We start from the raw sequence: 288,358 nt of genomic DNA on the forward strand, positions 1-288,358 counted from the left end.
GCACAGGCTTGGAGGGCCGAAGGGCCTGTTCCTGTGCTGTTCTTTTCTGTGTTCTTTGTTATGACGGGCCGACGGGCCTGTTTCTGTGCTGTAAAAGTCTATGACGCTAAATTGAAAGAAACAGCATCATTTTCTGCGAAGATTAGTGCTAGGTCAGAGGATTGGACAGAATTTTAAAAGTAGCAAAAAATTACTAAAAAAAGTAGTAAGGAGGGAGAAAGCGAGCTTGAAGTGCTCAGGGAGTTTAATTGTACACCTCGTTTGCTGCCGCAACTGGGTACAGACTGAGGGTGGCGCTGTCTTGCTTTGAGCTGGCACTGTTCACGACAGGTGCCATAATTGGCCTCAGTTCCCCACATGGGCATTGGGTGAAGATCAGAATTGGTGTCACATGTGATGTCCTCTGCTGTCAGTTGCTTTTAAGTAACGAGGGAGTTGGGGAAGCTGAATGACAAACTGCTGTAATGGTGAATAAACAAACATATGGCATTAAATTCATTCCAAAATATTACTCCAGTGAAAAATGTTGGCTCAAACCTAAATTCCCAAATAACGCGTTGAGATGACATGGAGTTAACCCCTGCTTATTTTTTCAGTACCATTTTCCAACTTTTTCGATGGTTCTATTTGGTAGATTCATTTCAAATGTAGTTTGGCACGAGCCATCCTATCCCTTTCTTGTCCTTCTTTGCCTCGGTACAGACAGCCTCCTTAGTGTGAGACTGGAGTCACATTGTGCCCAGACCAGGTGAGGACAGGTTTATTTTCCTAAAGGACCTGAGGAAATCAGCTGGGTTTGGACAACAATCCAACAGCGTCATGGTTACTTTTACTGACACCAGTTTTTACTCACAGATGTAAAAAATATTCTTAAATTAAATTGTCAAATAGCCGAGATGGGACTTAAACGTGTGTTCTCTGGATTGTTGATACAGGAAGATTACCTCCCCAGGGTTAAGGGGCTTTGCCTGTCACAGTCTCCCTCAACTGCTGGGATGTATCGGTGATGTGGTCACCAGATTGTGCTCCCGATTCCAAACACGAACGCTCCATGATCCATGTTGGTGTGACTGGGCTGGTGGAGGGTGTAGAAAAGGCAGGAAACAGCACATTCTCTGGGTCAAGAATGTCATTGGGAGAATTCACAATGTCCAATTCACCTAACAGCACGTCTTTCGGGATTTGTGGGAGGAATCCGGAGCACCCAGATCGAATTTTTCGAGGAAGTGACAAAGGTGAAGATGAAGGAAAGGCAGTAGATGTTGTTTTCATGGACTTCAGTCAAGCTTTTAACAATGTACCTCATGGCAGACTGGTACAAAAGGTGAAGTCACATGGGATCAGAGCAGAGCTCGCAAGTTGGATACACAACTGGCTTGGGCACAGAAGACAGAGGGTAGCAGTAGAAGGATGCTTTTCTGAATGAAAGGCTGTGACTAACGGCATTCCGCAGGGATCAGTTCTGGGGCCTTTGTTGTTCGTGGTGTATATAAATGACTTGCAAGAAAATGTAACTGGTCTAATTAGTAAGTTCGCAGATGACACAAAAATTGGTGGAGATGCGGATAATGAAGAGGATTGTCAGAGGATAAAGCAGGATATAAACTGGTTGGAGTCTTGGGCGGAGAAATGGCAGATGGAGTTTAATCCGGACAAGTGTGAGGTAATGCACTTTGGAAGGTCCAATGCATGTAGGAATTACACAATAAATGGCCGAACTCTTGTGAGTACTTACAGGCAGAGAAATCTGGGCGTGCATGTCTACTAATCACTGAAAGTGGCAACGCATGTGGATAAGGTGGTCAAGAAGGCATATGGCATGCTGGCCTTCATCGGTCGGGCATTGAATATAAAAATTGCCAAATCATGTTGCAGCTGTACAGGACCTTAGTTAGGCCTCGTTTGGAATATTGTGTATAATTCTGGTCACCACACTACCAGAAGGATGTGGATGCTTTGGAGAGGGTACAGAAGCGGTTTACTAGGATGTTGCCTGGTATAGAGGGCATTAGCTATGAGGAGAGGTTAGATAAACTCGGTCTGTTCTCACTGGAACAACGGAGGTTGAGAGGCGACCTGATAGAGGTCTACAAGATTATGAGTGGCATGGACAGAGTGGATAGTCAGATGCTCTTTCCGAGGGTAGGAGAGTCAAGTACTAGGGGACATAGGTTTAAAGTGCGTGGGTGTGGAAAAGTTTAGAACAGATGTGCGAGGCAGGTTTTCTACACAGAGGATGGTAAATATATGGTACGCGCTGCCTGGGGAGGTGGTGGGAGCAGGTACGATAGCGGCATTTAAGGGACATCTAGACAAATATATGAATAGGGTGGGAATGGAAGGATACGGACTCCGTAAGTGCAGACGGTTTTAGTTGAGGCAGGTACCATGGACGGCGCAAGCTTGGAGGGCCGAAGGGCCTGTTCCTGTACTGTATTGTTCTTTGTATATCACCAGGTCCTTTGCTCCGCCACCCCCTTTAGAATTGGATCCTTTATTTTAGATTGACACCCTTTGTTATTCCTCCAAAGGTCTGTCGCTCCATATATCTCTGCATTGAAAGTCATCTACTATATGTCTGCCCATTTACCAGCCTATGTTCCTTGAAGTCTATCACCATCCTCCTCACAATATGTCTAAGTTCTGTGCCATCTGCAAGTCTCATTCACGTCCACAAAATGATTGACCAGCAACTGCTGCATCTCACAGTAAAAGCTTGCATTTATGTAGCGCCTTCCATAATGTGAGGACATCCCAAAGCGCTGCAGCCAATGAAATACTTTTTGAAAAGAATAGTTACTGTTAGAATGGCAGGGTCATTTGTAACGCTGGGATGGTCACCCTGCCCTTTTGCGAGTCAGCCCAAGTCTCGGTGAGGGCTTCATGCTCAGGTTTATGAGTCATGGCCAACAACAGAAACAGCAAACTTTTGGTGGTGATGGTGGGAAAGCTCAAGCCTCGAGGGAGGAGCAACAGCTGGTTTACAGGCGGAGGATCCTTCAGGAAGAGGACCTGTGTTTCCTAAAAATACACGTTAGTAAATCAATGGGGGAACCAGAGTCATATGGCTCATTAGAATTGAAAATGGTAATGGGTTGAAGGGTTACGGAGAACGGGCAGGATGTTAGAGGGAAGGCCAGGGTGAGATCAGCCAAGATTGAATGGCGGAGCATACTCGATGGGCCAAGTGGCCTAATTTTGCTCTTATATCTTATGAACTTATAAAATGGGAGGCTCCTACAAAACCCCCAACCCGAGGTGTGGAGAAATGAGCAGAGACCTTACCCATGGGCAGATCACAACTACGGTTACTGTTGTATAAGGTAGGAAACACAGCACCCAGCTTGTGCACGGCACAAGATCCCACAAGGTGATCAGAATTCCAAACCCAATCTGCAACCAAAGAGGCCAACACCAGACCTTCTGCCAGGCAACAGCACTTTTGATGCTTCAAAGCTGTTTCCAGCCAGACACAACTGGTGAATTCCATGTGCCTTTTTCTCAAATTATGCATAACGTAAAAATACAGAATGAGCAAGGCAGCCTGGGCATACCTAGATGGGAAAAGAGAGGAAGGTTTAGATATGAAGGGAATTAGTAAGCGTGAACACACGCACGGTAGCACAGTGGTGAGCACTGTTGCTTCACAGCGCCAGGGTCCCAGGTTCAATTCACGGCTTGGGTGACTGTCTGTGCGGAGTCTGCACATCCTCCCCGTGTCTGCGTGGGTTTCCTCCGGGTGCTCCGGTTTCCTCCCACAGTCCAAAGATGTGCGGGTGAGGTCGATTGGCCATGATAAATTGCCCTTAGTGTCTAAAAAAGGTTAGGAGGGGCTACTGGGTTACTGTGGAGGTGTGGGATTACGTGGCGTGCTCTTTCCAAGGGCCGGTGCAGACTCGATGGGCTGAATGGCCTCCTCTGCACTGTAAAATTCTATGCTTCCATGAGCAATGCTGGGTTTGCTCAGTCTGCTGGACCAGGTGGACAACCGGGCCAGTCAATCACACAGCGCTCCGCCCACTCTCTGACGTCGGTCGGGAAGCATGGGCTGCACTGCCCGCTGGGGGATGTAGTCCCGTTGCCCAGATGACCGCTGGTCGGAGTTGCTGCCAGAACTACAGCTCCCGGTAGGCCGCGCGGGCAGCGCTGCGCAGGCGCTGTTCTGATAGGCAGGCCGGCCGGCGGGCGGAGGGAACATGGCGACTTATGTGGAGATCATCAGGCACGAGTTCCCCGACATAGACTCCGAGCTCTTCCAATACGTGACAGGTGAGGGAGGCGGCAGCCCCGGCAGCGAGCAAACCGGGCCTCGCGGAGCCTTTCTCCCCGGCCGCAGAGACGCCGGGTGCGGGGGGGGGAGCCGGGGGTCAGGCCGGGGATTCCCGGCCTCCCAGGGCCCAGTGTCTACTCATCATCCACCTCCTCGCTCAGACTCTGGGTTCACTCCCTGTCTTCACAAACCGGACTCACACTCCCGCTGCAGCACTGAGGGAGCGCCACACTGTCAGAGGGTCAGTACTGAGGGAGTGCCGCACTGTCAGAGGGTCAGTACTGAGGGAGTGCCGCACTGTCAGAGGGTCAGCACTGAGGGAGTGCCGCACTGTCAGAGGGTCAGTACTGAGGGAGTGCCGCACTGTCAGAGGGTCAGTACTGAGGGAGTGCCGCACTGTCAGAGGGTCAGTACTGAGGGAGTGCCGCACTGTCAGAGGGTCAGTACTGAGGGAGTGCCGCACTGTCAGAGGGTCAGTACTGAGGGAGTGCCGCACTGTCAGAGCGTCAGTACTGAGGGAGTGCCGCACTGTCAGAGGGTCAGTACTGAGGGAGTGCCGCACTGTCAGAGGGTCAGTACTGAGGGAGTGCCGCACTGTCAGAGGGTCAGTACTGAGGGAGTGCCGCACTGTCAGAGGGTCAGTACTGAGGGAGTGCCGCACTGTCAGAGCGTCAGTACTGAGGGAGTGCCGCACTGTCAGAGCGTCAGTACTGAGGGAGTGCCGCACTGTCAGAGGGTCAGTACTGAGGGAGTGCCGCACTGTCAGAGGGTCAGTACTGAGGGAGTGCCGCACTGTCAGAGGGTCAGTACTGAGGGAGTGCCGCACTGTCAGAGGGTCAGTACTGAGGGAGTGCCGCACTGTCAGAGGGTCAGTACTGAGGGAGTGCCGCACTGTCAGAGCGTCAGTACTGAGGGAGTGCCGTACTGTCAGAGCGTCAGTACTGAGGGAGTGCCGCAATGTCAGAGGGTCAGTACTGAGGGAGTGCTGCACTGTCAGAGGGTCAGTACTGAGGGAGTGCCGCACTGTCAGAGGGTCAGTACTGAGGGAGTGCCGCACTGTCAGAGGGTCAGTACTGAGGGAGTGCCGCACTGTCAGAGCGTCAGTACTGAGGGAGTGCCGCAATGTCAGAGGGTCAGTACTGAGGGAGTGCTGCACTGTCAGAGGGTCAGTACTGAGGGAGTGCCGCACTGTCAGAGGGTCAGTACTGAGGGAGTGCCGCACTGTCAGAGGGTCAGTGCTGGCGTAGTGCTGGACTGTCAGAGGGTCAGTGCTGAAGGAATGCCGCACTGTCAGAGGGTCAGTACTGTGGGAGTTCAGCACTGTCAGAGGGTCAGTATGGAGTGTGTGCCGCACTTTCAGAGGGTCAGTGCTGTGGGACGCTGCACTGTCAGAGGTTCAGTACTGAGGGAGTGCCGCACTGTCAGAGGGTCAGTACTGAGGGAGTGCCGCACTGTCAGAGGGTCAGTACTGAGGGAGTGCCGCACTGTCAGAGGGTCAGTACTGAGGGAGTGCCGCACTGTCAGAGGGTCTGTACTGAGGGAGTGCCGCACTGTCAGAGGGTCAGCACTGAGGGAGTGCCGCACTGTCAGAGGGTCAGTACTGAGGGAGTGCTGCACTGTCAGAGGGTCAGTGCTGAAGGAATGCCGCACTGTCAGAGGGTCAGTACTGAGGGAGTTCAGCACTGTCAGAGGGTCCGTATGGAGGGTGTGCCACACTTTCAGAGGGTCAGTACTGAGGGAGTGCTGCACTGTCAGAGTTTCAGTACTGAGGGAGTGCTGCACTGTCAGAGGGTCAGTATGGAGGATATGGTACACTGTCAGAGGGTCAGCACTGAGTGAGTGCTGCACTGTCAGCGGGTCAGTCTGAGAGAGTGTTTCACTGTCAGAGAGTCGGTGCTGAGGGAATGCTGCACTGTCAGAGAGTCTGTAGTGAGGGAGTGCTGCACTGTCAGAGGGTCAGTACTGAAGGGGCGCCGCACTGTCAGAGGGTGAATACTGAGGGAGCGCCGCACTGTCAGAGGGTCAGTACTGAGGGAGTGCTGCACTGTCAGGGGTCAGTACTGAGGGAGTGCCGCACTGTCAAGGGTCAGTACTGAGGGAGTGCCGCACTGTCAGGATCAGTACTGAGGGAGTGCTGCACTGTCAGAGGGTCAGTACTGAGGGAGTGCCACACTGTCAGAGAGTCAGTACTGAGGGAGTGCTGCACTGTCAGAGGGTCAGTACTGAGGGAGTGCTGTACTGTCAGAGGGTCAGTACTGAGGGAGTGCCGCACTGTCAGGATCAGTACTGAGGGAGTGCTGCACTGTCAGAGGGTCAGTACTGAGGGAGTGCTGTACTGTCAGAGGGTCAGTACTGAGGGAGTGCTGCACTGTCCGAGGGTGAGTACTGAGGGAGTGCTACACTGTCAGAGGGTCAATACTGAGGGAGCGCCGCACTGTCAGTGAGTCGATGCTGAGGGAGCGCTGCACTGTCAAAGAGGGTCAGTGCTGAGGGAGCACTGCACTGTGAGAGGGTCAGTACTGAGGGCGTGCTGCACTGTCAAAGGGTCAGTACTGGCGGAGTGCTGCACTGTCAGAGGGTCAGTACTGAGGGAGTGCAGCACTGACAAACGGTCAGTATGGAGGGTATGGTGCACTTTCAGAGGGTCAGCACTGAGCGAGTGCTGCACTGTCAGTTGGTCGGTGCTGAGGGAATGCTGCACTGTCAGAGGGTCTGTACTGAGGGAGAGCTGCATTGTCAGAGGGTCAGTACTGAGAGAGTTCAGCACTGTCAGAGGATCAGTACTGAGGGAGTTTAGCACTGTCAGAGGGTCAGTACTGAGGGAGCTCAGCACTGTCAGAGGGTCAGTACTGAGGGAGTGCCGCAATGCCGATAGAGGGTCAGTACTGAGGGAGTGCCGCACTGTCAGAAGGTCAGTGCTGAGGAAGTGCTGCACAGTCAGAGAGTCAGTACTGACGTAGTGCTGCACTGCTAGAGGGTCAGTACTGAGGGAGTGCTGCACTGTCAGAGGGTCAGTACTGACGGATTTCAGCACTGTTAGAGGTCAGCACTGAGTGAGTGCTGCACTGTCAGCGGGTCAGTCTGAGAGAGTGTTTCACTGTCAGAGAGTCGGTGCTGAGGGAATGCTGCACTGTCAGAGGGTCTGTACTGAGGGAGTGCTGCATTGTCAGTGGGTCAGTACTGAGGGAGTGCCGCACTGTCAGAGGGTCAGTGCTGGCGTAGTGCTGGACTGTCAGAGGGTCAGTGCTGAAGGAATGCCGCACTGTCAGAGGGTCAGTACTGTGGGAGTTCAGCACTGTCAGAGGGTCAGTATGGAGTGTGTGCCGCACTTTCAGAGGGTCAGTGCTGTGGGACGCTGCACTGTCAGAGGTTCAGTACTGAGGGAGTGCTGCACTGTCAGAGGTTCAGTACTGAGGGATTGCTGTACTGTCAGAGGGTCAGTACTCAGGGAGTGCTGCACTGTCCGAGGGTGAGTACTGAGGGAGTGCTACACTGTCAGAGGGTCAGTACTGAAGGGGCGCCGCACTGTCAGAGGGTGAATACTGAGGGAGCACCGCACTGTCAGTGAGTCAATGCTGAGGGAGTGCTGCACTGTCAGAGGGTCAGTCCTGAGGGAGTGCTGCACTGTCAGAGGGTCAGTCCTGAGGGAGTGCCGCACTGTCAGAGGGTCAGTACTGAGGGAGTGCCGCACTGTCAGAGGGTCAGTACTGAGGGAGTGCCGCACTGTCAGAGGGTCAGTACTGAGGGAGTGCTGCACTGTCAGAGGGTCAGTCCTGAGGGAGTGCCGCACTGTCAGAGGGTCAGTACTGAGGGAGTGCCGCACTGTCAGATGGTCAGTACTGAGGGAGTGCCGCACTGTCAGAGGGTCAGTACTGAGGGAGTGCCGCACTGTCAGAGGGTCAGTACTGAGGGAGTGCCGCACTGTCAGAGGGTCAGCACTGAGGGAGTGCTGCACTGTCAGAGGGTCAGTACTGAGGGAGTGCCGCACTGTCAGAGGGTCAGTACTGAGGGAGTTCAGCACTGTCAGAGGGTCCGTATGGAGGGTGTGCCACACTTTCAGAGGGTCAGTACTGTGGGAGTGCTGCACTGTCAGAGGGTCAGTACTGAGGGAGTGCCGCACGTCAGAGGGTCAGTACTGAGGGAGCGCTGCACTGTCAGAGGGTCAGTACTGAGGGAGTGCTGCACTGGCGACGGCGTGCCAGTGTTGCCAGTGAATCTGTGCTCGGTGACACTGCCCAGTTGAACCATCTCCCACCAGATGTTTACTAACTGCCCTGCCACATGGGCATGGAAATGTCCACAGCCACTAGTTTGACATCTAAAAGGTGCCTTCTCCCCAGGGTCGATACTCATTTTGAACCAGCAGTATGTTCAAACATTATTGGAATCTTATCACAATGAATTTTGTGGTGACATGTTGTGTGCAAATTGGCTGCTCATCGAATTGTGGAATGGTTCCAGCAGTTTGTTATATGTGTGCCTTCTCTGCAAGAGCATCTCAGCCAGTACCAAACTTCTGACTTTTGCCTGCAGGTTGCCATTGTTTTCGCTTCAGATAGCTGTCAAATTCTCTTTTCGAAGGCACGGTGAATCTCCCTCCACCACGCTTTCCGGCACTGCACTTGATATTGAACAAAATGATGCATTAATCTTATTTTTCTCTGTTAAATCAACTCTGTACAATGCACCACAGCACTTCCAAACTCATGTCTGTCACTACTTAAAAGGCAAGGAACTGAAGATGCATAGGAACGCCAACACCTGCTCCCAGTCCTCCCTCATTTCTGTTCACAAAGGCCTTTCCTCGTAATTCTGCTGATGAATGGGGTCAGGCTTATGGGTCTTTTCTGCACAAGCTCGTGGGACTTGAATTTTGGTTCCATCGTTTATTATCCTGTTTGGCTTGCTGTTCTGCTGTGATTGGACATTTTGGTTCTATCAAAACCCTGGCGCGCCCTAAATTTAATTTATTTGCTGTTTCAGCTATTGGAGTCCTGGCCATTGTGGATGGAGTAGCGAGTTTTTCTTTGCCTCTCATGGGCTAATTGTTTGCTACCTCAGTCATTCATTGTGTATTTCAGTTCACTGATTCAGAGACAGGATAAGGTGCTATTTAGATAATGCAGTTTGATGTTTATTTGTCAATGACAATTGATTGGAAACCACCAATAAAATGCCTCAATTCCGGCAGTAAGTGGAGAAAATGGGCTTTATAGAAAGTAGTGAATATCTTTAGAAAAATTCTAAATTCTGCCCTCCAGGAAAATTAAATTGTTGACCGTAAAAATACAGTTCACTATCTATGGAGAAAGATCCTTGATTTAAACAAAAATAGTTTTCATGCTCCAATTCGGATCTTTTGATTTGTTAAATGTGAACTTTAATTGTACAAATTCTTTTTCTGATCATCGATTGAACCAAGACTAATTTTAAACGAATTTGCTGAAGGGACAGCACTGCGGCGCAGTGGTTAGCACTGCTGCCTTACATCGCCATGGACCCGGGTTCGATTCCGACCTCGGGTGACTGCGTGGATTTTGCACGTTAATAATAATCGCTTATTGTCACAAGTAGACTTCAATGAAGTTACTGTGAAAAGCCCCTAGTTGCGCTACAATCCGGCGCCTGTTCGGGGTGGCCGGTACGGGAATTGAACCCGCTCTGCTGACCTTGTTCTGCATCACAAACTAGCTGTTTAGCCCACTGTGCTTAACCAGCCCCGAAGGTGCTATTCAGATAATGCCGTTTGATGTTTATTGGACATTCTCCCTGTGTCTGCCTAAGTTTACTCCAGGTATTCCGGTTTCCTCCTACAGTCCAAAGATGTGCCGTTTTGATCTCTGCGTGGAGTTACAGGGATTTGATTTGATGTGATTTATTGTCATATGTACCGAAGTACAGTGAAAAGTATTTTTCTGCGGCCGAGGTAACGTACACAGTACGTACATAGTAGACAAAAGAATAATCAACAGAGAACATTAATGGTACATCGACAAGCGGTGATTGGTTACAGTGCGGAACAAGGGGCCAAACAAAGCAAATACATGAGCAAGAGCAGCACAGGGCGTCATGAATAGTGTTCTTACAGGGAACAGATTAGTCCGAGGGGGGAGTCGTTGAGGAGTCTAGTAGCTGTGGGGAAGAAGCTGTTCCTATGTCTGGATGTGCGAATGTTCAAACTTCTATACCTTCTGCCTGATGGAAGGGTCTGGAAGAAGGCAATGCCTGGGTGGGAGGGGTTTCTGACTTTCTGAGGCAGCGGGAGGTGTATACAGAATCATTGTGGGGGTGGCAAGCTTGTGTGATGCGTTGGGCTGAGTTCACCACACTCTGCAGTTTCTTGCGATCTTTGGCCGAGCAGGTGCCATACAGTCTGTGATGCAGCCGGATAGGATAGGGTGAGGAGGTGGGCCGAGGTAGAGTGCTCTGTTTGAAGGTCAGTGCCGAATGGCCGCCTTCTGCACTGTTGGGATTCTAAGATCCATGACTGTACAGTATATAAAGGAGTCACCTGCAGCAGATAAGAGGAGTCACCAGAACATTTTTCTCTCCACCAATTTTTTTCCTGTAATGAGATCTTTGCCCTTCATCATCATCATCACGTGTGTTCTGCTTCAGGTCAGGTCCTTGGCTCATAGTAGTTTTTCCATGTCACTCTATCCTGTGCCAGTCTTTTTATCTGCCAGTAACTTCCCTCAATTTTCAGCCATCCAGCATTGATATTCTCTTCCTCCCTTCTCTTTGAAATCTTCCCTCCTTAACATCTCTTATAAATTCATTTCCTACAAAAATGTGTCCTACCTGGATCTCTGTTCCGAATTATGTACAGAAGATTTCTTAGTTTGTTCACTCTCCTCAGCACTTCATCATTTGTTATTTTTCCTGTCCAACTTTCCCTCCCATTCTCCTCCAAGCTCACATTTCAAAGCTATTTGGCAAGTTGGTCTCTGCATTCTGTAAGGTCCAACTCGCACGTTTTATTTTCTTTTGTTTGTCCTCTCCAACTCTTGATAATTGCCTTAATGTGAAAATCAAGTCAATTCCTCAAACAGAAAATATATGCCAGCAGGCACGCACAAATGAAGATCAAACAGCAGATGGTGTCGTGTGTGGCTATTTCGTCCGGCTCATCTAGGACAGATCAGTCACTTGATTAGTACCCATCCACAACAATGAATATGACTTGCATTGACCTAGTGCTTTTAATAAACATCCCTTCGATTGACGAGAACATTACAACAAAAATTGGCACATAGCAATATAAGGGTAGATAACCAAAAGCTTAGTCAATGAGGTAGCTTTTAAGGAGCATCTTAAAGGGTGAAAGAGAATTTTAGGCAGGGTCTTGGCTGCTGATGGCAGTCACCAAATCTGAGATGGTCAAGAAGTCAGAATTGAATGTGTGCAGAGGTTATGGATCTAACGGAGATTAGAGATAGGGAGATGCGATGCCATGGAGGGAGTGAAATTTTAAAAAATTTCATGAGGGGAGGGAGGTGGAGTAGCTCGAGCATTTTATATATTTTACTTATTTAGGAGCGCTCATCACTTTTGGGTCTTTTGAAACTCTGCGACTTACCTGTGCAGAGTCTTAGGCTGAAGTGGTAGTGCTCCTGTCTCCAGAGCTCATACCTCGTGTCTTTCATGAGTGGAAGAAAATAAAATAACTTTAAAATTTAAACTTCTAACGTAAGAAATATGAACAGGAGGTAGTCACATGGAGTATTGCGTACAGTTCTGGTCACCGCATTATAGGAAGGACGTGGAGGCTTTGGAGCGGGTGCAGAGGAGATTTACCAGGATGTTGCCTGGTATGGAGGGAAAATCTTATGAGGAAAGGCTGATGGACTTGAGGTTGTTTTCGTTGGAGAGAAGAAGGTTAAGAGGAGACGTAATAGAGGCATACAAAATGATCAGGGGGTTAGATAGGGTGGACAGTGAGAGCCTTCTCCCGCGGATGGAAATGGCTGGCACGAGGGGACATAGCTTGAAACTGAGGGGTAATAGATATAGGACAGAGGTCAGAGGTAGGTTCTTTACGCAAAGAGTGGTGAGGCCGTGGAATGCCCTACCTGCAACAGTAGTGAACTCGCCAACATTGAGGGCATTTAAAAGTTTATTGGATAAGCATATGGATGATAATGGCATTGTGTAGGTTAGATGGCTTTTGTTTCGGTGCAACATCGTGGGCCGAAGGGCCTGTACTGCGCTGTAGCGTTCTATGTTCTACATGGCCCCTCAAGCCTGCCCTGCAATTTGCTAAGATTATGGCCCATCTTCATTCTCAACTTCACTTTCCTGTTCTAATCCTGTATCATTTAATTCCCTTGGTGTCCAAAAGCAACCAGTGACACTTTGGAATCAATATTGATTTATGCTGGGAAAATGGAAAGCAACAGCAGGTCGAAAATACAATTACTTGGAAATAGGTGCTGTTTATTTTGGCCAGTCATCAGTAACTTTTATGTAGTGTCACTAATGCTGTAAAATATCCCCAAGAACTTCACAGAAGCATCATCAAACACAATTTTCCACCAAATCGCTCAGATCTTGGGACAGGTGACCACTTGGTCAGTAAGTGGTTCTTAAGGGGGTAAGATAGTGAGGGAGTCGGAAAGTTTAGAGAGGGAATTTGAGACTTTAGGGCCAAGGAAACTGAACTCATGACCACCAACAGTGAAGTGATTAAACATGGTTTGGGCCTATTGTTTGGCCCATGTTCCGCACTGTAATCAATCACTGTTTGTTGATGTACCATTTGTCAATGTACTCTGTCGATTATTCTTTTGTCTACTATGTACGTATGTACGTACTGCGTACGTCCCCTTGGCCGAAGAAAAATACATTTCATCGTACTTCGGTACATGTGACAATAAATATCAATCAATCAATCAACATGGGGGTGTGCAAGAATTGGAGGAGTGCAGAAATCTTGGTGCAACTAGAGGTGGTTATAGGGAAGGGTGGGGCTATGGAGACACTTGGGAATAAGGATACAAATTTTAAATTTGTGGTATTGCTGAACTGGGAACCAATGTAGTCAATGAGCGTCGGGGTGACGGGTGAGTGGAACTTGGTGGAAGTTAGGCCATGGGCAACATAAAACCTTGCAAAAGCATGACGACTATATATTCAATTTCCTAAAGTTCTATTGGGCCTGATGGATGTGTCTGGAAATAGTCGAGTCTAAATGGCTGCTTGAAATTCGTCAAAAATAGCATACGTGTGTTTACATGGCCTTTTCCTCCTTTCCCATAAGCTCATCAGTCTATCACTTCTTTCTCATTTGCGTGGTCATTTGTGCATGAATATATACTGTCGAAAGTGGGCCATTCAACAGCGAGCTTCCACAGGAACCAATCAAGCTGTAGCTGCCTTTATTTTATTTTCCCATCATCCCTGGGTTGACATCAACTAATTCAACCTTAAAATATCTGAAAGGGAATGTAATGTCACTGATCATGTAATCATTAACTTTATTTCTTTTAAATCCTGCATATATAAGCAGTGTGTGACATGGGCGGCACGGTAGCACTGCAATGAAGTTACTGTGAACATCCCCTAGTTGCCACACTCCGGCGCCTGTTCGGGTACACAGGGAGAATTCACAATGTCCAATTCACCTAACAGCACGTCTTTCGGGATTTGTGGGAGGAATCCGGAGCACCCAGAGGAAACCCAAGCGGACACGGGAGAACGTGCAGACTCCACACAGACCGTGACCCAAGCCAGGAATTGAACCTGGGACCCTGGCGCTGTGAAGCAACAGTGCTAACCACTGTGTTACCATTCCGCCCGTGAGAGTTTGTATGTCAGACTCTGATAAGTTGGAGGTAAACTAGTCTGAGAGTATTATTCAATAGTGAAAGTGAATGAAAGGAATACGTCGGGGAGGTTCCAGTAAATTTCACAGTAGGATACAAATGCAGAAGACCATTTGGCCATTTTTTCTTCATTCACTGGATGTGGGCGTTGTCCATCCCATGAGCTGAGTGACTTGATTGGGTGGATAGTGACCCAAGCCGGGAATCGAACACGGAACCCTGGTGCTGTGAAGCAATATTGCTAAACCACTGTGCTACCCTGCCACCCTTAATTGCCACCGCGAAAAGCACAGTTGGTGCTTTGGATCCAACAATAGGTGCTGCCTCAAAAATGTCATGGTCGTAGAGTCGACGTGGGTGGACAAGGACAGATTGTTGGTGATGTGCACACCTAGGAATTTGAAGCTGTCAACCATATCTACCTTTGCCCCGTTGATGCAGACAGGGGTGTGTACAATACTTTGCTTCTTGAAGTCGATGACTACTCTTTAGTTTTGCTGACGTTGAGGGAGCATCTCATGCTTCTAAACTCCAATGAGTTGGAATAATAGATCTTCAGAAATCTGCATCAAAGCAGAAGGAAACTGTTGGAAGCTTTCACTGCTGAACAACCCATTAAGAGACAACAGTGGAAGGTGAAGTGGCGAAGCTCAATCCAGCAGTTTGGATTGTTGACTTGGCAGTTCATTAATCCTGTGTTCCAACACTGGGCTCTTCCATGGAATTGGAGGTCCAAAACTGGAGCCTTTGTTTGGAGGAATGCAGTATGCCTGGAAAATTATTTTGCACAAGCTGGTAGGAGGGAACATGAACAAAGATGCAAGAATGTGTGTTTATCTTCAGGATTTCAAATATTCTCACCAGCAATTTAAAAGCTACTTTGTGCTGTAGGAAGGAGTGAAGCTACCGTGTGACATGGTGACTGCTTTCAGAAGACAGAGCACCTCTCCATTCAAATTGGCTCCTATGTTCTGCCAAAGAAAACAGGAGTAACTTCTTTCCAAAAAGCGAATGTTTTTCAATGTCCTGAGAACATGCAAGGCTCTATATAAATGGAAGTGTCTTTCAACAGATATACTCAACAGTGTCTCAAACACCCAAGTCTTCCCTCTGAGGTCATATCTTTGCCTAAAGAGGGGATGGAAATCAGATTTATTGACTGCGCCTCTAACTTTAATATCGTCTGTAAATTTTGTCTTGAAATACTCTATCAAAGGGGTCCCCAACCTATGGGTCCGCCGATCATTTGGGGACACAAGCTGTGAGGCAGCAATGTCGAGCGGAGACTCTGGCCTCAATCTCTGGCCTCAATGTGGATTTTTTGCCCCAAACATTGGGACAGCATTTTCCTGCCCAAATTGGCTGTTCGGTTTTGCACTCCAGTTGGCTAATTGGGGACTTCCTTGGACATACAATGGAGGAGGTCCGTTTTGCGCTGTGGCAAATTGTGGGACAGTCCTGAGATTGGCAGGATTACCCACACAAGCACGAATATTAGCTTTGGGACTTCATTGTAGTTTTCAATACTATTGTGGACAAAACTATTTCTCGCCACTCAACAACTCTTTCCCTTCCCCACCCTGCAACATTCAACAACAACCCACTCACTTGCTATGGGGCCATGCCAATTTTAAACATTGAAATTGGGTCACAGTGGAAAGAATTGAGAAGCATTGCTGTATCATCTAACTTACTGAGCGTGACACAGGAGTGCTGCTAATAATCAGTATTTGGATCAAGATCAGCTTTTAGTTTTCCTCTCCGAAATCCAGTTGAGTTCTGCCAGTGTTTTGCAACTCCTAAAGCTGGCTAGCCGACCATAGTATGTAGGGAGATAAATACACCATGCTTTAATAAAGCCAAAATAACATGTACATTAAAAACACACCTTTTTAAGGTGTTGGAAGATAAAACAAAGCCCACAAAATAAGCCCATTTGTAATACATTTGACCTAATTAAGTTGCTTCACAGCGCCAGGGTCCCAGGTTCGATTCCCGGCTTGGGTCACTGTACGGAGTCTGCACGTTCCCCCTGTGTTTGCGCCGGTTTCCTCCGGGAGCTCCAGTTTCCTCCCACAAGTCCTGAAAGATGTGTTGTTCGGTAATTTGGACATTCTGAATTCTCCCTCAGTGTACCTGAAAACGCGCCGGAGTGTGGTGACCAGGGGATTTTCACAGTAACTTCATTGCAGTGTTAATGTAAGCCTACTTGTGACACTAATAAAGGTTATTATTATGAATATATTGCTCGAAGGTAACCATGAACATACACGATCATTCAAGTGGTGGGACTTAATTTAGCCTGAGACATTCTGGCATATTGATCTACCAATTTCAACCATGCCAACTGAAGGTCAATCTTCATCAAAAGAGGACGTAAAACAACAGGATTAATAGTGCCCTGTTTAATGTGCCATGTGGAAGCCTGGACAGTCCTCCGATTCTTTATCCTTCTTTTGCTGTTGAGCAAGAAGAGAGTGAGCAGCATTGAATTCCACAATCTTTCTGGCTTTAAATAGAGACCGAGGAGAGCACCGAACATTGACCTACCGATTGCCACACGTGGATGTGCGTTGAATCTGTGCCGGGTGTCTTTGACTGCAGGGTGTCATTACTTCAGCACATCGGATTTCAAGCTGGGCAAACTTGTGCCCTGGGATTGAAATGTCTTTCAAATTCTGTTTTTTTTTTTTCTATATCTTTAAAAGTCTTAGAATCATAGAATCTCTACAGTGCAGAAGGAGGTCATTCAGCCCATTAAGTCTACACCGACTCTCCAGCCAAGCCCATAACCCCACCTAACCTGAACATTCCTGGACACTAAGGGGTAATTTTTATCACAGCCAATCCACCTAACATGCACATCTTTGGACTGTGGGAGGAATCTGGAGGACCAGAGGAAACCCACGCACACACTGGGAGAAGGTGCAAACTCCACACAGACAGGCACCAAGGCTGGAATTGAATCCAGGTCCCTGGTACTGTGAGGCAGCAGTGCTGACCACGGTGCCACCAAGCTGCCCTTAGGATGTTGTGCTTAGAATGTTGTTTCCATTGCTGTGTGCGAATGAGGACTTTATACACTGTAGTTCTATTTTTCTTTGAATAGCTGTCAATTGTCTTTTAGAATCTCAGACATTCCTGTGAATGTATTTTTCCCCCAGGCAGAAGGGTCAACCACTTTGAAGTGAACTAAACCTGTTCAAATATTTGTCAGACCTTGACTTGTTTTTTCACTATGATCCCCATTAGGTTTCCCTTGGATTTTTTAAGGTCAGTAAGCTGTTTCTGACGATGGGCGCTTCCAGCTACCATGAGTAAGGTTGCAGTGTGGCACCGATCTTCGGCTTGCCAAGTGGGAGAGGTACTTTTAAGCCTTTCATCTGAACCCAAGTTATTTAGCTCCATCTGCCTCCCTAGCTTTCTAGATTTAGATGCTTGTCTCTCTTGTATTTTATTTTTATGACATGAAAATTTTGAGAAACATAGCTTGACCCTCATCTACCCCCTTCATCAAATCCCTCAATTTCTGCTATTGAACCCATGTGTGCTTCAGTGCTCTTCCCTGTTTATTGGCACCACACCTCTTCCCATTGTTGGAAAAAGTGTTCTTCCCATCTTCCTCCTGATCTCCTTATTTATAACCAAGTTGTCATTGTCAGCTGTAAGATGCAATAAAATGGCTCGGCTGACAGGTACCGCTGTTCTTGAATGACATTTTGTGTCCTTCCAAGCCTTAGGTTTATCCTTGGAACATTGAAGGTGGAGGAATGATTTGATTGAGACTTTTTTAAAGGAATTGACTGTATGGCTAGAATTATATTTTTGCAGGTGGGGCCATCCAGGTCAAGGGGAGGTGACCTTAAATCGAGGGCCAAGCCTTTCAGGAGAGACGTTAGGAAACAATGGGCGATAGATGCATGGAAATCTGTCTCACAAAAAACTGTGCGTGCTGGGCCTCCATCAATAATTTAAAATCTCAACAGTTTTTCATTGTTAGTCGAGGGTATTGGAGCCAAAGCAGTTAGATGGGGTAGGGATACAGATCAGCCATGACCTTATTGAATGGTGGAACAAGTTGAGAGGCTGAATGACCATCTGTTCCTTTTGGATTTCTTTAGTTTGGGAGATGTGATTAGTTTGGCACAGTGATTTTGAACTGTATATGAATGGAAATTGTCTTTTAAAACAATATCCTTTGCAGCTTATCCAATGCCTTGGGATTTCGGACATGTTGCCATTCACCTGTCACCCAAGATTGCCGAGGGATGGCAGAGGAGACACAGCAAGGGCTCTCCTCACAAATTTTCAAACATCCTTTAGTATGGAAGTTGTACCGAAGGACTAGAGGGTTACCAGTCCGTCAAAAGGAGAAAAAAATAAACCAGTTAACAGAGACCAATGTTGGGGCAGGAAGTAAGATTCTGAAGGTCACAATATGGGATAAAACTAATGTTCATGGTGAAACAGTGGAATAGTTAATGACGGCATGGATATCTGGGAGGCAAGTTGTCTGATAAATTTAATCAAACTTTGAGAAAATAATGTGTTGACAAAGGGCATGCTATGGGCATTCAGTTCATGGATTTTTAAAAGACATTTAATGAAATGTTGCACTGACGTTTTGGGGATACAGGTGTGCGTGATACTAAAGGAAGTATTCTAGCATGGATAGGAAGTTGGCTAAAAGACAAAGTTGAGATAATGGTTAATGTAGTTGATCGTTTGATGTGAGCGTAGTCCACGATTGTATTAAAATTGTCTGTACTTAGTACATAGGTCAATAAGCACAACAGGAGTGACAGGGAATCAGAACTTGGTGTGAGTTTAGACATGGAGAGCAAAGGTTTGCATTATCTCATGTTCACGTGAGATAATGTGAGACACCAGCCTCGTGTGCACTGGAATAGTTGATATCGGGAGGAGTTATGGAGGTGGGAGTGATGGTGTGAATTTGAGGCCAGAAGCTCATCTTGGGATCATGTATGACATCAAGGTTGTCAACAGACTGGCTTCATCTCAGATATTGCCGAGGGGAGAGGGATGCAGCCAGTAGCCAGGAAACAGGCAACCTTAGAGTTGGACTGAACAATGGGCAAACATTGCAACACTGGGAGATGTATGTCAACCATATCTCCAATATTTGTTTCAGTTAATTGTCCATATGGTGTTCAAAAACCAAATGTTGCATGCCTTTTCCTTTCAGTTTATTGGTTCTGTACACACCCTGCTGTTCATAACTCCACATATTAGCTGTTTTAAGCACGGAGTAAGTTTTCTGTCAGTTTCAAGATGCACTATGAATTCAAAAATAATGAAGTGTCACTGAAGTGCCTTAGTTTAATAGGATTCAGTACAGTACTGAAAGCTATTGAGAAAAATAAATCACACTTGAGGAATTTTGCCTCAAACTACTCTTTACTTGCGAGCAGAGGTAACAAAAATGTACCTTTGTGTTTTACAGTGACGGAGCGGTCTTCATTTTTATGCCCCGGTTTTATACAGTGTCAGATGGAGGCCCACCAGTTATTCCACAGTGTTATACAGTGACAGACCTGTCCCCACCAGTACTGTACCCAGTGTTATACAGTGAAAGACCCATCCCCACCAGTACTGTGCCCAAGTGTTATACAGTGACAGACACGTCCTCATCAGTACCGTGCCCCAGTGTTATACAGTGACAGACCCATCACCACCAGTACTGTACATAGTACATACAATGCAGAAGGAGGCCATTCGGCCCATCGAGTCTGCACCGACCCACTTAAGCCCTCACTTCCACCCTATCCCCGTAACCCAAGAACCCCTCCTAACCTTTTGGGCACCAAGGGCAATTTATCATGGCCAATCCACCTAACCTGCACATCTTGGGACTGTTGGAAACCGGAGCACCCGGAAGAAACCCAAGCAGACATGGGGAGAACGTGCAGACTCCGCACAGACAGTGACTTAGCAGGGAATCGAATCTGGGACCCTGGCGCTGTGAAGCCATAGTGCTATCCACTTGCGCTACCGTGCTGCCCAAGTACACTGCACCCCAAGTATTATACAGTGACAGACCCGTCCCCACCAGTACTGTACCCCAGTGTTATACAGTGACAGACCCGTCCCCACCAGTACTGTACCCCAGTGTTATACAGTGACAGACCCATCCCCACCAGTACTGTACCCCAGTGTTATACAGCGACAGACCTGTACCTAATCCTGAAACCGTGTGGCACAAAGTACACACTCGAGTACATTGCAAGTTTGAAAGAACAATATCTGTAATTGTCCTGCTTGTGTACAGTTTAAGTGGAGAATGTGTGAGAATTCAATACTCCCAGCGCTACACTGAAGTTAAATTGGCAGTGCTGATAAATTGTCATCACCATGCCTCTATCATGTGGTGTACAGTGTGTTGTCTGTATGCTAGAATCTACTTTAGCATTGTAACTGTACATAAAAACACTTAAGAATGTGGTGTTGTCTTCTTTAGGTGTGTTGGACAGCAGTGCTGCTGACTTTGAATCCGTCGATGAGATTTTTGAAGCAATTGGTGACGTTCTCCAAGAGGTGTCAATCTCAAAAAATGAAGATGATGTGCGGGAGATTTGTCAAAAAATGTTTAATACCCTTAAACTGTGAGTAAATATTTTCATTAAACTTTTTTTTAATGAATGTTTAGTCGGCAAGATGATAATGGTTGGAAATTAAATGCTTTTCAAAAGTCCACTGTCCAAACCCGCGTTAGGTAGAACAGGGCAAAGCTGTCTACCCCAACAGCACACAAAGCAATGCAGATACGCCACGCTTGTGCTTTGTTCAGTTGGCACGGTGTGTCACAGAATGCTGGGGTGCAACCTTTCGTCTGTGACTTCTCCACCTGCTTTTAGCCAAGCAGCATTTGTCAGTAGCCCAATAAAAACAAGCACTTACATGCAGAAAAGGGGAAAAACCTTCAAGGTGAGTTCTACTACAGTTTTTTAAAGGTTTTTCCATTTTCACGTGGAAGGAGACACAATTCCACTCCTTACATAATTGAAATGAGGCTTTTGGAAGGCGAGGTGATTGCAAGTGAGGATTAGAGGATTGGGGTTGTAGAGGGTGGCACAGGATGAGTGTTCCGCAATCAATGGCTGTTGCACTATTCAGGCAGACTCGAGGAAAACTTGTAGTCAGTTCATTTCAGAATGCAGAGCGAGACAGAGGGGGGGGGCGAGACAGAGGGGGGAGGGGCGCGACAGAGGGGGGAGGGGCGCGACAGAGGGGGAGGGGCGAGACAGAGGGGGGAGGGGCGAGACAGAGGGGAGGGGCGAGACAGAGGGGGGAGGGGCGAGACAGAGGGGGGAGGGGCGAGACAGAGGGGGGAGGGGCGAGACAGAGGGGGGAGGGGCGAGACAGAGGGGGGAGGGGCGAGACAGAGGGGGGAGGGGCGAGACAGAGGGGGGAGGGGCGAGACAGAGGGGGGAGGGGCGAGACAGAGGGGGGAGGGGCGAGACAATGTAAATACATAGACAGAGATATCGGGTGAGGCATATGGAGTGCAGTAGTACGACTCAATAGAGAAGATGTTTGACAGATCAGTTCAGCCCATAGGAGGGTCATTCAGGAGTCTGGTAACAGCAGCAAAGAAGCTGTTTTTGAACCTGTTAGTGCGTGTTCCCGGACTTTTGTATCTTCTGCCCGATGGTACAGGTTGGAAGAGAGAATAACCCGGGTGGGAGGGGCCTTTGATTATGCTGTCTGCTTTTCCAAGGCAGCAAGAGGTGTAGACAGAGTCAATGGATGGGAGGCGGGTTCGCGTGATAGACTGGGCTGTGTTCACGACTCTCTATTTTCCAACTGTCTTGGGCCGAGCCGTTGCCATATCAGGCAGTGATGTAGCCAGGTAGGATGCTTTCTATGGTGCATCTGTAAAAATTGGTAAGGGTCAATGTGGACATGCCGAATTTCCTTAGTTTCCTGAAAAAGTATAGGTGCTGTTGTGCTTTCTTGGTCGTAGCGTCAATGTGGATGGACCAGGTCAGATTGCTGATGTGCACACCTAGGAATTTGAAACTGCTAACCATCTCCACCTCGGCACCATTGATGCTGACGGGGGTGTGTACGATACTTTGCTTCCTGGTGTCAGTGACCAGCTCCTTAGTTTTGCTGACGTTGCCTGCGGGAGAGATTGTTGTCGTTACATCTGACTCATCGTTGTTCGAGATCTGACCCACCCTATGTCATCAGCAAACCTGTAGATGGAGTTGGAGCCAAATTTTGTGTCTCAGTCGTGTGTGTATAGGGAGTATATACAATTGAAGTAAGACTTTGCTGCTCTTATCGTCAAATCCTCTCATGATAAAGGCCAACATACCATTAACATTCCTAATTGCCTGCTGCGCCTGCATGTTCGCTTTCAGTGACTTATTGATGAGGACAGAGGTCTTTTTGTACATCTACACTTTATAACCTCTTGCCATTTAAGAAATACTCTGTGCATCTGTTCCTCCTAACAAAGTGGAGAACCTTAATATTTTCCAAGATTATATTCCATCTGCCATGTTCTTCCCCATTCACTAAGTCTGACCAAATCCTCTTGAAGCTGCTTTGCACCTTTACAGCACACAATCCCACCTCGCTTTGTGTCATCCCTCAACGTGGAAATATTACGTTTGGCCCCCACGTGCAATTAATTGATGTATGTTGTAAACAGCTGGGACCCAATTACTGATCCCTGTGGTACTCCATTAGTCACAGCCTTCCCAAGTGAGAATGACCCATTTATTCCCACACTATTTTCTGCCTGTTAACCAATCCTTAATCCCATACCAGTATATTAACTTCTATCCCTCGTGCTTTAATTTTGCTAACAAACCTCCACTGGGGGACTTTACAAAAAGCCTTCTAAAAATCCAAGAATACAATGTTCCTTTATCAATTCAGTTAGCAACATTCTCAAAAAAAACTTCAAGTTCGTCAAACATAATTTCCTATTCATGAATCTATGTTGTCCATGCCCAATTAGACCATTGTTATTGAAATATCCATTTATCGCATTCTTTATAATATTTGTAACATTTTCTTGCTATTCATGTAAGGCTAACAACTCAGTAGTTTGCGCGCTCGCTCTCCTCTCTCTCTCTCTCTCAAGAGGGCTAGAATACAAGACCAGGGATGTACTTCTGAGGCTGTATAAGGCTCTGGTGAGACCCCATTTGGAGTATTGTGAGCAGTTTTGGGCCCCATATCCAAGGAAGGATGTGGTGGCCTTGGAAAGGGTCCAGAGGAGGTTCACAAGAATGATCCCTGGAATGAAGAACTGGTTGTATGTGGAACGTTTGAGGACTCTGGGTCTGTACTCGTTGGAGTTCAGAAGGCTGAGGGGGGATTTTATTGCAACTTACAGGATACTGCGAGGACTGGACAGAGTGGACGTGGAGAAAATCTAGAACCAGAGGACACCATCTCCGATTAAAACGACGATCCTTTAAAACAGAGATGAGGAGAAATTTCTTCAGCCAGAGTGTGGTGAATCTGAGGAACATTTTGCTGCAGAAAGCTATGGAGGCCAAATCACTTCAGTCTTTAAGTCAGAGATAGACAGGTTCTTGATTAATAAGGGGATCCGGGGTTATGGGAAAAAGGCAGGAGAATGGGGATGAGAAAAATATCAGCCATGATTGAATGGCGGAGCAGATCGATGGGCCGAGTGGCCTAATTCTGCTCCTATGTCTTGTGGTCTTATGCACTCTCTCCTCTCTCTTTCCTCCCCCCTCTCTCTTTGTCTCTCTGTCCCCTCTCTCCTCCTCTCCTCCTCTCTTCACCCTCCCTCCGTCTCTCTCCCTCCCTGTCTCCCTCCCTCCCTGTCTGCCTCCCTCCCGGTCTCCCTCCCTCCCTGTCTCCCTCCCTCCCTGTCTCCCTCCCTCCCTGTCTCCCTCCCTCCCTGTCTCCCTCCCTCCCTGTCTCCCTCCCTCCCTGTCTCCCTCCCTCCCTGTCTCCCTCCCTCCCTGTCTCCCTCCCTCCCGGTCTCCCTCCCTCCCGGTCTCCCTCCCTCCCGGTCTCCCTCCCTCCCGGTCTCCCTCCCTCCCGGTCTCCCTCCCTCCCGGTCTCCCTCCCTCCCGGTCTCCCTCCCTCCCGGTCTCCCTCCCTCCCTGTCTCCCTCCCTCCCTGTCTCCCTCCCTCCCGGTCTCCCTCCCTCCCGGTCTCCCTCCCTCCCGGTCTCCCTCCCTCCCGGTCTCCCTCCCTCCCGGTCTCCCTCCCTCGTGGTCTCCCTCCCTCCCGGTCTCCCTCCCTCCCTGTCTCCCTCCCTGTCTCCCTCCCTCCCTGTCTCCCTCCCTCCCTGTCTCCCTCCCTCCCTGTCTCCCTCCCTCCCCGTCTCCCTCCCTCCCCGTCTCCCTCCCTCCCCGTCTCCCTCCCTCCCCGTCTCCCTCCCTCCCCGTCTCCCTCCCTCCCCGTCTCCCTCCCTCCCCGTCTCCCTCCCTCCCCGTCTCCCTCCCTCCCCGTCTCCCTCCCTCCCCGTCTCCCTCCCTCCCGTCTCCCTCCCTCCCCGTCTCCCTCCCTCCCCGTCTCCCTCCCTCCCCGTCTCCCACCCTCCCCGTCTCCCTCCCTCCCCGTCTCCCTCCCTCCCCGTCTCCCTTCCTCCCCGTCTCCCTCCCTCCCCGTCTCCCTCCCTCCCTCCCCGTCTCCCTCCCTCCCTCCCCGTCTCCCTCCCTCCCCGTCTCCCTCCCTCCCTCCCCGTCTCCCTCCCTCCCTCCCCGTCTCCCTCCCTCCCTCCCCGTCTCCCTCCCTCCCTCCCCGTCTCCCTCCCTCCCTCCCCGTCTCCCTCCCTCCCTCCCCGTCTCCCTCCCTCCCTCCCCGTCTCCCTCCCTCCCTCCCCGTCTCCCTCCCTCCCTCCCCGTCTCCCTCCCTCCCTCCCCGTCTCCCTCCCTCCCTCCCCGTCTGTCTCCCTCCCTCCCTCCCCGTCTGTCTCCCTCCCTCCCTCCCCCGTCTGTCTCCTCCCTCCCTCCCTCCCTGTCTCCCTCCCTCCTCCGTCTGTCTCCCTCCCTCTCCGTCTGTCTCCCTCCCTCTCCGTCTGTCTCCCTCCCTCTCCCTCTGTCTCCCTCCCTCTCCCTCTGTCTCCCTCCCTCTCCCTCTGTCTCCCTCCCTCTCCCTCTGTCTCCCTCCCTCTCCCTCTCTGTCTCCCTCCCTCCCTCTCTGTCTCCCTCCCTCCCTCCCTCTCTGTCTCCCTCCCTCCCTCCCTCTCTGTCTCCCTCCCTCCCTCCCTCTCTGTCTCCCTCCCTCCCTCCCTCTCTGTCTCCCTCCCTCCCTCCCTCTCTGTCTCCCTCCCTCCCTCCCTCTCTGTCTCCCTCCCTCCCTCCCTCTCTGTCTCCCTCCCTCCCTCCCTCTCTGTCTCCCTCCCTCCCTCCCTCTCTGTCTCCCTCCCTCCCTCCCTCTCTGTCTCCCTCCCTCCCTCCTCTCTCTGTCTCCCTCCCCTCCCTCCCTCTCTGTCTCCCTCCCTCCCTCCCTCTCTGTCTCCCTCCCTCCCTCCCTCTCTGTCTCCCTCCCTCCCTCCCTCTCTGTCTCCCTCCCTCCCTCCCTCCCTCTCTGTCTCCCTCCCTCCCTCCCTCCCTCCCTCTCTGTCTCCCTCCCTCCCTCCCTCCCTCTCTGTCGGTCTCCCTCCCTCCTCCCTCCCTCTCTGTCTGTCTCCCTCCCTCCCTCCCTCTCTGTCTGTCTCCCTCCCTCCCTCCCTCTCTGTCTGTCTCCTCCCTCCCTCCCTCTCTGTCTGTCTCCCTCCCTCCCTCCCTCTCTGTCTGTCTCCCTCCCTCCCTCCCTCTCTGTCTGTCTCCCTCCCTCCCTCTCTGTCTGTCTCCCTCCCTCCCTCTCTGTCTGTCTCCCTCCCTCCCTCTCTGTCTGTCTCCCTCCCTCCCTCTCTGTCTGTCTCCCTCCCTCCCTCTCTGTCTGTCTCCCTCCCTCCCTCTCTGTCTGTCTCCCTCCCTCCCTCTCTGTCTGTCTCCCTGTCTCCCTCTCTGTCTGTCTCCCTGTCTCCCTCTCTGTCTGTCTCCCTCCCTCCCTGTCTCCCTCCTGTCTGTCTCCCTCCCTGTCTGTCTCCCTCCCTGTCTGTCTCCCTCCCTCCCTCCCTGTCTGTCTCCCTCCCTCCCTGTCTGTCTCCCTCCCCTGTCTGTCTCCCTCCCTGTCTGTCTCCCTCCCTGTCTGTCTCCCTCCCTGTCTGTCTCCCTCCCCTCCGTCTGTCTCCCTCCCTCTCCGTCTGTCTCCCTCCCTCTCCGTCTGTCTCCCTCCCTCTCCGTCTGTCTCCCTCCCTCTCCGTCTGTCTCCCTCCCTCTCCGTCTGTCTCCCTCCCTCTCCGGTCTGTCTCCCTCCCTCTCCGTCTGTCTCCCTCCCTCTCCGTCTGTCTCCCTCCCTCCCTCTCTGTCTCCCTCCCTCCCTCTCTGTCTCCCTCCCTCCCTCTCTGTCTCCCTCCCTCCCTCCCTCTCTGTCTCCCTCCCTCCCTCCCTCTCTGTCTCCCTCCCTCCTCCCTCTCTGTCTCCCTCCCTCCCTCCCTCTCTGTCTCCCTCCTCCCTCCCTCTCTGTCTCCCTCCCTCCCTCCCTCTCTGTCTCCTCCCTCCCTCCCTCTCTGTCTCCCTCCCTCCCTCCCTCTCTGTCTCCCTCCCTCCCTCCCCTCTCTGTCTCCCCTCCTCCCTCTCTGTCTCCCTCCCTCCTCCCTCCCTCTCTGTCTCCCTCCCTCCCTCCCTCCCTCTCTGTCTCCCTCCCTCCCTCCTCTCTGTCTCCCTCCCTCCCTCCCTCCCTCTCTGTCTCCCTCCCTCCCTCCCTCCCTCTCTGTCTCCCTCCCTCCCTCCCTCTCTGTCTGTCTCTCCCCTCCCTCCCTCCCTCTCTGTCTGTCTCCCTCCCTCTCCTCCTCTCTGTCTGTCTCCCTCCCTCCCTCCCTCTCTGTCTGTCTCCCTCCCTCCCTCCCTCTCTGTCTGTCTCCCTCCCTCACTCCCTCTCTGTCTGTCTCCCTCCCTCACTCCCTCTCTGTCTGTCTCCCTCCCTCCCTCCCTCTCTGTCTGTCTCCCTCCCTCCCTCTCTGTCTGTCTCCCTCCCTCCCTCTCTGTCTGTCTCCCTCCCTCCCTCTCTGTCCGTCTCCCTCCCTCCCTCTCTGTCTCCCCTCCCTCCCTCTCTGTCTCCCTCCCTCCCTCTCTGTCTCCCTCCCTCCCTCTCTGTCTCCCTCCCTCCCCTCTCTGTCTCCCCTCCCTCTCTGTCTCCCTCCCTCCCTCCCTCTCCGTCTGTCTCCCTCCCTCTCTGTCTCCCTCCCTCCCTCTCCGTCTGTCTCCCTCCCTCCCCTCTCCGTCTGTCTCCCTCCCTCCCTCTCCGTCTGTCTCCCTCCCTCCCTCTCCGTCTGTCTCCCTCGATCCCTCTCCGTCTCCCTCCCTCCCTCCCTCTCCGTCTGTCTCCCTCCCTCCCTCTCCGTCTGTCTCCCTCCCTCCCTCTCCGTCTGTCTCCCTCCCTCCCTCTCCGTCTGTCCTCCCTCCCCTCTCTGTCTGTCCTCCCTCCCTCTCTGTCTGTCTCCCTCCCTCTCTGTCTGTCTCCCTCCCTCTCTGTCTGTCTCCCTCCCTCTCTGTCTGTCTCCCTCCCTCTCTGTCTGTCTCCCTCCCTCTCTGTCTGTCTCCCTCCCTCTCTGTCTGTCTCCCTCCCTCCCTCTCTGTCTCTCTCCCTCCCTCCTCTCTGTCTCCCCTCCCTCCCTCCCTCTCCGTCTCCCTCCCTCCCTCTCTGTCTCGCTCCCTCCCTCTCTGTCTCCCTCCCTCCCTCCCTCTCCGTCTGTCTCCCTCCCTCTCCGTCTGTCTCCCTCCCTCTCTGTCTCCCTCCCTCCCTCCCTCTCTGTCTCCCTCCCTCCCTCCCTCTCTGTCTCCCTCCTCCCTCTCTGTCTCCCTCCCTCCCTCCCTCTCTGTCTCCCTCCCTCCCTCCTCTCTGTCTCCCTCCCTCCCTCCCTCTCTGTCTCCCTCCCTCCCTCCCTCTCTGTCTCCCCTCCCTCCCTCCCTCTCTGTCTCCCTCCCTCCCTCTCTGTCTCCCTCCCTCCCTCTCTGTCTCCCTCCCTCCCTCTCTGTCTCCCTCCCTCCCTCCCTCTCTGTCTCCCTCCTCCCTCCCTCTCTGTCTCCCTCCCTCCCTCCCTCTCTGTCTCCCTCCCTCCCTCCCTCTCTGTCTCCCTCCCTCCCTCTCTGTCTCCCTCCCTCCCTCTCTGTCTCCCTCCCTCCCTCTCTGTCTCCCTCCCTCCCTGTCTCCCTCTCTCCCTCTCTGTTTCCCTCCCTCCAATCTGCCTCCCTACCACTCTGTCTCTCTCTCTCCCTCTCCCTGCCTCCCTCTCGTCCTCCCTGCTCCCTCTCTCCCTGCCTCCCTCTCTCCCTGCCTCCCTCTCTCCCTGCCTCCCTCTCTCCCTGCCTCCCTCTCTCCTGCCTCCCTCTCTCCCTGCCTCCCTCTCTCCCTGCCTCCCTCTCTCCCTGCCTCCCTCTCTCCCTGCCTCCCTCTCTCCCTGCCTCCCTCTCTCCCTGCCTCCCTCTCTCCCTGCCTCCCTCTCTCCCCCTGCCTCCCTCTCTCCCTGCCTCCCTTTCTCTCCCTGCCTCCCTTTCTCTCTCTGCCTCGCCCCTCTCTCTGCCTCGCCCTCTCTCTGCCTCGCCCTCTCTCTGCCTCGCCCTCTCTCTGCCTCGCCCTCTCTCTGCCTCGCCCTCTCTCTGCCTCGCCCTCTCTCTGCCTCGCCCTCTCTCTGCCTCGCCCTCTCTCTGCCTCGCCCTCTCTCTGCCTCGCCCTCTGCCTCGCCCTCTCTCTGCCTCGCCCTCTCTCTGCCTCGCCCTCTCTCTGCCTCGCCCACTCTCTGCCTCGCCCTCTCTCTGCCTCGCCCTCTCTCTGCCTCGCCCTCCTCTCTGCCGTCGCCCTCCTCTCTGCCTCGCCCTCTCTCTGCCTCGCCCTCTCTCTGCCTCGCCCCCCACCTCTCGCCCCCCACCTCTCGCCCCCACCTCTCACCCCCCGCCACCTCTCTGCCTCCCCCCTCCTCTCGCCCCCCACCTCTCGCCCCCCCCACCTCTCGCCCCCCCACCTCTCGCCCCCCCACCTCTCGCCCTCCCCACCTCTCGCCCCCCCCACTCTCGCCCCCCCCACCTCTCGCCCTCTCTCCGCCCACCTCTCGCCCTCCCCCACCTCTCGCCCCCCCCACCTCTCGCCCCCCCCACCTCTCGCCCCCCCCACCTCTCGCCCCCCCACCTCTCGCCCCCCCACCTCTCGCCCCCCCCACCTCTCGCCCCCCCCACCTCTCGCCCCCCCCACCTCTCGCCCCACCTTCGCCCCCCCCACCTCTCGCCCCCCCCACCTCTCGCCCCCCCCACCTCTCGCCCCCCCACCTCTCGCCCCCCCCCACCTCTCGCCCCCCCCACCTCTCGCCCCCCCCACCTCTCGCCCCCCCACCTCTCGCCCCCCCCACCTCTCGCCCCCCCCACCTCTCGCCCCCCCCACCTCTCGCCCCCCCCACCTCTCGCCCCCCCCACCTCTCGCCCCCCCCACCTCTCGCCCCCCCCACCTCTCGCCCCCCCCACCTCTCGCCCCCCCCCCACCTCTCGCCCCCCCCACCTCTCGCCCCCCCCACCTCTCGCCCCCCCACCTCTCGCTCTCGCCCCCCCACCTCTCGCCCCCCCACCTCTCGCCCCCCCACCTCTCGCCCCCCCACCTCTCGCCCCCCCACCTCTCGCCCCCCCCCACCTCTCGCGCCCCCCCCACCTCTCGGCCCCCCCCACCTCGCCCCCCACCTCTCGCCCCCCCCACCTCTCGCCCCCCCCACCTCTCGCCCCCCCCACCTCTCGCCCCCCCCACCTCTCGCCCCCCCACCTCTCGCCCCCCCCACCTCTCGCCCCCCCCACCTCTCGCCCCCCCCCACCTCTCGCCCCCCCTCGACCTCTCGCCCCCCCACCTCTCGCCCCCCCACCTCTCGCCCCCCCACCTCTCGCCCCCCCCACCTCTCGCCCCCCCCACCTCTCGCCCCCCCCACCTCTCGCCCCCCCCACCTCTCGCCCCCCCACCTCTCGCCCCCCCACCTCTCGCCCCCCCACCTCTCGCCCCCCCCACCTCTCGCCCCCCCCACCTCTCGCCCCCCCACCTCTCGCCCCCCCCACCTCTCGCCCCCCCCCACCTCTCGCCCCCCCCCACCTCTCGCCCCCCCCACCTCTCGCCCCCCCCCCACCTCTCGCCCCCCCCCTCTCGCCCCCCCCCACCTCTCGCCCCCCCCCACCTCTCGCCCCCCCCCACCTCTCGCCCCCCCCACCTCTCGCCCCCCCCCCCACCTCTCGCCCCCCCCCCTCAGTCGTGAAGACAGACACGTAGCTTCTCTGCCATTTCTGTGACCCCCCTTTATAGATTCTCCTGACTCTGCCTGGGACACACTCACATTTGTCTTCGCCAAGCCGTTACTTACCAGGAGAAGCTTTTACAGGACGTTTTACAGGACGTTTTTATGTAGTTTGAAAGTTTACATTCCTATTCCATTCTCCCATTATCAGTTTTCTTGGTCCTCCTTTACTGGTCTAGTGATAATACCACCACCTCCACTGAGGTAAACGAGGTGAAGTAAAAATAAAAGCAAAATAATGCGGACGCTGAAAATCTGAATAAAAACAGAAAATGTTGAATAAACAGCGGCCCGGCAGCATATGTGGAGAGGGATCAGTATTAACGTTTCGAGTCCTTATGACCCTTCTATCGAACAGTAATATTAATCTTTGCCCCAGCAATGCCGTCTTATCCTTTCTGACCAACTAGAGAATGACTGCCATGAAATCCCAGTTTGACCACGTGACCAGAGAGATTATGAATGAAAGTCTTAGAAGCTCACGGATTCAGCTATTGGTGAAGTGGGAATTCACAGCAAATGGGTCTTTCTAATAAAGGGAGTTGCTATGTGCAACTTTGAATTCCTCTGATGGTCCGTTTATAGTTTTGTGCAAGCATGACGATTGATAATGTTTTGAAACTCGACATGCTTGTGTGTGAACAGTTCCGGCCAATGGCGTAGCATCTCTCCCCTCCGTGCCCCGTCACCCCAGTTTCACAGCTAATGTGACTCTTTGTTTTCACTTCGCAGCAATACATCCAACTCATCAAAATCAAATGTGCTGCTGAAAGCTCCTATCCAGCTCTCGAAGATGACTGGCCACTCTGGTGAGCAAAATGTTTGAGTGCTCTAACTTCTTGTGTTTTGTGTAATTTGTATTATTTGAGCCATCTTCTTAAATGACCAATTTCTGTAATTGTTTCCTTCCTTTACACTATCTCAATACTGCTCCCCTCCCCGAGCTTCCTCCTTTTCTGCAAATCTCAATTTGACTGTTGCTGAGATGTGGTTTGCAGATTTCAGGATGGCCGTTGTTATCTTAACCATGTGACCGTTCTTTCTGAGCAATCTTAAATTATGGAGGGTCATCAGGCTGTTCTGTTGCTAGAACATCAAAAATAAACCTGATCCCATCTTCAATCCCAAGTCCACGCATGGACTCCCCAGTAATGTTTGTTGATTGTTTTCCAACTCTGGCTGCAGAAGCCATTTGTCAAATCCAGTTGCTGCCATGCAGGAGATCAGCTGATCCAACAAACCTGGGACCTTTTTCACCTGGTCATTTCCAAACAACCCTAATCAATTATTGTTAACTCCAAAGTGAAACCTCTTATGTTATCTATGATGTGTTATCGACAGTAGCACAGTGATAGCACTGTAGCTTCACAGCACCAGGGTCCCAGGTTTGATTTCCGGCTTGGGCCACTGTCCCTGCGGAGTCTGCACGTTCTCCCCGTGTCTGCGCGGGTTTCCTCCGGGAGCTCCGGTTTCCTCCCACAAGTCCCGAAAGACGTGCTGTTAGGTGAATTGGCATTCGGAATTCTCCCTCTGTCTACCCGAACATGTACTGAAATGTGGCGACTAGGAGCTTTTCAGAGTAACATCCTTGCAGCATTAATTAATGTAAGCCGACTTGTGACAAAGATTATTATTATACAGACCACAGTGGTTTGCACAGTTGCTTCACAGCTCCAGGGTCCCAGGTTTGATTCCCAGCTTGGGTCACTGTCCCTGCGAAGCCTGCACAGTCTCCCCGTTACTGCGTGGGTTTCCTTCAGGTGCTCCGGTTTCCTCCCACAGTCCAAAGATGTGCAGGTTAAGTGGATTAGCCATGCTAAATTGTCCCTTTGTGTCCAAAAAGGTGAGGTGGGGTTACTGGGTTACGGGGATAGGTTGGAGGTTTGGACTTGCGTGGGGTGCTCTTTCCAAGGGCCGATGCAGACTCGATGGGCCGAATGGCTTCCTTCTGCACAGTAAATTCTATGAGACCAAGATGTGTCTCATATATCTTTGTTCAATTGGAGTTAACTCCTCTTATTTCTTTCATGGGAGGTTTCACAAGAGATGCACAGCTGCAATGATGCTATCAAGTTACTCTTGTTATTTGGCAGAATGTTACAACTGAGATGGGAGGAGTGCACCGTCTGTCTCTGGTTCCACTACTTGACCACTCGATCAGACTTGTCAAGTTATTAACATACAGCATTATGTATGAAAACATAACAGTTACTCATTTCAAATACTCTCATTCATTCTCGCATTCCAAAAAAAGAAACCAAAATTGAGGAATTCTGTCCCAAACGGTTAAGAGTCAATGGTTCAAGGGAAAAGGATGGTGTTCGGGTCTGAAAGTTGGTGTCTCAGCATTGCTCTGGGAAACAATTGATGACTGTTACACTACTTTCCAAGCAGACTTTGCGGGATATTTGAAGCCAGATGAGTTGAGAACAAAAGTGGCTACAGAGTAATTTCCAATGACTTTTTACTGAATGCCGACGTTGGACTGGGGTGGGCACAGTAAGAAGTCTTACAACACCAGGTTAAAGTCCAACAGGTTTGTTTGGAATCACCAGCTTTCGGAGTGCAGCATTTCATCGGGTGAGTGAAGAAGTGGGTTCCACAAACACATTTCCAGACAAAGTCAATGATGCAAGATGATCAAACAAACATGTTGGACTTTAACCTGGTGTTGTAAGACGTCTTACTGTTTTCAAAGCTATAAACCTTCATGTGACCCTTTTGTTAAGAGTCCACCAAGTCAATAGGTTTCCAACTTCTTTAAAACTGCTTAATTCCCTTTTCTTGTGAAATGCTGTCTTTTCCAGGATCAACAACAAGAGTCCTTGCATTAATCCTTTAAGGGACCGTGTCTTTTAAAAACAAATTCTTCCAGAATGTTCTCAGTCCTTGAAGATGAAACATTTTCTATGATTAAAGCATTTCTGTCGCGCCATGTATGGGAAGTGACATTTGTGGGTTGACCAGGAAAGGTTTATATGGTTCCTGACCTCTCCTCTTGAGTGTCCACTTGTTGTACCCTTTGCAGCACAAGTCACTGGGAATCAATCAGGAGCAGGGTTCCTGCTTGATCTTTTTTTTATCAAATAGAAGAGAGTGAGAGCTGAAAACAGCAGGGAAATAACAATGTTGAATGTTTAGAAATCTCTTGGCAGACGTCAACTGGAATATTTTGCCCAGTCCTGGTCACCGCTCTGTCGGCCCAGTGTATCAGCCAGTTTGAAGATCTGCACCACTGCTTTGGCTGATTTTGGTTCATAGCACAAAAGGGGGTTTAAACTCAGGATCCATGGAGTCCGTAGGCCTCAGCTCCACATTAGGAGATGCGCTTTCTAACTGAGAAATGGGACTTTCAGCTCGTACTTTTAGTAAAGTCTGTTACCTTAACTGCCCAATTCTACTCCACTGGACCTTGTTTAAAAAAGCAAAACTCTAGCTGTTTCAGGGTGTCGAGCTCAAAACTTATCATTGATAGAGTTTGAGCCGTTTCTGGCACAGATGGAGGCCATTTGGCCCAGTCGGTCCCATTTCCCCCACTCTATTCCCATAGTCTTGCAAATTAATTTCCCTCCAGTGCCTATCCAGTTTCCTTTTGTAATCATTGATCACCTCTGCTTCCACCAGCACCTGCTGCATTTTTAAAAATAGGTTCTTCGCCTCTCTGCATCTCTACCCCAAACCTTAAACTCCGTCCCCTTGTCCTTGTACCATGAGCCAATTGGAACAGCTTTTCTGTGTCTACATTATCCAAACCTTTAATAATCTTGGCCACCTCTATTATATCTCCCCTCAATCTCCTTTGCTCCAAGGAGAACAACCCCTACCGTTTCCAACCTAATCTTGTCGCTGAAATCTCCTAGCCCTGGAACCATTCTGGTAAATCTCCTGTACATCCTCTCAAAGACCCTCTCATATTTCCTAAAGTGTGGTGATTCACAGTAACTTCATTAAATTAGAACTGGATGAAATATTCTGCGGTCTGACCAGAGCTTTATAAATACTCTGCACAACCTCTCCGTTATTTCCCTGCAATTCTTTCTTTACTATTTGAGGCCTATAGAATACCTCCAGCAGCATGACCATACTTTTCTGGTTTCTCAGCTGTAACCAAATGCATTCTGTCCTTATCCCCTCAAGGCCGTCCTCTCTTTCCAACACCACACAATGTCCTTGCAAATCAGCACTGCAACCCTAACTCCCTTTTTTTCCTTCCTTATCTTTTCTGAACACTGCATCTTTCAATATGAAACATCCAGTCCTTACCATTTTTAAGCCACATTTCCATTGCAGCTGCATCATGTTCCCACACGGCTATTTCTGTTTGCAGCACACCAAAACTACTCATGGCATTTTGTGCGCTTACTTTTCTACATTCTAAACCTACCTAGTGGTTGTTTCTTTATTATGTGCAGCTTTGTAGCTGTATAGAAAACAAAAGAAGTGATGTCTGATTACAGTGAAGGCCAAACTGAGAGAGCTGCCACCAACCCCAACAAAACTGTCTCACTTCTTGCCAAAGTGTACTTGTGTGCACAATTGACCAATACTGAAATTGCACGGTATCACACTTCTCAATTTGTGTGTTGAGTTCACAGGAAAATAATGAACTAATGTTTCTTGTTTTTTTTGATATGCTGGATGCAGATTACAAGACTGAAGACGTCAAAGGAATCTGGATGATGAGAAGGGATTTGGGCACAGTGAGTGAAACATTTATTAAAAGTAGATAGACTACCTTCTAAGTTAATATACCTTAAGTAGATTACTGCCTTTGAGAGTAAGCAACTGAAAGTCAGAACTGTGTTGACATTCTGAATCCTGAAGCCAGCAGTCAATATTTGGAGAATGAGTCTATAAATGCACTGAGTATACAATGACACTCAAGGAAAGCTATTAGAACTGCTGATCAGTTTTATATATGTTCATGACCTGGACTTCAGTGTACGGGACCTAACTTCAAAGTTTTCAAACTCGAATATACCGTAACGAGGAGGAGGACAGTAACAACTCTCAGTGGGACTGTAGAAATGGACAGACACATAGCAGATGCAACCTAATGTAGAGAAGCATAAACAGATACATATTGGAAGAATGAGGTGAGTGAAATATAAAACTAAATGTAAAAATACAAAACAAGTGGTGCAATCACACTATGTTCAGAACCTGGGCATACATATACACAATTTTTGAAGGTGGCAGGGCGAGTTGAGAAGATTGTTAAAGCAGATGAGATTCTTGACTTGAGCAGGTGCATAAGAGTATAAAAACAAGGAAGTTGTGCTCGGCCTCCACTGAAATATAGTCCAATTGTGCTCACCTCACTTTAAGAAAAATGTCAAGGCTTTGGAGTGGGTGCAGAAGCTGTTTTCCAGCATGGTAACCAGGATAAAGGATTACAGTTATGTGGAGAGACTGGGGAAGCTAAGATAATTCTCCTTGGAGCAAAGAGGAAATATTGTGCAATAGTATTGAAGACGTCCTCCAGAACTTGCCATGTCCCGAGCCAAGCTGTTCCAGTCCAGCTACAATACTGGCATCTCTGCAGCAATGTGGAAAATTGTGTCACTCAGCACCTGGTCACATTACAGCTTTGATTCAAACATGGACTAAAGAGTTAAAAGCCTTGACATCAGGGCAGCGTTTGACCAAGTGTGGCATCAGGGAGCCCTAGCTAAATTGGAGTTAATGGAAATCGGGGAAAACTTTTGGTTGAAGTAATGCCAAGCACAAAGGAAGATGGTTGTGGTGGTTGGTGGTAATTCATCTCTGCTTCAGGACATCACTGCAGAAGCTCCTCAAGGTAGTGTCCTCAGCACAACCATCTTCAGCTGCTTCATCAATCACCTTCCTTCCATCATAAGGTTAGAAGTGGGCATGTTCGCTGATGATTGCAGAATGTTCACCATTTGTAATGACTCAGATACTGAAGCAGTCCATGTCCGAATGCAGCAAGACCTGGACAATACCCAGGTTTGGGCTGGCAAGTGAGAAATAAAATTTGTGCCACACAAGTGTCAAGAGACATTGATAGGATGCAGAGCTGGGCTGAAAAGTGGCAGATGGAGTTGAACCCTGATAGGTGTGAGGTGATTCATTTTGGTAGGACAAATTTGAATGTGGATTACAGGGTTAACGGCAGGGTTCTGAAGAATGGAGGAGCAGAGAGATCTCTGAGTTCATGTCCTTAGGTCTCTGAAAGTTGCCACCCAAGTGGATAGAGCCGTGAAGAAAACCTATAGTGTGTTAGCATTTATTAACAGGGGGATTGAGTTCAAGAGCTGTGAGGTTATGTTGCAACTGTACAAGACCTTGGTTAGACCACATTTGGAGTATTGTGTGCAGTTCTGGCCACCTCATTATAGGAAGGATGTGGAAGCATTGGAAAGGGTGCAAAGGAGATTTACCAGGATGCTGCCTGGATTGGAGGGTAGGTCTTATGAGGAAAGGTTGAGGGAGCTCGGGCTTTTCTCATTGGAGCGAAGGAGGATAAGAGGTGACTTAATTGAGGTGTATAAGATGATGAGAGGGATAGATAGAGTGGACGTTCACAAATTTTTCCTCGGGTGGATGTAGCTGTTACAAGGGGGCATGGTGGAAGATATGGAGGGATGTCAGAAGTAGGTTCTTTACTCAGAGAGTGGTTAGAGCGTAGAACGCACTCCCAGCTATGGTAGTGGAGTTGGACACTTTAGGAACTTTCAAGCGGTTATTGGATAGGCATACGGAGTGCACTAGAATGATTGGGAGTAGGTTAATTTGATCTTCGTTTCAGACTAGTTCAGCACAACATCGTGGGCCGAAGGGCCTTTACTGTGCTGTACAGTTCTATGTTCTATGTAAGTGCCAGGCAATAACTCTCGGCACTTGATGTTGAACGACATTACCATATATGAATCCCCACTATCAACTTTCTGGGGGTTACCATTGACCAGAAACATAACTTGGACTAGCCATATAAATACTGTGGCTACAAGAGCAGGTCAGAGGCTAGGAATCCTGATCTAGATTGTAACTGGTTGAAGCCCAGCACTGATCCCTGCGGCACCCCGTGTTACAGCTTGCCAATCCGCAAGAGACGAATTTATCCCCTCATCTCTGCTTCTTGTTAGCTAACCAATCCTTTATCCGTGGTAACGAGGTTATCCCCTACATCGTATTCTCTTATCTTATGTAGGGCCTTCTCAAATAACTTGTGGAATTCTAAGTTCCCCTTTATCCGCCGTGCCTGCTACTTTCTCAAAAAACTCTAACAAAATAATTAAACGCCATTTCCTTTCACAAAGCTGGCGCTCTGATTCTGCCTGATACATCCTGCTCTAATCTCCTTAATGATGGCGTGTACTGAGTCATCCCATCTAAGTTGAGTGCTTCAGTTTGCCTCTGGGTTATGGTGGAAAAAATCCAGTCACGCTTCTGCTTGCTCTCGTTGACACTTTCCACTGGGATGAACGAAAGAAGACACTTGCTGACATGATTGAGTTGTCCTGTCCCACCCCATCTTCGTAAGACAACCTGTCAATGTCCAGTGCCCAGAGTACTACATAGAAAATGGCTACTTGCTTGAGGGTTAAATGTATCCAGGAGAAGAGATCGACAGGGAGGAAACTTTGGCGTTAGGAGGAGGATAGTTGGGGAGGAATAAAGCATTCGGGTTACCCTGGTTTCAGATGTAACATAACTGGAGAAGAATATCTAAAGCCAAGAATTTCACTTTGTCCTATTTTCACATTGTGTGATTTCAGACAGTAGATGCTAAGAAGCTGGAAAAAGCTGAAGCCCGGTTAAAAGCAAAGCAAGAAAAGAGGACCGAGAAGAGCTCACAGAAGACAGCAAGTCCTTTGTAAGTACGGGAGTTTTTGAGTGCTCTTGTTCGCTGGAGTTGAGGAAATAGGCCATGTGGAAAGCAGGGTTTTGCTTCTAATATTGAGTATATATGAGGCAGCAAAAGAGAATTTTAATAACCTGAAGTTCTTCAACCTTGAAAAAGTTGTCTCCGTTTTCTGTTTATTAAATGCTGTTCAACCATACTGAACATCAGCTCTGGAAAATACTCAACCTAAAACATAACTGACTATTGTTCGAAAATCATAGGAACTGGGGAAGCCAGTCAGTCCTCAAGTCTGTCTACCATTCAGTAACGACATGACTATTTTGTACCTCAGCTCCATTTACCTACCTTTTTTGCATATTCCCTGAATCCCTCAGTCAATGAAAATTATTCTGTATGACAAAGTTTGAATTGAGATGAAAAATGAAATGAAAATCGCTTATTGTCATGAGTAGGCTTCAAATGAAGTTACCTAGTCGCCACATTCCGGCGCCTGCTCGGGGAGGCTGGTATGAGAATTGAACCGTGCTGCTGGCCTGCCTTGTCTGCTTTAAAAGCCAGCTCTTTAGCTCTGTGCTAATTGACCCATAATCCACATCCTTTTGGGAAAGCGTTCTAGCTATCCATCATCCTTTGTGTGAAAAAATGCTCCTGATTTTTCTCCTGGATGGCCAAATTCCAATTTTACGGTTGTGTTCTCTTAGTCTGGATTCCCACATCAGAGGAAATAGCTTCACTGCATTTATCCTATTGAATCCCTTTCATTTCAAATATCAGGATTTAGATTTTCCTTCAGCCTCCTAAACTAAAGTGAATACAGGCCAAATTTACACTCTGATTAAAAGTGCTCCCTCTGTTCATTTCCAAAAGCCCGAGCTCTAATTTTAAACTATGCTCTCGAATCCAATACTCCCCAGCCAGCAGAAATGTTTCTCTTATCTGTTCCCCTTCAAATTTGAAAAACCTTGACCAAATCACTATTATTCTTGTAGATCCCAGGGAATACAATCCCAGCTTTGGGAATCTATCCTCATAATGTAACTCTTGGAATCCAGGTTTAATTCTGGTAATTCAGCACTGCACTTTCTCCAAGGCCAACATATCCTTCCTAAGTTTTGGTTCGGCATTTGTTCCCAGAACAAAGTGCTCACAGCGTCATCGAACCAGGACTTAGTATAACTTTTACCTCCTCTTATTCAGGTGCAGCACGGTAGCATTGTGGATAGCACACATGCTTCACAGCTCCAGGGTCCCAGGTTCGATTCCGGCTTGGGTCACTGTCTGTGCGGAGTCTGCACATCCTCCCCGTGTGTGCGTGGGTTTCCTCCGGGTGCTCCGGTTTCCTCCCACAGTCCAAAGATGTGCGGGTTAGGTGGATTGGCCATGCTAAATTGCCCATAGTGTCCAAAATTGCCCTTAGTGTAGGGTGGGGTTACTGGGTTATGGGGATAGGGTGGAGGTGTGGACCTTGGGTAGGGTGCTCTTTCCAAGAGCCGGTGCAGACTCGATGGGCCGAATGGCCTCCTTCTGCACTGTAAATTCTATAAATTCTATGATAATCCTTTCCATATAAAGGCCAGCATTCCGTTCATTTTTTGATGACTTTCTGTGCCTGATGAGAATTTTTAAAATCTATGTACCTAGCCCTCCCAAGTTTCATAGAATGTACAGTAGAAGGAGGCCATTCGGCCCATCAAGTCTGCATTGGCCCTTGCAAAGAATGCCCAACTTAAGTCCACGCCTCCACCCTATCCCCGTAACCCCTAACCTTTTGGACACTAAGGGCCAATCCATCTAACCTGCACATCTTGGACTGAGTGGAAACCGGAGCACCCAGGGGAAACCCACACAGACACGGTGAGGAAGTGCACACTCCACACAGTCACCCGAGGCCGGAATTGAACACATGTCCCTGGAGCTACGAGGCAGCAGTGCTAGCCACAATGCTGCCCCTTCCTGGTTTCCTGGAAACTTTTTCTAAATTTGTCCTTGGGCGATGATCATCGCTAGAAAGGCCAACATTATTTGCCTGGGAATGTCCCTTGATGATCATAAAATGGTACAGCACGGGAGGAGGCAATTGATGCACCAGGTCATGCCAGCTTTCTGTGAGAGGAATTTAGCTAGCCCCACTGTCTGTTCTTTCTCATTAACCCTGCAATTGTTTCTCTTGAGCAGTTCTAATTTTACCTTTTTGAAAGTCACAATAGGTCTTATGAGGCAAGGTTGAGGGAGCTAAGGCTTTTCTCTTTGGAGCAGAGGAGGATGAGAGGTGACTTAATAGAGGTTTATAAGATGATGAGGGGGATAGATAGAGTGGACGTTCAGCGACTATTTCCTCGGGTGGATGTAGCTGTTACAAGGGGGCATAACTATAAGGTTCAGGGTGGGAGATATAGGAGGGATGTCCGAGATAGGTTCTTTACCCGGGGAGTGGTTAGGGTGTGGAATGGACTGCCTGCTGTGATAGTGGAGTCGGACACTTTAGGAACTTTCAAATGGTTATTGGATAGGCACATGGAGCACGCCAGAATGATAGGGAGTGGGATAGCTTGATCTTGGTTTCAGACAACAGATAGCAGAGGTGTCTGCAAATATATAAAACAAAAAGTGTGGCTAAGCTAAACATTGGTCGTTTAGAGAATGAGAAGGGGGATTTAATAATGGGAAATTAGGAAATGGCTGAGGTATTGAACAGGTATTTTGTGTCGGTCTTCACAGTGGAAGACACAAATAATATGCCAATAATTGATGGCAAGGTGGCTATGGCAGGTGAGGATCTAAAAACAATCATTATCACTAAGGAGATAGTGTTGGGCAAGCTAATGGGGCTAAGGTTAAACAAGTCTCCCGGCCCTGATGGAATGCATCCCAGGGTATTAAAAGAGATGGCGGGGGAAATAGCAAATGCACTCGTGGTAATTTATCAAAATTTGCTGGCCTCCAGGGCGGTTCCGGAAGATTGGAAAACAGCAAATGTGACGCTACTGTTTATAAACGGAGGTAGACAAATGACGGGTAACTGTAGGCCAGTTATCTTAACATCTGTAGTGGGAAAAATGTGTGAATCTGTTATCAAGGAAGAAAAATGATACATCTGGATAGAAATTGTCCCATTGGGCAGACGCAGCATAGGTTCGTGAAAGGCAGGTCATGTTTAACTAATTTATTGGAATTCATTACAAGCGTGGTGGAAAATGGGAAACCGGAAGATTTCCATAAGGCATTCAACAAGGTGCCGCACAAAAGGCGGCTGCATAAGATAAAGGTGCACGGCATTACGGGTAATGTATTAGCATGGATAGAAGATTGGTTAACTAACAGAAAGCAAAGAGTGGGGATAAATGTTTTTTTTTTCTGGTTGGCGATCAGTTCTTCAGGGATCAGTTTTGGAACCGCAGTTGTTTACATTTTATAAAGATGATCTAGAGTTGGAAACTAAGTGTAATGTGTCAAAGTTTGCAGATGACACTAAGATGACTGGTGGAGCAAAGTGTGCAGAGGACACAAAGTCTGCAGAGGGATATAGATAGTTTGGAATCTGTAAAAACTGATCCCATTTTACATGATGCTGTCCCACATGTCCAATGCATCTGAATTCTTCACACACTGAATTGTTTTTAATGTGCAGTGATTGAAGTTGAGCAAAGTGTGGTCAAATAGGCCCAAGTGCCTTTTCATCTGGACCAATCTTGTCGTGTCATTCTCCCCCACCACCTCCACTGTACATTGCATTAAGTTTCTTATATATGCCTCAAACACAACCCTGAAGCATTGCAAATTGTATAGAAGTGTTACTACAGGCCCAACTGTATGGTGCTATTGATCTGAGTCGCAGGTCCTGTCAAGTGCCAGTTCTCAATGTTTAAGTCACTCATTTCAGCCCTGCTGTTGCAGGAAAGCAGCAAGCCAGAACAGGCACAGTTGACTTTGTGTCAGCTCCAGCTTGTGCTTATTCACCTGTCAAAGCGTAACGTTGGTGCTGTAGTGTGAGGAAGTGCGCAGCAGAGGGAATATAATGCATTTTTAAAAAATATTATTTTCTCACCAAAAATAAATAAACCACGGCCTTATTTCAGTTCTTTGAAGCACGTGTTCCGCCTCTTTGAAATCACCCAGCAGGACTCTCAATTGTGCTGTGTCTGCTTCCCATTCCCATTGTTGCTGGCAGGCAGCCTGGCTCCACTGTTCCAGAAAGGAGCAGTGGAACATTTCGGTCAGGAGCCTTGCCTGTGATACTGGGCATGGGGAAGGATCTGAAATCTTCCTGAACTGATTGAAGGACTTGTAAGACATGATGTTCTCCTTCACTGGCTCTGAATCATCTGTGGAAAGTCAGTTTTTCTTGTTAAGCTTCCATTTATATTGGTATTGAAAACAAATGCATAGGTGGTTGTATTTGCTTTGTGCATCTTTACATTGTAGGCAACTCCTTAATGTTGGTTGAAAATGTCACCTTGTTTTCAAGTGATATACAATATATATCTCTCTCAAAGATTTGAATGCTAAAAATGTGTAGTCTGCCACATAGCGTTTCATTTTTCTCTCTCAGACGGACTGCTCAAGTGAGTTTCTTCCCCAAAAACTGTCAAATCGCATCGGGTTAATGGATAAACTTCAAAGACTCCTTTGAAGTGTGGTTTCTTCTGGAACTGCTGGCTTTGATGTGACTTCTGAGCTGACACTTTCCGAGCTTTCTTGCACGAGATGTTGGATAAACATTCCTGTTCGAAGATGTTGATGTTTCTTTTTGTTCCTTAGTTTAAACGAGTAAGATTGTTGGTTACTTATGGCGCCATATTTTGGGATTATTTCTGGGGCACCAGGAAGTTCAAGACTTGCCTAGGTTGCTGGCTCTTTGAACTTTTCAACATAGGGTGTTTATTCCATTAATCAGAGCTGGGATCAGCTGCAGATCTCCAAGATGAAAGGGTGATGTGGTAAATGTGTGTTACTGATCTAAACATTCTTCTATTCCTCACTAATAACTGTAAGTGAATATCTGGTACTCCCTGCAGCTCAGTGTTTGTATGCGTTGCCTGATATAATACTGAGCCATGCAGTCCAAATTAGACACCCTGCGCTGTTTGACTTCAGATTTTTGCCAGACATTTTCTCATGGTCAGCACCATGAGTCGAATTGTAAAATTTCGCTCACACAGTAACTGCTGATATAATATTACCCAGTGGTAGAAGAGACACCCTTGATACTGTCATTACCTCGCTGAATTACCATGCACACTCTGCTATCGGGTAGCAAAAAATAAATGTGAACAGATCTCGTAATTTATACCTTGTAACTACAAATCGGCTTTATTAAAGGAGAGACAAGCTCCAGGCAGGGAAATCAGACAATCTGGAGTGAACAGTCTGACGGTACAGATGCAAGCAAGGTAGATCTTAATGTGCTTTATACACCTGTGCAAGCTGACCGCATGGCACGGGGTGAATGATGGATCTGTGTAGGAAGGGAAGCCAATGCATGAAATGTTTGATATTGGTATGAATGTTAGAAGGCAAGGGCGGTCACGTGGAGCTCCACAATCGAAACATGGAAAATAGGAGCAGGCGGGCCATTCAGCCCTTCGAGTTGTTCCCCATTCATTATGATCATGGATGATCATCCAACTCAGTAGCCTAATCCTGCTTTCCCCCCCATATTCTTTGATCTCCTTCTCCACAAGTGCTATATCTAAAAAATAAAGTCACCACCAAGCCAGGAGATCAACCTTGGTTCAATGAAGAGTGCAGGAGAGCATGCCAGGAGCAACATCAGGCATACCGAAAAATGAGGTGAAGCTACAACACAAGACTACTTGTGACTCAAACAGCCGAAGCAGCAAGTAATAGACAGAGCTAAGCGATTCCACAATGAAGGCATCATATCTAAGCTCTGTAGTTCTGCCATATCCAGCTGTAAATGGTTGTGGATAATTAAACAACTCACTGGAAGAGGAGGCTCCACAAATATCCCCATCCTCAATGATGGACGAGCTCAGCACATATGCAAACAATAAGACTGAGGCATTCGCAATAATTTTCAGCCAGAAATGCCGGGTGGATGATCCACCTCGGTCTCCTCTGGAGGTTCCCAGCATCACAGATGTCAATCTTCAGCCAAAACGATTCACTCCAGGTGAGATCAAGAAACGGCTGAAGGCACTGGATACTGCAAAGGCTGTGACAATATCCTGGCAATAGTACTGAAGACATGTGTTCCAGAACTTGCCGCACCCCTAGCAAAGCTGTTCCAGTACAGCTACGACACTGGCATCTACCCGTCAATGTGGAAAATTGGCCAGGTGTGTGCTGTACACATAAAACAGGACAAACTCAGCCCAGCCAATTACCGCCCTATCAGTCTACTCTCCATCATCAGCAGAGTGATGGCAGGAATCATCAAGAGTGCTATCAAACGGCACTTACTCAGCAATAACCAGCTCACGGATGCTCAATTTGGGTTACTCAGTTCCTGACCTCATTACAGCCTTGGTTCAAACATGGACAAAAGAGCTGAATGCCAGAGGTGAATTGAGTGACTATCCTTGACATCAAGGCAGCATTTGACCGAGTATGGCATCAAGGAGCCCTAGCTAAACTGGAGTCAATGGGAATCGGGGAGAAAACTCTCCACTGGTTGGATTTATACCTGACACAAAGGAAGATGGTTGTGGTGGTTGGAGGTCAATCATCTCAGCTCCAGGACATCACTGCAGGAGTTCCTCAGGGTACTGCCTTAGGCCCAACCATCTTCAGCTGCTTCATCAAAGACCTCCCTTCCAGCATAAGGTCTGAAGTGGGGATGTTTCCAGATGACTGTTCAATGTTTCAGCATCATTTGCGACTCCTCAGATAATGAAGCAGTCCATGTCCAAATGCAGCAAGACCTGGACAATATCCAGGCTTGTGCTGATGTGTGGCAAGTTGCATTCGCGCCACACAAGTGCCAGGCAATAACCATCTACAAGAGCGGATCTAACCATCGCCCTTGACATTCAATGGTACCATTGCTGAGTCCCCCACAATAAACATCCTGGGGGTTAACCATTGATCAGAAACTGAACTGGATTACCCATATTAATACTGTGGCTATCAGGGCATGTCAAAGGCTATGAATCCTACAGCGAGTAACTCACCTCCTGACCCCCCAAAGCCTCTCTACCATCTGCAAGGCACAAGTCAGGAGTGTAATGGAATACTCTCCGCTTGTCTGAATGAGTGCAGCTCCAACAACACTCAAGAAGTTCAACACCATCCTGTACAAAGCCTGCTTGTTTGCTCCCCCTTCCACAAATATTCAATTCCTCCACCACCGACGCACAGCAGCAGCCGTGTGTACCATCTACAAGATGCACTGCAGTAACTCAACAAGGTTTCTTAGGCAGCACCTTCCAAAGCCACGACCACTACCATCTAGAAGGACAAGAGCAGCAAATATTTGGGAACCCCAGCACCTGGAGGTTCCCCTCCAAGTCACTCACCACCCTGACTTGGAAATATATTGCCGCTCCTTCACTGTCGCTGAGGCAACATCCTTGAACTCCCTCCCTAACAGCACAGTGGGTGTTCTACACCTCGAGGACTGCAGCGGTCCAAGAAGGATACTCACCACCACCTTCTGAAGGGCAACGAGGGATGTGCAATAAATTCTGGGCTAACCAGCGACGCCCACATCCCATAAATGAATGAGAAAAAAAATTATCCCAGATGACCACAGGCTGCTTTCCTCTGAGGAAGAGAGCTAAATGGTGGTGATTGGGGAGGCGGTGGTGTGGTTGTATTGTCGCTGGACTAGTAAACCAGAGACCCAGAGTAATGCTCTGGGGATCCATGTTCGAATCCCGCCACTGCAGATGGCAAAATTTGAATTTAATAAAAATCTGGAATTAAACGTCTAATGATGACCATGAAAGCATTGTCAATTGTCGATTTTAAAAACCCATCTGGTTCACTAATGTCCAGGCTTATTGGTCTATAATTCCCTATTTTCTCTATACCTACCTTTCTAAATAGTGAGGCTACATTACCTATCCTCCATCTGTAGGAACTGTCCCAGAGTCTATAGAATCTTAGACCACCAATACATCCACTATTTCTCGGGCCAATTAAGTATCCTGGGATGTAGATTATCAGACACCAGGTATTTATCAGCCTTCCACCAATCAATTTCCCCAACACCATTTCTCTACTAATATTGATCTCCTTCAATTCCTACCTCTCACTAAACCCTGTGTTCCTCAACATTTCAACTATCTTATTTGTGTCATTTGTGAAGACAGAACCAAAGTCTGTATTTAGTTGCTCAGCCATTTCTTTGTTCCCAATTTTAAATAGTTTCTGAGTGTAAGGGACTTACATTTGTCTTCACTAATCTTTTTCTCTTCACATATCGATTGAAACTCTTAGTGTCAGTCTTTATGTTTCCTGCAAGCTTACTTTCGTATTGTATATTCCCCATCTTAATCCCTTGGTCCTCCTTTGCTGAATTCTAAACTGTGCCCAAACCTCAGACCTATTGTTTTTCTTAGCCAATTTGTATGGTTTTTCCTTGGATTGACTGCTATCTCTAATGTCCCTTGTAAGCCATAGTTTTGCCACCTTTCCTTTTTTACTGTTGTGCCAGACAGGAATGAACAATTGTTGCAGTTCCCCATGTGCTCTTTGAATGTTTGCCATTGCCTATCCACCGTCATCCCTTTAAGTAATGTTTCACAATCCATCAGAGCCAATTCATGCCTCATATCATCATTGTTTCCTTTATTAAGATTCAGGACCCTAGTCTCAGAATCAACTACTTCACTCTCCATTTTGATGAAAAATTCTATCGTATTATGGTTGCTTATCCCCAATGGTCTTGCACAATTAGATTGCCAATGATTCCATTCTCCATATACAGTACCCTGCCTAGGATGGCCTGATCTCCAGTTGCTTCCTCCAATGTATTAGTCCAGATAACCACCCCGTGTACATTTCAGGAATTCCTCCTCTACGGTATTGTGACTAATTTGATTTGATCAATCTGCCTGCAAATTTAAATCATCCATAATTACAGATGTGCCTTTATCGCACGCATCTTTAATTTCCTGTTTAACGCCATTCCCAACATCACCACTACAGTTTGGGGGTCCATATACTTCGCCCACTAATGTTTTTTGCCCCTTTGTGTTTCTCAGCTTGACCCATACAGATCCCACATTGTCACAGCTAATATCCTTCCTTGCTATTGTGTTAATTTCCTCTTTAAACAGCACTGCAACTCCACCGCCTTTTCCTTTTTGTCTGTCCTTCTTAAAACTGAATATCCTGGATGTTCAGTTCCCATCCCTGGTCACCCTGCAACCACATCTCCATAATCCTGATTATATCGTATCCGTTTACATCTATTTGGGCGATTAGTTCATCCGCTTTATTGCGAGTGCTCCGCACGTTAAGGCACAAAGTCTTAAGGCTTGTGTTTTTAACATGTCCCACTCAATATTTTTCACGGTGGCAGTGTTTGAATCTGGCCCTTGGTTTCTCTGCCTATCACTTTTCTTATTACCCTTTCTGTTTATTCCTTTTGTGCCTGATTCCCCCTCCTCTGACTCCTTGGATAGTTTCCCAGCCCTCTGCCTTTTTAGTTTAAACAATAAAGGAGAGTCGATTGAATGGGATTGGTATTGGTAACATAGAACATTACAGCGCAGTACAGGCCCTTCGGCCCACGATCATTCTGGTAAATCTCCTCTGCACCCTTTCCAATGCTTCCACATCCTTCCTATAATGCGGCGACCAGAATTGCACGCAATACTCTAAATGCGGCCGCACCAGAGTGTTGTATAGTTGCAACATTACCTCATGGCTCCATGTCAAAAGGCTGTTGAGATGACGAGGAAGGAAAACCACAGCGGCAGTGAATGTCGCTCATAAGTCTCTTGGGGCTCTTGGTGCTGTGGAAGCTGGATTGAAACGATTTGAACAGGGAGTTGTGAGGGAGAATGTTATGGAGCCAGGAGGGAACAAATATTTAAAGCACATCAGAGATTGACAATGGGGCAGTAATTAACGAGGGCGTGGTGTGGTTTTCCTGGTTTTGGGGGAGGGGATGGGGTGGGAGTGCGGTATGACAGTGATGATGAAAGGGACCTAGCTACAATGGAATGAACACTGAGTAGCGAGAGGAGGGTTGGTGATCGAGTCAAATATCCAAGATATAAGGCCAGATCTCAAAATAAGCACTCAAGAAAGGGGCAAACTGAAAGAAACTTGTTCCCACAAAGAGCTATTGGAATGTGCAATGCCTTGATACAAATTGTGAGCAGGGCTCAAAGGAGTGTTTGATAATTATTTAATTGGGAAGATATAAAAATAATGTGAAGACCTGTAAGGTAGGTTCATTGTTGGCAGTAAGGACCAAATGATTATCTCTTGGCCGAATGGGATACCAAATATTCACTTGCAGTTATTAATAAGGAACAGAAAAATATTCAGACCAACAGCACATCTTTACCACACTGAGATTTCATCTTGGAGCTCTGCGACTGATCCCAGCTCAGACCAATGGAACCAACGCCTTATATTGCAACAGTTCAAAGAACTGGCATATTGCAAAGTTCAAAGAACTGGCAACTTGGACAAGTCTCAAACTTCTCGTGCCTCAGAAATAATTTAAAAATGCGGTGCTATAACTAACAGTGAATGCTACTCTTTTAACATAAAGACCACAAACAGAACTTGAAATGAAAAATGAAATGAAATGAAAATCGCTTATTGTCACAAGTAGGCTTCAAATGAAGTTACTGTGAAAAGCCCCTAGTCGCCACATTCCGGCGCCTGTTCGGGGAGGCTGTTACGCGAATCGAACTGTGCTGCTGGCCTGCCTCGGTCTGCTTTCAAAGCCAGCGATTTAGCCCTGTGCTAAACAGCCCCTGCTCAGAACTTCAGAAACGTCAGAAAGCATCAACATCTTAAAGCAGCAATGCACTTCCAACATCTCCAAGAAAACTTTGATTTGTCCAGGACAATTGGGAGAGATATTCACTAAGTGCTGGTGTGATATAGGTGAGGCCAGCACTTCGCAGTGTTGGAAATTGTGGGCATCGGCACATTATTTCCAACAGTGGTGCATTAACAAGATCCTGCTTGTGATTGTAGCCCGTGACAAATAATTGTAGTGAATGATGCTTGACTAATAATAGCTTTTTGGTTGTGTTAGCCTTTGGCCATAAGGTTATGCTTTATGATTTGTTCCAGGGTTCTTGAGGAAGCCTCTGCCAGCCAAGCTTCTAATAAGAAGGAAAGCCGCTTGGAAGCTTCAGGAAAGAATAAATCGTATGATATCAAGATCGAGAATTTTGATGTCTCCTATGGAGACAGGTGAGTATTGTCTCTGCTGAACACTGAACGTACTTGGATATAACTGATAGAGATTGACTGACATGCTATCCAACCATTATTGTATCATGTGACTACCGGATGGGAGAAGGCGAACTAGGCGACCTTGTTTTATTTTTGTCTGGTATTTCTATATAGAAATTATATAGAATGATAGTTGTGTGAGGAATGCTCTGTCACCTTTCCCTTGGCCATTGGGTTATGGAAGAGTAACTTATGTTCTTTTAGCCACCCATGTTTAGACAGTGACAGGAACAACTTGTATTAATTTGGGGCCTTCAACCTAATAAGGCTTCCTAAGATGCTGCTTAGGTACATTTGAAGCAAAATTTGACATTGATCCATGTAAGGCAGGTGGCCAAAAGCTTGGTCAAGGAAGTAGTTTTTAGGGACTGTCCTAAAGGAGGAAAAAGTGCTCAAGAGATGGAAAGGTTGAGGGAGCAAATAGTTTAACCACCGAAAATGCCTCAATCACCTAAAATGTGGCTTGTCCAAGAGGCTAGATTTAGATTAGCAGAGATGTCTCAGAGGATTGTGAAGCTGGAGAGGTTTAGTGAGGAAGTGGAGGGATTTACAAACAGAATCAGATTTTAAAATTGAGGCATTGTTTGGCCATGATGTGAGCACAGGGTGATGGGGGAAATGGGACTTGGTGTAAATAATGTCTGGGCAGCAGAGTTTAGAATAACCTCAAAGTTCATGGAGAGTAGAATGGGGGAGCAGACCAGGAATGCGTTGGAATTGTCAAACCAAGAGATGATGAAGTCATAAATGAGGTTTTTAGCAGCACATGAGCTGAGGCAGGAGTGGAGTTGGTCGACATTCCGGAGGGAGAAGCAGGTGGTAGTGGTGACATGCTGAACCTTTATAATGCTCTGGTTAGGTCCCGACTAGAGTATTACATCCTATTTTGGTCACCACATTTTAGAAAAGACCTTGAGATGCTGATGAGAATTATCAGAGATGTGGGTTTTAGCTACAATGTTAGATTTGTTATGACACACTGGGCTAGTTCCTGGTCAGTTCCAGCCCCACTTGACCCGGAGTCGCAATGCAATAGAAACTAACAAATCATTCTTAGTAAAACTCAAAGTCTCTGGTCTTTGGCTGTCCAATAGCTGCAGTCATCAGGTTTATTAATAACAATAACTGTGCAGCAAATACAACTGGCTAACTATTAACAAACTCCTAACTCTCTTTCCAACCCCCCTTTAATTCACCCCACCATCTATATACACACACAAGACAGAAAAACACAGAGGGAAAGAGGAGTGTAAAATAATGATAATTGATCATTGAAAGATAAGAGTCTTTGTTTCAGATGGACATCTTCCAGTCCACCTATCTTCAATCTTCAGTTGGCGGTTTTTGTTTTCAGTCTGTAATGGTTTTCACTGTAGATTCATCCAGGTCTCAAGACTTCTCTGCAGGTTCAGAAAAACAGCAGATAGGCAGTATTTCTGGAGAGAAAGAGATAGAGACAGACAGACAGAGACTTGCAGCTGCTCCTCTCAGCGTCCAGGATCTGACTGTCCTTTCCTTGGTTCTCTGGAAAACACCCCACTTGGTTACACAACAATTAGGAGCAGAAGTCTGCAATTCAGCTCTGCCATTCAATCAGATCATGGCTGATCTCTTCCTGGTCTCAAATCCACCTCCCTACCCGTTTCCATAATCCTTTAACCTGTTAGTATAACCTATTTCCTTGAAAAACCTGAATGACTCAGATTCCACCCCACAATGGCAGGACCCAATCACCAGCTGTTGCCGCAGAATACAGCCGTTGGCCAATTCCCTGGCCAATCAAACTACATTCCTCCAAAATCCCGGGTGCCATAAAGTCTTGAGCTTTTCTGATCAGAAACTAAATCTCCATAGCACAATGTTCCGTTAGAACTTTAGGTTCCTCACTCCCTCTGCTCGACTTCAAAAGGTATATGTCCATGAAATATCCATTGATCAAAATGATAACCATTAAGTAAAAGAAGTGGGAAATAAGGGAATCAACAGGAAGGGCCCTGAGGGTTTGGAAAGGCTGGGGTTGGTCATTTGATAGATGTGCACAATATTATGACAGGCTTATATAAGGAGAAGCTTTTGCTTATCAGAAAAAGAGTAGGGGATACAGATTTAAGATTTTGGGCGAGCGATGCAGGGGAAATGTGCAGTGATTGGTAGTTACCTGGAATTCTCTGCCTACAAGACTGTTAGAAGCAGAAACATTCAATTATTACAGAAGGAAACTGGGTGAGCACTTGCAGGACTCCGGGGATTGAACAGGTGAGTGGGACTCACTGTGATGTGGGCAAGTGTTTGAAAGGTCATTTTGGAGTCTAATGTGACGCTGGGTTTTCAAACAGCCTGGTTCAACTTCGGACAGTTGCCAAGGAAAAGTCGGCAATGGAATTTGTGTTGGGACTGAAGAGCATGACTGTGGTCTTCCCAGCTTTTTAGTTTGAAAACATTTCTGCTTGTACAGTGCTTGATGCCAGTTCGACAGTGGAGTGGTCAAGGGAGGTGCTTTTGCTGTTGTATAAGTCAGTAGTTCTCCAGCATTTTGGTTGAAGGATGCTTCTTTGAATGGATTTGTAATCACTGATCCGTCCCATCTAACCCAAGTTGTAATTCCGATTGAGTATTACATTGTTGCATGTAAGCAGTGTTTTAATAATACTTTTAATAAAACATTTAATTACTTACAGATATCATTGAGGTAGGTGAGCCCGCTACTCATTGTATTCTGTTTCTCCTTGGTGGGATGTTTGACATTTGCACTTATCGGCAGTATGTGTAGCATGAAACTCTGTTTCAGTTGTCCCCATGGATTACAAAATTTGTTTTGGCAGGCCTTGGGGGAAGAGTGGCCTGGGAATTCCTACTGTTCTCGGTCCCATGCGCCCATATGTTTGCTTCCTTGACCTGGTCTGTAAACCAGGTTTCTGGGCAACATGGGAGATAACACACCTGCTGGCAGCCCATTTATCTTCAGGAACAATGCTGCTGTCGGGGAAATTGCTCGTCTCTGCTCAGTTGCACACCCCATACCGAACCTCTTACTACCTGGGCCAGTCTGCACACTCAACACCTTCCTTATCTGTAGGAGAGCGTTCACTGCGTCAAATAAAGAATCATGTTGAGTGGAAGCATCATCAGGTGCTTAATTAGTTTTTGAACAAGCAGTTTGATACTTGTTATGCTAAATGCTCGGTGGACCATTTTAAACCTTGTATTAGAAATGAGCACAACAGGATGTCCTTGCAAGTAGTGTATTAAAATAAGAAGGAATAAAATAACAGAGTGAATATTAACACCATGTCAGCCAATGAGTTAAAAGCAGCGTGAGACTTGTATTTTCTTCATCTGGAGGCCCTGAACGCCTCCACAACAAGCAACGTCTTGAGTGTGGTAGGATTATTTCTCCAGCAAAACGCAGTGATTGGAAGATAGTTACATAATACAAATTGTGTACATTCATCATAATCTTTATTAGTGTCAGGAGAGACAGTAATCAGACAAATATCCATGATGATTGACAAAAGAACCAGAAGGAAAAAGATTTCTTTTACGCATTAAGTTGTTGCAATCTGGAATGAGCTGCTTTAAGAGCAGGTGGCAGCAGATTCAATAGTAATTTTTAAGTGGGACTTGGATAAATGCTTCTTCATAGAATTATACAGCACAGAAAGAGGCCACTCACCTCTTTGTACCAAAGTCGACTCGATGAAAGAGCAACCCAAATTGACCTACGCTCTTCTCTTGTAGCTTTGCCAATTTTTCTCCTTCAATTAATAATCCAATTCCCATTTGTAAGTTATGAAATGTTATTTGGACGAATTAAAATTCAAGGGTAATGGCCGGTCTTTAAAATCCAATTGATTTCTCTTCATTGCAGGAGCTTACTTACCGGCGCCGATTTGCACCTGGCTTACGGCAGACGTTATGGCTTGATTGGTCGGAACGGCTTGGGGAAAACTACACTGCTGAAGATGATGTCGGCTCGGAGTCTCCGCATCCCTTCACACATCAGCATCTTGCATGTGGAGCAGGAAGTGGTGGGCGATGAAACACGGGCGCTTCAGAGTGTGCTTGAGTGTGACACAGTGCGGGAAGGTCTGTTGAAGGCAGAGAAAGAACTGACAGCAAAGCTGAACAGTGGTGTGTAAGTAAAGACCCGCAGAAAGTAGATGCGAGAGCTCTGTAAGCATGCAGCACTCAGTTCAGCACGCAGCTGGGCTTCTGTCTGAACTAGCCTGCTAATGATGGAGGGTGCTCCCCTGATCCAGCCTCGTAGTCCACGTGTTGGCCTATTTATTTTTATATTTCCGAGGTCTTTTTCTTCAGGCCCAAAGTCTTAACACTCCTGTAGGTGAGTCCTCAGCCCTGATGGACCAGTGTGCACTTTTAACCTACCCACTGCCTCTTTAATTTGATATTTATGAAGAACCTGCATTTCTGTAGTGCCTTTCATGGGTACAGCATATTCCAAAGTGCTCTAAACCGGTTAAATACTTGAGAATTATGGTCCCGATCTTGTTCGAGGAAACGTGGCAGCTATTTTTTAATGAATTCTTTCACAGGGTGTTATATGTCGCTGGTTAGGTCAGCATTTATTGCCCATCCCTAATTGCTCTTGAGAAGGTGTTGGTGGTGAGCCAACTGCTTGAATTTCTAAGCAGTAATGAGCCACTGGTTTAATGTTTCATCCAAAAGCCTTGTCTCTGACTTGGCAGTGCGCCCTCAGTATGATGCCACCCGTGCCTCAGTGATAGCACTCTTGATTCAGGGGTCAATAGATTGTGGATTTCAATCTCACTCCAAGGACTTGAGAACAAATTGTAGACTGACACTCTGATATATTACCAAGTGCTTCACTGTCATAGGTGCTGGCCTGTGGATGAGATGTAAAACCAAGTTTCAAGTCCCATCTTTTACATCCATTAACAAAAATCAACTTTTATGCCCATCCTGTTGGGTGGACATAACAGATCTGATGTTACTATAAGAAAAGTGCGGTATTTCTTGCCAATACAGGCATAGAATATGAAAGCAAGAAAGTTGCGATGAACCTTTATTAAACACTGACCTGGCCTCGACTGTAGAGTTGTGTTTTCGGGCAGATGGCGACGTAGTCGGAATGTCACTGGACGAATAATTCAACGGCCCAAATTAATGAAGAAGAGTCATACAGCCATGAAAAGTTAACTCTTATTTTCTCTCTTCACAGATGCTGCCAGACCTGCTGAGTTTTTCCAGCATTTTCTGATAGTTGCTGATGACTTGCGCATGGATTCAAATCCCTCCATGGCAGCTGGTGGAATTTAAATTCAATTAATGAATAAAGTAAATTAATAATAAAAATCTGCAATTGAAAACCAGTCACAATGTTGGTCATGAAACCATCATCGATTGTAAAAACCTATCTGGTTCACTAATGTCCTTTGGGGCAGGAAATCCTTACCTGGATGGTCTGCATTCTGACTCCTGAGCCACATCAATGTGATTGACTCTTAACTGCCCTCTGAAGCCATTAGCACTGTGGGTGTACCTGCACGAGATGGACTGCAGTGGTTCAAGAAGCCGCCTCACCACCTTCATGTGGGCCATTAAGAATGGGCAACAAATGTTGGCTTGCCCAACAACAACCACAAAAGAATTTTAAAAATATCAATTCTGGGCACCACATTCTAGGAAGGATAGAACTTAGAACAGTACAGCACAGTACAGGCCCTTCAACCCATGATGTTGTGCTGACCATTTATCCTAATCTAAGATCAACCTAGCCTACATCCCTTCAATTTACTGCTGTCCATGTGCCTGTCTAAGAGTCGCTTAAATGTCCCCAATGACTCTGACTCCACCACCTCCGCTGGCCGTGCATTCCACACACCCACCACTCTCTGCGTAAAGAACCTACCTCTGACATCTTCCCTATACCTTACTCACTTCACCTTAAAATTATGTCCTCGTGACAGCCATTTCCACCCTGGGGAAAAGTCTCTGGCTATCCACTCTATTCATGCCACTCATCACCTGGTACACCTCTATCAAGTCACCTCTCTGCCTTCTTCGATCCAGTGAGAAAAGCCCTAGCCCTCAACCTTTCTTCATAAGACATGCCCTCCAGTCCAGGTAGCATCTCCTCTGTACCCTCTCTAAAGCATCCACATCCTTCCTATGATGAGGCGACCAGAACTGGACACAATATTCCAAGTGTGGTCTAACTAGGGTTTTATAAAACTGCAGCAAAATCTCACAGCTCTTAAACTCAATCCCCCTGTTAAGGAAAGACAACACACCGTACGCCTTCTTAACAACCCTATCAACCTGGGTGGCAACTTTGAGGGATCTATGTACTTGGACCCCAAGATCCCTCTGTTCCTGCACACTTCCAAGACTTCACACTTGCCTTTAACCCTGTATTCAGCATTCAAATTTGACCTTCCAAAATGAATCACGTCACATTTATCAACTCCATCTACCATTTCTCAGCCCAGCTCTGCATCCTGTCAATGTCCTGTTGTAACCTGCAACAACCCTCAACACTATCTTCAACTCCACCAACCTTTGTGTCATCGGCAAACTTACCAACCCACCCTTCCACTTCCTCATCCAAATCGTTTAGAAAACCCTCAAAGAGCAGAGGTCCCAGAACAGATCCTTGTGGGACACCACTGGTCACCGGCCTCCAGGGGAATACTTTCCATCCACTACCACTCGCTGTCTTCTTTCGGCCAGCCAATTCTGTATCCAGACAGCCAAATCTCCCTATATCCCATGCCCCTAACTTTCCGAATGAGCCTACCATGGGGAAACTTATCAAATGCCTTATTGAAATCTATCTTTATACACCACATCCACTCAATGTGTCTTGTCACATCCTCAAAGAATTCAAAGAGGCCTGTGAGGCATGATCTGCCCCTCACAAAGCCATGCTGACTATCTTTAATCAAACTATGTTTTTCTGAATAATCATAAATCCTATCTCTCAGAATCCTTTCCAATATTTTGCTCACCACAGACGTAAGACTGCAATTCCCAGGGATTTCCTTATTCCCTTTCTTGAACAGGGGAACAACATTTGCCTCCCTCCAATCATCCGGTACTACTCTAGTGGAAAGTGAGGACACAAAGATCATCGCAAACGGCGCAGCAATCTCCTCCCTCGCTTCCCGTAGTAACCTTGGGTATATTCCGTCAGGCCCAGAGGACTTATCTATCCTGATGCTTTTCAAAATTTCCAGCACATCCTCCTCCTTAATATCAATCTGTTTGAGTCTATTAACCTGGTTCACACTGTTCTCATGGGCAACAAGGTCCCTCTCATTAGTGAATACTGAAGCAAAATATTCATTTAGGCCCCCCCCCCCCCCATCACAGACTCTAGGCACAACTTCCCTCCACTATCTCTGATCAGCCCTACTCTCACTCTGATAATCCTCTTATTTCTCATGTAAGTGTGTAGCGCCTTGGGGTTTTCCCTAATCCTTCCCACCAGGGTTTTTTCATGCCCCCTTCTAGCTCTCCTCAGTCCAATTTTGAGTTCCTTCCTGGCTACCTTGTAACCCTCTCGAGCCGAGTCAGATACTTGCTTCCTCAACCTTACGTAAGCTTCCTTCTTCCTCTTGACTAGAAGCTCCACTTCTCTTGTCATCCAAGGCTCCTTCACCTTACCATTCCTTCCTCGTCTCAGTGGGACAAAACTATCCAGCACTTGCAGCAAGTGCTCCTTAAACAACCCCACATTACTGTTGTGCATTTCCCAAGAACAATTGTCCCCACTTTATGCTCCTCAGCTCCTGTCTAACAGCAATATAATTTCCCCTCCCCCTGTTGCTCGTTTTAGCCTTAGTTTACTTATTATTCTGTCACCTTTGCTCATGAGTCGCCAGGTATCTTTCTGATACCGCCACGTGGTTCAAGTCCAAGTAATGATTAATAATGCAACACACCGCTTAGTAAGAGTTAAATCAACGCTCATTTATTATATACAGCAATTAATACTTATACAATAATCCTACTTCTAGACGACTACCTACCACTAAAGGCCAATACTTAACTTTTGGAAATGGCCCACCAGGTCAGGGAAAGGAATGGCCTTTCGAATTGGTTCTGAGCCTCTGGGATTCAAAAGCTGGTACAAGTCGATAGTCAGGAGTGCCTAACTGGTAGCGATCGCTGGAGTAAAACTTACGGTTTCTTGTAGAAGGGTCTCGAAGGTTGCGAGCAGGAAAAGAAGGGTCGATTTGAACTTGGCCCCTATTCCTATAGTCCCCAGGGGCTTCCCGCCTCTCGGGGCGGACCTTGTACCTGGTTCCAAGTGATTGGACTTGGTCCCAATCACTTGGTTCGATATGCTCCAATACTGGAGCGATTCCTTGATCGGGGGGTGGTCATTTACCTTTCTTTGTGTTAGCCCCTGCTGGCGCCGAAAGGTCTGGGTCGGCTTTGAGTTGCTAATTTGTAGCAATTGTTCCCGGGGATGGCCGCTTAATATGCAAATGGCTGGGTTGTTGTGATGTTGACGGCTGCAGGTATCGGTCTGGACTGACTTCCCCAGAGGCGAAGACACTGTTTTACCTGCAGCTGTCCATTTGAGTCCTGTTGGCTGATTTTCCCATCAGCCTCTTCCGTTCGCCATTTTAGATCGGGATTTGACCATTCTAATCGGGAGTCAGCCATTTTACATGGCTACACCCCAATTAAATACCTTCCCATACTGTCAATTCCTCTCCCTCTCCATGACTATGGTTAAGGCCAAGGAATTGTGGTCACTGTCACCGAAATGCTCTCTCACCGAGATATCTGACACCTGGCCTGTTCGTTGCCGAGCACCAAGTCCAATATGCCCCCCCCCCCCCCCCCCCCCAACCCTTGGCGGCCTATCTGCATTGGGGCAGCACGGTAGCACAAGTGGATAGCACTGTGGCTTCACAGTGCCAGGGTCCCAGGTTCGATTCCCTGCTGGGTCACTGTCTGCGGAGTTGCACGTTCTCCCCATGTCTGCTTGGGTTTCCCCCGGGTGCTCAGGTTTCCTCCCACAGTCCAAAGATGTGCAGGTTAGGTGGATTGGCCATGATAATTGCCCTTAGTGACCAAAAAGGTTAGGAAGGGTTATTGGGTTACGGGGATAGGGTGGAAGTGAGGGCTTAAGTGGGTCAGTGCAGACTTGATGGGCCGAATGGCCTCCTTCTGCACTGTATGTTCTGTGTTCTACATATTGAGTCAGGAATCCTTCCTGTGCATGAGGCAGGGCACAGAAAAGATTCAGAAGGATGGTTCCAGGGATGAGGGACTCTGTTTCCAAGAATAAATTGGCGAAGCTAGGTTATTCTTGGGAGACGATTAAGAGGAGATTTGGTAGAGATGCACAGATTGGGAGGAGACCAGACAGAGTAGATGGAGAGAAACTGTCCGCATTGGCGGATGGATCAAGAACCAGAAGTTACCAATTTAAAGTAATCTGCAAAAGTACAACATCTGCAACATGAGTATGAAGGCTTTTATAATTCTGAGTAGTTCAGATCTGGAATGCACTGCCCTGGAGTGGTGAAGGTAGATTCAATCTTGGCTTTCAAAAGAGAATTGGGTAAACATCTGAAGCAAAATAATTTGCAGAGCTACAGGTAAAAGATTGGGCAGTTGTCTTAGCCTTCGCCTGGTTGATCGTCCGTAGGCGGGTCCTTTTGTGATGGAGGTCAGCTCCCCCCCCCCCCCCCCCCCCCCACCAGAACCACCCTGTGGCTGGGGGATCTGATGAAGTTCTAGTAGTTGGAGAAGGTGAAAGATCATCACCAACGGCGCAGCAATCTCCTCCCTCGCTTCCAGTAGTAACCTTGAGGGCTTCCACAAGAGGTGGGCATTGTTTATCTTTGACCTTTGGGGATTTGGTTGCTGTCAAGGGGCGGGTGGGGTGAGGGGAGGAGGAGGGGGTGGAAATGGGTGCTGTCCTGATGAGAAAGTGAGGGGGGTGCCAGGTAAGGTGGGTTTGGGTTTGGCTTTGAGCTGCCTGTCAGTGCTCTTGAATGCGAAACAGGGTATATCAAGTGCACCACATACTGTGTTGCCTTGTACGTCCTAGTGGAGAGAAAACGGGCAAAGAAAAATACCTCACCTTTGAGTTAGTAATGTTGGAGGTTCAAAGTGTAAGCTGCAAATGTAACTGTTCTTGCAACTTTCTCTTACAGGAGTGATGGTACAGAGAGCGGCAGGCTAACAGAAATTTACACAAAGTTGGAAGAGATCGAGGCAGACAAAGCTCCAGCCAGGTGCGTTTCTAATGAATCCTTTGCAAATGCCATTTCTTTCAGAGCTTGGGAAGTAATGTGTGAAGGCACACCGAATTTGAAGGAAAGTTCCTGCCAAGGGAGCAGTAAGAACCTTTGACCCGTGACCTTGAAAGTCGTGAAACTCTACCATTATTTCTATGACCCAAAGAGCCAGCTGAGAAATGTGTGTGTTGGGTGATAAATGAGAATGGGATTGGAATTAACTGTTCTGTCTCCCCCTGTCTACCTGGGCACAGCTGAAATGTACCTCACAACTGCATTTATTCACTTTAACCCCATATCACTTGACACCCTTACTCAACAAAAATATATCTAAACTACAAACTCTAGTCACTCCCCAGCTTTTTGCAAACATCCAGATTTTTTAAACATCCAGATACCCACAACCATTTATGCGAAAAAATGCCTCCTAATTTCCCCTCCTATTACAATCCCAGACTAGACTCCAACAGTGGCTAGGATACAGGACAGAAATTTTGTAAAACTGTGAGGAAAGGATACTTCACTCCAGGAGTGATTGCACAAAGAAATAGAGATGTTATTTTAAAACAAACTTTATTACCAATACAATTAAAATCTTTAACTTCACACAATAAAATAACTTACAATTACCCCCTTGAACAAACTATTCAATACAGTGAATACAATATCCTTAACTGCTATCTTTATTTCCACTCCATCAGCAAGAAAGAAACCATCTCGGCTCTCAATCCACTTCAGCTACAATGGCACATAGGAATACTTGCTTTACAGAGATGTACATACTTTGGTTCTGTCTTCACAAATGAAGACACAAATAAGATACCAGAAATGCTGGGGAATGCAGGGTTTAGTGAGAGGGAGGAAGTGGAGGTGATCAATAGCGCAGAGAAAAGGTGTTAGAACAAAACAAAGAACAAAGAAATGTACAGCACAGGAACAGGCCCTTCGGCCCTCCAAGCCCGCGCCGACCATGCTGCCCGACTAAACTACAATCTTCTACACTTCCTGGGTCCATATCCTTCTATTCCCATCCTATTCATGTATTTGTCAAGATGCCCCTTAAATGTCACTATCGTCCCTGCTTCCACCACCTCCTCCGGTAGCGAGTTCCAGGCACCCACTACTCTCTGCGTAAAAAACTTGCCTCGTACATCTACTCTAAACCTTGCCCCTCTCACCTTAAACCTATGCCCCCTAGTAATTGACCCCTCTACCCTGGGGAAAAGCCTCTGACTATCCACTCTGTCTATGCCCCTCATAATTTTGTATACCTCTATCAGGTCTCCCCTCAACCTTGTTCGTTCCAGTGAGAACAAACCGAGTTTATTCAACCGCTCCTCATAGCTAATGCCCTCCATACCAGGCAACATTCTGGTAAATCTCTTCTGCACCCTCTCTAAAGCCTCCACATCCTTCTGGTAGTGTGGCGACCAGAATTGAACACTATACTCCAAGTGTGGCCTAACTAAGGTTCTATATAGCTGCAACATGACTTGCCAATTCTTATACTCAATGCCCGGCCAATGAAGGCAAGCATGCCGTATGCCTTCTTGACTACCTTCTCCACCTGTGTTGCCCCTTTCAATGACCTGTGGACCTGTACTCCTAGATCTCTTTGACTTTCAATACTCTTGAGGGTTCTACCATTCACTGTATATTCCCTACCTGCGTTAGTCCTTCCAAAATGCATTACCTCACATTTGTCCGGATTAAACTCCATCTGCCATCTCTCCGCCCAAGTCTCCAGACAATCTAAATCCTGCTGTATCCTCCGACAGTCCTCATCGCTATCCGCAATTCCACCAACCTTTGTGTCGTCTGCAAACTTGCTAATCAGACCAGTTACATTTTCCTCCAAATCATTTATATATACTACAAAGAGCAAAGGTCCCAGCACTGATCCCTGTGGAACACCACTGGTCACAGCCCTCCAATGAGAAAAGCATCCTTCCATTGCTACTCTCTGCCTTCTATGGCCTAGCCAGTTCTGTATCCACCTTGCCAGCTCACCCCTGATCCCGTGTGACTTCACCTTTTGTACTAGTCTACCATGAGGGACCTTGTCAAAGGCCTTACTGAAGTCCATATAGACAACATCCACTGTCCTGCCTGCATCAATCATCTTAGTGACCTCCTCAAAAAACTCTATCAAGTTAGTGAGACACGACCTCCCCTTCACAAAACCGTGCTGCTTCTCACTAATACGTCCATTTGCTTCCAAATGGGAGTAGATCCTGTCTCGAAGAATTCTCTCCAGTAATTTCCCTACCACTGAAGTAAGGCTCACCGGCCTGTGGTTCCCGGGATTATCCTTGCTACCCTTCTTAAACAGAGGAACAACATTGGCTATTCTCCAGTCCTCCGGGACATCCCCTGAAGACAGCGAGGATCCAAAGATTTCTGTCAAGGCCTCAGCAATTTCCTTTCCAGCCTCCTTCAGTATTCTGGGGTAGATCCCATCAGGCCCTGGGGACTTATCTACCTTAATATTTTTTAAGACACCCAACACCTTGTCTTTTTGGATCACAATGTGACCCAGGCTATCTACACCCCCTTCTCCAGACTCAACATCTACCAATTCCTTCTCTTTGGTGAATACCGATGCAAAGTATTCATTTAGTACCTCGCCCATTTCCTCTGGCTCCACACATAGATTCCCTTGCCTATCCTTCAGTGGGCCAACCCTTTCCCTGGCTACCCTCTTGCTTTTTATGTACGTGTAAAAAGCCTTGGGATTTTCCTTAACCCTATTTGCCAATGACTTTTCGTGACCCCTTCTAGCCCTCCTGACTCTTTGCTTAAGTTCCTTCCTACTTTCCTTATATTCCACGCAGGCTTCGTCTGTTCCCAGCCTTTTAGCCCTGACAAATGCCTCCTTTTTCTTTTTGATGAGGCCTACAATATCACTCGTCATCCAAGGTTCCCAAAAATTGCCGGATTTATCTTTCTTCCTCACAGGAACATGCCGGTCCTGTATTCCTTTCAACTGCCACTTGAAAGCCTCCCACATGTCATATGTTGATTTGCCTTCAAACATCCGCCCCCAATCTAGGTTCTTCAGTTCCCGCCTAACATTGTTATAATTAGCCTTCCCCCAATTTAGCACATTCATCCTAGGACCACTCTTATCCTTGTCCACCAGTACTTTAAAACTTACTGAATTGTGGTCACTGTTACCGAAATGCTCCCCTACTGAAACATCTACCACCTGGCCGGGCTCATTCCCCAATACCAGGTCCAGTACCGCCCCTTCCCTAGTTGGACTGTCTACATATTGTTTTAAGAAGCCCTCCTGGATGCTCCTTACAAACTCCGCCCCGTCTAAGCCCCTGGCACTAAGTGAGTCCCAGTCAATATTGGGAAAGTTGAAGTCTCCCATCACCACAACCCTGTTGTTTTTACTCTTTTCCAAAATCTGTCTACCTATCTGCTCCTCTATCACCCGCTGGCTGTTGGGAGGCCTGTAGTATAACCCCAACATTGTGACTGCACCCTTCTTCTTCCTGATCTCTACCCATATAGCCTCACTGCCCTCTGAGGTGTCCTCTCGCAGTACAGCTGTGATATTCTCCTGAACCAGTAGCGCAACTCCGCCTCCCCTTTTACATCCCCCTCTATCCCGCCTGAAACATCTAAATCCTGGAACGTTTAGCTGCCAATCCTGCCCATCCCTCAACCAGTTCTCTGTAATGGCAACAACATCATAGTTCCAAGTACTAATCCAAGCTCTAAGTTCATCTGCCTTACCCATAATACTTCTTGCTCCCTTGCCCACCCCCCTGCCATACTAGTTTAAACCCTCCTGTGTGACACTAGCAAACCTCGCGGCCAGGATATTTATGCCTCTCCGGTTTAGATGCAACCCGTCCTTCTTCTACAGGTCACACCTGCCCCGGAAGAGCTCCCGGTGGTCCAGATAATGGAAACCCTCCCTCCTACACCAGCTGTTTAGCCACGTGTTTAGCTGCTCTATCTTCCTATTTCTAGCCTCACTGGCACGTGGCACAGGGAGTAATCCCGAGATTACAACCCTCGAGGTCCTGTCTTTTAACTTTCTGCCTAGCTCCCTGAACTCCTGCTGCAGGACCTCATGCCCCTTCCTGCCTATGTCGTTAGTACCAATATGTACAACGACCTCTGCCTGTTTGCCCTCCCCCTTCAGGATGCCCTCTACCCGTTCGGAGACATCCTGGACCCTGGCACCAGGGAGGCAACATACCATCCTGGAGTCTCTTTCACGTCCACAGAAGCGCCTATCTGTGCCCCTGACTATAGAGTCCCCTATTACTATTACTCTTCTGCGTTTTGACCCTCCCTTCTGAACATCAGAGCCAGCCGTGGTGCCACTGCTCTGGCTGCTGCTGTTTTCCCCTGATAGGCTATCCCCCCCGACAGTATCCAAAGGGGTATATCTGTTCGAGATGGGGACAACCACAGGGGATTCCTGCACTGACTGCCTGCCCTTTCTGGTGGTCACCCATTTCTCTGCCTGCACCTTGGGTGTGACCACATTTACATAACTGCAATCAATGACGCTTTCCGCCACCTGCATGCTCCTAAGTGCATCCAATTGCCGCTCCAACCGAACCATGCGGTCTGTGAGGAGCTCCAGTTGGGTGCACTTTCTGCAGATGAAGCCATCCGGGACGCTGGAAGCCTCCCGGACCTGCCACATCTCACAGTCAGAGCACAGCACCCCTCTAACTGACATTGCGTCAATTAATTAAAATTAAAATTATTATTATTTTTTTTTTTAAATATTTTTTTTAAATTTCAAAGTTACTGTTTACTATCTGTTTCCTAGCACAAGATTTCTAATAGAAATGCGAAAGCTAAATATGGTTTTATTCTCTAATTTTTAATTAAGTGATTATGTTTAATTTGTTACCAATGCTCAATTTTTAAATTTAGGGTAGAATCCCAACCAGCCACTCAGGCCACAGCTTTTCTGTGATGTCACTTCAGTTTCCCCCCGACACACACAATTTGAAAAAGGTATAAAAGTAAAAATGAGTAAAAATCACTTACTCACCTTCTTACCTTCTGAGTGTCTGAGATGTTCTCAGGTTCTCTCCCTGACAGAGACTGCTCCTCCACCTCCGAACCTTGACCTGCACAATGCTAATAATATAATATAATAATAATATAATATGGTACTTACCTCACACCAATGGGTCTTATTATTAGGTTAGAGGAGGAGGGTGGGTGGGAGACACTACACGTGTAGTGTCTCGGGTTTCCTCTCCACCAGAATTTATTGGTTGGGGGGGGGGGGGCCTTCCCAGAGGTCCGCGGGTCGAACTTCCGGTTCCCGCCTTATATTAAAAAAAAATAAACAGAAAAGAAGAACAGACACGGGACCAGGTAAGGCTTTTTAAAGTAAGTACTCACCTCCCAGAAGGCCCCTGCGCACCGCTGCCGCCGAAATCCAAAGGGCTGCTCCTGTAAAGGTAAGGCTTTTGTTGGGGAAATTGATAGGATTGATGGCTAATAAATCCCCAGGGCCTGATAATCTACAGCCCAGGGTACTGAAGGAGGAGGCACTCGAAATAGTGGATGCACTGGTGGTCATCTTCCAGGATTCTATAGGCTGCTGCACATTGGAGGGTGGCTATTGTAACTCCACTATTTGAAAAGGGAGGTAGAGAGCAGGGAGTAAGACATCAGTAAACCTGACATCAGTAGTGGGGAAAATTCTAGAATCCATTATCAAAGATTTTATAGCAGAGTACTGAGAAAACAGTGGCAGGATTGGACCCAGTCAGCATGGATTTATGAAGGGGAAATCATGCTTGACAAATCTACTGGAATTCTTTGAGGATGTATCGAGTAGAATTGATGAAGGGGAGCCAGTAGATGTGGTGTATTTGGACTTTCAGAAGGCTTTTGACAAAGTCCTGCATAAAAGATTAGCGTATAAAATTAAAACACGTGGGATTGGGGGTAATGTATTGAATGGATAGAAAACTGGTTAAAAAAAAGAGTAGGAATTAACAAATCTTTTTCAAATTGGCAGGCAGTGACAAGTGAGGTACCACAGGGATCGATGCTAGGACTTCAGCTATTCACAATATATATTAATGATTTAGATGAGGAAACAAAATGTAATAGCTCCAAATTTTCAGATGATACCAAGTTGGGTGGGAGGGTGAGCTGTGAGGAGGATGCAGAGATGCTTCAGTGTGATCTGGACAGGTTGAGTGAATGGGCAAATGAATGGCAGATGCAGGATCATTTGGATAAATGCGAGGTTTTCCACTTTGGTAGAAAAGACGGAAGGACAGACTATTATCTGAATGGCCATATATTAGGAGAGGGGAACGTGCATCGAGACCTGGGTGTCCTCGTACACCAGTCACTGAAGGTAAGTATGCAGGTGCAGCAGGCGGTAAAGAAGGCTAATGGTATGCCGGCCTTCATTGAGAGAGGATTCGAATACAGGAGCAGAGATGTCTTGCTGCAATTATACAGGACTTTGGTGAGGCTACACCTGGAATATTGTGCGCCGTTTTGGTCTCTTTATTTGAGGAAGGATGTTCTTGCTATCGAGGAAGTGCAACAAAGGTTTACCATACTGATTCCTGGGATGGCAGGACGGACGGACGAGGAGAGATTGAATTGGTTAGGATTGTACTCGCTGAAGTTCAGAAGAATGGGGGTGGGGGGGATCTCACAGAAACCTATAAAATTCTAACAGAACAAAGAAAAGTACAGCAAAAGAACAGGCCCTTCGGCCCTCCAAACCTGCGCCGACCATGCTGCCCGTCTAAACTACAATCTTCTACACTTCCGGGGTCCGTATCCCTCTATTCCCATCCTATTCATGTATTTGTCAAGATGCCCCTTAAACGGCAGTATCGTCCCAGCTTCCACCACCTCCTTCGGCAGCGAGTTCCAGGCACCCACTACCCTCTGTGTAAAAAAACTTACCTCGTACATCTCCTCTAAATCTTGCCCCTCACACCTTAAACCTATGCCCCCTAGTAATTGACCCCTCTACCCTGGAACAAGTCTCTGACGATCACTCTGTCTATGCCCCTCATTATCTTGTAGACCTCTATCAGGTCGCCCCTCAACCTCCTTCATTCCAGTGAGAACAAACCAAGTTTATTCAACCTCTCCTCATAGCTAATGCCCTCCATACCAGGCAACATCCTGGTAAATCTCTTCTGCACCCTCTCTAAAGCCTCCACATCCTTCTGGTAGTGTGCGACCAGAATTGAACACTATACTCCAAGTGTGGCCTAACTAAGTTTCTATACAGCTGCAACATGACTTGCCAATTTTTATAATCAATGCCCTTGCCAATGAAGGCAAGCAAGCCGTATGCCTTCTTGACTACCTTCTCCACCTGTGTTGCCCCTTTCAGTGATCTGTGGACCTGTACACCAAGATCTCTCTGACTGTCAATACTCTTGAGGGTTCTACCATTCACTGTATATTCCCTACCTGTAATAGACCTTCCAAAATGCATTACCTCACATTTGTCTGGATTAAACTCCATCTGCCATCTCGCCGCCCAAGTCTCCAAACGATCTAAATCCTGCTGTATCCTCTGACAGTTTTCGTCATCGCTATCCGCAATTCCACCAACCTTTGTGGTGTCCGCAAACTTACTAATCAGACCAGTCACATTTTCCTCCAAATTATTGACATATGCTACGAACAGTAAAGGCCCCAGCACTGACCCCTGCTGAACACCACTAGTCACAGCCCTCCAATCAGAAAAGCACCCTTCCATTGCTACTCTCTGCCTTCTATGACCTAGCCAGTTCTGTATCCACCTTGCCAGCTCACCCCTGATCCCGTGTGACTTCACCTTTTGTACCAGTCTGCCATGAGAGACCTTGTCAAAAGCCTTACTGAAGTCCTTATAAACAACATCCACTGCCCTACCTGCATCAATCTTCTTTGTGACCTCCTCGAAAAACTCTATCAAGTTAGTGAGACACGACCTCCCCTTCACAAAACCGTGCTGCCTCTCACTAATACGACCACTTGCTTCCAAATGGGAGTAGATCCTGTCTCGAAGAATTCTCTCCAGTAATTTCCCTACCACTGACGTAAGGCTCACTGGCCTGTAGTTCCCTGGATTATCCTTGCTACCCTTCTTAAACAAAGGAACAACATTGGCTATTCTCCAGTCCTCCGGGACATCACCTGAAGACAGTGAGGAGCCAAAGAGTTCTGTCAAAAAATTAGACAGTGTAGATGCAAGAAGGATGTTCCTGATGGTGGGTGTGTCCAGAACCAGGGGTCACAATCTGAGGATATGGGGAAGACCATTTAGGACAGAGGTGAGGGAAAACCTCCTCACCAGAGAGTGGTGAGCCTGCGGAATTCGTTACCACAGGAAGTAAGTGATTCCAAAACATTTTATGGTTCTAAGAAGCAGTTTGATATAGCACTTCGGGCGAAGGGGATCAAAGGATATAGGGGAAAGCAGGATAAGGCTATTGAGTTGGATGATCATCCGTTTTCTTTTTAAAATTTTCTTATTTTTCTTTTTTTTTAAATTTAGAGTACCCAATTCATTTTTTCCAATTAAGGGGAAATTTAGCGTGGCTACACTGGGTTAAATAGCTGTCTTGTAATGCAGAACAAGGCAGCAGCGTGGGTTCAATTCCCGTACCAGCCTCCCCGAACAAGTGCTGGAATGTGGCAACTAGGGGCTTTTCACAGTAATTTCATTGAAGCCTACTTGTGACAATAAGCTATTATTATTATATATTTGCCTTTCAAACTAAGATTTATTTTAAAACATGATTGCAGCAGTCAAACACACTCTAGCCCAGGCTTTTAATCCTTACTGCACCAAATACCTCTCTCTCATCATCACATTCCTCAAAAGCCTCATCAATTTTTAAATTATTTCTCCTCCATCTTGTTTTCCCATATCAGAAGAGCTAGTTTCTCTATCCAACCAGTCAAATCCATTTAATGTTTTTGACACCTTGATTATGTCCCCCTCCACCTTCTAAACTCAAGACAATAAGGCAGGTTCATGTAACGTGCAGCTATAGTTGGATCCTTTTGATACAAGTATTGTTCTGCAGGATCTGTGCTGCATCTCCTCAAAGTCAAAATATCCTTCCTGAGCTGTGGTTCTCAGAACTGAACACCAGATGGGGTCTGCCAAGGGCTTTTTATAACTTGCATAATTTCCCACCAACTCGTGAGAAGAACATAGAGAAACAAATTTGCAAAGAAATTAGAGAGGTACAGAAGTTATAAAGTACTTCTCATGGGAGACTTTATCCAAATATAGACTGGGATAGTAGTTGTGTAGGGCAACGTGGGGCTGGAGCTCTTAGAGCGTGTTCAGGAACATTTTCTTCCATATGTTTCCAGTCCAGTGAGGAAGGAGGCACTGCTCGACCTGGTTCATGGGAATTAGGTGGGCCAAGTGGATCAAGTGACAGTGGGGGAACATTTACGGGATTGTGACCATTGTATCATATGTTTTAGCCTGACTATGGGAAAAGACAACAGGCAATCGAGAGTGAGAAAAATCAACAGCGGGAAGCCAGCTTGAATGGAGTAGGAATGGATCTGGGCCAAATACAGTGGAATCGAGGTTGGCAGGAAAAACAGCAGCTGATCAGTGGGCTACCTTCAAAGAAAAGATGATTCAGGCACCGTCGAGATGTATGCCCCTGAAAGAGCAAGATAGGGAAAACAAGTTCAGAGCTTCTTGGACGATTGAAGAGGAAGAGATTAAGATGAAGAAGAAAAGTGTGATTCTGACCGGTGTCAAAAAGAAAATAGAATTGAAACAGCTGAATGTGAAAAGTCCAGAGCGGAGGTGAAGAAGCAAAGCGGGAATATGGAAATAGACTGGCAGTCAGCATAAAGGGGAATTCCAAAACCTTTGGTAGGCACATAAATAGAAAAAAGGTGGTAAAATGAAGAGTACGGCCAAATGGGAACAAAAAAGGGATTTACAAGTGGAGGCAAAGGGCATGGCTGAGGTACTAAATGAATACCTTGCCCCTGTCTTTACCAGACAAGAAGATGCTCCCAGACTGTGGTAAAAGAGGAGGTAATTTGGACACAGTATGGATTTAAAATTGAACGGGGGAGGTATTGGATAGGTTATCTGTATTCAAAGTTGACAAGGCACCGGGACCGGATAAGATGCACCCAAGGATGCTGAGTGAAGTGAAAGTGGAAATTGCAGAGGGGATTGGCCACAATTTTTCAGTCTTAGGTTCCGGGATGATGCCAGAGGGCTGGAGAATTGCAAATGTTACACCCTTGTTCAGAAAGGGTGTAAAGATCGGCCCAGCAATATAGACCAGTCAGTTAAGCTTTGGTGATGGGGAAGATTCTAGAAATGATAATTCAGGACAAAACTAATAGGCACATGGACAAAGAGTTAATTAAGGAAAGGCAGCCTGGATTTCTTAAGGGGAAATCATATTTAACTAACTTGCTGGGGTTTTTGAAGAGTTAATTGAGGAGGTTGATGAGGGCAATGCTGTTGACGTGGTGTACATGGACTTCCTAAAGGCATTCGATACAGTGATGCACAACAGACTTGAGAAAAGTTATAGCTAATGGAGCAAAAGGAACAGTAGCAACATGGATACAAAACTGGCTGAGTGACGGGAAACAATGAGTAACGGTTAATGGATGTTTTTGTACTCGAGGAAGGTTAGTAATGGTGTTCCCCAGGGGTTTGTGTTGGTTGGGGCCCTTACTTTTCCTGATATATATTACTGACCAAGATCTTGGTGTAAAGGACAATTTCAAAGTTTGCAGATGATACAAATTACACAACTTGGAAGCTTTGTAAACTGCGAGGGGGATAGTGTGAAACCTCGGGGACATAGGATGGTGGAATGGGCTGACAGGTGGTAAATAAATTTCAATGGGGAGAAGTGTGAGGTAAATCATTTTGCTGGAAGAAAATGGAAACAATATAAAATATAGGGTCCAGCTCTAAAGGGTGTTCAGGGGCAGAGGGAATCTGGGTGTATATGTGCATGGCTCATTGAAGATAGGTTGAGAGAGTAATTAATAAAGCATACAGTATCCTGGACTTTATTAGGAGCATAGAGTACAAGAGCTAGGAGATCATGTTGAATTTAAGTCACTAATTTGGCATCAGGAATGATGTGATGGCATTAGAGAGAGTGCAGAAAAGATTTGTGAGAATGGGTTCATGGGTGAGGATCTTCAGGTGTGAAGGTAGATTGAGAAGTTAGAAATAGTTTTGCTTGGAGGAAAAAAGATTGAGAGGAAATTTGATAAGAGTTATTCAAAATCATCGGTCTGGACTGAGTAAATGGGGAGAAACTGTTCCTACTTGTGATAGGGTAGAGAATGAGAGCGCAGATTTAAAGTAATTAGTAAAAGAAGAAAATGTGATACGAGGAGAAACTTTTAAGCAGCGAATGGTTAGAATTTGGGATGCAGTGCCCAAGGGTGTGGTGGAGGCAGGTTCAATTAAGGCACTCATAAGAGATTTAGACTTTTTCTACCTGTCCACTAGCCTGTATTAAGGTGGACGCAATTCTGCAGGTCCTCACCATTCCTCTAGTAATTGTGGAAATGTTGTAATAGCAGAGATGTCACCTATTGAACAGGACATTGAAAATACTTGTCTCCTGTATCGGAACGTAGCAAGCCTGCTCTGCTTTTCGATATGATCATGGCTGATCACCCACCTCAAAGCCTTCTTTCCCTACAATATCTCATATCCTTTGTCATTGCTATTTAGAAATCTGTCAATCTCTGCCTCAAACATACTCAATGAATGAGTAGCCACAGCCCTCTGAGGTAGAGAACTCCAAAGATTCACAACCCACTGAGTAAAAAGAATTCTCCTCATCTCGGTCGTAAGTAGCTTCCCCTTATTTGAAATAATGCTGGTTATACACCCGCCAACCAGGGGAAACATTTTACCTGCACCTACCCTGTCTATTCCTTTAAGTATTTTGTAGATGTCATTGAGATCACCTCTCATTTGTCGAAACTTGAGAGAATACAGGCCCAGTTTGCCCAATCTCTCTTCATAGGATAGTCCCATCATTCCGGGAACATCGCTGGTGTACCTCCGTTACACTCTCAGACAATAATATCCTTCCTCGGGTAAGGTGGCCAAAACTGCACACGCTACTCCAACTGAGGTTCTGTACAATTCAAGCAAGACTTCACCACTCCTGTACTCCACCCATTAACATTAACCATTGTTCCTGTATTCAAATCCTCTTGTGATAATGGCCATCACAAGATGGAGGAGAAATAATTTAAAAATTGATGAGGCTTTTGAGGAATGTGATGATGAGAGAGAGGTATTTGGTGCAGTAAGGATTAAAAGCCTGGGCTAGAGTGTGTTTGACTGCTGCAATCATGTTTTAAAATAAATCTTAGTTTGAAAGGCAAATATATAATAATAATAGCTTATTGTCACAAGTAGGCTTCAATGACCCATTTCAATATTCAGTGTAATTGAGAATGTTGGAAGTGTTGAGGGAGTCTTAACATAATTTGGCTGTTTGGATTGCAATGTGTGGAGAGTTGGCGTTGCCAAATTGTTTTGCCCGAAACCATGGAAAAACTAATTTTATTCCCCTTCACCTTTTCCCATGAAATGTATTGGATATGTTTATCCCTCCTGTACATTCTCCTACTTTCACCTCACTCGCAACCATTGCAGGACAATAATCTATCTCTGTCTGATGGTCTCTCTCCCTGTTTTTAGAGCCTCGGTTATTCTGGCTGGTTTGGGTTTCAGTTCCAAGATGCAACAACAGATGACCAGGTGAGATGCTGCACATAAAACCCTTGTGAGCCAGCTGCTGGTTGAGTATTTGTAGTGGGAAGTCATGCAAACAGTATTATCAGTGAAAACAAGCATCACAAACTTTATAGTATCAGAACGAATCAGTGCTGGTCTCTGTCTAAGTTAATTATTGCCTGTTTAAATCTCCAATGCAACTTCTTCCCTGTTTTACTTAATCGGACAGCAATTCAGTAGTAACCCTTTTGACAAAGTAAAATGAAAGATTTGCATTTCTGTAGCCCTTTTCATTATCTCAGGACATCTGAAGTACTTTACAACCTTTGAATTATAATCATGTGTAATGTACTGCCAGAATTGCAAGAGATTCAAATTTCGATACTTGATCACAGCAAATCTTTATTGGCACACAACAGTATCTGAACAGTAACTTGTAGTTAAAAATTATTACATATCAACTGTTAGGTTACTGAACAGAATGATGCATGTTTGCATCTTGTTGATCTTGTTGGGTTCCTGCCATTGTTAAATCCACTTTTGCAAGCGAGGTGTCACCTTGTCTTCTAACTCTGTACTGTTCCTTAAAGTCCCTTCTCCAGTTTCCTGGAGCATAGCACCCAATGGATTGAATCAACCTTTTCCACACAGGGCCCTTTGCTCTGCTCAGCCCCTCTGTACTGTAGATATCCCACTTCCCTTTGACCCATTGAACGTCTTGCAGAGGCATCCTGTTTTTCAGTTCTCCACCTTCTTGTGCCCCTGCTCTACCCAGTTCATGTGGCCACCTCACTGACCTGTGTACAATTTAGCAATTTGTCAGAAACAATGGCAGTTACCACTCCAGTTTGCAAACTTTTTTAATCGTAAACCATCTTGCAGAAAAGTAATTCTTCTGGTATTCCATGACATTTTGCAACTTTTGCAGTTTAGCTTATACTTGCTGTTAAATACCCATGATTGGAAATTAATAGCTCTAAGAGGAGAAAGCTTATTCCGTCCCCTTGCAGTTAGTCACCCATTATTACATTTATTAAATTAATTCATAGGCAATTGCTAATATCTGTAAAAGATCAATGTGACTATTAGTCACGAGCACTTCTGAGACCACAGTCCTTTTTGGGTCTGTTCAAAGATGCATTTTATATTTTAAAATTACTCAAAACGAATACATTTCCCATTTCCCGTACCGGCCTCCCCAAACAGGTGCCGGAATGTGGCGACTAGGGGCTTTACACAGTAACTTCACTGAAGCCTACTTGTGACAATAAGCGATTATTATTATATTATTATTATTTCTTGAACCTCTAAAGACATAGTCTTCTCCTTACAGCAGTATATCAGCAAATTAATCAGTATTAGTCAATTAATCCCTGTTCAGGGCGGCACGGTGGCGCAGTTGTTAGCACTGCTGCCTCACGGCGGCGAGGACCCGGATTCGACCCTGGACCCCTGTCCCTGTGGAATTTGCACATTCTCCCCGTGTCTGCATGGGTCTCACCCCCGTAACCTAACGATGTGCAGAGTAGGTGGATTGGCCACACTAAATTGGCCCTTCATTGGAAAAATTAAAAAAATATATATTAATCCATGATCTTTGAGCAGAATATGTTAAATTACTCTCTCCTCAAAGTTCCTTCAAATTTTTAGTAGATTTCATTTCACTTGTGTAGTTTTGTCCTTTTTAATTATCATGAAGTTATTGTTAACTTTTCCTTTGAAGTCCCAGTGTTAACTTTGTGTTTGTTTCAGAGAGTTCTCTGGCGGCTGGAGGATGAGGCTGGCTTTGGCCAGGGCTCTGTTTGCCAAGTAAGTGGTTGATTTATTATGGTCCCCAGTTTGTGTTTGTTTCAAAGCCAGAGAGCCAGTTAGTTTGAGAGTATCGGGCATTGAACAGGGCTATGAAAGAAAGGCAGATCAATTGATTTAAGGGACAGACAAGCCTTGATCTCATTTGAATAGCTGAATGGTCTACACCTGTTCATGTGTTATCCTTAAGCTAGCTTCAATTTAAGGTCATTTTGAACTAATTTTCTTTATGACCAGATTTGTTCATGAAGTCAGCCGAAGTTTGATCCTGGGAATGAGCTCAAAGAAGAAAGCTTTCCAAATGCACCATGGAATGAGTTGTATCTTGGCTTCAAATGCTAAAATGTAGAACAGTGCAGTACAGGAAAAGGCTATTTGGCCCATCGATTCTTTGTCAGCACTTTTGAAGAGCCATCCATCAGTCCAGTTCCCAAATTCCTTTCCCGTACTTACCTTTTTCCTCCACCAAGTGTTTGCCCAGTTGCCTTTAGAAAACCACAATGGAATCTGTAACCACTATCCGATCAGGCAATGCATTCCAAATCCTAACCACTCAATTGTATAAATATGTTTTACCTCACGTCACCTCTGGTTCTTTTTGCCAATGATGTTGAATCTGGTTGCTCTGTTATTGGTCCTTCAGCCATTAGAAACCATTTATTTATTTGCTCTACTGAAACCTTTCATAATTTCAAACACCTCTGTCAAATCTCCACGTAGCTTTCTTTGCTCCAAAGAGAACAATCTGAGTTTTTCCAGTCTATCCGTGCAATACTAATCCCTCATCCTTGGAACCATTCTAGTAAATCTCTTCTTTACCCTTTCCAAAACCCCTCACCCTTCTTGAAATGTGATCCTTCGAATTGAGCAACATACTGCAGCTAGAGCCAGGTTATTATTTTCTATAGGTTTAGCATAACACCCTGGCCTTTGTACACGAGACCTCGGTAAAATACAGGTTCAAATGCATTTTTTAATAAATATTTTATTGAAATTTTGTCATTCTATACAAATCGCCACCCCTGTAACACGAATAACAACAATAGCAATGTAAAAACAAATAGAAAGAGAAAAATAACATTCCCCCCCCCCCCCCCCCCCATCCACCCAAAACTAGCCCCGCAGCAAGGTCCAACAAACAGCAATGTGATAATGATCAAATCATCTGTTTTTATGGCGTTGAGTGACTGATAGCTAGGGGGCAGCACAGCTCCAGGGTCCCAGGTACGATTCCGGCTTGGGTCACTGTCTGTGCAGAGTCTGCACATCCTCCCCGTGTGTGCGTGGGTTTCCTACGGGTGCTCCGGTTTCCTCCCACAGTCCAAAGATGTGCAGGTTAGGTGGATTGGCCATGATAAATTGCCCTTAGTGTCCAAAATTGCCCTTCGTGTTGGGTGGGGTTACTGGGTTATGGGGATAGGGTGGAGGTGTTGACCTTGGGTAGGGTGCTCCTTCCAAGAGCCAGTGCAGACTCGATGGGCCGAATGGCCTCCTTCTGCACTGTAAATTCTATGATCTATGATTCTATGATAGTGACCAGGGCACCAGGGATATCTTCCTGCTCTTCCAGAGTAATGTCCACCTGAGGAAGGAGCAGTGCTCCGAAAGCTAGTGATTTGAAAAAAACCTGTTGGACTTTAACCTGGTGTTGTAAGACTTCTTACTGTGCCCACCCCAGTCCAACGCCGGCATCTCCACATCATAAGAACTAGGAGCAGGAGTAGGCCATCTGGCCCCTCGAGCCTGCTCCGCCATTCAATGAGATCATGGCTGATCTTTTGTGGACACAGCTCCACTTTCCGGCCCGAACGCCATAACCCTTGATCCCTTTATTCTTCAAAAAACTATCTATCTTTATCTTAAAAACATTTAATGAAGGAGCCTCAACTGCTTCACTGGGCAAGGAATTCGATAGATTCACAACCCTTTGGATGAAGAAGTTCCTCCTAAACTCAGTCCTAAATCTACTTCCCCTTATTTTGAGGCTATGCCCCCTAGTTCAGCTTTCACCCGCCAATGGAAACAACCTGCCCGCATCTATCCTATCTATTCCCTTCATAATTTTAATTGTTTCTATAAGATCCCCCCACATCCTTCTAAATTCCAACGAGTACAGTCCCAGTCTGTGTTTGATTTTACCTTCTCATGGCTTCCAGAGTAATGCCACAGGATCGTTTACATCCACCCGTGCAGGCAGATAGGAGATCAGCTTAGCGTCTCATCCAAAGACACCACCACCTTTTGTGCGGTGTTCCATCAGTACTACACTGAGGATCAGCACAGAGCTTTGAGCTCAAGTTCTGGAGTGGGACTTTGAAGCCAGAATCTTGCAATTCAGAGATAAGAAAGCTACTAACTCAGTCACAGCTGATACATGAGGGGTGATGTGCTAGAAGGAGCATCAAATATGGATTGAACTGAGGAACAAAAAAGAGACAAATCACACTGGTGGTGTACCATAGACCCCAACCAGTCATTGGAAGATAGAAGAGCAAATATGTAGACCGATTGATAAATACAGAAACAATAGGGCAGTAATAGAACATAGAACATGACAGCGCAGTACAGGCCCTTCGGCCCTCAATGTTGCGCCGACCTGTGAAACCACTCTAAAGCCCATTTACACTATTCCCTTATCGTCCATATGTCTATCCAATGACCATTTAAATACCCTTAGTGTTGGCGAGTCCACTACTGTTGCAGGCAGGGCATTCCACACACTTACTACTCTCTGAGTAAAGAACCTACCTCTGACGTCTGTCTTATATCTATCTCCCATCAATTTAAAGCTATGTCCCCTCGTGCTAGACATCACCATCCGAGGAAAAAGGCTCTCACTGTCCACCCTATCCAATCCTCTGATCATCTTGTATGCCTCAATTAAGTCACATCTTAACATTCTCTCTAACGCAAACAGCCTCAAGTCCCTGAGCCTTTCCTCATCAGCTCTTCCCTCCATACCAGGCAACATTCTGGTAAATTTCCTCTGCACCCTTTCCAATGCTTCCACATCCTTCCTATAATGTGGTGACCAGAATTGCACGTAATACTCCAAATGCGGCCGCACCAGAGTTTTGTACAGCTGCAACATGACCTCATGGCTCCGAAACTCAATCCCTCTACCAATAAAAGCTAACACACCGTGCGCCTTCTTAACAACCCTCTCAACCTGAGTGGCAACTTTCAAGGATCTATGTACATGGACACCGAGATCTCTCTGCTCATCCACACTGCCAAGAATCTTACCATTAGCCCAGTACTCTGTCTTCCTGTTATTCCTTCCAAAATGAATCACCTCACACTTTTCTGCATTAAACTCCAATGGCCACGTCTCAGCCCAGCGCTACAGCTTATCTATGTACCTCTGTAACTTGTAACATCCTTCTGCACTGTCCACAACTCCACCAACTTTAGTGTCATCTGCAAATTTACTCACCCATCCTTCTACACCCTCCTCCAGGTCATTTATAAAAATGACAAACAGCAGTGGCCCCAAAACAGATCCTTGTGGTACACCACTAGTAACTGGACCCCAGTCTGAACACTTCCCATCAACCACCATCCTTTGTCTTCTTCCAGCTAGCCAATTTCTGATCCAAACTGCTAAATCTCCCTGAATCCCATGCTTCCGTATTTTCTGCAGTAGACTACCGTGGGGAACCTTATCAAACGCTTTACTGAAATCCATATACACCACATCAACTGCTTTACCCTCATTCACCTGTTTGGTCACCTTCTCAAAGAACTCAATAAGGTTTGTGAGGCACGACCTACCCTTCACGAAACCGTGTTGACTATGTCTAATCAAATTATTCCTTTCCAGATGATTTTACACCCTATCTCTTATAAACCTTTCCAAGATTTTGCCCACAACAGATATAAGGCTCACTGGTCTATAGTTACCGGGGTTGTCTCTACTCCCCTTCTTGAACAAGGGGACAACATTTGCTATCCTCCAGTCTACTGGCACTATTCCTGTTGACAAAGATGACTTGCAGATCAAAGCCAAAGGCTCAGCAATCTCCTCCCTAGCTTCCCAAAGAATCCTAGGATAAATCCCATCCGGCCCAGGGGACTGATCTATTTTCACCCTTTCCAGAATTGTTAACACCTCCTTATGAGCGTCCAGCCCTTCTAGTCTAGTAGCCTGAATCTCCGTATTCTCGCCGACAACATTGTGGAGGATTTCAGCTACTTCAATATTAACTAGGATAAAAGGTTGATTAATTGGGATAAAAACTCTTGAAATACTTTCAGGAGATCTTTTTTTAAACCAGTTTCCAGAAAGCCCAAAGGAAGGAACGGTTCTAGAGAGTCCAAAGATATGCAGGTTCGGTGGATTGGCCATGCTAAATTTCCCCTTAGGTGTTCAACGATGTGCAGGTTAGGTTAGTTTTGGGGATAGGGCGGGTAAGTGCGCCCTTTCAGAGTGTCACTGCAGACTTGATGGGCCGAATGGCCTCCTGTAGGAGTTCTATGGAATGAAACTGGCCAGGTGGAGGGGTGTATCACTGGGGGAAAATAATCAAATTAGATTTAGCATAGATGTGGGAGCTGATAAAGACAGACCAAGAATGAAGGTTTCACACTGGTGAAATGCCAATTTTACTAGATGCGATTTAGCAAAAGTGGACAGGAAGCAACCACGAAAAGTTAATTAAGTTTTTGAGCAGTGCAACTATTCAAGGAGGAAATAGGCATGAGAAATATGCTCCGACAAAGGGTGAAATTCCCTAATTTAAATTCCTTCTGGGCGTCAAGGCCCATGCAGATGAGGCATAAAACCAAAATCTTATTTTAGAACTTATATGATAGCGCTGGAGATAGCTCTACCGTTAAGACCAAGGCAATCTGATTGTGGCCTCGCCTCCACTTTCCTGTCTACCCCCGAAACCCTTTGACTCCTTTGTCAATCGCGAATCCACCAAACTACTTTAAAAATATTCAAATGATCCTGCATTCACTGCTTTCTGGGGAAGAGAATGCCCTCCTGACACTTTACGTTTCTACTTATCTTTGTGTGCAACCCATACATTTGGTCCCTTCATCCAAATCATTGATGTAGATTGTAAATTGTTGCGACCCCAGCACTGATCCCCGTGGCACTCCACTGGCTAAACTTTACCAACCTGAAAATTACTCATTTATCCCTACTCTCTGCTGATGAACTTTGGAAAAACCCCAAATTAACTACATTACACCAGATAAAAAGGTTGGAAAGATAACATAGCCTCTGGCAGTAGAACGTAGTTTGAGCTCTGTGCTGCCGTATGGCACATGAATACGCACTATCTTGGATCCTTGTGATCTGGCATTATGTATTTTAATAGTTTACTCAATACCTCAAGCTCACTCTGCCTTTTTTTTTCATTTCTGTGCTTTTGTTCACTGCCTGGAGGTGCTGAATCCTGCGTATTTGTCAGCTTTGGGCTATTGGGGAGAGGTTTGGCTCCTCCACTGGTTGTCAGGTTGAGATCAGGATTCAAATTTGGACCCTACCTTCACTGCAGTGAGCAATTTGATCGAAAAAATGACTAATGATTGTGTGAGTTATTATATTCTCTCTCTCCCTCTCTCTTTCAGGCCTGATCTCCTATTATTAGATGGTAAGTTGAATGTGATGGTATTAGTGTATCACAGCCCTCAGCAGGGCTGCAAACACTTGATATTTAATGAATTGGGTTAACTGCAGTTGCCCTCTTATAGTTAGTGTTGTATGAATTTAACTGTCGATCCATGTCACCAATGTTTGAAGTAGAAATGGCTTCACATCTTAGTTTTTCTAGGTACTATTATATGTCTGATGGAACATTGAAGTAAGCTACCATAACAGATGAACACGTGGAGTCCGCAGACACATCCAGCCATTCGTTCCACTTGTGCTGTTAAGTGGCCAGGTCTTGCACACCTCACCTCAAACCTGTTCCTCTGCTTCTTATTGCACTTTTCCCAAGGCGACATATTCACAGCCCTGATCTGAATGAGGTGATGCCAGTATAGATGGTGAGCACTGCCCGGCAGGGTGGTTTCATCGACAGCAGTAGATATAATGACAGTAGATATAATGGCTTCCCCTTGTTGCTTACCTGTACAAACCATCCCAGCCATCAAGAGCAAAGAACAAAGAAAAGTACAGCACAGGAACAGGCCCTTCGGCCCTCCAAGCCCATGCGACCATGCTGCCCGACTAAACTACAATCTTCTACACTTCTTGGGTCCGTATCCCTCTATTCCCATCCTATTCGCATGTATTTGTCAAGATGCCCCTTAAATGTCACTATCGTCCCTGCTTCCACCACCTCCTCCGGCAGCGAGTTCCAGGCACCCACTACCCTCTGTGTAAAAATCTTGCCTCGTACATCTATTCTAAACCTTGCCCCTCGCACCTTGAACCTATGCCCCCTAGTAATTGACCCCTCTACCCTGGGGAAAAACCTCTGACTATCCACTCTGTCTATGCCCCTCATAATTTTGTATACCTCTATCAGGTCGCCCCTCAACCTCCGTCGTTCCAGTGAGAACAAACCGAGTTTATTCAACCGCTCCTCATAGCTAATGCCCTCCATACCAGGTAACATCCTGGTAAATCTCTTCATCCTTCTGGTAGTGTGGCGACCAGAATTGAACACTATACTCCAAGTGTGGCCTAACTAAGGTTCTACACAGCTGCAACGTGACTTGCCAATTTTTCTACTCAATGCCCAGGCCAATGAAAGCAAGCATGCCGTATGCCTTCTTGACTACCTTCTCCACCTGTGTTGCCCCTTTCAGTGACCTGTGGACCTGTACACCTAGATCTCTCTGACTTTTAATACTCTTGAGGGTTCTACCATTCACTGTATATTCCCTACCTGCATTAGACCTTCCAAAATGCATTACCTCACATTTGTCCGGATTAAACTCCATCTGCCATCTCTCCGCCTGAGTCTCCAAACGATCTAAATCCTGCTGTATCCTCTGAGAGTCCTCATCGCTATCCGCAATTCCACCAACCTTTGTGTCGTCTGCAAACTTACTAATCAGACTAGTTACATTTTGCTCCAAATCCTTTATATATACTACGAACAGCAAAGGTCCCAGCACTGATCCCTGCGGAACACCACTAGTCACAGCCCTCCAGTTCGAAAAGCACCCTTCCATTGCTACTCTCTGCCTTCTATGACCTAGCCAGTTCTGTATCCACCTTGCCAGCTCACCCCTAATCCCGTGTGACTTCACCTTTTGTACCAGTTTACCATGAGGGACCTTGTCAAAGGCCTTACTGAAGTCCATATAGACAACATCCACTGCCCTACCTGCATCAATTATCTTTATGACCTCTTCGAAAAACTCGATCAAGTTAGTGAGACACGACCTCCCCTTCACAAAACCATGCTGCCTCTCACTAATACGCCCATTTGCTTCCAAATGGGAGTAGATCCTGTCTCGAAGAATTCTCCCCAGTAATTTCCCTACCACTGACGTAAGGCTCACCAGCCTGTAGTTCCCTGGATTATCCTTGCTACCCTTCTTAAACAAAGGAACAGCATTGGCTATTCTCCAGTCCTCCGGGACATCACCTGAAGACAGTGAGGATCCAAAGATTTCTGTCAAGGCCTCAGCATTTCCTCTCTAGCCTCCTTCAGTATTCTGGGGTAGATCTCATCAGGCCCTGGGGATTTATCGACCTTAATATTTTTCAAGGCACCCAACACCTCGTCTTTTTGGATCTCAGTGTGACCCAAGCTATCTACACACCCTTCTCCATACTCAACGTCCACCAATTCCTTCTCTTTGGTGAATACTGATGCAAAGTATTCATTTAGTACCTCGCCCATTTCCTCTGGCTCCACACATCGATTCCCTTGCCTATCCTTCAGTGGGCCAACCCTTTCCCAGGCTACCCTCTTGCTTTTTATGTCCGTGTAAAAAGCCTTGAGATTTCACTTAACCCTATTTGCCAATGACTTTTCGTGACCCCTTCAAGCCCTCCTGACTCCTTGCTTAAGTTCCTTCCTACTTTCCTTATATTCCACGCAGGCTTCGTCTGTTCCCAGCCTTCTAGCCCTCCTTTTTCTTTTTGACGAGGCTTACAAATCTCTTGTTATCCAAGGTTCCCGAAATTTGCCGTATTTATCCTTCTTCCTCACAGGAATATGCCTGTCCTGAATTCCTTTCAACTGACACTTGAAAGCCTCCCACATGTCCGATGTTGATTTACCCTGTCTTTTAACTTTCTGCCTAGCTCCCTGAACTCCTGCTGCAGGACCGCATGCCCCTTCCTGCCTGTGTCGTTAGTACTAATATGTACAACGACCTCTGCCTGTTTGCCCGCCCCCTTCAGGATGCCCGCTACCCGTTCGGAGACATCCTGGACCCTGGCACCAGGGAGGCAACATACCACCCTGGAGTCTCTTTCACGTCCACAGAAGCACCAATCTGTGCCCCTGACTATAGAGTCCCCGATGACTATTGCTCTTCTGCGCTTTGACCCTCCCTTCTGAACATCAGAGCCAGCCGTGGTGCCACTGTTCTGGCTGCTGCTGTTTTCTCCTGATAGGCTATCCCCCCCGACAGAGACGGGGACAACCACAGGGGATTCCTGCACTGACTGCCTGCCGTTTCTGATGGTCACCCATTTCTCTGCCTTCACCTTGGGTGTGACCATATTTATAATAACTGCTATCTATGATGCTTTCCGTCATCTGCTTGCTCCTAAGTGCATCTAACTGCTGCTTCAAACGAACCATGCGGTCTGTGAGGAGCTCCAGTTGGGTGTACTTTCTGCAGATGAAGCCATCCGGGACACTGGAAGCCTCTCAGACCTGCCACATCTCACAGTCAGAGCACTGCACCCCTCTAATTGACACTGCGTCAATTAATTAGTAAATAAAATTTAAAAGTTTTTTTTTTTAAAGTTACTGTTAACTATATGTTTCCTAGCACTAGATTTCTACTATAAATGTGAAAGCTAAATAAAGTACACTCCGATCTCTGGCTTAGATACCCCTCTAAATTATAATTAAGTAATTATGTTTAATTCGTTTAACAATGCTTAATTTTTAAATTTAGTGTAGCTTTCCAACCAGCCAATCAGGTCTCAGCTTTACTGTGATGTCACTTCAGTTCTCTCCCCCCCCCCCCCCCCCCCCCCCCCCCCACACACACAATTTGAAAAGGTAATAAAAATCATTTCCAGGTTCTCAGATGCTCTCTGGTTCTCTCCCTGCAGATTAAAAGTTACAGGCCAGAAGAAAGAGAGAGAACAAAACAGTAGGGAAAAAACACCTTCTCCCACTCTGCACCAAATTACATCACTGCACCAAATTACCAAGTTCCAAATTCCCACTCTGGATGTGTCTCACTTCGTCTGTGTCTCCTTGACTTGCACCAAGGAATGAAGGTGCAAATCGCGCGACTTCAAAATATCTGACATTCATTGGCCATCCCTAATTGGTCAGCTATTCTTTGCAATGGCTTGTTAGACCATTTCAGAGGGCAGTTAAGAGTCAAGCACATTCTTGCAGGACAGGAATCACTTAGCGGCTCAGACTGGGTGACGCCAGCAGGTTTCCTTCCTAAATCTAGACACTCGGGAATGTAACTTCAAGGACAGGAACCTGACACTCTTAAATAGCCCAGACTGTATATAACTCCAATCCCACATGAGGGTTGTCTTTTAATTCTCCTGGCAGTGCCTATCTTTTTTGAAAAGTCTTGTGTTCTTGCCATGTACAATCCCCTCTGAGATATTTGTGGTTGAAAAATGCAAGAGCTGGGTGTCCCTATACTTTGTAGCGAGGTATTGTTTGGATGCAGTGTGCAAGCCCTGACTAACGTTGCAATAATCATAATAATCTTTATTAGTCGCACAAGTAGGTTTACATTAACACTGCAATGAAGTTACTGTGAAAATCCCCTAGTCGCCACATTCCGGCGCCTGTTTGGGTACACAGAGGGAGAATTCAGAATGTCCAGTTCACCGAACAGCATGTCTTTCGCGACTTGTGGGAGGAAGCCGGAGCCCCCGGAGGAAACCCACGCAGACACGGGGAGAACATGCAGACTCCGCACAGATAGTGACCCAATCCGGGAATCGAACCTGGGACCCTGGCGCTGTGAAGCAACAGTGCTAACCACTGTGTTTCCGTGGCGCCACTGTGTGGGGTTAACTTTGTTTTATTTGTGAAATACTTCAGTGATGCCAATAAACTTTACCTAAATAACTTCTCATTTTCTTAGAACCTACAAACATGTTGGACGTGCGAGCCATCCTGTGGCTGGAAAACTATCTACAGGTGAGTCCTTGCTCTGTTCCAGGAGTGAATGCTACTCCGTTCTTACCGCCCTCCAGCATACCCGGAGTATACTGTTGAAAATAAAATGTTGCAATCTTTATGATTAAGAATTATAGAAGTTGTATTTTGCTGTTGCATTTCCTTGCCGTTTTCAAAAGGCATTATAATTCTCTCTCTCTCTCTCTCTCTCTCTCTCTCCCCCTCCCAACTCCTCAAAACAACGTTTATTTAGGATAGAATATGGGAGATGTGACGAATGGATGATTTTAGGAATATTTTCTAAATATTTGTAGCGAGGTATTGTTTGGATGCAGTGTGCAAGCCCTGACTAACGTTGCAATAATCATAATCTTTATAATCTAAAAGCCTGGTGTCATAGTGTGTTTGACTGCAGTGGTCATGTTTAAACAAAGAATCCTGTTTTGCAGGGCCTGGGTGCTTTTAACAGCCGACGGTGAAATTGACCAGAGGAATGTGTTTTTCAGTCTGAGCTAATGCACTGTGTTTTGACTGGAGAAAGTCCCTGGCGAGTTAATTTGTTTTTGAGCTTGGGGTGTTGATGTCATTGCTGGGTGAAGCTTAAGGGATTCAGAGGGACATTTTGAGAAAGCTTCGGAGAGAAGTTGAATCCAATCTTCTGTCACTTGAGTCCACAATTCTCTCCCAGTAGGATAGTTGTAAAAAGAGTAATAATATTTAAAGCAGAGCAGTCTTGTCTGAGGACAAGGATGAAGTTGAAACAAGCCAATTGGGGCAGTTTTTTAAAGACTTGCAGCCAGAGGCTATAGGTGTTCTACCAGGAGCTCAAATCTGTTTTGTAAAGCAAGCATTGCACTATTCCATGCAGATTTTAAGATGGATTGAGAGCTGTATGTTTCTTTTCTTGTTGTTTAATGGGGAGTTGAGTAGTACTATTTAAGGGGCAGTTATAACCTATTCTTTTAGGTTGTGAAATGTTTATATTGTATTCATAATAAAGTTTTGTTTTTAAAAATACCAAACCCATATTTTCTCAATCACTCGGGAGCGAATCATTCTTTCCGCACAATCTTACAAAATACACTAAAATATTGGGGTTTCGGTCCAGTATCCTACCCATTGTTGGGGTCTGGTCTGGGATCGTAATAGAGGCCAGCCAAGAGTGTTTTAGAATAGTCAAGTCCAAAAGATAATAATGGGTGATATAACCGAGATGGAAATAGGCAAGCTTAATGATGGTGGTTGTGACCTCAACTTGGGGTCAAATATTGACACAAGGTTGTGAACAGGCTGATTCAGCCATTGACAGATGATAAAGCTGATGATTAGAAAGCAGAGTTTGTGCGGGAGGATTGGTGGCGCAGTGGTTAGCACTGCTGCCTCACGCCACCGTGGACCCTTTGATCCCGGCACGGAGTCACTGTCCGTGTTGAGTTTGCACATTCTCCCCGTGTCTGCATTGGTCTCGCTCCCACAACCCAAATATGTGTAGGGTAGGTGGATTGTCCACGCTAAATCGTTCCTTAATTGGAAAAGAATTGGGTACTCCAAATTCCTAAAAAATAGAAAGCAGAGTTTGTGGCAGGCGCCAAGGACAGTGGCTTTGGTCTTGCCAATACATATTTGGAAGAAAGATCTTCTCCGGTACTGGATATTAGACCAGCAATCTGGCAAATTAGTGAGGATAGAGGGTGGTTGAGAAAAGTGGTGGTGAGGTAGGGCTGGATGTCATTAGCATATATGTGAAAAGTAACACCGTGCTTTCAGATGATTTACGGTCAACATGTCGATGAGAAAAAGGAGGGAGCCAAAAGGTGATCCTTGCAGAGGCACCAAAAGTAATGGTGGAGGAGCAAAAAGAGAACCCATTGTAGATGATTCCTTGGCTGGGATTAGATAGAAAAGTCTGGAAACAGGTTAGAACAGTCCTGCCCAACTGGATGACAGTGGAGAGGCATTGGTATGGTTAACTGTGTCAAAGACTGTAGATGAGAAAGGCGAGGAGGGATGCCATTTCTGACTCTGATAAGGGGCGTTTTATGACTTGCTGGGGCACAAGCCTAAGTGTAAGAATTCAAAGTTAAAATTCCTTGAAAAATGTGCACTGAGTTGGACAGTATTACGATCCCAAACCAGATCCCAACAGTGGCTTATATTTTGGACACAGACCCCAATATTTTAGTTTGTAAGACTGAGGAAAGAATACTTCACTTCAGGAGTGATTGCACAAAGAAATAGGGATTTGGTATTTACAAAACAAAATGTTATTGTTAACATAATATTAAACTCTTTAAAATCACATCCGAAAATAGCTTACAATTACCCCTTAAACAATACTACCAAATACAGTAAATACAATACCCTCAATTGCTATATCAATTCCCAATTGAACAATAAGAAAGGAAAAAACATACAGCTCTCAATCCATCCCACATCCCAATGACAGAGTAATACTTGATTTTCAGAATAGATTTGGCTCCTTTTTGAACCCATGCAGACTCTGGCTGAATGTCTTCAAAAATCTGTTTCAACTGGTTTGTTACATCTTCCCCAGACAAGTCTGCACTGCTTTAAATACTGTTAATTTTTTTTAACACTCCTGTTGTGAGAGTAAAAGGCCTCACTTGTGGTCCAAAGGGTTATCCAGATTAGACCTCCACTCCAAAGCTTTCCCACAGTGTTTGAATGCATTAGCTCCACATCGTCGCCCCAGGCTGAAAACACTAACTCCCCAGGGATTTTTCCTTGTCAAACAACAATGCATTGCCCAGGCTTTTACGATGGCCAATATCGCCTCGGCCCCTAAAGGCTTTCTGGTCTTGCAAAACTAGATTATTTTAAGAACATTTAAAAAAAAAAAAAAAAAAAAAATTTAGAGAACCCAATTTTTGTTTTTTCAATTAAGGGGCAATTTAGCTCTTTTTTGGGTTGTGAGGGTGAGACCCACGCTGACATGGGGAGAATGTGCAAACTCCACATGTACAGTGACCCGGGCTGGTATCGAACCCCAGTCCTCAGTGCCATGAAACAGCAGTGCTAACCACTGCGCCACCGTGCCGCCCCTGACTCTTTTAAAAAATATGACTACAGGAGTCAGACTCTAACCCAGGCTTTTAATCCTTAAATTGCCAAATGTTTATAATCCAATATAGCTAAAATTCTGCATTCATCACAACGGCAAAAGCATGTTCAAAGACTTTGGAGAGAAAGTGACGTTAGGAAGTTGTGGCAAAGACTGAAGGGCTAAGGAAATGCAGTTTTATATGAGTGGTGCGCAGTGTCTGAAGAAATAAAACTATTAACAATATCAGCTTGTGTATCAGAAAGGCCATTTGGGTGATCAGGCATTTAGTGGTTGTAGTGCTGGACCCAGGCCCATTACTTTCCTCTCCCTTTTCTCCTCTTGGGCACTTCTGTCCTGTTTTCTTCCTTCCCCATCACGCACTAGATCTGCCTTTTCCCAGTTCCAAGCTGAAAAAGACTGAGCCTTGCTGTCTGTTTTGCATCCTGACTTAGTTTTAATTCCCATATTCTCCCGATTTAAAATAAAAACTCTATTCCTCATCCTGCATTTACTGAAACCCTCTTTGTCACCTCCAGGTTGGGATATTCACATGCTCTCCGCCCTATTTAAGCTATAGCTCGCGCAAGGTTCCGTGCCCTGTACCGTATCCCACATCCAAGTCCCTGACAGCTCAGATTTCAAATTCTCATCTATATGTTTAAATTCCTACATGGCTCCACCCATCTTTATCTCTGTAACCTCCTCTCGCTCTGTGAAATCCTCCTTCCCTCTATCGACACTCTCTGATCCTCTGAACAAAGTATCTTCAATTCCTCAGGCCATTCAATCTGAAATTCCCTCCCTAAACTTCTCCGTCTTCCTTCATCTTAGTACCATCTCAAAACTTACCTCTGTTCAAAGTTTTGATCATTCTTCTTAACATCTTTTAGACTGGACATCCCTTTTCTTCTTGACGCCTATATGAATGTTTTTCTATGTTAACAATACTGTGTAAATGCAAGCTGCTGCTGTTATTTTTAAGGATATTTTAATCCAAACATAGACAACAGCAACAGAACACACAATCCATCAAGGCGTAGTCAACGGTTTGTACAGTTTTTCTCCTTTTAATCCCCCCACCCCCGGCAACGGAATAGCTCCTCAAACAACATCAAGAACGGCCTCCACCGCTTCTCGAAACCCTCTTCTGACTCCCTCAACTCGAACCTAATCTTCTCCAGCTGGTGAAAGTCGGACAAGTCCCCCAGCGAAGCCGCCACCCCCGGCGGCCTACCCGGCCTTCAATTCAACAGGATTCTTCGCCGGGCAATCAGAGAGGCGAAGGCCACACATCGGCCCCGTTCCCTCCAGCAGCTCCGGTTCCTCCAGAATCCCAAAGATCGCCACCACAGAATCCAGCCTGACCTCCGCTCCCACTACCCTGGACAACATCCCAAACACTGCCTCACGAAACCTCTCCAGGTTCTCGCAGCCCCAGAACATGTGTGCATGGTTCGGCGGCCTCTGCCCACACTTCTCACACCCATCAGCCACCCCTGGAAGAAACCGCTATTCCTCGCCTGAATCATGTGTACCCTGTGCACCACCTTGAACTGAATTAAGCGCACCCTCGCATTGCCTCACTCCAGAGACCCCACCACCCTATCTCCCTCCCCAATTCCTCCTCCCACTTGCATTTTATCCTCACCACCTGTGTCTCGCCCTGCTTCCCAACGACTCGTGTATGTCCCAAACCCTCCCCTCCCCCAAATCGTTAGGGAAGGTGAAGTCACACGGGATCAGGGATGAGCTGGCAAGGTGGATTCAGAACTGGCTAGGTCATAGAAGGCAAAGAGTAGCAATGGAAGGGTGCTTTTCTAATTGGAGGACTGACCAGTGGTGTTCCGCAGGGATCAGTGCTGGGACCTTTGCTGTTTGTAGTATACATAGATGATTTGGAGGAAAATTTAACTGGTCTGATTAGTAAGTTTGCAGACGACACAAAGGTTGGTGGAATTGCGGATAGCGATGAGGACTGTCGGAGGATACAGCAGGATTTAGATAGTTTGGAGACTTGGGCGGAGAGATGTCAGATGGAGTTTAATCCAGGCAAATGTGAGGTAATGCATTTTGGAAGGTCTAATGCAGGTAGGGAATATACAGTGAATGGTAGAACCCTCAAGAGTATTGAAAGTCAGAGAGATCTAGGTGTACAGGTCCACAGGTCATTGAAAGGGGCAACACAGGTGGAGAAGGTAATCAAGAAGGCATACGGCATGCTTGCCTTCATTGGCCGGGGCATTGAGTATAAGAATTGGCAAGTCATGTTGCAGCTGTATAGAACCTTAGTTTGGCCACACTTGGAGTATAGTGTTCAATTCTGGTCGCCACACTACCAGAAGGATGTGGAGGCTTTAGAGAGGGTGCAGAAGAGATTTACCAGAATGTTGCCTGGTATGGAGGGCATTAGCTATGAGGAGCGAAGATTGTAGTTTAGTCGGGCAGCATGGTCGGCACGTGTTTGGAGGGCCGAAGGGCCTGTTCCTGTGCTGTACTTTTCTTCTTTCTTTATTCTTTGAAACAGCAGTTGCTCCAACAACGTGTACTCCGGTAACTGGGCAGCATCCACCATTCCTTTTCGCACAAAGTCCTGCAGCTGCATATACCTAAGCCTGCTGCTCCTCGGCATCTCAAACCTCTCCCACAGCTCCTCCAGTCCCACCTCCCATAAATCCTATCGGCTAAAACCTATGGTTCCCACACAGTGCGTTAACACCGACATTTTATCCAACTTAAAATGCCTCCTCAACAGGTTCCATATCCTGACCGTGGACTGCACCACCCGACTCCCCGTATACTTTTTCGGGGCTGCTGCTGTTAGGGCTAATGTGAATCTATTCAAAAGAAAATCTTGCATTTATAAAGCACCTTCCCATTCCTGAAATGTTTGAAGGCTTCACATGCATAATCTGCTGCTTTGAAGTACAGTAACAGTAAGAAAAATAAACCGACAGTTTACATAAAACCAGCTGCAAAAAGAATGACAATGTTTTTTGGTGTTTGTTGAAGGAGGATAGTTTATTAATAATTCTGATGACATCATGGAACTCTTGCTGTCTGCTGTAAAAGGCAAATGGGGTTAGGTTTCTTGCCTCATCCTAAGGACAGTCTCTTAGAGTGGGACTTGAACACACAGCCAGCCTTTGTGACAGAGCCAGGCAGCAGAGTATGACGGGAAGAAAATGCAACGTTATCATTGCAAAGTGCATGAACTTTGTACTGGTCCTCCGTCGTGTTCGGGCTATTCGATTTAAAAAAAAAAAAAAAAAAAAATCATTTTATCTGACCAGCAAAACTTCTTGAAGACATGTATGCCTGTTATTGGAGAATGATATATTAGGTAATTTGATGGTGGCGGAAGTGAGATCCTGAACCTAGTCTACACAATTATACGCTGAATGTGCAAAACAGACATTGACAAAAGCAGTGAGGTTGAATGGAATAAGCTGGGATTGTAATGTTAAGCCTATGCTGCCCTGTCAGTGAGATTTTCTGCAATGTTGCTCATTTCTATTTGACCCCCCCCCAATGTTGTTCATTTCTATTTGACCCCCCCCCCCAATGTTGTTCATTTCTATTTGACCCCCCACCCCCCCCCCCAAACTCCCTACCATCCCATGTATAAGCAAAATACATTTCCCCTAGGGGACAAGTCAATTTCCAGGGGGCACAGATTTAAGGTGATTGGTAGAAGGATTAATGTGGACATGAGGAAAGATTTCACCCAGAGGCTGGTGGGTGTCTGGCATTTGCTGCCTGGTCTAGTGGTGGAGGCAGAAACCATCGACTCATTGCTGGAACCTGCAAGGCTGGGACCAGGTGCTGGTAGGTGGGGCCAGAATGGGCAACTAGGTTTTTATTTTTTAGCCGGTGCAGACACTATGAATAGCTTCATTCTGTGCCATAATGTTTCTGTGGTTTTATTTATTTGTTTCTGTGCTCTCCATTGTCCATAGATTAATGGGATAGCAGGATACTTCATTTCAGAGCTTAAAGGCCATTTGTTCCATAAGATCCAGGAGCAGAAGTAGGCCATTTGGCCTATTGAGTCTGAGCTGTCATTCAATGAGATCATGACTGATCTGATATGATAATCGTCAACTCTCCCGCCTTATTCCCATAAGCCTTGATTCCCTTACTGATTAAAAATGTCTATTTCAGCCTTGAACATACTTAACAACTCAGCCCCTCGTCGTAAAGAATGCCACAGATTCACTACCCTCTGAGAGAAGGAATTCCTCCTAATTTCTGTCTTAAATGGGAGACCCCTTACTCTGGGATTGTGCCCTCTGATCCTTTCCCTACAAAATAATTCTAATATTGCACACTGAATCACTCTGTTCAATAATACTACACAGCAAATCTGTAGCTGTCTCTCTGAGGAGTGACCATCAGTGATGAGGGAATTTGAAAAAGAACAACTTGCATTTATATAGTGCCATTCATGATTGTGGGGAACTCCCAGGCCATCTTATAGCCAGGAAAGCACTTTTAGAACATAGAACGATACAGCGCAGTACAGGCCCTTCGGCCCACGATGTTGCACCGAAACAAAAGCCATCTAACCTACACTATGCCATTATCATCCATATGTTTATCCAATAAACTTTTAAATGCCCTCAATGTTGGCGAGTTCACTACTGTTGCAGGTAGGGCATTCCACGGCCTCACCACTCTTTGCGTAAAGAACCTACCTCTGACCTCTGTCCTATATCTATTACCCCTCAGTTTCAAGCTATGTCCCCTCGTGCCAGCCATTTCCATCCACGGGAGAAGGCTCTCATTGTCCACCCTATCTAACCCCCTGATCATTTTGTATGCCTCTATTAAGTCTCCTCTTAACCTTCTTCTCTCTAACGAAAACAACCTCAAGTCCATCAGCCTTTCCTCATAAGATTTTCCCTCCATACCAGGCAACATCCTGGTAAATCTCCCCTGCACCCGCTCCAAAGCCTCCACGTCCTTCCGATAATGCGGTGACCAGAACTGTACGCAATACTCCAAATGCGGCCGCACCAGAGTTTTGAAGTAGTAATTGTGGCAATATCGGAAGATGCCAATATTGGTACGGCTAATCACCCTTGCTCCAGACCAGTGGTTCTCGTTTTGTAGAGAGAAATAAATTCACGTGTTACTTCCCTGTGATTACATGTGAAAATCTTGATCTTGTGAACTAAAAATGGAAATTAACTCTGTAATATTAAACTATTGGGCTTGATTGTAGGAGATGGCACCCTTTGTACGTCAGAGGATTGGATTTGTGCCTTTATTCTCAAATTATGGAGTGATAGATATGACATCCCAAACCCTCGGTCTCCTGTGGTGTGACTCGTGGAGTTTTAATTGTTCAGACACTGCCGACTCTCAGCTTTGTCATAGTAAGAACTTCTGCGGGAAAGCACAGAAAAATGATTACATGGCTGTGTGAGTGCCTCCCTGGCTGCTGTAGAGCATGGTACAGATGTTGAGGCAGAAGAGAAGTTTCAGTCTGTGCTGGATGACATTTGGCCTCCCCATGTACTGGGCTAGGGAGGGGTTGGAGGTTAACCAGCATTCCTGCTCCCAATCACCTTCCGGTGACCCTCTCCTTGCTGGAAGATGTATGCGGATGTTGATTGAGGACGCCATTAGACTTGGCTTTGATGCACCTGACGATGGAGGTTACTGAACCTTGCTGTCTAACCTCAGGCATCAAGAATAAACACTTGGATTGGATGTGTTCCTTACAGTTAGAGTGCTGCATATAGGTCATTGTATTTATTACAAAAGGGATGGAATCACACGATTGAGAGTACGAAGGAGATTTACAAAGGTGTTGCCAGGAACAGAGACTTTTAGCCACAGGAAAAGGTTGAATAGGCTGGAAAAGCTTTCGTTAGAACAGAGGAGACTGAGGGGAGATTTAATTCATGTGTATAAAATTGAGGGCCTGGATAGGAGGGACCAATTTCCCTTAGCAGTAAGGTCAGTAATTGGGTGCGATGGATGTAAAATAATTGACGGAATGATGAGAGGAACATTAAGAATTTACATCCGTCCAGAGGGTGGTGTGGCTGACAAAAGATAACGGGCAAAATGCTGACTGAAAGCATTCAATAAATTCTCAGCTCCTCTGACTGAGGTCGCCAGCCTCACTTTCCAACTTATTCGAGCAGCTTCCACATTGTGCAAGGCTGCCCTGCCATGGGGTATTTTAAAAACATGGTTATGAATATCATTGCTCAAATGTTTTGAAGTACAATTGAAATGCTGATTTATTTTTGGAACATTTTTCTTCAGTTGCCGAGTATGGTTTGTTTTCTCTGGAACTGCTGAGTTTTGGAACTTCATCAGCTCCCTCTCCGTATAGTGCAGGTTTGTGAGGGGCAAATTATGTTTAGCTAACTTGATTGAGATTTTGAGGTAACAGAAGGTTGATCTGGAAATACACTGGCTTTTAAAAAAAATTGTTCCCAGCTTGTGACCGTCACTAGTTAGGCCAGCATTTATTGTCAATCCCTAATTACCCTTGAGAAGGTGGTGATGAACTGCTGCCTTGGGCCGCTGCAGTCCATATCGTGTAGGTATACCCACAGTGCTGTTAGGCAGGGAGTTCCTGCTTTTTCAACCAGCAACAGTCAAAGAGCAGCGATACAGCTCCAAGTCAGGATGATGTGTACCTTCGCAAGAAAATTCCAGGTTCCCCTGCGTCTGCTGCCCTTTGTCTTCTGAATGATAAAGGTCATGGATTTGGAAGGTGTTATGGAAGTAGTCTGAGCGTGTTGGTGTGGAGGGACTGAATATTTATGATGGTGAATGAGGTGCCATATGTGCATGCACTTCCAAAGGCTTTTGATGAAGTGGCGCATAATAGGCTTAAAATTGAAACTCAGAATAAAAAGAGCAATAGTTAGCTGAGTGAGTGTAATGGAAAATGATTGTTTTCAGATGGGGGAAAGACATGCGCTGGACTTCCCAGGGTGTCAAATTTTGCAGAAGACACGATAGTTTCTAAAAAATTTTATTCTCCTTTTTCACATTTTCTTCCAAATTTACACCCACCAACAATAAACAATAAGCAATAACGAATATAATGTCAATCGCCATATCAACAGCAACAAGCCCATCCTCCCACCAAACCCCCAAACAACTGCCCGCATGTTAACATGAACAAATAACAAAAAGGAATCCGGAATCTCCCATAGTCACCATTAACACATACAATCCCCCTCCCCCCCACCTCTGCTAATGTTCGATGTTATCCAATTCTGTTTTTTCCTTTTAAAAACATTTAGAGTACCCAATTATTTTTTTTCCAATTAAGGGGCAATTTAACGTGGCCATTCCACCTATCCTGCACATCTTTGGGTTGTGGGGTGAAACCCACGCGCACACAGGGAGAATGTGCAAACTCCACAGCGATCCAGGGCTGTGATTCGAACCCGGGTCCTCAGCGCCGTAGTCCCAGTGCTAACCACTGCACCACGTGCCGCCCTTATTTTATCCAATTCTTGAAAGTGCATAATGAATAACGCCCATGAATTGTAGAACCCACGCACATGAATTGTAGAACCCCTCCATCCTTCCCCTCAGTTCAAACGTAACCTTCTCAAGAGTCAAGAATTCCAACAGGTCCCCCGACACGCCAGGGCACAGGGTGGAGAGATTGCTCTCCATCCCAACAGGATCTGGCTTCGGGCGATCAACAAGGCGAAGGCTACAACATCGGCCTCCGCACCCATTTCCAACCCCAGCTGGTCCGACACCCCGAATATGGTCTCCCGAGGGCCCGGGTCCAGTTTCACGTGCACCACTTTAGAGATTACCCTAAAAACCTCCTTCCAGTAATCCTCCAGCTTTGGACAGGATCAAAACATATGAATGTGATTCGCGGGGCACCCCCCCACCCCCGCTCATCCTCGAGAAGACACAATAGTTAGAAGTATCATGAACTGTGGGGATGCTGGTGAAAAACTTTAAAAGGGCATAGATTGGGGGGATGGGCAGACAAGTGGCAGATGAAGTTTAATGCAGAGAAATGTGAAGTGATATTTTTTGGTAGGAAGATTGAGGGGAGGCAATATAAACTAAGGCGTACAATTCTAAAGGGGGTGTAGGGGTAGAGAACTGAGGATATACAAGCACAACTCGTTCAAGGCTGCAAGGCAGGTTGAGAAATTTGATGAAGCATTTGGGATCCTAGGTTTTCTAAATGGAGGCACAGAGTACGAAAGCAAGGGAGCAAGATGAGTCTTTGTGAAACATTGGTTCTATCTATTCTCAACAACACATTTTAGGAAGAATGTGAAAGCTTTTGGTCGGTTGCAGAACAATTTGAGAATGGCTCCAGCGATGAAAGAGTTCAGTTGGATGGATGGGTTGGAGAAGTTGGGACTTCTTGTCTTTGGAGAAGAAAAAGTTGAGGGGAAATTTGATAGAGGCGCTGAAAATCACGAGGGGTCGCCATTGTAGATGACGAAAATCTTTTCCCTGTGGCTGGAGGGTTGAAAAGCTGAGGACACCGATATAAGATGAATGCAAAAGAAAGAGCAACATGACGGAAAACATTTTTAAGCAACAAGTGGTTCAGATCCAGAATTCACTACCTGAGTGTGGGGGAGGTGTATTCAATTGTAATTTTCAAAGGAAATTTGTTAAGCACCCAGGGAGAAAATTTGCCGGGTTGGGAAGTGGGACTAGCTGAGTTGCTATTGCAGGCAGTCAACACTGACGTGATTGGCAACTTTCTGTGCTGTAACCATTTTGAAAGTACTTCCAGTAATCTTTCAGCGAGTACTTGCAGAGTGAAGTAGATTGTTGGCTGGATTGCCTATTGCCTTGCTGAGGACTGTCCTGTTCCTATAAGTGTCATTAATGTGTTGTGTACTGAATGATCTTTCCACTAAAGCCAAATGCTCTTCTTTCAGACCTGGCAATCCACAATCTTAGTCGTGTCGCACGATCGCAACTTCCTAAACGCCGTGGCAACCGACATTGTTTACCTGCACTCGCAACGCCTGGAAACCTACAGGGGCGATTACGAGAACTTTGTAAAGACGAAAGAGGAAAGGCTGAAAAACCAGCAGCGCGAGTATGAGGCCCAGCAGCAATACAGAGAACATATACAGGTATTTGTTCAGCATAGGCGAGGAAGCATAGCTGCCAGCTGTGAATTTCCTTCATATTTATGCCAAGAGATGCAGCTAATCTTGCTGCAATCCAGTTACAGGGCTGAAAGATTGCAGTATTTTGGGCATGTGAATATTCCTGTTTTTTTAATATGTTTTAATTTTCTAATTATTTTTATGTAAAAATGGTGCCATTTCCCTGATTGGAGGGTATTTGGACATTGCTGTGCCTGAGATGCATGAATATTGGTTAAACATGTAAAAACTCTGAGCTTTTTGAGATTGGGGAATGGATGTGTTTTTGGGGCCTATCTGCTGGGGATGCACATGGGAAATTCAAGAGAGAATGTGGAACTGCATCCCTCTGTGGTTTTTAATTGCCTCGGTGGCTAATGTTTGGGGATCCACGTGTGCTGCTTGCCCGTGCACACTGGAGGGGTCCAAGGCAAGACTATTCCAGCCTGTCCCGGGTGAGCAGTTGGGATGTTACATTGGCGACAGTGTCCATGTTCTTGCCCGAGGGGCAAATGGGATGAGCAACTCCTGATCCCTGTCTGGAGACTCGAGCTGAAAATTGTGGAGCCAGGATCAGACCTCCTGTCCATGACAACTGCCCAGTAGAATAGCTTGTAATAGTTGCATTGAGATTGATGCAAAGAATGATAAGTTGAACGGGATATCAGAGAGCAAATGGAGCCTATTGATATCAGTACCAGTCAATAATTTTGACTAAGGTTGGGGGGGGAGGGAAAGGGGGGGGCAACAGCTGGCGTGTTGATCAGTTCTTTTAGCGTCTTGATATATTTTCATTTCAATTTCCTTCCTGTCTGTGAAACACACTCCGCAATCTTAGAGAGTATTTAGTTGCAGCATTGAAGATGGGATTTGTCTGGGAGAAGTACGGTCACTTGTGTCAGGTTGAAGTACAACCATAATTAGTTTCCCTTCAGCATAATGATAGAACCTTTACTCTTGGGGACAATACAACAAATATTACTGGTATTCATATTTTGGAATATAACTAAGCTGTAAAATCTAAACAGACAGATATATGTTTGTGTGTACAGGTGTGTCACTGTATAACATTGGAGTACAGTACTGGTGGGGTTGGGTCTGTCACTATAACACTGGGGTACAGTACTGGGGGATGGGTCTGTGACTGTAAAATACTGTGGTACAGTACCGGTGGGACGGGTCTGTGACTGTATAACACTGGGGTACAGTACTGGTGGGGCCGGGTATGTCACTGTATAACCCCTGGGGTACAGTACTGGGGGGATGGGTCTGTCACTGTATAACACTGGGGTACAGTACTGGTGGGGACGGGTCTGTCACTGTATAACCCTGGGGTACAGTACTGGTGGGGACGGGTCTGTCACTGTATAACCCTGGGGTACAGTACTGGTGGGGATGGGTCTGTCACTGTATAATACGGGTACAATATTGGTAGGGACAGGTCTGTCACTATAACACTGGGGAACAGTACTGGTGGGGACGGGTCTGTCACTGTCTAACACTGGGTCACATTACTGTTAGGGATGGGTCTGTCACTGGATAACACTGGGGTACAGTACTGGTGGGGATGGGTCTGTCACTGCAACACTGGGGAACAGTACTGGTGGGGACGGGTCTGTCACTGCATAATACTGGGGTAAAGAACTAGTGGGTACAGGTTTGTCACTATATATCACTGGGGTACAGTACTGGTGGAGATGGGTCTGTCATTCTCTTACACTGGTACAGTACTGGGGGGGGGGGCAGGTCTGTCATTGTATAACACTGGGGTACAGTACTGGTGGGGACGGGTCTGTCACAGTATAACACTGGGGGACCGTATTGGTGGGGGTGGGTCTCACTGTGTAACACTGGGGTACAGTACTGGTGAGGACGGGTCTGTCATATATAACACTGGGTACAGTACTGGTGGGGACAGGTCTGTCACTGTATGACACTGGGGTATAGTACTGGTGAGGATGGGTCTGTCATAGATAACAGTGGGTACAGTACTGGTGGGGACAGGTCTGTCACTGTATAACACTGGGGTACAGTACTGGTGAGGACGGGTCTGTCATATATAACACTGGGTACAGTACTGGTGTGGACGGGTCTGTCACTGTATAACACTGGGGTACAGTACTGATGGGGACGGGCATGTCACTGTTTAACATTGGGTACGGTACTGGATCAGACAGACCTGTCATTGTATTATGCTTGCACATTTCAATAAGAAATGATTCAGGAAGGTGAATGCAGAGAAACTGTTCCCCCTGCTGGTGAATTCAATATCAAAAGTTCTTAAAATTAAAGCTAAGACGTTCATCAGGAAACCCCTTTCACACAAGTGGCCTTTGAAATCTGGAACACTCTCACATTACAGTTACTGGGGGGGTCAGTTGAAATTTTCAAGACTGAGATTGATAGAGTTTTGTTAGTAAAAGATATTCGGGGATATGGAGAAGAAGTGGATAAATGGAGCCGAGGTCCAGGTCAGTGCAAATGTGATTGAATGGTGGAATAGATGTCCGGGGCACCAGAGCCTGGCTTCCTCTTGTTCCTGATGCCAAACCCGTCTTGAACATTTGTGTCCCAAGAGCTGATTTTTTTTAGGAATGGGGAAGCTTTCAGATTCCTAGAGTCATACAGCACAGAAACAGGCCCTTCGGCCCACCATGTCTATGCTACCATCAAATACCAATCTGTACTAATCCCATTTATCAGCACTTGGTCCAAAGCCTACTATGTCCTGGGACATTGGGATCGGTACTGGTGGAGGTGGGATCAGTATAAACTGGATGGGTTATACCTGGGGAGGATCGGGACTGAAGTCCTAGGGCAAGTATTTGCTGATGTGGTTGGGGAGGATTTAAACTAGAATGGCAGGGGGAAAGAGAAACCAGGACAGTAATGAAAGAAAGAACAGTAAAATGCAAAAACGGTCATCAGGGGGTAATACAGAGCAAGAGGCAAATAGAGCCACTGTACAAAAAAAAGTTAGGATGATTAAAAATGGCAAAAAGGCAAGCCTTAAACCTTGGTATCTCAACGCATGAAGCATTCGGAATGAGGTAGATGAACTAACGACGCAAATAGAGGCAAATTGATAAAATCTCATTTCCATTACGTTGACATGGTTACAAGGAGGTCAGAACTTGGAACTTAACATTCAAGGATATTTGACCTTTCAGAAGGATAGGGGGGAAGGAAAAGGTGGTGGGGTAGCACTGTTAATAAGAGATGAAATGAGGACAGTTGTGAGAGATGATTAAGACTCGGATGATGTAGAGTCTATTTGGATGGAGGTAAAAAACAGCAAGGGAAAGAAGACATTGGTATGAGTAGTGTATAGACGGACCCCTAAACAGTAGCCACACTGTAGGAAAGGGTATAAATCAACAAATAATAGAAGCATGTAAAAAGAATAGAGCAATAATTATGGGTGACTCTAATCTTCACGTTGATTGAGTTAATCGAATTGCTACGGGTAGCTACGATAAAAAATCATAGAGTGCACTAGTGATAGTTTCTTAGAGCAATATGTCATGAAGCCGACCAGGGAACAGGCTATCTTGGATGTGGTGATGGGTAATGAGGCAGGTTTAATAAATGACCTCATAATAAAAGATCCCCTTGGGAGTAGTGATCATAATATGATCAAATTTAATATTCAGTTTGAGAGTGAGAAACTCGGGTCAGAAATAACTGTCTAACTTAAATAAAGGGAATTACAATGAAATGAGGATGGGGTTAGCTGAAGTGGACTGGGCAGATAGATTAGCAGGAAAGACAGTAAACAAGCAGTGGCAGACATTTAAGGAAGTAATTCATGACTCTCGCCAAAAATATATTCCAGTAAGGGGGAAAAACTCAAAGAGAGGGATAAACCACCATGGCTACCCAAGGAAGTTGAGGAGCGTTTTAAGTTGAAAGAAAAAGCAGATAAGGAGGCAAAAGTCACTGATAACCCCGAAGACTGGGATAAATTCAGAATCCAGCAAAGGAGGATTGAAAAGATAATAGAGGGGGAAAATAAACCACGAGAACAAACTAGTGAGGAATATGAAAACTGGCAAATATTTTAAATATTTGACTTTAAATATACAAAAAGGAAGAGCGAGGTCAAAGTGAACTTAGGCCCCATAGAAAATGAATCTGGGAAGAAAGTTATGGGGAACAAGAAAATGGCAGAGGAGTTAAACAGATATTTTGCATCTGTCCTTACGGTGGAAGATGCTTCGAATATTCCATTAATACTAAAGAATACGGGGGAGAGCAATTAAATGCCATCACTAGAGAAGTAGTATTAGACAAACTAATGGAGCTAAAGGCAGATAAGACACCTGGCCCTGATGGCTTGCACCCTAAGATCCTTAAAGAAGTAGCTACAGAGGCAGTGGGTGCATTGGTTATAATTTTCAAAAAATCCTTGGATTCTGGAGAGGTACCAGAGGATTGAAAAACTACCAAAACTATTGAAAAAGGGAGGGAGGCAAAAAGCGAGTAACTATAAGCCAATTAGTCTGACATCAATTGTTGAAAAGATGTTGGAAGCAATTATTAAGGAAGTCTAGTCAAGCAGAGTCAGCATGGCTTCATGAAAGGGAAGTCGTATCTGACTAATTTATTCCAGTTTTTGAGGAAGTCTCAATCGGAGTGGATAGAGGGGAACCAGTAGATGTTGTATTTGGTCTTCCAGAAGGCGTTTAACAAGGTGCCTCACAAAATGTTAAGTCATAAGATAAGACACGGGCTCGTTTAGCACAGTGGGCTAAATCGCTGGCTTTTAAAGCAGACCAAGGCAGGCCAGCAGCGCAGGTTCAATTCCCGTACCGGCCTCCCCGAGCAGGCGCCGGAATGTGGCGACTAGGGGCTTTTCACAGTAACTTCATTTGAAGCCTACTTGTGACAATAAGCGATTTTCATGAGCAAATGGTGTTGGAGGAAGTATATTGGCATGGGTAGAGAATTGACTAATGGGCAGGAAATAGCGAGCGGATAGAAGCATTAGCAGGTTGGCGAGCTGTAATAAGTGTTCGAGAGGGATCAGTCCTGGAACCCCAACTGTTTCCAATATATATTAATGACTTGGAGGAAGGAAGGGAATGTACTGTCGGCATATTTGTAGACAACACAAGTAGGTGGAAGGGCCGGATGCATGAGGGATACAAACAGTTGCAAAGAGAGATTGATAGCATAAGTGAGTGGGCAAATAGTTGGCAAAGGGAGTTTAATGTGGGAAAATGTGAAGTTGTCCATATTGGAAGGGAGAACAAAAGAACAGAGTTCTATTCAAATAGAGAAAAACTGTAGAAAGCTGCAACACAAAGAGACTTGGGGGACTTGTGCACGAAACACAGAAAGCTAGCACACAGGGGCAGCAGGTCATCAGGAAGGATAATGGAATGTTGGCCCTCATTTCAAGGAGGTTGGAGTTTAAGAGTCGGGAAATCTTGCTGCAGCTGTACAAGGTACTGGTGAGACCACATCTGGAATACAGTGAGTAGTTTTGGTGCCCTTATTTAAGGAAAGATATGATTTCATTGATGTCAGTTCAGAGAAGGTTCACTGGGATCCCTTGTGTGGCGAAATTGTCTTATGAGCAAAGGTCAAACAGGTTGGGACTCCACTCATTGGAATTTAGAAGAAGGCAGTGTGTCTAATTGAAATGTATAGGATTCTTAAAGGGCTTATAACAGGGTAAATGCTGAGAGGATGTTTCCCCTCATTGAAGAGTCCAGGACCAGATGGCAGAGTCTCAGGATAAAGGGGGGCCAATTTAAGACTGAGATGAGGCGGAATTTCCTCTCTGAGAGTTGGGAGTGTTTGGAACTCCTTGGCACAGAGAGCTGTGGGGACAGAGTCCTTAAGGCTGAGATAGATTCTTGATCAGTAAGTGAATCAAGGGTTACGGGGAAAGGGCAGGAAAGTGGGCATGAGGATGTCAGATCAGCCAGGAGCCTATTGAATGGTGAAGCAGGCTGAAGGGGCTGAATGGCCTCCTGTTCCTATTTCTGCTGGTCTTAATGTCAGTTTTTTTGAATCTGTTAGGTGTTCATCGACCGATTCCGATACAATGCAAACCGAGCTTCACAAGTGCAAAGCAAGCTGAAACTGCTGGAGAAACTGTAAGTATTATGTGCTCACGACAATGAATGTTAGACTGTTTAAGAATAAGGCACTGTGGCCAAGTGGCTGACCAGGCTTAATGGTCTTTGCACCACTGAGGCAGATGTTGAAGTGAAAAGCTACGGGTCGGGACTTTGAGAACTGTGAGGGGAACATCTGTTCTCAAGGGCTAGTTTGCAAAACCAATAATATACATTGCTGCTTCAATTTGACCCTTCAGTGCTGACACAGTGATGACAGTTCCGGGGATGAGAAGCTGGGTTTAAGAAATCCCTAATTTATTGTATAATGTGTTGAAGGTAAGTTAGCTGTTTTTAAAATTCTTCACGGGATGTGGGTGTCACTGGTGAGGCCAACATTTGTAACCCACCCCTAATTGCCCTTGAACTGAGTGGTTTGTCGTTTCAGAGGGCAACATCCGAAACATATGAACAAAGGGTAGAGATAGGCCATTCAGCCCCTCACCTATTCCACCATTTAATAAGATCATGGTTGATGTGATAATCTCAAATCTGCATCCCACCTACCCCTGATAACCTATCATTCCCTTGCTTATCAAGAATCTATCCACATCTCCCTTAAACTTTTTGAAAGACTCTGCTTCCACCACCTGTTCAGGAAGAGTCCCCAAGACAGTCAACTGAATGAAAATACTTTGCCCCTTTTCCGTTTTAAATGGGCGACCACTTATTTTTTAATAGTGTTATGAGTCAACCTTATTACTGTGAATCTGGAGTCAATTGTAGACCAGGTAAAGACGACAAATTTCCTTCCCTAAAGGGTATTCGTGAACCAGATGAGTTTTTACAACAATGGTTTTGTGATCACCATTACTGAGACTAGCTTTTCGTTTCCAGATTATTAATTGTATTTAAATTTCATCAGCTGCCATGGGGGGATTTGAACACATGTCCGCAGAACATTAGCCTGGCTCTGGGATTTCAGTCCAGTAACATTATCACTCTGCCACCGTCTCCCACTGTGCTACTGCCAGTCCTTAAACCAGTATTTAAGAAGCTCTTTGTACCATTGGTCTAAAAACAAACCTGAATTAAAGCTTAGTAAAGTTTTAATCTTGATTCTGTTGAGCAAAGAAGCCAAAGGCTCGACACCAGACACCTCCAATGCTTTATCAATCTGCAGCTGGTGTTGATGGGACAGGGTATGTTGCAGAGCAAGTGTAAAGCAGCCTACATCTCTGAACTTCTGATTCCCACTCTGAACTCAGGGGTTAACCGGATACCAAACACCGATGTTCACTATATCATATCAGCAAAAGATTTCCCTCAGGATCCTCTTAAGAGGATTTTGAGGATATCCAATCCATCGCAGTGACATCTGATGGAATGAAGTGCTGTCTGTGGCTTTCCACAAAAGTCCACCTTTACCTTCATGGTAGCCATCTTGGCCCATTGTCAAATGATGCAGGCTTCAAATCCCACTTCAAGCAGTCTGAATTCCAAGTTGACATCCAGTGAGGTATTTAGCCTAAGTTGGTGAACTGCCCCAACCCTCAATATGGAGAGTTGAGAAGGGGAGATGAGGGGGGGATTATGGCCTGACATGTTAAATACTTCATCCAGGACTGTGCCCCATGTTGCAGTATTTTGTACTCTTGTTAACGGTGCAGCACTGATCATTCCCTGTTCCACCAGCTTACGCATTCTGACTCTTCAGCTTAAATGTATTTGTTTAAACAGCGGTGGGAAGCTGCTAGCAAGGTGTTTACTGGAACCCGTTCCATCTCTGCTAGTGGACCAACCTGGTTGCAGTCTTAAAAATTCAGGAATTCCCTCCCGGACAGCACAGTGGGCGAACCTTCACCACGCAACTGTGGCAGTTCAAAAATCTAACTCACCACCACCTTCTCGAGGGTAATAAGTACAGGTCTTGCCAGCCAGCGATGCCCACATGCTGCAAATAAGTAAAAACAGGCTCACCTTTAGTGAGTATCCTGCTGAATACTTCTGGAGTATAAATTGCAGATAATGAACGACACAATGAAGCCAGCATCTTAAACACAGGTGACATAGTGGATTTTCCTTCTGATTTTTAAAAAATAATCTGTCTCAAACCAAAGTAAAGAAATTTTTAACCTTTAATTGCTTTTTACAACGTTTAAAATTAGACTTTTTAAGGGCAGATTTTTTTTGGGACAATTTATTGAAGTTTCTTTTTGATTTTAGGAACATGGGAATTAGGAGCAGAAGGCAATTCAGCCCTTCAAGGCATGTTCCGACATTCAGTCAGAGCATGGCTGATCTTTTCCCAGTCTCAAATCCGCCTTCTCACCTGTTGCCCATATTCCTTTAACCCGTTGTTTATCAGAAATGTATCTATCTCCTTTTTGAAACCATTTAATGACTCCGATTCCACCGCAGATTCACCACCCTCTGCGAGACACAGTTCTCCCTCATCTCAGTTCTAAATCCACCGCCACTCAACCTATATACGTGACCACTCGCTCTATTGTTTTAGTGGAATCTCTTGACGATCCTTATCAAAGGATCCACCTTCATTTCTAACCTGGGCAGATCTGAGAGCATCTGCGGATGAACAGAGCGAACGTTTCAAATCTGGATGACATCCAGACTCGAAACGTTAGCTTCCTTCTCTCTCCTCAAATGCTCTTGGACCTGCTAAGATTGTCCAACATTTTCTTTTTTTTTTTAAAACATTGAGAGTACACAATTCATTTTTTCCAATTACGGGGCAATTTAGCGAGGCCAATCCACCTATCCTGCACATCTTTGTTTTGTGGGGGCGAAACCCACGCAAACACGGGGAGAATGTGCAAACTCCACACGGACAGTGACCCAGAGCCGGGATTGAACCTGGCACCTCAGTGCCATGAGGCCGCAGTGCTAACCCACTGGGCCACCATGCTGCCCTCTGTCCAACATTTTCTGTGTTGGTTTCAGATTCCAGCACCCGCAGTAATTTGCTTTTTATTTCACTTCTAACCTGCGTTATCTCCGAGACACTGACTGTCTTTTGTGCATTTCTCGACCAAGTTTTGCATTTTGAACTTGAGTTGTTTGATTGTTTCTCATACATCTTGAATTTGTACTGATTAATTTCATTCTTTCAGGCCAGAGCTGAAGCCTCTTGAAAAGGAGCTGGAGGTGACAATAAGGTTTGTGCAGTGCGATGAAATGACAGAATGATGCAACACAGAAGGAAGCCAGTCTGTCCACTGTGTCTGTACTGGTCCCTTTGAAAAAAACTATGAAATTGTAAAGCTAATAAAAGTTCCTGCATTGAGGAGAAACCAAACCCAGGCCTCCAATGTGGCAGGCTAGAATTCTACTGAACTACCAATGCTTGCAGGACAATGGACTTTAAAATGAGTCTAATGTACCAGTGCGCAAAGTCATTCTTAACTTGATGTGGAGTCATTCACCTGAAGAAGGAGCTGTGCTCCAAAAGCTAGTGATTTGAAACAAACCTGTTGGACTTAAACCTGGTGTTGTAAGACTTCTTACTATTCTTAACTTGCACAGAGGATATTGCCTCTCCGGGTGGGGGGAGTGGGGGGGGGGGGGGGGGGGAGAGATGCTGCTAAGGCAGCACAGGGGCAGTGGGGAGCTTTCTAGACTGAAGAGAATTGTGTTAAAAGATAAATTACAAGCGGAGGGCATGGTATAAATCAGGATGTGTTTTTGGTAAATGCGATAATTGAGGGATATGTGATGGGCAGGTGAGGATGAAGGATATAGTGAAAGGTGGGAGGTCTGTTTAAATCTTTTGTAAAGGGGCTAGGTAGTAGGACTGAATGGTTTTCCTTTATTCCAAAATGACTTAAGTTTACAATGGGTTAGTGCAATAAAGGAATGAGTTGTGCTCTGTTCAGTCCCAGTCTGGGGAGGGACAAACTATTGGCGTGGTGCGTTATTGCTCAAGCTGGGGAAAATGGAGGATGGCAGAATAGAATGCGTGTTATTTTGACTGGCTATTTTTCCCCAGAGTATAAAACACTCCACTTCAGCTATGTCTGTGATTTGACACTGTTATTGTGATGCCTGCGTGTGTTTGGATTTGACTCCATGTTTTGTGTTCCTCCGCAGGTTTCCTGATAATTTTGAGAAGTTGTCCCCTCCAATATTACAGCTGACTGAAGTGGATTTTAACTACTCTACTGAGCATCCTATATTCATAAATCTCTCTGTGTCGGCCGATCAGGACTCCAGGATTTGTATTGTACGTACGTTTTTCCTCTTATTTTGTGTCTTAGGAAAGGTTGGACAGACTGGGTTTGTTTCCACTGGAGTTTAGAAGAGTGAGGAGTGACTTGATTGAACTCTATCCTGAACGGCCTTGATGATGTTTTCACATTTATTTTGCCGGATGTGGGCGTCGCTGGCTACCTGTTGAAGTGTTTTGAGAATGAAACTAGCAGAGTAGATAAGCGAGAACCAGTAGATAGAGTGCACTTGGATTTTCAGAAAGCTTTCAATAAGGTTCCAAACAAGAGGTTTGTGAACAAAATTAGAGCACATAGGATTGGGGGTTATAAACTGGCATGGATTGAGAATTGGTTAAAAGACAGTGTGACGACCAAGTTGGGAGGAGTGCACTCTGTCCCTGGTTCCACTGCTCCACAGATCACAACATCTGTTTAAATGATTTTTCCAGCTAGCTATATGGCCAAATGCGTCCTTTACGTAATGATCTCAGAATGACCACTCGATGCCCAGGATTCTTCAATAAACAACCAAATTATTAGTTTATTGTAAAACCAGTTTTGTAAGGAGATGGTAAAGCTTATTAACGTACAGTATGAAATGTAACGTACAATGACTACTCTTTCTAAATACCCTGGCTTGTGTGCGCACGCACCAAAAAGCTATAAAATGGAGGAATCCTGATCAAAAGGTAAAATGTTAAATGGTTCAAGGGAAAAGAATGGATGAAGGAGTCCCTGAACTGGTGTCCGGGTCACATGCCGGGCACTGGTCTGGGAAACAATCGATGACTCTTGCACTACTTTTCAGACGGACCTCACGGAAGATGTGCAATTATTTCGATTTCAGAATGTAGAGCAACTTGCATTCACTTTTTGCTTTTGACGGGACCTGAATCTTTAGGAGCTGTTGTCATCTTTACCCAAACAGTTGATGCTGTTTGGGTTTTTTTCCCCAAAAGCAAAACCCTAGCGGCTTTTAAACACAGTTGTCCAGGCATGTCCCTTCCCAAAGCCACGAGCCACCATATGACCCTTTTTGTAAACAGTCCTCCGGGGCTAAAGTGTTAAAACTGCTTAATTACCTTCTCAGGCAAAATGCTGTGTTTTCCAGTACCCAGAGTCCTTGCATTAACTCTTTAAAGGGCAGTGCCTTTTAAGAATGTTCTTAATCCTTGAAGATGAACCATTTTTAAAATACTTTCTTGTCGATATCGCAGGCTGTGCCAATACCCATCCCTAATTGCCCTTGAGGTGGCAAGAGTCAACCACATCGCTTAGTGTCTGCAGTCACATGTAGACAGACCAGTGAAGGATGGCAGATTCCTTCCCTAAAGGATATTAGTGAATCAGATGGATTTTTACAACAATTGACAATGGTTCCATGGTCATCATTAGACTTTTAATTCCAGATTTCTACTGAATTGAAATTTCACCATCTGCTGTGGTGGGACTTGAACCCGGATCTGCAGAGCATCACTCTGGGTCTCTGGATTACTAGTCCAGTGACAGTGGAATTAAGCCACTGCTTCACTTGCATGATTAGCGCTTATGACAACAGAAAACAGAGAAGGAATAAACTGGTCATTCTCGGGATGGCAGGTTGTGACCAGGTGTACCGCAAGGATCGGTGCTTGGGCTCCAGCTATTCAAAGTCTATATTCACAATTTGGACGTGGGGACCAAATGTAATGTTTCCAAGTTTGCTGATAGAAAAGTAAGTGGGCAGGAATATGGTAGATAGAATATAATATTAACAACTGTGAAGCTATCCACTTTAGTAGGATGCAGAGCATTTATTAAATGGTGAGTGATTGGGAGGTGTTGACATTCAAAGGGATTTTTATTGAATTCCAATTTCACCATCTGCCATTGTTGGATTTGAATCTGGCCCAGAGCATTACCCTGGTTCTCTGGATTACTAGTCCAGTGACAATAGCACTGTGCCACTACCTCCCCTAATGCAGGTCCAGAAAGCTATTAGGAAGACATTGGTAGGTTGACCCTTATTGCAAGAGGATTTGAGTACAGGAGTCTTGCTGCAATTATATAGAGCATTGGTGAGACTGCACCTGGAGTATTGCATACAGTTTTAGTTATTTTGTCAGAGTGCGAAGAAGGTTCACCAGACTTAGTCCTGGGATGGCGGGGGGACTGTCCTATGAGGAGACATTGAGGAGACTTGGCCTATATTCTCTAGAGTTTTGAAGAATGAAAGGTGATCTCATTGAAACATACTAAATTCTTACTGGGCTTGATAGGGTAAATGGAAGAAGGATGCTTCCTCTGGCTGGGGGTCTAGAACCAAGGGGCACAGCCCTCAGAATAAGGGGCAGACCATTTAGGGCTGAGACGAGGAATTTCTTCAGCAGGGGAGTGGTGAATCTCTAGAATTCTCTACGCAAGAGGACTGGAAGCTCAATTATTGCGTATCGTCACAATAGAGATTTCTAATTAAAGGTGCCAAGGTATATGGGGATAGTGTGGGGAAAATGTCATTGAGGTAGAACATCAGCCATGGGGCTAGGGAGGGGGGGGGGGGGGGGGGGGGTTGCAGGGAAGGTCGCCTAGAGGGAGGGGAGCTCATGAGGAACAGAGTAAGAACAGGGAAGAGAGCCACTTGAAGGAGGGATCACGGACCCCTCCCACACGGGGAGAAACCGGGGAAACAAAAGGACCCGCCCTCCCTCGAAAACTCGAAGTCAAAGGGGAAACGGAACCTTCCCCACCAACGAAATGGAGACAACTGGTGAGCGAGGGGAAGGATCCCAACAATATCTGTACATATGTGGGTAAATCTGGGTGCACTCCTCCCACCAAGCGACAGGAGCCCCAGGAAGAATTCGTCAAAACACTAAAAATTAACACTACTGTAAAAATGTAAATTTGTATTGGAGTCTCAGTCAGTTATGTGAATGCAAGGGGCTCGTGTCTTGTTTCTATTTTTGTTTTTTGCCACGATCGTTGTTGTTGTATTGTCATCATGCACAAAACTCTCAAGAACAGCTTCTTCCCTGCTGCCATCAGACTTTTGAATGGACCTACCTCCTATTAAGTTGATCTTTTCTCTACACCCTAGCTATGACTGTAACATTATATTCTGCAGTCTCTCCTTTACGGTATGTGTTGGCTGTATAGCGTGAAAAAAACAATACTTTTCACTGTATATTAATACATGTGACAATAATAAATCAAATCAGTGAAAATATATATTTTTAAAGATCAGCCATGATCTAGTTGAATCACTGACCAGAGGAGCTGAATGGCCGACTCTTGTTTCTGTGTTTTTATACATGCTTCAGTAAACTTATCTTAATTAGTAGTTTAGCCTCCAGACTCTGGTTATTTACTGGAAAGCCTGTTTTTGTTGTTGTCGATTTCTAACCGCAGTCTTCTGTCAACAGGTTGGTGAGAATGGCGCTGGTAAAACAACACTTTTAAGGATACTGCTCGGGGTCCTGACACCGGTTCAGGGTATCAGACAAGCACACAGGTACAGTCTACAGTAACATCAAATGCATCTTCAGTCAGCCGTAAAAGGATACAAAGAAAAACTCTTGAGACACATACAATACTCGAAACACACAATTAAATCAACTTTGACAACACTCCCACTCTCTGAATCACACAGCAGATGAGGCTATTCGGCCCAATCATGCCTGTGCTGGCTCTTTACAGGAAGTATCCAATTAGTTCCACACTCTTACGCTCACCCCTATAGACCTGCAATTTCTTTGGAATAGAGAAACAGGAATAGACCATTCGGCCTGTTGACTACCACAAAGTCACTTTCCCGTGCTGTCCCCACCTCACTTGATATCAATAGTATCCAGAAATCTATCGATTTCTGTTTAGAACATGCTCAATGATGGAGCTTGTACTGCCTCGGGGTGTAGAATTCCAAAGATTCGGCAGCCTCTGAGTGAAGAAATTCCTCCACATCTCAGTGATCAATGGCCTGCCCCTTAACCTGAGACTGTGTCCCCTGGTTCTAGCCTCACCAGCCAGGGGAAACCTCCCCTCCACTTCTACCCCATCAGAATTCGATAAGTTTCAATGCGATCTCTTATTCTTCAAAACTCGAAGGATTACAGACCCAGTTTCCTCTTTTTGTTTTTCAAGTATTTATATAATTTATTTTTGAAATTGCTATTGAATTGCTTGCTTTGCAACAATAAGCTCTTGTTGCCTTACCCCTCATTCTTTTGCCAATTTGCCAATCTTTTTGTATTCTCTTAGCAATCTACCTGCCAATGACTGCAGTCGCTCCCTATTTACTCTAAGCCCCTCATGATTTTATACCAACCTTAACCTTCCCTACTTTTAAGGACTTTTACGCTACTTTTAGTGTAGAAGATTGTAGTTTAGTCGGGCAGTATGGTCGGCATGGGCTTGGAGGGCCGAAGGGCCTGTTCCTGTGCTGTACATTTCTTTGTTCTTTGTTGTTGTTTGTTGAGAATGATCCTAGCTTGAAACATTAACTCTTTTTTTTCTCCATAGATGCTGCCAGATCTGCTCAGTTTTTCCAGAATTTTCTGTTTTTGTTCCAGCTTGAGCAGTCCCTTACTGCACCTCTGAAACATTGCAAACATGGTTTTGTTTGATGTGCTATAACTATTATGTAAGCAGTAATGTCAGCCAAGTGAATAATGAGTCACTGAGGGAGACCCCATTCACAGCCAGTGTACAGTGTGAGGGAGAACCCATTCACAGCCAGTGTACAGTGTGAGGAAGACCCCATTCACAGCCAGTGTACAGTGTGAGGGAGACCCTATTCATAGCCAGTGTACAGTGTGAGGGAGACCCCATTCACAGTCAGTATACAGTGCGAGGGAGACCCCATTCACAGCCAGTGTATAGTGTGAGGGAGACCCCATTCACAGCCAGTCTATAGTGTGAGGGAGACCCCATTCACAGTCAGTATACAGTGCCAGGGAGACCCCATTCACAGCCAGTGTACAGTGCGAGGGAGACCCCATTCACAGTCAGTCTATAGTGAGAGGGAGGCCCCATTCACAGTCAGTGTACAGTGTGAGGGAGACCCCATTCACAGCCAGTGTACAGTGTGAGGGAGACCCTATTCATAGCCAGTGTACAGTGTGAGGGAGACCCCATTCACAGTCAGTGTATAGTGTGAGGGAGACCCCATTCACAGTCAGTCTATAGTGAGAGGGAGACCCCATTCACAGCCAGTGTATAGTGTGAGGGAGATCCCATTCACAGCCAGTGTATAGTGTGAGGGAGACCCCATTCACAGTCATTGTACAGTGCGAGGGAGACCCCATTCACAGTCAGTGTATAGTGTGAGGGAGACACCATTCACAGCAAGTGTATAGTGTGAGAGAGACCCCATTCACAGTCAGTGTACAGTGTGAGGGAGACCCCATTCACAGTCAGTGTACAGTGCGAGGGAGACCCCATTCACAGCCAGTGTACAGTGTGAGGGAGACCCCGTTCACAGTCAGTGTACAGTGCGAGGGAGACCCCGTTCACAGTCAGTGTACAGTGCGAGGGAGACCCCATTCACAGCCAGTGTATAGTGCGAGGGAGACCCGATTCACAGTCAGTGTACAGTGCAAGGGAGATCCCATTCACAGTCAGTGTACAGTGTGAGGGAGACCCCATTCACAGTCAGTGTACAGTGTGAGGGAGACCACATTCACAGTCAGTGTACAGTGCGAGGGAGACTCCATTCACAGTCAGTGTACAGTGTGAGGGAGACCCCATTCACAGTCAGTGTACAGTGTGAGGGAGACCACATTCACAGTCAGTGTACAGTGCGAGGGAGACTCCATTCACAGTCAGTGTATAGTGTGAGGGAGACCCCATTCACAGTCAGTGTACAGTGTGAGGGAGACCCCATTCACAGTCAGTGAACAGTGTGAGGGAGACCCCATTCACAGCCAGTGTACAGTGTGAGGGAAACCACATTCACAGTCAGTGTACAGTGCGAGGGAGACCCCATTCACAGTCAATGTACAGTGTGAGGGAGACCCCATTCACAGCCAGTGTACAGTGTGAGGGAGACCCCATTCACAGTCAGTGTATAGTGTGAGGGAGACCCCATTCACAGTCAGTGTACAGTGTGAGGGAGACCCCATTCACAGTCAGTGTATAGTGCGAGGGAGACCCCATTCACAGTCAGTGTACAGTGCGAGGGAGACCCCATTCACAGCCAGCGTAGTCACAGCCAGTGTATAGTGTGAGGGAGACCCCATTCACAGTCAGTGTACAGTGTGAGGGAGACCCCATTCACAGCCAGTGTACAGTGCGAGGGAGACCCCATTCACAGTCAGTGTAAAGTGTGAGGGAGACCCCATTCACAGTCAGTCTATAGTATGAGGGAGACCCCATTCACAGCCAGTGTACAGTGTGAGGGAAATCCCATTCACAGTCAGTCTCTAGTATGAGGGAGACCCCATTCACAGCCAGTGTACAGTGTGAGGGAAACCCCATTCACAGCCAGTGTACAGTGTGAGGGAAACCCCATTCACAGCCAGTGTACAGTGTGAGGGAGATTCACAGCCAGTGTATAGTGTGAGGGAGACCCCATTCACAGCCAGTGTACAGTATGAGGGAGTACCCATTCACAGCCAGTGTACTGTGTGAGGGAGTCCCCATTCACAGTCAGTGTACAGTGTGAGGGAGATCCCATTCACAGCCAGTGTACAGTGTGAGGGAGACCCCATTCACAGCCAGTGTACAGTGTGAGGGAGACCCCATTCACAGTCAGTGTATAGTGTGAGGGAGATCCCATTCACAGCCAGTGTACAGTGTGAGGGAGACCCCATTCACAGTCAGTGTACAGCGCGAGGGAGACCCCATTCACAGTCAGTGTATAGTGTGAGGGAGATCCCATTCACAGCCAGTGTACAGTGTGAGGGAGACCCCATTCACAGTCAGTGTACAGCGCGAGGGAGACCCCATTCACAGTCAGTGTACAGTGTGAGGGAGACCCCATTCGCAGTCAGTGTACAGTGTGAGGGAGACCCCATTCACAGCCAGTGTATAGTGTGAGGGAGACCCCATTCGCAGTTGGTGTATAGTGTGAGGGAGATCCCATTCACAGCCAGTGTATAGTGTGAGGGAGACCCCATTCACAGCCAGTCTATAGTGTGAGGGAGACCCCATTCACAGCCAGTGTACAGTGCGAGGGAGACCCCATTCACAGTCAGTGAACAGTGTGAGGGAGACCCCATTCACAGTCAATGTACAGTGTGAGGGAGACCCCATTCACAGCCAGTGTACAGTGTGAGGGAGACCCCATTCACAGTCAGTGTATAGTGTGAGGGAGACCCCATTCACAGTCAGTGTACAGTGTGAGGGAGACCCCATTCACAGTCAGTGTATAGTGCGAGGGAGACCCCATTCACAGTCAGTGTACAGTGCGAGGGAGACCCCATTCACAGCCAGCGTACAGTCACAGCCAGTGTATAGTGTGAGGGAGACCCCATTCACAGTCAGTGTACAGTGTGAGGGAGACCCCATTCACAGCCAGTGTACAGTGCGAGGGAGACCCCATTCACAGTCAGTGTAAAGTGTGAGGGAGACCCCATTCACAGTCAGTCTATAGTATGAGGGAGACCCCATTCACAGCCAGTGTACAGTGTGAGGGAAATCCCATTCACAGTCAGTCTCTAGTATGAGGGAGACCCCATTCACAGCCAGTGTACAGTGTGAGGGAAACCCCATTCACAGCCAGTGTACAGTGTGAGGGAAACCCCATTCACAGCCAGTGTACAGTGTGAGGGAGATTCACAGCCAGTGTATAGTGTGAGGGAGACCCCATTCACAGCCAGTGTACAGTATGAGGGAGTACCCATTCACAGCCAGTGTACTGTGTGAGGGAGTCCCCATTCACAGTCAGTGTACAGTGTGAGGGAGATCCCATTCACAGCCAGTGTACAGTGTGAGGGAGACCCCATTCACAGCCAGTGTACAGTGTGAGGGAGACCCCATTCACAGTCAGTGTATAGTGTGAGGGAGATCCCATTCACAGCCAGTGTACAGTGTGAGGGAGACCCCATTCACAGTCAGTGTACAGCGCGAGGGAGACCCCATTCACAGTCAGTGTATAGTGTGAGGGAGATCCCATTCACAGCCAGTGTACAGTGTGAGGGAGACCCCATTCACAGTCAGTGTACAGCGCGAGGGAGACCCCATTCACAGTCAGTGTACAGTGTGAGGGAGACCCCATTCGCAGTCAGTGTACAGTGTGAGGGAGACCCCATTCACAGCCAGTGTATAGTGTGAGGGAGACCCCATTCGCAGTTGGTGTATAGTGTGAGGGAGATCCCATTCACAGCCAGTGTATAGTGTGAGGGAGACCCCATTCACAGCCAGTCTATAGTGTGAGGGAGACCCCATTCACAGCCAGTGTACAGTGCGAGGGAGACCCCATTCACAGTCAGTGTATAGTGTGAGGGAGATCCCATTCACAGCCAGTGTACAGTGTGAGGGAGACCCCATTCACAGTCAGTGTACAGCGCGAGGGAGACCCCATTCACAGTCAGTGTATAGTGTGAGGGAGATCCCATTCACAGCCAGTGTACAGTGTGAGGGAGACCCCATTCACAGCCAGTGTACAGTGCGAGGGAGACCCCATTCACAGTCAGTTTACAGTGTGAGGGAGACCCCATTCACAACCAGTGTACTGTGTGAGCGAGACCCCATTCACAGTCGGTGTACAGTGAGAGGGAGACCCCATTCACAGCCAGTGTACTGTGTGAGGGAGACCCCATTCACAGTCAGTGTACAGTGTGAGTGAGACCCCATTCACAGTCAGTGTATAGTGTGAGGGAGACCCCATTCACAGCCAGTGTACAGTGCGAGGGAGACCCCATTCACAGCCACCTTAAGGCTGATGCTGATGACTCTGTGATCGAGCTACAAGGACCAGGGGGCGTTGTTTGCGCTGATTGTCACTGCAAATTGAGAGGTCAGCTAACCCGCATGGTATTCTGCGACCTTACAAAAATAACTTTAATGTTCAAGTCTGTGCAAATGGGTTTAAGGCAGGATTGAGCTTCACAAGTATGTTGAGCTCAGGTATTTTGACAAGTGAGTCTACAGGAGATTTGAACCTGCCCACATTCTCATACTTTGGCAGCACTGATAATTTCAACCTTTCATTATATCAGATTCGAAATGAAGATCGAGCAATCTTAGTTAGAAAAATGAATGTTTCAAATTGGCTCCCGTGCTGTGCTGTATTATTTGGTTTAACAGGATTCTAATTCCAGTCTGTGTTGGTACCTTGGTCAGAATCATTTTTGTTATGTCAGTGTTGCTGAAGATGGTGTTTGAAGTGGGGCAGTGAATGTCAGCAGATTGTTCTTCCCTGCTGTACTGACAGGAGAAATGGACCAAGAAGTGGAATCCTGCCCCAGTATGAATTTCTGCATCACCGCAAGAGGAAAAGCAATGACACTTCTGTCTCTCACTGAACCCTTTTCATTTCTTTCTCGGTTTCTCTGGACAGGAATTTAAAACTTGGCTATTTTTGTCAGCACCATGTGGACCAGTTAGAAATGAATGTCAACTCGGTTGAACTCTTGGCATTAAGATTTCCAGGTAAGGAACACTGAGAATCTGTGGCGGGGTTGGGGATGGTGATAGAAGAGATGATAAACATTTAAATACCCAAGCTGGACACAATGACAAAATGCAGAATCCTGGATTCAGAATATGCTTTTTCTCAAAGCCAGGACACTGTGATGCGCTTCTCTGCCATTAGCTGCCTCTTGATTCCATGCTGGTTTCAGGGAGTCCCAAAATAATTTACATAGAATCACACAGAAAATACAACATTGAAACGGGCCATCCAACTTCATCAATATCATCATAACCTCCTATTCCTTTGCCCAGCTTCCCCTTAAATTATATCATTGCTATTTACTCCATGTGCTAGTGAGTTCAATGTCCTCACCACTCCCTGTGCTAGTGAGTTCAATATCCTCACCACTCCCTGTGCTAGTGAGTTCCACATCCTCACCACTCCCTGTGCTAGTGAGTTCCACATCCTCACCACTCCCTGTGCTAGTGAGTTCCACATCCTCACCACTCCCTGTGCTAGTGAGTTCCACATCCTCACCACTCCCTGTACTATTGAGCTCCACATCCTCACCACTCCCTGTGCTAGTGAGCTCCATATCCTCACCACTCCCTGTCCTAGTGAGTTCAATATCCTTACCACTCCCTGTGCTAGTGAGTTCAATATCCTCACCACTCCCTGTGCTAGTGAGTTCAATATCCTCACCACTCCCTGTGCTAGTGAGTTCAATACCCTCACCACTCTCCGCGCGAGAGGTCAATATCGTTACCGCCCCATGCGCTAGTGAGTTCCACATTCTCACCACTCCCTGTGCTAGTGAATTCAATATCCTCACCACTCCCTGTGCTAGTGAGCTCCATATCCTCACCACTCCCTGTGCTAGTGAGCTCCATATCCTCACCACTCCCAGTGCTAGTGAGCTCCACATCCTCACCACTCTCTGTGCTAGTGAGCTCCACATCCTCACCACTCCCTGTGCTAGTGAGCTCCACATCCTCACCACTCCGTGCTAGTGAGCTCCACATAGATTTCATAGAATTTAAGTGCAGAAGGTGGCCATTCGGCCCATCGAGTCTGTACCGGCTCTTGGAAAGAGCACCCTACCCAAGGTCCACACCTCCACCCTATCCCCATTACCCAGTAACCCCACCCAACACTAAGGGCAATTTTGGACACTAAGGGCAATTTATTATGGCCAATCCACCTAACCTGCACATCTTTGGACTGTGGGAGGAAACCGGAGCACCCGGGGGAAACCCACGCACACACAGGGAGGATGTGCAGACTCCGCACAGACAGTGACCCAAGCCGGAATCGAACCTGGGACCCTGGAGCTGTGAAGCAATTGTGCTAACCACAATGCTACCATGCATCCTCACCTCTCCGTGCTAGTGAGTTCAATATCCTCACCACTCCCTGTGCTGGTGAGCTCCACATCCTCTCCGCTCCCTGTGCTAGTGAGCTCCACATCCTCACCACTCCCTGTGCTAGTGAGCTCCACATCCTCACCACTCCCTGTACTAGTGAGTTCCACATCCTCTCCACTCCCTGTGCTAGTGAGCTCCACATCCTCACCACTCCCTGTGCTAGTGAGCTCCACATCCTCACCACTCCCTGTGCTAGTGAGCTCCACATCCTCACCACTCCCTGTACTAGTGAGTTCCACATCCTCTCCACTCCCTGTGCTAGTGAGCTCCACATCCACTCCACTCCCTGTGCTAGTGAGCTCCACATCCTCACCACTCTGTGCTAGTGAGCTCCACATCCTCACCACTCCCTGTGCTAGTGAGTTCCACATCCTCACCACTCTGTGCTAGTGAGCTCCACATCCACTCCACTCCCTGTGCTAGTGAGTTCCACATCCTCACCACTCCCTGTGCTAGTGAGTTCCACATCCACTCCACTCCGTGCTAGTGAGCTCCACATCCTCACCACTCCCTGTGCTAGTGAGCTCCACATCCTCACCACTCCCTGTGCGAGTGAGCTCCACATCCTCACCACTCCCTGTGCTAGTGAGTTCCACATCCACTCCACTCCCTGTGCTAGTGAGCTCCACATCCTCACCACTCCCTGTACTAGTGAGTTCCACATCCTCTCCACTCCCTGTGCTAGTGAGCTCCACATCCTCACCACTCCCTGTACTAGTGAGTTCCACATCCTCACCACTCCCTGTGCGAGTGAGCTCCACATCCTCACCACTCCCTGTGCTAGTGAGTTCCACATCCACTCCACTCCCTGTGCTAGTGAGCTCCACATCCTCACCACTCCCTGTACTAGTGAGTTCCACATCCTCTCCACTCCCTGTGCTAGTGAGCTCCACATCCTCACCACTCCCTGTGCTAGTGAGTTCCACATCCACTCCACTCTTTGGGTAAAGATGCTTCTAAGTTCCTTATTTCATTTCTTGGGGACTACCTTATATTCCTAACCCTAGTTTTTCACTCCGCACAAACCGCTTTAGTCTGTGTCTACCAATCAAAACCTTCCATACATTTTAACTACCTGCGCAAAGTCATACCCATCGCATTGTAGTTTGAAGAAAAACGAGACTCCAGTGATTTGACAATTCCTGACGGATATCCTTGCATTTATGATACCGTTCTCTGAAATCTCTTTTACATCCCCCCCCCCCCCTCCAGCAAACCCCTGACGTTCCTCAGGGAAACGCGCTGCTCCTGGACGCATGCCCCATCTTTCCCCCCCCCTCAGACGTCTCCCCCCACTATTCCTCTGCCGATTTCGCTGCTGTTGTTTTCTCCCCCCCCCCCCCCCCCCCCCCCAAAAAAAAAAACTATACACCGCCTCCACAAGCCAAGGTGTGAGATTGAAGAAGGAAGGTGTGTGCAGTGTTTCTGGGTTTACCCTCTCGGTTTCTGGTTACACCCTGGTGTCCTGAACACTGACTGGGCTGTGACTGTATCTCCAGCAACTGGTGGACGCTGCTTCTTCGATACTTCCGACAGATTCTTGTGTTTGCTGTGTTGACAGGGCGGCCCGAGGAGGAGTACCGGCACCAGCTGGGTGGCTATGGGATATCGGGAGACCTGGCGGTCCGACCTGTTGCCAGTTTATCAGGAGGACAGAAGAGCAGAGTTGCGTTTGCACAGATGACAATGGCCCGGTAGCTAGCGTGTCTTTCCTGGTCGATGTTTATTGTTGGTTCATGTGTCTCACTCTGTCCTTTGCTGCAGAATAAATCTCAACTTCTTCATTTCCCCTGTAGAAACTTGGCCATTCCTCTCTCATTCACGTTTCTCTTCCCTTCTTCTGATTCTTTACACCAACTCTGTGTTTCCCATGTCTTTGATTGTCTTCTCCATTGTTTGCAGATGTACATGGACAGTGTGACAGCCCCCCTCCCCCACCTCATGTCTCTCGCAGCTCCGCCCCCACCTTAGATGCACCACCTTGTTGCCTCGACCTAGCCCTCTTTCACCCACCCTGCCTTGCTGCCTCGATCTAGCCCTCTTTCACCCACCCTGCCTTGCTGCCTCGATCTAGCCCTCTTTCACCCACCCTGCCTTGCTGCCCCGATCTAGCCCTCTTTTGTTAAGTAATGGGTTAAGAGACATTGCAATTAGTTGTCTCATTTCTGTTAAGTATCCATTAATTGACACTGATATGTAAAGGGGCTTCAGGTGGCCTCTGTCAGGAGTGTTGTTAAGAGTTTTGTGCAGAGGCTGTGGAAGTGAAATACAGGGTGTTTGGTGAAAAGGAACAAGAACTTTAGAATCTTCACATCCGCAACTAAAATGTCTAACAATTAGTAGCAGAGGATGGTTGCTGTGTAAATGTGAAGGGTTGGAAGATACAACTTTTCCTGATCAAACCAGGGAGTGAGTGAGAAAAAAAAAGGGATATATGGCTGAACCGAGGATAAAGATGGCTGGATATGACTATCCTCCCTTATTTTCTGAAAGGGAATCGTACGGCCAATGGAGAAGTGCAGTAGTTATGTGGACTAAGGTAACTGCTTTGGGAAAGAGAAAACAAGGTATGGCATTGGCTCTTTCTCTACCATATGGCAGTAAAATCCGAAACAAAGTGCTTTCTGAGCTGGAATTGGAAGAGTTAGAGTCAGAAGAAGGTCTGGAGACTTTATCACATTATATGGATAAGATTTATAAGAAAGATGACTTGTTAAGTGAACAAAAAAAGAACAAAGAAATGTACGGCACAGGAACAGGCCCTTCGGCCCTCCAAGCCCGTACCGACCATGCTGCCCGACTAAACTACAATCTTGTACACTTCCTGGGTCCGTATCCCTCTATTCCCATCCTATTCTTGTATTTGTCAAGATGCCCCTTAAATGTCACTATCGTCCCTGCTTCCACCACATCCTCCGGTAGCGAGTTCCAGGCACCCACTACCCTCTGCGTAAAAAACTTGCCTCGTACATCTACTCTAAACCTTGCCCCTCTCACCTTAAACATATGCCCCCTAGTAATTGACCCCTCTACCCTGGGGAAAAGCCTCTGACTATCCACTCTGTCTATGCCCCTCATAATTTTGTATACCTCTATCAGGTCTCCCCTCAACCTCCTTCGTTCCAGTGAGAACAAACCAAGTTTATTCAACCGCTCCTCATAGCTAATGCCCTCCATACCAGGCAACATTCTGGTAAATCTCTTCTGCACCCTCTCTAAAGCCTCCACATCCTTCTGGTAGTGTGGCGACCAGAATTGAACACTATACTCCAAGTGTGGCCTAACTAAGGTTCTATACAGCTGCAACATGACTTGCCAATTCTTATACTCAATGCCCCGGCCAATGAAGGCAAGCATGCCGTATGCCTTCTTGACTACCTTCTCCACCTGTGTTGCCCCTTTCAATGACCTGTGGACCTGTACTCCTAGATCTCTTTGACTTTCAATACTCTTGAGGGTTCTACCATTCACTGTATATTCCCTACCTGCATTAGTGCTTCCAAAATGCATTACCTCACATTTGTCCAGATTAAACTCCATCTGCCATCTCTCCGCCCAAGTCTCCAAACAATCTAAATCCTGCTGTATCCTCCGACAGTCCTCATCGCTATCCGCAATTCCACCAACCTTTGTGTCGTCTGCAAACTTACTAATCAGACCAGTTACATTTTCCTCCAAATCATTTATATATACTACAAAGAGCAAAGGTCCCAGCACTGATCCCTGTGGAACACCACTGGTCACAGCCCTCCAATTCGAAAAGCATCCTTCCATTGCTACTCTCTGCCTTCTATGGCCTAGCCAGTTCTGTATCCACCTTGCCAGCTCACCCCTGATCCCGTGTGACTTCACCTTTTGTACTAGTCTACCATGAGGGACCTTGTCAAAGGCCTTACTGAAGTCCATATAGACAACATCCACTGCCCTACCTGCATCAATCATCTTCGACCTCCTCGAAAAACTCTATCAAGTTAGTGAGACACGACCTTCCCTTCACAAAACCATGCTGCCTCTCACTAATACGTCCATTTGCCTCCAAATGGGAGTAGATCCTGTCTCGAAGAATTCTCTCCAGTAATTTCCCTACCACTGACGTAAGGCTCACCGGCCTGTAGTTCCCGGGATTATCCTTGCTACCCTTCTTAAACAGAGGAACAACATTGGCTATTCTCCAGTCCTCCGGGACATCCCCTGAAGACAGCGAGGATCCAAAGATTTCTGTCAAGGCCTCAGCAATTTCCTCTCCAGCCTCCTTCAGTATTCTGGGGTAGATCCCATCAGGCCCTGGGGACTTATCTACCTTAATATTTTTTAAGACACCCAACACCTCGTCTTTTTGGATCACAATGTGACCCAGGCTATCTACACACCCTGCTCCAGACTCAACATCTACCAATTCCTTCTCTTTGGTGAATACTGATGCAAAGTATTCATTTAGTACCTCGCCCATTTCCTCTGGCTCCACACATAGATTCCCTTGCCTATCCTTCAGTGGGCCAACCCTTTCCCTGGCTACCCTCTTGCTTTTTATGTACGTGTAAAAAGCCTTGGGATTTTCCTTAACCCTATTTGCCAATGACTTTTCGTGACCCCTTCTAGCCCTCCTGACTCCTTGCTTAAGTTCCTTCCTACTTTCCTTATATTCCACGCAGGCTTCGTCTGTTCCCAGCCTTTTAGCCCTGATAAATGCCTCCTTTTTCTTTTTGACGAGGCCTACAATATCTCTCGTCATCCAAGGTTCCCAGAAATTGCCGTATTTATCCTTCTTCCTCACAGGAACATGCCGGTCCTGAATTCCTTTCAACTGCCACTTGAAAGCCTCCCACATGTCAGATGTTGATTTGCACTCAAACATCCACCCCCAATCTATGTTCTTCAGTTCCCGCCTAATATTGTTATAATTAGCCTTCCCCCAATTTAGCACATTCATCCTAGGACCACTCTTATACTTGTCCACCAGTACTTTAAAACTTACTGAATTGTGGTCACTGTTACCGAAATGCTCCCCTACTGAAACATCTACCACCTGGCCGGGCTCATTCCCCAATACCAGGTCCAGTACCGCCCCTTCCCTAGTTGGACTGTCTACATATTGTTTTAAGAAGCTCTCCTGGATGCTCCTTACAAACTCCGCCCCGTCTAAGCCCCTGGCACTAAGTGAGTCCCAGTCAATATTGGGGAAGTTGAAGTCTCCCATCACCACAACCCTGTTGTTTTTACTCTTTTCCAAAATCTGTCTACCTATCTGCTCCTCTATCTCCCGCTGGCTGTTGGGAGGCCTGTAGTAAACCCCCAACATTGTGACTGCACCCTTCTTATTCCTGATCTCTACCCATATAGCCTCACTGCCCTCTGAGGTGTCCTCCCGCAGTACAGCTGTGATATTCTCCCGAACCAGTAGCGCAACTCCGCCTCCCCTTTTACATACCCGTCTATCCCGCCTGAAACATCTAAATCCTGGAACGTTTAGCTGCCAATCCTGCCCTTCCCTCAACCAGGTCTCTGTAATGGCAACAACATCATAGTTCCAAGTACTAATCCAAGCTCTAAGTTCATCTGCCTTACCCGTAATGCTCCTTGCATTAAAACATATGCACTTCAGGCCACCAGACCCGCTGTGTTCAGCAACTTCTCCCTGTCTGCTCTGCCTCAGAGCCCCACTGTCCCTATTCCCTAGTTCTCCCTCAATGCTCTCACCTTCTGACCTATTGCTCCCTTGCCCACCCCCCTGCCATACTAGTTTAAACCCTCCCGTGTGACACGAGCAAACCTCGCGGCCAGGATATTTATGCCTCTCCGGTTTAGATGCAACCCGTCCTTCTTATACAGGTCACACCTGCCCCGGAAGAGCTCCCAATGGTCCAGATAACGGAAACCCTCTCTCCTACACCAGCTGTTTAGCCACGTGTTTAGCTGCTCTATCTTCCTATTTCTAGCCTCACTGGCACGTGGCACAGGGAGTAATCCCGAGATTACAACCCTCGAGGTCCTGTCTTTTAACTTTCTGCCTAGCTCCCTGAACTCCTGCTGCAGGACCTCATGCCCCTTCCTGCCTATGTCGTTAGTACCAATATGTACAACGACCTCTGCCTGTTTGCCCTCTCCCTTCAGGATGCCCTCTACCCGTTCGGAGACATCCTGGACCCTGGCACCAGGGAGGCAACACACCATCCTGGAGTCTCTTTCACGTCCACAGAAGCGCCTATCTGTGCCCCTGACTATAGAGTCCCCTATTACTATTACTCTTCTGCGCTTTGACCCTCCCTTCTGAACATCAGAGCCAGCCGTGGTGCCACTGCTCTGGCTGCTGCTGTTTTCCCCTGATAGGCTACCCCCCCCGACAGTATCCAAAGGGGTATACCTGTTCGAGAGGGGGACAACCACAGGGGATTCCTGCACTGACTGCCTGCCCTTTCTGGTGGTCACCCATTTCTCTGCCTGCACCTTGGGTGTGACCACATTTACATAACTGCGATCTATGACCCTTTCCGCCACCTGCATACTCCTAAGTGCATCCAATTGCTGCTCCAACCGAACCATGCGGTCTGTGAGGAGCTCCAGTTGGGTGCACTTTCTGCAGATGAAGCCATCCGGGACGCTGGAAGCCTCCCGGACCTGCCACATCTCACAGTCAGAGCACTGCACTCCTCTAACTGACATTGCGTCAATTAATTTAAATTTAAATTTATTTTTAAAAAAAATATTTTTTTTAAATTTCAAAGTTACTGTTAACTATCTGTTTCCTAGCACTAGATTTCTAATAGAAATGCGAAAGCTAAATATAGTACTCTCCGATCTCTGGCTTAAATATCCCTCTAAATTATAATTAAGTAATTATGTTTAATTAGTTACCAATGCTTAATTTTTTTAATTTAGTGTAGATTCCCAACCAGCCACTCAGGTCACAGCTTTTCTGTGATGTCACTTCAGTTTCCCCCCGACACGCACAATTTGAAAAAGGTATAAAAGTAAAAATGAGTAAAAATCACTTACTTACCATATGAGTGTCTTAGATGTTCTCAGGTTCTCTCCCTGACAGAGACTGTTCCTCCTCCTCCGAACGGCTCCCGAAACTAGGCCGCGATCTTTTAAAATCTCCGCGACTGTGTGTGTGTCTGTGTGTGTGTGTGACTGTGTGTGTGACTGTGTGTGTGACTGTGTGTGTGACTGTGTGTGTGACTGTGTGTGTGACTGTGTGTGTGACTGTGTGTGTGACTGTGTGTGTGACTGTGTGTGTGACTGTGTGTGTGACTGTGTGTGTGACTGTGTGTGTGACTGTGTGTGTGACTGTGTGTGTGACTGTGTGTGTGACTGTGTGTGTGACTGTGTGTGACTGTGTGTGTGAGTGTGTGACTGTGTGTGCGCGCGTGTGACTGTGTGCGCGCGTGTGACTGTGTGTGCGCGCGTGTGACTGTGTGTGCGCGCGTGTGACTGTGTGTGCGCGCGTGTGACTGTGTGTGCGCGCGTGTGACTGTGTGTGCGCGCGTGTGACTGTGTGCGCGCGTGTGACTGTGTGCGCGCGTGTGACTGTGTGCGCGCGTGTGACTGTGTGCGCGCGTGTGACTGTGTGCGCGCGTGTGACTGTGTGCGCGCGTGTGACTGTGTGCGCGCGTGTGACTGTGTGCGCGCGTGTGACTGTGTGCGCGCGTGTGACTGTGTGCGCGCGTGTGACTGTGTGCGCGCGTGTGACTGTGTGCGCGCGTGTGACTGTGTGCGCGCGTGTGACTGTGTGCGCGCGTGTGACTGTGTGCGCGCGTGTGACTGTGTGCGCGCGTGTGACTGTGTGCGCGCGTGTGACTGTGTGCGCGCGTGTGACTGTGTGCGCGCGTGTGACTGTGTGCGCGCGTGTGACTGTGTGCGCGCGTGTGACTGTGTGCGCGCGTGTGACTGTGTGCGCGCGTGTGACTGTGTGCGCGCGTGTGACTGTGTGCGCGCGTGTGACTGTGTGCGCGCGTGTGACTGTGTGCGCGCGTGTGACTGTGTGCGCGCGTGTGACTGTGTGCGCGCGTGTGACTGTGTGCGCGCGTGTGACTGTGTGCGCGCGTGTGACTGTGTGCGCGCGTGTGACTGTGTGCGCGCGTGTGACTGTGTGCGCGCGTGTGACTGTGTGCGCGCGTGTGACTGTGTGCGCGCGTGTGACTGTGTGCGCGCGTGTGACTGTGTGCGCGCGTGTGACTGTGTGCGCGCGTGTGACTGGTGCGCGCGTGTGACTGTGTGCGCGCGTGTGACTGTGTGCGCGCGTGTGACTGTGTGCGCGCGTGTGACTGTGTGCGCGCGTGTGACTGTGTGCGCGCGTGTGACTGTGTGCGCGCGTGTGACTGTGTGCGCGCGTGTGACTGTGTGCGCGCGTGTGACTGTGTGCGCGCGTGTGACTGTGTGCGCGCGTGTGACTGTGTGCGCGCGTGCGACTGTGTGCGCGCGTGCGACTGTGTGCGCGCGTGCGACTGTGTGCGCGCGTGCGACTGTGTGCGCGCGTGCGACTGTGTGCGCGCGTGCGACTGTGTGCGCGCGTGCGACTGTGTGCGCGCGCGTGCGACTGTGTGCGCGCGCGTGCGACTGTGTGTGTGTGTGTGTGTGTCGGCCTTTAAATTACTTGACTGTGCTAGAGTGAGCAACAAACACACACACACAGTCGCGCACGCACACACACACAGTCGAGCACGCACACGCACACACACAGTCGCACACACAGTCGCGCGCACACACAGTCTCGCACACACACAGTCGCGCACACACGCACACACAGTCACACGCACACACACAGTCTCACACACACGCACACAGTTGCGTGTGCGCGCACGCAGTCGCGCACGCGCGCACACAGTCGAGCACGCACACACACAGTCGAGCACACAGTCGCGCGCTCGCGCGCGCACACACAGTCGCACACACAGTCGCGCGCACACACACACACACAGTCGTGCACACACACAGTCACGCGCACACGCACACACAGTCTCTCACACACGCGCACACACAGTCGCATACACACAGTCTCACACGCGCACACAGTCGCGTGTGCGCGCACGCAGTCGCGCGCGCACACACACGCACACAGTCGCGCACACACTCTCACAGTCGCGCGCACACACACTCACACGCACACGCAGTCGCACGCAGTCGCACACGCACACGCAGTCGCACACACAGTCACACGCACACACACACAGTCTCTCACACACGCACAGTCGCACGCGCACACAGTCGAGCACGCACACACACAGTCGAGCACGCACACACACACAGTCTCACGCGCACACAGTCGCGTGTGCGCGCACGCGCACACACAGTCGAGCACGCACACAGTCGCGCGCGACACACGCACACAGTCGCGCACACACTCACACACAGTCGCGCGCACACACAGTCACACGCACACACAGTCGCACATTCAGTCGCACACGCACACGCAGTCGCACACACACAGTCACACGCACACACACACAGTCTCTCACACACGCACAGTCGCGTGTGCGCGCACGCAGTCGCACACGCGTGCACAGTCGCACGCGTGCACAGTCGCGCACGCGCGCACACAGTCGAGCACGCACACACAGTCGAGCACGCACACACAGTCGAGCACGCACACATACACTGTCGAGCACGCACACATACACTGTCGAGCACGCACACACACAGTCGAGCACGCACACACACAGTCGAGCACGCACACACACAGTCGAGCACGCACACACACAGTCGAGCACGCACACACACAGTCGAGCACGCACACACACAGTCGAGCACGCACACACAGTCTCTCACACACGCACAGTCGCGCACGCGCGCACACAGTCGAGCACGCACACACAGTCGAGCACGCACACACAGTCGAGCACGCACACATACACTGTCGAGCACGCACACACACAGTCGAGCACGCACACACACAGTCGAGCACGCACACACACAGTCGAGCACGCACACACACAGTCGAGCACGCACACACACAGTCGAGCACGCACACACACAGTCGAGCACGCACACACACAGTCGAGCACGCACACGCACACACAGTCGAGCACGCACACACACAGTCGCGCGCACACACACAGTCGCGCACACACAGTCGCGCACACACAGTCGCGCACACACAGTCGCACACACACACACAGTCACACACACAGTCACACGCACACACACAGTCGCGCACGCGCGCGCACAGTCGCGCACGCGCGCGCACAGTCACGCACGCACGCGCGCGCACAGTCACGCACGCGCGCGCACAGTCACGCACGCGCGCGCACAGTCACGCACGCACACACACAGTCGAGCACGCGCACACACACAGTCGAGCACGCGCACGCACACAGTCGAGCACGCGCACGCACACAGTCGAGCACGCGCACGCACACAGTCGAGCACGCACACACACACAGTCGAGCACGCACACACACAGTCGCGCACACACGCACACACACAGTCGCACACACACACAGTCGCACACACACACAGTCGCGCACACACACAGTCGCGCGCACACACACAGTCGCGCACACACACAGTCGCGCACACACACAGTCGCGCACACACAGTCGCGCACACACACAGTCGCGCACACACACAGTCGCGCACACACACAGTCGCGCACACACACAGTCGCACACACACACAGTCGCACACACACACAGTCGCGCACACACACAGTCGCGCACACACACAGTCGCGCACACACACAGTCGCGCACACACACAGTCGCGCACACACACAGTCGCGCACACACACAGTCGCGCACACACACAGTCGCGCACACACACAGTCGCGCACACACACAGTCGCGCACACACACAGTCGCGCACACACACAGTCGCGCACACACACAGTCGCGCACACACACAGTCGCGCACACACACAGTCGCGCACACACACAGTCGCGCACACACACAGTCGCGCACACACACAGTCGCGCACACACACAGTCGCGCACACACACAGTCGCGCACACACACAGTCGCGCACACACACAGTCGCGCACACACACAGTCGCGCACACACACAGTCGCGCACACACACAGTCGCGCACACACACAGTCGCGCACACACACAGTCGCGCACACACACAGTCGCGCACACACACAGTCGCGCACACACACAGTCGCGCACACACACAGTCGCGCACACACACAGTCGCGCACACACACAGTCGCGCACACACACAGTCGCGCACACACACAGTCGCGCACACACACAGTCGCGCACACACACAGTCGCGCACACACACAGTCGCACACACACACAGTCGCACACACACACAGTCGCACACACACACAGTCGCACACACACACAGTCGCACAGACACACACAGTCGCACACACGCACACACAGTCGCACACACACACACAGTCACACGCACGCACACGGTCACGCACACACACACAGTCACACACTCTCGTACACACAGACACACACTTCCACTGGATAATGACCAGGAGGAGTAGTCCTGATTCGTCATTTTTCTCTTTCTCCTGAACACTTAGTCTGTTGTAACCTCTATCTTGCCCTCCGTTGCCATCAGCTTCATGAGCACCAACTAGAATTTTCCTCCCCAGAATTGTACAATGCACACCATGGCTATTTGGTCCATTGCAGCTGCTCTGAGTCTTGAAGATTTCAAACCAACCAATGGGTCTTTCCTTGGACCCTTTTTAACTCCGTGTTTCTCGGCTGCTGAGTGATGTGGGAGAATCCTAACTCTGGATAAATATCCAGCCTTTATGCTCAGTGTCTTTTTTTCATTGTGTGGAGATGCCGGAGTTGGACTGGGGTGAGCACAGTAAGAAGTCTTACAACACCAGGTTAACGTCCAACAGGTTTGTTTCCAATCACTAGCTTTCGGAGCGCTGCTCCTTCCTCGGGTGAATGAAGAGGTATGTTCCAGAAACATATATATAGACAAATTCAAAGATGCAAGACGACACTTGGAATACAAGCCTTCTATGTTTCTGGAACCTACCTCTTCATTCACCCGAGGAAGGAGATGCGCTCCGAAAGCTAGTGATTCGAAACAAACCTGTTGGACTTTAACCTGGTGTTGTGAGACTTTTATTTATTATTTCATAGGATGTAGGTGTTGCTGGCTAGGCCAGTGTTTGTTGGTCTAATTGCTCTTGAGAAGGTGGTGGTGAGTTGTCTTCATGAACCGCTGCAGTCCCGTGACAAGTACACCCACTGTGCTGTTAAGGAGGGAGTTCCATGATTTTGACCCAGCAACAGTGAAGGAAAGGCATATAGTTAGTTCCAAGTCACGACTGTGTGTGGTTTAGAAGGGAACCTCCGTGTTGTGGTTTTCCCAGGTATTTGTTGCCCTTTTCCTTCTAGATGGTAATGGTCATGGGTTTGGAAGGTGCTGCCTAAGGACCCTTGCTGAGTTCCTGCAGTGCATCTTGTAGATGGTACGCACGGCTGCTACTGTGCATCGGTGGTGGAGGGAATGAATGTATGTGGATGGGATGTCAATCAAGTGGGCTGCATTGTCCTGGATGGTGTTGCGATTCTTGAGTGTTGTTGGAGCTGCACTCATCCAGGCAAGTGGAGAGCATTCCATTAGACTCCTGGCATGTGCCTTGTACATTTACAGTGGGTGTGGAGACTCAGACCAGGTAAGGATGGCAGATTTCCTTCCCTAAAGGGCATTAATGAACCAGAGGTTTTTACAATATTCGATTAGTTTCATGGTTGCCATTACTGAGCTTTATATTTCAGATTTTTAATTAATTGAATTTTAAAATTTCATGGTGTCTCCAGACATTACCCTGGGCCTCTGTATTACTAGTTCAGTGATGTTACCTCTGCACCATCATCTTCCCCCACCTTGTCTTGTTGATCATATGTGCGGGTCATTTTTCAGACATTTTTCTCTGAAGTATCAAGTGTTTATTTTTAAATTCCAGACCAAACTTTTATGTACTGGATGAACCGACAAACCACCTGGACATGGAGACCATTGAAGCATTGGGAAATGCACTTCAGAAGTTTAAGGTAATAATGGGGGTGAGAAAAATATCAGCCATGATTGAATGGTGGAGCAGACTCGATGGGCCGAGTGGCTTAATTCTACTCCTATGTCTTATGGCCTTTGTTTGCAAGAGTTGTTTCCAAAACATCAAGATTTTATCCAGGCAAATTACTAATTTGAGTGTTAGCATTCAAACCTAAATAATTTGTCACAAGGAAGACTTGCATTTCTATAGTGCAATTCACATCCACCGGACGTTCAAAATCCTCTCTTTCCTTCTCATGGGCAAGGCCAGTATTTGTTGCCCATCCCTTGAATTGACCAGCTTACTCGGCCATTTCAGAGAGCAGTTAAGAGTCAACCACATTGCAATGAGCGTGGAGTATGATGTAGGCCAGACCAGGTAAGGACAGCAGATCTCCTTCCTTTCTTCAAAATATATATTATTCCAATCGCATTCAAAAATTCAAACAAGTTACAAATAGTTTGACATTTTCCCCTTTTCTCCCCTTAAATGACACTAACCCCCCCCCCCCCCCCCCCCCACTGGTAAAAAACCCAAATCCTTAAATGGAGACAGAAACAGCCTCCATCCCACATAAAATCCTTCTCCTGTCTCACTAAGAGCAAACACAATTTATTCCAGTTGTAAGAACTCTGCCATATCCTCCAACCACGCCCACACCCTCAGTGGTGCTGCTGACCGCCATCCCAGTCTGATTCACCGCCGGGCAGTCAGAGTGCCGAAGGCCACAGCAAGGGCCTCCTTCCCACTGGCAGCTCCTAAACACCGAAAATCACCACCATTGGGCACGGTGCCATCCTCACCCCCGCAATCTCTGACAGTGTCTCGAAAAACGATGCCTCCCAGCTTCGGACAAGATCAAAGCTCGGGCAGCACGGTAGCACAAGTGGATAGCACTGTGGCTTCATAGCGCCAGGGTCCCAAGTTCGATTCCCCGCTTGGTCACTCTCTGTGCGGAGTCTGCACGTTCTCCCCGTGTCTGCGTGGGTTTCCTCCAGGTGCTCCGGTTTCCTCCCACAGGCCAAAGACCTGTAGGTTAGGTGGATTGGCCATGATAAATTGCCCTTCGTGACCAAAAGGTTTATGAGGGGTTATTGGGTTACGGGGATAGGGTGGAAGTTAGGGCTTAAGTGGGTCGGTGCAGACTCGATGGGCCAAATGGCCTTCTGCACTGTATGCTCTATGTTCTAAAACATATGAACATGATTTGCAGGCCCCCTCACGTACCTCTCGCATTTGTCCTCAACCTCGGTGAAGAAGCCATTCAAACAAGCCTGAGTTATATTGGCCCTGTGCACCACCAGGCTCATCCTGGAACAGGATGATGGCGGATTCTCCTGGTGCATAATTTCACCCCCCCCCACAAACTCTACCCCCAGTTCCTCCTCCCGTCTCCGATTCCAACAACCACCCATAAATATCCTCAATCTTCCCCTCCCCCAACTCATCCTGACTTTATCGAGCAGAGTATACTTTGTTAGCTGAGGGAATGAGGTGAGCTCCTTATGCATGAAGTCTCGCACCTGTATGTACCTAAATTCACTCCCACTTGGCAACTGGAACTTCCCCTGCAAATTCCTCCAGCCTCGCGAACCTCCCCTCTATGAATAGATCCCTTACCGACTCTACCCTTTCCCTGTGCCATCTCCTGTACGTCATGTCTACCCCTGCTGGTAGGAACCCATGATTCCACATATTGAGGCCAATACCGACATACCCACTACTCCAAAGTGCCACCTCAGCTGGTTCCATTGTCTTGAGGGATGAACCATGACCGGGCTGTTGGCTGGGGAGAACGGGAGGGGAGCCATCACCAGGGCCTTTAAACACATCCTCTCGCAGGAGGCCTCCTCCACCTGCACCTGTTCCAACCCCCCCCCCACCCCCACCCCCCCCACCTTTTCCCCCCAAAAGCCTCTGAATCCTTGGCGTTTTACCCATTTATTCGGAGATTAATTTATCCACCCTCCGAAAGAATGCCTTTGGAAGGAATATCGGAAGGGACTGGAAAGCAAATAGTAACCTCGGGCGAATATTCATCTTTATGGTCAGTACCCTCCCGCCAAGGACAGTGACAAGGCATCTAACCACTTCAAATCCCCTTTTACCCCCTCTAACAAACTGGCCAAATTTCACTTGTTCATCGGGCCACCTGAATTCCCACATACCATAAGACCATAAAACCATAAGACATAGGAGCAGAATTAGGCCACTTGGCCCATCGAGTCTGCTCCACCATTCAATCATGGCTGATATTTTCTCATCTCCATTCTCCTGCCTTCTTCCCATAACCCTGATCCGCTCATTAATCAAGAACCTATCTATCTCTGTCTTAAAGACACTCCGTGAATTGGCCTCCACAGCCTTCTGCGGCAAAGAGTTCCTCAGATTCACCACCCTCTGGCTGAAGAAATTCCTCCTCATCTCTGTTTTAAAGGATCGTCCCTTTAGTCTGAGATTGTGTCCTCTGCTTCTAGATTTTCCCTACAAGTGGAAACATCCTCTCCACATCCACTCTATCCAGGTCTCACAGTATCTTGTACATTTCAATAAGATCCCTTCTCATCCTTCTAAACTCCAACAAGTACAGACCCAGAGTCCTCAAACGTTCCACATACGACAAGTTCTTCATTCCAGGGATCATTCTTGTGAACCTCCTCTGGACCCTTTCCAAGGCCAGCACATCCTTCCTTAGATATGGGGCCCAAAACTGCTCACAATACTCCAAATGGGGTCTGACCAGAGCCTTATACAGCCTCAGAAGTACATCCCTGGTCTTGTATTCTAGCCCTCTTGACATGAATGCTAACATTACATTTGCCTTCTTAACCGCCAACTGAACCGGCACATTAACCTTAAGAGAATTGTGAACAAGGATTCCCAAGTCCCTTTGTGCTTCTGCTTTCCGAAGCATTTCCCCATTTAGAAAATAGTCTATGCCTAGATTCTTCCTTCCAAAATGCATAACCTCACACTTTTCCACAGTGTATTTCATTTGCCACTTCTTTGCCCACTCTCCTAGCCTGTCCAAGTCCTTCTGCAGCCCCCTTGCATCCTCAATACTACCTCTACAGATCTTTGTATCATCTGCAAACTTTGCAACAGTGCCTTCAGTACCTTCTTCCAGATCATTAATGTGTATGAATGGCATTAATAATGTATACCGAAAAGTTATTTTGGCCAACTTAAATGGCAAGGCTCCCAAATTCGCACTCCTCCGCGGAGCATTCACTGGGAATACCTCACTCTTTGCTACGAGGAAAGAGAAAATGCTGGAAAATCTCAGCAAGTCTGGCAGCGTCTGTAGGGAGAGAAAAGAGCTAATGTTTCGAGTCCAATGACTCTTTGTCAAAGCTAACAGACACAGCAAAGGCACCCACAAAATCAAGGTTGGCCCAAACCGCCCCAGGATCTCAAACAGGTGCCTCCATTCTACCGGGTCAAAACCTTCTCTGCGTCCATTAATATAATGACTTCCGGGACTATACCCGAGACGGAGTCATCACTACATTCAGCCGTCTCTTAATATTGCTTGACAACTACCGCCCCTTAACAACACCTGTCTGATCCTCAACGGCCAACTCCGTCACACACCCCTCCAGCCATCAAAATCCATCAACTGCTCCACAGGCAGTGAGGAAGTGAATTCCAAAGATCCTCAGAAAAAAATCCTCCTTGTTATATCTTAAATGTCACACCCCTTATTTTTAATCTGTGCCCCTCTAGTTTTAGATTTCCCCACGACGTAAACCATCCTCTCAGCATCTTCCTGGTCAAGACCCCTCTGAATATTTTATGTTTCAATAAGATCACCTCTCATTCTTCTAAACTCCAATGAGTATAATCCCAACCGTTTCTCAGAAGACAACTCCTTTATCCCAGGAATCAGAATGATTAATCATCCCTGAATTGCTTCCAATGCAAGTTTATCCCTCCTTGATGAATGGCCTCTTTCTGCACTGTAGGGATTCTATGAATTAACAAGACAAAAACTGTACACCGTTCTCCAAGTGTGGTCTCAGCAATGCCCTGTTCAGTTGGAGCAAGCCCTCCCTACTTTTATACTCCACTCCCATTGCAATGAAGACCATGCAGCACATTGTGGGTTGAGAGATACATATTTGCTGTAGCACCGGGGAGTACTGTTGCTCTTTGAATCTTTTATACTCCCCTGGAAGAGGCACCTCCCCCAGGATTGGCACTGGGAGTGTCAGTCTGGATTGAGCTAAATTCTCTGGAGTGAAGCTTGAATGGTAACCTGGCTCGGAGGTGAGAGTGCTACTCGCTTTGAGTACATGTACATTGTTTTTTCTGAAGTTGAATTTGCTGTTGCTGCAGTAACGCTGTGTGATCTGCAGGGGGGCGTGATCCTGGTATCTCACGATGAGCGGCTGATCCGTATGGTGTGCAAAGAGCTGTGGGTGTGCGGCTGCGGAACAGTGAAGCGAGTAGATGGTGGCTTTGACGAGTACAAAGACATTCTCCAGGAACAATTCCGCAAGGAGGGATTTCTATGAGACTGCAGCCTTCAGCTCGACCCCTCTGAACTGGGATGCGAGGACTGACTCAGGCTGGCTGCTTTCGTCACTCGAGGCTGTGTATATGGCCCATTTATGGCACCTCCCATTTCTTCACTTTACTGATCTCTCTTGGTTCCCCAGATTAGAGACCAGAGATTTGTTTACACTATTCCAGCCTTGAAACTTTTATTACTTTATCTATAATTTAGTACATCTATAAATTAAACAATGCCCTCCCCACAAACCCCTCCAACATTGTTCCCTGTTAAAGAAATGTAGCCAATATCAGTTGGAAACCTTCTGCAATGATGGCAGTTCAGTGCAGTAACTCATTGCTAATGTAATAATTGTAATAATTAGTAAATATTTGTCCCTCTGCTCACTTTCAGAAGTGAAATCCCCATCAGTAAGGTTTGTGGGCACAAATAAACTTGAAGTTCAGTGTGGTTTAGAGATGCATTTTGCATGAGGATGGTTGGAACATGATCTTTATGGTGACCCCAGCTGATGTTTGTTGGGGAGTGGGGAGCCCTGTGCCCACCTCGTACAGTCAGCCCTCCGTCCAATCCTCATTCGCTGCTACTTTTCCGTTGTTCAATGCAGACTGGGTCAGTTTTGGTGCCATCTCTGGAACCTGCAGTCACAACACCAAACTAGATTTTAACCAACTAATGAAGTTGTTTTGAGTGCTGAAGGATATGGCGGACTGTGCTGTAACCGGTGTCTTTGTGCTCTGCTTTGGGATCAGTCCAGGTTGCTCTCTATCACCAGGCTACACTGCGTGGACTTTCTCTCAAACTGAGTAACATCAAATCATTTGACTACCATAAATATTTTCAACAATTGTCATTAGTTATGTATTTTGTTAACAATGATGCACCAGATTTACCATGCACCCACCCCACTGCTAAAACAATTCTCCCCATCTCTCCATCCGTGGTGGATTGTGAACTGACCGTCCATGGGATATTGAGCACAGCGTCATCAGCTCAGTTCATACCTTAAGCACTGGGTGTAGTTCAGGTGAGGAAGGTACAGGGGTTCGAGATAAGAGCGACGAAGGTGATCTGCAACATACATAGACAATATAAGCAGGAAGAGGCCATTTGGCCCTTCGATCTTGCTCTGTCATTTATTATGATCCTGGCTGATGATCAAGTTCAATACCCTGATCCCTTTAGCCCCAAGAGCTGTATCTAATTCCTTCTTGAAATCACACAACGTTTTGGCCTCAACTACTTTCTGTGGGAGTGAATTCCACAGATTCACCGCTCTCTGGGTGAAGAAATTTCTCCTCACCTCAGTCCTAAAAGGTTTACCCCTGATCCTCAAACTATAACCCCTAGTTCTGGACTCTCCCACCATCGGGAACATTCTTTCTGAATCTACCCTGTCTAATCCTGTTAGAATTTTATATGTTTCTATGAGATTCCCTCGCACTCTTCTAAACTCCAGGTGTAGCCTCACTAAGCCCTATGCAATTGCAGTAAAACATCTCTATTCTATATTGAAATCCTCTCGCTCTGAAGACCAACATGACATTTGCTGCCTTTACTGTCTGATCATGGACTGATCCAAAATCATAACACTCAAATGCTGGAAATCTGAAATAACAGTACTGTGGGCAGGTAGCATCGGTGGAAAGAAGAAGCTCAGGTTTCAGCTCGATGACCTTTCATCATTCTGATGTGAGAATTTCCACTGAGCTTCGGGGAGACTGTGGAAACACTTTTGCTTTCTGCCTTCAAATAAAATGATTGAGGGGTGACCTGATTTGAGGTCTACATCAAAGCAATTTCCCCCTATCCATTCTGTTCAGACCCCTCATGATTTTGAGTACCTCTATCAAATAAATTATGGTCAATAACCTAACAACAGAACTGGGAAAAGTTATTTCAGTGAGGCGAAGACCAGGGCAAGGGATCTGGAACTTGCAGTTCCGACAAATCTGACATCCCATAAAAGGCCTCTAAAGGACAAGGCTCCAGTTCAATTTTCAGAATCGCCGACATAATCTTTATTGTCACAAGTAGGCTTACATTAACACTGCAATGCAGTTACTGTGAAAAATCGCCTAGTCGCCACATTCCAGCGCCTGTTCAGGTACACAGAGGGAGAATTCAGAATGTCCAATTCGCCTAGCAGCACGGCTTTCGGGACTTGTGGGAGGAAACTGGAGCACCCGGAGCAAACCCACGCAGACACGGGGAGAACGTGCGGACTCCACACAGACAGTAACCCAAGCCAGGAATCGAACCTCGGTCCCTGGTGCTGTGAAGCAACGGTGCTAACCACTGTGCTACCGTGGCATTCACCCTCTACAGGGCCTCACTCAACACCCTATCCTCCCCAACACCTTCCGCTTGGCCTTAATCCCCTCCACCAATACTGCGTCTTTGGCCATGATCCTTCCATCGATACCTGAGGCACTCTTTCCCCCCACCCCACCCAACCCTGCAAAGCTTGGTAGCGCCACAGTGCATGTCGGAAAGATCCGTTTCACAAAGGTGCGAATGTGTAGGTATCTGAACGAATCACCGCGAGAGCTCAAATGTCTCCGTGACAACAACTCCAAACTCACAAACCATCCCTTCAATCCGATTCCCCCAATCCTTCCAACCCCTTCTCTTGATTTGATTTATTGTCACATGTACCGAGGTGAAAAGCATTGTTCTGCATACAGTTCAAACAGATCATTCCATAAATAACAAAAACATAAGATATACATAAATGTACAGACACAGGCAACGGGCAAAGCATACGGTGTGTTGTACTACTCGGTGCAGAAGATGTGTGAAGAGGTCAGATCAGTCCACCCCCCAAATGTGGCATCCAACCTCACAGACGCAAACATATGATTTGGTCAGATCGGAGCCAGCTTCAATACCAATCCCCAATTTAAAATGCTGCTGAAATTATCTTCAGGGTGGAGACAACCACCATATTTGCCGAAGGTTTTGTCGGTGAGAACGGGAGCGAGGCCGTTGCTAGTGCCTTTAAGCCCGGCCCCTACATGATTCCAATTCCATCTGTCACTGTGTCATGGCAAGATCTCCACTCCCTTCAGCACCTCACCATGCTGCCGCACTCCGACGTCTTTCCCAATGCCTCCTTCATCGGGTCCAACGCATCTTCCATCGACATTTTGAGGGTCTCCAAAATGCTTGGCAAATAGTCTTTCAAATTTGGCCACCATTACCTGTGGAAGCTTATCCATCATAACAGGTGCGGCCCCACCTGACGAGCTTGTCTCGCCCATCTTTGTTCCCAACAGACTCCGCGCCTTCCCCAACTCCTCTGAAGGTTTACCGCTCGTACCCTTCTTTCCAGTATTCTTTTCTGCGGTGTTTGACATCTTATAAAAGGCTATCAAATGGGACGGGTCTGTCCACAAATTATCCCCGGGAACCGGGCGAAAGGAGCCAGAAACCGAGGAATCTGGCGGGAGCTACCTTGCGTGCCGCCTCCTTCGACATGCTGCCACTGGAAATTCACCCTCTTGGGCTTCTCTATCAGAGGAAATAGTTTATCTTTACCCTATCAAATCCCAATTAATAATTGCGAATACTTCAATTGGATAACATAAGAAATGGGACTTTGTGCCCCTGAGCCTGTGCCACCTTTAAACCCATATCCCTGCACTCCCTCAATCACCTCATAATCTTTATTAAACCCATATCCCTGCACTCCCTTAATCACCTCATAATCTTCTTTATTCAATGGAATTCATTCCTAGTCTGATGCAGCCTGGGAGACTGATTAACTCAGTTGGCTCCATGGCTAGCATGTGGTTCAGAATAACACCAGTACAGGCTCATTTTGTTTTGCAGCTGAACCCATAATAATGTAGAGTGGTGCTCCTCAAGCTATATCGAGAGAATTGTTTCTCTCCAACAGAGCGATGCCTTTGGTCTATCATTCGCTATAGCTAATTACCATGGACTAATGAAGCTAACATTTACCTAAAATGCAGCCTGAACTTGTAACTTAGCCTTGGACATGAAGAATAACCAATGAGCTAACTTGAGATGGGGCAGGGCAGATTTAATGCAACTCACACCGCTCTGATACAGTAATCTGGAAATTCATATGCTGCAATCTGTGTGCAAGTAATAAAATCACAGGATATAGTGCACCTCTGAAGGAGTTTGATTAAAATCCAGAGAAATAATCTTTATTATTGTCACAAGTAGGCTTACATTAACACTGCAATTAAGTTACGTGAAAATCCCATAGGCGCCACACTCCTGCGCCTGTTCGGGTACACTGAGGGAGAATTCAGAATGTCCAATTCACCCAACAGCATGTCTTTCGGGACTCAAGGGAGGAAACCGGAGCACCCGGAGGAAAGCCACGCAGACACGGGGAGAACGTGCAGACTGACAAGCAAGAGGAGCCTGGAGATCACAGAGAGGGAGAGAGGAGCCGGAGTTCACAAAGAGCGAGAGAGGAGCTGGGAGTTTACAGAGAGGGAGAGCGAGGAGCAGAGAGAGAGAGAGAGCCAGGAGATCAGAGCGAGAGAGAGGAGGTGGGAGAACACAGAGAGAGAGAGATGGAGCCGGGAGATCAGAGAGAGAGGAGGCGGGAGAACACAGAGAAAGAGAGAGAGGAGCCGGGAGTTTACAGAGAGCGAGTGAGGAGCCGGGAGTTTACAAAGAGCATGAGAGGAGTCGGGATTTCACAAAGAGCGAGAGAGGAGCCGGCAGATCAATAGAGAGAAAGGAGCCGGGAATTTACAAAGAGTGTGAGAGGAGCCGGGTGTTCATGAGCTGGCTATGACGGACTGGGAAACATAAAGGAAGGACAGGCAATGGCAGCATTCCAGGAACGAATAGGGGAACTCAGAGAGTAGTAAGGGCGTGGAATGCCCTGCCTGCAACAGTAGTGGACTCGCCAACACTAAGGGCATTTAAATGGTCATTGGATAAACATACGGATGATAAGGGAATAGTGTAGATGGGCTTTAGAGTGGTTTCACAGGTCGGCACAGCATCGAGGGCCGAAGGGCCTGTACTGCGCTGTAATGTTCTATGTTCTAACTCCAAAAGTTATTTTTCCTATTTGGCACATGAGTAGAAAGGAAACTGGCTAAATCATGGCTTACAAGGGAAATTAGAAATAGTATTAGATTCAAAGAAGAGGCATACAAATTAGCAAGAAAAAGCAATACACCTGAGAATTGGGAACAGTTTAAATTCAGCAAAGGCAGACTAAGTGATTGATTCAGAGGAGGAAATTAGAGTATGAAAATAAGCTAGCGGGGAACATAAAAACTGACTAAAAGTTTCTATGGGTATGTGATGCACGATCAATTACAATTAAAGACGAGATAGTAACAACTGAAGGCTTTAATAGACTAGAACTGTTCCCCAGCAGCTTCAGTACAGAATGAGGGCTACTGGGACGGCACCGGTTCTTATACCTCGCCTGTCAGGGCGGAGCTACATACCAAATAGCCAATGGTAAACTCCTAGGTTTAACCAATGGTCTTCAGCCTCTCTGGTACTGCAATACCTGATAATACCACATTCACCCCCTGTCAAAAAAGAGTCCGGCGGGGGTGGTGGCCAGTGGTTACAATTGCATCTAACATGGTATGATCAGATATAGAGCTGCCGTACCTCCTTACAGAGTTGTCGAGAATATTTACAAACGTGGAAGATATATACATTCAGTGTTCATTTACAGTTACAGTGAAGCAATCAGTCGGTCGGGTGGCCTGGTCGTCCTCCTGGATCGTCTGGGCTTCGGTGGTGATTCTGGTGGGATCCGGGCGTCTGCAACTCCGGGAGCATAGCTTCGGCCTCCATGGCAGCTTCGTCACCCCTAGACGGCGCTGGTGGGGCAAACGGTTGACACGAGAGGGGGGCGGGAGGACTGACCCTCCTGTGAGGTGCTGTGGAAGGGGGGGGGGGGTGTGGTTCTGGTGCGCACGGGGTTCCGGCGGGCGCCAGGTCCCAAAGGGAGACTGTATCTTGCCGGCCATCAGGGAACGCCACGTATGTGTGCTGGGGGTTAGCGTGCAGCAGGTGGACCCTCTCGACCAACGGGTCCGACTTGTGCACCCGCACATGCTTCCGAAGCAGGATGGGTCCGGGTGTTGCTAGCCAGGTTGGGAGCGAGGTCCCGGAGGAGGACTTCCTGGGGAAGCCAAGGAGACGTTCATGAGGTGTCTGGTTGGTAGTTATACAGAGCAGAGACCGGATGGCGTGGAGGGCCTCCGGGTGGACTTCTTGCCATCGGGAGACTGGGAGATTCCTGGATCGTAGGGCCAGTAGAACGGTCTTCCAGACCATTGTAACTGGTCGTCCTGCTTGAGGCAATGCCCCTGTTGAGAAGGAATTGACGCAGTTCGTCATTCATAAAGGAGGGCCCCCTATCACTGTGTATGTACGCAGGGAAACTGAACAGTGTAAAGATACCCTGGCGGGCCTTGATGACGGTGGTTGCGGTCATGTCTGGGCAGGGGATGGCGAATGGGAACTGGGAGTACTCGTCAATCACGTTCAGGAAGTACGTGTTGCGGTCGGTGGAGGGGATGGGGCCTTTGAAGTCCATGCTGAGGCGTTCAAAGGGACGGGAAGCCTTTATCAGGTGCGCCCTCGCTGGGCGGTAGAAGTGCGGTTTGCACTCCGCGCAGATTTGGCAATTCCTGGTGACTGTCCTGACCTCCTCGATGGAGGAGGGCAGGTTGCGGGTCTTAATGAAGTGGAAAAAACGAGTGACCCCCGGGTGGCAGAGATCCTCATGGGGGGCTCGGAGGCGGTCCACTTGTGCAGTGGCACATGTGCCGCGGGACAGGGCATCAGGAGGCTTGTTTAGCTTCCCAGGACGGTGCAAGGTCTCGTAGTTGTAGGTGGAGAATTCTATCCTCCGCCGCAAGATCTTGTCGTTTTTTATCTTGCCCCGCTGTGCATTATCGAACATGAACGCCACCGACCGTTGGTCAGTGAGGAGAGTAAATCTCCTGCCGGCCAGGTAATGCCTCCAATGTCGCACAGCTTCTACTGTGGCTTGTGCCTCTTTTTCGACCGAGGAATGGCGAATTTCAGAAGCATGGAGGGTACGGGAGAAGAAGGCCACGGGTCTGCCCGCTTGGTTGAGGGTGGCGGCCAGAGCTACATCGGACGCATCGCTCTCGACCTGGAAGGGGAGGGACTCGTCGATGGCGCGCATCGTGGCCTTTGCAATGTCTGCTTTGATGCGGCTGAAGGCCTGGCGGGCCTCCGTCGACAGGGGGAAGGTTGTGGACTGGATGAGGGGTCGGGCTTTGTTTGCGTAGTTTGGGACCCACTGGGCGTAATAACTGAAAAACCCGAGGCAGCGCTTTAGGGCCTTGGGGCAGTGAAGGAGGGGGAATTCCATAAGGGGGCGCATGCGTTCAGGGTCGGGGGCTATAACTCCATTTTGCACACGTAGCCGAGGATGGCTAGACGGTCGGTGCTAAACACGCATTTATCCTTATTATACGTTAAGTTAAGGATTTATCTGGAGAAATTTTCGGAGGTTGGTGTCGTGGTCCGGCTGGTCATGGCCGCAGATGGTGACGTTATCAAGATACGGGAACGTTGCGCGTAAGCCGTACCGGTCAACCATTCGGTCCATCTCGCGCTGGAAGACCGAGACCCCGTTGGTGACACCGAAGGGAACCCTTAAGAAGTGGTAGAGCCGCCCATCTGCCTCGAAGGCAGTGTATTTGCGGTCACTAGTACGGAGGGGTAGCTGATGGTAGGCGGACTTGAGATCCACCGTGGAGAAGACCTTGTATTGCGCAATCCTGTTTACCAGGTCGGATATGCGGGGGAGAGGGTACGCATCCAGTTGCGTAAACCTGTTGATGGTCTGACTGGAGTCAATGACCATCCTGTGTTTCTCCCCGGTCTTTACGACCACTACTTGAGCTCTCCAGGGACTGTTGCTAGCTTCACTGACCCCTTCCCTCAGTAGCCTTTGGACCTCTGACCTCATGAAGGTCCGGTCCTGGGCACTGTACCGTCTGCCCCTGGTGGCGACGGGTTTGCATTCCGGGGTGAGGTTCGCTAACAGGGAAGGTGGGTCGGCCTTAAGGGTTGCGAGGCCGCAGACAGTAAGGGGGCGTATTGGGGCGCCAAATTTGAAGGTCAGGCTTTGCAAGTTACATTGGAAGTCCAACCCCAGGAGTGTAGCCGCGCAGAGGTGCGGCAGGACATAAAGGCGGAACTTGTTGAATTTCCTGCCTTGGACAGTGAGGTAGAACCCCTTTATCTCCACCGAGTGCGACCCGGAGGCCAGGGAGATTCTTTGGTTTACAGGTTGGGTAACAAGTGAACAGCGCCTTACCGTGTCGGGGTGTATAAAGCTCTCCGTGCTCCCAGAGTCGATCAGGCAAGACGTCTCATGGCCGTTGATGAAGACCGTCGTCGCTGCTGTTGCGAGTGTCCGAGGTCGATTTTGGTCCAGAGTCACCGAGGCCAGATTAAGTAGTTGCGGGTTTTGATCGGGCAGCGTGTAGTCTGCCATGCTGGGGGCCTGGCGCCCCATCCAAGATGGCGTCGCACATGGGTCGCACATGGTGGCCGGGGATGGACAAAATAGTGGAGCCCATCCGTCCAGTGTGGTGTCCGAGGGGCAAGATGGCCACGCCCGTGGGTCGCACGTGGCCCTAGGATAGGGGGGTGGCGGTGAGTGCTGGCCACCTGGGGCCCGAAGGGAAGATTGCCGCACCGTTCCGGAGTCGCTGGAGACCGCGGCCACGGCTCATGCCTGGCAGACCCCCACAAAATAGCCCTTCTTGCCGCACCCTTTGCAGGTGGAGGTGCGGGCCGGGCAGCGCTGGCGGGGGTGCTTCGCCTGCCCGCAGAAGAAACAGCGGGGCCCGACGGAGTTAGCGGGCCGTCTTACAGCGCAGGTCTGCGGGGACACAGGGAAGGTCTGTGGGGCTGCTGCAGCGGGATGCCACGCAGCCCAGGGGGCCGCTGCGCGGTCGGGGGCATAGGACTGCGCGTTTCTGGAGGCAACGTCAATGGACCCTGCCCGGGCCGGTGCCTCTCTAAGTCCCAGGGTGTCTTTTTCTAGGAGTCTTTGGCGGATCTCTGAGGAGCTCATACCTGCTACGAAGGCATCCCGGATTAGGAGTTCCGTGTGCTCGCACCCCGAAACTTGCGGACAGCCACAGTTTCTGCCCAGCACCAGTAGCGCGCGGTAGAATTCCTCCAATGATTCCCCGGGGCTTTGCCATCTAGTTGCAAGCAGGTGACATGCGTAGACCTGGTTTACAGGGCGGATATAATGTCCTTTTAACAGTTCGATTGCAGCATCGAAGTCCTCTGCCTCCTCGATGAAGGAATAGATCCCAGGGCTTACCCTCGAGTGCAGGAGATGCAGTTTCTGTTCTCCTGAGGGGGTGCCTCCGGCCGTCTCTAGGTAGCCTTTAAAGCACGCCAGCCAGTGCTTAAATATCGCTGCCAAGTTCTCCGCGTGGGGGCTGAGTTGTAGACACTCCGGCTTGATTCAGAGATCCATCCTTTCAGCTTAAGTCTAGTCTATTAAATTGATGCACAACCAATTACAATTAAAGACGAGCTAGTAACATAACTGAAGGCTTTAATAGACTAGAACTGTTCCCCAGCAGCTTCGGTACAGAATGAGAGCTGCTGGGACGGCACCGGTTCTTATACCCCACCTGTCAGGGCGGAGCTACATACCAAATAGCCAATGGTAAACTCCTAGGTTTAACCAATGGTCTTCAGCCTCTCGGGTACTGCAATACCTGATAATACCACAGTATGTAAGGAGAAAAAGATTGATAAAAATTAATGTAGGCCCCTTACAGTCAGAAACGGGGCAATTCATAACAGGGAACAAAGAAATGGCAGAGAAACTAAATTCGTACTTTGCTTCTGTCTTTACAAAGGAAGCCATGAATAATGTACCGGAATCTCTTAGCAAACTAAGTTTTATTGAGGAGCTAAAGGAAATTGGTATTAGTAAAGAAATAGTTTTGGGGAAATTGTTGGGATTCAAGGTTGATAAATCTCCTGATAATCTTCACCCCAGATTACTTAAGGAAGTCGTCCTGGAAATAGTAGATCAATTGTGGTTATTTTCCAAAATTCTTTGGACTCTGGAATGTTTCCTAGCTAGTATAAGCCCACCATTCAAAATGGGAGGTTGAGAGAAAACAGGGAATTCTGTGCCAGTGAGCCTAACGTCGGTATTGGGGAAGTTGCTCGAGTCCATTGTCAAGAATTCCGTACCACAGTATTTGGAAAGCAATGACAGCATGGATTTACGAAAGAGAAACCATACTTAAAAAATCAACTGGGATTCTTTGAGAATATAACTAGTAGAGTTTTTAAAAATAAATTTAGAGTGCCCAATTCATTTTTTCTAATTAAGGGGAAATTTTAGGGTGGCCAATCCATCTACCCTGCACATCTTTGGGTTGCGGGGGCGAAACCCACGCAAACATAGGGAGACTGGGCAGCACGGTAGCACAGTGGTTAGCACTGCTGTGTCACAGCTCCAGGGTCCCAGATTCGTTTCCCGGCTTGGCTCACTGTCTGTGCGGAGTCTGCACGTTCTCCTCGTGTCTGCGTGGGTTTCCTCCGGGTGCTCCGGTTTCCTCCCACAGTCCAAAGATGCGTGGGTTAGGTGGATTGGCCATGCTAAATTACCCTTAATGTACAAAAAAGGTTAGGTGGGGTTGCTGGGTTGCGGGGATAGGGTGGAGGTGTGGGCGTAGGTAGGGTGCTCTTTCCAAGAGCCGATGGGCTGCTTGGCCTCTTTCTGCACCGTAAATTTTATGATTCTATGACTGTGCAAACTCCACATGGACAGTGACCCAGAGCCGGGATCGAACCTGCTAACCACTGCGCCACCATGCTGCCCCGGTAACTAGTAGGGTTGACTAGGGAGAACTAGTGGATGTGGTTTAGTAGACTTTCAGAAGGCCTTTGACAAGGTCTCTCATAGCAGATTACTATATAAACCCCAGAACGCATGGGGTTATGGGTAGTGTCTTGAGATGGATAGAAAGAAGACAGGAAGCAAGGAGTTGGAATAAATGAGACCTTTTCTGATTGACAGGCAGTGACTAATGGGGTACCACAGGGATCAGTGCCAGGACTCCAGCATTATACATCAATGATTTGGATGAGAGAACTAAATGTATTATCTCCAAATTTTCAGATGATACAAAGCTGGGTGGGAGGGTGAGCTGTGAGGAGGATGCAGAGATGCTTCTTTTTAGCCTGAGTGAGATCTTGGTGTCCTCGTGCATCAGTCGCTGAAAGTAAGTGCGCAGATACAGCAGGTAGTAAAGACGGCAAACTGTATATTGGCCTTCATAGCGAGAGGACTTGAGTACAGGAATAGACATGTTTTACTGCAATTGAATAGGGCATTGGTGAGGCTACACCCAGAGTATTGTGGGCAGTCTTAGTGTCCTTATCTGAGGATGTTCTTGCCATGGAGGGAGAGCAGCGAAGGTTTACCAGGCTGATTCCTGGGATGGCGGGACTGTCATATGAGGAGAGACTAAGTCGGTTCGGATTGTATTCATTGTAATTTAGAAGAGTGAGTGGGAATCTCATAGAAACTTACAAAATTCTAACAGGATTTTGCAGGGTAGATTCAGAAAGAATGTTCCCGATGGTGGGGGAGTCCAGAACTAGGGGTCATATTTGAGTATAAGGGGTAAACCTTTTAGGACTGAGGTGAGGAGGAATTTCTTCACCCAGAGAGTGGTGAATCTGTGGAATTCACTCCCACAGAAAGTAGTTGAGGCGACAACATTGTGAAATTTCAAACAGGAATTAGATACAGCTCTTGGGGCTAAAGGGATCAAGGGATATGGGGGGGGGGGGGGGGGGGAGGATGGTGGGGTCAGGGTATTGAACTTGGTGATCAGCCATGATCATAATGAATTGCGGAGCAGGATCGAAGGGCCGAATGGCCTCCTCCTGCTTTTATTTTCTATGTTTCAATGTATTTATATGTTGTATCTTTGCGGGATCCCTCACCTGGCATAGTTGGACATTCCTCTGTGTCTCGCTGGAGACAGACTCAACCTGACGGATGGTTGCCTATTTCTTACCGACTCAGGTGATCCAGAGGAACCTTCTGCACTGCTCGCCCATCTTTGGGGAGTTCGATCATTCTGCACTGGTCCAGGTGAAGGTAGTACAGGAGGTAGAGGTGGCAGTAGAGCTGGTGCCAGCAAAGGGATTGCAGCTGGGAGTTTGGCAGGAACTGGTTGCTCCTGATTGGGAGAGGTTGGTGGAGTAGGCAGAATGGATGCATTCTGATCCTTAATTGCATCTGACAACATAGGATGTGGGTGGTCAGGTCACTTGCCTCCAAATAGCTTCAACTGATTTATGTGGCACCAGCCAGTCTTTCCATTTCTTCACAATACTCAGTGCACCGAGGAGCTTTGTCCATTATGGATCCATGTATCTGGCTGGTGAACTTTGATCATTATTCTTTTTCTGACTTTGAATTTTATCGGTGTCACTTTTCCATCAAATGGGTTTTGCTTGTTTTTCTTCCCCAGTTGTACTACAGCTGCCCTCTGCTGGTTTGTACATTTTCTAACTGTGGGATTGCCGTCACATGGGAAACGGTTTGTACCTATTAAAGTCTCAATTCCCAACTTCCGGTGACGTCATGTAAAGAAAAGATGCACAAAAAGTGGCTCCCGGAAAGGTCTTTCTATTTGATCCTTTTACTCATTTTTCCGGGGGCCCCAATCCAGTGAGTTGAGTAGGTGAACTCTTTCCTGACAGGGGTATGTTGATATCATTGTCAAAGAAGCTCAATATTGTCGATATTGTAGAAATATTCAGTATACAAAGAGTTAATGTCATGTTACAATTAACCACTAGATGAAGCTAGATGCAGTGCTATATAAAACACTGACTCTCAGGCTTCTGGGAGGGGGATGGCTGGAGTAGAGTGTACAGGAGAGCTCTAGAGAGGATCGAGCACAGTTAGAGTTAGAGTGTAGAGACTAGTGTCAGTAGAGTGTAGATTACTGTAATTATTGTTTACTATAGGAGTAAGTGGTCGAGCTTAATTTAGGTAGTGTAAATAAAAGTTAGCTTTGTTAATCAACTTCGCTACTCTGGTTATTCGTTTCACTGCCCTGGAGTAGAAGGGTTTATCTGGGGGTCCGATGCTGACTGACCCTTCCGTCTTTAATCCTGGAGTAACTGGAGTGGGGTGTGCTCAGTCAGAATAGTGAGGGGGTTTCATCCAATGAAATGCTGAACTGACCAAAACACTGCCAGAGTTGGCGGTCATGGACAGAAATCCTGCTTGCCCGCGGATAGTTTCCTTGAGGCCGACGCCATTCATAGAATTTACAGTGCAGAAGGAGGCTATTCGGCCCATCAAGTCTGCACCAGCCCTTGGAAAGAGCACCCTTTCCCAAGACCACTCCTCCACCCTATCCCCGTAACCCAACTTAACCTTTTTTGAACACTAAGGGCAATTTAGCATGGCCAATCCACCAAACCCACACATCTTTGGACTGTGGGAGGGGCAGCACGGTGGCGCATTGGGTTAGCACTGCTGCCTCCCGGCGCCGAGGTCCCAGGTTCAATCCCGGCTCTGGGTCACTGTCCGTGTGGAGTTTGCACATTCTCCCCGTGTCTGCGTAGGTTTCATAATCTCCTTCTACTTTTCGCTAACAGCAGAGGGCCTGCAAAGATTCGCTAAACCAGAATACCTCGTTCAGTTTGTCGATGATTGACTTCTATAAATCGAGTCAAGGCAGGAATACATTTGCTTACTTAGAGAGTTACTGATCCTCTTAACAGCTTAAAAATCAAACTTTAAAATGCTGAGATTTTCCAGCATTTTCTCTTTGCTCATGATTTGAGTCTTTTAATCATTTAAAACATTTTTTACAGGACCCAATTCATTTTTCCCAATCAAAGGGCAATTTAGCGTGGCCAATCCACCTAGCTTGCACACTTTATTTTTGGGTTTAGTGAAAAGTAGAAGGAGATTATGTAATCTTTGCAGCAAGCAAGTCCGTGTATTTGCTGGCTTCGGATTGTAAAAGCAAACTTATACTGGCACTCCTGGGTCAGGGGGATGGACCAAAAACCATTCCTGATGTCCAGGACGGTGAAATATCCAGCTTGAGGGGGTGTCGCATCATGATTTCAGAGATAGTAGCCATCATTAGGGCAGTGAGGGGAGCAATTTTGTTCAGTTAGCGATAGTCAATTGTTAGTCATCAAATAGGGGAATTATTAGAGGAATTATTACATCAGACTCTGTCTAAGGACACTATCCATGACCTTGGCTATCTATTGTTCGGCATTTTTAGGGAACACATATTGTTTTGGGGGCTTGGGATCCGGTCCCTGGACACTAACTGCTCCTTCCATACGACCATATTGGAGTTTGTGTGCTGCAAAGGTGGACAGATGGGCAGTAAGAGGTGTTGAAATTCCTCGGTGCTAGACAAATAGGGGCTGGTTTAGCACAGGGCTAAATCGCTGGCTTAGAAAGCAGACCAGGGCAGGCCAGCAGCACGGTTCAATCCCCGTACCAGCCTCCCAGAACAGGCACCGGAATGTGGCGACGAGGGGCTTTTCACAGTAACTTCATTTGAAGCCTACTTGTGACAATACGCGATTTCCATTTCATTTCATTTCAAATTCTCCGTTTGGACCCAAAACTTCCCAATGGTGCAGATTCTATCCAAGTATTTACCACGCTGCATCTTGACTCAATCTCCATATGCAACAGTTAGTGGGGTCAAAAGGAAGTTGTTGTGGTATGAAGTCAGATCCCAAAATATGCTCTGTACCGTTTAGTGATGTCACCAGCACAGCTGGATGGAGACAATGCAAATGTTCAAATGTAAAATCCATCGGCTCCACTATAATCCCCTCCTGCGAAGGAGCTGTAAAGCTGCTCAGAATACAAAGAACAAAGAAAAGTACAGCGCAGGAACAGGCCCTTCGGCCCTCCAAACCCGTGCCGACCATGCTGCCCGACTAGACAACAATCTTCCTGGATCCGTATCCCTCTATTCCCATCCTATTCATGTATTTGTCAAGATGCCCCTTAAATGTCACTATCGTCCCTGCTTCCACCACCTCCTCCGGCAGTGAGTTCCAGGCACTCGCTACCCTCTGTGTAAAAAACTTGCCTCGTACATCTACTCTAAACCTTGCCCCTCACACCTTAAACCTATGCCCCCTAGTAATTGACCCCTCTACCCTGGGGAAAAGCCTCTGACTATCCACTCTGTCTATGCCCCTCATAATTTTGCAGACCTCTATCAGGTCGCCCCTCAACCTCCGTCGTTCCAGTGAGAACAAACCAAGTTTATTCAACCGCTCCTCATAGCTAATGCCCTCCATACCAGGCACCATTCTGGTAAATCTCTTCAGCACCCTCTCTAAAGCCTCCACATCTTTCTGGTACTGTGGCGACCAGAATTGAACACTATACTCCAAGTGTTGCCTAACTAAGGTTCTATGCAGCTGCAACAGGACTTGCCAATTCTTATACACAATGCCCCGGCAATGAAGGCAAGCAAAGGTCCCAGCACTGATCCCTGCGGAACACCACGGGTCACAGCCCTCCAATCAGAAAAGCACCCTTCCATTGCTACTCTCTGCCTTCTATGACCTAGCCAGTTCTGTATCCACCTTGCCAGCTCACCCCTGATCCTGTGTGACATCACCTTTTGTACTAGTCTACCATGAGGGACCTTGTCAAAGGCCTTACTGAAGTCCATATAGACAACATCCACTGCCCTACCTGCATCAATCATCTTTGTGACCTCTCCGAAAAACTCCATCAAATTAGTGAGATACGACCTCCCCTTCACAAAACCATGCTGCCTCTCACTAATACGCCCATCTGCTTCCAAATGGGAGTAGATCCTGTCTCGAAGAATTCTCTCCAGTAATTTCCCTACCACTGACGTAAGGCTCACCGGCCTGTAGTTCCCTGGATTATCCTTGCTGCCCTTCTTAAACAAAGGAACAACATTGGCTATTCTCCAGTCCTCTGAGACATCCCCTGAAGACAGCGAGGATCCAAAGATTTCTGTCAAGGCCTCAGCAATTTCCTCTCCTGCCTCCTTCAGTATTCTGGGGTAGATCCCATCAGGCCCTGGGGACTTATCTACCTTAATATTTTTTAAGACACCCAACACCTCATCTTTTTGGATCTCAATGTGACCCAGGCTATCTACACACCCTTTTCCAGACTCAACATCCACCAATTCCTTCTCTTTGGTGAATACTGATGCAAAGTATTCATTTAGTACCTTGCCCATTTCCTCTGGCTCCACACATAGATTCCCTTGCCTATCCTTCAGTGGGTCAACCCTTTCCCTGGCTATCCTCTTGCTTTTTATGTACCTGTAAAAAGCCTTGGGATTTTCCTTAACCCTATTTGCCAATGACGTTTCGTGACCCCTTCTAGCCCTCCTGACACCTTGCTTAAGATCCTTCCTACTTTCCTTATATTCCACACAGGCTTCGTCTGTTCCCAGCCTTTTAGCCCTGACAAATGCCTCCTTTTTCTTTTTGACGAGGCCTACAATATCTCTCGTTATCCGAAAATTGCCGTATTTATCCTTCTTCCTCACAGGGATATGCCGGTCCTGAATTCCTTTCAACTGACACTTGAAAGCCTTCTACATGTCAGATGTTGATTTACCCTCAAACATCCGCCCCCAATCTAGGTTCTTCAGTTCCCGCCTAATATTGTTATAATTAACCTTCCCCCAATTTAGCACATTCACCCTAGGACCACTCTTATCCTTGTCCACCAGCACGTTAAAACTTACTGAATTGTGGTCACTGTTCCCGAAATGCAACCCTACTTAAACTTCTACCACCTGGCTGGGCTCATTCCCCAATACCAGGTACAGTACAGCCCCTTCCCTAGTTGGACTGTCTACATATTGTTTTAAGAAGCCCTCCTGGATGCTCCTTACAAACTCTGCCCCGTCTAAGCCCCTGGCACTAAGTGAGTCCCAGTCAATATTGGGGAACTTGAAGTCTCCCATCACAACAACCCTGTTGTTTTTACTCTTGTCCAAAATCTGTCTACCTATCTGCTCCTGTATCTCCCGCTGGCTGTTGGGAGGCCTGTAGTAAACCCCCAACATCGTGACTGCACCCTTCTTGTTCCTGATCTCTACCCATATAGCCTCACTGCCCTCTGAGGTGTCCTCCCGTAGTACAGCTGTGATATTCTCCCTAGCCAGTAGCGCAACTCCGCCACCCCTTTTACATCCCACTCTATCCCGCCTGAAACATCTAAATCCTGGAACGTTTAGCTGCCAATCATGCCCTTCCCTCAACCAGGTCTCTGTAATGGCAACAACATCATAGTTCCAAGTACTAATCTAAGCTCTAAGTTCACCTGCCTTACCCGTAATACGTCTTGCATTAAAACATATGCACTTCAGGCCACCAGACCCGCTGTGTTCAGCAACTTCTCCCTGTCTGCTCTGCCTCAGAGCCATACTGGCCCTATTCCCTCGTTCTCCCTCAATGCTCTCACCTTCTGACCTATTGCTCCCGTGCCCACCCCCCTGCCATACTAGTTTAAACCCTCCCGTGTGACACTAGCAAACCTCGCGGCCAGGATATTTATGCCTCTCCAGTTTAGATGCAACCCGTCCTTCTTATACAGGTCACACCTGCCCCGGAAGAGCTCCCAGTGATCCAGATAACGGAAACCCTCCCTCCTACACCAGCTGTTTAGCCACGTGTTTAGCTGTTCTATCTTCCTATTTCTAGCCTCACTGGCATGTGGCACAGGGAGTAATCCCGAGATTACAACGCTAGAAGTCCTGTCTTTTAACTTTCTGCCTATCTCCCTGACCTCCTGCTGCAGGACGTCCTGCCCCTTCCTGCCTATGGCGTTAGTACCAATATGTACAACGACCTCTGCCTGTTTGCCCTCCCCCTTCAGGATGCCCGCTACCCGTTCGGAGACATCCTGGACCCTGGCACCAGGGAGGCAACACACCATCCTGGAGTCTCTTTCACGTCCACAGAAGAGCCTATCTGTGCCCCTGACTATAGAGTCCCCTATGACGATTGCTCTTCTGCGCTTTGACCCTCCCTTCTGAACATCAGAGCCAGCCGTGGTGCCACTGCTCTGGCTGCTGCTGTTTTCCCTTGATAGGCTATCCCCCCCGACAGTATCCAAAAGGGTATACCTGTTCGAGAGGGGGACAAACACAGGGGATTCCTGCACTGACTGCCTGCCCTTTCTGGTGGTCACCCATTTCTCTGCCTGCACCTTGGGTGTGACCACATTTATATAACTGCTATCTATGACGCTTTCCGCCAACTGCATGCTCCTAAGTGCATCCAATTGCTGCTCCAACCGAACCATGCGGTCTGTGAGGAGCTCCAGTTGGGTGCACTTTCTGCAGATGAAGCCATCCGGGACACTGGAAGCCTCCCGGACCTGCCACATCTCACAGTCAGAGCACTGCACCCCTCTAATTTACATTGCGTCAATTAATTAGTAAATTAAATTTAAAAGTTAAAAAAACAGATACTGTTAACTATATGTTTCCTAGCACTAGATTTCTACTATAAATGCGAAAGCTAAATACAGTACTCTCCGATCTCTGATGTAGATACCCCTCTAAATTATAATTAAGTAATAAGTAATTATGTTTAATTAGTTTAACAATGCTTAATTTTCTTAATTTTGTGTAGATTCTCAACCAGCCAATCAGGTCACAGATTTTCTGTGATGCCACTTCAGTTCCGCCCCCCCCCCCCCTGACACACAGACAACACACAATTTGAAAAGGTAATTAAAGTAAAAATGAAAATCACTTACTTACCTTCCGAGGGTCTCAGATGCTCTCTGGTTCTCTCCCTGCAGATTAAAAGTTACAGGCCAGAAGAAAGACAGAGAACAAAACAGTAGGGAAAAAGCACCTTCTCCCACTCTACACCGAATTACCTCACTGCACCAAATTACCAAGTTCCAAATTCCCACTCTGGATGTGTCTCACTCCGGCTGTGTCTCCTTCACTTGCGCAAAGCTTCAATCTAAGGAAATAATCTTTCCTTAGGGCGGCTATTGAATTTAGGGTGTGTTGCTGTGTTGAGCGATGGCGGGGGAGATGGTGCGGGGGCGGGGGAGGTGGTGTGGGGGCAGGGGTGGCGGTGCAGGGGCGGGAGGCAGTGTGGGGGCGGGGAGATGAGGTGGGGCGGGGGCGGGGAGGCAGTGCGGGGGTGGGGGAGATGAGGTGGGGGCGGGGGCGGCAGTGCAGGGGCGGCGGAGGTGGTGCTGGGGTGGGGGAGATGGGGCAGGGGAGGCGATGCTGGGGTGGGAGATGGGGCGGGGGCAGGGGAGGCATTGCGGGGGTGGGGGAAGGCGGTGTTGGGGTGGGAGATGGGGCGGGGAGGCATTGCGGGGGCGGGGAGATGGGGCAGGGGCGGGGGAGGCAGTGCGGGGGTGGGGAGATGGGGCGGGGGCGGGGGAGGCAGTGCGGGGGTGGGGAGATGGGGCGGGGAGGGGGCAGGAGAGGCGGTGGGGGTGTGGGGAGATGGGGCGGGGGCGGGGGAGTCGGTGCGGGGACGGGGAGATGGGGCGGGGGAGGCAGTGCGGGGGTGGGGAGATGGGGCGGGGCCGGGGAGGCAGTGTGGGAGCGGAGGAGGCGGTGCAGGGGTGGGAGATGGGGCGGGGAGGCGGTGCGGGGGCAGGGTAGGCGGTGCGGGGGTGGGGGAGATGGGGTGGGGGCAGGGGAGGCGGTGCCGGGGTGGGGAGGCAGTGTGGGGGCGGGGAGATGAGGTGGGGCGGGGAGGCAGTGCGGGGGTGGGGGAGAGAGGTGGGGGCGGGGGAGGCAGTGCAGGGGCGGCGGAGGTGGTGCTGGGGTGGGGAGATGTGGCAGGGGAGGCGATGCTGGGGTGGGGAGATGGGGCGGGGCGGGGGCAGGGGAGGCATTGCGGGGGTTGGGGAAGGCGGTGTTGGGGTGGGAGATGGGGCAGGGGGGCGGGGAGGCATTGCGGGGGCGGGGAGATGGGGCAGGGGCGGGGGAGGCAGTGCGGGGGTGTGGAGATGGGGCGGGGGCGGGGAGGCAGTGCGGGGGTGGGGAGATGGGGCGGGGCGGGGGCAGGGGAGGCGGTGGGGGTGTGGGGAGATGGGGCGGGGGAGTCGGTGCGGGCACGGGGAGATGGGGCGGGGGCGGGGGAGGCAGTGCGGGGGTGGGGAGATGGGGCGGGACCGGGGAGGCAGTGTGGGAGCGGAGGAGGCGGTGCAGGGGTGGGGAGATGGGGCGGGGAGGCGGTGCGGGGGCAGGGTAGGCGGTGCGGGGGTGGGGGCAGGGGCGGCAGTGCCGGGGTGGGGAGATGGGGCGGGGGTGGGAAGATGGGCTGGGGCCGGGAGCAGGGGAGGCGGTGCAGTGGCGGGGAGATGGGGCGGGGTGCGGGAGTCGGTGCGGGGGCGGGGAGATGGGGCGGGGGAAGGGTGGGCAGTGCGGGGGCGGGGAGATGGGGGCGGGGGAGTCGGGGCGGGGGCGGGGAGATGGGGTGGGGCAGGGGTGGCAGTGCGGGGGTGGGGAGATGGGCTGGGGGTGGGGGCAGCGGAGGCGGTGCGGGGGCGGGGAGAAGGGACGGGGGAGTCAGTGCGAGAGCGGGGGAGATGGGGCGGGGGCAGGGGTGGCAGTGCGGGGGCGGGGAGATGGGGCGGGGGAGTCGGGGCGGGGGCGGGGAGATGGGGTGGGGCAGGGGTGGCAGTGCGGGGGTGGGAGATGGGCTGGGGGTGGGAGCAGCGGGGGCGGGGAGAAGGGGCGGGGGAGTCGGTGCGAGAGCGGGGGAGATGGGGCGGGGGCAGGGGTGGCAGTGCGGGGGTGGGGGCAGGGGTGGCAGTGCGGGGGTGGGAGATGGGGCGGGGGCAGGGGTGGCAGTGCGGGAGTGAGGAGATGGGGCGGGGGAGACGGTGTGGGGGTGAGAGATGGGGCGGGGCGGGGGCAGGGGAGGCGGTGCGGGGGTGGGGGAAGCGGTGCAGGGGCGGGAGATGGGGCGGGCAGGCGGTGCGGGGGCGGGGGAGGCAGTGCGAGGGTGTGGAGATGGGGCGGGGGCGGGGAGGCAGTGCGGGGGTGGGGAGATGGGGCGGGGGCGGGGAGGCAGTGCGGGGGTGGGGAGATGGGGCGGGGCGGGGGCAGGAGAGGCGGTGGGGGTGTGGGGAGATGGGGCGGGGGAGTCGGTGCGGGCACGGGGAGATGGGGCGGGGGCGGGGGAGGCAGTGCGGGGGTGGGGAGATGGGGCGGGACCGGGGAGGCAGTGTGGGAGCGGAGGAGGCGGTGCAGGGGTGGGGAGATGGGGCGGGGAGGCGGTGCGGGGGCAGGGTAGGCGGTGCGGGGGTGGGGGCAGGGGCGGCGGTGCCGGGGTGGGGAGATGGGGCGGGGGTGGGAAGATGGGCTGGGGCCGGGAGCAGGGGAGGCGGTGCAGTGGCGGGGAGATGGGGCGGGGTGCGGGAGTCGGTGCGGGGGCGGGGAGATGGGGCGGGGGAAGGGTGGGCAGTGCGGGGGCGGGGAGATGGGGGCGGGGGAGTCGGGGCGGGGGCGGGGAGATGGGGTGGGGCAGGGGTGGCAGTGCGGGGGTGGGGAGATGGGCTGGGGGTGGGGGCAGCGGAGGCGGTGCGGGGGCGGGGAGAAGGGACGGGGGAGTCAGTGCGAGAGCGGGGGAGATGGGGCGGGGGCAGGGGTGGCAGTGCGGGGGCGGGGAGATGGGGCGGGGGAGTCGGGGCGGGGGCGGGGAGATGGGGTGGGGCAGGGGTGGCAGTGCGGGGGTGGGAGATGGGCTGGGGGTGGGAGCAGCGGGGGCGGGGAGAAGGGGCGGGGGAGTCGGTGCGAGAGCGGGGGAGATGGGGCGGGGGCAGGGGTGGCAGTGCGGGGGTGGGGGCAGGGGTGGCAGTGCGGGGGTGGGAGATGGGGCGGGGGCAGGGGTGGCAGTGCGGGAGTGAGGAGATGGGGCGGGGGAGACGGTGTGGGGGTGAGAGATGGGGCGGGGCGGGGGCAGGGGAGGCGGTGCGGGGGTGGGGGAAGCGGTGCAGGGGCGGGAGATGGGGCGGGCAGGCGGTGCGGGGGCGGGGGAGGCAGTGCGAGGGCGGGGGAAGGCTGTGTTGGGGTGGGAGATGGGGTGGGGCAGGGGTGGGGGCGGGGGAGGCGCTGCGGGGGGTGGGAAGATGGGGCGGGGCGTGGGAGGCAGTGCGTGGGTGGGGAAATGGGGCGGGGCAGGGAGGCGGTGCGGGGGCGGGGGAGGCAGTGCGGGGGTGGGGAGATGGGGCGGGGGCGGGGGCGGGGGAGGCAGTGCGGCAGCGGGGAGGCAGTGCGGGGGTGGGGAGATGGGGCGGGGGCAGGGGCAGAGGCGGGGAGGCAGTGCGGTGGCGGGGGATAGGGCGGGGGCGGGGAGATAGGGCGGGGGAAGCGGTGCGGGGGCGGGGGAGGCAGTGAGGGGGTGGGGAGATGGGGCGGGGGCGGTGGAGGCGGTGCGGGGGGCGGTGTGGGGTTGGGGGAGATGGTGCTGGCGATGGGGCGGGGAGGCGGTGCGGGGGCGGGGGCAGGGGGGGCAGTGTGGGGGCGGTGGAGGTGGTGCGGGGCCGGGGGCAGGGGGCGCGGTGTGCGGGCGGGGGAGGCGGTGCGGGGTTGGGGGAGATGGTTCTGGCGATGGGGGGGGGCGGTGCGGGGGTGGGGGCGGGGGCAGGAGGGGCGGTGTGGGGGCGGGGGATGCGGTGCGGGTGCGGGGTCAGGGGGGGCGGTGCGGGGGCGGGGAGACGGTGCGGGGGAGGCGGTGCGGGTGCGGGGGCGGGGGAGGCAGTGCGGGGGCGGGGGAGGCGATGCGGGGGCGGGGGCAGGGGGAGGCGGTGCAGGGGCAGTGGTGGGAGCGGTGAAGGTGGTGTGGGGGCAGGGGCAGGGGGGGGTGGGGGATAGGGCGGTGGGGGTTCTTTTCAGTCCCCATCAAACCGTTGTCCGTATTTTACCGCCTCTTCATTGGGACTGTCCCAATCTATATCATCGCCTCCATCAACAGGAGTTTGACAAAATGTGCAAATTATTCCTTTTTTTTCAAAAAAATCTCATTCACGTTTTTGAGATTTAAAGATTTTTTTTCAATAAATTTGAAGTGCCCAATTATTTTTTTCCCCCAATTAAGGGGTAATCCACCTTCATATCTTTGGGTTGTGGGGATGAGACCCACGCAGACATGGGGAGAATGTGCAAACTCCACATGGACAGTGACCCAGAGCTGGGATCGAACCCGGGGCCTCGGCGGCGTGAGGCAGCAGTGCTAACCACTGTGTCACCGTGCCGCCCCAAATTAAACATTCTAAACACACTATATGGCAAAGGAAAAACAACACAAACCACCCCCCCCCCCAAGTAACCTCAACCAACACCCCTCTTTGTGCCCCCCCTCCCCCCAATAACAGCTGACGGTAACCAGCTCCTTGAAATGTAACACAGACAAACCTCATCCATTCTGGAACTCGACACTCGCCCTCTCAAACCAAATTTCACTTTTTCCAGATACAAAAACTCCATTAGATCCCGCGGCCACACTGAGATACAGGGAGGAGCGGCTGACCTCCACCGCAACAGGACCCGCCTGCTAAAACACCTGCCCCCATGCCCGTCTGCAACTCCGGCGCGTATCCGGGCTCCACATCCACGTGCAGGATGGCTGGCATGGTGCTGAAGGACAACCTCCAGCATTTATCCAACTAAGGGCAGCACCAGAACAGGTGCTCATGGTTGGCTGGGCCCCTCCCACACCGCTCACAAGCATCCTCCGTGCCTTCAAACAACCGGGCTCATCCTCAATCCCACAGGTGCCTCTATTTTAGTTGGATCAGCCCCAGCCTTGGGCACGAGGTGGAGGCATTCACCCTCCGCAGCACCTCACACCACAACCCCTCCTCCAGCACCATCCCCAGCTCCTCCTCCCACTACTTGGCCTTAACCCCTTCCAGAGACGCCATATCCTCCTCCAAACTCCTCCCATAGATCGCAAGGATTGCCTCCCCCGCCCCTCCAGCCCCACCCACCTGCTCCAACAACGAGGAGGGCGGCGCCACCCAGGAGGTTGGAAAATCCTTTTTCGCGAAATCCTGCACACATCTGAAAGTCTCTCCACACTGATCCCAAACTTCTCCCCCAACTCCTCCCAACTCGCAAACCGCCCTTCTACAAACAGGTCCTTCATTTCCATCATCTTACGCTCCGCTCCTCCCAGCCCCAAAACCGGACATCCTTCCTCACTGGTTCCCTCGGATTGGCATCAACTGAGATCCCGCCCCTCACCCGAAGGTGCTGCCGAAATTGCTTCCATATTTTCCAATATGGCCACCACCACCGGACTCCAGAATATTTCCCTGGGGCAAACAGGACTGGTGCCATAGCCAGCAACCACCTTCACCCCCACCCACAAAGCCTCCGGCTCCAGCACCGCACCTTCTCCGTGTTCGCTGCCCAATATTAATATATCAGGTCCTCCTCATCCTTGACACCTTACCTGCCACACAAATTTTTATTTTTTTACTTTTTTCATAAATTTAGAGTACCCAATTCATTTTTCCAATCAAGGGGCAATTTAGCGCGGCCAATTCACCTACCTTGCACATCTTTTGGGTTGTGGGGGCGAGACCCACGCAAACATGGGGAGAATGTGCAAACTCCACACGGACAGTGACCCAGAGCCGGGATCGAACCCGGGTCCTCAGCGCCGTGAGGCAGCAGTGCTAACCCACTGCACCTGCCACACAAATTATGAAATCAAATGTTGACCGGGAGGCATTGAAATAAAAATAAAAACTGCGACAATACGGGGAGGCTGTGTAATCTCAATAAATCCACTTCGACTCTTCACATACAACAGATTAGCAGCATTGAGATACCCTTGGTTTCACCCCTCCCGCTCACTATCCCACTCACCCCTCCCCCTCACTATCCCCCTCCATTTATCCGAGTACCTCAGCGCTATGGCGAAGGGCTCTAACACCAGCGCAAACAGGAGGGGGAGCATAGCACCCCTGTCTCGTTCTCCTATGTAACGGAAAGTACCCAGAATTTCCCTCATTCATGCTCACACTCGCTATCGGTTCCTTGAACAGCAACTTAACCCACGCCACAAACTTGGGCCCAATCCTAAATCTCCAGCACCATAAACAAGTGGTGGATTGGCCATGATAAATTGCCCTTAGTGTCCAAAATTGCCCTTAGTGTTGGGTGGGGTTACTAGGTTATGGGGATAGGGTGGAGGTGTTGACCCTGGGTAGGGTGCTCTTTCCAAGAGCCGGTGCAGACTCGATGGGCCGAATGGCCTCCTTCTGCACTGTAAATTCTATGATAATCTATAAGTAACTCCACTCCACATGATCAATCGCCTTCTCCGCGTCCGGTGCCTCCACCACCTCCGGCTCCCTCCCTTCTGCCGGCGCGAGCACCACATTCAACAGACGCCTGCCCCATTACGAACCCCGTCTGATCCTCCCCAATCACCTTCGGGAGGCTCACCTCCAAACTGAGCACCAGCACCTCGCCAAAGTCTTGGCATCCACATTCAGCTGAGATATTGACCAATACGACCCACACTCCACTGGGTTCCTTGTCCTTTTTCAGCAGCAGTGAAATGCCTGTGACCCCATTCGCCACTGCGTCCTCAAACATCTCCACCAACAGCGGGTCCAGCTCATCCAAAAACATCTAATAAAACTTCATCGGGAAACCATCCGGCCCCAGTGCCTTACCCGTCTGCATCCTTCCTGTCATCATCTGCACCTCTTCCAGCCCCACTGGCTCCTCCAACCCAGCCCTCTCCTCCTCTCCTACTTCAGGACACTCCAACCGCCCCAAAAACCCCTGCCTGACCCATCCTCCGGAGGCTCCGATCGAGACAACTTTTTGTAAAACTTCTCGAATTCCTTGTTCACCTTATCCGATGCCACCACCAACTCCCCTGCCCATCCCGAACCCGAACAATCTCTCTCGCAGCCGCCTGGCAGCAGAGCTGAGCCACCAGCAAGCGGCTGACCTACTCTCTATTCTCGTACGCGGCCCCCTTGCCTGCCTCAACTGCTGAACCGCCTTTCCTGACAGAAGGTCAAACCTTGCCTATAATTCCTTCTCCTCACCAGAAGATCCACCCGCTGCTGCTCCTCTCTTGCCTCCTGTCCACCCGAGCCTTAATCGAGATGATCTCACCCCTTACTGCCACCTTCAACGCTTCTCACACCACTGAAGGTGAAACTTCCCCATTCCTAGTAAACCCCACATAATCCTCGATCACCTAAACATTTGGGTCCACCAACAACCCCACATCCACCCTCCACACTGGTTTCTGTGCAGTCCCCTCTCCAGGACCATATCTACCCAATGTGGGGCACGGTCTGAGTTAACATTCGCTGAATATTTTGCCTTCCTCACCCCGGCCAACAGCGCCTTTGCCATAACGAAAAATCAATCCTTGAATACACATTGTGTACTGGTGAAAAGAATAAAGACTCCTGTGGATGCAGAAACCTCCAGGGATTCCGCACCCCCCTCCCTCCCCTCCACCACCCGACCGCACATCTCCCTCATAAATGCAGCCAACGCCTTCGTCCCTCCCCGAGGGTGTCAGCAAACCGCGCCGGCTGCAGCACGTAGATTCCACGTTGCCACATGGACTGGGTGTGTCCCCACACCCCTCCTATCAGTCATGGCCACTACTCCTGGTCCCACCCGACTGGCAGGACCCAGCCTTACCCCAAGTTACCATCAGCCACCCACCCCTCCCCTTCCCAAAAGCCTCACAGCCACTTCCTCTCGAAACCATTTCTCCCAGTATCGTCCCCATTATCCCACCATTCACACCTCCCAGGCCCATCGAAACCTGTCCATACAGGTTCCAATAACTGCGGCCCCTCCCATTCACTGGCCAATGTACATTGAATGGTGAGGTGGCCCCTGCCAGACCCGCCACACAATATAAAAAAAAAAAACAATACCAAGGCCCCCCCCCAAACCCAGAACGTCCAATCCCCCAACACAATAATCCCTCAAACCAAGAAGAAACACATCCCAACAAATTACCTCAAAGTCCCTGTAGCACAATCAATCACTCACGAGACGAGATGAGAAGGAGTCGAACGATGGCTTTATTACGCAGACTTGTACCCCAGCCGCACAGTTACAGAATGCGGCTGCTGGGAGAACCCGGGCTCTTATACTCCACCTTACTGGGTGGATCCAGTAGGCGGCTGATCCAATCGGACCCAGCATCTATCCACCAATAGTCTCTCGGCATCACAGGGTACCTTAATACCCCTAATACATACCACCACATTCACCCCTTGTTAAAAAGGAACCCGGCGGGGTAGTGGGCCGTATGGTGGTAGGGGTTTACAGAGTCGGTACCCAGGATGCCGCTAACACGGCGGCTATGCTCTGATATCAACTATTAGTACTACTTACAATGCCGCTTTTACTGGGCAACCCAAAAAAATGATTTACAGAGGCATTTCTTGCTTTACTATACTGATTTGATGAGTCGAATGGGTGCCCTGGTCGTCCTCGCCGATCGTCTTAGCCCCGGTGGTGATGCAGGTGCTGGGGAAATGAAACAGTGTAAAGATGGTGCTGAGGGCTCTAATGACCATGGCCGTAGTCATGTCAGGGCAGGGGATGGCGAAAGGGAACCGGGAGTATTCGTCAATCACGTTCAGGAAGTACGTGTTGCGATCGGTGGAGGGGAGGGGGCCTTTGAAGTCCAGACTGAGGCGCTCAATGGGACGGGAAGCCTTTATCAGGTGCGCTTTCGCTGGCCTGTAGAAGTGTGGTTTGCACTCCGCGCAGATTTGGCAGTTCCTGGTGGCTGTTCTGACCTCCTCGATGGAGTAGGGCAGGTTGCGGGTCTTTACGAAGTGATAGAACCGAGTGACCCCCGGATGGCAGAGGTCCTCGTGGAGGGTTTGGAGGCGGTCCACTTGTGCGTTGGCACATGTGCCGCGGGATAGGGCACCGGAAGGCTCGTTCAGCTTTCCGAGACGATACAAGATCTCATAGTTATAGGTGGAGAGTTCGATCCTCCACCGCAGGATCTTGTCGTTCTTGATCTTGCCCTGCTGTGCATTAACGAACATGAAGGCAACCGACTGTTGGTCAGTGAGGAGAGTGAATCTCCTACCGGCCAGGTAATGTCTCCAATGCCGCACAGCTTCCACTATGGCCTGGGCCTCCTTTTCCACTGAGGAGTTGCGGATTTCTGAAGCGTGGAGTGTGCGTGAAAAAAAGGCCACGGGTCTGCCCGCTTGGTTGAGGGTGGCCGCCAGAGCTACGTCAGACACGTCGCTCACGACTTGGAAGGGGAGGGACTCGTTGATTGCGTGCATCGTGGCCTTTGCGATATCCGCTTTGATGCGGCTGAAGGCCTGGCGGGCCTCTGTCGACAGGGGAAAAAACGTGGACTGGATTAGCGGACGGGCCTTGTCCGCGTAGTTGGGGACCCACTGGGCGCAATAAGAGAAAAAGCCCAGACAGCGTTTCAAGGCCTTGGAGCAGTGGGGGAGGGGGAACTCCATGAGGGGGCGCATGCGTTCGGGGTCTGGGCCTATCACTCCATTTCGCACTACGTAGCCGAGGATGGCTAGACGGTCGGTGCTAAACACGCATTTCTCCCTGTTGTATGTGAGATTCAGGGCGTTCGCGGTCTGGAGGAATTTGCGGAGGTTGGCATCGTGGTCCTGCTGGCCGTGGCCGCAGATGGTGACGTTGTCGAGGTGCGGGAACGTGGCCCGCAAACCGTACCGGTCAACCATTCGGTCCATCTCCCGTTGGAAGACCGAGATCCCGTTAGTGACGCCGAATGGAACCCTTAAAAAATGATAGAGCCACTCATCTGCTTCAAAAGCAGTGTATTTGCGGTCGCTCGGGCGGATGGGGAGCTGGTGATAGGCGGACTTAAGGTCCACCATGGAAAAGACCTTGTGCTGTGCAATCCGATTGACCATGTCGGATATGCGGGGTAGAGGGTACGCATCCAGCTGCGTGTACCTATTGATGGTTTGATGATAGTCTACGACCATCCTCTGCTTCTCCCCAGTCTTTGTAACTACCACCTGGGCTCTCCAGGGACTATTGCTGGCCTGGATTATGCCTTCCCTCAGCAGCCGCTGGACTTCTGACCGGATAAAAGATTGGTCCTGGGCGCTGTACCGTCTGCTCTTAGTGGTGACTGGTTTGCAATCCGGGGTGAGGTTCGCGAACAGGGAAGGCGGATCGACCTTGAGGGTCGCGAGGCTGCAGATAGTGAGTGGGGCTATAGGGCCGCCGAATTTAAACGTTAAACTCTGGAGGTTAAACTGAAAATCCAATCCCAGGAGTGTGGCAGCGCAGAGGTGGGGGAGGACGTAAAGCCGGTAGTTTTTGAACTCCCTCCCCTGCACCGTGAGGTTCGCGATGCAGAACCCTTTTATCTCTACCGAATGGGACCCTGCCGCCAGAATTTTTTTTTGATTACTCGGGTGGATCGGAATGGAACAGCGTCTTACCGCATCGGGATGATTAAGCCTCTCTGTGCTCCCAGAGTCGATCAGGCAGGTCTCGTACCCGTTTATAAATACTGTTGTTGTTGCTGTTTGGAGCGTTCGGGGCCGCGACTGGTCCAGGGTCACAGAAGCCAGTCGTAGTTGCTGCATCGGGGCGTTTTCTTCAGACCCTGTGGGACCGTCCATCCCGGGGTCCTTAGCCATCAGCCAAGATGGCGGCGTCCACAGGTTGCACACGGTCGGGGGTGGACAAGATGGCGCCGCCCATGGATCGCACGTTGCTTGCGGAGCCCAAAATGGCAGCGCCCATCCCTCCCGCATGGAGTCCGGGACCCAAGATGGCGGCACCCGCTGGCCGCACACGGATCGCTGGGGAGGTTGAGTTTGGGGTTCTCCCCCGGAGATTGCTACCCCCCGGGCCTGGCACACTGCTAAAAAGTGCCCCTTTTTGCCGCACCCTTTACAGAGGGCCGAGCGGGCCAGGCAGCGCATTCGGGGGTGTTTCCCTTGTCCACAAAAGTAGCAGTGGGGCCCCCCCGGGTGATCTGCCGCTCTGGCAGTGCAGGCCTGCGGGGGGGGGGGGCGGGGGGTCCCGGGGGTTCAGTCGTGGCGGGGGTCCACGGTGCCCAAGGGGTTGTCATGCGGTCGGGGGCTTCGGAACGGGCGTTCTGCGATGCCACATCGAACGAGGCAGCGAGGGCCCGTGCCTCTTTGAGGCCTAGTGTGTCTCTTTCCAGCAATCACTGGCGAATTTGGGATGAAAGCATACCTGCCACGAACGCATCTCGGACCAGTAGCTCTGTGTGTTCATTAGCCGAAACCGATGGGCAGTTGCAGTTTCTCCCCAGTATTAACAGCGCACAGTAGAATTCGTCCAGCGATTCCCCTGGGATTTGCCATCTCGTTGCAAGCTGGTGGCGTGCGTAGATCTGGTTGACAGGCCGAACGTAGATTCCTATCAGCATGGCGAGCGCCGCCTGGAAATCGTCCGTGTCCTCTATGAGAGTGTAGATTTCCGGGCTCACCCTGGAATGCAGGACCTGCAATTTCTGTTCTTCTGTCGGTGAGGCGGGGGCCGTTCGGAGGTATCCGAGAAAACACGCTAACCAATGTTTAAAAGTGGCCGCTGAGTTTGCCGCGTGGGGGCTGATTCGCAGACACTCCGTAGTGATTCGGAGCTCCATGTTCTTTAAAGTCTGCGTAATAAATTGTAGCACAATCAATCACTCACGAGACGAGATGAGAAGGAGTCGAACGATGGCTTTATTACGCAGACTTGTTCCCCAGCAGCCCAGTTACAGAATGTGGCTGCTGGGAGAACCCGGGCTCTTATACTCCGCCTTACTGGGTGGAGCCAGTAGGCGGCTGATCCAATCGGGACCCAGTGTCTATCCACCAATAGCCTCTCGGCATCACCGGGTACCTTAATACCCCTAATACATACCACCACAGTCCCCAAATTGCCCCTCCCAAACACAACCTGAAAGATAAAAAGATAACAACAAAGTCCTATCTCAATTCAGTCCCAGTCCTTCAGCTTTCACAAAAGCCTCCACCTCCTCCGCCATCTCAAAGTTGTAGTCGCTGGAGCTATATGGTGACCCTCAGCTTCACCGGGAAAGCCACCCCAAACCTCACATTGTTTTATAACATGCTGCCTTCGCCTGACCAGGCCGCCTGCCTTCTGCCCGTGAGATGCTGGTATATCCGAATACCACCGCCTTCCCACCTCTTCTCTTAATTCAGCTTTGCCCACCTCAACACCTTCTCCTTCAGCTGGTAGCTGTGCAAGCAAACGATCACAGCTCTTGGTGGTTCATACTTACACCTGAAAGATTGCAGCGGTTCAAGAAGGCAACTCACCACCACCTTTTGGAGGGTAACTAGGGATGGGCAATAAATGCTGGCCTGACCAGCGACCCCCACATCCCGTAAATGAATTAAAAGAAAACGAAAATTTGCCTTTGGCTTCGGCGGAGTGACCGGTGAGTCCTGTCCAGCAGAGGGAAGGGTCCTCCTCCTCCCCCCACCAAGTTGGCGAACATCTCCGCAAAGTACTCCATCAGCTTCCGGCCCTCCAGCCCCTCCGGAGGTCCCACGATCCTTAGATCCGGCCTTCGTGACCTCCAGGTCCACTTGGCTCTCAGCCCTTTGTTACTCTCCAGCACCCTCCGCAGCGGGATTGTGGCATTAAGGCGAACATTTTAATCGAGAGACCTACGGACACCAATGTTCACCGAGGCTCTGCTGCTCCATCTATTTGGTGAACACACAAGATTTCCAGAATCAATTCATTCAATCTCTATTTAACAAGCTCAAATAACGATTAGCTGATCAGCGCTATAATTTCTGGTCTGCACGATCTCCCCATGTCTCCGTGGGTTTCCTCCGGGTGCTCCGGTTTCCTCCCACAGCTGGGGCTGTTTAGCACAGGGCTAATTCGCTAGCTTTGAAAGCAGACCAAGGCAGGCCAGCAGCACGGTTCAATTCCCGTACCAGCCTCCCCGAACAGGCGGCGGAATGTGGCGACTAGGGGCTTTTTACAGTAACTTCATTTGAAGCCTACTTGTGACAATAAGCGATTTTCATTTTTATTTCATTTCACAAGTCCCGAAACATGCTTGTTAGGTGAATTGGACATTCTGAATTCTCCCTCAGTGTACCCGAACAGGCGCCGGAATGTGGCGACTAGGGGATTTTCACAGTAACTTCATTGCACTGTTAATGTAAGCCTACTTGTGACAATAAAGATTATTATTTCCCAAATACGCGATACGTATCTTCCCAAATAAGATCAGGGAGTCAAATCTGAGTCATGCTGGCCGGAGGCTGACAGGGGTCGACTGATATTGCTGTTGTCTCTGGGCTTCAAGCTCAGGGTTCTTCTTTCCTCTTTTTGTGATGGTTGTCCCGATCACCCAGTATGTTTATACCTTATGTTTCAAGGAGGTGTGTGAGTCGGTACCTGCATTCAGCAGACACAATCTCATTGTTCCAGTTAATCAGGTTATCCCCTGGTGTGTGTTTGTATCTCGTTACTTCAGTTATTAGGTTATCTTCTGATGCAGCTGCACTCACCTGCGATGGCATATTGTCTGTTGACATAGTCGCTTTCTGTGCCCATATTTGGTTAGACCACTTGCCTCAGAGTTGGCCCACTTTCTACCAGCATGCAATTCAGCTACAGTTTCATGGTCATCATTAGACTTTCCAGATTTTTATTGAACTCAAATTTCAGCATCTGCTGTAGCAGGATTTGAACCCTGGTCACTGGATCTCGCTTTAAAATCTTTTCATAATTCGGCTTTCCACATTAATTTTCCAAATTACACTTTAATTAAAGCTTCCATGCCACTTTTAACAATGAGTCGAGTCGAGTTTTTACACCAGCCCCTTTAGGATCTCTTGATCTTGACTGCTGTGCAAACTGCTCACAATTGCTTTGACTCTCGATTCCCAGATTGTACTAAAATGGCATCAGGCTTCTGTCCCATTTTGTCTGGTTACATCAATTGCCTCTAACTTAGAACAATTTGCTTACTCTTCCTTGGAATACCTTGGTATCTGTTCACATGACTCTGGTCATCTTTTTTTTTTAATAAACATTTTATTGAGGTATTTTTTGGTTTTACAGCGACAACAAAATAAACAATGTACATGAGTCTATAAACATAGTGCAAAAGCCGTCTTCCTCCCTTACAGGTCCGACCTTTATTGACCCCCTACTCTGAGCTAAACTAACTCCCTCCCCCTTCTGCTGACGATAAATTTTCCACAAAGTCGACAACGAACGGTTGCCACCTCGGAGAGAACCCTAACATTGACCCTCTCAAAGCAAACTTGATTTTCTCCAGAGAAAGCTAGCCATGTCCGATAGCCAGTTCTACGACTTTGGGGCTTTGAGTCCCTCCAAGCTAATAATATCCGTCTCCGGGCTACCAGGGGAAGCAAAGGCCAGAACGTCTGCCTCTTTCTCCTCCTGGATTCCCAGATCTTCCGACACCCCGAAAATCGCCACCTCTGGTCTCGGTGCCACCCTTGTTTTTAACACCGTGGACATGACATCTACAAACCCCTGCCAGAATCTCCTAAGCTTTGGACATGTTCCGAACATGTGGACATGGTTCGCTGGTCCTCCCGCACACCTTGTGCACCTATCTTCTTCCCCAAAGAACCTGCTCATCCGGGCCACTGTCATGTGAGCCCGGTGAACGACCTTGAATTGTATCAGGCTGAGCCTGGCGCATGTTGTGGACGCGTTGACTCTACTCAACGCGTCCGCCCATAGACCATCCTCTATCTCTCTTCCTATCTCTTCTTCCCACTTGCGCTTCAGCTCCCCAGTCTGCATCTCCTCTGACCCCAGAAGTTCCTTGTGAATGTCAGAGACTCTCCCTTCTCCCACCCACCCTCTGGAAACTACCCTATCCTGTATCCCCCTTGGTGGTAGGAGCGGGAAGGTTGAGACCTGCCTACGTAGGAAGTCCCGCACCTGCAGGTAACTTAATTTGTTTCCCCTCGCCAATCCAAATTTCTCCTCCAGCTCCCTCAAGCTAGGAAAGCTCCCCTCTATAAACATGTCCCCCATCCTCTCAATCCCTGCTCTCTGCCATCTCCGAAACCCCCTGTCCATTCTGTCCGGGGCAAACCGGTGATTATTACAAATTGGAGACCAAACCGATACTCCCTCTGCTCCCACATGCCTCCTCTATTGCCCCCACGGGGCTGGTGGAGTACCGTGCCGGCGGGAACGGTCCTAAGCTGGTGCCCTTACATGACGCCGCCTCCATACGCTCCCATGCCGACCCTCCCCCACCACCCACTTCCTGATCACGGCTATATTCGCCTCCCAATAGTAATTAATGAAGTTTGGCAGTGCCAGCCCGCCCTCTCCCCGGCTCCGCTCAAGCATCCCCTCTTTACTCGTGGGGTCTTGCCCGCCCACACAAAGCCAGTGATCACTTTGTTGACCCGTTTAAAAAAGGACTGCGGAATAAAGATGGGGAGACCCTGGAACACAAACAGGAATCTCAGGAGGACTATCATCTTCACTGTCTGCTCCCTCCCAGCTAGTGACAGCGGGAGCGCGTCCCACCTCTGAAAATCGTCCTTCATTTGGTCTACTAGTCGGGCTAGATTTAGTTTGTGCAGCCGTTTCCACCCCCACGCAACTTGGATGCCTAGATACCTAAAGCTTCCCCCTACCATTCTAAACAGCAGTTCCCCCAGTCACCTCCCCGTCCCCTTGCCTGGACCACAAACATCTCACTTTTCCCCATATTTAGTTTATACCCCGAAAACCGGCCAAATTCCCCCAGTATCCTCATTATTTCTTCCATCCCCTCTGCTGGGTCTGATACATACAGAAGCAGTCGTCTGTGTAAAGCGAGACTCTGTGCTCCACCCCGCCCCAGACCAGCCCCCTCCAGCCCCTTGAGGCGCTCAGTGCAATTGCCAATGGCTCTATGGCTAATGCGAACAGTGGGGAGAGGGAGCACCCCGCTTCGTCCCGCGATGCAGCCTAAAATAGTCCGACGTTGTCCTATTCGTCCGTATGCTCGCCACAGGAGCCTGATACAGCAACCTGACCCAGTCAATAAAGCCCCACCCAAATCCAAACCGTCCCAGTATCTCCCACAGATATTCCCAGTCTACTCGATCAAAGACCTTCTCTGCGTCCATTGCGACCACTGCCTCCACCTCCCTATCTTCCGGGGGCATCATGATCACCTTTAATAGCCTTCTTACATTGGCCACCAACTACCTTCCCTTAACAAATCCCGCCTGGTCCTCCCCAATAACAGCCGGAACACAATCCTCAATCTTAGAGGACAAAGCTTTGGCCAGCAGTTTGGCGTCCACATTCAGTAGGGATATCGGCCTATAGGACCCACACAGCTCCGGGTTCTTTCCCGCTTCAGGATCAGCGAAATCGTGGCCTGTGACATTGTCGGGGGAAGCACCCCTCTCTCCCTTGCCTCATTGAATGTCCTCATCAACAACGGCTCCAATATCCGAGAGACCTTTTTATAGAACTCCACTGGGTACCTGTCCGGCCCTGGGGCTTTACCCGACTGCACGGTCTTCTGACCCTCCGCTATCTCTTCCATCTCAATCGGGGCCCCCAGCCCTTCTACCAGCTCCCCGTCCACCTTCGGGAAATTCAGCACCCCAAAGGTGTGCCTCATCCCCTCCGGCCCCGTCGGGAGTTCCGACCCATACAGCCTACTGTAAAACTCCTTAAACGCTTTATTCACCCCTGCTGAGCCTCCAACCAGGTTCCCATCTCCATCCTTTACTTTCCCTATCTCCCTGGCTGCCTCCCTCTTTCTAAGCTGCTGTGCAAGCATTCTGCTGGCCTTCTCTCCATACTCATAGATCGCCCCCCTCGCCTTTCTCAGCTGCTCCACCGCCCTCCCTGTGGTTAACAAGCTGAACTCCGCCTGTAACCTCCGCCGTTCCCTTAAAAGCCCTGCCTCTGGGGTCTCCGCATACCTCCTGTAGACCTGTAGTATCTCCTTTACCAGTCGGTCCATCTCTGCCTTGTCCACCTTCTCCCTGTGGGCCCGTATCGAGATCAGCTCCCCTCTGACCACCACCTTCAATGCTTCCCAGACCACCGCTGCTGAAATTTCTCCCGTGTCGTTGACTTCCAGGTAGTTCTGAATACATTCCCTCAGCTTCCCGCACACCTCTTAATCAGCTAAAAGACCCACGTCTAACCTCCAGTGCGGGCGCTGGTTACTGTCTTTACTAACCTGTAGGTCAACCCAGTGCAGGGCATGGTCTGAGATTGTGATCACCGAGTACCCTGTGTCCACCACCCCTGCCAGTGAGGCCCTGCTCAGAATAAGGAAATCAATCTGGGAGTACACTTTATGCACTTGAGTAGAAGGAGAACTCCTTCACCCTCGGCTGCCCAAATCTCCATGTATCCACCCCCCCATCTGCTCCATGAAACCTTTTAATTCCTTTGCCATTGCTGGCACCCTGCCCGTTTTGAGCTTGACTGGTCCAAGCCAGGGTCAATAACTGTGTTGAAGTCCCCTGAATGACCAGCTTATGCAAATCCAGGTCCAGTATCTTCCCCAGCATCCTCTTTATAAACTCCACATCGTCCCAATTTAGCTCATACACATTTACTAATACCACCTGCACCCCCTTCAATTTCCCACTGACCATAATGTACCGACCTCCCACATCTGAAACTATTCTTCCCGCCTCAAACACCACCCGCTTGTTGATCAGGATCGCGACCCCTCTAGTCTTTGAGTCCAGCCCCAAGTGAAAAACCTGTCCGACCCAACCTTTCCTTAATCTAATCTGGTCAGCTACTCTGAGGTGCGTCTCCTACAGCATTACCACATCCGCCTTCAGTGCTCCCAAATGCGCGAACACGCGTGCCCTCTTGACCGGCCCATCTAGCCCTCGTACATTCCAGGTGATCAGCCTATTTGGGGGGCTCATGCCCCCCCCCCCCCCCTTTGCCGATCAGCCATCACCTTTCTTGGGCCAGACTCCAGCCTGCGCCCCGCCCCCAGGCAGCCTCTGCCCCCGACCACCTCTCTGTCCCTCAGCAACAGTCCCTCCCTCGTCAGCAGAGCATTTTCTCCCCCCGAGGAACAGCACAATATAAATCGACCCCTTTGATAAGCCTAACATCTGCTCAAGCCCACTACACTTCCGTGAGCTCGCCCGTCCAGCTAGCTTGGTGGCCCCCACCCCTGGAGCCAGACATTCTCCCACCTAGTGTTCACTCCCCACCTTCCCCTCCACTCATACACACATATTGAAATGCCAAACAATCCCAACACAATTGTCCGACAGAAAAAAAAGACCCGCTAAACAAAAAAAAAGATCAAGCAGGTAAACAAACACACCTGCATCCCACAACAGTGCAAAACTTTAACTCACTCAGCTCTGCAACAGGCCCCAAATGAATAAAGAAGGCATTACAAATAGTGTCCACAAAACGAAAAAAACAAGAAACTTTTAAAAACATGAATGTTGCAGCAAAGTTCAAAAGTTCTCAGTCCGCCACCAGGCTTTCCTTTTCGCAAAGTCCAGCGCTTCCTCAGGTGACTCTAAATAAAAATGTTGCTCCTCGTACGTGACCTAGGGACAGGCTGGATACAGCAGTCCGAACTTCACCTTTGTCTTAAAAAGAGCCGACCTGATCTAGTTAAACCCCGCTCTTCTCCTGGCCACCTCCACACTCAGGTCCTGATAGATCCGCAGGATACAGTTCTCCCATTTACAGCTCTGTGTCTGCCTGGCCTACTGTAAAATATGCTCCTTATCCAAATACCTGTGGGATCTCACCACCATTGTCCTCGGGGGGTCTCCCATTCACGCTTCCTCACGAGCGCTCTGAGCCCTGTCCACCTCCAAGGGGCGGGAGAATGCCCCATCCCCCAGCAACATGTCAATCCAGGCAAATGCGAGGTGATGCATTTTGGAAGATCTAATTCAAGAGCGGACTATACGGTCACTGGAAGAGTCCTGGGGAAAATTGATGTACAGAGAGATCTGGGAGTTCAGGTCCATTGTACCCTGAAGGTGGCAACGCAGGTCGATAGAGTGGTCAAGAAGGCATACAGCATGCTTGCCTTCATCGGACAAGATATTGAGTACAAGAGTCGGCAGGTCATGTTACAGTTGTATAGGACTTTGGTTAGGCCACATTTGGAATACTGCGTGCAGTTCTGGTCGCCACATTACCAGAAGGATGTGGATGCTTTAGAGAGAGTGCAGAGGAGGTTCACCAGGATGTTGCCTGGTATGGAGGGTGCTAGCTATGAAGAAAGGTTGAGTAGATTGGATTGTTTTTGTTGGAAAGACGGAGGTTGAAGGGGGACCTAATTGAGGTCTACAAAATTATGAGAGGTATGGACAGGGTGGATAGCAACAATCTTTTTCCAAGAGTGTTTACAAGGGGTCACAATTTCAAGGTGAGAGGGGGAAAGTTTAAGGGAGATGTGCGTGGAAAGCTTTTTATGCAGAGGGGGGTGGGTGCCTGGAATGGTTTGCCAGCAGAGGTGGTAGAGGCGGGCACGATAGCATCATTTAAGATCTAGACAGATATATGAACGGACGGGGAACAGAGGGAATTAGATTCTTGGAAATTAGAAGACAGGTTTAGATAAAGGATCTGGATCGGCGCAGGCTGGGAGGGCTGAAGGGCCTGTTCCTGTGCTGTAATTTTCTTTGTTCTTTGTTCGTGTTCTTAGAACTACTTTTGTGTTCCTAATAATAAGGACAGACCCCCCCCCCCCCACCCTGGAGGGACATTAGTAAACCAGCTGTGATTTCACAAGAATCCATTATTAATGAGATTCCAGATTTTAATAAGCTTGAAATTGTCCCAGGTGTCACGGTGTGTTATGAATTTGTGTCTCCACAGAATTTGCTCGAAGCCTCCACTGTAAGCCAATACTGTTAGGCTACCATCCCAAAGCCACAGTTTAACTGCCCTCTGAAATGGCTCAGTCAGCTAATCAGAGAAGGTAGTACCTCACCACCTTCTTGATGGCAATTAGGAACAAGCAGTAAGTGTCAGCTTTGTTGCGACATCCACAACCCATGAATTAGTTTTTAGGAATCCAGGGTGATTATTAATCCCACAGAATCCAAATCAGCGTAGAAACTGCTTAGGGTACATTCTGCCTCTCTATTACCTCCCGCACCGTGAAGCGGAGTTAGATCGGAATGTCGAACGTACCAAAGCTTTGCCAATGTGCCCCACGCAGTTACCCAGCTTCAACAATTGGTGAAAATGAATAAAGGATTATTATTGGATTTGAACATTAACAATCAGCATGGTTATCTCATAAATGGAACTAACCTGTTTTACGGTCAATGTCATTGAATCTTGAAAGCGATATTCATATAAAGCAAACAAAAACGTTTTCTGTCATTTATGGATAAGGTTCTGCTTGTGTCCCATTTTGGGATTGGACACTACCATTGGTGCAATATGTCAGAAAAGCTACCATGTAACTGACAAGGGGTTAAATTCACAGGACAGCAGGGCTGATAAGCCTGGATTAATATTCAGAAAAAGCATCTGAACCGGTGTGATTCAAACCATGACAGTTATTTGAATATTCAAGTGATCATTCATTGACATTTATTTCTGCTGCAACAAACATTATTCATTAGAACTCTGCAGGACTGACTGCGAAATGAGGCTGGAGGATTCCAAGCTAGGAAGTGTGAAATGGAAGTGTGTGATTTAAACGAAAGGCTGACAGTGGAATCAGGTTAGGAGAAGGCAGGAGCTTACAGCCTGGGCAGAAGGCCATAATGCAGCACTATTACCAACAGTTATTGGACAGACAGGAAAGCCAACTTGAGACAATTTACCAAGGCAAAAGAGTGCAGTGGGTCCCTTGAATTCAAGCGAGAGAAGCAGGTTTTATTACAGTGCCGCCCTCTTAATACTGTCACAGCATCTCTGACCTAGCCCGATCTGGGTAAGTGTTTACTCACTCTTCAAAGAGGGCACATGAAAGATAACAATATTCAGTTGCAGTCACAAGGAGGACCTATCAATATGTCCTGAGTTACGTTTTCACACAAGTCGATAAAGAGTGGCAACTCCTCTGAAGATAAAGGGTTTGAGTCCTAAGCAGGAATGATAGGTACCACTGGACCAGAGAAGGATGCACTGCAGATCTTAAATAGTACCAGTGTTTCGATGTTGTGACAGCAGTGCATACACCGCTCAATGGACATACTAAATTCCTGTTCTTGGAAATTGAGCTTTCCCAGTTCAAGCAGCTTAACCACGTCACTAACGTAGACAGTTGCAGAGAGGTGCTTTTGTTAACAATAACAAAGTGAGTGCCATGTTGGATGTTCTGATGCACAAATGATCCAACACGGCTGTAGATGGTACAACTCTGTTTTATTGTCTAATCAACGGTAACAACTAACTATTGGCTTGGGTACGTGCTTCAGCAGCTAACCTGTGGACCCAGCCCTATCACTATCTTAGTGAGGCACTCAGCACATGATCTATGTCTGAGTGGCACGCTGTGAGCTCTGTGCTCTGAGCTATCTCCTGGTAGAATGAGCGGGAACTGTGGTGTTCCTTGTTTTGTAGTGCGTGTGCGCTCACTGGTGATTGGCTGCGATGTTGTGTGTGTGCTGGTTCGTCCAACAGCCTATCCATGAGTGTGTGTGTGATTGCACCATGATATGCTGATGTGGATATCATGACATCCCCCTCTTTCACAAAGGATGTGTGCCTACATGCTAATAAATAGAAATGTGTACTGAGTGCATCTGAGTATGTGTGTGCAATATTTACAACATGTACATGAGGCTAAACTATATACAGAGGAAGGTATCAGGTGCAACAGAACAATGGCGTTGTACCAATAACAGAACAAATGCAATCAACAAACGACGAGAGAAAACTCTGGAACAGTGAACGACAAGAAAAAAAACTCGTTAACAGTACTGTAAAACAATTCAGTGAGTCCAATGTGCTAACAGGCTCATAAGTCAAGTCGCTCAGGTGGGCGACTAATTCGGGTTGACCGTTAGGGTGGCACACCACTTGTCAAATCCCAAATTTCTTTACCCGTCAGTCTGGCCTCAATAAAAGTCGAGATGGATTTGCAGGTACAGCATTAGTTATTTTATTTAGCTTGCAAGCTTGATTCATTTCACAGAAGCATTGGACACATGCAGTCTCCTACATCCCGGAAAGCGAATGAACAAAGAGACAAAGGGATCTCTGCAAATCAATTCAAATGGTATCAAGTTTCACATACACGATTCCCATAGGTCATCCTATACCCCTCCTGACCTAGTCAGACATTCTGATTGGCTCACTTCCAATCCCTTCCTCTGGCCCCTATTACCCAGCATCCTTGTCTCCTCCTATGGTGGACACACCTCCTCCTTGCTTTGCCATGCGGTCTGAAATCCTTTGTCTGTGAACTCACCAGAATGAGACTGGCCTATCTCTACATTACAGTAACTAATATCTCTAAAGTAACTATTTTATATCACATTCGTCATTCCCTCCTTTTATCATTCCATGATAACCAAACTATCCAATCCATAGCTGCGGTTCCTCATCTAAAAAGATCTGTCACTGCATTTCCAATTCCTGGCGTAGCCCCCCTTCATCTGCCTCACCCTCATGGATTTTGACAGCTAGGATTTTAGGGGCGTTGATCTGTTCCAGTGTAACCCGCATTCTACCCATCACACATTTAAGGATGGCTGGGCCCACAAAGATGCAGCCGATAGCCACCACTAAATACATGACCATATTTATCAACCAGTCCGTCCAACCTCCAAATCCCCAGTTACCCCAAGCGCCAGGATCCTGCATTCCGTCCAGGTGATCCCGTATGTGATCCATAAGTTTAGTGACGTTAGCGGTCAAGTCCTGAACTCCCATGATACACTTGCCCTGCACTATGGCGCATACCCCACCCTCACGGGCCAGAAGATAGTCAAGAGCATACCGGTTCTGCATTGCAAACAACCGTAGCTGAGACAATTCCTTGGTTATTGCCCCCAGGGCTCCCAAGGTTTCATTTCCCAAGATGGTAAGGCCACAAATAAAATAATCCCTATTGCTGACAGCCAAGGAACCCCCCACACCTCCCAGTTTATCTAGCTTCGAAACGCCCATTCGGGCCGCCTAGCAATGCGGAAAGCCCTCGTCCCAACAGTGATATGAGAGACATTCCCCCAGCCACAAAGGAGCTGGAGGCCGGCGTCCAATGGAACGCAAGTGGTGTTGTAACAAACGCATTGGCCAGACGCCTGGGTGATATGGCACCTCCTGTCCGTATAGGTGGGGAACAGACATGTTATATTCGTTTCCACCTCTACCAGCAAACAGCCGTATCCTTCACTGCTGAAACAATTCTCGTACGACCGGGAATCCCTATTGGCTAGGTATATATGCCCTCCACCGTTGCAGCCTACCATACTGTGAATGGGAATTATCCCGAGGAAGGGGAAGGCAAATAGCCGGTGGTGCTGAACCCGGATCGTAAGGAAGAGTGACTTGCTCGGGCGGTGGCTCGGAACGCTGACAATGAACCACCGTTTGGGGAGTGCCCCAAAGCGGTGAAACAGAAAATAACCTAGACACTGCTGCGAGGTCCGAGTAGCAGACAACCTGTCCGTGGCCATACAAGCGGTGGTAAATCTGGTAGAAGTGATTCATACTACCCAGGTTTTCCTCAGTTTGGCCTTTAACTAACTTAAGTGTATCTCCCGGTAACCTACGTTCTAGCTGTACTTACCTTCTCACACGCCCCGTCCTCTCTCTAGTCTCTCTCTCTCTCTCATAGCCTCTTCCTACGCTCTCCTGACGGTCTGATGTTACCTTTATCGCACCAATCTTAACACATCCAAAATCAAATTTACATGTACTCCAAAAACAAGGCAATGTCCATATAATGTTCCCTTCCCATCGCCGGGACCGGTGCAATTGCTTCATGACTCCTGCATTCTCCTTAACTTTGACGACCTTCCATGAGTCGATACCATGTCCTCGTATATGGGGGCAGCGAAGAACATCACCTATGCATAGGTGATGTATCCTTGTAGATTGGTTGGGGTTACAAATATAGATGATAATCCCCTTTTCCATGTCCATCGCCAATGACACTCCAAGCGAGGTGAGGCCAAATATCAGACAGACGGTGCGTAGCCACCCCATCATGCTCCACACCTGTAAAATAGCACTGGAGAAGGGAGGCAGGTTAATCTGTCCAAGAAAATGAGGCCCGTTATCAGAACGCAACTGAGCTGGTCTACTGTACCGGGGAATGATTTCCCGCATCAGAACTTTAACCACAGTAGCAGCTTTATTATCGGTAGTCGGATACGCCTCAACCCATCTGCTGAACCCATCCACAATGACCAAAACATATTTATAACATTGACACCTTTCCAACTCAATGTAATCCATTTGGAGCGTCTCAAAGGGACCACTGGGCAACGGGGTTTGCCCCATCCCACAAGGGATACCTTTTCCGGTGTTATATTGCTGACCAATCAAACACCGATTACTGATACTCTGGGCCAACCCCTGCATTTTAGGGTGCCACCAAGTGTCCAGCAACAAATCACTAGTCCCCCGAGCCCCACAATGAGTTGCAAAGTGTACACATTCGATGACCCATAAATCCAGTACATCAGACATACAAGTCTGATGTGCAGGCGTGGTCCATAAAGAGGAAACAGAATCATATGTGCAACCTAACCGTTTCCACATTTGTTTATCACTCTCAGGAGCGTCCTCCTGTAACCTTATGACGTCTTGGATGGTTGGCATTAAGCAGACATATTTATAGTAGATCGTTTAGTCTGACTCAACATTTTAGGCACCATCACTTGCTGAATTTGCGCGGCTGTCCGCGCTGCACAATCTGCTTGTTCATTACCAATGTCAACTGGGGTCTTACCATTTGTGTGGGCAGCGCATTTAATAACGGAAATCTGCGCGGGCATAAGAAGGGCCTGCAGTAAGTCATTAACTAAACCCCGGTGGGATATTTGACCACACATAATCATGTCAGGTTGTTCTGACGAAATGTCACTCAAATCGCCCCTTATTGTGGTAGTTTCCTGAATCAAGGCTAAACAGTCGTGGCCAGGTGCGTCTTCATGGACAGGGGGACCACTAAGAAAACAGGCTGGATTGATAGTGGTACAGTGTTTAAATGTCAGACGTGGATTGTTCAAAAGGTATATCTCATACCTTTTCTGACGAGCTGCGGTAAGATGCTGAGTCTGCAGTTGCCTCAGTAGTGCGATGACCGAGTGGGAGCTATACACCGTAATATCCTGTTGGAGGGTGAGAGCATGTAACGGCTATGCGATGGCATTGATTGAACGTAAATCCTGTACTAATCGGTACTGGTCTGGTTTGGCTGGTTTAGGCACAGCAAGTATGGGGGTGTTACATTCTGATTGGCAAGGGACCAAAATACCCTGTTGCAACAGCTCTTGAATTAATTTGTCTATAGACGGAGCAGCTTGGGATTTCAGGGGGTATTGCCGAATGGAAGGTAGCTTTACATGATCCTTAATCGTTACCTTTATAGGTGTAACATTTGTCTTTCCCACTTGTGATGGGTATTTCGCCCAGACCTGTGGATTGACATATTCCAAAACATCATGTCCCCAGTGATGCTGCAGTCGAGTGTTAATTGTTTCAGGGACCTCAAAATATTTTATGGCAGTGCCGTCTGGCATGACTTGAAGTGCGTACTCTGTTGGATCCGAATGATCCACTGCCCTCCTTACCATTTGCCCCAGATCCCTGGCATGGTACTGGTCGTGGACCTGACGTGAAATATGAAGGCTTACCGAAGCTGACTGTGGCCATAAATGTGGTGATATTGTAACAAAATCGGCTGTACCTTCTTTTCCCGTGACTGTGGCTGTAACCTTGACTGGCCATTCGGTCCCAATTAATGGCCGGTATTTGTCCTCCAACTCCCTGTTTTGTCCGGTTCTGTCATAGGCCAGGGTAACGTGATGCAGTGAATGTTCAATGTCTAACGTCCACCACTGGGGGTGATAGAAATATAGCACTGTTGTCTCATCCTCCATGATTGGACCGTTACCCCTTCGTCTCCGTACTCTAGCTGTAGCTGGAAGATACACAGTAAATCTCGGGCCAACAAGTTACGGTCCAATCCAGTAGTCACTACAAACTGATGATCTGCAGACTTATTCTCGTAAGTGACTGTCACAGGTTCAGAAATAGGATACTCACACACCTGTCCTTAGAACCCCGACAATTGCTGCGTGTGGTCGGATAATGGTAGTCGAAGTTCTGATTGCACAGAAGACATGGCTGCTCCAGTGTCGTTTACAAATGAGTGATGTTAATCTCCTATCTGCAGAGAGATAATAGGTTCCCTGTCCGATTGGAGAGTCCTTATGACTAAATTAGCTAGTCAATCCTGTGTTGGGAAAGGGTTTGCCTGGGAGAAGTCAGTGTATCTCGTCTGTCTTCCCCTTGGTGGGTACCCCCTCCTTCTGCTGCCTGTCTTTTAAAGGGGCATTCCTGTTGCCAGTGATCTGCACGGCCGCAATTAAAACATGCATTGCTCCCTCTATATCTGCCCTGTCCTCTTCTCCCAGTAGACCAATGGCCCCTCAGAGGGGGCGGCGGTTGTAAAACTGTTGGTGCATACGGTGGGCCATAAAAAGGAGCTGAGGGTCCCTTTGGGTGGGTTTGATATCCTCCCCCTCGCTGATCCACCCACCCAAAGTCACAATATTGGGGCTCCTGCTGGTAAACTACCATTTCTGCCGCTTGTTGGGGTTGCAGATCATCCTTTTTCATTACATACTCAGTCTTAACCTTTGTAACTGAGCCTCCTTCCTGGCCTACACCCTCCTTCCAATAAAATCTGACTGCCCTTGCCATCTGGGAAGGGTCGTTCTCTGTCCAATTCATGTTATTACATTTCACAGCAGTAGCCACGGAAGGTGGTAGGCAATGCATTAACATAGCACAATATTGAGGGGAATTCTGACCATTTTGATATGGCAAGTCGCCTGACTGCCCACGGTAGATTTAATTAAAACGCTCCAGAAATTCTTTTGGCTCTTCAGTCTTCTTAGGTTTTAGGTCTAAGATAGCAGAAATATTTATGGGCTTTTGAAATGTGCTATTCAACGCATTCAGGATCTGTGTCCGTCTATCGTCGTCTAATGCATGGGCTTGCTGAAGTGCGGCGTGGCTAGCATAATTCAGGTGATTGGTATCTTCCTAATCGGCAACTGTCTCCGCGTCTCACCAGGGGGCACTCTAGCTATTTCCTCTGGTTCTTCCAAGACTTCGACGTCCCTCCCTGTCACTAGAGGGAGTTCTTTCTCTTCAAAATCATCTGTTGCAGCTCCCTTTGTTCTGAAATTTGCGGTGTCCCCTTGGTTTGGAGGGATTTAGGTGGTATGCTTAATTGTTTCTGGTTAGGATCAAGCCCTTCTCTCGCTGTCCGAGATCTGGTCCTAGAGCTAACTGGGCTTGCGGAACAGAGCTCCTCTTTCTCTACTGATCATGAAGATGGTAAATCAGGACCCACACTATCAACGAAAAAGGGCTGGAGTTACTGGCATGATTGGAATCTGGGGAGCAGTGACTGGATATAAATTATTATACTCTGGTGGTTCTGGAATTAGTGCAGACAATGCTACAGGTGCAGTCAAAACCTTTACTGACATTTTTAAATTATTGAATTAATCATTTTCTGTCAATTCAAGGCCAGCCATTGAACTACGTAGCTCATCTTTTGTTTGACCCGTGCCTTTCCTGTCTCTACTTGCGCGGATTTTTTTGTTTTTTTTTCTTGGCAAAACGATTGAAAAGGTTCTAACAGTGTTCTTTTAAAACTTAAAAATGTTTGAAAATTCAAATTGAATTACTGCAACTTGCAAGCTTAGCTCTATCTCAACTCAGAACTAAATTTACGATTTGCTTAACACAAACTTGTATAACATTTACAACTTAATTAATTCTTTATCTTAACAATTTTTCTTTTAACAAGTTTTTCTTACATTCACAAAAATGTTGGCAAAGTCAACTATCTCCAGATTTACACTTTTTTAAAATGGTGTCAGTGATCTTCTTTAAGTTTCTATTAATTCACAAATAAAATGAGATAAACATTATTTCAAGTAAGTAAAACTTAAGATTCTGGCAATTTCAATCAATTGCTTTCGAAAATAATAACTTTTATCAAAGAGGTGGAGAAACCCACTGGTTTCCTTTAATTAATTCAAAACGTAACTTTGCTGGAGTTCACTGACTCAAAGGAAAGGTATCCGATTACACTACAGGCTGCTGCTGTTATCTCAAGACCTGAGTGAGAAGCACTGTCTGTCGTCTTTAACTTTGGCTGCTGCTGTTAACCCTTTGAGAGACTTCTGCTTCAACCAACATGCAGCATCCAGCTCTTGAAATTTATCCAAGCAATTCCCCACAATCTCAACTAGTCCTCAGAACTGCGTTTTTCGCCACTACAGCCCAAGGGTAAAATTTTAGCTTAATCAAATATAGATTTAAAACACCCGTGGAACTGAACCATCTTCCGATGTCCCATCAGTTAATCAACAACACTCGTAGAACTGAACCATCTCTCGATGTCCCATCAGTTAATCAACAACACTCGTAGAACTGAACCATCTCTCGATGTCCCATCAGTTAATCAACAACACAATTAACCCAAAACTGAACTATCAATTATGATATCCCATCAGTTTAATTTGTTAATCCCCAGACTGACCTTTGATTTCGTCGAGACGATCTTTCCGTACCAACCGCGAGTGACCAGACTAATCAGACGATAAGAAGAGGGGAAAAAGCAATGCGCGGTGATTTTCCAGCTATACATTGTGGGCCCCTTCTTCCCACTCTCCCTGTTCATAATCAGTCTAATTCTAATTTCGCAGTTGGTCAGAACCGTCTTGAGAAATCCCGGGTTTTCGGCACCAATTGTCAAATCCCAAATTTCTTTACCCGTCAGTCTGGCCTCAATAAAAGTCGAGATGGATTTGCAGGTACAGCATTAGTTATTTTATTTAGCTTGCAAGCTTGATTCATTTCACAGAAGCATAGGACACATCCAGTCTCCTACATCCCGGAAAGCGAATGAACAAAGAGACAAAGGGATCTCTGCAAATCAATTCAAATGGTATCAAGTTTCACATACACGATTCCCATAGGTCATCCTATACCCCTCCTGACCTAGTCAGACATTCTGATTGGCTCACTTCCAATCCCTTCCTCTGGCCCCTATTACCCAGCATCCTTGTCTCCTCCTATGGTGGACACACCTCCTCCTTGCTTTGCCATGCGGTCTGAAATCCTTTGTCTGTGAACTCACCAGAATGAGACTGGCCTATCTCTACATTACAGTAACTAATATCTCTAAAGTAACTATTTTATATCACATTCGTCACACTCATCGCCTGGATCAATGCTGTGCACTGGCAGCAGCTGGTGGTTCCGACTTGGGGACATCCAGTTCTTGTGGATTACCGCATTGTCGCGCTTTGGCCGGACATTGCTGCTCTAAGTGGGCAGAGCCACAGTTGCCGCACGCCGTGACGTCATGGCGTTCGTTGCGCCACCACGCATGCGCGGTGCGGTCTTGCGTAGAGCGCGCCTGTGAACCACGTTGCTCTGCATCAACGTCCCCTCTTTTGGCGCGTACAAGCGCGGGAGGCCTCGGAAAGCGTGCAAAATGGCTGCCCTCATCTGGGCCGCGGGCCGGGAGGAATTCGATCGACTGGACCCGCTCCGCCTCGTGGGGCGTGCCGCCTGGATTTGGGAGTACCGGCTGATTGCGTTCTCATGGAGGACGCAGGTCTCAATGGCAGTCGCTAGGGTGAGTCACTTTATTTTAAGGAGCTGCTGGCGTAGGGTGTCCGAGATGACCCCCAAAACTATCTGATCCCGTATCATGGAGACGGAGGTGGCCCCATAGCCGCAGGACTGCGCGAAGATTCGGAGGTGTGTTAAGTAAGATTGGAAAGGCTCATCCTTACCCTGCAGGCGCTGCTGGAATAGGTACCTCTCGAAGCTCTCATTGACTTCAACGCTGAAGTGTTCATCGAACTTCAGAAGCACCATCTTATATTTTGTTTTGTCCTCGCCTTCCGCGAATGCCAGGGAGTTATAGATGTGGATGGCGTGTTGCCCCGCCGTGGAGAGGAGGAGGGCGATCTTCCTGGTGTCCGATGCATTCTTCCCGTCTGAGGCTTCGAGGAAGAGCTGGAAGCGCTGTTTAAACAGCTTCCAGTTTACGCCATGATATGTTGATCTGGATATCATGACAGCGAGGAAGGAGGATTCTAGGAAGGAATAAATCAATTTTGTTAACCAAGGAAGTTAAGGATAGTATTAAACTGAAAGAAAAAGTTTAGTGGTAAGCCAGACAATTGGGCAAGTTACCAACAGAAGATATCAAAGAGTAATGAGGGAGAAGATGATGGTAAACTAGCAAGCAATATGAAAATGGACAGTAAGAGCTTCTTTCAATATATAAAAAGGAAGGAGAGGGAAAAGTGAACATAGGCCTGTCACACTGATGTTATTTGCGAGGGTATCCCAACTTGGAACACCGGTCCGTGGGGATGTATAGTTTATTTTGTTTTGAGACGAGGAGAGAAGTGCAACCCTAGTGAGAATAAAGAGCCCAGCCGATGTGTAACAATTGTTAAAGACTATTTATTAGAGTAAAGACAAATACACACAAACAGGATGACTCTACTCACACAGTTAAGATGTATGACTTAATAAAAACAGTTTCCATAGGACAAAATATATCTACAATACCTTAAACTCTATAAGACTTCTCGTGTTCCCCAAACAACATCCAAATTGAATAACCAGCTATAGTTACTTCACAATGTAGGGGTGATACTCAAATCTGGAAACCGTCTTTTTCCTGGTCCCATTTTAAAACTGCTACTATGAAGGTTTTCTGCAGTGCTTTGGCTCTAAGACTTAGAAGCTAGTTTGCTGTAAACCTAGCCATCAAGCTTAGTGGCTGGAAACTGGCCTGTCTGCTTTCTGAGACTGCTAGATGGTAGCTGGCTCTCCTAGTTTCTCAGGGTCTGGGCAATTATACCTTTGTTGTTCATTGATTATGCCTTCTGTGTATTTGGCTGCCTTCCCCAATCAACTTCCTTGACGATGCATTAACATATGGATATCTCGGGTACCTTCTGAATCATCTATAATCTGTTTCTCCTCCATAAGCTATTCATATTTGATTACCTAAACTGCTATTATAACCTAGTTACCGAGAGAGATGCATACCAATTGAGGCCCTTTGAATTCTGTCTATTCATGATGGGCCCTTTTGAAAATGAGACTGAGAAATAATAATGGGGAACGAGGTGGAAGACACTAATTACATTCCAAAAATACTTATTAATCAAGGGGTAGAAGGGGGTGGAAATAAATACAATAAAGAGTAGAGAGGGAGTATAAACATAATATAATCAAGCAGAGTCAGCCTGGTTTCATTAAGAGGAAATGGTGCCTGAAATCTAGTAGAATTATTTGGAGTGATAACGAGCAGGATAGATCAAGGGGATAATAAGTAGGATAGATCAAGGGGAACCAATAGATGAATATATCCAGATTTCCAAAAAGCATTCAATGAGGTACTGCACAAAAGGCTATTGAATACGCTAAGAGCCCATAGTGTTGGGGGTAGTGTATTAGCCTGGATAGAGGATTGACTAACTGATAGAAGACAGACCTGCCTACCTCAATAGAAGACAGAGTTGGGATGAGGAACCTTTTCAGATTGGCAACATGCAACTAATGGAGTGTCACACGGCCAGTGCTGGGGCCACAATTATTTACAATATATATTAATGACTTGGATGAGGGAAGTGAATGTACTATTGTCAAGTTTACAGGTGACACAAATATAGGTGGGAAGACAAGTGGTGAGGATGACAGCACAGAGGGACGTAGACAGGTTAAGTGAGTGGGCAAAAACTTGGCAGATGGAATATAATGTAGGAAAATGTGAAGTTATGTATTTTGATAGGAAGAATAAAGGAGCTGAATATTATTTGAATGGAGAAATACTGCAGAAAGCTGCAGCACAGAGGGATCTGAGGGTCCTTCTGCATAAATCACAAAAAACTAGCACGCATGTTTAGTGGGTAATTGGGAAGACAAATTGATGTTGGCCTTTATTTCAAAGGGAACAGAGTATAAAAATAGGGAAATCTTGCTTAAACTAGTTAGACCACTGGAGTACTGAATGCTAAAACATTGAATATATTCAGGATGGGAGCAAGGCCTCCTCCTGCTCCCATTTTCTATGTATCTATGAGCTGTGCACAGCTCTGTTTAAGGGAAGATATACTGGTGTTGGAGGCAGTCCAGAGAACATTCACTAGGTTGATCCCAGGTATGGAGGGATTTTCTTATGAGGAGAGGTTGAGTAGGTTGGGCCTGTGCTCACTGGAGGTTAAAAGAATGAGAGGCGACCTTATTGGGACATGTATGATTTTCAGGGGGCTGACGGGATAGATGCAGAGAGGTTGAATCCCGTTGTGGGAGAGTCTAGGACTAGAGGGCATAATCTTAGAGTAAGGGATCGTCCATTTAAGACAGAGGTGAGGAGGAATTTCTTCTGAGGGTGGTGAATCTGTGGAATTCTTTCTGCAGAGGGCTGCATGTTGGGCCATTATGTTCAAGGCTGAGATAGAATTTGAATCTGTAATCAAGGGTAATGGAGATAAAGCGAGAAAGTGGAGTTGATGATTATATCAGACCAGCCATGGTCTCATTAAATGGCAGAGCAGACTCCTATGGCTTATGGTTTTAAGGACCAACCTGTCCCCATCAGTGATGTACCACAGTATTATGCAGTGACGGACTTGACCTGAGTATCCCAGTTTTTAAAAAAATACTTTTACGGGATGTGGGCATCGCTGGATGGGCCAAAATTTATCACCCATCCCTAGTTGCCGTTCAGGTGGTGTGCTGCCACCTTGAACTGCTGCAGTCCCTGAGATGCAGGGACACCACAGGTGTGTTAGGGAAAGAATTCCAGGATTCTGAACCAGCGGCAGTGAAGGGGCAGCGATAAGAAAGACAAAAGCAAATTACTGCGCATGCTGGAATCTGAATAAAATACTGGACAACTCGCAGCAGGTCTGACAGGGAGGGAGCTAAAGTTGGGAGATTGGATGACTGACAAGTTTTGACAAAGTCCTCTAGACTCAAAACGTTAGCTCCCTCTGTCCACAGATGCGGTGTAGGCCTGCTGTGAAGGAACAGCACTATGTTTCCAAGGCAGGATAGTGAGCAAATGGAGAGAAACCTCCAGGTGTTGGTGTTCCCGGATATTTGCTACCCTTGTCCTTCTAGATGCTAGTGGTCGTGGGTTTGGAAGGTGCTTCTTAAGGAACGTTGGTTAAGTTTCTGCAGTGCATCTTGCAGGTGGCACACACTGCTGGTCCTGTTTGGTGGTAGAGGGATTGAATGTTTGTGGAAAGGGTAGCAAACAAGCATGGTTTGTCCTGGATGGTGCTGAGCTTACACAGCCAGACAAGTGAAAGGTATTCCATTACACTCCTGACGTGTGCCTTGTAGATGGTGGACAGGCTTTGCGGAGTCATGAAGTGAGTTACTCACCGCAGGATTCCCAGTCTCTGACCTGCTCTGGAAGCCACATATTTAAATGGCTAGTTTAGTTAACCTTCTGGTCAACAGTAACCCTCAGGATGTTGAGTGTGGGGGATTCAGAGATGGCAATGCCATTGAATGTCAAGGGACAATGGTTAGATCCTCACTTGTTGAAGATGGTCATTGCCTGGCACTTGGGTGGCATGAATGTTATTTGCCACTTGTCACGTCAAGTCTGGATATTGTCCAGGTCTTGCTGCATTTGGACATGAACAGCTTCAGTATCGGAGGAGTCGCGAATGGTGCTGAACATTGTGCAGTCATCAACGAACATCCCCACTTCTGACCTTATGCTGGAAGGGAGATCATTGATGAAGCAGCTGAAGATGGTTGGGCCGAGGACACGACTCTGAGGAACTCCTGCAGTGATGTCCTGGAGCTGAGGTGATTGACCTCCAACCACCACGACCATCTTCCTTTGTGTCAGGTATGGTCCCAACCAGCGGAGAGTTTTCCCCTGATTCCCATTGACTCCAGTTAGCTAGGGCTCCTTGATGCCAGTCTCAAGTGAAATGCTGCTTTGATGTCGAGGGGAATCACTCACCTCTGGAATTCAGCTCTTTTGGTCATGTTTGAACCAAGGCTGAAATGAGGTCAGGTGCCGAGTGACCCTGGAGGAACCCAAACGGAACATCAGTGAGCAGTTTATTGCTGAGCAAGTACCGCCTGAGAGCACAGTTGACAACCTCTTCCATCACATTGCTGATGATGGAGAGTAGACTGATGGGGCAGTAATTGGCCAGGTTGGATTTGTCCTGTTTTTTGTGTACAGGACACGCCTGGGCAATTTTCCGCATTGCTGGGTAGATGCCAGTGTTGTAGCCGTACTGGAACAGCTTGGCTAGGGGTGCAGCAAGTTCTGCAACAGAAGTCTTCAGTACTATTGCCGGAATACTGACAGGGTCCAGAGCCTTTGCAGTAGCTTCACCACTTTCTCGGTATCACGTGGAACAAAGCAGACTTACATCTGTGTTGCTGGGGACCTCCGGAGAAGGAAATGATGCATCATCTACTCGGCACTTCTGGCTCAAGATTATTGTGAATGTTTCAACCTTGTCTCTTACTGGGCTCCTCCATCATTCTGTACTGATGGACTTGTGCCAAACAGTACTGTACACCAGTGTTAGACAGTGATAACTCTGTCCCCACCAATACTGTACCCCAAGTGCTGTACAGTGACATATCAGACCCGTCCCCACCAGTACTGTACTCCAGTGTTATACAGTGACAGACCAGTCTCCACCAGTACTGTACCCCAGTGTTATACAGAGACAGACCCATCCCCACCAGTACTGTACCCCAGTGTTATACAGAGGCAGACCCATCCCCACCAGTACTGGACCCCAGTGTTATACAGTGACAGACCAGTCTCCACCAGTACTGTACCCCAGTGTTATACAGAGACAGACCCATCCCCACCAGTACTGTACCCCAGTGTTATACAGAGGCAGACCCATCCCCACCAGTACTGGACCCCAGTGTTATACAGTGACAGACCCGTCCCCACCAGTACTGTACCCCAGTGTTATACAGAGGCAGACCCATCCCCACCAGTACTGGACCCCAGTGTTATACAGTGACAGACCAGTCTCCACCAGTACTGTACCCCAGTGTTATACAGAGACAGACCCATCCCCACCAGTACTGTACCCCAGTGTTATACAGAGGCAGACCCATCCCCACCAGTACTGGACCCCAGTGTTATACAGTGACAGACCCGTCCCCACCAGTACTGTACCCCAGTGTTATACAGTGACAGACCCGTCCCCACCAGTACTGTACCCCAGTGTTATACAGAGACAGACCCATCCCCACCAGTACTGTACCCCAGTGTTATACAGAGACAGACCCATCCCCACCAGTACTGTACCCCAGTGTTATACAGTGACAGACCCGTCCCCACCAGTACTGTACCCCAGTGTTATACAGAGACAGACCCATCCCCACCAGTACTGTACCCCAGTGTTATACAGAGACAGACCCGTCCCCACCAGTACTGTACCCCAGTGTTAGTGACAGACCCGTCCCCACCAGTATTGTACCCCAGTGTTATACAGTGACAGACCCATCCCCACCAGTACTGTACTCCAGTGTTATACAGTGACAGACCCGTCCCCACCAGTACTGTACCTTTTGTAAGGGCCACGAAGAATCCAGCACGAGTTTTAAGGATACAAAGTAATAACATTTATTTACTATAACATATATACATAACAGTAGCAGTAACTTCCCTTGCTACATACTCCTTCCTGCTGGTTCCTGAACTGGCCAGCTTATTTATACTAGGAGTTTACTAGTGGTTTCTCCGCCCCCCTCATTGGGGAAGCTCATACTCCCACAGGATTGTGGGATAGTCATTAGTCCCCAGCCAATGGTAAGTAGGCAGGTTATAACATCCCTCCCCCCCAAAGTCCAAGGAATCCACCGAAGACCCTGGCGAAGGAGGGCGTTGGACACGTTTGGCCGCAGGCCGGACGGCATTTGCACGCTGCGCTGGATCAGGCGGCGTGTAACGAGACGGAGACCGGCGCCTCCGTGATGAACAGCGCGGTTGTACATCCACGGCCCGTGGACCCGAGGATTCCCCCTCTGATGCATCCTGTGTCTCCATCTCGGAGTCAGAGTCTGCTGCCTCCGTCATGTCAGCGTCTCTATCTCCATTCGGTCCCGTAACGACCTGCGCAGGCTTCGAGTGAGGCACCAGTGGAAGATTGTGAGGACTACCTTCCCTTGTCTCTGGTCTCTGCGGCTGTTGAAATGAGCTCCGGAGGCGGGGAATCTTTTGAGGGGATGATCTTCTGGACCGAACGTGGTCTACATGTTTTCGCTGGAGACGACCCTGGGCTTGCACTTGGTAAGATATAGGGCCCGTTTGGCGAAAGATTACACCAGGAACCCATTGGGCACCACCAGCAAAATTCCGAACGAATACTGGGTCACCGGGCGCAAACTGCCGAATCGGACGATGCCGAGAAAATCCCTGTCCCTGCCGTTCTTGTGTGCGGCGTACTTTTGCGCCAATGTCCGGGAAAACCATACTAAGGCGGGTGCGAAGTCTCCGGCCCATTAGAAGTTCTGCGGGAGCTACCCCAGTCACTGCATGGGGGGTGGTCCTATACGTAAACAAAAAGCGAGCCAGTCTCGCGTCCATTGATCCGGAAGACTGCTTCTTTAGGCCTCTTTTGAATGTCTGCACTGCGCGCTCTGCCAACCCATTTGAAGCCGGGTGCTAAGGGGCAGTGCGGATATGCCGTTCATCTTTGTGAACCACGCAAACTCCTCACTCGTGAATGGAGTGCCATTATCCGTGACCAGCACCTCGGGGAGGCCATGCGTACTAAACGATAAACGCATCTTTTCAATTGTTGCGCAGGACGTTGTCCCCTGCATCTTATGCACCTCTAGCCATTTGGACTGGGCGTCAATTAGTAGAAGGAACATGGATCCTTGAAAAGGGCCTGCGAAGTCTGCATGCAAGCGTGCCCAAGGCCGCCCTGGCCATTCCCAGTGATGTAGGGGCGCGGCCGGCGGAAGCTTCTGATGCTCCTGGCAAATGGAGCAGTTTTGGGCCACCTTCTCAATGTCGGTGTCAAGGCCTGGCCACCAGACATAACTCCGGGCCAACATTTTCATTTTGGTCACGCCTGGATGCCCATTGTGCAAGTCTGATAGTATCAGCTCCTGGCCTTTTTCTGGGACAATCACACGCGTCCCCCACAAGAGGATGCCGTCTTCCACGTTGAATTCTGACAGCTTGGAGGAAAATGCCTGCAACTCGCCTGGGAGCTGTCTATGCTGCCCACCATACAGGACTATGTGCCGAACCTTTGACAGGACTGGCTCCGTCTGGGTCCACTCACGGATCTGTGATGCCTTGACAGGCAAAGTGTCCATAAAATTTAGGGTTGCAACCACTTCACCGGTCGTGGGGGTCGACATGGGGCCGGTCGATAAAGGCAATCGGCTCAGTGCGTCGGCATTTGCTATCTGCGTCCCTGGTTTGTGCTCCAGAGAATACTCGTATGCGGCAAGCAACAAAGCCCAGCGCTGGATCCGTGCGGAAGCAATGGGCGGTATTGGCTTATCCTCTCTGAAAAGTCCCAGCAGGGGCTTATGATCAGTCACGATAGTGAAATGGCGGCCGTACACGTACTGGTGGAAGCGTTTCACCGCAAAAACCACTGCCAGGCCCTCCTTCTCGATCTGCGCGTACTTTTTCTCCGCTGCAGTTAATGTGCGGGAGGCGAAAACTATCGGTCGCTCGGCCCCGTTCTCCATCTTGTGGGACAGGACGGCCCAATACCATACGGGGATGCATCACATGTGATGAGCAAAGGCTTTCCAGGATCATAGTGGGCTAGTAACCAAGACGACGACAATTGTTGCTTTACCCGCTGGAAAGCGGTTTCTTGCGGCTGACCCCAAACCCAGGTGTGATTTTTCTTTAGCAGAAGGTGCAAAGGGGCCAGCGTAGTTGCCAGATTGGGGAGGAACTTCCCGTGATAGTTTACGAGACTGAAAAAAGAACGAAGATGCGAAGTGTCAGTCGGGGCGGAGGCATGTTGAATTGCACGCACCTTCTCTGCGACGGGGTGCAGACCTTCGCGGTCCACCCGATAACCTAGGTAGACTACTTCCTTTGCCTGAAATACGCACTTTGTGCGACGTAAACGGACTCCAGCCTCCGAAAGGCGTCTAAGGACAGCCTCCAGATTTTCCAAATGTTCTTGCTCCGATGTCCCTGTAATCAAAACGTCATCTAGGTAGACAGCCACATGTGGTAAACCTCTCAAAATGCCCTCCATAACACGTTGAAAAATTGTGCAGGCATAGGATACTCCAGAGGGCAACCGTGTATATTCATACAGGCCCCGGTGTGTATTAATCGTTACATATGGTTGGGAGGCAGGGTCCAGCTCCAACTGCAGGTAGGCGTGACTCATATCTAATTTTGTGGACGAGAGTCCACCTGCCAGTTTCGCGTAGAGATCCTCTATGCGAGGCATTGGATATCGGTCGAGTCGGGAAACTGTATTCACTGTAAGTTTATAGTCGCCACACAAGCGAACTGTGGCATCTGGCTTCATTACAGGTACAATTGGTGCTGCCCAGTCGGCAAAACGGACGGGCCTGATAATACCCAAACTCTCCAAACGAGTGAGCTCCCCTTCTACCTTCTCGAGCAAGGCGTAAGGCACTGGGCGCGCCCGGAAATAGCGCGGCGTGGCTCCTGGTTCAACTTGGATAGGGGCTACGGCCCCTTTTATTTTCCCCAAACCAGGCTGGAATACATCTGGGTATCGTCCTAGCACCTCAGTCAACCCTTCAGAAACTGTTTGGAGGATGTGCTGCCATTGCAACCGCAAATGGCGCAACCAGTCGTGGGCCCATGGCCGCGCACCACGATAAGTGGGAAACGCCCCTCCTGGCGTCCATAGACAACAGGGGTCATTGTAGTTCCTGCAATGTCCAGTGGTTCCCCCGTGTAGGTGGCCAACCTGGCCTGTGAGTCGGTTAATGTAAGGGTCTGTATACCCTGCTTGATGCGGTCGAATGTCCTCTGGGCGATCACGGAGGGCGCTGCGCCAGTATCCAACTCTATCTCAAGCGGGTGGCCATTGACCCGTACTGTCACCTTAATGGGGGCCACATGGGGAGCTGCCACACAATGCAGCTGCAGGCAGTCGTCCTCCGTCTCCACGTCCTCAGGCGTAGTCGCCGCAGGTTCATCCACATGGAAGGTATGGCCTCTGGGCTGGTCCCAGTTACGGCCCCTGGGCTGGTCCCAGTTTCGGTCGGAACGACGGCACCTCTGGCGTCCCCAGGACCGCCGTCCGCGACGGGGTCGGCGCCTACAAGTCTGACACGGACATGGCTCCTCATCCATTGGCTCTGGAGAAGGCTCCCTTCGGGGAGGAATGTCTGATGGCCACTGGCGTCGGTCCGGACGTTGCCTCACCCAAGGTACCGCAGGAGTGTGGGGGGACGTTTTCGGACGGAAAGGGTTGCGCCCCAAGGCATGCACTTCCATTCCCTGGAGCTCCTGTACTCCTCGCTCTGCGCTCTCTTGGGACAAGACTATTTGAATGGCCTGTTGAAAAGTCAATGTTGGCTCTGCTAACAACTTTATCTGGGTGGCTGCATTGTTAATGCCGCAAACCAAACGGTTGCGTAACATTTCTGACAAGGTCTCACCATAGTCACAGTACTCCGCAATCCTGCGTAGCCTGGATAGAAAATCGGCAAGGGAATCTCCAGGGGTCCTCTCAGCGGTATTAAACCGGTAACGCTGGACTATCGTGGATGGGGTTGGGTTAAAGTGTTGCCCCACTATATTCACAAGTTCATCAAACGTTTTGGTGTCCGGCGCAGCTGGGTACGTAAGGCTCCTAATCACCCCAAACGTATGCGGGCCGCAGGCGGTGAGCAATATGACCACCTGGCGTTCGTTTTCGGTGATATTGTTTGCCCGGAAATAGTAACGCATCCGTTGTGTGTACTGGTTCCAGCTTTCCAGCGCAGCATCAAAAACATCCAAACGTCCGTACAGAGGCATGGTACAATAGAAAACAACTTCCAACCTGTGTCCAACAAAAATCCAGGGAGGTGGCTTCAGCAGTGTAGACAGCTATTCACTGTAACCCTCGTCGCCAGTTTTGTAAGGGCCACGAAGAATCCAGCACGAGTTTTAAGGATACAAAGTAATAACATTTATTTACTATCACATATATACATAACAGTAGCAGTAACTTCCCTTGCTACATACTCCTTCCTGCTGGTTCCTGAACTGGCCAGCTTATTTATACTAGGAGTTTACTAGTGGTTTCTCCGCCCCCCTCATTGGGGAAGCTCATACTCCCACAGGATTGTGGGATAGTCATTAGTCCCCAGCCAATGGTAAGTAGGCAGGTTATAACAGTACCCCAGTGTTATACAGTAACAGACCCGTCCCCACCAGTATTGTACCCCAGGGTTATACAGTGACAGACCCATCCCCACCAGTCCTGTACTCCAGTGTTATACAGTGACAGACCCGTCCCCACCAGTACTGTACCCCAGTGTTATACAGTGACAGACCCGTCCCCACCAGTACTGTACCCCAGTGTTATACAGTCACAGACCCGTCCCCACCAGTACTGTACCCCACTGTTAGTGACAGACCCGTCTCCACAAGTATTGTACCCCAGTGTTATACAGTGACAGACCCATCCCCACCAGTACTGTACCCCAGTGTTATACAGTGACAGACCCGTCCCCACCAGTACTGTACCCCAGTGTTATACAGTCACAGACCCGTCCCCACCAGTACTGTACCCCAGTGTTAGTGACAGACCCGTCTCCACAAGTATTGTACCCCAGTGTTATACAGTGACAGACCCATCCCCACCAGTACTGTACCCCAGTGTTATACAGAGGCAGACCCATCCCCACCAGTACTGTACCCCAATGTTATACAGTGACAGACCCGTCCCCAGCAGTACTGTACCCAGTGTTATACAGTGACAGACCCGTCCCTACCAGTACTGTACCCCAGTATTATACAGTGCCAGGCCCGACCCCACCAGTACAGTCCAGTATTATACAGTGAGACCTGTCCCCATCATTGTAACTGTGCTAAACAATGTCAGACCTGTGCCCATCAGTGCCATAACCCAGTGTTATACAGTGACATCCCATCCCCACCAGTACTGTACCCCAGTGTTATACAGTGACAGACCCGTCCCCACCAATACTGTACCCCAGTGATATACAGTGACAGTCCTGTCCCCACCTATACTGTATGCCAGTGTTATACAGTGACATACCCGTCCCCACCAGTACTGTACCCGTGTTATAGTGACATACCCATCCCCACCAGTCTGTCCCCATATTAATGACAGACGTGTCCCAACCAGTACCATATCCCAATTTCATAGTGACAAACCCGACTCCACCAATGTACCCCATATATACAGTGACGGATCCCACCCCACCAGTACTGTACCTGAGTGCTATACAGTGAGAGGCCCGTCCCCACCAGTACTGTATCCCAGTGTTATACAGTGACAGACCCATCCCCACCAGTACTGTACCCCAGTGTTATACAGTAACAGACCTGTCCCCACCAGTACTGTACCCCAGTGTTATACAGTGACAGACCCATCCCCACCAGTACTGTACCCCAGTGTTATACAGCGACTGACCCATCCCCACCAGTACTGTACCCCAGTGTTATACAGTGACAGACCAGTCCCCACCAGTACTGTATCCCACTGTTATAGTGACAGACCCGTTCCAACCAGTACTGTACCACAATTTCATAGTGACAAACCTGACTCCACCGATGTACCCCAGATAAACAGTGACAGACCCGTCCTCACAAGTACAGTACCCCATTGTTCTGGGTCGCATGGTAGCAGTGGATAGCACTGTTGCTTCACAGCGCCAGGGTCCCGGGTTCGATTCCCGGCTTGGGCCACTGTCTGTGCGGAGTCTGCACGTTCTCCCCGTGTCTGCGTGAGTTTACTCCGGGTGCTCCAGTTTCATCTCACAAGTCCCAAACGACGTGCTGTTAGGTAATTTGACATTCTGAACTCTCCCTCTGTGTACCCGAACAGGCGCTGGAATGTGGCGACTTGGGGATTTTCGCAGTAATGTCATTGCAGTGGTAATGTAAGCCTATTGTTATGATAATGAAGATTCTTATTATTACAGTGACGTACCGTCGCCACCATTACTGTACCAGTTATACAGTTACTTCTATCCCCACCAATACTGCACTGCATGACAATGACAGACATGCCCCCACCAGTACTGTACCGCAGTGCTATGGTGACAGACCCATTCCCACCAGTTCAGTGTTAAACAGCAACAGACCTGTCTCCATCAGTACAGTACCTGTGCTAAAGTGACAGACCAGTCCTCACCAGCACTGTACCCGTGTTACAGTGACAGACACATCCACACCAGTACTGTACCCCAGTATTATAAATTTACAAATCTGTCCCCACTATTACTGCACCAGTGTTACACTGTGACAGACCCGCCCACACCAGTATTGGAACCATGTTATATCATGATGTGGAGATGCCGGCGTTGGACTGGGGTGAGCACAGTACGAAGTCTTACAACACCAGGTTAAAGTCCAACAGGTTTGTTTCGATGTCACTAGCTTTCGGAGCGCTGCTCCTTCCTCAGGTGAATGAAGAGGCCTGTTCCAGAAACACATATATAGACAAATTCAAAGATGCCAAACAATGCTAGGAATGCGAGCATTAGCAGGTGATTAAATCTTTACAGATCCAGAGATGGGGTAACCCCAGGTTAAAGTGGTGTGAATTGTCTCAAGCCAGGACAGTTGGTAGGATTTCGCAGGCCAGATGGTGGGGGATGAATGTAATGTGACATGAATCCCAGGTCCCGGTTGAGGCCGCACTCATGTGTGCGGAACTTGGCTATAAGTTTCTGCTCGGCGATTCTGCGTTGTCGCGGGTCCTGAAGGCCGCCTTGGAGAACGCTTACCCGGAGATCAGAGGCTGAATGCCCTTGACTGCTGAAGTGTTCCCCGACTGGAAGGGAACATTCCTGCCTGGTGATTGTTGCGCGATGTCCATTCATTCGTTGTCGCAGCGTCTGCATGGTCTCGCCAATGTACCACGCTTCGGGACATCCTTTCCTGCAGCGTATGAGGTAGACAACGTTGGCTGAGTCGCACGAGTATGTACCGCGTACCTGGTGGGTGGTGTTCTCACGTGTAATAGTGGTATCCATGTTGATGATCTGGCACGTCTTGCAGAGATTGCCATGACAGGGATGTGTGGTGTCGTGGTCACTGTTCTGAAGACTGGGTAGTTTGCTGCACACAATGGTTCGTTTGAGGTTGCGCGGTTGTTTGAAGGCAAGTAGTGGGGTGTGGGGATGACCTTGGCAAGATGTTCATCGTCATCAATGACGTGTTGAAGGCTGTGAAGAAGATGACGTAGTTTCTCCGCTCCGGGGAAGTACTGGACGACGAAGGGTATTCTGTCGGTTGTGTCCCATGTTTGTCTTCTGAGGAGGTCGGTCCGGTTTTTCGCTGTGGCGCGTTGGAACTGTCGATCGATGAGTCGAGTGCCATATCCCGTTCGTACGAGGGCATCTTTCAACGTCTGTAGACATCCAACATCCAACCATCAGACTCACCATGGACTACTCTCCAAAATCAGTTGCATTCTTGGACACACTCGTCTCCATCAAGGACGGTCACCTCAGCACTTCGCTTTACCGCAAACCCACGGATAACCTCACGATGCTTCACTTCTCCAGCTTCCACCCTAAACACATTAAAGAAGCCATCCCCTATGGACAAGCGCTCCGTATACACAGGATCTGCTCAGACGAGGAGGAGCGTAACAGACATCTACAGACGTTGAAAGATGCCCTCGTACGAACGGGATATGGCACTCGACTCATCGATCGACAGTTCCAACGCGCCACAGCGAAAAACCGGACCGACCTCCTCAGAAGACAAACATGGGACACAACCGACAGAATACCCTTCGTCGTCCAGTACTTCCCCGGAGCGGAGAAACTACGTCATCTTCTTCACAGCCTTCAACACGTCATTGATGACGATGAACATCTTGCCAAGGTCATCCCCACACCCCCACTACTTGCCTTCAAACAACCGCGCAACCTTAAACGAACCATTGTGTGCAGCAAACTACCCAGTCTTCAGAACAGTGACCACGACACCACACAACCCTGTCATGGCAATCTCTGCAAGACGTGCCAGATCATCGACATGGATACCACTATTACACGTGAGAACACCACCCACCAGGTACGCGGTACATACTCGTGCGACTCGGCCAACGTTGTCTACCTCATACGCTGCAGGAAAGGATGTCCCGAAGCGTGGTACATTGGCGAGACCATGCAGACGCTGCGACAACGAATGAACGGACATCGCGCAACAATCACCAGGCAGGAATGTTCCCTTCCAGTCGGGGAACACTTCAGCAGTCAAGGGCATTCAGCCTCTGATCTCCGGGTAAGCGTTCTCCAAGGCGGCCTTCAGGACCCGCGACAACGCAGAATCGCCGAGCAGAAACTTATAGCCAAGTTCCGCACACATGAGTGCGGCCTCAACCGGGACCTGGGGTTCATGTCACATTACGTTCATCCCCCACCATCTGGCCTGCAAAATCCTACCAACTGTCCTGGCTTGAGACAATTCACACCTCTTTAACCTGGGGTTACCCCATCTCTGGATCTGTAAAGATTTAATCACCTGCTAATGCTCGCATTCCTAGCATTGTTTGGCATCTTTGAATTTGTCTATATATGTGTTTCTGGAACAGACCTCTTCATTCACCTGAGGAAGGAGCAGCGCTCCGAAAGCTAGTGACATCGAAACAAACATGTTGGACTTTAACCAGGTGTTGTAAGACTTTGTACTATGTTATATCATGACAGCCTGTCCGCACCAGTTTACAGTAACAGCTCGGTCCCACCAGGACTATTCCCCAGTGTTATACAGTGACAGACCCATCCCCACCAGCACTGTACCCCAGTGTTATACAGTGACAGGCCCGACCCCACCAGTACTGTACCCCAGTGTTATCCAGTGACAGACCCATCCCCACCAGTACTGTACCTGTGTTATACAGTGAGAGACCCATCCCCACCAGTACTGTGCCCCAATGTTATACAGTGACAGACCCGTCCCCACCCGTGCTGTACCCCAGTGTTATACAGTGACAGACCCATCCCCACCAGTACTGTACCCCAGTGTTATACAGCGACAGACCCATCCCCACCAGTACTGTACCTGTGTTATACAGTGACAGACCTGTCCCCACCAGTGCTGTGCCCAGGTGTTATACAGTGACAGACCCATCCCCACCAGTACTGTGCCTGTGGTATACAGTGACAGACCTGTCCCCACCAGTGCTGTACCCCAGAGTTATACAGTGATAGACCCATCCCCACTAGTACTGTACCCCAGTGTTATACAGTGACAGACCCATCCCCACCAGTACTGAACCCCAGTGTTATACAGTGACAGGTCTGTCCCCACCAGTACTGTTCCCCAGTATAATAGTGTCAGACCCATCCCCGCCAGTACTGTACCCCAGTGTTATACAGTGACAGACCCATCTCCACCAGTACTGTTCCCCAGTGTTATACAGTGACAGACCCATCCCCACAGTACTTTATCCCAGTGTTATAGTGACAGACCTGTCCCCACCAGTACTGTACCCCAGTGTTATACAGTGACAGATCCATCTCCACCAGTATTTTACCCGTGTTATACAGTGACAGACCCGTCCCCACCAGTACTGTGCCCTAGTGTTATACTGTGACAGACCAGTTCCCCCCACCAGGACTGCACCCCAGTGTTATCGTGACAGACCCATCCCCACCAGTACTGTACCCCAGTGTTATACAGTGACAGATCCATCTCCACCAGTATTTTACCCGTGTTATAGTGACAGACCCGTCCCCACCAGTACTGTGCCCTAGTGTTATACAGTGACAGACCTGTCCCCACCAGTACTGTACCCCAGTGTTATACTGTGACAGACCTGTTCCCCCCACCAGGACTGCATCCCAGTGTTATAGTGACAGACCCATCCCCACCAGTACTTTACCCCAGTGTTATACAGTGACAGATCCATCCCCACCAGTACTGTATCCCAGTGTTATACAGTGACAGACCCATCCCCACCAGTACTGTACCCCAGTGTTATACAGTGACAGACCCATCCCCACCAGTACTGTACCCCAGTGTTATACAGTGACAGACCCATCCCCACCAGTACTGTACCCGTGTTATACACTGCCAGACCTGTCCCCACCAGTACTGTACCCCAGTGTTATACAGTGACAGATCCATCTCCACCAGTACTGTACCCAGTGTTATACAGTGACAGACCCGTCCCCACCAGTACTGTACCCCAGTGTTATACAGTGACAGACACGTCCCCACCAGTATTTTACCCGTGTTATACAGTGACAGACCCGTCCCCACCAGTACTGTGCCCTAGTGTTATACAGTGACAGACCTGTCCTCACCAGTACTGTACCCCAGTGTTATACAGTGACAGACCTGTTCCCCCCACCAGGACTGTACCCCAGTGTTATAGTGACAGACCCATCCCCACCAGTACTGTACCCCAGTGTTATACAGTGACAGATCCACCTCCACCAGTACTATACCCCAGTGTTATAGTGACAAACCTGTCCCCACCAGTACTGTACCCTAGTGTTATACCTTGACAGACCCGTCCCCACCAGTACTGTACCCGTGTTATACAGTGACAGACCCATCCCCACCAGTACGATATCCCAGTGTTATACAGTGACATACCCACCGTACTGTACCCGTGTTATACATACATAGATACATAGAAAATAGGAGCAGGAGGAGGCCTTTCGGCCCTTCGAGCCTGCTCGGCCATTCATCACGATCATGGCTAATCATCCAACTCAATAGCCTAATCCTGCTTTCTCTGCTCAGCCTTTGACCCCATTCTCCCCAAGTGCTATATCCAGCCGCCTCTTGAATCGATTCAAAGTTTTAGCATCAACTACTTCCTGTGGTAATGAATTCCACAGGCTCATCACTCTATGGGTGATGACATGTCTTCTTATCTCTGTCCGAAATGGTTTACCCTGAATCCTCAGGCTGTGACGCCTGGTCCTGGTCACACCCATCATTGTTAACATCTTCCCTGCATCTACCCTGTCAAATCCTATTAGAATTTTATAAGTCTCTATGAGATCCCCCTTCATTCTTCAGAACTCCAGCGAGACAAATTCCAAACTACAGTGGCAGACAGGTCCACTTCATACTGTACCCATGTTATACAGTGACAGACCTGTCCCCACCAGTACTGTACCCGTGTTATACAGTGACAGACCTATCCCCATCAGTACTGTACCGCAGTGTTATACAGTGACAGACCCGACCCCACCAGTACTGTACCCCAGCCAGTGCTATACAGTGACAGACTCGTCCCCACCAGAATTGTACCCCAGTGTTACACAGTGACAGACCTGTTCCCACCAGTACTGTACCCGTGTTATACAGTGACAGACCTATCCCCATCAGTACTGTACCCCAGTGTTATACAGTGACAGACCCGTCCCCACCAGTACTGTACCCGTGTTATACAGTGACAGACCTATCCCCATCAGTACTGTACCCCAGTGTTATACAGTGACAGACCCGACCCACCAGTACTGTACCTGTGTTATACAGTGACAGACCTGTCCCAACCAGGACTGTAACCCAGTGTTATATAGTGACAGACCCATCCCCACCAGGACTGCACCCGTGTTATACCTTGACAGACCCATCCCCACCAGAACTGTACTCCAGTGTTATACAGTGACAGACCAGTCCCCACCAGTACTGTACCCCAGTGTTATAGTGACAGACCTGTCCCCACTAGTTCTGTACCCGTGTTCTCCAGTGACAGACCCGCCCCCATCAGTACTGTACCCCAGTGCTATACAGTGACAGACCCATCCCCACCAGTATTGTATCCCAGTGTTATACAGTGACAGACCCATCCCCACCAGTACTGTATCCCAGTGTTATACAGTGACAGACCCGTCCCCACTCGTGCTGTACCCCAGTGCTATACAGTGATAGACCCATCCCCACCAGTACTGTGTCCTAGTGTTACTCAGTGACAGACCTGTTCCCACCAGTACTGTACACCAGTGTTATCCAGTGACAGATCCATCCCCACCAGTACTGTATCCCAGTGTTATACAGCGAGACCCGTCCCCACTCGTGCTGTACCCCAGTGTTATACAGCAACAAACCCATCCCCACCAGTATTGTACCCCAGTGTTGCACAGTGACGGTCCCGTCCCCACCAGTACTGTCCCCCAGTGTTATACAGCAACAGAGCCATCCCCACCAGTACTGTACCCCAGTGTTATACAGTGACAGACCCGTCCCCACCAGTACTGTCTCCCAGTGTTATACAGTGACAGCCCCGTCCCCACCAGTACTGTACCCCAGTGTTATACAGTGACAGCCCCGTCCCCACCAGTACTGTACCCCAGTGTTATACAGTGACAGACCCATCTCCACCAGTACGGTACCCCAGTGTTATACAGTGACAGACCCGTCCCCACCAGTACTGTACCCCAGTGTTATACAGTGACAGACCCGTCCCCACCAGTACTGTACCCCAGTGTTATACAGTGACAGACCCGTCCCCACCAGTACTGTACCCCAGTGTTATACAGTGACAGACCCGTCCCCACCAGTACTGTACCCCATTGTTCTACAGTGACAGACCCGTCCCCACCAGTACTGTACCACAGTGTTATACAGTGACAGACCCGTCCCCACCAGTACTGTACCACAGTGTTATACAGTGACAGACCCGTCCCCACCAGTGCTGTACCCCAGTGTTATACAGTGACAGACCTGTCCCCACCAGTACTGTACCCCAGTGTTATACAGTGACAGACCAGTCCCCACCAGTACTGTCTCCCAGTGTTATAGTGACATACCCGTCCCCACCAGTACTGTACCCCAGTGTTATACAGTGACAGACCCATCCCCACCAGGACTGCACCCGTGTTATACCTTGACAGACCCATCCCCACCAGAACTGTACTCCAGTGTTATACAGTGACAGACCAGTCCCCACCAGTACTGTACCCCAGTGTTATAGTGACAGACCTGTCCCCACTAGTTCTGTACCCGTGTTCTCCAGTGACAGACCCGCCCCCATCAGTACTGTACCCCAGTGCTATACAGTGACAGACCCATCCCCACCAGTATTGTATCCCAGTGTTATACAGTGACAGACCCATCCCCACCAGTACTGTACCCCAGTGGTATACAGTGACAGACCCGTCCCCACCAGTACTGTACCCAGTGTTATACAGTGACAGACCCGTCCCCACCAGTACTGTACCCCAGTGTTATACAGTGACAGGCCGGATTTCAGATCTTCCTGGATTTCATGTTGGGCTGTAATGCCCAAGCTGGGTTGTGTGGGGAGCAGGGTCGCTGAGATTGCTGGAATGAACCTGCACAATAATAGCAAAGCAGATAACGGGTCCGATGCCACATTGTGCCAGCTGAATCATCCAGTTCAATTTTCTTTTTAACTGTACTCAATTGAAATTAATGAATGAAGCATTTTTAAAACTCAGATTTTTGGACAGGTGGTGGTGAGAAACATAGAACATAGACCATAGAACAATACAGCGCAGTACAGGCCCTTCGGCCCACGATGTTGCACAGAAACAAAAGCCATCTAACCTACACTATGCCATTATCATCCATATGTTTCTCCAATAAACTTTTAAATGCCCTCAATGTTGGCGAGTTCACTACTGTTGCAGGTAGGGCATTCCACGGCCTCACTACTCTTTGCATAAAGAACCTACCTCTGACCTCTGTCCTATATCTATTACCCCTCAGTTTAAAGCTATGTCCCCTCGTGCCAGCCATTTCCATCCGCGGGAGAAGGCTCTCACTGTCCACCCTATCTAACCCCCTGATCATTTTGTATGCCTCTATTAAGTCTCCTCTTAACCTTCTTCTCTCCAACGAAAACACCAAGTCCATCAGCCTTTCCTCATAAGATTTTCCCTCCATACCAGGCAACATCCTGGTAAATCTCCTCTGCACCCGCTCCAAAGCCTCCACGTCCTTCCTATAAATGCGGTGACCAGAACTGTACGCAATACTCCAAATGCGGCCGTACCAGAGTTCTGTACAGCTGCAACATGACCTCCTGACTCCGGAACTCAATCCCTCTACCAATAAAGGCCAACACTCCATAGGCCTTCTTCACAACCCTATCAACCTGGGTGGCAACTTTCAGGGATCCATGTACATGGACACCTAGATCCCTCTGCTCATCCACACTTCCAATAACTTTACCATTAGCCAAATATTCCACATTCCTGTTATTCCTTCCAAAGTGAATCACCTCACACTTCTCTACATTAAACTCCATTTGCCACCTCTCAGCCCAGCTCTGCAGCTTATCTATATCCCTCTGTAACCTGCTACATCCTTCCACACTATCGACAACACCACTGACTTTAGTATCGTCTGCAAATTTACTCACCCACCCTTCTGCGCCTTCCTCTAGGCCATTGATAAAAATGACAAACAGCAACGGCCCCACAACAGATCCTTGTGGTACTCCACTTGTAACTGAACTCCATTCTGAACATTTCCCATCAACCACCACCCTCTGTCTTCTTTCAGCTAGCCAATTTCTGATTCACATCTCTAAATCACCCTCAATCCCCAGCCTCTGTATTTTCTGCAATAGCCTACTGTGGCGAACCTTATCAAACGCTTTGCTGAAATCCATATACACCACATCAACTGCTCTACCCTCGTCTACCTGTTCAGTCACCTTCTCAAAGAACTCGATAAGGTTTGTGAGGCATGACCTACCCTTCACAAAGCCATGCTGACTATCCCTGATCATATTATTCCTATCTAGATGATTGTAAATCTTGTCTCTTATAATCTCCTCCAAGACTTTACCCACTACAGACGTGAGGCTCACCGGTCTATAGATGCCGGGGTTGTCTCTGCTCCCCTTTTTGAACAAAGGGACCACATTTGCTATCCTCCAGTCCTCTGGCACTATTCCTGTAGCCAATGATGATATAAAAATCAAAGCCAAAGGTCCAGCAATCTCTTCCCTGGCCCCCCAGAGAATCCTAGGATAAATCCCATCAGGACCCGGGGACTTATCTATTTTCAGCCTGTCCAGAATTGCCAACACCTCTTCCCTACGTACCTCAGTGCCATCTATTCTATTAGCCTGGGTCTCAGCATTCTCCTCCACAACATTATCTTTTTCCTGAGTGAAAACTGACGAAAAATATTCATTTAGTATCTCGCCTATCTCTTCAGACTCCACACACAACTTCCCATCCCTGTCCTTGACTGGTCCTACTCTTTCCCTCGTCATTCGCTTATTCCTGACATACCTATAGAAAGCTTTTGGGTTTTCCTTGATCCTACCTGCCAAATACTTCTCATGTCCCCTCCTTGCTCGTCTTAGCTCTCTCTTTAGATCCTTCCTTGCTACCTTGTAACTATCCATCGCCCCAACTGAAACTCCACACCTCATCTTCACATAGGCCTCCTTCTTCCTCTTAACAAGAGATTCCACTTCTTTGGTAAAACACGGTTCCCTCGCTCGACGCCTTCCTCCCTGCCTGACCGGTACATACTTATCAAGAACACGCAGTAGCTGATCCTTGAATAAGCTCCACTTATCCAGTGTGCCCAACACTTGCAGCCTACTTCTCCACCTTATCCCCCCCAAGTCACGTCTAATGGCATCATAATTGCCCTTCCCCCAGCTATAACTGTTGCCCTGCGGTGTATACTGATCCCTTTCCATCATTAACGTAAACATCACCGAATTGTGGTCACTGTCCCCAAAGTGCTCTCCTACCTCCAAATCCAACACCTGGCCTGGTTCATTACCCAAAACCAAATCCAACGTGGCCTCGCCTCTTGTTGGCCTGTCAACATATTGTGTCAGGAAACCCTCCTGCACACACTGTACAAAAAACGACCCATCTAATGTACTCGAACTATATCTTTTCCAGTCAATATTTGGAAAGTTAAAGTCTCCCATAATAACTACCCTGTTACTTTCGCTCTTATCCAGGATCATCCTCGCCATCCTTTCCTCTACATCCCTAGAACTATTTGGAGGCCTATAGAAGACTCCCAACAGGGTGACCTCTCCTTTCATGTTTCTAATCTCAGCCCATACTACCTTGGAAGATGAGTCCTAATCTAGCATCCTCTCCGCCACCGTAATACTGCTCTTGACTAGCAGCGCCACACCTCCCCCTCTTTTGCCTCCTTCTCTGAGCTTACTAAAACACCTAAACCCCGGAACCTGCAACATCCATTCCTGTCCCTGCTCTATCCATGTCTCCGAAATGGCCACAACATCGAAACTGTAGCTACAGTAACTTTCAAAAGGGAATTAGTAAAGGAAGCACTTGTGGAGTTATAGGGAAACAAACAGTGCTGATTGGAGAGATTTCAGAGAGTCAGCCCAAGTACAATGGACTCAGGAATACCAAATTGATTGTTGGGAAGGCGGGACTGACGTACGAGGAGAGATTGAGTCGGTTAGGATTGTATTTGCTGGAGTTCAGAAGAATGAGGGGGGAATCTCACAGAAACCTATAAAATTCTAAACCTCCTGCACTGCAAATTCTATGATTCTATGACTAGACAGGGTAGATGCAGGAAGGATGTTATCGATGATGGGGTTGTCCAGAACCAGGGGTCACAGTCTGAGGATACAGGGTAGACCATTTAGGAAAGAGATCAGGACACATTTCTTCACTAAGAATGGTCGGCATGAAGAGTTTGTTACAACAGGAAGCAGTTGAGGCCAAAACATTGTACGTTTTCAAGAAGCAGTTAGAAACAGCACTTAGGGCAAAGGGGATCAAAGGATATGGGAGGGGGGGGGGGTGGTGGTGGAAAAGAGGGGAGAGTGGGATTAGGCTATTGAGTTAGATGACCAGCCATGATCATAATGAATGGCGGAGCAGGCGCTTAGTGCAGAATGGCCTCCTCTGTTCTTATTTATGTTTCTATGAATTCCCCCCCAACTCCAAACGACATATCATCCTGACTTGGAAATATATTGCCGTTTCTTCACCATCCTAGTGTCAAAATCCTGGAGCTTCCTCCCTAACAGCACTGCGGGTGTACCTACACCTCAGGGACACCACCTTCTCAAGGGCACTGGGCAATAAATGCTGATCTCGCCAATAACTAGCTCATTCCATGAAATTACAAAGCCACAATCCCAAGAGCCCTTCACTCCTGTACCAACCATGAGTGGCATCTTACCAAAATGCTTTGTCAAAATTCTAATCCATTACACCCACTGGTTCCCTTTTAGCTAACCTATCGGTTCCATCCTCAGCAATGCTAGATTTCTCACACATGCTTGTCGTTCCATAAAACTATCGACTACCTGATTATGTTACAACTTTTCTTGATTTCCTGTTAGCACTTACTTTGTGACATAACCTAGTATTTTTCCCAATGACTAGCGCCATGTTAATTGGCCTTGGGGTTTGCTGTTTTCTCTCGCACTCCTTTTTTGTACAGCAGCATGGAGACAAGTCTTGAACTAAACATCCAGTAGCAAAAACGCAGGCAGGAGTGAGTGGAGGACATGCCATTGGAGCTTACAAAAACAAGATTTATTCACTTCACTTGGTTTGAGTTCGAGATGTGCAGTGTTCTGCCATTAGTTAAGTGGGTTGGCAGCATAAATGAGAGCAGCTGGATGCGAGCTATATAAATCTAATGATACAACATGTAATGCAGTCAAGGCACATGTTGCCTGGCAATCAATTAGCTCAAACAGGCATTAAGCAGAATTCTCTGTAACAGATTAGGAAAAGGTATTTGGTCAGGGTCATTGTGACCTGGCCTAATATAACTACGGTGTGTCCAGGAGCAGACCCAGCCAGTCATGACAGAAATTGAACAAATTTACACTGGCATCAGGAAAAGTTTGGTAAAGTGTGGAAATGTCCCATAACACACTGTACAAGTGACATCATGTACAGCTGAGAAATAATTGAGGTACAAGAGGTCAAAGCGAATCGCCATACTGCAATCTGATAGCCAGGATTATGCATGCATGGCTCATTCCCATCCTGGGTCATAGAATCACTAGTGCAGAAGTCCTTTCAGCCCATCGAGCCTCTGAAAGAGCACCCTACCTAGGCCCACTCCCTGCCCTATTCCCACCTAACCTTTTGGACATTAAGGAGCAATTTAGCGTGGCCAATCCACCTAGCAAGGGCAAATCTGCCTAACCAGCACATCTTTGGACTGTGGGAGGAAACCAGAGCACCCGAAGGAAACCCACGCAGACACTGGGAGAATGTGCCAACCCCACACAGTCATCCAAGGTCGGAATCGAACTCTGGTAGTGGATTGAGCAGAGTAACCATGCTTGGTCTGGACCCAAATTGCACTCGTTCAAGTCAGAATGCTGCAGAAATTAATCAAGCGTGTCACAAAGGCAAAGTGACTTTAATGGAGGATTTTAACTTTAACATAGATTGGGAGAGGCAATTAAACACCTGTCAGAAAGGTAGTGAATTTATGAAGTGTGTCAGGGATAATTTCCTCCAGCAATATGTTCTGAGTACAACAAGGGGACAAGCAATATTGGATTTATTCATGAGCAATATTTATTTATTAACCTAATTGCAAGTGAATATTTATTAAATAGTGATCATAACATGATCAAGTTCAAGGTAATGTTTGAAAGTGAAAAGCACAAATTAGCTGCTAGAACTTTAGATTTACGGGAGGCCGACTTTAATGAGATGAGACCGAGACTGTCCATAGTAAACTAGGAAAATCTACCAATGGGTGAAACAACTGAAGAAAAGAGCAACATGTTTCAGAAAACATTTAACGCAATACAGAAAGTCCCTAAGGGATAGCTAAAGAGATAAGGGACAGCATAAAACTAAAAAGGCTTACCAAAATGCAAAAAATTAGCACAGATCCTACCAAATGGGAAAGACACAAGACCAGCAAAGAGCCACAAAGTAGTTTATAGGAGCTATTAAAAGGGGTTATGAAAGGAAACTTACAAGGGACATCAAAATCAATAAAAAGTTTTATGGTTATAAAAAGGAAAAGCAGGTGGCCAGGAACAATGTTGGCCCTCTAAAGACTGAAAGTGGAGATATTGTCAGCGAGTGACTATGGGGGCATGCTGAATAATTACTTTGCCTTGGTATTTACATTGGAAAAGGATACCATCGGGAGGACATTGATAGCAGATTGGGGATAAGGACTAAATAATATTAACACACGGAAATCATCAATAAGGGAAATCAATGGAAGTAGAATCATAAATCCCCAGGACCTGATGGTTTTCTCCGAAGGTGTTAAAGGAAGTAGGGAACACATTGTAGATGCCCTAACTAAATATTTTTTTAATAATCTTTATTATTGTCACAAGTAAGCTTACATTAACACTGCAATGAAGTTACTGTGAAAAGATCCTAGTCGCCACACTCCGGCACCTGTTCGGGTACACAGAGGGAGAATTCAGAATGTCCAATTCACCTAACAGCACGTCTTTCAGGACTTGTGGGAGGAAACCGGAGCACCCGGAGGAAACCCACGCAGACACGGGGAGGATGTGCAGACTCCGCACAGACAGTGACCCAAGCCGGGAATCAAACCTGGGACCCTGGAGCTGTGAAGCAACAGTGCTAACCACTGTGATACCGTGCCGCCCAATTTGGAGCACCCCAGATTCAGGAGTGGTTCCCTCCGGATTGGAAAATTGATCCTGTCACAATTGTCGGATTCTGGGATGGGAAAGTGAGCACCTGGGAAATGTCCAGTTCACCAGGGAGGGACAACATAGATCCATGACAGGCAGGTCATGCCTGACCGAGGTTGATGCAGCCTCTCTCTCTCTCTGGCCTCTGCGCTCCACGTGGGGGGCATCCGGGTTTATTTGAGACAAACCCAAACACACTGAATCGTGCAGCGGCCACGCTCCCTGTTCCCTCCCGGCGGAGGCTGCAGGCCAGGCCGGGCCTACCTCGGTCGGCCCAGCGTCCGATCCCCATCCAGCCATCTTCGCTCCGAGCGCCTGGCTCGGACTAACGGCCGCGGCTGCCAGCCAGGGTCTTTATAACCTGCGGCTGGGGGGCGGGGACGGCGTGTACCAACTGCCATTCACTCAGCACGCCAGTGGAGGGGGGTAAGAGGCAACACACAGAAATCAATCCCCACCTTCTGCCTGAAAATACCGTTTTGGATCATTGCAAATAATTAATTATAGGAATAAGGTCTGACTGTCACTATTATGGTCTGAAGCAGGCTGACTTGAGGCCTGTTGTGGCTCCCGCCTCATTCTGCCACCCCCCCCTCCTTTCTTGCGGAGATGGGTGTGCCCGGCTCTGGGTGACGTCATTGACAGGCTGGCTGGGCTGGAGTTTCTGCCCAGAGCTCACGCTGGGGTCTCGGTGTTGCTCGCTCGGGTCTTGCTGCTGGCCTGGCTCCTGCTGCCCAGAGCTGAGGCTGGGGTCTCGGTGCTGCTAGTCCGGCTCCTGCAGCTGCCGCCCGAGCTCAGGCTGGGGTCCTGCTCCTGCTAGTCCGGCTCCTGCTGCCCAGAGCTCAGGCTGGGGTCCTGGTGCTGCTGGTCTCTATGTGTCGCCCCTTTGTTATTTTAATCTTTACGTTGGAGAATAGCGAGGAAGCCGGAGGGATGACATCGCAGATCAATAATCAAGTTTGTGCAGGTAAATTATAAAAACGAGAGAAAGAACTTCCCACATTTAAATGGGACTGGGCGCAGTGTCTTTGTAGCTGCTAATGGAGTGAGTGGGACTGGGCGCGTCTCCGCCTCCTCCCCACCCCCCCCTTTCCCTTCCTTACTTTTAATCATTCCATTAACCAATACAACTTTTAATGGCCACAGTCTTTGGGAAAGGGGGTTGGGAGGGGAAGCTTAACTTTCAGGCTGCAGAAGTTGATTTTCAGGCAACTCTGCAATTTGTATTCTGTCCTAACTAACTGTGTGTGTGTGTGTGTGTGTGGGGTGGGGGTGGGGGGTGGGGGGGGGGGGGGGGGGGGGAAAGAGAGAATAATAATGATTATTAATGTGAAAGTTTCATCTCTTTCAGAAGCGGTCTCGGGGCCGGAGATGGTTTCTGAGGTGAGTGGCTGCTCTCCAGGATTGTCTCTGTTGCTCGGGTGTTTGAGCTGATTTCGGGGATGTCAGCAGCTTTCTGACGTGTTTTTCTTCTGGCGTTTGGTTTTGTTTGCAGCATGTTTTTGGTGAGGAGTGAAGTGAATCCTTGTCCCCGGTGTGTGGGCAGTCAGTACAATGGAGGGTGCTGCCTTCAGTTTGGTGTTGAGGGGAGATTTGCTGTGAGGAGGAGGGGGGAGGGGAGATTTGCTGAGGTACTGTTGGGGGGGGGGGGGGGGGGCAGGTTGGCAGCAGGCCGCGGGGTGTGCTGCGTTTTGCTGCCAGTGTCGGGGGCCCTGAGGCTATTCCTCCTCCTCGGCCTTGCTGCAGGAGGGTGGCCGGTGTGAGCACTCGGGCTGGAGGAGTTGGGGCTGCTCTGGCGGGCCACTCGGCCCCCCCCCCCACCCTCCTCTCGCTCGTCACCCTCTTCCCCCTTCCTTCCCCCCCCCCCCCCCCCACCTCTCTCGCTCTCCCCCCCCCCCCCCCCCTCCCCCTCTCTCCCCCCCCCCCTCCCCCTCTCCCCCCCCCTCTCTCCCCCCCCCCCACCTCTCTCGCTCCTCCCCCCCCCCCCTCCTCTCGACTCTCCCCTCCCCTCCCCCCCCCCCCTCTCTCGCTCTCCCCCCCCCCCTCTCGCTCTCTCCCCCCCCCCCCCCCCTCTCGCTCTCCCTTCCCCCCCCCCCCCTCTCGCTCTCTCCCCCCCCCTCTCGCTCTCTCCCCCCCCCCTCTCGCTCTCTCCCCCCCCCCTCTCGCTCTCTCCCCCCCCCCTCTCGCTCTCTCCCCCCCCCCTCTCGCTCTCTCCCCCCCCCCCTCTCGCTCTCTCCCCCCCCCCTCTCGCTCTCTCCCCCCCCCTCTCGCTCCTCCCCCCCCCCTCTCGCCTCTCTTCCCCCCCCCCTCTCGCTCTCTTCCCCCCCCCTCTCGCTCTCTCCCCCCCCTCTCGCTCTCTCCCCCCCCCCCTCTCGCTCTCTTCCCCCCCCTCTCGCTCTCTCCCCCCCCCCCTCTCGCTCTCTCCCCCCCCCCCTCTCGCTCTCTCCCCCCCCCTCTCGCTCTCCTCCCCCCCCCTCTCGCTCTCTCCCCCCCCCTCTCGCTCTCTCCCCCCCCTCTCTGTCCCCCCCCTCTCTCTGTCCCCCCCTCTCTCTGTCCCCCCCCTCTCTCTGTCCCCCCCCCCTCTCTCTGTCCCCCCCCCCCTCCTCTCTGTCCCCCCCCCCTCTCTCTGTCCCCCCCCCCCTCTCTCTGTCCCCCCCCCTCTCTCTGTCCCCCCCCCTCTCTCTGTCCCCCCCCCCTCTCTCTGTCCCCCCCCCTCTCTCTGTCTCCCCCCCCCTCTCTCTGTCCCCCCCCTCTCTCTGTCCCCCCCCCTCTCTCTGTCCCCCCCCTCTCTCTGTCCCCCCCCCCCTTCTCTCTGTCCCCCCCCCCCTCTCTCTGTCCCCCCCCCCTCTCTCTGTCCCCCCCCCTCTCTCTGTCCCCCCCCCCTCTCTCTGTCCCCCCCCCCTCTCTCTGTCCCCCCCCCCTCTCTCTGTCCCCCCCCCCTCTCTGTCCCCCCCCCCCTCTCTGTCCCCCCCCCCTCTCTCTGTCCCCCCCCCTCTCTCTGTCCCCCCCCCCTCTCTCTGTCCCCCCCCCCCTCTCTCTGTCCCCCCCCCCCTCTCTCTGTCCTCCCCCCCTCTCTCTGTCCTCCCCCCCCCCTCTCTGTCCTCCCCCCCTCTCTCTGTCCTCCCCCCTCTCTCTGTCCTCCCCCCTCTCTCTGTCCTCCCCCCTCTCTCTGTCCCCCCCCTCTCTCTGTCCCCCCCTCTCTCTGTCCCCCCCCCCTCTCTCTGTCCCCCCCCCCTCTCTCTGTCCCCCCCCCTCTCTCTGTCCCCCCCCCTCTCTCTGTCCCCCCCCCTCTCTCTGTCCCCCCCCCTCTCTCTGTCCCCCCCCTCTCTCTGTCCCCCCCCCCTCTCTCTGTCCCCCCCCCCTCTCTGTCCCCCCCCCTCTCTGTCCCCCCCCCCTCTCTGTCCCCCCCCCCTCTCTGTCCCCCCCCCCTCTCTGTCCCCCCCCTCGTCCCCCCCCCTCTCTGTCCCCCCCCCCTCTCTGTCCCCCCCCCTCTCTGTCCCCCCCCTCTCTGTCCCCCCCCCTCTCTGTCCCCCCCCCCTCTCTGTCCCCCCCCCCTCTCTGTCCCCCCCCCTCTCTGTCCCCCCCCCCTCTCTGTCCCCCCCCCTCTCTCTGTCCCCCCCCCTCTCTCTCTGTCCCCCCCCTCTCTCTCTGTCCCCCCCCTCTCTCTCTGTCCCCCCCCTCTCTCTCTGTCCCCCCCCTCTCTCTCTGTCCCCCCCCCTCTCTCTCTGTCCCCCCCCTCTCTCTCTGTTCCCCCCTCTCTCTGTTGTCCCCCCCCTCTCTCTGTTGTCCCCCCCCCCCCTCTCTCTGTTCCCCCCCCCCCTCTCTGTTTCCCCCCCCCCCCTCTCTGTCTCACTCTCTGTCCCTCTGTCTCTGTTCCTCTCTCTCTCTGTGCAGTCGCCATCTTGCTAGTGAATGTCAAAAAAAGTGAACCTTTCCCTCAAAAAACAAAAGGTTGGGAATCTGAGTAAAAGTGTATGTCAGAGGGGGATAGAATCCCGCTCTTTCCTGGCTGTCTGGGAGCAGCAGCTGAGAACATGCTTCCCAGTCAGGAATGCACTTTGCTTCTTCCACGCCCCCCCCCCCCCCCTTTCAATCGTGCCCCCTTTATTCTGATCTTTTCCTCCTTCCCTGTCTCGGTTTTTTGGAGAAATCGCATGTTTCCCAGCCACGTGCTGGAATGATTTGGTTCCCACTCTGACTGCAGAAATTGGCGCTGCTTTTCTCTGGGATCCGGAGTGAAGCCCCCTCGGGGGTTGCCCCGGCTCCCCGCGGGCTGAGGGCCAGTCTCCAGCCCCGGCCTCCCTGCAATCCCTGCCTGCATTGCTGTTTGAAGGAATGTTTACTCCAGGGTCCCCAACAGTATAAAAGGCTCTTTAAAAGGTTGCCATGCTTCAGAGGTTTCTGAACTAATTTCCAAGAAGCCCTCCCCGGCCTCTGGAAACTTTGTCACTTTTTAGTATCAATTATTGTCTGAAAATGTGTCCCTGCGATTGGCAACATGGGGGAGAGTGAGACCGCTCCCTGTCCACACAGCTCCTTCCGCGGGAGACGGTTTCCGGGCCCCGGCCCGGTGAAACCTTCAATCCTGGCGGTCGGGATGGTGAAGCCGGCGGGGCGGCTGCCACTCTGCGGGCTGAGTGAGGACGGAGCCGCCAGGCCGCCGCTCGCTTTCCCGTCCGGAGAATCAGCAACCTTGCGGCGGATTTCCTGACTTCAGCCGCTCAATCTAACCAGAGAGACCCCCCCCCCCCCCCCCCACCACCACCACCACAACACATGGACAGACCCCCCTCCACCCCACATCGACAGACCCCCCTCCACCCCACATCGACAGACCCCCCTCCACCCCACATCGACAGACCCCCACCCCACATCGACAGACCCCCACCCCACATCGACAGACCCCCACCCCACATCGACAGACCCCCACCCCACATCGACAGACCCCACCCCACATCGACAGACCCCCACCCCACATCGACAGACCCCCACCCCACATCGACAGACCCCCACCCCACATCGACAGACCCCCACCCCACATCGACAGACCCCCACCCCACATCGACAGACCCCACCCCACATCGACAGACCCCCACCCCACATCGACAGACCCCCACCCCACATCGACAGACCCCCACCCCACATCGACAGACCCCCACCCCACATCGACAGACCCCCACCCCACATCGACAGACCCCCACCCCACATTGACAGACCCCCATCCCACATTGACAGACCCCTCCCACCCCACATTGACAGACTTCTCCCACCCCACATTGACAGACCCCCCCACCCCACATTGACAGACCCCCCCCCCACCCCACATTGACAGACCCCCCCACCCCACATTGACAGACCCCGCCCCACCCCACATCGAAAGACCCCCACATCGACAAATCCCCCCTCCCCCATCCCCACCCCCGGCTCTCTTTTCCCCCCCACTCTCACACCCCCCATCTCCCGCATCCCCCTGCTCTCACCCCCTCTCTTTCCCCTCCCCCAGGCTCTCACGCCCCCCACATCCCAGGCTCTTCCCCCCCCCCCCCCCCCGCGCTGTTGCACACTCCCGCCATTGGCCGCTGGCTCATCGCCGCCTGCCCTCTTCCCTCCTCCAGCCCCCCACACCCGTCAGCCCTCTTTCTTCATTTTCCCCCCTCCCCTAGCCTGCTCTTTTTCCTCTTCCCCAGGCTTGGAGCCCGAGTGGCCTGTTCCTGTGCTATATTCGTTGTTCGGCACCATTCGTGACTCCAGATAACAAAGCAGTCCATGTCCAAATGCGGTAAGACCTGGACAATAGTGGCATTTAAGGGGCATCTATACAAATATATGAATAGGGTGGGAATGGAAGAATATGGACTCTGTTCGTGCAGACAGTTTTGAGCAGGTACCATGGTCGATGCAGGCTTGGAGGGCCAAAGGGCCTGTTCCTGTGCTGTTCTTTGTTCACTGCCCCATGACATTCAATGGCATTACCATTGCTGAATCCCCAACAATCAACATCCTGGCGGTTACCATTGATCAGAAGCTGAACTGGACTAGCCGGATTAATACTGTGGCTACCAGGGTAGGAAAAAAGGCTAACTCACCTCCTGACACCGCCCCGCTCCAAGCCAGTCCACCATCGACAAGGCACAAGTCAGGAGTGTAATGGAATACCCTCCCTTGCCTGGTTCAGTGCAGCTCCAACAACATTCACGAAGCCTGACACCATCCAGATCAAAGCAGCCCATTTGATTGCTCCCACTTCCACAACCCTCCACCACCAATGGCAGTGGCAGCCATGTGTACCATCTACAAGATGCACTGCAGTAACTCACCAAGGTTCATTAGGCAGCATCTTCCAAACCCACCACCACTACTATCCAGAAGGCCAAGGGCAGCCGATACCTGGGAACCTCAGCACCTGGAGGCTCCCCTCCAAGTCACTCACCACCCTGACTTGGAAATATATCGCTGCTCCTTCACTGTCGCTGGACAACATCCTAGAATTCCCTCCTTAACAGCACAGTGGGTGTACTACACCTCAAGGACTGCAGCGGTTCAAGAACGCAACTCACCACCACGTTCTGAAGGGCAACAAGGGATGGACAATAAATGCTGGCCTTAGCAGCGACGGCCACATCACGTAACAAATTTAAAAAATAATAATCTACTTCAGTGCTTTTCTTCCCACACTATCCCATATCCCTTTGTCATTGACGTTTAGAAATCTGTCAATCTCGACTTTGAGCATACTCAATGACTGAACTTCCACAGCCCTCTGACTAAAAAATTCCAAAGATTCATAACCCCCCTAGTTAAAGAAACTCTCTTCGTCTTGGTCCTAAGTGGCTTCCCCCTTATTCTAAAATTGCATTGGCTGATTATAAACTCCCCACCCAGGGGAAACATCGATCCTGTCTATCCAGAATCACAGAATTGTTGTGGTGCAGAAGGAGGCCCATCATGGATGCACCAGGTCTCTGAATGAGCATCGTGATTAGTCCCTTTCCCTGCCTTTTGCTCGTTACCCCTGCACACATTTTCTGGTCAAATTATCATCTAATACCCTCTTGAATGCCTTTGACAAGGTGCCGCATAGGAGACTGTTTAAGAGCCTATAGTGTTAAATGTAAGATCCTGGCCTGGATAGAGGATTGGCTGACTGGCAGAACATACAGTGCAGAAGGAGGCCATTAGGCCCATCGAGAATGCACCGACCCACTTAAGCTTCACTTCCACCCTATTCCCGTAACCCAATAACCCCTCCTAACATTTTGGTCACTAACGGCAATTTACATTGGCCAATCCACCTTACCTGCACGTCTTTGGACTGTGGGAGGAAACCAGAGCACCCGGAGGAAACCCACGGAGACACTGGGAGAACGTGCAGATTCCGCACAGGCAGTGACCCAGCAGGGAATCAAACCTGGGATCATGGCGCTGTGAAGCCACAGTGCTATCCACTTGTGCTGCCCTTGGCAAAGTGTGGGGGTAAAGGCGTATTTTTCAGGATGCAGCCAGTGACTAGTGGTGTGCCTCAGGGTTCTGTGCTGGGACCACAACTTTTCACAATATACATTAATGATTTGGAAGAAGGAACTGAAGGCACTGTTGATAAGTTTGCAGGTATACAAAGGGATACAGTATTAGTGGGGACTGGTCTGTCAATGTATAACACTGGGGTACGGTACCAGTGGACACTTGTCTGTTACTGTATAACACTGGGGTACAGTACTGGTGGGGATGGGTCTGTCACTGTGTAACACTGGGGTACAGTACTGGTGGGGACGGGTCTGTCACTGTATAACAACTGGGGTACAGTACTGGTGGGGACGGGTCTGTCACGGTATAACACTGGGGTACAGTACTGGTGGGGACGGGTCTGTCACTGTATAACACTGGGGTACAGTACTGGTGGGGACGGGTCTGTCACTGTATAACACTGGGGTACGGTACCAGTGGACACTTGTCTGTTACTGTATAACACTGGGGTACAGTACTGGTGGGGATGGGTCTGTCACTGTATAACACTGGGGTACAGTACTGGTGGGGACAGGTCTGTCACTGTATAACACTGGGGTACAGTACTGGTGGGGACGGGTCTGTCACTGTATAACACTGGGGTACAGTACTGGTGGGGACGGGTATGTCACTATATAACACTGGGGTACAGTACTGGTGGGGACGGGTCTGTCACTGTATAACACTGGGGTACAGTACTGGTGGGGATGGGTCTGTCACTATGACACTGGGGTACAGTACTGGTGGGGACGGGTCTGTCACTATAACACTGGGGTACAGTACCAGTGGACATGGGTCTGTCACTGTATAACACTGGGGTACAGTACTGGTGGGGGCGGGTCTGTCACTGTATAACACTGGGGTACAGTACTGGCGGGGACGAGTCTGTCACTGTATAACACTGGGGTACAGTACTGGTGGGGATGGGTCTGTCACTATGACACTGGGGTACAGTACTGGTGGGGACGGGTCTGTCACTATAACACTGGGGTACAGTACCAGTGGACATGTGTCTGTTACTGTATAACACGGAAACAGTACATGTGGGGATGAGTCTGTCACTGTATAACACTGGGGTACAGTACTGGTTGGGATCGGTCTGTCACTGTATAACAATGTATGCACAGGGGATATAGGAGCAGGAGTAGGCCATCTGCCCCTTGAGCCTGGTTTGCTGTTTGACTAGATCTTCAGTGATCATTTAATTCTATACCGCTTAGTCCTACTCTCCCCTTACCTTTGTGTCATTAGTATCCAGAAATCAATTGATTTCTGTCCTGAACATGCACAAACACTGAGCTTTCACAACCCTCGGGGGTAGAGAATTTGAAAGATTCATCATCCTCTTAGTAAGGCATTCGCTCTCATCTCAGTCCCAAGTGACCGACCTCTTATTCGGAGACCGGGTTCTCTGGTTCTAGTACCCCTTCCTCCCAACAAGAATAAATGTTGTTCCTGCATCATCCCTGTCACACCCTGTAAAAATTCAGTAAGCTTCAGTGAGATCACCCCATAATCTACAAAACTCTAGGGAACATGGGTCCAGTTTTCTCAATCTCTCCTCGCTGGACAATCCTACCATCCCTAGAATTAGTCTGGTGAACCTTTGTTACACTCTCTCTCGGGGAACTATATTCTTCCTTGGGCAAGGTGATGAAAACTACCCGGTATTACAGGTGTGGTCTCATTAAAGCTCTATACAGTTGCAGCAAGACATCTTTTATGCTCCGATCCTCTTGCGATACAAAGCCAACCTACTTGCTTCCTACACTTTATGTTACCTTTTATTGACCCATAAACGAGGTCCCTTTGGACATCAACACTTAATCTATCGCCATTTAAGAAATACTCTCGCTTTTCTGAACAAACTGGATAACTTCACATTTTTCCACGTTATATTGTCTAAATCCCCATGACATTTCTTTGCATCTTCCTCATAGTTCGCATTCCCACTTGTTTTGTGTCATCAGCAAACTTAGAAGTGTTACATCTGGTCCCCACTTCCAAATCATTGATGTAAATTGGGAATAGTTGGGGCCCCAAAACTGATCCCTGCTAGTCACCCCACTTGTCTCTCAGTCTGCCAACCACAGGATATTTATTCCAATTCTGTTTTTTGTCTTTCAACCAATTCTCAATCCATTATTGTGTCCGTTTATCACATCCTTTCCCTCCTACTGATATCAGGATAAAAATCTCTCGCTCCCTGTTTTCTCTCTCCCTCCTTTCTTCAACAGTGATGTTATATTTGCTACTTTCCAATCTGCAGGAATTGTTCCATAATCTATAGAATTTTGGAAGATGACCATTGATGCATCCACTACCTTTACAGCCACCTTTTTCAACACTCTGGGGTGTAAATCATCAGGTCCCGGGGATTTATCAACTTTCAACCCCATTACTTTCTCCAGTATTATTCATTTTTACAAGTATTAATCTCTTTGAGTTCCTTATGCTCACTAATATTCCTTGGAGGCTTTTTGTATCTTCCTCAGTAAAGACTGAGACAATATTTGTTTACTTTTGATGCAATTTCCTGGTGTTCATTATAAATTCTCCTGTCTCTGGCTATAATGGGCCAACATTTGTCTTTGCTAATGTCTTCATTTTTCCATAATAAAGAAGCCTTTTCAGTCCAATTTTATGTATCTTGCTAGTTTACTTTCATATTCTGGTCTCCCTTTGCAAAAAAACAGGGCCTGAATTAATATATGTAGCTTCCAGTGCATGCAAATGCACCACACTGCGAGACTGACTAACTATCTTAAAATTGGTTGCCAGCATAACTCTTAACACAGAGGATTATTTAGCAAACATTAATCGCGGAATCCAATCTAATGCTGAACATTGTTTTGAATTTTCCACACACAAGCTAGTTGGGTATGGTCTGTACCTTGCTGTTGCGAACAGCAGCCAGGACATGGTGTTTGATATGTTCCTCCAGCAGTCTTTGGGATGTGGGGCCCAGATATCTAACAGCACACTGGCACAGATTTATATATCACATTACACATTTGTATGATAATCAGAACATCTTTTGGCTTCTCAGTAGCACCCTATTAGTGAACAACCAATTTAAGATTATCAGTTGGTGTTGCAGTGTTTCCTCAATGGGTGTTAGAAGCTACGTATATACGCATACGGGGCACTGTCCTTTGCAGAAAGAAAGAGCATATCTGCACATGTGCCTTTTCAACTAAACAAAAGCATGGGGTCAAGTCATTCATAGAACAATGGAACCACAGAACATACATACAGTACAGAAGGAGGCCGTTCGACCCATCAAGTCTGCACCGACCCACTTAAGCCCTCACTTCCACCCTATACCCGTAACCCAATAACCCCATCTAACCTTTTTGGACACTGAGGGCAATTTAGCATGGCCAGGCAATTTAGCATGGCCAGTCCACCTAACCTGCGCATGCCTACGGACTGTGGGAGGAAACCCATGCAGACACGGGGAGAAACCTTTACCAAGATGGCGCCGGAGCGAGGCGACTGCGAGCTCTCCCAAACAGATCCACTTTTTACTCTTGATGATCTGTTGAGCTGCTCGCAGAAAAATACTTTTCACTGTACCTCGGTACACGTGACAATAAACAAATCCAACCCAACTTGTAGACTCTGCACAGACACCCAGCAGGGAATCGGACCTGGGACCCTGGCGCTGTGACGCCACAGTGCTAACCACTGTGCTACCGTGATGCCCTTGGTTCATTCCCCATGGCAATGCTTTGATCAATCAGTCGACCTACCTGCTTTGAATTTGTTAACTGTTAACTGATCCCTGGTAATACCTCTTACCAGTCAGAGTTCACGTGACAATCAATCAGTACCCTACTTTCATGCAATATAAAGTTTTGACCCCTTTACAATTGGTATTCTTGCAAACTGTCCAGATGAATCCAAGGCAGGCAGCTTCAACAGCATGTCCATTTCTTCAGTCTGCAGTACCAAACGACTAATTATTTTTAAATTAATGCTGCATCTCGCCACCCTTAACCTACTACTTTAAACCTTAATGACACAAATTTTACCCTGTAAAAATGAAATCACAGATTCACCAGCTTCGGGTTTTTCTTCTGCTTGTGTCTGTTAATTATAGAGGATTATGTAAAATTTTTACATTTTTCTTATTTTCAGCTATTTACAGACACCACCTAACAGTAGTTATTCACCAACCAAATGATTCCAGTTTTTCTCTGCTGTTTCTTTTTCCAAACACGGTCAGCTCCACAATGCTCCCGATTCTAGTGACTTCCTCCTGGGTCCAGGCTGCTGCACACTCAGTCAATCATCAACCTGGAAGCCTTGTGATTCACACCTAGATTGATTCCCAACAAGGCAGCAACTGATCGTTTTAAATTCAACTTTTGTAACACTGTGCTACAGCAAAGGGGGGGGGGGGGTGACAGGTCTGCCACTGTATAACACTGGGGTACAGTACTGGTGGGAATGGGTCTGTCACTGTACAACACTGGGTACCGAACTGGGGGTGGGGCACAGGTCTATCACTGATGAACACTGGGGTACAGTACTGGTGGGGCTGGATCTGTCACTGTCTAAACCTGGCGTACAATACTGGGGGTGGGGCATACTTCTGTCACTGTAGAACACTGGGGTACAGTACTGGGGGGGGCACAGGTCTGTCACTGTATAACACTGGGTACAGTACTCATGGGGATGGGTCTGTCATTGTAACATGGGTCTGTCACTGTATAACATTGGGTACAGAACTGGGGGTGGGACACAGGTCTGTCACTGATGAACACTGGGGTACAGTACTGGTGGGGATGAATCTGTCACTGTCTAACCCTGGGGTACAGTACTGGGGGTGGGGCATACGTCTGTTGCTGTATAACACTGGGGTACACTACTGGTGGGGACAGGTCTGTCGCTGTATAACACTGGGGTACAGTACTGGGGGGGGGGGCACAGGTCTGTCACTGTATAACACGGGTACAGAATGATGGGGCACAGGTCTGTCACTGTAGAACACTGGGGTACAGTACTGGTGGGGACGGGTCTGTCACTGTATAACACTGGGTACAGTACTCATGGGGATGGGTCTGTCATTGTAACATGGGTCTGTCACTGTATAACATTGGGTACAGAACTGGGGGTGGGACACAGGTCTGTCACTGATGAACACTGGGGTACAGTACTGGTGGGGATGAATCTGTCACTGTCTAACCCTGGGGTTCAGTACTGGGGGTGGGGCATACGTCTGTCACTGTAGAACACTGGGGTACAGTACTGGTGGGGACGGGTCTGTCACTGTATAACACTGGGGACAGTACTGGTGGGGACGGGTCTGTCACTATAACACTGGGGTACAGTACTGGTGGGGACAGGTCTGTCACTGTATAACACTGGGGTACAGTACTGGTGGGGATGGGTCTGTCACTGTATACCACAGGTACAGTATTGGTGGAGATGGGTATGTCACTATAACTGGGATTCAATACTGGTGGGGATGTATTTGTCACTGTATAACACTGGGGTACAGTACTGGTGGGGACAAGTCTGTCACTGTATAACACTGGGGTATAGTACTCTGTTGCTAAATTTTGGTTGGTTCAATTGGCTCTGTTTTATAACCTTTGCTCTCGAGTCGCCAGGTATCTTTATGATACCGCCACGAGGTTCAAGTTCATGTAATGATCAATAACTCAATACACCAATTAGTAAGATTCAAATCAAAGCACATTTATTATACACAGTAATCGCTACTCATGTATAAATTCTACTTCTAAGCTACTTCTACAACCAACAGGCCTATGCTTAGCTTCGGACTGGCCCACCAGGTCAGGGGAACAAATGGCCTTTCTTTCCGGTTCTGAGCCTGCGGGATTCGAAGTTTGTACGGACTGGTAGCTAGGAGCGCCTATCTCGTAGCGAGCATTGATTTAAGACTTACTGGCTTTTGGCGGCAGCTGCACCGGTCACTGTCGAGGATTGGTTCGCGTTGCTGAGTGACCCGGTCAAGAAGAACGATTCAAACTTGGGGGCTTAACTTTATAGTCCCCAAGGGCTTCCCACCTTTCGGGGTGGACCCTGTACCTGGTTCTAGGTGATTGGACTTCGTTCCAATCGCTTGGTTCGATTTCACCAAGACTGGAACGGTTCCCTGATCGATGGGCGGTCTTGAGGCGTCCGTTAACCTCTTTTGTGTTGGCTCCTGCTGGCGCCGGGGAGTCTGGCTTGGCTTTGTTTATCCCAAATGTTTTGATTGTACGTGGGGATCGCTCATTAGTATGTAAATTGCTGCTACATTATTATGCAGATGGCTGCTTGTATCGATGCTGTCTGGGCTTTTGCAGAGTTTCATACACAGTAAACCTGCACCTGCTAGTTTCTGCCTGTGTTGGCTGAATTTCCCTGCAGCCTTTGCTGTTCACCATTTTGCGTTGGGAGTTGGCCAACCCAGGTGGCTACAACTCGTGGGCACAGCTCTGTCACTGTAGAACACTGGGGTACGGTATTGGTGGGGACGGGTCTGTCACTGTATAACACTGGGGTACAGTACTGGTGGGGACGGGTCTGTCACTGTATAACACTGGGGTGCAGTACTGGTGGGGACAGGTCTGTCACTCTATAACACTGGGGTACAGTACTGGTGGGGACGGGTCTGTCACTGTATAACACTGGGGTACAGTACTGATGGGGACGGTTCTGTCAGTCACTGTATAACACTGGGGTACAGTACTGGTGGAGATGGGTCTGTCACTGTATAACACTGGGGTACAGTACTGGTGGGGACGGGTCTGTCACTGTATAACACTGGTGTACAGTACTAGCTGGTACAGGTCTGTCAATGTATAACAGTGGGGTACAGTACTGGTGGGGCGGGTCTGTCACTGTATAACACTGGGGTATAATACTGATGGGGATGGGTCTGACACTGTATAACACTGGGGTACAGTACTGGCTGGTACAGGTCTCTCGCTGTATAACACTGGGGTACAGTACTGGTGGGGATGGGTCTGTCACTGTATAACACGGGTACAGTACTGGTGGGGACGGGTCTGTCACTGTATAACACTGGGCTACAGTACTGGTGGAGACGTGTCTGTCACTGTATAACACTGGGGTACAGTACTGGCTGGTACAGGTCTCGTTGTATAACACTGGGGTACCGTACTGGTGGGAACAGGTCTGTCACTGTATAACACTGAGGTACAGTACTGGCTGGTAAAGGTCTGTCACTGTATAGCACTGGCTGGGGTACAGTACTGGTGGGGCGGGTCGGTCACTGTATAACACTGGGGTACAGTACTGGTGGGGACGATTCTGTCACTGTATAACACTGGGGTACAGTACTGGTGGGAACAGGTCTGTCACTGTGTAACACTGGGGTACAATTCTGGTGGGGACGAGTCTGTCACTGTATAGCACTGGCTGGGGTACAGTACTGGTGGGGCGGGTCTGTCACTGTATAACACTGGGGTACAGTACTGGCTGGTAAAAGTCTGTCACTGTATAACACTGAGTAAGGCTTCCGGTGGTGACATGCAGAAGAGCAGCCACACACGAGGTGGCTCCCGCCAGAGAACTTTTATTTAAGCCCTTTTCACCCGATTATTGCAGGAGATTTGGGCTGAAGTTTGGTTAGATTGATGGGTTAAGGTTCCCACGCCAAATGGATGCCCAATAAATACAAGACTAGGCAGCAGAAAAATAAGGTCGCGTCCTCATACTCTGAAGCCTTGTGAGCTCTGTCAGTGAGGAAAATGGTGGAGGCTCCTGCTTCATCGATGGTTGTTTCACGAACTTCTGAGATGCTTACAAGCATCCTAGAGGGGGAACTTCAGAAACCATGGCAGGTGGTCTCTGAGGATCTTGAGGGGGCGAAGTCCTTGATTCAAGCAGCCTTGGCAAAATGGATGAAGTGGTAAAGGCAAGAGCGTTGAGGTGGCTCTTTCGAGGCAAAGTGACCAGATCACCTCTCTGGAAGTGGAGGTGGCGAGGTGGTCCGTGACAACTGGAGATGGCGAGGTGGTCCGTGACAACTGGAGGTGGCGAGGTGGTCCGTGACAACTGGAGGTGGCGAGGTGGTCCGTGACAACTGGAGGTGGCGAGGTGGTCCGTGACAACTGGAGGTGGCGAGGTGGTCCGTGACAACTGGAGGTGGCGAGGTGGTCCGTGACAACTGGAGGTGGCGAGGTGGTCCGTGACAACTGGAGGTGGCGGGGTGGTCCGTGACAACTGGAGGTGGCGGGGTGGTCCGTGACAACTGGAGGTGGCGGGGTGGTCCGTGACAACTGGAGGTGGCGGGGTGGTCCGTGACAACTGGAGGTGGCGGGGTGGTCCGTGACAACTGGAGGTGGCGGGGTGGTCCGTGACAACAAGACATTAAGAGGCAAGGTGGACGATTTGGAAAATCGTTCCAGAAGACGGAACTTGAGGGTGGTTGGATTGCCGGAAAGCTTGGCGGCTCGAGATCAACAAAATTTATGTCGCAGTTGTTTTGGGAGATGGAGAGGGAAAGGGAAATGACGTCCCCTCCTGAACAAAGAAAATTACAGGCCCTTCGGCCCTCCAAGCCTGCACTAACCCTGCTGCCCATCTGAACTAAAACCCCCTATCCTTCCGGAATCCATAATCCTCCATTCCCATCCTATTCTTGTTTTTTTCAAGACGCACCGCGAAAGTCACTATCGTATCAAATCAAGGCCATATTGGACTTGGTGCTCGGCAACGAACCAGGCCAGGTGTCAGATGTCTCGGTGGGAGAGCATTTCGGTGACAGTGACCACAACTCCTTGACCTTTACCATAGACATGGAGAGGGATAGAAACACACAGTATGGGAAGGTATTTAATTGGGGGAGGGGAAATTATATTGCTATTGGACAGGAGCTGAGGAGCATAAAGTAGGAACAATTGTTCTTGGGGAAGTGCACAACAGTAATGTGGGAATTGTTTAAGGAGCACTTGCTGCGAGTGCTGGATAGTTTTGCCCCACTGAGACGAGGAAGGAATGGTAAGGTGAAGGAGCCTTGGATGACAATAGAAGTGGAGCTTCTAGTCAAGAAGAAGAAGGAAGCTTACGTAAGGTTGAGGAAGCAAGGATCTGACTCGGCTCTAGAGGGTTACAAGGTAGCCAGGAAGGAACTCAAAAATGGACTGAGGAGAGCTAGAAGGGGGCAAGAAAAAACCTTGGTGGAAGGATTAGGGAAAACCCCAAGGCGTTCTACACTTATGTGAGAAATAAGAGGATGATCAGTGAGAGTAGGGCCGATCAGGGATAGTGGAGGGAACTTGTGCCTAGAGTCTGAAGAGATGGGGGAGGCCCTGAATGAATATTTTGCTTCAGTATTCACTAGCGAGGGGGACCTTGTTGCCCATGAGAACAGTGTGAACCAGGTTAATAGGCTCAAACAGGTTGATATTAAGAAGGAGGATGTGCTGGAAATTTTGAAAAACATCAGGATAGATGAGTCCCCTGAACCTGACTGGATATACCCACCGTTACTACGGGAAGCGAGGGAGGAGATTGCTGCGCCGTTTGCGATGATCTTTGCATCCTCACTTTCCACTAGACTAGTATCAGATGATTGGAGGGAGGTGAATGTTGTTCCCCTATTCAAGAAAGGGAATAAGGAAATCCCATGGAATTACAGACCCATCAGTCTTGTGTCTGTAGTGAGCAAAATATTGGAAAGATTCTGAGATAGGATTTATGATTATTTAGAAAAACATAGTTTGATTAAAGATAGTCAGCATGGCTCTGTGAGGGGCAGGTTATGCCTCACAAGCCTCATTTAATTCTTTGAGGATGTGACAAGACACATTGATGAATGTCGGGCAGTGGATGTGGTGTACATGGATTTCAGTAAGGCATTTGAGAAGGTTCCCCATGGTAGACTCATTCAGAAAGTTAGGAAGCATGGGATACAGAGAAATTTGGGTGTCTGGATGCAGAATTGGCTGGCCGAAAGAAGACAGCGAGTGGTAGTGGATGGAAAGTATTCCGCATGGAGGTCAGTGACCAGTGGTGTCCTGCAAGGATCTGTTCTGGGACCTCTACCCTTTGTGGTTTTTATAAATGACTTGGATGAGGAAGTGGAAGGGAGGGTAAGTAAGTTTGCCGATGGCACACAGGTTTGGGGAGTTGGAGATAGTCTTGAGGGTTGTTGCATGTTACAACAGGACAGTGACAGGATGCAGAGCTGGGCTGAGAAGTGGCAGATGGAGTTCAACCTTGATAAATGTGTAAGTGATTCATTTTGGAAGGTCGAACTTGAATGCTGAATACAGGGTTAAAGGCAGGATTCTCGAAGTGCGGAGAAACAGAGCGATCTTGGGGTCCAAGTACATAGGTCCCTCAAAGTTGCCACCCAGGTTGATAGGGTTGTTAAGAAGGCGTATGGTGTGTTGGCTTTCTTTAACAGGGAGATTGAGTTTAAGAGCCGCAAGGTTTTGCTGCAGCTTTGTAAAACTCTAGTTAGACCACACTTGGAATATTGTGTCCAGTTCTGGTCGCCTCATTATAGGAAGGATGTGGATGCTTTGGAGAGGGGACAGAGGAGATTTACCAGGATGCTGCCTGGACTGGAGGCACGTCTTATGAAGAAAGGTTGAGGGAGCTAGGGCTTTTCTCACTGAAGCGAAGAAGGCAGAGAGATGACTTGATAGAGGTGTACCAGGTGATGAGAGGCGTGAATAGAGTGGATAGCCAGAGACTTTTTCCCAGGGTGGAAATGGCTGTTACGATGGGACATAATTTTAAGGTGATTGGAGGAAGGTGTAGGGGAGATGTCAGAGGTAGGTTCTTTACGCAGAGAGTGGTGGGTGTGTGGAATGCACTGCCAGCAGAGGTGGTGAAGTCCGAGTCATTAGGGACATTTAAGCGACTCTTAGACAGGCACATGGACAGCAGTAAATTGAAGGGGTGTAGGCTAGGTTGATCTTAGATTAGGATAAATGGTTGGCACAACATAGTGGGCTGAGGGGCCTGTACTGTGCTGTACTGTTCTATGTTCTATGTATCTGCTTCCAGTACCTCCCGGCAGCGTGTTCCAGGCTCCCGCCACCCTCTGTGTTTATAAAAAAAAAAAAAAAAAAAAAAAAAAAAAAAAAAAAAAAAAACTTGCCTGGTACATCTACTTTAAAGCTTGCCCCTCGCACCTTAAACCTATGCCCCTAGTAATTGACTCTTCCACCCTGGGGAAAAAGCTTCTGACTATCCACTCTGTCTCTGCCCTTCATAATCTTGTAGATTTCTATCAGGTCGCCTCTCGATTGGTGCATAACCCTCAATTTCACTGAGTATGCCACTCCGAAGCATACTCCGCTCTAGTTCAATGCTGCCATCACCCTGTTAAAGGCCGCCCACCTCTTCGCCAGGGCCATCGTAAGGTCCTGGTAAATCCGAATGCCGGTGCCTTCCCACGTCACCGTTCTTTTCTCTGCTTGCCCCACCTCAGCACCTTCTCCTTTGACTGATACCTATGGAAGCAGACTACCACCACCCTTGGTGGGCTGATTCACCCGCGAGTTTTGGCTTTGGTTGACGCAATGGTGGGCCCTATCCAAATCCACGGATGGGGGGACGGGGGTAGGGAGATTCCACCTCCCAAGTTGTGGAGCGATTTGAAGGTGGTTATCAGCGGGGAGATAATCTCTTATAGGGCACATGAAAAGGTGGAGAGTGAAGAGGTGGAGAGACCGAGGTCGGTGGGTGCCATCCTGGAGGTGGATCGCCAATACTCACTTGCCCTGTCGCTGGAGTTGTTGGAAAGGAAGAAGAAATCGCAGTTGGAATTTAGGTGGATAAATTGCCCGTTGTGTCCAAAGGTTCGCTGGGGTTACAAGATGGGATTGGGGAGTAGGCTTGGAATTTGGACTACTTTTGACGGGCAGTGCACCAGGTGCAGCGCTTGAGGGTTTTATTTTATGAACGTGGGGAGAAGGCTGCTCCCATCAGCATCGTTGCGCAATAAAGTCTGTCGGCCTCGAGCACTCCAATCCCTCGGACAGCCTCGCTATTCGCAAAGTCTTCACCGTTATAAAGGCAGCCCCACCTGGTGAGCTTGGATCTGCCATCTTCCCTTCCAACGCACCTTTTGCGATCCAATCCTTCTTGGGAGAGTGAAATTTGGGGTTTTGGTGGTATATTGATTGGGCGTTTTGGAGCTTTGTACCTGGACTTTTGCTGAGGGTTTTATGGGAAGGGTGTTCTTCAGGTATCTTTTTTCCTGGATTGATTGAAATTGAATTTGGGCAGGTGCTGGTTGACATTATGGGTTTTTGTTATACTTTTTACACTGTGTGGGGGCACATCCTGCCAGCTGTGCAGCTGAATAGTTAGTTAACGCGAGCGGATGGTTGGGGTATCTGCAGGTTGTACAGTGGTGAGCAGTTTTACCAAGACCTTAGTGTTTTGTTTCACTTTTGGTTGGAATTGTGGAGGGTGGGAGTCTTTGTTTGCCTTGTTGCTGGGTTATTTGGTTGTGGTATTGATTTTGGGGGGGGGTGGAGGAAAGAGTGGGGAGGGGTAGTTCTCAGATGGTGACTGTGAACTTTTCTTTGTTCTGGCTTGATGGAGGGTGTGGTGACCATCTTGGGTAGGCCTGGTGTTGGCTTTTTTTTGAGTAGTTTCTGGACTCCCCCACAGGGTGGGATTGACTGATTTTGGGGAGGTCGAGGGATGTGGACCACCCCCTAATCGGCTGGGCACTTGGAATGTGAGGGGGTTAAATGTAAAAATCTGTCCTGGTCCACCCACGTCAACGCTACCACCAAGAAAGCACAATAGCACCTATACTTCCTCAGGAAACTAAGGAAATTCGGCATGTCCACACTGACTCTTACCAACCTTTACAGATGCACCATAGAAAGCATCCTATGAGACTGCATCACAGCCTGGTATGGCAACTGTTCGCCCAAGAACGCAAGAAACTTCAGAGAGTCGTGAACACAGCCCAGTCAATCACACAAACCTGCCTCCCATCCATTGACTCCAGCTACACCTCCCGCTGCCTGGGGAAAGCGGGCAGCATAATCAAAGATCCCTCCCACCCGGCTTACTCACTCCTTTCAACTTCTTCCATCGGGCAGGAGATACAAAAGTCTGAGAACACGCACGAACAGAGTCAAAAACAGCTTCTTCCCGCTGATACCAGACTCCTAAACAACCCTCTTATAGACTGACATGATTAATACTACACCCCTGTATGCTTCACCCAATGCTGGTGTTATGTAGTTACATTGTGTACCTTGTGTTGCCCTATTATGTATTTCCTTTTTATTTAATTTTCTTGTCATGTACTAAATGATCTGTTTGAATTGCTCGCAGAAAAATACTTTTCACTGTACTTCGGTATCATAGATTATCATAGAATTTACAGGTATATGTGACAAAAACAAATCGAAATCCAAATGGCCCAGTTAAAAGATCTTGGGTGTTTGAAGGCTGATGTGGTGCTGTTGCTTAAGACCCATTTGTGGATTAAAGATAAGACAAGGTTAAGGAATGGCTGGGTGGGGCAAGTATTCCATTTGGGATTTGACAGTAGGGCCCAGGTCGTTTTTTTGGCAGCTAATATACTGATAGATCCGAATGGGAAGTATGAAATGGTAAGTGGGTCATTGGTGGGTACCCCGGTGGCATTGGTCAATGGATACGTACCAAACTGGAATGATACAGCTTTTCTCAACAAGCTGCTGACTTCTGTCCCCAATCTGGACTCACACCAGCTAATCCTGGGAGGGGATTTTAACTGTGTACTGGACCCTCGGCAGCATTGATGGAGGCCCAAGTCTTTGAGTCCTTCTAGTGGCAAAGGCACTTTTGACCTTTAATGGAGCAGATGGGGGAGGGGGGGGGGGAGGGAGGGGGACCACAATTCGATTACGTTTACTTTAGTGATGGAAAGGGATAGGTATATACTGCAGGGCAAGAGTTATATCTGGGGGAAAGGCAATTGTGATGTGATGAGGCAAGACTTGGGATGCATCGGATGGAGAGGAAAACTGCAGGGGATGGGCACAATGGAAATGAGGAGCTTGTTCAAGGAACAGCTACTGCGTGTCCTTGATAAGTATGTACCTGTCAGGCAGGGAGGAAGTGGTCGAGCAAGGGAACCGTGGTTTACTAAAGCAGTCGAAACACTTGTCAAGAGGAAGAAGGAGGCTAATGTAAAGATGAGACATGAATGTTCAGTTAGGGTGCTCGAGAGTTACAAGTTAGCTAGGAAGGACCTAAAGAGAGAGCTAAGAAGAGCCAGGAGGGGACATGAGAAGTCTTTGGCAGGTAGGATCAAGGATAACCCTAAAGATTTCTATAGATATGTCAGAATGAAAGAATGACTAGGGTAAGAGTAGGGCCAGTCAAGGAAAGTAGTGGGAAGTTGTGCGTGGAGTCCGAGGAGATCGGAGAGGTGCTAAATAAATATTTTCTGTCAGGATTCACACAGGAAAAAGACAATGTTGTCGAGGAGAATACTGAGATTCAGGCTACTAGACCAGAAGGGCTTGAGGTTCATAAGGAAGAGGTGTTAGCAATTCTGGAAAGTGTGAAAATAGATAAGTCCCCTGGGCCAGATGGGATTTATCCTAGGATTCTCTGGGAAGCTAGGGAGGAGATTGCTGAGCCTTTGGCTTTGATCTGTAAGTCATCTTTGTCTACAGGAATAGTGCCAGAAGACTGGAGGATAGCAAATGTTGTCCCCTTGGTCAAGAAGGGGAGTAGAGATAACCCCGGTAACTATAGACCAGTGAGCCTTACTTCGGTTGTGGGCAAAATCTTGGAAAGGTTTATAAGAGATAGGATGTATAATCATCTGGAAAGGAATAATTTGATTAGAGATAGTCAATGCGGTTTTGTGAAGGGTAGGTCGTGCCTCACAAACCTTATTGAGTTCTTTGAGAAGGTGACTAAACAGGTGGATGAGGGTAAAGCAGTTGATGTGGTGTATATGGATTTCAGTAAAGCGTTTGGTAAGGTTCCCCACCGTAGGCTACTGCAGAAAATACGGAAGCATGGGATTCAGGGAAATTTAGCATTTTGGATCAGAAATTGGCGAGCTGGAAGAAGACAAAGGGGGACGGTTGATGGGAAATGTTCAGACTGAAGTCCAGTTACTAGTGGTGTACCACAAGGATCTGTTTTGGGGCCACTGCTGTTTGTCATTTTTATAAATGACCTGGAGGAGGGCATAGAAGGATGGGTGAATACATTTGCAGATGACAGTAAGTCGGTGGAGATGTGGACAGTGCGGAAGGATGTTACAAGTTACAGAGGGACATAGATAAGCTGCAGCGCTGGGCTGAGAGGTGGAAAATGGAGTTTAATGCAGAAAAGTGTGAGGTGATTCATTTTGGAAGGAATAACCGGAAGACCGAGTACTAGGCTAATGGTAAGATTCTTGGTAGTGTGGATGAGCAGAGCGATCTCGGTGTCCATGTACATAGATCCCTGAAAGTTGCCACCCAGGTTGAGAGGATTGTTAAGAAGGCGTACGGTGTGTTAGCTTTTATTGGTCGAGGGATTGAGTTTCGGAGTCATGAGGTCATGTTGCATCTGTACAAAACTCTGGTGCGTCCGCATTTGGAGTATTGCGTGCATTTCTGGTGGCCGCATTATAGGAAGGATGTGGAAACATTGGAAAGGGTGCAGAGGAGATTTACCAGAATGTTGCCTGGTATGGAGGGTAGATCATAGATCATAGAATTTACAGTGCAGAAGGAGGCCATTCGGCCCATCGAGTCTGCACCGGCTCTTTTTGAAAGAGCACCCTACCCAAGCCCAAACCTCCACCCTATCCCCATAACCCAGTAACCCCACCCAACACTAAGGGCAATTTTAGACACTAAGGGCAATTTAGCATGGCCAATCCACCTAACCTGCACATCTTTGGACTGTGGGAGGAAACCGGAGCACCCGGAGGAAACCCACGCACACATGGGGAGAACGTGCAGACTCCACACAGATAGTGACCCAAGCCGGGAATCAAACCTGGAACCCTGGAGCTGTGAAGCAATTGTGCTAACCACCATGCTACCGTGCTGCCCTTTGATCTTATGAGGAAAGGCTGAGGGACTTGAGGCTGTTTTTGTTAGAGAGAAGAAGGTTAAGAGGTGACTTAATTGAGGCATACAAGATGATCAGAGGTTTAGATAGGGTGGACAGTGAGAGCCTTTTTCCTCGGATGGTGATGTCTAGCACGAGGGGATATAGCTTTAAATTGAGGGGAGATGGATATAGGACAGATGTCAGAGGTAGGTTCTTTACTCAGAGTAGTAAGGGCGTGGAATGCCCTGCCTGCAACGGTAGTGGACTCGCCAACACTAATGGCATTCAAATGGTCATTGGATAGACATATGGATGATAAAGGAATAGTGTAGATGGGCTTTAGAGTGGTTTCACAGGTCGGCGCAACATCGAGGGCCGAAGGGCCTATACTGCGCTGTAATGTTCTATGTTCTAAAATTGCCCTTAATGTTGGTGAGGTTGCTGGGTTACAGGGATATGGTGGAGGTGTGAGTTTGGATAGGGTGCACTTTCCAAGAGCCGGTGCAGACTCGATGGGCCGGATGGCCTCCTTCTGCACTGTATGTTCTATGATTTTGTGGATTTGGTGGTGGGGTCGGGCACCCCTCGGAGTTTGGAAGTGACATTGTTGGTGGATCAGTGATTCTGTGACAGGGTTTCCTTCGCTATTGGGGGAGTCCCTTGATTTTAATCTGGGTGAGGAGATTCTGCCTTCCACGTTGTGGGAGGCTTTGACGGCGGTTATTAGCGGGGAGATCTCTTACAGGGCACATAAAGAGGAGAGCGAAAGGGTGGCGAGACCGAGATTGGTGGGTGCCATCCTGGAGGTGGATCGCCAATGCTCACTTGCCCTGACGCTGGATTTATTGGCAAGCAAAAGGAATTGCAGTTGAAATTTGGACACTTTGACGGGCAGTGCATCAGCCGCGAAACTTGAGGAGGTCTTTTTATGAACATGGGGAGAAGGCCAGTAGGCGGTCTCTCGGGAAATAGTGCTGGTTAAGGACTTGAGTGGCAGGTAACGTTTTGATAAGTCAGAGCCCCAATGTTGTTTTTGGATGGTTCGTCGATCCTTGGGCCTTAGGGCTTTTCACAGTAACTTCATTGAAGCCTACTTATGACAATAAGCGATTGTTTATTATTATTATTATTATTGTGGTAGAACGAGAATCCCCTCTGACCCTGGAGGAGGTCATGAAATGCATGGGCTTGATGCAGTCAGGTAAGGTGCCGGGTTCAGACGGATTCCCGATCGAATTTTACAAGTAATTTCCAGGCCAGCTAGTCCCAGTGTTGTTGGAGATTAATGACTCCATGTCTAGAGGGATGTTGCCGGCCACATTGGCACAGGCGTAGATTTCTCTGACTTTAAGGAAAGATAAGGATCTAATAGAGTGTAGGTTATAGCGCCCTATTTCATTATTGAATGAGGATGCGGAGGTTTTGGCAGTGAGCATGGAGCCATGCTTTCCTGGGGTTATATGGAAAGAACAGGCTGGGTTTGTTAAGGGTGGGCAGTTGTCGGCCGATATTCGGTGATTGCTTAATGTTATTCTGACCCCCTCTTCAGCCCCTGAGCCAGAGGTAATTATTTCATTGGATGCTGAAAAGGCATTTGACAGGGTGGATTTGGGGCATCTGTTCCAGATCCTGGGAAGATTTGGTTGTGGACCTAGATATATATCTAGATATGGGCGGCACGGTAGCACAGTGGTTAGCACTGTTGCTTCACAGCCCCAGGGTCCTGGGTTCAATGCCTGCTCGAATCACTGACTGTACGCACGTTCTCCCCGTCTCTGCGTGGGTCTCCTCCGGGTGCTCTGGTTTTCTCCCACAAGTCCCGAAACGTGCTTGTTAGGTGAAATGGACATTCTGAATTCTCCCGATGTGTACCCGAAGATGCGCTGGAATGTGGCGGTTGGGGGATTTTCACAGTAACTTCATTGCAATGTTAATGTAAGCCTACTTGTGACTCGAATAAAGATTATTATTATTATTATTATATATTGGATCCAGCTCTTATATAGGACCCCACCAGAAGTGTTCATACCAATGCCTTGAGCTCAAAATAGTTCCAGCTGAAGAGAGGCACGAGGCAGGGGTGTCCATTGTCCCGGCTATTGTTTGCCTTGGCAATTGAGCCTTTGGCCATAGCATTCAGGTCATCTATGAAGTGGAGGGGGATAGAGAGGGAGAGGGAGAGAGCATCGGGTGTTCCCTGTACCTGGGTGATTTGTTGTTGTATGTAACGGATCCTCCCTCCAGTGTAGAGGAGATAATGAAGCTGCTTGGGAGTTTGGGCTCCTTCTCGGGATATAAATTGAACCTGGGCAAGTGCAAATTCTTTTCAGGGTATCTCCCAGGGAGGAGAGCTGATCTGGGGACGTTGCCTTTTCGTCTGGCCAGGTCCAGCTTCTATTATCTGGGAATGGGGGCGGCCCATGATTGGGCCTCGCTCCATCAACTAAATTTGTGGGTCTGTTAAATGTGGTCAAGGTGGTCAAGGCTGACGTGAGGAAGTGGGATCGCCTCCCTGTTCTTGGCAGGCAGGGTTCTATTTTTGTTTCAGTGTCTCCCCATTTTCCTTCCCAAATCTTTCTTTGTGGATGTTAAGAAAATGATATATTTTAATTGGGCAGGCAAGACCCCATGGTTTTGCAGAGGGAAAGGCAATCTGGGGGGGTCTACCGTTGCCCAATCTGTTATTATTGGGTGGTGAAAATTGAGATGGTGCGGGAGTGGTTTGTGGGGGTGGATGGAGAGGAGTACCTGGAGAGGCACTAGTTTGTGGGTTACGGCTCCTCTTCCCCTGCGAAGTGGACTTCAAATCCGGTGGTTGTGGCCGCGCTGAGAATATGGAGACAGTTTAGGCAACATTTCGAGCTGGGTGCCATGATGATGTTAGCCATATTCTGTGGTAACCATTGTTTTGTTCCAGTGGCCTTGGACCCTTGTTTTGGTCAATGGGGGGGGTGGGGAGGAAGAAGAGGTTGGAGTGGTTTGGGGGGCATGCTTATAGAATGGAGGTATACTGGTATTGAGGAGTGATTGAGTAAATTCCAGATTCCAAGAACTGCTCTGTTTAAGTATTGTCAGGTGCGTAACTTTTGTGTAAGGAGATTCCTTCCTTCCCCTTGGCACCCTCATTGATAGATGAGGGGCGACATTCTCCGACCCCCCGCCGGGTCGGAGAATCGCCGGGGCCTGGCGTGAATCCCGCCCCCTCCGGTTGCCGAAGCCGAAATCTCCGGCACCGGAGATTCGGCGGGGGCGGGAATCGCGTCGCGCCAGTTGGCGGGTCCCCCCGCTCGATTCTCCGGCCCGGATGGGCCGAAGTCCCGCCGATAAATTGCCTGTCCCGCCGGCGTAAATTAAATCACCTACCTTACCGGCGGGACAAGGCGGCGTGGGCGGGCTCCAGGGTCCTGGGAGGGGAGGGGGGGGTGCGCAAGGCGATCTGACCCTGGGGGGTGCCCCCACGGTGGCCTGACCAGCGATCAGGGCCCACCGATCCACGGGCGGGCCTGTGCCGTGGGGGCACTCTTTCCCTTCTGCCTCCGCCACGGTCTCCACCATGGCGGAGGTGGAAGAGACTCACTCCACTGCGCATGCGTGGGAAACTGTCAGCGGCCGCTGACGCTCCCGCGCCAACAAAGGCCGTTTCCGCCAGCTGGCGGGGCGGAAATTCCTCCGGCGTCGGCCTAGCCCCTCAATGTTGGGGCTCGGCCCCCAAAGATGCGGAGCATTCAGCACCTTTGGGGCGGCACGATGCCCGTCTGATTGGCGCCGTTTTGGGCGCCAGTCGGTGGACATCGCGCCGTTTCCGGAGAATTTTGCCCAAGGTTCTTTCGACAGTCAAGCTAGGAGATGGGAAGATATTGGGTATTTATAGTTGACTCGTGTTGGTGGAGCATGATCCATTGGATGAGATTAAAGAGAAGTGGGAGAGCGAGCTGCGTCTGGTTTTGGGGAGGGGATGGGAGGTGGTGTGAAACTCCACCTCCTTATATGCAGGGTGGCGCACAGGGTACAATTGACCAGGGCACAGAGGAGTGGGGTTTTCTGGAGGAAGAGGAAGGCGCGAGCGTTGTTCATGGGGTTCAGCGGATCACGTGCATCTGTTCTGGTCTTGCCCTAAATCGGTCTCCTCCTTCAGCACCATGTCAGGAATTCTCGGGATTGATTTGGAGCCTTGCCTTTTGGTGGCTATCTTTGGGCTCTCTGACTTGCCAGAGCTGCAGACAGGGGTGAAGGCGGATGCTCTGGCCTTTGCCTCGCTGATAGCCCGAAGGCAAGTTCTACTTGGGTGCAGAACTCTGGTTCTGCCCAGAGCTTTATTGTGGTTAAGCGATCTTATGGAGTTCTTGCACTTAAGTATACAATGAGGGGTTCAGCAGAAGAATCTATTCAAGGTGGCGGCTGTTCATTTCCTATTTCAGGGAGCTGTTCACCATCTGATATTAGGGAGGGGGGGGGGGGGGGGTTCTGGGTTTGTTTTGGTTGTATTTCTTTGATGTAGACCTTGCTCTGCATCAGGAACCAGCTCTCCTGCCAACTGGGCTAAACCGAGCCCCAATATTGACCATCATAAAGAGTGGCAGAGATACACTGGGCGCGATTCTTCTCTCCCACGCCGGTTGGGAGAATCGCCTGGGCCGCCGAAATTTCCAGGGCCGCCGGTCCAACGCCCTCCTGCGATTCTCCCGAGCGGCGGTAACAGGCCGGTCGAGTTTCGCAGGCCGGAGAATCGCCGGAGATACCCAAAATGGCGATTCTCCGGCACCCCCGCGATTCTGAGGCCCGGATGGGCCGAGCGGCCAGGCCAAAACGGCGGGTTCCCCCCAGCGCCGTCCACACCTGGTCGCTACTGTCGGTGCCCACCGATCGTCGGGCCGTCCTCTGAAGGAGGACCTCCTTCCTTCTGCAGCCCCGCAAGACCCGTCCCCCATCTTCTTGGACGGCATGCGTGGCTGCCGTCCATTATGTGGCGCCGGCCGCGTCATCTATTCGGCGCCGTTTTTAAGTGGGCGACAAGGCCTGGCGCGGTAGATGACGCGGCCCTGATACTGGCCCGTTGTCAGGGCCTGAATCGGTCGGGACCGGGGCCGTTCCGCGCCGTCGTGAACCTCGATGGTGTTCACGACGGCGCGTCCACTTCGGCGTGGGGGTGGAGAATCGCGCCCAATGTTCTCTGGGTGGGGGGCATCAATGCCAATCACCAATAGTGGCATGGTAGCACCACTACTGGCCAAGTTCTAAAGCACATAGCTGCTAAACTGGGTCTGCAGGAGGTAGCGAGTGACTCAACAAGAGGAAAAAATATACTTGAGCTCATCCTCGCCAATCTACCTGTTGAAGATGCATCTGTCCTGAGAGTATTGGTGGTGGTGACCACTGCACAGCCCTTGTGCTGTCTTCATATTGAAAATACCCTCCTCGTGTTGTGTGGCACTAGTACTGTACTAACTGGGATAGATTTCAAACCGATCTAGCAACTCCAAACTGGCCATTGATGAGGGGTTGTGGACCATCAGCCGCAGAATTGTCCTCCCCGTCCAGCCTCCCTGAACAGGTGCCGGAATGTGGCGACTAGGGCCTTTTCACAGTAACTTCCTTTGAAGCCTACTTGTGACAATAAGTGATTTTCATTTCAAGAGGCTGGTTTAGCATACTGGGCTAAATCGCTGGCTTTTAAAGCAGACCAAGGCAGGCCAGCAGCACGGTTTGACTCCCGTACCAGCCTCCCCGAACAGGTGCCGGAATGTGGCGACTAGGGGCTTTTCACAGTAACTTCATTGAAGCCTACTCGTGACAAGCGATTTTTTTCATTTCATTTTTCATTTTCATTTCCCCATAATCTGTAACCTCATGGTATATCCCCCACTCTACCATTACCACCAAGCCAGGAGATCAACCCTGGTTCAATGAAGTGTGCAAGAGGGCATGTCAGGAGCAACACCAGGCATAGCCAAAAATTATGTTTCCACGTGGTGGATTTACAGTACTGGATGACTTGCATGCCAAACAGGGAATGCAGCAAGTAATAGACCAGAGCTAATCGATCCCACAACAATTGGATTATATATAAACTCTGGAGTCCTGCTGCATTCCAATTAAACAACTAACCAGAGGAAGAGGTTCCACAAATCCTCTTTGATGGAGCAGCCTAGCACATCTGTGCAAAAGATCAGGCTGAGGCATTTGCAACGGTCTTCAGCCAGAAGTGCTCCACTTGCCTGGAAGAGTGAAGCTCCAACATCAACACCAGGAGCTCGACACCATCCAGAAAAAAGCTCTTGACATCAAGGCAGCTTTATTTAAAAAAGATTGCTTTAAAAGTAGTTGGAGTTCACTTTATCAGCACACCATCAACCTCTTTCAATATCCACTCCCTCCACCATTAATGCATAGAGGCAGCAATGTGTACCATTTACAAGATGCACTGCAGCAACTCTCCAAGGCTCCTTCAATAGCACCTTCCAAAAGTGTTGCCTCTACTAGAAGGACAAGGGTAACTGATGCTTGGCAACACCACCTTGAAGTTCACTTTGTCGCGCATCAGCCTGACTTGGAGCTATATCGTTATTCCTTCACTTTCGCTGGGTCAAAATCCTCAACTCCCTCGCTAACAACGTTGGTGTACTTAACACCACATGGGCTGAAGTGGTTCGAGAAGGCAACCCACCACCATTTTCTCAAAGACAATCAAAATACTGGCCTAGTAAGCAAAGCCCATGTCCTGTTAAAGAATTAGAAATGCACTAGAGTTACGGTGTTGGTTACTGGCCTTTCACTGTATGACGTGGGTACAGTATTGGTTGGAACAGGCATGTCAATGTTACACACGGGAGGTGGGGCTATTTCAGGCAGATGAATTAAGTATATCACCAGCGTACCAAAGAATAACGTGCATTTACTGAATTGCGATGCTTTCGTTATTGAAATTACTCTGGGTCTGTACTCTGATTTGCATACTTTTGTCCTGGATTCATGGACTAGACTTAATGGTGGCTGTAGGTGAAATAAACTGGAATCTGGTCTATTCATCGCCGCTTCAGGCAGAAGAATTTGTTCTTGACCCAGTATATTTTCCATTTGTCTTGGATGACTGGCATTGCAATTTCCTAATAGTTAATTAAAGATGTATAATGCCTTTAAAATGTCAATAAATCACAACAGGCTGATGATCTGACCTTTCTCGGTGTGAGAATGATGCAGGGTTTAATCATGCAATGTATATTGGTGTCTAGCAACAGACAAAGCCGAGAATGTTTGGGAGGGTAAACCCATGGGTTTTTCTTCAGCTTTTGAATCTTTCAATTTCTCCTCTCTCGCCCTTCCCTCCCCCCCCCCCCCCCCCCTATTCTCCCCACAGCCTTTCCCACCCCACAGGAACTCTAGGTAAATGTTTATGAATTCTAATTCCAATGGGTTTTCAGAATGGCCCATTAGAATTCAGAAGCAATCATCACACAGAATATTATTCTGTTTGTTGCTTGCATGTTGTCCCTGTGTTGCCAGAGTTTTGTGGTGTTTGGAGATGTAATTTTCAGCAGGTCTTTTAATAAATTTTTCCCCCTCCAAAACGGGTAACTGGAAGTAGGGAAAAATGGGTCGCTTTCAGGTAGGCACGGTGTTACTAATGGACTATCACAGGGATCAGTGCTGAGTTCTCAACTATTTACAATTGATATCTGTGCCTTGAATGAAGGTATTGAAGAACGCAGTAGTGTGGCGACTAGGGGCTTATCACAGTAACTTCATTGCAGTGTTAATGAAAGCCTACTTGTGACAATAAAGATTATTATTTACCGTTTCTAAATTTGCAGATGACACAAAGACAGGTAGGAGAGTAAATTGTGAGGAGAGCATAGAGTTTGTAAAGGAACTTCGACAGATTAAGTAAATGGGCAAAACAATAGGCAGATGGAGTATAATGAGAGATGGTTTGAACTTGCCCACTTTGGCAGGAAGAATTGGAAAACAGTATATTAGTTAATTAGCACGAGGTTGCAGAACCTGCGGTGCAGAGGAGTTTGGGTGTCCTGGTACATGAATCATAAAAAGTTAGTGTGATGATGCAGCAAGTGATTAGGACGGCAAATGAAATGCTGTTCTTTATTGCAAGGTGAATAGTTACAACTATATAGGGCAATAGTGCGACCACATTGAGTACTGTGCACTGTTTGGTCTCCTTAATTAATAAAGGATATAGTTGTATTAGAAGCAGTTCAGAGGTTTCACTTGACTGATTCCTGGGATCAAGGGGCAGTTGGTCTGTGAGGACAGTTTGAATCTGTATCCATTCGAACTGAGAGTTGATCTTATTGGAACCAAAAAGATCCTGAGGGGACGGAATGGGGTGGATGCTGAGGATGTTTTCCCATGTGGGAAGAGTCTGGAACTACTGTCAAAAGGCTCTTCACTCTCCAGATGAGGGGACTGAGATAATCGTGTTAAGGTGCATGAGAGCAGGGAAAAGTCACATTGGATTCAAGGATCGTCAGGAAATTATTCACAGGGCGACCAACAGTTGGAATGAGCTCCACATAGAGGAGTCAATATGCAAATAGTTCAGGGAATAATTGGACATGCAGTGGGAAGACAGTGACTTGGTGAATGATTAAGATGGACTGAATGGCCTTTCTAATTTACATTGATATTGCAATTAGGATTTCATGTAGTCTTTGTTATTGACGTTATGCACTATTCTTTAATTGTGCTGATGTCACCTTTATTGCCTGTAGCTTGTCTGAGTGAGATTGCAAGTGGATCCAATATTCCAGAAAGCACCTGCTATTGGCATGTGAATATCTTCTAATTGTTAGTATGCAAGAGATGAACACATCAGGCTCCCCACTGCCATGATGTATTCACATGCCAAGTATTTTCTCTGGAAATATAGGAACGGGAAGAGATCATTGAATGTTGTTCCTCTGTTTAAGAAGGGTAGCAAGGATAATCCAGGGAACTACAGGCCGGTGAGCCTTACTTCAGTGGTAGGGAAATTACTGGAGAGAATTCTTCGAGACAGGGTCTACTCCCATTTGGAAGCAAATGGACGTATTAGTGAGAGGCAGCATGGTTTTGTGAAGGGGAGGTCGTGTCTCACTACTCACTAACTTGATAGAGTTTTTCGAGGAGGTCACTAAGATGATTGATGCAGGTGGGGCAGTGGATGTTGTCTATATGGACTTCAGTAAGGCCTTTGACAAGGTCCCTCATGGTAGACTAGTACAAAAGGTGAAGTCACACGGGATCAGGGGTGAGCTGGCAAGGTGGATACAGAACTGGCTAGGTCATAGAAGGCAGAGAGTAGCAATGGAAGGATGCTTTTCTAATTGGAGGGCTGTGACCAGTGGTGTTCCACCGGGATCAGTGCTGGGAACTTTGCTCTTTGTAGTATATATAAATGATTTGGAGGAAAATGTAACTGGTCTGATTAGTAAGTTTGCAGACGACACAAAGGTTGGTGGAATTGCGGATAGCGATGAGGACTGTCAGAGGATACAGCAGGATTTAGATTGTTTGGAGACTTGGACGGAGAGATGGCAGATGGAGTTTAATCCGGACAAATGTGAGGTAATGCATTTTGGAAGGTCTAATGCAGGTAGGGAATATACAGTGAATGGTAGAACCCTCAAGAGTATTGAAAGTCAAAGAGATCTAGGAGTACAGGTCCACAGGTCATTGAAAGGGGCAACACAGGTGGAGAAGGTAGTCAAGAAGGCATACGGCATGCTTGCCTTCATTGGCCGGGGCATTGAGTATAAGAATTGGCAAGTCATGTTGCAGCTGTATAGAACCTTAGTTAGGCCACACTTGGAGTATAGTGTTCAATTCTGGTCGCCACACTACCAGAAGGATGTGGAGGCTTTAGAGAGGGTGCAGAAGAGATTTACCAGAATGTTGCCTGGTATGGAGGGCATTAGCTATGAGGAGCGGTTGAATAAACTTGGTTTGTTCTCACTGGAACGAAGGAGGTTGAGGGGAGACCTGATAGAGGTCTACAAAATTATGAGGGGCATAGACAGAGTGGATAGTCAGAGGCTTTTCCCCAGGGTAGAGGGGTCAATTACTAGGGGGCATAGGTTTAAGGTGAGAGGGGCAAGGTTTAGAGTAGATGTACGAGGCAAGTTTTTTACGCAGAGGGTAGTGGGTACCTGGAACTCGCTACCGGAGGAGGTGGTGGAAGCAGGGACGATAGTGACATTTAAAGGGCATCTTGACAAATACATGAATAGGATGGGAATAGAGGGATACGGACCCAGGAAGTGTAGAAGATTGTAGTTTAGTTGGGCAGCATGGTCGGCACGGGCCTGGAGGGCCGAAGGGCCTGTTCCTGTGCTGTACAGTTCTTTGTTTTTTGTTTGTCCATTGGACCTAGTAGTCATTCAATTGGATCATGGGTGATCCATACCTTAACTCCATTCACTTACTTGGTTCCATTGAATACTCTCGATGCCTAACAGAAATCTTAACAATCTCAATTTTGAATTGCCCCAATCTTGTTTTTTTAGGACGGAGAGTTCCAGATTTGTGATTCAATAATGCTTTCATTTTATTTGATGCTGGATTCCCCTGTTGTATTTCTTACCAGGTCAAGGCAGATTAATGGGGTTAATATATAGATCAATCATGATGTTTGTTGGCACAGGTTCAAAGGGCTGAATGGCTGCCTCCTGTTCCAGTTGTAAATTCTATAAATGTCATTAGCCTCTGGTGTCCTTCCCCATTGTCTATGCCCATGTCTGAGCCTACGCAGTCAATGTTGGCTAGTAATTAAAATGTGAGGTGGCATACTAATCTCAATTTCACTTTCCTGCCCAATACTAATATCTCTTGATTCTCTTCGTGTCCGAAAACATCCGTCTTAAATATACTCAAAAACTGCATTCACAGCTCTGAGCAGAGTATTCCAATGATTCACAAGCCTCTTTCTTCCTGAAACTATGTCCTGTAGCTAGAGGAGACAGCCTCTCAGCATCTATCCTGCCACATCCTTTCTCAATTTTATACATCTCAATAAATAAGCTGGCAAACAACCAATATCAATTCTGTCTTCATCCAATCTCCACCAAATAGGACCAGGAATCCTGGCTGATTTCCCCTCCTTTCCTTTCCTTGGTTGGGCGCACAGAAATCAATATTAAATCCCATCTCTGGTATGAGCAGAACAACTTTTATCTATCACCCCAAGGCTCATCATAGGAACATAAGCAGACAGAAACTGGCACCAACTAAGGACAGTTGATTTAAAAACTTGTTTAAAGCTCTAAGTGGGGTGGGGGTTGTAAATGAGGAGAGAGGCAGAGAAGTTCAGGGAAGGAATTCCAGGTCTTAAGACCTTTTTCACTTGAAGGTGCAGGTGCCAACGGTGGAGCGCTTAAAATCAGATCAGCAAGATGTTGGAATTGGAGGAGGGAGAAGATCTTGGAGGGTTGTAGGCCTGGAGAAAGGTACAGATGTTGGGGGGGTGGTGCTGAGACTAATGACGGGGTTGTGGGGATTTCACACGTGCTAAAATCAAGGTGGGCAGGGAACGGAATCTGGTTTGAATTGTTTAGCGGCAGGATTGTACGATCACGAGGGTCGACACTGAGCCCTAATGAGCTTGATACTGTGTTGTCCAAATAGCTCCATACCAAGTCTCTGAAACTTCATTCTATTTATTTTTAGCCACCAAAGAAGCGACAGAGAACAGTGGAGGACTTCAACCAGTTCTGTACGTTTGTGTTGGCGTATGCGGGCTACATCCCATACCCGAAAGAGGTAAGATCATTCTGCCTGTATTAATAAAGCTCCTCTGTGGGTTCTATAATTCTGCCAGTCGTGTTTGTGAAGATCTTGGATAGATCCTTGCTCTCTGAAAGAGAAATGGAAGTGATTTGAATGTTTAAAGCAGATTGTTGGGTAGAAGGATAAAGGGTACATTTGTGACTGCTACCAGGAACCTCTTTTATGCTAAGCCTTTAAAAAATATATATTTTTAGAGTATCCAATTCATTTTTTCCAATTAAGGGGCAATTTGGCATAGCCAATCCACCTACCCTGCACATCTTTGGGTTGTGGGGGTGAAACCCACGCAGACACGAGGAGAATGTGCAAACTCCATACGGACAGTGACCCAGGGCCAGGATCGAACCTGTGACCTAGGTGCCGTGATGCAGCAGTGCTAACCACTGCTCCACCGTGCTGCCATTTATGCCAATCCTTTATAAAATATTTCTTAGGCCCCAGCTGGAGTATTGTGTTCAATTCTGGGTACCACACTTTTTGGGAAGAATGTCAAAGTCTTAGAGAGGGTCCAGAGATGATTTATTAGAATGGTCCCGTGGTGAGGGACTTCAGTTATGTGGAGAAGCTGGAAAAGATTGATCATCTCAGAGTGGAGAAGCAGGGCAAGGGGAGATTTAATAGAGTTGTTCAAAATCATGGAATGTTTTGATAAGAGTTATTAAGGAGAAACTGTTTACACAGGTAGGGGGGCTGGAAACCAGACGACTCTGATTTAAGGTGATTGGCAAAATATCAGACTCTGAGAACTTTTTCACCCAGATAACTGTTGTGGTCTGGACTACGCTGCCAGAAGGGGTGGTGGAACCAGATTTATTAGTAACTTTGCAAGTGAAAAAATTAAATATTTGAGAGGAAAGTTTTGATGAGAGTGGGGTTGATCAGATCGCTCTTTGAAAACTCTGGCACAAGCGCAATGGGCTGAATAATCTCCCACACGATTCTATGATTCTACTGAAGAGTGGTCAGCACATGGAATAGGCTCCTGACAGGATGATGGAAACAAAATAAAATATATGCCTGGATTTTCCGGTGTGTTTTCAGCAGGGAGGAATGTAAAATATAACTGGTGGCTCGTCCACCACCACCTCATCCACACCCAACCTGTTTTTCATAAACTGGTAGGCAGGTGGGTGCTGAAAACATCAGCCCGTGTGTCATTTTACTAAAGATTATTAACAGGCAATTCAGCTTGTTAACAAGTCAATTGATCCGAATATCATGCTCCCCAAGCTGTAATATGGGCAAGTGAGTGGAAGGGAACAGGCCCTTTTTTAACCAAACTGGTTAAAAAGTAGGAATGGAAGCATCCTGTGGGAACGTGCTCTTTTTGAGCTTTGGGGGCACAGCCACCTCCCCTCTCCCCAGCAAGGCTCCCCCAATGCTTTTCCTTCCAGAGCTGTACACTTAACCTGGGTCTGGATGCCATGGTTGTCTTTTGTGGCCTTCGGGGCCCAGTTGCAGTCCTGCAGTTCCCACAATTGAGTGCTGGCGCTGCTAAGAGCTGCCGACCAGCACCCCTCGAGGCCCTAACCTAACCCTAACCCCCCCCCAACATCTTACAACGTGCTTTTGGGGCGGGGTTGGGGTGGGATTTGCGGTGGTGAAACACAACCCTGCTCCATGTCAATGTTTGTGCACACATAGCTTGCAACAATCTAAAGGTATCCATCAGGAACCCAAACTCCTCCTCCTCCTTCCCCTTGTAACAGTGCAGAAGGAGGCCATTCTGCCCATCAAGTCTACACCGACCCCCTGAAAAAGTACCCTTTCTAGGCCGACTCCCTTGCCCTATCCCCGAAACCCCACCTAACCTGGACACAAGGGTCAATTTTTATCATGGTCAATCCACCCAACCTGTACATCTTTGGACTGTTGGAGGAAACCGGAGCAAGCGGAACAAACCCATGCAGACACCCTTCACTGGCTGGCTTCAAGAAATGTAACAGCCTTTCCTGGTCAATTAGCTTTAGCCTACTGTTTGCACTTTCTTCCTGATATAATAGAAGCAAGTTGGATCCGATGCCTTTTGCTGTTGGAAATTTCTGTTTCATTTAATGGCTTTTCCATTGGAGATTTTGGTTGGAATTTTCTTCCCGCCGGCAGTGCATCCCTGCCTGTGGGTTCTTGCCAGCGTGAGGTGGCTTCAATGGGAAATCCCATTGACAAGTGGCAGGAAGAGCGGATCCCGCCGCCAGCGACCGGTGTGCCACCGAGAAACACTGGGTTGGGGAATGAGAGAATCCCGCCCTTTATCTACAGTATAAAAATTGCGGGTTGGATTCCATATTCATTGAATAAAGGCCAACTAAGAATAGAGAATGAATACTGGCTTTGCCAATGACACCCACATGCCGTGAATTAATAAATTTATTTATTACATTTAAGGAAAGGTCATTAATTCTTTTATTCAAAATCCTCTGCGCCCATTCAACATTTTGCTGCTGGATAATGCTAATGCTACTTGATTAGCAACTCTATCACAACTTTGAGACTGAATTCAAAAATATGCTGATCTGTGTGCTGGCAGGAGAAAAACTCAGCACGAGAGCTACAGTTTTGTTCCCTTTTCACCATTCATTGAGATAATGGTTGATGTGCCCACTTTGTTCTGTATCTTTTCATGCTCTTGCCCAACAAAGTTGCTGTGGTCTCAGTTTTGAAAGCTTCAATTGATTTGCAGCACCTAGCGCCTTATGGGGAAGGGGATTCACTATTTCCCCTACCTTGTGTGTGGAAAGATTGACCATAATACATAGGAACAGAAGTAGACCATTTGGCCTATTGAGTCTGCTCCAACATTCAGTGAGGTCACATCTTGCAGCTGGATTTAAGATTGTGCTGTAATGTTCTGACTTCATCCTCAAGTGGAAATAGTTTCTCTACACCTCTCCTGTCAAATCCAACTCCTCAATCAGACTTGCCTTTCCTTCAAAACCCAAGAAAATACCAGAAAAGGTTATATAACCTGTCTTCATAATTTAACTCTTTAAAGCCCCCCCCAATAGCAACAGAGAGATGGAGGAACAGATTGGGCGGCAGATCTTGGAAAGGTGCAGAAGTAACAGATATTAAAAAGGAGGATGTGCTGGAAATTTTGAAAAGCATCAGGATAGATAAGTTCCCTGGACCAGACGGGATATACCCAAGGTTACTACGGGAAGCGAGGGAGGAGATTGCTGCACCGTTGGCGATGATCTTTGCGTCCTCACTCTCCACTGGAGTTGTACCGGATGATTGGAGGGAGGTGAATGTTGTTCCTCTGTTCAAGAAAGGGAATAGGGAAATCCCTGGGAATTACAGACCCATCATTCTTATGTCTGTAGTGAGCAAAAGGATTCTGAGAGATAGGATTTATGATTATTTAGAAAAACTTAGTTTGATTAAAGATAGTCAGCGTGGCTGTGTGAGGGGCAGGTCATGCCTCATAAGCCTCATTGAATTCTTTGAGGATGTAACAAGACACATTGATGAGGTCAGGCAGTGGATGTGGTGTATATGGATTTCAGTAAGGCATTTGATAAGGTTCCCCATGGTAGACTCATTCAGAAAGTCAGGAGGCATGGGATACAGGGAAATTTAGGTGTCTGGATACAGAATTGGCTGGCTGAAAGAAGACAGCGAGTGGTAGCGGTGGAAAGTATTCCGCCTGGAGGTCGGTGACCAGTGGTGTCCTGCAGGGATCTGTTCTGGGACCTCTGCTCTTTCTGGTATTTATAAATGACTTGGATGAGGAAGTGGAAGGGTGGGTTAGTAAGTTGGCCGATGACACGAAGGGTGGTGGAGTTGTAGATAGTGTCGAGGGCTGTTGTAGGTTACAACAGGACATTGACAGGATGCAGAGCTGGGCTGAGAAGTGACAGATGGGAGTTCAACCCAGATAAATGTGAAGTGATTCATTTTGGAAGGTACATAGATCCCTCAAAGTTGCCACCCAGGTTGATAGGGTTGTTAAGAAGGCGTATGGTGTGTTGGCTTTCATTAACAGGGGGATTGAGTTCAAGAGCCGCAAGGCTTTGCTGCAGCTTTATAAAACCCTGATTAGACCACACTTGGAATATTGTATCCAGTTCCGGTTGCCTCATTATAGGAAGGATGTGGATGCTTTGGAGAGGGTACGGAGGAGATTTACCAGGATGCTGCCTGGACTGGAGGGCATATCTTATGAAGAAAGCTTGAGAGAGCTAGGGCTTTTCTCACTGGAACGAAGAAGGAACAGAGGTGACTTGATAGAGCTGTACAAGGTGATGAGAGGCGTGGATAGCCAGATACTTTTCCCCAGGGCGGACATGGCTGTCACGAGGGGACATAATTTTGAGGTGATTGGAGGAAGGTGTAGGGGAGATGTCAGAGGTAGGTTCATTACACAGAGCGGTGGGTGCGTGGAATGCCAGCACTGCCAGCAGAGGTGGTGGAGTCAGTCATTAGGGACATCTAAGCGACTCTGGACAGCAGTAAATTGAAGGGGTGTAGATTAGGTTGATTTTAAGATTAGGATAAATGGTGGGCATAATATCGTGGGCTGAAGGGCCTGTACTGTGCTGTACTGTTCTGTTCTATGTTCTAAAGCCCTTGAATAATTCTGGTGAATCTGTGCTGCAACCTCCAAGGCCAATATATCTTGCAAAATAATGCTGTAAACCTGAAATAAGAACAGAAAATGCAAACACTTCACTAGTCCTACCTACCAGCTTTGTTTGAATCAGTAATACCCACATGTCCTGTGGCTATTTCATTTGCTTAGCCACCTTCTCAAATGAAATGAAAAAGGCTTCCACCTCCTTCTCGTCAAACCTTGGCAATGCTTGGACATATTTAAATAGATTCCCACCAAGCCTTCGACTTTGACGCTCTTTCTCACTATCCTCATCACTATCAACCAACTGTACGTTTCCCTTTACGTCTGCCAATTTTAACTGACTGTCGTGTTTCATGGCCATTTTATGAAGTTCAGACTCTCTCTCTTTATCTTTTTCCCTGATATGTATCTCCCTTTCTCTTCATTTTTGTCCTGCTAGGGCTATTCTTTCTGTTTTCCTTTCTTTTTTTTTCTCTCTTTCTTTTTCATCTCTCTCTTTCATATTCAAGCTGCTTTAATTCTTTCTCATGTTCCATTTGTTAAATTTGGAACTGAACTTTTGCCATTTCCAGTGAGTCAAACTGTATCTTGGGCAACTTTAAATGCTTAGCCACCGCCATAATTACCACATCTTTTCGCATTTTGTCAGGTAATGTTAACTGCAATGTTTTTGCCAAATCTAACAGTCTGCTTTTAATCTCTGTCCGTACGGTACTGTGTGTGACTGTCTTCACCCCCAAAAACTTCAGCCTCTGAAAGAGCCAATGTTCACTACACTCCCTACTTAAACTAAAATACCACACCTGAAAAACACCCACAATATGCTCACCCCTCACTGTCTTTAAGTTCACAAAGCCAATCCAATAGATAGACTTTTATCCCCCTCGAGCCCCCAATTTGTTATGGGCCAGGATTTAGAGAACCCCAAAGTATATCATGCAGTTCACCTGACACACAACTTTTAATAGATTGTGATATGGAGAGCACACGGCGTGGTACAGCAGAAATGGAAAAGTATTTTTTTAAAGCAAAACAATGTTTATTCTATGAACTCAAGTTAACCTTTTTAAAACAAACTGAACAACTTAGCAACCATTAATTAAAATACAACACTAGGTAATCTGTAAGCTGTCCTTTTAACATCCAGAAGACTTAGAAAAAAACCTTTAAACAGAAGCACATCAGGTTAAAGTCACTACTGCGAGCAGTTATTAGTTTTAAATCACCAAAAGATCGATTTACATTCTTTAGATTACAGAGGGAGACTCTAATATACCTTCTGGCTGTGACTGCAACTATCCAGCTCTGAAAACGAAACTAAAACACACCCTGCAGCAAACAGCCTAAAACAAAAGTAAAAAGCTGACAGACAGCCCAGCTCCACCCACTCTCTGACATCACTGCAGTAGTAAACACTCATTTCTTAAAGGTACTCTCTCATGACAATTTCCTCCCACTCACTTAACCTGTGTTCCCAACATTTCTGGTATCTTATTTCCCTCCTCTGTGAAGACAGAACCAAATATGTATTTAGTTGGTCAGCCATAATCTATATGTCAGGGATCTACATTTGTCTTCGCCAACCCTTTTCTCTTCACGTACCTATAGGAGTTTTTATAGTCCGTTTTTATGTTCTTTGCAAGCTTACTCTCGCACTCTTTTTTTCCACTTGGTCCACATTTTCCTGAATTCTAAACTGTTTCCAATCCTAGGGTCTGTTGTTTGTCTTTATATGCTTCTTTCTTGGCTTTAATACTTACTCTAATTTCCCTTGTAAGCCACAGTTTAGCCACCTTTCCTGTTTTACTTTTGCGCCAGACCGGAATAAACAATTGTTGCAGTTCTTCCTTGCGCTCCTTGAATGTTTGCCATTGACTATCCACTGTCGTCCCTTTCAGTAACATTTCCCAATCTATCATAGACAACTTGCATCTCATACCATTGGAATTTCCTTGAAGATTCAGGCATCTAGTCTCAGAATCACTTTTCATCACGATGAAGAATTCTATCACATTATGGTCGCTCATCCTCAAGAAGTTTTGCACAACTAGATTGCCAATGATTCCTTTCTCATTGTACCCAGTCTAGGATGGTCTGTTCGTTAGTTGCTCCTCAAATGTATTGGTCCAGAAAGTCATCCGCATATACGCTCCAGAAATTCCTCTCCGATGGTATTGTGGCTAATTTGGTTTGCCCAATCTATAAACAGATTACAGATGTTCCTTTATTGCATGTGTCTCTAATTTCCTGATTAATGCCATTCCTGGCTTCACTACAGTTTGGGCGTCTATAACCAATCCACGCTAATGTTTATTGCCCCCTGGTGTTTCTCAGCTCTACCCATACAGATTCCACATTGTTGGAGCTAATATCCTTCCTCCTCACTATTGCATTAACTACTTTATCTCATTCTATCAGCATATCCTTCTACTCTTCCTCATGAACATTTTTAAGGTTGAGTTAGATTCTTGCTTGACAAGAGAATCAAAGAGTATCGGGGCTAGACAGGAAAGTGGAGTTAAGGCCAATGTGTTGACTGGTGGAGCAGGCTCGAGGGGCATAATAGCCCTAACCTGTTCCTTATTCATGTGTATACATGTCTACTTCATTCAACCCCTTCACAATTTTAAAGTTTTCTATCGGGCCATCTGACCCTACTCTTTTCCAGAATAAAAATACCAGCAGATACCTTTCACCTTTCTGGATTTGAGAGGTGAATTACCAGCCAGGACTCCTCCATCCACCGTGTGTAAGCAATGTCGTCCTCTTCACACCAATTGCTGACATTGCACTGAATTGGGCAGTCTGTCCTGCTGTGGACCCACGCAGGTTGAGACTATTCAGGGACACATCCATCCTGCCGTCAATCAAAGAGCGTAACACCCACTTGTGGAAATTGCTAGTCTAGTTTAAGAAATCAATCTCTAAAATATGGCCACTTTTAATTTAAACTACTTTCTTGGGTAACTGTCCAATGGACGATTAAATTTTCCAGACCCCGTGTGCCAGTTCTAGATGACGCAAGATGTTGAATCTTGTACCCCATCAAGGGAGAACCACATCTCTGCATGGTCTTCTGATGATTGGCCTTTGGGATTGAGGCTTTCTGACTAAATGGTGAATTGAATTTTGGAGATTACACTAATAGTTTCATGTAGAGAAAGACTGCATCTTTGTATGTGTGTGCATGCAAATCCATAAAATCTGGATGCAAAATTTGATGTTCTGAATAGCAAAACCGAGAAATCTCAGACATGATTTAGGGAAGTGACTTCCTATTGAAGGTACTTGTGATCAGTATTAACATGTGTGGTGTGTAGTTAGCTTGTAGTTGGCATTAGCCCTGGAATTAGTACTTTATTATGTACAGTAAACTCACTGGAAAATGACTAGAAAGACAGTTGATCTTGCTTTTTCTCCTGTGTTTTTTTTTCTCATTCTTTATTTCCTTCTCCCTCCTCAGCACGACCCCTGGATCCATGCAAGTCTGAGTCCTCATAACAGCACTGGGAGCACACTGGACAGCGATAGCTGGGAATCCCCTCGCTCCTCGGACTGCCACATTCTGCACTGCGGCAAAAAAATAAAATGCACAGTGGACAAAGAAGTGATGAAGCGGGCCAAGTCAGACAGCCTACTGCTGGAGCGGCCGAATTTCACCAGCTCCCTGTTTGAAAGTCCAGAGAGAGCCAAGACTGAGAAACTTAAAAAGAAAAAGGTATCCTTGAAGAGGTTAAGTTTGGACGGGGTGAGGAAGAGGAAGAGTCCTGAAAGTGGGAAGAGAATCAGCTTGGAAAACGGTAGGAAGGCTGTGCCCCAGCCACCAGCTGAGATCACTAAACTAATAGAGATCCAACAGACTGTTGTGAAGGCACCCCAGAGTGAGACCGAGTCAGACCAGGAGGCACTTAAACTTTCATGCGAGGCTGAAGAGATCAGCAAACCGAGCTTGGTGCTGGAAAAGTTTGAGAAGGAGGTAGCGGATGCAGAAAGAACTTTGAAGGAAGAGGTGAAAGAACTGCAGGAAGATCGGAAAGAAAAGCCAGAAGCAACAGAAAAGGTAGAACATAAGGAAGCAGAAGAGAAAAAGGAAGCGGAGGAGGAGGAGGAGGAATTGAGCGACGAACTGGGGGTGAGCGAGCCTGATGAGACCACAGTGGACTCTGGTAAGATAATTGAAGGAATTACAATGTAAACATTGGGGGAATGGAGTGAAGTGCAGGGCAGACTCCGAATAAAATAACAATCTAATATCAGAATAATAAAAGGAGAAATCTTCAAGGAGTACTTGGAACTATGATGTTGTTGCCATTACAGAGACCTGGTTGAGGGAAGGGCAGGATTGGCAGCTAAACGTTCCAGGATTTAGATGTTTCAGGCGGGATAGAGGGGATGTAAAAGGGGAGGCGGTGTTGCGCTACTTGTTCGGGAGAATATCACAGCTGTACTGCGAGAGGACACCTCAGAGGGCAGTGAGGCTATATGGGTAGAGATCAGGAATAAGAAGGGTGCAGTCACAATGTTGGGGGTATACTACAGGCCTCCCAACAGCCAGCGGGAGATAGAGGAGCAGATAGGTAGACAGATTTTGGAAAAGAGTAAAAACAACAGGGTTGTGGTGATGGGAGACTTCAACTTCCCCAATATTGACTGGGACTCACTTAGTGCCAGGGGCTTAGACGGGGCGGAGTTTGTAAGGAGCATCCAGGAGGGCTTCTTAAAACAATATGTAGACAGTCCAACTAGGGAAGGGGCGGTGCTGGACCTGGTATTGGGGAATGAGCCCGGCCAGGTGGTAGATGTTTCAGTAGGGGAGCATTTCGGTAACAGTGACCACAATTCAGTAAGTTTTAAAGTACTGGTGGACAAGGATAAGAGTGGTCCTAGGATGAATGTGCTAAATTGGGGGAAGGCTAATTATAACAATGTTAGGCGGGAACTGAAGAACCTAGATTGGGGGCGGATGTTTGAGGGCAAATCAACTTATGACGTGGGAGGCTTTCAAGTGGCAGTTGAAAGGAATACAGGACCGGCATGTTCCTGTGAGGAAGAAAGATAAATCCGGCAATTTTCGGGAACCTTGGATGACGAGTGATATTGTAGGCCTCGTCAAAAAGAAAAAGGAGGCATTTGTCAGGGCTAAAAGGCTGGGAACAGACGAAGCCTGCGTGGAATATAAGGAAAGTAGGAAGGAACTTAAGCAAGGAGTCAGGAGGGCTAGAAGGGGTCACGAAAAGTCATTGGCAAATAGGGTTAAGGAAAATCCCAAGGCTTTTTACACGTACATAAAAAGCAAGAGGGTAGCCAGGGAAAGGGTTGGCCCACTGAAGGATAGGCAAGGGAATCTATGTGTGGAGCCAGAGGAAATGGGCGAGGTACTAAATGAATACTTTGCATCAGTATTCACCAAAGAGAAGGAATTGGTAGATGTTGAGTCTGGAGCAGGGTGTGTCGATAGCCTGGGTCGCATTGTGATCCAAAAAGACGAGGTGTTGGGTGTCTTAAAAAATATTAAGGTAGATAAGTCCCCAGGGCCTGATGGGATCTACCACAGAATACTGAAGGAGGCTGGAGAGGAAATTGCTGAGGCCTTGACAGAAATCTTTGGATCCTCACTGTCTTCAGGGGATGTCCCGGAGGACTGGAGAATAGCCAATGTTGTTCCTCTGTTTAAGAAGGGTAGCAAGGATAATCCCGGGAACTACAGGCCGGTGAGCCTTACTTCAGTGGTAGGGAAATTACTGGAGAGAATTCTTCGAGACATGATCTACTCCCATTTGGAAGCAAATGGACGTATTAGTGAGAGGCAGCACGGTTTTGTGAAGGGGAGGTCGTGTCTCACTAACTTGATAGAGTTTTTCGAGGAGGTCACTAAGATGATTGATGCAGGTAGGGCAGTAGATGTTGTCTATATGGACTTCAGTAAGGCCTTTGACAAGGTCCCTCATGGTAGACTAGTACAAAAGGTGAAGTCACACGGGATCAGGGGTGAGCTGGGAAGGTGGATACAGAACTGGCTAGGCCATAGAAGGCAGAGAGTAGCAATGGAGGGATGCTTTTCTAATTGGAGGGCTGTGACCAGTGGTGTTCCACAGGGATCAGTGCTGGGACCTTTGCTCTTTGTAGTATATATAAATGATTTGGAGGACAATGTAACTGGTCTGATTAGTAAGTTTGCAGACGACACAAAGGTTGGTGGAATTGCAGATAGCGATGAGGACTGTCGGAGGATACAGCAGGATTTAGATTGTCTGGAGACTTGGGTGGAGAGATGGCAGATGGAGTTTAATCCGGACAAATGTGAGGTAATGCATTTTGGAAGGTCTAATGCAGGTAGGGAATATACAGTGAATGGTAGAACCCTCAAGAGTATTGAAAGTCAAAGAGATCTAGGAGTACAGGTCCACAGGTCATTGAAAGGGGCAACACAGGTGGAGAAGGTAGTCAAGAAGGCATACGGCATGCTTGCCTTCAATGGCCGGGGCATTGAGTATAAGAATTGGCAAGTCATGTTGCAGCTATATAGAACCTTAGTTAGGCCACACTTGGAGTATAGTGTTCAATTCTGGTCGCCACACTACCAGAAGGATGTGGAGGCTTTAGAGAGGGTGCAGAAGAGATTTACCAGAATGTTGCCTGGTATGGAGGGCATTAGCTATGAGGAGCGGTTGAATAAACTCGGTTTGTTCTCACTGGAACGAAGGAGGTTGAGGGGAGACCTGATAGAGGTATACAAAATTATGAGGGGCATAGACAGAGTGGATAGTCAGAGGCTTTTCCCCAGGGTAGAGGGGTCAATTACTAGGGGGCATAGGTTTAAGGTGAGAGGGGCAAGGTTTAGAGTAGATGTACGAGGCAAGTTTTTTACGCAGAGGGTAGTGGGTGCCTGGAACTCGCTACCGGAGGAGGTAGTGGAAGCAGGGACGATAGGGACATTTAAGGGGCATCTTGACAAATATATGAATAGGATGGGAATAGAAGGATACGGACCCAGGAAGTGTAGAAGATTGTAGTTTAGTCGGGCAGCATGGTCGGCACGGGCTTGGAGGGCCGAAGGGCCTGTTCCTGTGCTGTACATTTCTTTGTTCTTTGTTCAACAGGGCTTTTCTCTGTCAAGTTTAAATCTCTAAAGTACCAAAGTTTTGTGTCATTTTCAAACAATCGAAAACCTGAGTGTTTGGTATAAACGGTACTCGGGATAAAGGACTTTGGTTATGCGGAGAGATTGGAGAAGCCAAAATAGTTTTCCTTGAAGCAGAGAAGGTTAAGGGGAGATTTAATAGTGTTGGGAATCATAAGGGGTTTTGCAAGAGGAAATAAGGAGATGTTGCTTGCACTGGCAGGAGGAGTCAGGGGCTGGAGGAGTTGGAATTAAGGTAAATGGCAAAAGAAGCAGAGTGCAGATGGGAATTTCTGGCTCCAGGGTGCCAGGTTTGATTCCGGCTTGGGTCACTGTCTGTGCGGAGTCTGCACATCCTCCCCGTGTGTGCGTGGGTTTCCTCCGGGTGCTCCGGTTTCCTCCCACAGTCCAAAGATGTGCAGGTTAGGTGGATTGGCCATGATAAATTGCCCTTAGTGTTGGGTGGGGTTACTGCGTTATGGGGATAGGGTGGAGGTGTTGACCTTGGGTAGGGTGCTCTTTCCAAGAGCCGGTGCAGACTCGGTGGGCCGAATGGCCTCCTTTTGCACTGTAAATTCTATGTAAATTCTAGAACGGTCTGCCAAGTGTGTTCCTGTGCATTGTGGAGAAACGGGTATTGGGTTCGTCACCCTGTTGGATGTGCAACCTGAGCTTGGTGCTGTGAGCTGCTGCAGCAGTTTGGGGTTCTGTAACTGGGCCTTGGTGAGCTTCAATTAGGGAAGTGGGAAATCGGTTAGATTTTCCTGTCCCAATCATGACCTAAGGATTTCTGTCTACAAAAAGTGCTTCTTTGTGAAGATTGGGTGATGACGAAATGGGGCTGATCTGTGATGTCCCCATTGTTTTTTAAATAAATTTAGAGTAGCCAATTATTTTTCTTTTCCAATTAAGAAACAATTTAGCGTCGCCAATCCAACTAACCAGCACATATTTAGATTGTAAGGCTGAAACCCACACAGACACGGAGAATGTGCAAACTCCACAGCCTAACAGCACAGGGGGGGGGGGGGGGGGCGGCACCTTCAAGTGGGCTGCAGGGCTTCAAGGACTAGACAACATCCCCCCCCCCCCCACCACTGTCGCCCCTGAGCAGAGGCCGTATAATGGTTCTCCTTTTCCATCTGGGGCTGGTTTAGCACAGGGCTAAATTGCTGGCTTTGAAAGCAGACCAAGGCAGGCCAGCAGCACGGTTCAATTCCTGTAACAGCCTCCCTGAACAGGCGCCGGAATGTGGCGACTAGGGGCTTTTCACTAACTTCATTTGAAGCCTACTTGTGACAATAAGCGATTTTCATTTCATTTCATTAAGGTTAATTGGGAAAAGCTATACAAAATCAGAGGGTTCTTCTCCTCTGCAGCCTTGCTGGATCTAAATTCGCCAGATTATTTTAGGCAACATTCTGAATCTAACTTACAATTGCTAATCTTTTATTTTCTCCTATTTGAAAGAGTTAAAGGGCTGGAATTGGTCCCAAGTAGCAGAGCTGAATGGACAATAGGAAGTATCTTGTCCCTTTTGCCCCCCCACCTAACGTACTGACATCAGTCCTTCACCTAAATGCCCAATTTTTAAACTGGGTCTACCTAGACAATGAATGTTATCAAGTTATCCAACAAGATGGCATTGGTTGCGCTGGAGCACGCCATCATGCTGGTGGGTCGGCTGGGCCCAGAGGGCACCTAGGGGCGGTGCCCTGGGGGGGGGGGGGGGGGGAAACGACATCCATAGGACCTGTGGCCCGAAGTTCACAGTGGGCACATGCGCAGCTGCATGGCTGCCTTGCAGGCCGCAGCAATCCCCCTCCCCTCAGCCCACTCCCCCGCCAGCGGCACAACTGTCAGCAAACTGGCGATGTTGGACACTTTCCGTACCCCCTCTCTCTCCCTCAACAGCCACGGCGCCGGTTTTTGAAAGCATAAGTGAACTGCGCTGTCGGGAATTCAGCCCATAGGAGGCGGAGAATCGTGGAGGCCCCGGAGAATACCGGGTCAGGCCCGCGAATGACATGGAAACAGTGTATACTGTATTTGCATTTCGGAACCCATTGGTGCCGCTATTGATGTGATGGAGAATTGCGGTTTGGCGTCAAATCGGCACCCACTGTGTTTTGGGCGTCGGAACTCTCCACCCAATCGCGTTTCCTGATTTTGGTGTCAGCCGACAGAGAATCCCACCCACTATTTTTCAGAAGAGCAGGGATTTGTTCCTGGTATCTTGCTCAATTTTTACCCCTCAAACAATGTCTAAAATCAGATCTGGTCAATATCACATTGCCATTTGTGGAATCTTGCTGTGTGTAAATTAGTTGCATTTGATCTGAACTTCAAAAATATCTAATTGGCTGTAAAGTGTTAAGGGTAACTGAGGCCATAAAGATGCAGTAGAAATGCAAGTTTTGTTTCTATCAGCTACGCGGCAAAGGGAGTTTGCATTGACTGCTGGCCTACGTTGGCTGTGATGGGATCTGCTGGAATGTTCTCTTGGATTTGTACATTCAAGACCTTCGTGCACCTACTTATTCTGAACATTGGTCTCAATCTGAATGCTGGTGGTCTCTGCTTGTGGAACAAGGATTCCTTGGTTTGAAACAGAGATTGATTTTTTTTTGATCGATAAGGGTATTGAGGGATATGAGACCTAGATAGACAGGTGAAATGAAGTTGGGATCTAATCTCAATGAGAATTTTGAAGACTTTCTTTAAATGAAGCACCACCCTTCAGAAGGGAGATGACTAACTCAGTGTTATATTTACTTTACAGGTCCTCCTTCTGACCGAGACACCGTCTCCACAGAAAACTTCAAGATTGAAGGTAAATTTAATGATGGACCTGCTGATAGTGAGGTTGAATAGACAACCTTTGTGTCTCTATTTTAGAAAAGTTCAGAATATCGCCCCGAGATATATTCTCTCAATCTTTTTAAACCACAGTACACCCTATCCGTTTAGTTTTATTTTCCAGGATCTCAAAACCATTGAACTCTTGAAGAACCCAAGCCAAATGCTCCCTAACATGCATTTGATTTAATAATAATAATCTTTATTGTCATAAGCAGGCTTACATTAACACTGCAATGAAGTTACTGTGAAAATCCCCGAGTCGCCACTTTCCGGCGCCTGTTCGGATACACGGAGGGAGAATTCGGAATGTCCAAATTACCTAACAGCACGTTTTTCGGGACTTGTGGGAGGAAACCGGAGCACCCGGAGGAAACCCAGGCAGACACTGGGAGAACAGCCCAAGCCAAGAATTGAACCTGCGACCCTGGTGCTGTGAAGCAACAGTGCTAACCATCTCTTCACTTCTACTCTCTTTGAACCCTGCACTTGGGTGTCCAAATTTTCTTGTAAATATTTCTAGCACGGTCCTCCAACTCTTTCCTTCCTGGCTAACAACTGGAATGTCTGAGGCCATTCACTCCTCATTTCATGGACAAGGCCATGTTGCCCATCCCTAATTGTCCTTGAACCAACTGGCTTGTTAGATCATTTCCAAGAACTGTTAAAAGTCAAACACATTGCGGTGGGTCTGGAATCACCGGTCAGATCAGGTCAGGACGGCAGATTTCCTTCCCTAAAGGACTTTAGTGGACCAGATGTTTTTTTGGTGACGGTCAATAATAGTTGTCATGGTCACCATTACTGAGACTAGCTCCATATTCCAGATTTATTCACGGAATTTAAATTCCACCAGCTGCCGTGGTGGGATTTGAGCCAGTGACCCCAGTGCATTAGCCTGGGCTCCTGGATTACTAGTCTAGTGATATTAACATCATACCACTGTCTACCCCAAGTCAATTAATCAAGTTTAACATAACTCATTTGATCCCAATAGGAGTACCATGTACAGTTCTTGCTGACATGTTATAAAAAGTACATAGAGGCACTGGGAAAGAGAATTATACCAGAACTAAGGACCTCCTTCTCAAAGGCAATTAGGGATGGGCAAAAAATGCTGGTCTTGCCAGTGATGCACACGTCCCGAGAAAGAATTTTTAAAAACTTACCAGAACTGTTTGATTTGCTTTTGTATAACTCCCTCAATGCTTTTAGTGATTTAAGAATTTGTACTTGAACGTCCCTTTGCTTTACAAAGAACAATACAGCACAGGAACAGGCCCTTCGGCCCTCCATGTCTGTACTGGTCATGATACCACCCGTGGCCAAAGCCCTCAGCACTTCCTTGTGATGTATCTCCCTATACCCATCCTATCCTTGTATTTGCCGAGATGCCTTTTGAACGCCATTAATGTATTTGCTTCCACAACCTCCCCTGGCAGCGTGTTCCAGGCACTCGCCACTCTCTGCGTTTAAAAACCTGCCTCGCACATCTCTAAACTTTGCCCCATAGACCTTAAACCTATGCCCCCTGATGACTGACCTCTCCACCCTGGGAAAGAGTGCCTGCCCATCCACTCTATCCATGCCCCTCATAATCTTGTAGATATCTATCAGGTCAATCCCACCTCGGAGGGGGATTGCTGCGGCCTGCAAGGCAGCCATGCAGCTGCGCATGTGCCCACTGTGAACTTCGGGCCACAGGTCCTATGGATGTCCCCCCCCCCCCCCCCCCCCCCCCCCCCCAGGGCACCGCCCCTAGGTGCCCTCTGGGCCCAGCCGACCCACCAGCATGATGGCGTGTTCCAAGTGCGGCCTTACCAAGGTTCTATACAACTGTAGCATGACTTGTCAGTTTTTATACTCTAAGCTCCGTCAAATGAAGGCAAGCATTCCGTATGCTTTCTTGACTGCCTTGTCCACTTGTGTTGTCACTTTTAAAGATCTGTGGACCTGCACACCCAGATCTCTCTGACTTTCTATATTCCTAAGAATTTTGCCATTTACGGTATATTTCCCCTCTATGTTCGATCTACCAAAATGCATTATCTCACATTTGTCCGGATTAAACTCCGTTTGCCATTTCTCTGCCCAAGTCTCCAACCTATGTCCTACTGTATCCTCTGACAATCCTCAACACTATCTGCCACTCCACCAACCTTGGTGTCATCCTCGAGCTTACTAATCAGACCAGCTATATGTTCCTCCAAATTGTTTATGTATACTATAAATAACAGAGGCCCCAACACAATCCCTGAGGAACACCACTAGTCACAACTTTCCATTCAGAAAAACACCCTTCTACTGCTACCTTTCTGTGACCGAGTCAGTTCTGTATCCATCTTGCCACCAAAGTGGTATTTACCTATTTCATTTCATTTTTGACCTTCCTTTTCTTACCAAAATGTAATTCTTAACACTTACTCTATATTGAAATCCATCTGTCAATTATATGCCCATTCTGCAAGTTTCTTAATGTCATCTTGTAATGTGTTACGGTCCTCCTCGGTGTGGACTATTCCCCTGCCCACCCCAGTTTGGGATCAGCCTCCAATCTAGATGCCATTCTTGTTGATGTTGAGGATCTGATCTGTTGACCATTTGGCTCCTTTCAGATGACGACTCCTGGGATCTGATCACGTGTTTCTGTATGAAGCCATTTGCCGGCAGGCCGATGATTGAATGCAATGAGTGTGGGACTTGGATCCACCTCTCTTGCGCTAAAATCAGAAAATCAAATGTTCCTGAGGTTTTCATCTGCCAGAAATGTAAGGACTCCAAGCAGGACATTAGGAGGTCCAATCGAGCTCGAACCGGGCCCAAGAAACGCTTCAGTGAATGACTAGTCCGAGGCCTGGCGATTCTATCAGGCCATACAGACAATCATGCAAAATGTCGAAGGTGCTTTGAGAATTTTGTGGGACCAACTGTACCCTATCTGGTCAGGCGTTGAACATCTGCCTTCTTGATAAAACTCAGTGGTGCAGGATTCACCGTACATTGAATGTGTATATAATCTACCTGTTCTCAATCACCCAAATCCTTCGCAATCTCCTCCTCTTTTGATAGTAATCTCATTAAAATCTGTGACTTAGAGACTGGACCAAGACAGTGACCTGTTCTGCACTGTCCTATTTAAAATAGATCTGTGATTAAGAAGCAGGACTTCTAGTAAAGAGATGCCAGGAAATGCCATGGATTATTTGTTACTGTTGGTGTTGATTCTGCCCAATGTCAGCGGAACAAAGGGTATAAGTGAGTTTTGGTACTTTTCAGAGGACTGCCAGTGAATGGGGTTGGAGGGTTCGGGAATAATGGGGATGGTTTTTGTGTTATAGCAATGTCATTCAAACATGCCATTGAGCATAAACCTGGCCGAGAAGCCTTTCCTGAACTTTGGTTAGACCACCTTATAAGAAAGAGAGAACCAATCGCCAAAGATTAAAATGGTCATGTAAGTTGGCTGAGGCCTTGAGTTTGAGAAGTCGCTATGCAAACATCTAGGTGTAGAGTTCTGTTAATATGTCACGCTGTCAACCTTTGGATAGGTGTGTGGTTCAACGCACCACATTTTGTCCCTTTTTATTTCCTGTTCCTCCCATCCTAGTCAGAAAAATGCAATTCGAATTTTTTATTAAGTAATGGAAATTGGTTGTTAGAAATTGTTTCTGGTGCGATTAGTTTCTAGGTAGCTTGTTTACAGAAACGTTAATCTTCAAAGTTCTTCTTCCACTCCCCAAACTCCTCCTGATGACCAAGTACATGGTGCAATATTGAACCAAACAGGCAGCTCAACTTCACGAGGTTATGGGTAGGGGGAACCGGTTAGGTCTTCCCATGGAGTAATGTGCTAGTGTGGACGGCAAGAAAAGCTAATATGGATCCCTCCATATTCTCATGTTGCATGTGCCCATTTGTTGGGTTATCTAAAAATGCAACACTAGTCAGGCATGCGTCAGAGCAAAGGTTCCTGCCACACCCCATTAGTATAACTCTTGTTAATATGATGGACCATAGACTTTGGCAATCTCACCCTCAAGTGCTTGGTTGGTATAATGCTGTTTAATGCTGCCTTAATCTATTTGCAATCACGCAAATAGTTACACAGCAACCTCTCAATAAATCCATCTCTTCACAAACTCATCCAGAACCATTTGAGCTGTAGTAACACCCAACTCCAGTTTCAGATTCTATCTTTTCAAGCGTCAGGTGTTGCTGGACAAAGCACTTTATCTGTATTACACTGGGGTACAGTACTGGTGGGGACAGGTCTGTCACTGTATAACACTGGGTACAGTACTGGTGGGGATGGGTCTGTCACTGTATAACACTGGGGTACAGTACTGGTGGGGACGAGTCTGTCACTATAACACTAGGGTACAGTACTGGTGCAGACCGGTCTGCCGCTGTATAACACTTGGTACAGTACGGGTGAGGACGGGTCTGTCGCTGTATAACACTGGGGTACAGTTCTGGTGGGGATGGGTCTATCACTGTATAACACTGGGGTACAGTACTGGTGGGGACAGGTCTATCACTGTATAACACTGGGGTACAGTACTGGTGGGGACAGGCCTGTCGCTGAGACTGGGGTACAGTACTGGTGGATATGGGTCTGTTACTATTGACTGGTCTGTCACTGTATAACACTGGGATACAGTACTGGTGGGGACAGGTCTGTGACTGTATAACACTGGGGTACAGTACTGGTGGGGACAGGTCTGTCACTGGATAACACTGGGATACAGTACTGGTGGGGACAGGTCTGTGACTGTATAACACTGGGGTACAGTACTGGTGGGGACAGGTCTGTGACTGTATAACACTGGGGTACAGTACTGGTGGGGACAGGTCTGTGACTGTATAACACTGGGATACAGTACTGGTGGGGACAGGCAAGTTTGTTACTGGATGCACAAATCTTTAAAAGTGTTAATGCAGCTCTGTTCTTCTGAAGGTACTGCCAATTCTAACTGTAGACCTTTTTTATGTGTATTGCGACAAGTGTTATGGGCTTTTTATTTTAGACCAATGCCATTCCTCTGAATGTGTTTGATGTTTAATACTGCGAGGGCCTGACACCGACCAGCTGGTAAGAGACTGGCTGGATGCACTTGGGACTGAATTTCTACCCATCAAGTGTCCTATCTTTGGAAGAGTTATTTTTTACTGTGTCCATTGCCTTCAGCGAGCACAGAAGATTCACCCAGGGTCCTGTGTTGCTGTTGGAATTGTGTCCTCGTAGTGTTTTGATTTGAGATGACTTTTGTTTTTGCTTATCAGGATATCTGTACAAGGTACAGAGTTGAACTTCACCTGCTTAAGACTGAATCGCTTGGGGTGGGGGGGGGAAATGATTTTGGTTTTAGTCTTAACAATGTTTCACAGGAGGCAATGGATGTGAGTTTCAGATGAAACTCTGGGTGAAAATCAGGGATGTGGTATTACTTTGTCCTCGCAGAGTTTGAAATACAGTGAACAACATGTTTTAATATAAAGTTTTCTGCTTTTAGAAACTTTGCCCTTTAAAGGGATGGTGATCGTGAAGGGACATCCCCTTGGCGGCTCAGTTGATCAACACACAGTCCAGTGTGACTTCCGGCCTGTGCTGAAATGCCTCATCTCCGTTTCCTTGGGGTTAAGGGTGTAGCATTGATCTCTCATGCCCTGCCTGACTTTCTCCCCAGTAAACCCTTCCCTGAATGCTGCATTTGTGCTGACTTTGGCCACAAAGGGAATCTGGTGTGTGTGTGTAGGGTCAGGGGGTGGGGTTGTTAAGGTCTAATGGGATGGGGCAGTGGGGGTGAGAGAATGAACAGCACAGCCACAGAAGTCCGAGCAAGGGTTTTTGATGCAGTCACTATCCCTTCGCGGAAGCTCCAAGGATTTTTAAACTACAACAAAGTTACACCTTTGTCTTGGTATTTGGCACAGTGTCACAATTTGCTGTGTGTTGTTACATTTGTAAATACACCGGAAACTGAACTGTAAATAATTCAGTTTAAAATCAAAGGCAGATATTATGGGATAGATGCATTGAAGTTACTTGGGATGTGGTTTAAATTGCACTAAACCTTGCATCATGAGAATCACCAGAGGGGGTCAGCCCTCAACTTGTGTTACTTTGTACAAATGTAAGATAAATTGAGTACTGCATTTGTAAAGTGCAGGCTGTGTTTAAGATGTACCTGTTTATTCCTTGAGGCCAATTTTTTGTGTGGAAATGATTTGTATTTTCTGTATGTACCACCTTGATTTGTTTTAATGCAGGCAGAGAGGGAGTGGGAGAGATGGAAATCATTTTAAAATGCGCCTCCTACCCTCTCCCTCTGCCTCCTTTCTGTAAAGGCCTCTCGGGCCAGAGCCAAGCCTGGGTAGGCCTTAAGCGGTTGCCCTTCTGATTTTTATTTTAGGCAACCTCTTATCACTTGCATTACCACACATTGGCTGGTTTTCTACTTCTGGCAGGTAAAATAAAATCTACATTGAATATAAATCTCAGCAATCTGGCGTTAATATTTCCACCACGGGAGTGATTTATTGTGGGTGCCTGATTGAGGCACCAGCCACTGTCCATTATCTGTCTGTGTCAGCAAGCTATCTGACTGTTGCATTTGTCTCAAGTGCAGTTCTGTCTGTACAGTGGAGCTGACAATACAATGTGTTTAAAGTGATGAATTAACTCGATCAGGTTTTACATAGAACACGCACAAAAGGCTGATTGTTGGGGGTCAACTTAAATGTTTAAGACTGAGATTGATATAACGTTTTGGTAAGTGTATCAAGGGATATGAGCTGATGGTAGTAGAATGTGTACGAGATCAGTCATGATTCAAAAAATATTTTTATTGAAGAATATTGTTAATAAATGCCGTATCATCCCAATTTGGAGCGTACATATTAACGAGGACCACTGACGAGTCCGCCAAAGGCCCACTAATAATCACACATCTGCCATTTGGATCCGCCAAGATCTTGGCAGCCGGAAAAGAAAGCCTTGATTGTGCATCCCCCTTGCATTCCAAATGACCAGTTGAATTATGGGTCTTTCACCTTTCTTCTCTCTCTCTTTCCCTCCCCCCCCCCCCGCCCCCCAAATCAAAAAAACCCAGAGTCGGCCATTTCCACCACGAGGAGTAGTCCAGCAATTACTTCTTGCATGCAGACACCGGGCCCACCCACGATGGCTGCCAATCCCTCCCTCATGATAAAACCAAGAACAAGCTGTAGCTACTGTGAGAAAACTATCCCTGCCCCCCCCCCCCCCCCCCACCTGCCAGCCTCCCAACAATACCACACCTAAGTAAACAATCAATCCACCAAAAGATGAACATCCCCTACCCATCTACCCCAGACTAAAGAAAAACCTAACCTCGTTATCTAAAACTACTCTGAAATAATGCACTGCAGTTACCCCCACCACTCCGCTCCTGTTAGCTAACTCTTCAGCCCACCCAGAGTAAAGGCAAATAAATAGCCGTAACAACCAACCCCCTGCCTGCGTCCAACTTTAATAATCAAATAAACAACACCCATCCCACACCAGAACAAAAACAAACTTGCACAAGAAAACCTAACAAAACCCCATAACCACAAGCCCTCCCCAATAATACAAAAACCTTGTGAAGATTACAATTAGCTCACACCTAGCTTATACTTCCTGATAAAAGCATTTGCCTCCTCTGGCGCATCAAAATAAGTCCTTTGAATGATAAGTCACTCAGAGGCCTGCAGGGTATACCACCCCAAATCAAATTTTACTCTTTTATAACGTGGCATTGGAATTCATGGAGTGCATGATGGATGGTTTCTTGGAGCAATATATTATGGAGCCACCAACCAAGGAACAGGCTATTTTAGATTTAGTATTATGGAACGAAGAAGGGTTGATAAATAGTCTTGTCGTTCATGATCCTCTTGGAAGGAGCGATCACAGCATGCTAGAATTTCAAATTCAGATTAAGCGAGAGAGGACAGAGTGCCATATTAGAGTTTTAGCATTGGGCAGAGGTAATTATATAGGCCTGAGGAAAGAGTTGGCCCAACCAGACTGGGCACAAATAATTGAGGGTAGAATAGTTGAGGAACTATGGCAGATGTTCAGGGAGATATTAAATACCTCTCAATTGAAGTATATTCCTCACGGGCAGAGGAATTGAAAAAGGGAGAAAAAGTTCCATGGCTAAGCAAGGAAGACATAAAAGCCAAGGCATATCATACTGTGAAAAATAGTGGTAAGCTGGAGGATAGGGAGAACTTTTCAGCAAAAGGCAATAAAAATAAAATCAAAAGTGCTAAGATGAACTATGAAAGGAAACTAGCAGAAAACATAAACACTGATACCAAAAGTTTCTGTAAGTATATAACGAGGAAGAGAATAGCTAGAGTAAATGTTAGCCCTTGAGAGGACTATACTGGTGAGGTAATAATGAGGAACACTGAAATGGCGGAGGCCCTGAACCAATATGTTGCCTGTCTTCACAGTAGAAGATAATAAACATTTTCTAAAAACTACAGCAGAAGAACTTGGGTGCAATACCCATCACTAGAGAGACGTTATTGATTAAGCTAATAGGATTAAAGGCAGATACGTCTCCAGGACCTGATGCCTGTGCCCTAGGGTAATTAACAGAGATTGTGGATGCATTGGTTATGATATTTCAGAATTCCCTGGCTTCTGGAAGAGTTCCTGTGGATTGGAAACACGCTAATGTGATGCCCCTATTCATACAGGGAGAGAGGCAAAAAGTAAGAAACTATAGACTGGTTAGCTTGACCTCTGTGTTGGGGAAGTTGTTGGAATCGATTAAGGAGGAACATTTGGAAAGACGAAGCTCAATCCACCAGTGTCAGCATGGTTTTATGAAGAGTAAGTCTGCTTGACAAATTGCTTGAGTTCTTTGCGGACGTAACCAGCAAGATGGATAAGGGCAAACCTGTGGATGTGGTATATCTATACTTCGAGAAGGCGTTTGACAAGGTGATGCATAAAAGACTGATCCAGAAGGTGAGATTGCAGGGGATTGGGGGTAGAGTATTAGATTGGATTGAGGATTGGCTGGCTGACAAAGCAGAGGGCCAGGATAAATGGGTCTTTCTCTGGCTGGTGAATTGTAACTAGTGGGGTGCTGCAGAGGTCAGTCCTCGGACCTATGCTGTTCACAAGTTTTGCAATGTTGTTTCTGACCCAGGTTTCTCACACTCAAAACTGAATGCTAAATTTTACCATGTTATGGTCACTGTTACCTGGAAGATTATTTACTCTGAGATTGTTCACCACCTGCCTCATTACACATTACCAGATCCATAATTGCCTGATCCCTGTTTGGATCTGCAACATATTGATCTACGAAACTCCTGAAGACACTCTATGAATTCTTCCTCATGGCTACCTCTACCAATTTACATTAACACTGCAATGAAGTTAATGTGAAAATGTATTTTACATCCCTCATTATCTCCTGATTTATTCTCCGTCCTACAATATAGCTACAACTAACAGGCCCATCGACTACTCCCGCCAGTGCCTTGTCGTCTTGTTATTTCATAGGGATTCTATATCTTCTGATCAAAGATCAATTCTTGCTATTGTTATTCCATTTTGTACTAACAAAACTACCCCAGCTCTCTTTCCTTCCTGCCTGTCCTTATGAAACATCACATACCTTAAACATTTAGTTCCCAGTTTTGATCTCCTTATAACTAAGTCTCTGTAATCGCGACAAGATCATACCCATTAACCTCAATTTATGCCATTATTTTTGCCTCTTTACCATTTTTCGTCCTTTTAGACCCTATTTGTTGCTTTTTTAAAAAAATTGTTTGTACATTCATTCTGGGTATCATAACCTAAAATAATTATCTTGCAATGTTGTCATATCCTTTTGCTTTGTAAGCCTACACATGGTCTCTCCAGAACCATCCCCTCTCTATTTAGTGAAAAGGCCTCTACTTCCGTAGTTATGCGGTTTTGCAAGATCACTCTTCCTAGCACGGGTCAGATGTCGGCTGTGCCAATGATACAACCCCCACTTTCCCCAGTACCCCACAAACTGAAACCCACTTCTCCCACACCAGTCTTTAACCACGTATTCATCTCTCTAATTTTATGTACCCTACACCAATCTGCACAGCTCAGGTAATAATCCAAGGATTAAAAAGCCTTTGAGGTTCTGTTGTTTAATTTGATGCCTAGGTCCTCAAACTCTGTGCAAAATTTCTCCTTCTTTTACACCTATTGTTGTTCCCTACATGGACCATGACAACAGGATCCTCCCCCTTCCATTGCAATTTCCTCTCCGGTCCTGAACCCTGGCACTGGGCAGGCAACACAGCCATCTATAGTCTCGCTCCTTGCTGCAGAGAATCGTGTCAATTCCCCTCACTATACTGTCCCCGACACCACTACATTCTGATGTACTCACCCGCCTTGAATGGCTTCATGCACCACAGTGTGCCATTGTCAGTCAGGGCTGCTGCGGGGTGGGGGGGGGGGGGGGGAGCGCAGGAGGGAGAGGGAGAGGGAGAAATGATCGCATCCACAACTGGTCACAGGCCATCTGAGAAATAATTTGAATTTTATATCATCACATTTGCAGGTTTCAGCCCATCACTGCAGAGATTTGCAACCAATGATTAGTTATGAAAGAAATCTAGCACAAAATAAGCCTGTGTAACTTTATTAAAAGGAAGAGAGTAGCTAAAATCAACATTTGTCTCTTGGAGAATGAGACTAGGGAGTTAATAATGGGGAACACAGAAATGACAGAGACACTGAATGAATATTTTGACCCAGTTTTCACAATGGAGGACACTAGAACCATCCCAATTATAACAGGTAAAGCAGAGGTTGATGAAAAGGAGGAACTTAAAACAATCGGCATTACTAGGAATGAAGTGCTGAGTAATCTACTGAGATTAAAGGCAGACAAGTCCCCAGGGCCTAATGGCCTACATGTAAGGATCTTAAAGGAAGTGGCAGTAGAGAAGTGATGGCATTACTTAAAATATTCCAAAATTCCCTGCATTCAGGGAAGGTTCCAGTGGATTGGGAAAAGGCAAATATAACACCCCGGTTCAAAAAAGGCAGAAAGTAGGAAAATATAGACCAGCAGTTAGTTTGTCTGTCCAAGGAAAATTGTTGGAATCATTATTGAGGAAGTAGTAATGGGACATTTGGAAAGTTAAAACACAATCTATCAGAGTTCGCTTAGTCTTATGAAGGATAAATTGTGTTGATTAATTTTCAGGAGTTCTTCAAATATGTAACAAGCAAAGTGGATAATGGGGATGCTGTTGTGCATCTGGATTTCCAGAAGGCATTTGATCAGGTGCCACACAAAAGGTTAATACACAAGGTAAGATATCATGGGTTGGGGGTAATATATTAGCTTGGATAGAGAATTGGCTAACCAACAGAAAGTAGCATTGGGGATGAATGGGTCTGTTTTGCTCGGCAAGCTGTAACTAGTGAGATGCCACAGGGTTTGCCACTCCGACCCCAATTATTTACCATAGATTTCATTGAATGTACAGTGCAGAAGGAGGCCATTCGGCCCATCGGGTCTGCACTGACTCTTGGGAAAGAGCACCCTACCCAACGCCACACCTCCACCCTATCCCCATAACCCAGTAACTCCACCCAACAAGGGCAATTTTGGACACTAAGGGCAATTTGGCATGGCCAATCCACCTAACCTGCACATCTTTGGACTGTGGAAGGAAACCGGAGCACCTGGAGGAAACCCACGCACACACTGGGAGAACGTGCAGACTGCGCACAGACAGTGACCCATGCCAGGAATCGAACCTGGGACCCTGGAGCTGTGAAGCAATTGTGCTAACCACAGAGGTACCGTGCTCCCCTATCTATTAACGTTTTGGATATAGGGTTTGAAGGTATACTGCAGCCAAATTTGCAGATGACATTAAAATAGGTGGGAAAGCAAGTTGCAATGAGGAAATAACATATTTACATATGGATAGGATAGGTGAGTGGGCCAAACTTGGATAAGTGTGAGGTTATCCATTTTGGTCATAAAAATATAAAGGCAACTTAATTTCTAAATGGAGAGAAACTTCAAAGTACTTTGGCGCAGAGGGATCTGGGTATCCTTGTGCAAAAATTGGAGAAAGTCAGAATGCAGGTGCCACAGGTAATAAGGAAGGCAAATGGAATTTTGATATTAATTGCTAATGGAATAGAGTTAAAAGTAGGAAAGTGCTGTTGCAACTATATAGGGCATTGATGAGATCCCATCTGGAGCACTGTGTACAGTCTTGATCCCTTTGAGGAAAGAGATAAATGCATTGAAGACAGTTCTGAGAAAGTTCACCAGATTGATTCCAGGATGAAGGACTTGTCTTGTGATGAGAGTTTGAACAGTTTAGGCTGACACTCGTTGGAGTTTGGAAGAATGAGAGGAGATTTAATTGACGTATATAAGATGCTGAAGGGGTTTGACAGGATCGACTAGAGTGGATATTTCCCCTTGTTGGACATTCTAGAATGAGACTGTAGTTTTAGGCTAGGGGCTGGCAGATTTAAAACCTAAATTAGGAGGAATGACTTCACTCAAAGGGTGGTTAATCTGCGGAATTCTCTACCCCAGAGTGCAATGTCAGCGGAACACGAAACACATTTGAGGAGGAGATAGATTGGGAGGGATTCTCCGTTTTGCCAGCGCCTGGGGGTTTCCCGATGGCGTGGGGCTGCCCCACAATGGGAAACCCCATTGACCGGCCGGCATAACAGAGAATCCCGCCGGCGGGTCGGGGCAGAAAAGTGGCGCAGTGGGGTGGGGGGGGGGGGGGGGGAGAGAATCCAGCCCAGGATTTTAGTGATATGGAGAAACAGTTGAAGAACACTGGATACTGCAAAGGCTGTGGGCCCTGATGATATTCCAGCAATAGTCCAGAACTTGCTGCGCCCCTAGCCAATCTATTCTAGTACAGCTACAACACTGGCATCTACCTGCCAATGTGAATAATTGGCCAGATGTGTCCTGTACACAAAGTAGGACAAATCCAATCAGTCAATTATTGTCAATCAGTCTACTCCATCATCAGTAAAGAGATGGAAGGAGTCATCAATAGGTCTATCAAGGAGCACTTACTCAGCAATAACCTGCTCATGGACACTCGGGTTGGGTTCTACCAGGGGCACTTAGTCGGCTTCGTAGCACAGTGATTAGCACAGTTGCTTCACAGCTCCAGGGTCCCTGGTTCGATTCCCGGTTTGAGTCACTGTCTGTGCAGAGTTTGCAATTTCTCCCCATGTCTGCGTGGGTTTCCTCCCGGGTGCTCCGGTTTCCTCCCACGGTCCACACATATGCAATTTAGGTGGATTGGCCATGATCAATTACCTCTTAGTGTCCAAAAGGTTAGGTCGGGGTTACTAGGTTATGGGGTTAGGGTGGAGGTGTGGGATTAAATAAGGAGCTCTTTCCAAGTGTCAGTGCAGACGCAATAGGCTGAATGGCCTCCTTCTGCACTGTAAATTCTGTGATTCTATGAGTTTCTGACCTCATTACAGACTTGGTTCAAACATGGACAAAAAAATTGGATGCCAGAAGTGAGAGTGACTGCCCTTGACATCAAGGCAGCATTTGACTAAGGGGTCCTATCAAAACCTGGATCAATGGGAAAACTCGCTGCTGGCTGAAATCATACCTAACATTCCTGTTCCTCTTTCTTATGGTCTCATGTTTGCAAACAACCAATTATGTAATTACTTAGCCTCACCACATGAAGGCAGGTGTGAGACTGGTGCAGCTTCTGAAGAAAAACATTGGAACATTACGAGTTGTACAGAATCCATTCCAAGTGGTTCGCCTTCTGTGTGCGATTATATTCTTGTTGTCAGCCCCAAATTCTTCCACTCTCTAATTTTATCAGATACAGAGAAACAATTTTATCTGCGGAAACATTCATTCATGCTTTCGTGACTCTAGATTTGACAATTCCAACACCCCTCAGGCTGGTGTCTAATATACTACCTTCCACAAACTTGAGGTCATCCAGAACTCTGCTTTCTGTGTCCTAATTCACAATAAACCCCACCCCTGTATCACCCACAACCAATTTCGCTTCCCTATCACCCACAGCAAATCTCATTCCGCCCATCACTCTCAACAAATCTCATTCTCCCTATCACTCTCAACAAATCTCACTCCCCGTATCACCTACAACAAATCTCACTCCCCCTATCACCCACAACAAATCTCACTCCCTGTATCATCCACAGTAAATATCACTCCCCTATAACCCCACTGCTGGCAGGGGCACGCCGCGCTGGAAAACAGCTGGCGGGATCAAGAATCCCACCCCTTGATTTTAAAATTCTCATTGTTTTTTTTTCAAATCCCTTATTGCCTTTTGCCCATCCCCTTCTCTGTCACCTCCCGGCACTTCACAATCATCCAAGATATTCCCACTCCTCAATTTCTGGCCTCTTTTGCATATTCCCAAATATAATTGCCTCACCATTGGTGGCCGTGACTTCAGTTGCCTCGGCCCAAAACTTATTGAACAGTGGTTAGCACAGTTGATTCACAGCTCCAGGATCCCAGGTTCGATTCCCCGCTTGGGTCACTGTGCAAAGTCTGCACGTTCTCCCCGTGTCTGTGTGGGTTTTCTCCGGGTGCTCCGGTTTCCTCCCACAGTCCAAAGATGTGCGGGTTAGGTGGATTGGCTATGCTAATGTGTCCTTAGTGTCCAAAAAGGTTAGGTGGGGTTACGGGGAAGTGGTGAAGGTGTGGGCTTATGTGGGTGCTCTTTCCAACGGCCGGTGCAGACTTGATGAATGACCTTCTGCACAGTAAATTCTATGATCCTCCCTGCCCCCCTCGGCCACTTTGCAACATTCTCTTCCTTGCAGACATTATTTAAAACCTTCCTCTTCACCCGTCCTTGTACCTCCTTTTGTGGCTCAATGTCATACTTTATTTTGTCACATTCCTGTGAAGAACTGGGGGACATTTCATTTTGTTGAAGGTACTGTATAGGTGCAAGTTATTTAGCGGGGTTGCTGCTTCAGAACAACGGGACACGGGCATAAAATTCGAGCCAGGTTGTTCAGGAATTATGTCAGGAAGCAGTTCTTGACAGAAAAGGTAGTGGGAATCTGGGATTCTCTCCCCAAAATAGCTATGGATACCTAGAGTCAATTGGAGCTTTCAGTACTGAGATTAAAGAGTTTTTATTGGAAAAGATTATTGAGGTCTGTGCAGCAAAGGTGGAAAAAGGTGTTGAGGTACAGTGCAGCCAAACAGAAGAACACGCTGAGGGGCAGGATGGCCAAGTCTGCTTTCTACATCATCTGCCAAATAGAACGGGGAGTTTAGACATCAGCACAAAGAGTGCCAGATTGGTGATGTGAACCATCAGGGCAACGATAGGGGGCAGTGCAGTTGATTCAGGAAGATGAGAGAATAAATCAAATGGCATCTATTGCCTCAGCACCAAAGGGGTTATATTTGTGAAATGTGTCTGCTGGCAGGTTTTTAAATTTGCTTAAAGCTCTTTGTTGGGGTGATGTTTTTGGGAGGGATGGCATCATTGTAAGGACAGTACTTCAAAAGGGTTTCTATCACCTTGAAGGGATATGAGCAAGAGAAGTCCTCCGCCAGAGGGGGCATTGCTGGTTAGTGACCACCTTGGTTTGAATTGGAGCTCCCCTGTTTATTGTTGATTAGATACAGGGTTGGATAGAGTAAAGCTCCCTCTACACTGTCCCCATCAAACACTCCCAGGACAGGGTACAGCACCGGGTTAGATACAGAGTAAAGCTCCCTCTACACTGTCCCCATCAAACACTCCTGGGACAGGTACAGCACGGGGTTAGATACAGAGTAAAGCTCCCTCTACACTGTCCCCATCAAACACTCCCAGGAGAGGTACAGCATGGGGTTGGATACAGAGTAAAGCCCCCTTTACACTGTCCACATAAAACACTCCCAGGACAGGTATAGTACGGGGTTAGATACAGAGTAAAGCTCCCGCTACACTGTCCCCATCAAACACTCCCAGGAGAGGTACAGCATGGGGTTGGATACAGAGTAAAGCCCCCTTTACACTGTCCCCATCAAACACTCCCAGGACAGGTACAGCAGGGGTTTAGGTACAGAGTAAAGCTCCCTCTACACTGTCCCCATCAAACACTCCCAGGACAGGTACAGCACGGGGTTGGGTATAGAGTAAAGCTCCCTCTACACTGTCCCCATCAAACACTCCCAGGACAGGTACAGCACGGGGTTGGATGCAGAGTAAAGCTCCCTCTACACTGTCCCCATCAAACACTCCCAGGACAGGTACAGCACTGGGTTAGATACAGAGTAAAGCTCCCGCTACACTGTCCCCTTCAAACACTCCCAGGAGAGGTACAGCATGGGGTTGGATACAGAGTGAAGCCCCCTTTACACTGTCCCCATCAAACACTCCCAGGACAGGTACAGCACGGGGTTAGATACAGAGTAAAGCTCCCGCTACACTGTCCCCATCAAACACGCCCAGGACAGGTACAGCACGGGGTTAGATACAGAGTAAAGCTCCCGCTACACTGTCCCCATCAAACACTCCCAGGAGAGGTACAGCATGGGGTTGGATACAGAGTAAAGCCCCCTTTACACTGTTCCCATCAAACACTCCCAGGACAGGTACAGCACGGGGTTAGATACAGAGTAAAGCTCCATCCAGCAGTGGAATTTAATACTCTCCCATGTGGTGAGTTTTGTTGTGACCCCACTACCCTATCCTGTAACCCCACCTAACCTTCACATCTTTGGACACTAATGGGCAATATGGCATAGCCAATCCACCTAATCTGCACTTTGGACTGTGGGAGGAAATCAGAGCACCCGGAGGAAACCCACACAAAGGGAGAACGTGCAGACTCTGTAGACAGTCACCCCCGGCTGGAATTGAACCCGGATTCCTTGGGCGTCATTCTCCGACCCCCCAGCGGGTCGGAGAATGGCCGTTGGCCGCCGTGAATCCCGCCCCCGCCGGTTGCCGAAGTCTCCGGTACCGGAGATTGGGCGGGGGCGGGAATTGGGCCGCGCCGGTTGGCAGGCCCCCCCCCCCCCCCGCTCAATTCTCCGGCCCGGATGGGCCTAAGTCCCGCCGAGAAATTGCCTGTCCCGCCGGCGTAAATTAGAGTAGCTATTTACCGGCGGGACAAGGCGGCGCGAGCGGGCTCCGGGGTCCTGGGGGAGGGGGGGGCGCGGGGCGATCTGACCCCGGGGTTGCCCCCACGGTGGCCTGGCCCGCGATCGGGGCCCACCGATCCGCGGGCGGGCCTGTGCCGTGGGGGCACTCTTTCCCTTCCGCCTCCGCAACGGTCTCCACCATGGCGGAGGCGGAAGAGATTCTCCCCACTGCGCATGCGCGGGAAACTGTCAGCGGCCGCTGACACTCCCGCGCATACGCCGCCCGGGGATGTCATTTCTGCGCCAGCTGGCGGGGCAACAAACGCCGTTTCCGCCAGCTGGCGGGGCGGAAATCCCTCCGGCGCCGGCCTAGCCCCTCAATGTCGGGGCTCGGCCCCCAAAGATGCGGAGCATTCCGCACCTTTGGGGCGGCGCGATGCCCGTCTGATTGGCACCGTTTTGGGTGCCAGTCGGCGGACATCGCGCCGTTTGGGGAGAATTTCGCCCCTTGTACTGTGAGGAAGCAGTGCTAACCGCTGTGCCACCAGGCTGCCTAAAGGTCATGCTGTGGGGATGCCGGTGTTGGGACTGGGGTGAGCACAGTAAGAAGTCTCGCAACACCAGGTTAAAGTCCAACAGGTTTGTTTCAAACACTAGCTTGCGGAGCACTGCTCCTTCCTCAGGTGAATGAAGAGGTATATTCCAGAAACATATATATATATTATATATTATATATATATAAAAATAAGACCATAAGACCATAAGACATAGGAGTGGAAGTAAGGCCATTCGGCCCATCGAGTCCACTCCACCATTCAATCATGGCTGATTTCAACTCCATTTACCCGCTCTCTCCATAGCCCTTAATTCCTCGAGAAATCAAGAATTTATCAACTTCTGTCTTAAAGACACTCAACGTCCCGGCCTCCACCGCCCTCTGTGGCAATGAATTCCACAGACCCACCACTCTCTGGCTGAAGAAATTTCTCCTCATCTCTGTTCTAAAGTGACTCCCTTTTATTCTAAGGCTGTGCCCCCAGGTCCTAGTCTCCCCTGCTAATGGAAACAACTTCCCTACGTCCACCCTATCTAAGCCATTCATTATCTTGTAAGTTTCTATTAGATCTCCCCTCAACCTCCTAAACTCCAATGAATATAATCCCAGGATCCTCAGACGTTCATCGTATGTAAGGCCTACCATTCCTGGGATCATCCGTGTGAATCTCCGCTGGACCCGCTCCAGTGCCGGTATGTCCTTCCTGAGGTGTGGGGCCCAAAATTGCTCACAGTATTCTAAATGGGGCCTAACTAATGCTTTATAAAGCTTCAGAAGTACATCGCTGCTTTTATATTCCAAGCCTCTTGAGATAAATGACAACATTGCATTTGCTTTCTTAATTACGGACTCAACCTGCAAGTTTACCTTTAGAGAATCCTGGACTAGGACTCCCTAGTCCCTTTGCACTTCAGCATTATGAATTTTGTCACCGTTTAGAAAATAGTCCATGCCTCTATTCTTTTTTCCAAAGTGCAAGACCTCGCACTTGCCCACGTTGAATTTCATCAGCCATTTCTTGGACCACTCTCCTAAACTGTCTAAATCTTTCTGCAGCCTCCCCACCTCCTCCATACTACCTGCCCCTCCACCTATCTTTGTATCATCGGCAAACTTAGCCAGAATGCCCCCAGTCCCGTCATCTAGATCGTTAATATATAAAGAGAACAGCTGTGGACCCAACACTGAACCCTGCGGGACACCACTCGTCACTGGTTGCCATTCCGGAAAAGAACCTTTTATCCCAGCTCTCTGCCTTCTGCCTGACAGCCAATCGTCAATCCATGTTAGTACCTTGCCTCGAATACCATGGGCCCTTATTTTACTCAGCAGTCTCCCGTGAGGCACCTTATCAAAGGCCTTTTGGAAGTCAAGATAGATAACATCCATTGGCCCTCCTTGGTCTAACCTATTTGTTATCTCTTCAAAGAACTCTCAACAGGTTTGTCAGGCACGACCTCCCCTTACGAAATCCATGCTGATTTGTCCTAATCCGACCCTGCACTTCCAAGAATTTAGAAATCTCATCCTTAACAATGGATTCTAGAATCTTGCCAACAACCGAGGTGCAAAACAATGCTTAGAATGCGAGCATTTGCAGGTAAGTAAATGTTTACAGATCCAGAGACAGGGGTAACCCCAGGTTAAAGAGGTGTGATTTGTCTCAAGCCAGGACAGTTGGTAGGATTTTGCAAGCCCAGGCCAGATGGTGGGGGATGAATGTAATGCGACATGAATCCCAGGTCCCGGTTGAGGCCGCAGTCGTGTGCGGAACTTGGCTATAAGTTTCTGCTCGGCGATTCTGCGTTGTCGCGCGTCCTGAAGGCCGCCTTGGAGAACGCTGAATGCCCTTGAATGCTGAAGTGTACCCCGAGTGGAAGGGAACATTCCTGCCTGGTGATTGTCGCGCGATGTCTGTTCATTCGTTGTCGCAGCGTCTGCATGGTCTCGCCAATGTATCACGCTTCGGGACATCCTTTCCTGCAGCGTATATGGTAGACAACGTTGGCCGAGTCGCACGAGTATGTACCTGGTGGGTGGTGTTCTCACGTGTAATGGTGGTATCCATGTCGATGATCCCTTCCAGTCGGGGAACACTTCAGCCGTCAAGGGCATTCAGTCTCTGGTCTCCGGGTAAGCGTTCTCCAAGGCGGCCTTCAGGATGCGCGGAATCGCCGAGTAATTTGCTTTTATCTTTATAGAAACTGCCTGTTATTTATTTCCATCAGTGCTTGAAGTGAAAGGGCACAAAAGAAAACTGATGAAAATGAATAAAATTGAGGCAGTTTTGTGCATTTATATAAAAGGAAATATTTTCCATGAGAAACCTGTTTTTTCAGCCAACATTACTGTCCATTGTCGTACGGAAAAAATAACTTGCATAAAATCATCAAACACTACTACATAGGTGGAGGCCATTCAGCCCCATCATGTCTATGCCAGATCGTTTGAAGAGCATTCAGTTTGTCCCTTTGTTGCTGCCCTCTACAGGAATCAACTGATGAAACAGACACATCAGTCCTCAACAAGTTTTGATTTAATACAGCTTTTTATTTAATTCGTTAAGCTTATTGAAACAGTTACATAAGTTTCAAGGCTCACAAGAACTAACAATACTACCCAATAGAGAGAACTTGGCTAGGCGCACTGTGGATGTGTGCTGGGAGTTGCCAAACTCGGTCTTGTCTTGTAAATGTAGATCCCAGGGTTATCGCTGCTGTATCTCGGCAGTCCCTGCTTTTCATAAGGTTTCAGTTCTTAGTTCAGAGCTCATTCATATAAGAAATCCTGTAGCACATAGGCCTCATTTTTCTTTGGGAAAGCCTTAATTTTGCTGTTCCAAAACAGTGTTGTTAGCAAAACATTCAGTTGCAAGCCATAACTCTATCTATTCCCATGAAATTCATTTTACACAACTGCAGTTTTCACAAGTCTGTTAGCCTCTTTTACCATCATGCCTGACGATACGTTAGCCATTGTCCTCATCGCCACAATTTTCACAGATGTTTGTAACTGTTTTTCCAAGTATTTATCCAATTCCCTTTTTAGCTTACCCTGGAATTATATCCATTACCCTATCAGGCAGTGAATTCCAAATCTTAATCAATCTTTCTCAAATCACCTCTGGTTCTTTTGCTACACACAATGTATCATTTTATCTTTTTAGAATGTTACAAAGCAATTTGCAACAATTAGTAAGGATGTTACAAGTTACAGAGGGACACAGATAAGCTGCAGTGCTGGGCTGAGGTGGCAAAAGGAGTTTAATGCAGAAAAGTGTGAGGTGATTCATTTTGGAAGGAATAACAGGAAGACAGAGTACTGGGCTAATGGTAAGTATCTTGGCAGTGTGGATGAGCAGAGAGATCTCGGTGTCCATGTACATAGATCCCTGAAAGTTGCCACCCAGGTTGAGAGGATTGTTAAGAAGGCGTACGGTGTGTTAGCTCTTATTGGTAGAGGGATTGAGTTTCGGAGCCATGAGGTCATGTTGCAGCTGTACAAAACTGGTGCGGCCGCATTTGGAGTATTGCGTGCAATTCTGGTCGCTGCATCGTAGGATGTGGAAGCATTGGAAAGGGTGCAGAGGAGATTTACCAGAATGTTGCCTGGTATGGAGGGAAGAGCTTATGAGGAAAGGCTCAGGGACTTGAGGCTGTTTGCGTTAGAGAGAAGGTTAAGATGTGACTTAATTGAGGCATACAAGATGATCAGAGGATTGGATAGGGTGGACAGTGAGAGCCTTTTTCCTCGGATGGTGATGTCTAGCACGAGGGGACATAGCTTTAAATTGAGGGGAGATAGATATAGGACAGATGTCAGAGGTAGGTTCTTTACTCAGAGAGTAGTAAGGGCGTGGAATGCCCTGCCTGCAACAGTAGTGGACTCGCCAACACTAAGGGCATTCAAATGGTCATTGGATAGACGTATGGATGATAAGGGAATAGTGTAGATGGGCTTTAGAGTGGTTTCACAGGTCGGCGCAACATCGAGGGCCGAAGGGCCTGTACTGCGCTGTAATGTTCTATGTGCAGTCACTACTTTCTTTTTTAAGAACGGTAGAATCCCTGGAACATTGAAATGGAACAAGTTTCTGGATGGGATACTGTGAGAATCATGGAATCAGAGAGCATGGAGATTTTCCTCACTTGGAACATGAAACATAATCTTTCATGAAATATGGTCTGAGCACATAGGATAATTTAATCCCATTTATTCAGGAGGTGAATAGGTCATGCAATATTGCTTAACACAATATAATGTTTTATCACCTAGAACTGCACAGAATCTACAGCATGGAAACAGGCCATACAGCCCAACTGATCCATGCCACATGATTATAGTCTACATTGAACCCCCTCCTATTCTAATTACATCTCTCCATCTGGCCACAATGTACCGCTTTCTGCAAAATAAACAGTGCAAACATACATTGTATAAAGACAATTCTTCAAACGGTATATCACTTTCTCCAAACTGTTCCCTGGTAATAATGCAGAAAATACATGGTTACATATCAAACCAATTTTTCCAAAGGCCACTCTGGCTTTTCATGAATTTTCTTGAAGAAAAAGCCCAAACATCTCCAGTATCGTGATATTTAGTGCAGCTCAAAATATCCTGGTGAATATTTTGGGCGATTACTCTTCGCTTGCCAAGGCCGGATTGCGTTCCCGTAACTCTGGCATGACTGCTCTGGTGTAGAAATCTTCCAGTTTATCGACAGCTTTCTCCCAGAACTTTGCGTCAGATTCCACTGGGATAATGGCAACCTCACGGTTAGTGTAGACCACGAGGTCAGCCTTGGGGAGGTCCAGGACCGCCAGCTGGCACTGAATCTGGGTGAAGTAGGAGTGACCCTTCTTCAGCTGAGGTTCACCTCTCTTATTTTCCAAGCAGAAGTTGCTGTCTTCACAAGCCTGGCTGATAGTGTGATTCCTGTGCTTGTAGGGACACTTGACCTCCAGGAGGCTGACTGTATCTCCAGTTGCTTTGTCAACCACTACTCCATCAGGACTTGCTGCCAACCAGTTCTTCACTGGGTCAACGAAGAGCCCACATGGTTGGACAGAAATTTGCCGTCCAGTCTTCTCAGACTTCAGCTTCTCATATTTTTTGATAGCAACAGACTCATTCTCGACCCCCCATTTCATCGCGGGAGTCGAAACCTTTGAACCTTGGCCCACAATGGACTTCAGATAGGACTGAGGGACCTCGGTGCTTTTTCCATTCACAAATTTGCAATGGGAAATCTTGTGCGCGACTGAGGCTGTGATCCGGTTTCTGCGCTGCTCAAACCAGGCTGGGTTCTCTCTTTGACCCCGTGTCTCTTTCTCAATATCAGCTACCCTCTGTTTACTGATCATCATTGGCTGTGAGGAATTGCTAAGTTGGTCAGCTTGGCTTTTGGTGCCTGCTGCTTTGCCCAATGTCTTGGATCCAGAGTTGGCATTACCAACAAACGCCGGGGGTCGCGTGCTCCCTGCTCCTCTGGTGATTGACTTTGCGGATCTTTGAGCTTCAGGGTTTCTGGTGTTAGGAGTTGGTTTCGGAAGTCTTCCTTCACTTGAAGATTTGGCTGAGCTGGGACTCCCAACCGTTGCTCTTCCTCCCCGGCTACCAGATCCCGAACCTCTGGGACTGGCTGCTTTAGTAGCAGGTGGTAGAGGTGCCTCCTGAGGCACAGGTTGGTTTGCGTTAGCTCCCCCCTTTCTCTGATGATGAGATGGCCTTGCTGCCATTTGGAAAATAGTTCAAATTTCTGCAAATAAAAATACCAATTTAAAAAAAATAAAAATAAAAAAAAAATAAAACTTTAAAATGAAATTTTGCATCAGTCAAAAGAAGCAGGTGAGATGGTGCAATAGAAGAACAGAATTAAGCAACAATTCACTTAAACAGAGGGTGGCAAGAGTTCAGGTGACAATAATAGCACAGACCGGATCGGAGTATTTGTTTCATTAGAGCAAAGGTAAAAAAGGATCAAATGTGATGCAAGTTATTATTGGGGTAGTGGTTACATTGCTGCACTAGTATTTCTGAAAATGTGACTTCAAACAGCAGCACAGGGGTTAGCACTGTTGCTTCACACCTTCAGGGTCCCGGGTTCGATTCCCGGCTTGGGTCACTGTCTGTGCAGAGCCTGCACGTTCTCCCCGTGCCTGTGTGGGTTTCCTCCGGGTGCTCCGGTTTCCTCCCGAAAGACGTGCTGTTAGGTAATTTGGACATTCTGAATTCTCCCTCTGTGCACCTGAACAGGCGTCGGAATGTAGCGACTAGGGGCATTTCACAGTAACTTCATTGCAGTGTTAATGTAAGCCTACTTGTGACAATAAAGATTTTTATAATTATTATATTGCGGGAAGAGCATGGGGGAAGTGGGCCTAGTAGGTGGTCTTTCAGAGGTTCGGAGCGGACCCGAGGGCAGCATGGTAGCATAGTGGTTAGCACTATGACTTCACAGCGCCAGGGTCCCAGGTTCGATTCCCGCTTGGGTCACTGTCTGTGCGGAGTCTGCACGTTCTCCCCATGTCTGCGTGGGTTTCCTCCGGGTGCTCCGGTTTCCTCCCACAGTTCAAAGATGTGCAGGTTAGCTGGATTGGCCATGCTAAAGGTTAGATGGAGTTGCTGGGTTACGGGGATAGGGTGGAGGTGTGGGCTTAAGTAGGGTGCTCTTTCCAAGTGCCGGTGCAGATTTGATGGGCTGAATGGCCTCCTTCTGCACTGTAAATTCTATGATAACTATGATGGAAGAAATGGCTTCCTTTGACACTGTAGGGATTCTATGGAGAAGCTCGGGGTCAGATCGATCAAAAACAACCTGTGAGGAACAGAGATAATGGCAACTTGTCTTCCCAGTGTTTAAAAGTAGCAAGTGATAGCTCATTAAATAAGTGTTATGACAGCAAAGAGACAGTGGAGAATGAGAAAGAGGGAAAATATAGTGTGGTGAAAGTTAATTCTGCACAGGGTTATATGGGCCTTAGGTTTATGGCCAGAAAAAAAAGTAGGGCAAACAATTTAAAACAGTTTCAAAAAGGGAAGTGGATAAAACTTGGAAAAATAAACAAAACAACTATGAGAACGGGGAGTAGATTGGAATGGAGAGGATATGAGGGAGCTGGCACATGCAGCATGATGGGCTGAATGGTCTCATTATGTGCTGCAATTCCATCAACACAGAAACGCTTACAAAAAAGTTTCTTTGTTGCCTTTGATAGATTCTGTCACCCAGATAAGTCACAAATGCTTGTTCAAAAGAAGTAGGTTTTAAGGAGTGTGTTGTAAAAAAAATGTGTACAGAGTGAGAGATAGCAGAAAGATTAATGAGAGGGTATTTTAGAACTGGGCTAAAGCAGCTGAAGGCGCGGCAGTCGGTGGTGGAGTGCTTAAAATCAGGGATGGGCAGGAGGTCCGAACCGAAAGAACACAAGTGTTTGGTGTGTTTTTGGACTGGGGGGTTTACAGCAGAGTTTTGGGTCAGCTCAAGTTAATGAAGGGGGGGGAAGATTGAAGGACGACTAGCAGAGCATCTGAAGAATAAAATTGGCAATTAACATTCACCACAAATCTCTGCTTTCTGCCCTTAGTCAATGATGCAGTTGAGTAGATCACAGTCACCAATCGCCAAGTTGCCGCGCGTGTCCCGCCACGTCGCCCCGACGTCCGCACGCGATTCTCCCCCCCCCCCCCCCCCCCCCCCAAACCGGCGCGGCGAGAATCACGGCTGGCCGCTGGGAGAATCGCCGCTCGCTATTTGCAACGGGCGAGCGGCGATTCTCCGGCCCGGATGGGCCCAGCGGCCTGCCCAATACGACGGGTTCCCAACGGCAGGGTGGTTGGGGGGGTGGCAGTGGGGGGGGGTTGGGGTAGCAGGGCAGTGGGGGGGGGGGGTTGGCAGGGCAGTGGGGGGGGGGGGGGGGGTGCACCTGACCCACCTACCTAATCCCATTTACCAGCACTTGGCTCATAGCCTTGAATGTTAAGACGTTGCCAAGTGCTCATCCAGGTACCTTTTTTAATGATGTGAGACAACCCGCCTCTACCACCCTCCCAGGCAGTGCGTTCCAGACCGTCACCACACTCTGGGTACAAAAGCCTTTCCTAACAGCCCCCTAAATCTCCCGCCCCAAACCTTGAACCTGTATCCCCCTCGTGACTGACCCTTCAACTAAAGGGAACAGCTGCTTCCAACATGTGCTGTGCAGCTTTAAATGGGGTCGGTATGGAGGTGGTGGCAAGTTCCCAACTGCAGAGGAAGAGAGGGAAGAGGGGACAGTGGGACTCAGTGCAGAGTTCTTTCAAACAGCTGGCACACGCTGGATGGGTGGAATGGTTTCCTCTGCTGTGCGATTCTGCTGTGCAACTGTGGCCCTGTCAAGCACTCAGTAAAAGAGCAGAGAAACATAGCAAAAATAAATCTGGGGATTGGAAACAGCAGCGAGTAAAATGATCACTTTTCCCCAGTGAGTCAGTGACTGGGATGGGAATCGTTTGCAGAGTTATAAATAGGTTGATAAAGTATCGCTCTGTCAAATGGGTCTTGTTCTGACTTGTCACTGATGTGTTTTTTTTACTTAATATCCCTAGCTGGCATGAGTCACGGGACATGGGCAACAGGAAATTACTAACTGGGAGCTTTTCTGGTAGTGCGTCATTGTTACAGAACTGTTCCGACTCCACAATTTACATTGCTCAACCGGGCAACAAGCATAAATTTGGTGTTCTGGATTCATAGAACCATAGAATCCCTGCAGTGCAGAAGGAGGCCATTTGGCCCATCGAGTCTGCATCAACTCCCTGAAAGAGCACCCTACCTTGGCCCAATCCCCCACATTTTTTCTATAACACCCAGGAGGATTTTATCATGGCCAATCCACCTAACCTGCACATCTTTGGACTGTGGGAGGAAACAGGAGCACCCGGAGGAAACCCACGCAGACACGGGAAGAACATGCAAACACAGACAGTCACCCAAGATTGGAATTGAACCTGGGTCCTTGGTGCTGTGAGGCTGCAGTGCAAACCACTGTGCTACCGTGCTGCCCCATGATTAATCAGGGGATTTCTTGATTAATGAGGGATCAGGGGGAATGGTGGAGAAGACTCGAATGGCCTAATCCTGCTCCTATATCTTATGGTCTTGTGGTCTTACAAGCAGTCGCTCCACAAATCCTCAAGTCTCCAGAATTGTGTGAGTTGGAGTTTAGGGTCCAGGCTCCTGGGACAGGTTTTGGGTCTGGGAGGGTGGGAATTGTGGATTTGGGACAAGCCCTCATTTCTCCAGACATGGGAATCTGCTCAAAATTCAGGAATCTGCAATTAAATGTAACAGAAAACACATGGCAGCAGGTTAAACAGGAAGAAAACCAAATCTAAAACGTCGATCTCAGCGAAACTTCTAAAGAATCTGTGAATATAAATCTCACCCCTCCCACAAATCAGGGAACGGACTCCTTACCTGGGACTCAGGAATTCTCTCCTCCTTGTTTAAATCAGGATTACAGTGCGCTAAACTCCCGAGTGTGATGTCTTCTTGCCAGTTCCAGACAGATAAACCTGTCACCCTGAGGCCACAGGCTCCACCTAATGTCTGGTGCAACCACTTGACATTTAAAGGCAGGCAGCAGAATTTAAAAGGGCAATGCACGATGGAACGTGGACCCCACTTTTTTTATGGAATGTGGGCATCCATCCCTAATTGCCTTGAACTGCTGCCTCACAGTGCCAGAGACCCAGGTTCGATTCTGACCTTGGGCGACTCTCTATGTGGAGTTTGCACATTCGCCCCATGTCTGCGTGGATTTCCTGCAGCTGCTCCGGTTTTCCTCCCACAATCCAAAGACGTGCAGGTTAGGTGGATTGGCCATGCTACATTGCCCCTTAGTTTGCAGAGCTTGGGTGCGGTTGCCAGGATGGGTGGAGGGGTGGGCCTGGTTGGGGTGCTCTTTCGGAGGGTCCATGCAGACTCGATGGGCTGAATGGCTATCTGCCGCATTATAGGGATCCTATGGAAGGTCGTGGTGAGCTGCCTTCTTGAACTGCTGCAGCCCCTG

At 48.4% G+C, this 288,358-nt stretch overlaps 4 protein-coding genes across 7 annotated transcripts in view; 2 read left to right on the forward strand and 2 right to left on the reverse strand.

Moving 5' to 3' along the window:
* The first annotated feature begins 4,136 nt into the window (after positions 1–4,136).
* abcf3 (ATP-binding cassette, sub-family F (GCN20), member 3) lies at positions 4,137–136,502 on the forward strand. 2 transcript variants are annotated; one of them, XM_072473646.1, is made up of 22 exons: positions 4,181–4,269; positions 17,347–17,458; positions 20,573–20,717; positions 31,154–31,230; positions 35,066–35,121; positions 38,164–38,261; positions 49,482–49,604; positions 53,515–53,781; positions 59,807–59,887; positions 72,600–72,659; positions 74,388–74,444; positions 80,028–80,050; positions 84,666–84,721; positions 96,671–96,871; positions 102,917–102,993; positions 106,086–106,130; positions 107,062–107,194; positions 110,582–110,670; positions 116,659–116,750; positions 119,719–119,851; positions 131,048–131,135; positions 135,496–136,502. In XM_072473646.1, the coding sequence occupies exons 3-22, from the start codon at positions 20,698–20,700 to the stop codon at positions 135,652–135,654; spliced, it is 1,935 nt and encodes a 644-aa protein (XP_072329747.1). In that variant the 5' UTR covers positions 4,181–4,269; positions 17,347–17,458; positions 20,573–20,697; the 3' UTR covers positions 135,655–136,502. The 2 variants fall into 2 exon arrangements, with proteins under 2 accessions (XP_072329746.1, XP_072329747.1); XM_072473645.1 differs by lacking the exon at positions 17,347–17,458 and having other exon boundaries at positions 4,137–4,269.
* A 40,302-nt stretch (positions 136,503–176,804) lies between these two features.
* Positions 176,805–211,134, reverse strand: LOC140389501 (uncharacterized). 2 transcript variants are annotated; one of them, XR_011934407.1, is made up of 3 exons: positions 211,009–211,124; positions 184,729–185,034; positions 176,805–178,904 (listed from the first exon to the last, which is right to left on the reverse strand). XR_011934407.1 is itself a non-coding variant. In XM_072473647.1 (3 exons), the coding sequence occupies exons 1-3, from the start codon at positions 211,034–211,036 to the stop codon at positions 180,037–180,039; spliced, it is 1,119 nt and encodes a 372-aa protein (XP_072329748.1). In that variant the 5' UTR covers positions 211,037–211,134; the 3' UTR covers positions 176,805–180,036. The 2 variants fall into 2 exon arrangements, 1 of the variants encoding a protein (XP_072329748.1); XM_072473647.1 differs by having other exon boundaries at positions 176,805–180,821; positions 211,009–211,134.
* Positions 211,135–211,396: 262 nt separating this feature from the next.
* LOC140389502 (PHD finger protein 13-like) lies at positions 211,397–267,096 on the forward strand. The gene is made up of 6 exons (XM_072473648.1): positions 211,397–211,711; positions 212,096–212,127; positions 245,926–246,018; positions 254,085–254,787; positions 260,524–260,574; positions 263,216–267,096. The coding sequence occupies exons 1-6, from the start codon at positions 211,618–211,620 to the stop codon at positions 263,440–263,442; spliced, it is 1,200 nt and encodes a 399-aa protein (XP_072329749.1). The 5' UTR covers positions 211,397–211,617; the 3' UTR covers positions 263,443–267,096.
* A 13,736-nt stretch (positions 267,097–280,832) lies between these two features.
* Positions 280,833–288,358, reverse strand: part of LOC140389503 (uncharacterized) — an 11,097-nt gene continuing 3,571 nt past the window's right edge. The window contains exons 1-2 of one of the 2 annotated variants that reach the window (XM_072473651.1): positions 287,764–287,898; positions 280,833–284,064 (exon numbers count right to left, since the gene is read on the reverse strand). In XM_072473651.1, the coding sequence (XP_072329752.1) occupies positions 282,944–284,044 (1,101 nt within the window). In that variant the 5' untranslated portion in view covers positions 284,045–284,064; positions 287,764–287,898 and the 3' untranslated portion in view covers positions 280,833–282,943. Of the gene's footprint in view, positions 284,065–287,763; positions 287,899–288,358 lie in introns of those variants that run through there. The other variant, XM_072473650.1, reaches the window with a different exon arrangement.

This window comes from Scyliorhinus torazame, chromosome 14, assembly GCF_047496885.1.
Source record: "Scyliorhinus torazame isolate Kashiwa2021f chromosome 14, sScyTor2.1, whole genome shotgun sequence".
In the NCBI taxonomy this organism is placed as follows: domain Eukaryota; kingdom Metazoa; phylum Chordata; class Chondrichthyes; order Carcharhiniformes; family Scyliorhinidae; genus Scyliorhinus; species Scyliorhinus torazame.

Excerpts from the sequence above, each read along its gene's own strand:
- LOC140389502 (XM_072473648.1), top strand. The coding sequence starts at position 211,618 with ATGTGTCGCCCCTTTGTTATTTTAATCTTTACGTTGGAGAATAGCGAG. Across the intron at positions 211,712-212,095 it reads CAATAATCAAGTTTGTGCAG|AAGCGGTCTCGGGGCCGGAG; the intron begins GTAAATTATAAA and ends CATCTCTTTCAG. Across the intron at positions 212,128-245,925 it reads GGCCGGAGATGGTTTCTGAG|CCACCAAAGAAGCGACAGAG; the intron begins GTGAGTGGCTGC and ends ATTTATTTTTAG.
- LOC140389501 (XM_072473647.1), bottom strand. The coding sequence starts at position 211,036 with ATGGGGATCGGACGCTGGGCCGACCGAG. Across the intron at positions 185,035-211,008 it reads CGGACGCTGGGCCGACCGAG|AATCCTCCTTCCTCGCTGTC; the intron begins GTAGGCCCGGCC and ends ATTCCTTCCTAG. Across the intron at positions 180,822-184,728 it reads ATTCCAGCAGCGCCTGCAGG|CTACAGCTAGAGTACGGAGA; the intron begins GTAAGGATGAGC and ends TGTATCTTCCAG.
- abcf3 (XM_072473645.1), top strand. The coding sequence starts at position 4,197 with ATGGCGACTTATGTGGAGATCATCAGGCACGAGTTCCCCGACATAGAC. Across the intron at positions 20,718-31,153 it reads ATGTTTAATACCCTTAAACT|CAATACATCCAACTCATCAA; the intron begins GTGAGTAAATAT and ends TTCACTTCGCAG. Across the intron at positions 116,751-119,718 it reads CTTGGCATTAAGATTTCCAG|GGCGGCCCGAGGAGGAGTAC; the intron begins GTAAGGAACACT and ends CTGTGTTGACAG.